At 43.8% G+C, this 218,578-nt stretch overlaps 5 protein-coding genes, 2 long non-coding RNA genes and 2 pseudogenes across 16 annotated transcripts; 4 read left to right on the plus strand and 5 right to left on the minus strand.

Annotated features, from left to right (window-relative positions):
- Positions 1-2,645: 2,645 nt before the first annotated feature.
- Positions 2,646-23,635, minus strand: TATDN3 (TatD DNase domain containing 3). Of its 3 annotated transcripts, none has more exons than XM_006942780.4 (10): positions 23,451-23,635; positions 21,904-21,936; positions 20,918-20,991; positions 20,616-20,700; positions 16,398-16,460; positions 15,158-15,267; positions 14,939-14,994; positions 13,506-13,618; positions 5,420-5,497; positions 2,646-2,868 (listed from the first exon to the last, which is right to left on the minus strand). In XM_006942780.4, the coding sequence occupies exons 1-10, from the start codon at positions 23,514-23,516 to the stop codon at positions 2,725-2,727; spliced, it is 822 nt and encodes a 273-aa protein (XP_006942842.2). In that variant the 5' UTR covers positions 23,517-23,635; the 3' UTR covers positions 2,646-2,724. The 3 variants fall into 3 exon arrangements, with proteins under 3 accessions (XP_006942842.2, XP_003999350.2, XP_019677394.2); XM_003999301.5 differs by having other exon boundaries at positions 5,420-5,500; positions 23,451-23,625; XM_019821835.3 differs by having other exon boundaries at positions 5,420-5,494; positions 23,451-23,561.
- Positions 23,636-23,673: 38 nt separating this feature from the next.
- Positions 23,674-58,988, plus strand: NSL1 (NSL1 component of MIS12 kinetochore complex). The gene is made up of 6 exons (XM_003999316.6): positions 23,674-23,907; positions 27,340-27,415; positions 31,133-31,263; positions 32,833-32,887; positions 55,865-55,932; positions 57,455-58,988. Exons 1-6 carry the CDS (start codon positions 23,674-23,676, stop codon positions 57,734-57,736), a joined length of 846 nt encoding a protein of 281 aa, XP_003999365.1. The 3' UTR covers positions 57,737-58,988.
- Positions 32,261-32,356, minus strand: LOC111558438 (annotated as a pseudogene).
- An 11,029-nt stretch (positions 58,989-70,017) lies between the features above and the next one.
- LOC123382832 lies at positions 70,018-84,710 on the plus strand. The gene is made up of 2 exons (XR_006591866.1): positions 70,018-70,901; positions 84,507-84,710. It is a non-coding gene; the product is annotated as an uncharacterized LOC123382832 (long non-coding RNA).
- A 4,570-nt stretch (positions 84,711-89,280) lies between these two features.
- Positions 89,281-117,211, plus strand: BATF3 (basic leucine zipper ATF-like transcription factor 3). Of its 4 annotated transcripts, none has more exons than XM_023247790.2 (3): positions 89,281-91,654; positions 95,074-95,178; positions 116,573-117,211. In XM_023247790.2, the coding sequence occupies exons 1-3, from the start codon at positions 91,556-91,558 to the stop codon at positions 116,786-116,788; spliced, it is 420 nt and encodes a 139-aa protein (XP_023103558.2). In that variant the 5' UTR covers positions 89,281-91,555; the 3' UTR covers positions 116,789-117,211. The 4 variants fall into 4 exon arrangements, with proteins under 4 accessions (XP_023103558.2, XP_011289348.3, XP_023103559.1 ...); XM_011291046.4 differs by lacking the exon at positions 116,573-117,211 and adding an exon at positions 103,950-104,441 and having other exon boundaries at positions 91,504-91,654; XM_023247791.2 differs by lacking the exon at positions 89,281-91,654 and adding an exon at positions 92,143-92,427.
- Positions 117,212-124,582: 7,371 nt separating this feature from the next.
- LOC111558349 lies at positions 124,583-166,389 on the plus strand. Of its 2 annotated transcripts, none has more exons than XR_006591588.1 (3): positions 124,583-124,996; positions 144,003-144,153; positions 165,219-166,389. It is a non-coding gene; the product is annotated as an uncharacterized LOC111558349 (long non-coding RNA). The 2 variants fall into 2 exon arrangements; XR_006591587.1 differs by having other exon boundaries at positions 124,593-124,996; positions 144,057-144,153.
- LOC101099679 lies at positions 134,616-137,308 on the minus strand (annotated as a pseudogene).
- Positions 148,520-152,825, minus strand: FAM71A (family with sequence similarity 71 member A). 2 transcript variants are annotated; one of them, XM_003999318.5, is made up of 2 exons: positions 150,073-152,825; positions 148,520-149,484 (listed from the first exon to the last, which is right to left on the minus strand). In XM_003999318.5, the coding sequence occupies exon 1, from the start codon at positions 152,307-152,309 to the stop codon at positions 150,522-150,524; it is 1,788 nt and encodes a 595-aa protein (XP_003999367.3). In that variant the 5' UTR covers positions 152,310-152,825; the 3' UTR covers positions 148,520-149,484; positions 150,073-150,521. The 2 variants fall into 2 exon arrangements, with proteins under 2 accessions (XP_003999367.3, XP_044904519.1); XM_045048584.1 differs by having other exon boundaries at positions 149,793-152,825.
- On the minus strand, positions 157,113-170,214 carry ATF3 (activating transcription factor 3). 3 transcript variants are annotated; one of them, XM_045048585.1, is made up of 4 exons: positions 170,095-170,214; positions 163,014-163,257; positions 159,800-159,907; positions 157,113-158,605 (listed from the first exon to the last, which is right to left on the minus strand). In XM_045048585.1, the coding sequence occupies exons 2-4, from the start codon at positions 163,251-163,253 to the stop codon at positions 158,408-158,410; spliced, it is 546 nt and encodes a 181-aa protein (XP_044904520.1). In that variant the 5' UTR covers positions 163,254-163,257; positions 170,095-170,214; the 3' UTR covers positions 157,113-158,407. The 3 variants fall into 3 exon arrangements, with proteins under 3 accessions (XP_044904520.1, XP_023103256.1, XP_023103257.1); XM_023247488.2 differs by lacking the exon at positions 170,095-170,214 and adding an exon at positions 169,265-169,795; XM_023247489.2 differs by lacking the exon at positions 170,095-170,214 and adding an exon at positions 169,282-169,409.
- Between the last annotated feature and the right edge of the window lie 48,364 nt (positions 170,215-218,578).

Genomic DNA, 218,578 nt, shown 5'->3' on the forward strand with positions numbered 1-218,578 from the left:
TTCTGTGTCTCCCTCTCTCTCTCTGCCCCTCCCCTGCTTGCACTCTGTCTCTCTCTCAAAAATAAACATTAAAAAAAAAAAAAAAGAGAGATCTCCATTTCAAAGAGTAGATTGAAAGATAACATACCTGACTTGTCAGCTGCAGTCAGTTGGACTTACTGCCTCCATTTGCACATTTAAAAGATAAGTGAGAGTATATGATATTGCAAACCTTGTTTCAGGCCACAGAGAAGATGCAAAAAGAAAGTAGTTCTCACATGGTCCGCAACCTCTAGATTTGAAAGACATGCACAAAGTAAGCCTAGTAAAAAGGAATGTGTGTTGAAGCACCTTGGTGGCTCAGTCGGTGAAGTGTCCTTGATCTTGATCTTGGCTCAGGTCATGATCTCATGGGTCACGGATTCCGGCCCCGCTTTGGGCTTTGCACAGAATGGAGCCTGCTTGCAATTCTGTCTTCCTCTCTCCCTGCCCCTCCTGCACTTGCGTTCCCTCAAAAATAAATGAATAAACTTAAAAAAAAGGTAAAAGGTAATGCATGTTGTCATCAGACTGGTTTTATAGAACTCTATTCCTCCTATATTATAGTGCTTTTCAACATAGTTTTGAAATTACTTTTCCACTTTATAAATTTTGAACTGAAGGCAAGGACCATGTCTCATTCCTCTCTGTAGCCTATGGGCCTAGATTAGTGGGAAACACACAAGGAGGGGCTCAAGAACTGTTTGTGTAACCAATGAAACAAATAAATTGAGGAGTAAATGAAGAAAGTGGCTACCCGATTTGGAGGGAGGGGTCATGTCTGGCTGGGATGACCAGGCAAGGGAAAGTCATGTAAGCTGGGTCTTAAAGGATTTAGAGGTGAGATATGGACAAAGGGGGTGTGGGCAGAAGGGGTGGGAAATAGGCAGAAGAAATACAGAGGTGAAAGAGAGCTCCGAAGTCCGATTTTAATGGAACCTCCCACTACATGTAGGAATTTCATCTCTCGTGATGCTGATGGGCAGTTAAGCTCCTCACGAAGCACCCTCTTTGGTTTCTTAGCTAGTCTAGTTCACTTTGGGCCATCTGCCCTAGAACTAGTTTCGATTCCTACATAAATAATTTCAAAATCTTAAAGATTATGTAAAATCACCTAGTTTGTAGGAAGTCAATTTTTTTCTAGGATAGGTAATTTTTCCAGTATTTGCTGATTGTATAATTTAGTAAAATTCAATAATGAGGTTTTGGTATGGTCACTTAGTCAACTACATATAAGATTTTAAAAAAATTGTGGTTAAAATACACACTGTGGTTAAAATCTACCACTTTAATAACTTCAAAGTGTATAGTTTAGTGACATTATGTACATTCATTATGTATGATGGTGGGGACATTGCATACATCCCCACCAATCCATCCACAAAACTCTTTGCAGCCACGATTTTTAAAACTTAAAAATATAAAATATCACTACATGCAAAAATAGATACATTTTTTTTAATTTTTTTTCAACGTTTTTTATTTATTTTTGGGACAGAGAGAGACAGAGCATGAACGGGGGAGGGGCAGAGAGAGAGGCAGACACAGAATCGGAAACAGGCTCCAGGCTCTGAGCCATCAGCCCAGAGCCCGATGCGGGGCTCGAACTCCCGGACCGCGAGATCGTGACCTGGCTGAAGTCGGACGCTTAACCGACTGCGCCACCCAGGCGCCCCCAATAGATATATTTTTTAACAAACCTATGTACATTTTAAACATGTGACAAAATTCAGATTGGATCTTAAACTTAGTTACTACCTAACCTTTGGGGCTTAGTATTTAATGGTGATTAGACACACCATTCGCCTCACATGTCAAAGTCTAAGATCAATATAAGAACCTACACACTTCTTTCTTAAAAAGAAGTAATTCAAAGTCCTGACAATTCAATTTTACAAACCCAGAAAAAAGAGATTTCTGACAGTATAAAAAACTAGATCTCCTTTCACCAGATAAATCCTATGGGAAATATAACAGGTGGTGAAGGATCAAACTTTAGCCACCACGGTAGCACTCACATCTTACCTGTGGGAACCACCCTTGCCAGAAGAAATGGTTTCGGTTCATCTGGTGGTTCTACTTAATGGGGAAGGTAAGAAGCAGTGGTGTTTCCCAATCTCCTGCTAGGGCCCCAATAATTAAAAAGAAGCACAAAGTGGAATCAGAACCCAGGGTTTCAGGATCCAAGCCCAGTTTGAGGAGAAATATCTTCTCCCAAATTATAATCTTCTATACCTTTATATAATGGCTTCTTCAGTTCAGACTCTTTTTTTTTTTTAATGTTTATTTATTTTTGAGAGACAGAGACAGACAGAGCATGAGTGGAGAGGAACAGAGAGAGGGAGACACAGAATCTGAAGCAGGTTCCAGGCTCTGAGATGTCATCACAGAGCCCGACACAGGGCTCGAAGCCACGAACTGTGAGATCACGACCTGAGCTGAAGTCAGATGCTTAATTGACTGGGTGTCCACCTGGGTGCCCCTAGTTCAGACTCTTAATTGGAACATTTCTTTTTTTTTTTTCAATATATGAAGTTTATTGTCAAATTGGTTTCCATACAACACCCAGTGCTCATCCCAAAAGGTGCCCTCCTCAATACCCATCACCCACCCTCCCTTCCCTCCCACCCCCTGTCAACCCTCAGTTTTAATCGGAACATTTCTTTCTCTCGGATGCTGCTCCCTGCAGCAGATTTGGTTTTGAAGCTACTTCTGGAGCAGCTGCCGAAGCTTGGGGAATAGTTTCAATGCATTCTGTGTTGTCACTTCTATAACTTCTTCCACTGAGATCCCCTTCACCCGGGCAATATATTCTGCTGAAATGGAAATGTTTTGGGGTTCATTTCGTACCTGAAACAGAACAAAGCAGACAGTGAATCAGACATGACACTCAAGGGAAGCAATCTTAGAGACCATAGATAGAGCAGAACAAAGTGAGTTGGTAAAAGCCAGTGAGGTTTTTTTGTGTTTTTTTTTTTTTCTCTTTTCTTAATGGCAGTGGAGGTGAGGCAAGGCTGGGGAGAAGGCCCTGAACCTCAGCTTAAAAGCTACAGCCACAACATTGGCCTGTACAATGTTGACTGTAAGTCGATGTCGTTCTTGAAAAGAGTCCTCGGGTATTAACACTGAGGCCCAGGGCCCAGCACATAAAGCAGTCTGCAGGTGGTGAACACTTGGTGACCTGCCTGTGTGATGCATTAACTGTGCTTTGGTCTGTTGTATAAGTGACTAGCTTGTAAAGGTCACTGCTCTGCTGCCTGGCCTCTTCACCTCACAGGTTTATTACAGTTGGATTCAAGAATTGCTACTGTGTGTCTGGAAGAATAAATAGATTACGTACTGGTATTTCACGGATTCTAAGATGTTTAATATCTCTGAAATTGATACTGGTTTTACTTACATTCGATGGCATGTCATAGCATAATTGTCAGTGATTTTTCTTTCTTAGTTGTTACAAAACAGTGGTGTATCTATAATCAGTAGCACTCAGATTTTACAAATTATTATTATTATGTTTTCTACTCAGGATGATAATACTCAGGGGAATAAGATAACTGTTAAAATAATAAAAACAAAACAAAACAAACCACCTTGATAATTAGCCTAAAAAAACAATGAAAAATATGCACCAAGATTTTTGCTCAAGGATGTTCATCATGTTGTTTATCATGCTGTGTTGGAAACAATGTAAATAACAATATCAAGTTACGATATTATGGTATGTTCACATACTGGAATATTACAGGGTTATTAAACATGATGAGGAAAAGCATATTGACAAATACAGGTGTTTACCAGATAAAGCAAGTTATGAAATTCGTTCAGGCTATTCTTATTTTTATGAAAAATATATATGTACATATATGGATATTAAGAAGGCTGGAAGGACATAAAAACTAACATTTATTTAGTGCTTATTGTAGGCAAGATTTTGTTGTAAACTTTTCATAGGATTTCTCATTTATTCCTCAAAGTAACTCTATGAGATAGGTACTATTATTATCTGCTTTATTAGCGTCACTTTTTTTTATAGATAAGAAGGAATCCTAAATGGCTGGTTTGTAGGCTGGTTGAGGTTTAAACCTGAGAAATCTGGTATCAGGGTTTATGCTCGTAGCCACTGCTCTCTAGTGATAACTTTTCAGTAGTACATGGTTCTATTTTCTTGTTTATGATTTTCTGTGCTTTCTGATTTTCTAAACAAATGCACTTTACTTAACAAAAATTATATCCAGCTACAAAATTCATTTATTCAACCCAATATTTCTGAGTACCTGCTATGCACAAGGCTCTATGCCGGAAACCCAGAATTTTTGTCACATCAGCTAGAGGCAAATATAAACTGAGTTAGAACAGCATCTGAAATTCATTTCTGTTTAGGGGGAAAATGCTACGTTCTGTTCCTTCTAGTATATACTAACCAGGAAAGCAATTCTGTACCATCTTGTCCTATACCCAAACAAAAAAATAACTGGAGTTGTGATCGTCTATTTCCTCATTCCTCTGCCTTCTATATTCTTTAAAGAGCCAACTTACACAGATATGTAACTAATTGGACTTTGATAGCAAAAGTCACATTGCAATCGTAAATAATCATAGTTTATTAAAAGTCACATCACTACTGCTCCCAAACTTCTGAGTCTTGAGTGCCAGTCCTCTGAACCTGGTAGGCATGGAGACACAGATCTGATGGGCAGTCAAGGGCACTCAGTAAGCCACACTCGGAGGTCAATGTAACAGGCGGTGTCCAAAGCAAACAGAGCAGATACTCTGGCTTCCTTTCAGTTACAATTTTAAAAGGTAGCAATACTTAAAATATGACATTTTGTGGCCTACAATAATAAAATGTGCAGCAAAGATCACATCAATAAATCTATGATTACATCAACATTTGTACTGAAAGAAACAGAGCCTCATTGTGACACGCTAATTGACAGAAGAAAAAGAAACATTTCTTGAACATCTACTATAAACCAGACACTGCTGGACATTCATATACATTATTTCATTTAATACTCACTGTAATATTCTCAAGTATTTTATTACTATTTTGCCCACATTTTGTAAACGAGGACACACTTTCAAAGAGATTAAGCAACTTGCCCAAAGTCACACAGCCAGTGGGTAGCAGAGACAGGACTTGAAGCCAGGTTTTTCTGACTCTAGATACTGAACTTTTTACTGTACTTGTCTGGCTCTCATTATTACATACATTAAGACATGGCTGATATCCAATAATATGTGCTGGAGCACAAGAGCTATATAATTAATAAAATCTCTCGACCTGGCATTAAAATAGGATTCCACTGTATTTACACTGTAATGAGACACACGGCTAAACTGAAAATAGCTCAAAAGAAAGAGGCAATCTAAATAATGTAGATTTTAGATAAGCATTTACCTGTTTTTCTGGTCCTAGTGCAGGTGAATCTGTTTCTAAGCAAATTGAAGTTAAAGGCAACTGTTTCACAAGTTTCTGTTTCTTGGAGAAAAGACAGAGCCAGTTTAAAACATGAGCCATAAAGATAAAAAAGGTGCACTAAACCCATATACCAATGCATCCTACTCTCCAGGAACCTAAAATTCATGCTTTCCTATTCAATCAATAATTGTTCACTGTGTTCTCATCCTTCTACTACCAACTGATAGATTTAAACAGAAACATTCATTGCCCCAAATTATCCAAAGCCTCCAGGGACCCAAGCAGTAGTAACCAATAGCCAAAGATGAAGCACACCCAGCAAGAAAGCCAAACATCTGGTATCACACGCCCAAGGGAGACCCAAGGAAGAGACTTCTGTGGTGTCTCCACCACCACCACCCACCACGCTCAGTGTTTGCTCCTACTATTCGCTGTGAGTCACTCAAGGCTTTGCGTTTACCAATTCAATTCATGTGCACATTTAAAGTTTCAGATTGGGTAGGAGATGGCTTTATTTTCCTGTTTATGATTTTCTGTCTGGGTTACAAGGATTGTAATGAACTTCATGAGTTTTAAAGCAAGAACAGAATTCTCTTGCTGCCACTGCACTTTTAAAGTAAAAATGGGAAGTGAATCACTATGTTGTACACCTGAAACTAATGTAACATTGTGTGTCAACTATACCCAAGCGAAAAAAAAGTAAAAAAAGTAAAAGATGGGCGACAGATGATACAAAATGAAACATGGTTAAAATAAAGTATTTTAAGATTAAAATTTCAAAAAGCATTGAAATATTATGCACTATTGGTAGATGAACGCTAAGCTGTCATAAACTTCCTTTAAGGAAATGTGACAATCTAACCAAAAATTTAAAAATGTATCCCTTTTCCTCAATGATTCCGTTTATAGGAAATACTGCACAAATGTGCACGTGTATTTGTGGATGTACAAAGGTATCCACTGAAGTACCTTAAAATGTTTTTTAACGTTCATTTATTACTTTTGAGAGACACAGACAGACAGAGCATGAGCGGGGTAGGGGCAGAGAGAGACAGAAAGGGAGACACAGAATCCAAAGCAGGCTCCAGGCTCCAAGCTGTCAGCACAGAGCCCGATATGGGGCTCGAACTCATGACTGTGAGACCACAACCTGAGTAGAAGTCGGATGCTTAACCGACTGAGCCACCCACGTGCCCCATCCACTGAAGTACTTTAAATTGAAGTATAGTTGACATGCAATATTATATTAGTTTCAGGTGTACAAGATAGTGATTTGATACTTACATTACTAAGTGCTACCCTAATACTGTCACCATACAAGATTATTACAATAGTATTGACTATATTCCCTGTGCTGTACTTTTCAACTCCATGACTTATTTTGTAACTGAAAGTCTGTACCTCTTAATCTCCTTCACCTACTTTGCCCATTTCCCCACTCCCTTCCTCTCTGGCAACCACTAGTTCTCTTATGAGTCTGTTTGGTTTTATTTGTTCATTTGTTTCTTTTCTTAGATTCCACACAGAAGTAAAATCATATGGTATTTGTCTTTTTCTGTCTGATTTATTTCCGTTAGCATAATACCCTGTAGGTCCATCCATATTGTTGAAATGGCAAGAATGCATTCTTTTTTATACCTGAGTACTGAAGCACTGTTTATTAACAGTGAAAAACTAGAAATGACCTAATCTTTACTTACAGTAATGATTAAATAAATTATGGTACATCCATAGTGTGAAATATTATGCAATCACTTTAAAGATGAAGTAGATCAATATTTATAGACACTAATATCCATGAAGCTGACTCAAAACAAAAAGACTAAGAATTGATCTGAATCAATGTTATCAATGATTATCTTTGAGTGGTAGGATTTAGGCTGACTTGAAATTTGTTCTTTTCTGAAGTCTTTCAATTTTCTATAATGTACATATACTGTCTTTAAAATTAGAAAAAATAGTATTTTCGTTTTGGAAAAGAAATGATACAGCTAAAAATTATTACCAAATAGGAAATTTTTCCACACTTGATAAAAATAGGAGAAATAAAAATAATCTTGAACTATCAATTAACTTGACCTGACATTTTAAAACACTCCATCCCCCAGTAGCAGAATACACATTCTTTTCAAGTTATGTATGTTCTATTTACCAAGACCGACCATATTCTGGGCCACCAAGCCTCAACTACTTTATTTTATTAAAAAAATTTTTTTTCAATGTTTGTTTATTTTTGAGAGAGACCGGGGGGGGGGGGGGGGGGAGGGGCAGAGAGAGGAGACACAGAATCCGAAGCAGCCTCCAGGCTCCAAGTCGTCAGCACAGAGCCTGATGTGGGGCTCAAACTCTCAAACTGTGATATCATGACCTGAGCTGAAGTCAGACATTTAACTGACTGAGGCATCCAGGTGCCCCCTCAACTAATTTGGAAGAATTAAAATTACATAATGTATGTTTCCTGAACACAATAGAATTAGTGATCAGATCCTGATAACAAAGTTATCAGGAAAATTCCTAAGTATTTGGAAATTAAGCAACACACTTTGAAATAATCAATATGGTCAAAGAGGAAGTCACAAGGTAAATTAGAAAATATTTCAAGCTGAAAGAAAGTGAAAATACAGCATCCATCAAAATTTGTGGACTGTAACTATAAGAACTGGTTAGTGCTAATGCAACTATAGCATTAAAGGTTTATATTAGAAAACAGGGAAGATTTTCAATAAATAATCTGAAAGTTAACTATAAACTATACTTTAACTATAAAAAGGATAATATATAGGCAACCTTGTTTTACTGTGTTTCACAGATATCGAGGCTTTGTTTTTGTTTTTTTCTTTTTACAAATTGAAGGTTTACAGCAACCCTGTATCTAGCAAGTCTATCAGCGCCATTTTTCCAAAAGCATTTACTCAGTTTGTGTCACTGTCTCACATTTTGGTGATTCCTGCAATATCCCAAACATCTTCATTGTTGTTATATCTGTTATGCTGATATGTGACCAGAGACCTCTGATGTTACTATTGTAACTGCTTTGTGGCACCGCGAACTGTGCCTATACAAGATGGTACACGTAACTGATAAATGTGTATGTCCACCCACCAGCCATTCCCTTGTCTCTCTCTCCCTCTCCCCAGGCCTCCCTACTCCCTGAGACACACAATACTGAAATTAGGCCAATTAATCACCCTACAATGGCCTTTAAGTGTTCAAGGGAAAGGAAGAATCACATAGCTCTCATTTTAAATCAAAAGCTAGATACGATTAAGCTTGGTGAGGAAAGCCGAGACAGGCAGAAAGTGAGGTCTCTTGTGCCAGTTAGCCGTGGCGAATGCAAAGAAAAAGTTCTTGGAGGAAATGAAAAGTGCTGCTCCAGTGAACACATGAATGAGAAGAAAGGGAAACACCCTTATTGCTGATATGGAGAAAGTTTGAGTGTCCTGGAAAGGAGACGAAACCAGCCACAACATTCCCTTCTGCCAAAGCCCAATCCAGAGCAAAGCCCTTTAATTCTATGAAAGCTGAAAGAGGCGAGGAAGCTGCAGAAGTAAATTCTGAAACCAGCAGAGGTTGGTCCATGAAGTTTAAGGAAAGACACCGTCTCCAAAACATGAAAGTGCAAGGCGGAGCAGCAAGTGCTGACATGGAAGCTGCAGCAAGTTCTCCAGAAGATCCAGCTCAGAGAATTCAGGAAGGTGGCTATGCTATAAAACAGATTTTCAGTGTAGACAGAACAGCCTTCTACTGGAAAAAGATGCCATCTAGGACCTTCATAGCTAGAGAGAAAGAGTCAATGCCTGGCTCCCAAAATTCAAAGGACAGGCTGACTTTCTTGTTAGGTGCTAATGCAGCTGGTGACTTTAATGTTTACTTACCATTCTAAAAATCCTAGAGCCCTTAAGAATAATGCTAAATTTATTCTGCTTGTGCTCTATAAATGGAACGACAAAGCTTGGATGACAGAACATCTGTTTACCATGGGATTTAATAATTACTAAGCCCACTGTTGAGACACAGCTTTATTGTGATATTTGCTTTATTGCAGCATACTCACACTACCTGATTTCAAAACTTACTATAAATCTAACATAATCATGGTTGTGTGATATTGGCATATGAACAGACATATACATCAATGGAACAGAATTGAAAAATGAGAAGTAGATCCAGATATATAGTCAATTAATTTTTTTACAGTGCCAAAGTAGTTTTAGGGAGAAAGGATCATCTTTCCAGCAAAGTATACCAGAACCAGATATCTATAGGCAAAATAGTGAATCTTGCCTCATACTTCACAACATATACAAAATAGATCACAAATCTAAATGTAAAACTAAATCTGTAAGTCTTCTAGAAGAAAACATAAGAGAAAATCTTTTTGACCTTGGGTTAGATAGATTTCTTAGATATGATACTAAGAGCGCAAATCCTAGAAGAAAAATAGTAACTGAAGCTCATCAAAATAACAAACTTCCCTTTGAAAGACACTAGAGAAAATAAAAGAATATATTTGCGAGAAAATGAGAGAAGACATTTGCAAAACACTTAGCAGATAAAGGACTTGCATCCAGAATATATAAAGACCTTCGCCAACTCAACAATAAAAAACAAACCAAATAAAAAGGTGCAAAATATGTGAATGAAATTTTACCAAAGAAGAGACGTGGATGTATGGATGTTAAATAAGCACATGAAATGATGTGCTTTTATTTTAAAATTTTTAAAACATTTTATTTCTAAGTAATCTTTACACCCAATGTGGGGCTCACAACTCTGAGATGAAGAGTCACATGCTGTACTGACTAGGCCGCCTAGGCACCCCTGCAAAGATGTGCTTTTAAATTTTTTAAAACTTTTTATTTGAGAGAGAGCACGAGTGAGGGAGGGACACAAAGAGAAGGAGACTGAGGGAGAGGGAGTGAGAGAGAATCCCAAGCAGGCTCTGCACTGTCAGCATGGAACATAAATTTTAAACATCATTAATCGAGGAAATGCAATGGAAACCACAATGAGAGATGGTTATGCATGTATCAGAATAGCTAAAAAAAAATGACAACACCAAGTACTAGTAAGGAGGCAGAACCAAGACTTTGGCTTACTGCTGCTGAGAATCCAAAATGGGACAGCCAATTGGAAGTCAGTTTGACAGTTTCTTAATAAGTTAAACATACACTTAACCTTATGACTCAGCAATAGCACCTCTAGGTTTTAACACAGAAGAAATGAAAATATATGTCCAAACAAAGATCTGTATGTTAATGTCTATATCAGCTCTATCCATAATAGTGTAAAACTGGAAACAATCTAAATGTTTATCAACTGGTAAATGGGTAATCTGGAAAATCCACATGCAATCAAAATAAACTACATATACAAAATAGACTACTCATATATGCAACAACACGGATGAATCCAAAAGCATTAAGTAAAAGAAGCCAGATCCAAAAGCTTACATGAATTATTTCATTTAGATTGCATTCTAGAATAGGTAAAACCATAGGGACAGAAATCAGTGGTTGCCAGGGATTGGGGGTGGAAGGAGGAATTTACTAGAAAGGTGCATGAAGCAACTTTTTGGAATGATGGAAATACTCTGTATCTTGAATGTGGTGGTAGTACACCTTTGTTAAAACCATTAGAATTGTGTATGTAAAAAAGGCAAATCACAATAGGTATATTTCTCAATAAACCTGATTTTAAAAACTACAATTCAAAAAATAATAAAACATAAATAATTGTTACTGGAGATTTTTTTTAAATTTTATTTTATTTTAGAGAGAGAGGGAGCAAGGGAGGGAGCAGAAGGAGAGAAAGAATCGTAAGCAGGCTCCATGCAGGCAGTGTGGAGCCCGATGTGGGGCTTGATCCCACAACGCTGGGATCATGACCTGAGCTGAAGTCACGAGTTGGATGCTTAACCAATTAGCCATCCAGATGCCCCTTGGAGACATTTCTAAAAAATCTTGGCTATACCTCAATTCTGTACTCTTTACTTACATTAGTTCTGAATACTGGTAGACAATTTACTGTATTTCACAGAATTTAAGATGCCATTGACTGTAATATGCACCTCAGTATCAAAGACAATAAAATATAAAAAAAAAAAAGAGTGTCTAAAAATATGGTAAATTACCTAAATTAGTTTTTATTGCATTTTTTTTTAATTTTTTTTTCAACGTTTATTTATTTTTGGGACAGAGAGAGACAGAGCATGAACGGGGGAGGGGCAGAGAGAGAGGGAGACACAGAATCGGAAACAGGCTCCAGGCTCTGAGCCATCAGCCCAGAGCCCGACGCGGGGCTCCAACTCCCGTACCGCGAGATCGTGACCTGGCTGAAGTCGGACGCTTAACCGACTGCGCCACCCAGGCGCCCCGTTTTTATTGCATTTTTAATTGATAGAATTCACATACCATAATATTCATTCTTTAAAAGTATACATTTCAGGGGCGCCTGGGTAGCTCTGTCAGTTGAGTGTCCGACTTCGGCTCAGATCATGATCTTGCGGTCCGTGAGTTCGAGCCCCGCGTCGGGCTCTGTGCTGACCGCTCAGAGCCTGGAGTCTGCTTCATATTCTGTGTCTCCCTCTCTCTGCCCCTTCCCTGCTCACTCTCTATCTCTCTCAAAAATAAATAAACATTAAAAAAAATTTTTTTAAATAAAATAAAAGTATACATTTCGATGGTTTTTATTATATTCACAAGGTGGTACAACCATCAGCAGTATGTAATTCCAGAACTTTTCATCACCCCAGAAAGACACGCTTTACCCATTATTAGTAGTCACTAATGATTAGTAGCGATCGTTAGTCTACTTTCAGCCTCTGTGAAATTTGCCTAGTCTGGACAGTTCATATAAATGGAATGATATGTGTTCTTTTGTGTCTGGCTTTTTTCTTAGCATAATGTTTTCAAGGTTCATCCGTGTTTTAGCAGGAATGAGCACTTCAATTCTTTTTATGATTGAATAATATTCCATTACATGGGCACACCACATTTTGTTTATCCACTCATTGGCTGATGGACATTTGGTTTGTTTCTAGTTTTTGGCAATTATGAATCCTGCTGCTGTGAACATTCATGTACAAGTTTATGTGTGGATATATGTTTTCATTTCTCTTGGGTATCTACCAAGGAGTGGAATTGCTGGGTCATATGTTAACTGTGTTTAATTTTTTGAGAAACTGTCAAACCGAGTAGGTGTGAAGTGGTACTGCATAGTACCCTTGATTTGTGCTTTCTTTTTGGCTAATGTCTTTTCACGTCCTTATGACCATTTGTATGTCTTCTGGAGAAAATCTACTTAAATCCTTCGTCCATTTTTAAACTGGGTTATTTGCCTGTTTATTTATTATTTATTTATTTATTTATTTATTTATTTATTTATTTATTTATTTATTTTGAGAGAGAGAGTGAGAGCAAGAGCATGAACAGGAAAGGGGCAGAGAAAGAGGGAAAGAGAGAATCCCAAGCAGGCTCTGTGCCCAGTGCAGAGCCTGACACAGGGCTCGGTCCCACAACCCCGGGTTCATGACCTGAGCTGAAATCAAGGGTTGGACGCTCAACGGACTGAGCACCCAGGCACACCTATTTTTTTTCTAATTGGTGAGTAGTAATGGTGTTTTATATACTCTGGACACTAAACCCTTATCAGATATAATTTGCAAATACTTTTTCTCATTCTGTAGGTTATCTTTTCACTTTCTCGATAGTATCTCTTCTAGTATAAAAAGTATAAGAATCGTTTTACTGTGGAAGTTTTAAATTTTGGTGAAGTCTATTTTTTCTTTGACTGCTTGTGCTTTTGGTGTCATATCTAAGAAACCATTGCCAATTCCAAGGTTATAAAGATTTTGATCTGTTTTCTTCTAATAATTTTATAGATTTAGCTCTTGTGTTTATGTCTTTGATCCATTTTTGAGTTAATTTTCATGTCAGTGTGCGGTAGGGACCTATGATTAATTTTTGTAATGTAACCAGAATAAGTATTACAAGTGTGTAATAAAAGCTCGTATTTTAAAGTGTATTTCACAAAGCATAAATTGAGGCTTAATGAAAGAACTTACCTGTCCACTTCTTATGATAGAAGGAGGAATTGAGAAGAAGTACCCAGCTCTTACTCCTTCCATGGCTACAGATGGCCGGCCATCAAATGCATGCAGAAGTACTTTGTCAGCACCTGTCAAAGGTTAATGATAAGCTAGAGTTTCCTTTCATTTCCTTAATGAGAAGTTTTTCCACTAATCAAATTGGGCAACATAGATTGTAAATTTTAAGTAAATGTTGATCACAAGGACATAGGATGAGGTTCTATGACTTCTAACGGGTAAATGTACAGTGTTCAAACAGTACAATAAAAAATACAGCACGTTGTTAATCTTCAGAATAAAATTGAAATACAATTTTTTAAACAAATTTCTAAACATCCTTTATCATCAAACCTTTTCTAGACATTTGGAAATTATTCTAGTAGGAACAATTATTGCTCCTACTACGTCTTTAAGCAGTGAAATTATTCTTCGCAAGAATGCTTGTGAAAGAGACAGGGAATCAGTGACTGAGAGATTCTGTAGTCAGGGCTGGCTTCACAAGATCACTTTCAGTTCTTAAAGGATGGCCACTCAGCCTGCCTAAAAATCCCAGTAATTTTTTAGTAATCCCAGTGATTCTCATCACTGAGAAATACAATACTTTCTAGCTGCAGGCAATTACATTTACTTTACTATTTGATACTGGTTTTTTTTTCAAATAGTAGGTGTGATCATTTGTGGATTGCGACTATTAAGTGAACTATGAAATCAATTTAGTGAGTCACGACTGACCAGCATGTGCTTATATGTATGTGTGTGTCTGCATATATGTATGCACACATATTTATATATACCATATAAATATACTGCTCCTTAAACGTTTCTCAGGTTTCTTCATGCACATATACGAAGTCTCGAAATAAAGTCATACTACAAAAAAAGTATACATGTGTATATATTGTGACTCAAAATAAAGTATATTTCTTACTGTGTATAACACTTTATAAAGTCTGAAAAGTAATTCTGTAAGATATACTTTTACTTTAGAAGCAGCTGAAGTTGACAGTGCATTTTATGCATCATGGCCTCAGCCTGTAGAATTACCATTTTCTGAAGCAGCAGCCAGAAAACATGCAAAAGAGTAGCACATCTTTGCTCTGTTTTTTCCTCTGTCTTTAATCAGCTGGTTAAGCTGATTAAAAAATTGGAACTGCTAATTTTTAAATTAGGGAATATAAATTACTTGATCCAAGTTTTCATTTGCTTTATGCTGGCCTTTTAAATGGCATAGTCACAACACCTGGAAGTAGACTGACTTGCAAAATCACCTTAGTTGGTTTCCACCTCCACCCTTGCCCCATTTCATTCCCTTTAAGAAATCAAAGTGAAACACGGTTTATTCCGTGAGAACATGGACTGGAACTGTCAAACTGAAATATTAGGCACATTTCTCTTAGGAACCTAAATACCTTGCTCATTTAAGAGGCTGATGGTGGGTCTTCCAGCTGAGCGTGAGTGAACATTTCTGTTTAACAACAAAAAATTCTTTTTAGGTACTTAATCTGTAAGTATTATTTTGTTCTATTAAAGCAATTCAGAGAAAAAGAAATGCAAAGCTCCATCTCAGGAGAATCATTATTTAATTTGCTCCATAGCTATTAATACAGAAAGATGATTAATTAACCTACAGAGGCAAATTTAATCTTTTGGCTAATTGGACCTGTCGGATTAGGACTTGTCGCTGCTCTTCCTTCTGTTCATCAGTGCCAGCAAATCTGGGGGAGAAATCTAGTCCCACCTGTAATGGAAAAATACAACAGATTTACACGTTTATGGTTTAATGAACCTAAAAGACATGCCATGGAGCCATGCTGTCCAAGAAACATGACGGGAGCCATACATGCAAGCCACATGCGTAACTTTACAGTTTCTAGTAGCCTTGTTAAAAACACTAACAAGGAGCACCTAGGATGGCTCAGTCGGTTAAGTGTCCGACTTCGGCTCGGGTCATGATGTCACAGTTCATGGGTTTAAGACCTGCATTAGGCTCTGTGCAGACAGCTCAGGGACTACAGCCTGCATCAAACTGTGTTTCCCTCTCTTTCTCTGCCTCTTCCTTGCTTATGCTCCCTCTCTCTCTCTCAAAAATAAACATTTTTTAAAAAATAAAATAAAAACACTAACAAGAATCAGGTGAAATTAATTTTAATAATATACTTTAATCCTATTAATACAATATGTCAAAAACATCATTATTATATTGTAATATTATTATTTCAATACAAAATCAATATCAAAAATCATTGTTATTTTACATTCTTGTTTTGGGTACTAAGACTTTGAAATGCTGTGTATTTTACATTTATAGCACATCTCAGTTTGGACCAGTCACATTTCAAGTGCTGAACAGATGTATGTGGTTACTACATTGGACAGGGAAGATGATAATGCCTGTTTCCCTTGACACTATTTTGGCACGCATTGCTATATTCTAAATTTAAGTGTTACTCTTATCTTTTATCTTTGATTAGAAGTGGAGTTTATTACCAAGTGATAAAAATGTTTCACAACTGTAAGTTGTATAATAAAAATGTTTTTTAATTACAAACTCTAGCCTAGTTAATGTCAGTATACACCAAGTTAACTACCACAGAGATGACCCTATTTAAGAAAAGGAAAAGAAAATAATTAGAAACGCTAACAAAGTAGTTTTCTTTCATTAACATAAGCCTATGGTGAAGTTTTCTATTGTTTTATCCGCAAGCTATTTTGCTTTTTGAGGAAGTACTGACAAGTTATCATTCAGCTAAATAGGGTGAAGATAATTATCTAAGTCAGTTGTAACCACCAACAGTGAATTAAAGATTATATTCATATATCATTTTTAAGTCTGGATTGGAAGTCATTTGATCGGCTATTTGGTGTTACCTCTCCAATTGCCAATAATCGATCCTTGTAATTCTCCATAATGGGCAAAGCTACATCCAAATCCTGGGAGAAAAAAAAGTAAATTTGCTTAAATAAAGAGGAAGAGAACTGATACTTTAGGAAAAACATTTTATATGGCCAGGCACTGTACTATACTGGATCCTTTACATACATTCAATACCTTTAACCAGTGAAGAAGTATTAATAGTCATCCTACAATGGTACATACTACTATTTGGAAATTTGAGTAGAAACATCCCACACCCAGTCAGGTTACAAGAACAAGACTTTCAATGAAAAGTTCCACCAGAACACTTCCTAATATTTAAGAGGAATTCCCTGGCATTTAAGACTGATTTGGATTTCCTCCTGGAATAGCTGAGCAAGAGAGAAGAAAGCCAACAGGCAGTCACCCTTGTAATTAAGCTTTTGGGAGTGCACTGTGGTATGTCCACCTCTGAGGATGTTTTTTTTAGTGTTTTCATAGTGACAATCCTATACATCCTCCTGCACTGTTTTCACTGATTTCTTCTGTCTTTACAGTCATGCCTAGCCTATTTTTTCCCTAAAGGTTCAATAGCATAAACACTAAATATCACACATATGCTTCTTTGTCAACTACTGAAATAACTGTATACTATTAGTTTCCATGATACTACTATTTCCACTTAAAGAGAATTCACCCTGTGAGAGTTCCCTTGTAAGAAAAGGGAAAGACAAATAAATACATATATGGAAAATTTGCTTCTAGATATCTTATAAACTACTTTGAGAGTTTCAGTCTCAGGATATGTAAATTGCAAAGAATTCTACTGAAGATAATCAGAACAAAGAAGAATTAAGAAGAGGGAGGTGAAACAGATGGTAAAGGAACAGGAGATTTTACAATTCTACCTCTAGAGACAGAAAGGATGAGGGAGAGAGTAGATCAAGGCCTTAGAAATACATTCTAGTAGACTCAACAAAGAGGAATTAACATTGTTGTAGGAGCTAAGAGTATAAAACCTTAGACACCAGAGAAGGCGTCTGACAACAGCTGAGGAGGTTAAACAGTGTCATCCAAAGTTTCTTCCATATCAAATATACAAGTTACTCTGTCTCTGAAAGCTCAGAGGCACTGGAAAAGTTGGGGATTACCCAGGAAATGGCTGATATTTGGAAAGTCTTAGAAAGAAGGTGTACATTTGGATGAAGACCAGATATAGGAAAAATTGTGCTTCTTGGAATATGTATTATCTGTGAAAAAAAACAAAACAAATTTATAATAAGACTGTTCCAACTTCTCACGAAATAGTCTGGAAGTTCTGGCAAGTCAGGGATAGTAAACAGAAATTAATATAATTCATACTACTAACTTAATACATGTGTGTATTTGTGTGTGTGGTCTCTAGTATTTCAATAGATGTGAAAAGTTTTATAAAGACATTCATAAACCTATTTCTGACTTCATTTCTGTTCCAACTTCCTCCATAAGGTCTCAAGTTCCTTAATAGCTAATGGTTCTATTATGGGGCTTCAAAAATCCTAAACCTCTATAACTATGACTAGGACTACTATTGTATAATTATTCATGGTTTACAAATGAGGAAATTGTGGGGCATCTGGGCGGCTCAGTGGGTTAAGTGACCAACTCTTGATCTCAGTGCAGGTCTTGATCACAAGGTTATGAGTTCAAGCCCCATATTGGGCTCTGCGCTGGGCATGAAGCCTCTTTAAAAAAAAAAAAAAAAGAGGGAATTAAGACTTAGCAAAGTGCCACAGATCACAGAAGCCAGTAGGACAGGCCTTTCTGACTTCAAAACCCAGGCTGTTCCTACTATGCTGCTGACAGAAAAAAAGAGACAAGGAAGAGGGAGGAGGAAAAAAGGGGACAAAGGGCAAAAGGGAAGGAGAGCAGATTTATTCTGAATGATTTTAAATAATTACAAAAGATTTTTTATCAAAGAAAATGTTTAGTCTTCAGAACCTTTAGAACAGGTCAGGTGTGTAACACAAATGAATGAAGTGGGCCAAGAAGGGACCAGAGCCAACTGCAGAGCACATGCCCTGTTTGCAGGGGGCACTAGATTGCAGACAGTGAATTTTGGTTCCCTGAAGCATCTCCAGGGTCCAAGCCCTGCCTGGTAATAATATATGTTGAATGAATTAATGCAGTAATGTGCTGGAAGATTTGTGTGATCTAGGCAACTTTACACTTGATCTTAGCCAAAGGGCCGGGAAGCGATACTAGGCCACTTTAATTTTATAAACCAAATTAACTTAATAAATGCTTACTACATACCTAGCTTTGTACCACATATTAGGGGCTTATAATTTAATCAATATGGGAAAATGAATCTAGGGTATGGACAAGCACACTAGGAGTAAAATAGGAATAACTGCTTATCTGTGGTGTTTTTCAGAGGGCTATCCTGAGATTTCCTAAGTTCATATCTGCTTTAAGAATCTAGAATTACCCATCTATTGTTGGTATTTTAACTACTTTTATAAATTAAACAGTCCTATCAGTTCTACATCTGTGCCAAAATATGTCAGATCCACCCACCTCCTTTCACCTCTGCTGCCACCACTCTGGTCCAGTCTACCACCGTCTCTCTCTCTGTAATAGTCTCCTAGCTCCTTCTGTCTTCCTCTTTTGCTCCTGTCTTAAATCTCCCATTGAATTGATGAAATCCAACAAGGCCCTTACGACGTGACCCCTGCCCAGTCCCTCTGACCTCACCACTGTTACTTCCCCTTGCCACCAGTCACATCAGCACTTTATTTCTTGTTCCTACCTTAGGACATTCGTGCTTGGTTGTTTCCTTTGCCTACAACACTTGGATGCCTCTCTCTGCAGGGCCAATTCCTTCATAGCATTCAGGTTGCATTTCTAACATCACCACCTCAGAGAGGCTTTCCTTGACTACAATCTAAAAACCAGCATCCACAATCCCTATCACATAATCCTGTTTTATTGTCTTTAAAGCACTAAGTGCTACCTAAAGTTTTCCTGTTTGTGTATCTAATTGTTGATGGTCTGTCTGCCCCTATCTAGAATCTAGCCTCCACGAGAGGGATTTCACTCCATGCTGCTTGGAGGAGTGCTTGAAATGCAGTAAGTGCTCAGTAAACACTTGTTGGCTAACTAAATGAATGCCTATTAATAGAAATATCAAGATAAACGAAAGAAATGCTATCTTGCTATGATCCCCAGTATTTTTGGAATTTTAACTCTTTGGCAATTTAGCTAATTCTATCATATCAGGAGAACAACTCAGGAGAGCTATAGGACTAGTATTTATTTTTACCTTAAGTGAACTAAAAGTAATTGTTTCAAAATAAATAGAGCTACCTGGGGTATCCTAATGTAAGAATACAAATTCACTATTATAAAAAGTCAAAGACCTTGTAGCCTCCTTTATTCATAGGTAACAAAAAGTCTTTACTTCTTCAAAATGGGGGGCTATCAATTCCATTATGTAATAAAGCATTTAAGGAACTGTGCATCACCCTGATGTTGAGTCAGGAGACAAGTCTGAAATGTAAGGCACATTGGCTATTGTGAGTCAGTGAGATCTTGTAGGTAGGATTTTTTTCACAGAGGGTATAAAAGCAACTCAGCGTAATAGATCAGAGCATTCCTATAGAAATGGCTTAATGGTCAAGAAGACACTGCTCATTTGCTCCCTTACGATACTACATCTATGAATTTATAACTTTCTTTTTCTGGATATTTTATCACTTTTTTGCCAAAGCAATAGGACAACATGATAAAAAATGTGACAGCAAGTCACTTATAATTCTGCCCAATCATCACAGCTAATACCATTTCTGTGTTTTTGTCTCCAGTCTTTTCCTTATAGAATATATTTTTCCTTGGATGTCACTCCTAGCAAATAACCATTTGGTATCCTGCTTTTCTCCCTATATTATACTGTTAAATATTTTCTTCATCACTAATATAAAATAAACCTTATAATTCTCATTTTCCATGCATGCATCCCATATGTATGTATGTATGTATATTTAACATTCTACAAATTAATTTTTATTTCTGAGCCTCTAGGCTGTTTCCATTTTTTCCTCTATTACAAATAATGCTGCAACAAATACCTATGTGAGAGGTAGTATTTCCTTCTTCTGGATTATTGCCTTAGAATATAGGTCAGAAAGAAGAGGATTACAAAGTAAAAAGGTATCATTTTTTTTATGGTTCTTGTTTTATATGACTGTTACCTTTAATGTGACACTTCTTTGGTCTTCTGGTGAAACTCCTTGCACAGGGTGAACACCCAAACATGGCAGGACAAACCCCTTATACCTAAAAATGTAGAACAAATTAAGAGAGCAGGAATATTAAACTAGTAAACAATGCTACTCTAAAGAACAAGTATGAAAGAATTGTTTAGGGCTACATCGATGTGACTCTTTTTCTTCTTATTCTCTTTCAAAATGGATGATCTCTGATATTATAAATATGACATCATAACTGCATCCTTATTAGCAACTCTTTAAATGCTTAATGAGAGAAGCAGCACCTTTCTGAAAGCTGCATAATCTTCTCAAATTCTTCTGAATGTTCAGCAACCACCACAAGAGCCATAACATTGGCCTGAAACAAAAATGAATAGTTAGAATCTCAAACAATACACATTTAATATAACTGAAGATAAATTTAAAGTCTTCTGTACTTTTAGTTATTCTTACTCACTCACACACCATCAATATAATCAGGATGGCTGTCACTGGGTACTCACTATGTTTCAAGCACTATGTTCAGTGAATATAAGTATTACCTCATTTAATCTACAACCCCATGAAGTAGGCACTACTGTAATCCACTATATAGATCAGGAGAGAGTTTTAGATGGGGTCAAATAACTCGCCAAAGATCATTAGGCCTGTGTAATTCCAAACTCCTAATTAAGCTGCCATAGTGAATGATTGCTGTGTATGTAAAATGTATTGGCAACCATTCCTGACTATCACTTTTACGGAAGACTATAAAGTGGTCGTTATAATGAATTTCATAAATACTTCCAAAAATTAGTCATTTTTTTCTGAAACAAATTAAAAATGTCTCAGGAAACTACCAACAGGTAGTCACCCTTGTAATTGAGCTTTTGGGAGTCCATGATCTCCGGAGCTAATTTCAGAACTGACAGATGGACCAATCTGTTCCATATAACTGGTAAGCACTGTAGTTGCGGGAACATATTTTGGATCCAGACTATCTATCTTATCTGTATCACGTTACTAGCAGTGTGTCTTTGGATAGGTTAATCTCTAGGTCTGAGTTTTCTCATCTACCAAATGGTTGGCTACAAAATAGTAGCTTCCTCCTAAGGATGTTGTGAAACATTAAATGAGACAATGTAAGAAAGGGCTTAGCTCAGGGCCTGGCATATAGTAAACAGTTAATTAATGTTACTTATTATTAACAAAGCAACATAAGCATACTGTCTCTAAAGTTCAAGCTTGAAATTAATAGGAAAACAAAAGGCAATGATAGATACCGACTTACTTTCTTGGCTTTCTCCAAAACATCATCCAGATCCTAAAACAAGCGTAAGTAATCACAATTATTTTAGATAATAAATAATACAGCTCTTTGGCTATATATATCAATGTAGTTAGGCACCATAAAGAATGACAACAAAGACAAGGAACAGTGTGACAGAATGTGAAGAGCAATAGTGATGCACCTTCTGTTTACTTCGTCTCTCCCTAAAATCTGGCTTCTGTTCCCACTCTACTAAAACAGAAACTGTTATTGTGAAATATAAAGGACGCTTCTCTATCCTCCTCTTACTTTACCTCCAGCAGCATTAAGAACTCACTTGTTCACTCCTTCTTTCCTGAAATATTTCCCACTCTTGGCTTCTGCTATACTGCTCTCCTGCAAACACCGCTCTCCACTAGCTGCTACTTTTCAGTCTCCTTAGCTGGCTCTCTCTCCTCTGCCAGATTTCAGGACCCTATGCTCCTCTCTCTCTATACCTCGGGTGATCTCATCCACAGGTTTTAATACCATTATGCTAATGAGTCCCCAATTTTGATCTCCAGCCTATTTTCTCCTGAACCCAAGACTGACATTTAAAGATGACTACATGACATTTCCACTTGGAAGGATATTAGGCTTCAACATGTGCCAAACATCTGCTTCTCTCAAACCCCCTTGCAACCACCATCACCTCCTGTCTACATACAGTAAACGCCTCCAAAAGCTAGGGTTTTCTAGCTTCCACTCTTGCTATTTGCCACACATTGGCGAAACGGTTTTTAAAATGGAAATCAGATTTGTCCCTCTCCCTTAAAAAAACAAAAAACAAAAAACCTTTACTGGATCCACATTGTCCTTACCGGCCTACTTCACCAGTCTTGTTTCCACCCCTCTCTTTCTAGCTCAGTGGGCTCCACCAGCCTTTTTGTAGGCTGAATGTGCCAAGTTCTATCCTGTCTGGGGCCTGCAACCTGCTTGCTTTTTACACCACCGTACACCCAACTCCTTGCTTGGCCGACTCTTTGTCTTTGCAATTCCAACTTAAGTGCCCCCTCTTGAGAGGTTTTCCCCCTAAAAGACACCCCGCTCTTCCTTCTCTATCATCAGCCTCTCATCCCCAATGGAGCAGTTTGCAACTGTGCAACTTTGCAACTCTGATTTTGTGTGTTCTGTCCTTTTGTTTGCTTCTCTTCCCCATTAGAACTGGAACACACGGTGCGCGGGAAAGTGCCGAAAGCACAATTTTCCCAGGAAAACTGGGGGCTCCGCCAGGAGTTGCGAGGCGGGTGGGATAAACGGCCGGACCAAGGGGAGGAAGGGGGAAAGCACTCCAGCAAACGGGAAGAGCAAATAAAAGCTACGTGGAGACAGAGGGCTTAACGCTATTCAGGATCAGAAAGAAAAATCATGAGGACTGAGATTAAATACGGAGCCGGAACAAGTCACTCCGGGCCATAAACGGGCCTGGGAGGATTTGAGGCTTGGTCTTAAGGGAGAGCAAAAACAATCTGAAGGTAAAGGGCCGCGAGCCTCCCCGCTCTCACGGGCAGGGCCTCGCCCTTACATACGCTGTCAAAGTCCGGGGCCGAGAGGTGGCAGTGACAGTCCACCAACCCTACGCCCACCGCCCCCATCGCCGCCGCCAGCGCAGCACTCCACTGGTCCGCCGAGCACCGGCCGGAACGCTGCCGCAGCGGCGGGTTGAGATTCCGGCCGGACGCGTGCTGCTTTCCCCAGTGAGACCCCGCCCTTCCGCTCCCAGAGTTCCCGCCCGCGATTCAAACAGGAGAAATGGCGCGGGCGTCTGTGTTGGTGGTCCCTTCCCCTCCGAGGGACGTGGAGACAGTGGCCGGGGCGGACGACGGGGCTTCGGTCGCCGCCACCTCCCGAGAGGACTTCCGGGTGCGCTGCACCTCGAAGCGGGCCGTGACGGAAATGCTAGAACTGTGCGGCCGCGTTGTGGAAAAGCTGGGGGACGCGCTGCCAGAGGAGATTCGGGAGCCTGCGCTGCGAGATGTGCAGTGGGTACGGGCCCAGTAGCCATCTCTTGTCTTATCATCCCCTTAACCCGCACCGTCTGAGGGCTCAGAAGGGGCCTACGCCGGGCTTCGCAAAGTTAGCGGTGCCGCCCGCTCGCGTAGAAGCGGCCCGAGAAACGCAAGGGGACGAGATAGATGCTAGTGTCAGCCGGGTATCGTTAATCGCTTAAGGCCGGCGCTGTCCAGTAGAAAAATACAAGGAGCTATGTATGTAACTTGAAATTAAAGGAAGAAAAAAATAGGTGAAATTAACTTTAATGATATGTTTCATTTAGCGCGCTCTATCTGTATCCAAGATACCGTTTTAACTTGTCATAATAGAAAATGAACGAGAAATTTCATATTCTTTTGGTAGTACTAAACTTTCCAAATCTGGTGTCTTACATTTAAAGCTCATCTCCTTTCGGACTAGCCACATTTTAAGGCCTCAATAACCACAAAGTGGCAGATGGCTCCCCTATTGGACAGTGCAGACATAGACTCCTGGAAAGGGTAATCCTGGAAATCAGTCAGTCACTAAACTAGGTCTTTCCATTTCCGTTTCAGAACTTCATGTAAAGTCCGCGAAAACATTTTCTCTGTAAGTCTAAAGTAGATAAGGAAGGGGTCTTGATTATAAACTTCAGTGGCCCTCAAAACATTTCCCCTTCCTTTCTCATATTTTGCAAAGCCCTGAAGAAGCTTTTTTGGGGGGGGGGGGGGAAGACACAACAGATTGAGGGATAGATACCACCTGTCTTCAGGAAGCACACAGTCTATCTGTTGGGGGGGAAAAAGTTCAAAAACTCATTCACACTGTGAATGATCACAGTGCAAACAATTAAAAAAAAAAAAAGGTTAAATGGAAGAAGGAAGGAACAGTGCCTGGGTAGTGATTCTGTGTTCCAGTTTTGTGTAGAGTAGTTCTGCTACTACCTTCTTGCAAGCAAGGGAATGATAATAGAGACATACCTCGGGACCTTTTTAGTAGTTTTTGGGGAAAGACTGTTTCACTGCATAATGATCTTAGAATGTGTCCCTTTCTAGGAAGTGCTAATGTACTTAGAACATTTACTTTACAGAAAAAAAGGAGCTTGGCTTAACCTATCATACCTTATTTAACGGATGATTAAGTGAATTAGAAGATAAAGATTTGAAGACTTAAACTACCAAGGAATTTATTGTGTTTTATATTAAGAGCAGGTAAAAGGCAGAGGCTTAAGTATGCTGACATATCTCTTTAGCTAAAACCACATAATGTAGTAATGGAAATTCGGAAAAAAAATTGGATTGGGGCAACCAGGTAGCTGTCAGTCAAGCTTCTGACACTTGATTTCTGCTCCTGTCACAATTTCAGGGCTTGCAAGTTCGAACACCGCACCAGGCCCTGTGCTGACAATGCAGACCCTGCTTGGGATTCTCTTTCTCCCTCTCTCTGTCCCTCCCTCGCTTACACTCTCTCTCTCAAATAAACTTAAAAAAAAGATTAGATTGATATGATTTTGCAATGAAATGTATTACAGTTTGTGTTCTGAGATAATCTTTGAATGACCATGTATAAAGTAAGGATTTTAATTTATAAAATCTTTAAAGTGTATTTGACCCATAATTATCAGTCATTATTTGATTTATGCTTATTTTTACTCATACAAAATGTGTAAAATACATTCTCATAGTAACAAAGGCATAAAACAAAAGTCTGAATTCCTCTCCCCTAGCCCCCTTCCTTCCTGGAAGTAACTTACTATTATGGAAGGCCTAGAGGGTGTAATCCTTCTATACTGCCCCCCCCCCTCACTTTTTTTGTTAATATTTGTTTACTTTTGAGAGAGGGAGAGAGAGAATCCCAGCAGGCTCCACACTTTGGGCACAGAGCTCTTTAGGGTCTGGATCTCACAATGGTGGAATCATAATCTGGCCCCAAATCAGGAGGCAGACACTTAACTGACTGAGCCACCCAGGCACCCCGTCTATACCTTTTTATGGTTTTACATCTCTCTCTCTCTCTTTGTTGTTTTAGTTTTTTGTTTTTTACGTTAATAGTGTCATGCTAATGTAGCAGGTTAGCTTTTTTTTTTTTCTATCAAATATGTCTTTATTATTTGGCAATGGTTTTTAGAGATATACTTCATTCTTTTTAAGTGTTGCATGATATGGATATAGTATATTTAACCATTTTCCAAATTGTGATTTAGATTTTATTTTCCCCTCAATGTTTCACAATTTCAAATAGTGCTTTCATAAATATTTCTAATGCATTTTTTATGTTTTTTGGGAATAGTTCTTTAGGATACTTTGCTAGAAGTGAAATTGTTAGGTAATAGGGAGTGTGCATTTAAAATTTTAATGATACTATCAAATTCCTTTAGTCCTTTATTTTTTAATGTACACATTTTTAACCTTACAAAAAACAGACTAGTACAGTGGACACCCTTGTATCCATCACCAAATTTAACAGTTACCAAAATCTTGTTACACTTCCTATTTTATTTATTTATTTTTTAAGTAGTTTCCACACCCAAAGTGGGGCTGGAACTCAACAACCCTGAGATCAGGAGTCACATGCTCTATAGTTACATGAGCCAGCCAGGTGCCCCATTACACTTCCTATTTTATTTTACTTTTTATTATTTAAAAAAAATTGTCTTTTAAGTTTATTTATTTTGAGAGGGACATATCAGCAGGGGCTGAGAGAGAATCCAAGCAGGCTCTGCACGGTCAGCAAGGAGCCCGATGGGCTCAAACTCACAAACTGCAAGATCATGACCTGAGTGGAAATCAAGAGTCAACTGACTGAGCCACCCAGGTGCCCCTACACTTCCTATTTTATTTTATTTTTGTATATTTGTTTTTAAATGTTTATTTATTTTGAGAGAACGAGCACGTGTGCAAGCACGAGAGGGATAGGGAAAGAGGGGGACAGAGGATCCAAAGCAGGCTGTGTGCTGACAGCAGAGAGCCTGACATGGGGCTCTAACTCACCAATTGTGAGATCTTGACCCTAGCCAAAGTCAGATGCTCAACCAACTGGCCGCCCAGGTGCCTCTACACTTCCTAATTTAAAGCAAACTCCAGATCTCATGCCATTTCATCTCTGTATATCTCAGTGTACATCTCTAAAAAATAGAGTCCTTTATGAAGTAGAAATTAATTTCACTATCTTTTAAGCATTTCTTCCCTGTTGTTAACACCGACGCTCATTTAGCAGCATATGTAGGTAGTGCTCATACCTTTGAGATTCAGCTGACTCTAAATCAGAGTTAAAATGTAGAAAGAATCAATGACTGATGGAATAGTACTTAATTGAAAAGAATATACTAATAAGCTAATCTACTTTTCTTGATATTATTTACAAATCTGAAATTCTTATTTTGAAAAATGTTTTAATTCAATATTTAAAGTTATTTTTAGTGACTTGAGTATTGTGAATTTATTTCAGACCTTTGAATCAGCTGTGCAAGAGAATGTCAGCATTAATGGCCAAGCATGGCAGGAAGCTTCAGATAGTTTTATGGGTATGTGTATTAACTTCTTCCTTGTGTCATTTCTGAGTTATTTTTGTAGCTAACTCTATTTCAGATGCTAATTTTAATCCCCATTTTCAGTGTCCCATTTAAAAAATTTCCTTCACTAGGGGGATGGGGGAAGGAAATGAATCTAAAAGACTATGGAAGCCATAAATCTGAAGCAAACAATACAGTAGGTACCTTGATTCTATATATATGCTGTCTGGCATTCTCAACAAGAATCTGATTAATCTTTGAAAGTACCCTTGTTAGTAGTTTACTGGAAAATACTGTACAACTATCTCCAGACCAAAAAAAAACAAAAACAAAAACAAAAACCAGGCCCAGAGAATTTCTGTGATTAATACCTTATAAATCAAGTTGTAGTTTCACAGGCGATCCTTAGAGTAGATAGTGAAGTACCCTTAGAAGTATGAAGTTAAATTATAAGAGTACCATGTAAAGTATGAGGTAAATATATGGAGAAACCTCCTTAAAGAGAGATTATTTTCTTCAAAGAAGATTTGATTGTCCTAACTAATGATTTTGACGTATCTGAAGAAATCAAAGTTTTAATAGAAAGTGGTCAGTGTAGGAAGGACAAAATTAGTAGAAAAGGAATGATCTATGTGGGAAGAGAGGCAGAATTTTCCAACAGTGTCTGAGAGAAGGACTACCCTGACAAGAGGGTCAGAGTGTCTTGTCTTTCCCCATAGTGATGTTAGAGATGCTGACCAGCATAACTTGGTATCACTGCTTGATATCACTTGATCCAGTTATACTCTTGAGCTGATCGCAAGCCCATCAAGTAACCTCTGTGGTTATAATTTTTCTTCTCAACGTTAAGATAATACTTTGCCCAGAAAATTTCATGTCTAATCCTTGGGATTATTATAGTTATCTCTTCAGAGTCACCGATGTTCACTTTCTGGTTTATATGTTAAAATGGTAAAAGCAGTAACATTAGATTTCCCAAATATCAGAGTGATTGCCAGTTAGTAGGGGAGAGGGGGGTGTATCACAATCACCTAAGAGAATTTTCAAACTACACAGCCTTTACTGTATCTTTATCTGACTCTTGTTCTGTGAAGTCACTTTGGAGTTGCTTTATTGTTTGCTCCAGGCTGCCTTTAGCAATATGATTCATCAATTTATAGATTAAGATATGTATTTTCTAATAAATTGGCAGCCTAGCTGAGTATGGTTATTCTTTGTTCCTTTTCCTCCTTATAACTGTGAGGGGAAATAGTTGAGAATACTACAATTTTACCTTCTTTCATGGGCACTTGATAACACCAGGCATTATACCAAATTCTAGGACGTAGATGAGACTACCTCGTCCTTACCATTTAGGAATTCATTGTTAATGGAAGGAAATGGACGAAGAATTACTATACTATTTGGGAAGGGGGAGAAGACCTAACAGAGTGGATTGTTATTAAATTAAATGCATTTAATAAATGACAGCATGCTAGATGAAAAGGAGGAAGGACATTTGAAGCAAAGAAAACAGCATACGCAAAGGCACAAAGGAGTGATATGTTTGGAAAATACCAAAAATGAATTGGGGAAACTAATGGCAGATGTGGCCAGATAGATAAATTTGGGCCATATCACAAAGAGCCCTGAGAGTTTGCTGAGAAATTTGCATTTTATCCTGTAGGAAATGGAAAACCAGTGGAGATTTTTAAAGTAGAATTTACATGAAAAGCTTTGTGTTTTAGAAAGCTACCTGCCTGCTGTGTAGGGGTTGGATTGGAGAAGAGAGAAATTCAAGGCAGGGTGATCTTAGGGAAGTTATTACAGTAGTACAGTAAAAGATGGTGAAGACTTGCCCTAAGTAGGAAAGGAGAGAAAAGGGTTCAAGGGATATTCAGCAGATAGAATTAAAAGGATTTGTATCTGATCTAATACACAGAAGCAGTAAGTAAATTTCACAAAGGAGAGGGTTTTTTTGTCTGTTTTGTTCACGGGGATCATTTTAGAAATGAGTGGAGAAATGAAAGAATGAATGAATATACAAGTGAAATCAACCTTCTCCTTTCCTCTGTAACTACCCTGAAAGGACTTGATTTTAGGTTTGACCAGGTACATTTAAGAATTAAAGTGTAAGTTCCTTGAGAGCAGGGGCTATATTTATTTTTCTTATCACTATATTTCCAACACTTAGCTTGGCACATAGTAGGTACCTAGTAAATACTTGTTACATTGGGTGACAAAATCCTCCCTCCTCAAATTGTTTATACGTTTCAGTTTTGTAGCTTTATCATTAGGTGGCGCTGAGAAACCACTTTCCTCCTACATAAAAGATTTAGCTGGGGGACTTTTTTTAAATTGTGAAATAGTACATTATTATTTCAGGCTAATGATTGAACTTTTTAAATGGATAAATTAAAATTTAGGGAGGGCTGCCCACTTAAGTCAGTATTCAAAGTAAGCAATGGCTGATTTTCTCATAATACTCTCAAAAGAAGTAATTTAGTTGGACTTAATGAGTATTTGTCACATGAATGAGAGATACCTGATATAGGTCATTAATCTTTACCCAGTATGTATATATGTGCTGATATATATCAACAATGTTTGGAAATGTTTCCAAAAATATGTATATTACTATTTCAGACTTCTTAAGGAAGCTTCTACTCAATAAAATAGATACATTTCCAGCATAGACTTTGATACAGCAGAACGCATGTGCTGTGAGGCCAGTTAAGCCAATGGCCTAGCTCTTTAGTATTTTTAACTACTTATTCTTTAAGATGATTTTCAAAATAAGGTTGATGTACCATCTGCATTCATTTCATCCGGGGTGTCTAATTTTGGGGCTCCGTTTCAGAGGCCTTTGTTGAATCAAAATTTCTGTACTCCTGACAAGGTCCCCATGTGATTTTTCATTCTGCTGAAGTTTGAGAGTCACTATTTTAAAACAGGAAAGCAATGGATAACATAGTTTTAGCTAAATCAAAGAAATTCTAAAGTCACTGTGTCTCTTACTTTTTCTTACTATTTATCCAGTTGTGTCTATTTCAGATTTACCAACTCTGTGCTACTGTCACAGCTTTGGTGCAGCACACAGTAAACTCAAAACATGTTAGAAACTGTGACATTAAATGCCCTTTACAGTCTAGTTCTTTTGTAATTATATCATCCTTCTTTCCTTATGCTTTATCCTGCAGCCATTTAGAACTTTTAGAACAGTTTCCCCAAAACTCTTATGATCTTGCAAATACAGTTTCCTCTGACTAAAATGCTTCTCTCTGCATTTTTTTCCTACATTTTTTTTAATCTAATGGATTTACATTTAGATTTCAAGGCTCAGCTCAAATGTTACTTTCTGTTTAAAGTCTTAAATTCCCCAAGGAGAGTTAGTGTTCCATTGTTCTGTGTCTGAATAGCATTTTGTTCATACCTCTGTTGAATTTATCAAGTTGTTTTGTAGTTTCCTGTTTCTTCCAGTGAACTGTGATCCCTTAGAGAGCAGGGATCACGTTATATTCATCTTTGTATTTTTCTGATTTAGGCCTAGCTTCCCATAGGTGCTCAGTAATTGATTTTTCAACGAGTAAATGAATTAATCACCAAAGTGGGGTCATACATTAACTTACCGTATTTGTTTTTCTTAATTATTTTTTGTTTTCTAAATTTAGCTTATCTGTATTACATTACTATATAGAATATAACCAATGTATTTTAAGAAAATTTTTAATATTTTTTCTCTTGAAATAGATTCTGATATCAAAGTACTTGAAGATCAGTTTGATGAAATCATAGTAGATATAGCCACAAAACGTAAGCAGTATCCCAGAAAGATCCTTGAATGTGTCATCAAAACCATAAAAGCAAAACAAGAAATTCTGGTAAGATGATTTATCTTTGAGAGAGTAAATTTTGTGTACTATTTTTATTATAATAAAAAAATTAAAGTATAAGATCTATGTGGCATAAATGACATTTTGTTTTCTTTGCCTTTTCTTCCTCAATTACTACTGTTTGTCTCTTGTAAGATTTTTTCCTATTCTAAGTCATACTAGATTTTAAACACAGCTGATTTTAAAATAGAATTTGAAGATGAAAGACTGACAATGACTTTACAATTCTGAGACCAAGAAGGCAAAATAAATTTATCTTTTAAGCCTTTTCTTTCTGTGTGTCGTTTGTGTTTGCATATTATTTGTGTATGTTTATATATTTTGGAAGACCCTTTAGTTAAACTGATGATGAAGGTTGAGTACCTGTTCATAACACCAAAATTTGCTTTATGAATTGTGTGTAATTTGTTTTGCTCCAAAAGTCATGATGGGACGAGGGTAGGTTTGCTGGGAATGCCATTGCCTCTGGAGTGAGAAATACGTGTTGCTTTAGATTATGTTATACTGTTTGTCATTAATTTTTGAAATTAGCATACTTTCACGTATAAATCTTCTTGTTGCTTTTTTTGTCAGGAATTGTTTTAGACAGTAAAGATGGTTACTTTACCTAAAACTTTTAGTCATTATTCCATGAGAAAAGATATAAGCAGAATTTTTCATTTATTTTCTGCCATAACAGTTCTCAAAGAAATACCCTACTCCATTCCCCCCCACTGCTTTTTAGTGTTTCCTAGGGAAAACATTCAAAATGTATTTACTTTCTCTCTCCCTACTACTACCCTCTTCTTTCCTGGAAAGAAACCTAGTAATCAGTATTGCATACAAGAGAGAAAGTTAGCAGGCCTGGGTGAAATGGAAGTTTAAAAACTGATGAAAAATGGATGGATGGGGTAAGGATACCAAAGACAGCTCTTTTAGAAAACATTTTTGTCTCCTGCTGGCTTTGGACAGGAGTAAGGCGGAACATTTTCCTTTTTCTTTTTGCTGAATTGTGGATCCTGTTCCGTGTCATCCTTGTGCAAGGGCCGTGCTAGTTTTCTGTATTGTTCCAGTTTTAGTATATGTGCTGCCGAAGCCAGCAGGTGGGTCCTGTTTCCGTACTTCCGCTCTTAGCAGTCCCAGCGTATCAAAAGGTGTGTAGGCTTTAGTGTGCTGACATGGTAACATGAAACAGAGTTGCTGTGGACATTGGAGCTCTGAGTCCCAGACGCCTTAAAAGGAACTTTTGAAAAACAGTCTGTCCGTAATTTTGGAGACTACCTTGTCCTTTAAATCCCAAATCCAGTCTCCGTGCCTTTAATTTGCTTGTTCGCTTTTCTTCAGCGTTTTTAATGGTGCTATTTCTTAGTGTACGCAGTAGGTGGCGCTACTATAAAAGACTTAGTTTGTGATTCAGACTATGAACTTTGCGCCTCTCCAGCAGATTTCAGCATCTCACCCCCCTCCAAAAAAAAGAAAGATTCTACTGACTAATAGTATATGTGCTTACATTAGCTGAAGGAAATGTTTATATGAAGGATTAAACGATTAAATCTGTTTAATTTATATTGTGTTTAGAAGCAGTACCACCCTGTTGTACATCCATTGGACCTAAAATATGACCCTGATCCAGGTGAGTCAGTGTTCATTTGTGGTACAAGTGAAGCATCGCTTGTAATTTTTATGAGTCCCTGATACTCTTTTAAAGGTGTCAGCGTGAAGGGTATCTTCCCTTTGATGCTCTCACTACCAGTCATCTGTGTTTAGCTCTTCACCTAAGATTATGAGAACTTGCTCCAAACATACTGACTCAGGATCTCCAGGAGTATCTGAATTTGTGTCTGAATTTGTGTAAAGCTCTCCCTTGACCTAGACTATTATAAAACCTTTTCAATCTCTAACTTCTATTGTAATACCCTCCCATTTCTAGCTGCTACTATACTATCCATTCTTTGAATTACAGCTAAAGTTATACTATTAAAGTTTCGTAGTGTCACTTCCCATGGTGATAACCATCATTGGTTTCTCATCATTTACAAAACAAAATCCAATAAGAATATAATGTTGAACTTAAGAGATATGCATACTTGATATACCTTTGAACTCAACTCTGTTTCCATTTAGATGCATCCTTTAAAACACAGAGAAATAAAATTGATACAAATTTATGTAAATTTAGCAATAGAATTTGCATTGCTAAAAATGTGGATCTATATATTTTTTTAAATGCTCTATTCTTACATTTAAAAATTTGAAAAGATTTTCCTAAGAGACCTTTTGGTATTTTCCTTTGGCACTCAGAAGTACCATTTCTGAACTATTAGAAAAACAGTTAAGACCTTGATTTATTTGTATGGGCTATTTATACTTACGGCTTTGAGTAGTTAATCTTTGTCAAATTGTGCACTACTTTCTAACATGTCCCCTACCACTCCTAAACCTCCTAAAGCCAAGGAGATAAACCAAGAAGGGGATGTACAAGTGTAAAGATACTCTGAAGTTTGTTAAAATCATAGCATTCACTGTGTTTGACAAATAAAAATTAACCTGGGACCTAATGCTTAATTGTCATGGCTCACTAAAAAGGGTAAGTTGCCAAAATGCAGTGGTTGACATATGCTTGTTTTGAACAACGTAAAAATAATAATTGATACTTGTGGTATCATAATTACCCAAGTATTACTTTTTTTTTTTTTTTTAATGTAAACTCTGTGCTTAACATGGGGCTCAAACTTAGGACCCCAAGATCAGGAGTCACATGTTCTACTGACTGAGCCCCCCAAGTATTACTTTTTAGATATACTTAATTTTTCTCTGAAGAAATTTGTAACCTTTTATCTTAAGAGGGAAAACAAATTTACTTAAATGATCTTTTGAAGGTCTATGTGATTTTATGCCTACCATTCCAGTTATGTAGTACTAGTGGAAAATATCCTCTGTATCATATGATTCTGACTTCAGAATTAAGCAGAGGAATAATTAGAATCTGTGTTTTGGATAAATTTTGAGATTTTTGTCATTCTACATTTTCATAATGTTTATAAACTTAGAATAGCATAAGTTCTTTAAGCATAGCAAAATTAACTTACAGTTTTATTAACTGTATATTTTGGGGCAAGTCCCTTGATTTCTTTAACCTCAGTTTCTTTATGGTGAGTTCTACATTTGGAGCCTGATGCTTTAGGTGTTAATTCCAGCTCTGTCACTAAATATTATAGCATTGTTCTGCCTATATTATAGCATTGTTCTGCCTACTTACTGAGGTTGTATTATCAATCACAAGAGATGAGGAGTTCTATAATATAGAACTAAAATACATAAGTACAAGTTTGTAAAGAAATATGATGTAATAATAACCTTGTTATAAATCCTATCATTTATAGTGGCATACCTTATGATACTGTGTAGCTTATAATACATCAAACTGGTAAAATCATGCAAAATTAATTAAAATGGCTTAGGAGGAAAATAGAAAGCATAAATTTGTATAGAACCTAAAAGTCTGAGTAAGCTGCATGGGAAAACTTTTATGGGAACTTCTTGAAAGTTTTTTTCTTTTTGTTAGAGTATTAAATGATACTAAATTTATTTGAAAGCTTACTTTTTTTTAAAGTTTATTTATTTTGAGAGAGAGAATGTGAGCAGGGGAAGGGCAGAGAAAGGGAGAGAAGGGGAAAATCCCAAGCAGACTCTGTGCTGTCAGTACAGAGCCTGATGCAGGGCTCAAACTCACAAACTAAGAGATATGACCTGAGCCAAACTTGACAGTCGGACCCTTAACTGACTGAGCCACCCAAATACCCTGGGAAGAGTTGATTTTTTTAAAATTCTTGAAATATTTCGAACATATAGAAAATATGGAATATAACATAACGAATATCTTTGTTGCTACCACCCATGTTTAAGGGCTGTTCACATTTTTGCCAAATTTGTTTCAGACCTTTTTAGAAACTAAAAGCTATGGATATAGTTGAAATGTTCTCTTTACTCCCTCATCATCCTATCCTGCCTTCCTCTTACTTTAGAAGTAATCGCTATCTTCAAGCTGAGTGGCTCTTTCCTATCTGTATTTTTATGCTTTTACTTTATGGATGCGTAACCATAAATAATATGTGGCATTTGTTTTTAAATTTTTATATAAATTATATCATACTGATCATATTCTGTAACTTTTCCCCTCTTGACATTGTACATATTCTTGCCCATATTTTGCTAATAATTGTTACTGTAAAGCTTTCTATATGTGTGTGTATATATATGTATATGTATCATATGTATATGTATATTTGTATATCTGATATATACATATATACACATACATATACACATATTTAAATTTTTTTTTTTGCCAATTTGATAGGCATTCAGTAGTAAAGGTTGAGTATACTTTCTTATGTTTCCTACAGTTTCTTCTGTGAGTTGCCTCTATTTATATTCTTTGCCCATTTTTCTGTTGAGTTTTTTGAGCTTTTCTTATTCACTTCTAAGAGTCATACATACAGACACATATCCATACACATGTACACATATTCTGGATTGTTTGGTTATAAACACTGTAAATACTTGCTCTCAATTTTTGGCTTGTCTTTCAACTTTATTTATAATGACATTATATGTAAATTTTAATGTAATCAGATTTACCAGGTTTTTCCCCTTAATTTGTTCTTTGAGTGTCTTTTAAGAATTCCTCTACCCAAGTGACATAAAGGTCCTTTGATATTTATTGTTTCGATTATCAAGTTTAGGTCTTGTATCCATCTGAATTTTTTTTTTTAGGAAGGAATCTAATTCTGATAGCCAGTTGTCCCAGCATCATTTATTGAATAATAGTTCCCCCCACCCCATCTTTTCTCCACTGCTTTGTAATGTCACACTCTAATATGCTAAGTTTCCATATATTTGGGGGTCTTTTCTGGACCCTTTTTTTTTTTTTTAGAGAGTGTGTGTGCAAGCAGGGGAGGGGCAGAGAGAGAGAGAGAGAGAGAGAGAGAGAGAGAGACGGAGAGAGAGAGAATCCCAAGCAGGCTCCATGCTCAGTTCACAGAACCCAACATGGGGCTCAAACTCACGAACCGTGAGATCATGACCTGAACTGAAATCAAGAGTTGATAACTGGTAACATTTTGGGATTACATATTATAATTGAATATTGCTAATGTTTAAGAACACCATTGATTTTTATTGTTGAACTCTTATTAGTTCTAATGGTTTATCTAGTTCCAATTAGATTTTTTAAAATGTAGATAATCGTACCATTTGCAAGTAATGATGAGTTTTGTCTTTTTCCTGCACATCTTTTTTTGTCTTATTACATTGATTAGAATCTCCAGTATAATGGTGACTAGTAGCAGTGATAGTGGTCATAATATTTTAAAATTATGAATAAGTGTATAATTTTATTGAATACTTTTTTGCCCCAACTGAGATCATATATTTGTTAACTAACTTTATTGCAGGATAATTTACATATAATAAAGTACATCAATTTTATGCATACAGTTTGAGTTTTGACAAATATATACAACTATGTAACTATTACCACAATTCAGATATAGAACGTTTTCTGCCACTCATAAAGTTCCCTTGTGCCCTTAGAGCGTATGCTTTTGTCTCTAACTCTGTTAATATGGTAAATAAACATTGACAGATTTTTCTGTTGGTTATCTTTGCATTTATAGGGAAAACCCCATTTAGTAATATATTTTTTCTTTCATACACTGTGGAATTAAGTTTACATATACTCTATACTTACACTTTGTTTAATATACTTACCTCTAGTATATTTGCATCTGCAGTCACACACACAAAATGAACATGTGCTGTTTAAAACATGCTATTCTGGGGCACCTGGGTGGCTCAGTCCATTAAGCGTCTGGCTCTGGATTTTGATTCAGGTTATGATCTCAGGGTTGGTGAGTTCGAGCCCTGAGTTGGGTTCTGGATTCCGCAGTGTGGAGTCTGCTTGGGATACTCTCTCTCTCACTTTCTATCTCTCTGACCCTCTCCCAGCCATGCCCTCACATCCTCTCTCTCTCTCAAAAATAAGTAAATTAACTTAAAAACAAAACATGCTATCCTTTTCTAATGTTGTCATCAAGGTTACACTGCCCTCATAAAACAGTTTGTAAACATAGAGGTTATTTGCTCTTTGAAAAGTTGATAAGATTCATCTATAAAACTGTGAGCCTAGTGGGTGGTTGGGTGCTATTTGACTTAGCCATTGGCTAGGTATTCTAACCATTAATATACTTAATGATTATTTATTTCTTCAGTTTTTTTTTTCTTGAATTGATTGTGGTAATACTTGTTTGGAAAATATTTTCGTAGTATTTGTTTCATCCATGTGCTTAGTCTGTTGGTGTGAAATTGTATATACTAGCTGCTTCTATTTGAAAAATCTCCTCTGTGTATGATTATTTTCTTTCTTAACATTGATTATGCTTTCTCTTTTTTCGTAATATCTTGCTTTAGGTTTTGTTTGTTTTTACAGTCTTTTCAAAAGTCAGCTTTTAGTCTGTCTTTTTTTTTTTTTTTTTTTTTTTTTAAGTTTTCTGGTTCCTTGAGTTCTGATCTTATCTTTAGTATGGTCTTCCTGCTTTCTTGAGTTTTCTCTGTAATTTATAGCTTCTTGAGTTGAACACTTTGTTGGAGAGTTATTTTTCAATAAATACATTGAAGGCTGCTAAGTCCTGCTTTAGCCATATTTCCAAGTCTTGACATGTCTAGCTCTGAGTATTTTTTAGTTTGCAAATATAGGTTTTTTCTGTGACTACTTTCTCTCTCTCTCTCTCTCTCTCTCTCTCTCTCTCTCTCTTTTGCCTTCTATCATGTTGGTAGAATTTTCTTTATTCTTTTTTTTTCTGGTTTGGAAGCTATATGCTGTGTTTCTTTTCTTCTAGTGTTATCTATAAAATTTTAGCACACTAGAATTCTAAAATTATCTTACATAGTGTGGAGTTGTTTATTATTTCAAGTCCCCTTCTGTGCAAGACAAGGACCTTATTACACTTTACCCACTGAATAAGCATACCTCTTCCTCAGTGTTTTTCTTTGTGCCTAGAATGTTAGTTTTTCTTTTATTAAAAAACAGTTTACTCATTACTACTTTTCTGCACTCAAGGATTAAATTTCTCAACAAAGTTTTCCAAATTCTGTGATTACTATTTCTTGAGTCTCATGACCTTCCTTCTAGGTTCACTATCCTTGCTGATGTGCTTCTTTAGGTATTTAAGTAAAAGTCTGAGGGTGGTAGACTCTCTTAGTTTTGTGGGTTTTTTTTTTAATGTTTATTTTTCAGAGAGAGGGAGAGCGTGTGCATGCAGAGAAGGGGCAGAGAGGGGAACAGAGGATCCAAAGCAGGCTCTGTGCTGACAGTAGTGAACCCAATGCGGGGCTGAGCCGATGTTGGACCCTTAACCAACTGAGCCACCCAGGCATCCTGACTCTCTTAGTTTTTATTTCATCCTAGCTCTTGAATTGTATTGTACTTACTTTCATTTACCATAGGGAATATATTACATCCTTATCTTTGGCACTCATGTTTTGGATGGCTTTATTGAGATATAATTTATATATCTTACACATTTACACATTTATTTATTTATTTATTTATTTATTTAATTTTTTAAAAAGATTTTATTTTTTTCTTCAAGTTTTTATTTAAGTTCCAGTTAGTTAACATACAGTATATTATTAGTTTCATGTATAGAGTTTAGTGATTCATCACTTACACCCATTATTTTATTTTTAAGTAAGCTCTACACCCAGTGTGGGGCTCAAACTTAACAGCCCCAAAATCAAGTCTCATGCTGTATGGACTGAGGCAACCAGGTACCCCTCAATTTACATTTAAAGTGTACAGCTCGATGGCTTTAAGAGTTATACAACCAGGGCGCCTGGGTGGCTCAGTCAGTGAAGTGTCCGACTTCAGCTCAGGTCATGATCTCAGTCCATGAGTTCAAGCCCTGCGTCGGGCTCTGTGCTGACAGCTCAGAGCCTGGAGCCTGCTTCAGATTCTGTGTCTCCCTCTCTCTCTGCCCCTCCCCTGCTCATGCTCTGTCTCTCTCTGTCTCAAAAATAAATAAAAACATTAAAAAAAAAAAAGTTATACAACCATCACCAAAATCAATTTTTTTTATTTTATTTTTAATTTTTTTAAATTTACAACCAAATTAGTTAGCATATAGTGTGACAATGATTTCAGGAGTAGATTCCTTGAAGCCCCTTAACCCATTTAGCCCACTCCCCCTCCCACAACCCCTCCAGTAACCCTCAGTTTGTTCTCCAGATTTATGAGTCTCTTCTGTTTTGTCCCCCTCCCTGTTTTTATATTATTTTTGTTTCCCTTCCCTTATGTTCATCTGTTTTGTCTCTGAAAGTCCTCATATGAGTGAAGTCATATGATTTTTGTTTTTCTCTGACTAATTTCACTTAGCATAATACCCTGCAGTTTCATCCACGTAGTTGCAAATGGCAAGATTTCATTCTTTGGTTGCTGAGTAATACTCCATTGTATGTATATACCACATCTTCTTTATCCATTCATCCATCGATGGACATTTGGGCTCTTTTCATACTTTGCCTATTTTTGATAGTGCTGCTATAAACATTGGGGTGCATGTATCCCTTCAAAACAGCACATCTGTATCCCTTGGATAAATGTCTAGTACTGCAATTGCTGGGTCATAGGGTAGCTCTATTTTTAGTTTTTTGAGGAACCTCCATACTATTTTCCAGAGTGGCTGCACCAGCTTGCATTCCCACCAAAATCAATTTTTAAACATTTTTATCACTTCAGAAAGAAACCCCTAGCCATTCTCTCCATCTCTCATCTCTTTCCCCTGGCCCTAGGTAGTCACCAATCTCTTCCTGTCTCTATAGATTTGACTGTTTTGGACATTTCATATAAATGGAATCATGCAATATGTAGTCCTTTAAGAATGGCTTCTTTCCATTAATATAGTGTTTTCAAAGTCCATCCATGTTGTAGCATGTATCACTACTTCATTTCTTTTTATTGTCAAATAATATTCCCTTTCATGTATATAATTTTTATTTATCCATTCATCAGTGTAGGGATTTTTTAAAAAGTTTATTTATTTTGAGAGAGAGGAGACGGGGTGGGGAGAGAGAAAGGGAGAGAATCACAAGCAGGTTCTGCACTAAGCTTGATGCAAGGCTTGAACTCACAAACCATGAGATCACGACCTAAGCCAAGGTCAAGAGTCAGATACTTAACTGACTGAGCCACCCAGGCATCCCAAGACTCTTTTTTTTTTTTTTTTTTTAATAAGCTCCATGCCCAATGTGGGGCTTGACTCATGGCATCAAGGGTTGCATGCTCTACTAACTGAGCCAGCCAGGCACCCCCAGTATAGAGACATGTCTCTAGTTTGTTTGTTTGTTTGTTTGTTTTTGGCTGTTGTGAATAATGCTGCTACGAACATTTGTGTACAAGTTTTGTGTGTATATATACTGTCTTGAGTGTATATAACTAAGAATGGGGTTGCCGATAACTCTGTTTAGCTTTTTTAAGGAACTGCTGAACTATTTTCCAAGGCAGCTGTATCATTCACATTTCTGCCAGGAGCATATGAGGGTTCCATTTTTTCTGCATCCTCACCAAATCTTCTTATGTTTGTCTTTTTGTTTATAACCTTCCTAATTGGTAGAAAGTGATATCTCACTATGATTTTGATACACATTTCTCTGATGATTTTTAATGATGAGCATCTTTTCATGTGCTTTTTGGCCATTTTTTTAATCTCCATTGGAGAAATGTCTATTTAAATCCTTTGACCATTTTTAAATTGTGTTATTTATCTTTTTATTGTTGAGTTGTAATTGTTCTTTATTATTCTGGAAACTAGTCCATTATCAGATACATGATTTGCAAATACTGTCTCCTATTCTTTGGGTTGTCTTTCACTTTTTTGATGGTATTATTTGCAGTACAAAAGTTTTAAATTTTGGTAAGTCAAATTTATTTTCTTTCTTTTGGTTGCTTACACTTTTGATGTCATATCTCAGGAACCATGGCCTAATATATGGTTGTGAAGATTTATACTTGTGCATTCTTCTAAGAGTTTTATAGTTTTATCTCTTACATTTAAGTCTTTGATCCATTTGGGTTAATTTTTGTATATGGTGTGAGATGGGAGTCCAACTTCATTCTTTTGTATATGTACGTATAACTGTTTTCAGCACCATTTGTTGAAAAGGCTATTTTTTCACCTAATTGAATGGTATTGGCAACTTTGTTGGAAGTCAGTTAACTGTAATGTGCAAGTTTATTTCTGGATTTACAGTTCTGTTTCATTGATCTCTATATCCTTAGGCTGTTTGATTATTAAAGTTTTAATAAAGTTTTGCAGTTAAGTTTTGAAATCAGAGTGTACTTTGATTCTTTTGTTCTTTTTCTCCTTTGTTCTTTTTCAAGATTTTTTGCCTCTCCTGGGTCCCTTCAATTTCCATATGAATTTTAGAATCAGTTTGTCAATTTCTGCAAAGAAGCCAGCTGGCATTGGCATAGGGATTGTGTTGAAATTGTAGATTAATCTGGGTGTAAGGCTATCTTAATATTAAGTTTTCCAATCCATGAACAAAAAATGTCTTTCCATTTATTTAGGTCTTCTTTGATTTTTTTCAACAAAGTTTTCTAGTTTTTAGCACTTCTTTTGTTGCATTTATTCCCAAGTATTTTATCCTTTTGATGCTAATGTAGTTGGAATTTAAAAAATTTTTATTTTCACTTTGTTCATTGCTTTTGTAAAAGAGTGGAATTGATTTTTATTTATTGATCTTGTATATTGCAACATTGTGGAACTCATTTATTCTATTATTTTTTTAGTGGATTCTTTAGAATTTTCTATATAAAATATTATATCATCTGCAAATAGTGATAGTTTTATTTCTCCTTTTCCAATTTGGGTGCCTGACATTCATTGTTGATGAGAAATCTCCTGAGACTCTAAATGCCATTCTTTTTAACGTTTTATTTATTTTTGGGACAGAGAGAGACAGAGCATGAACGGGGGAGGGGCAGAGAGAGGGGGAGACACAGAATCGGAAACAGGCTCCAGGCTCCGAGCCATCAGCCCAGAGCCCGACGCGGGGCTCGAACCCACGGACCGCGAGATCGTGACCTGGCTGAAGTCGGACGTTTAACCGACTGCGCCACCCAGGCTCCCCTAAATGCCATTCTTTTAAAGATGGTCTGTTTTTTCTTTCCTGACTTTTTAGATTTTCTCTGTATTCTTAATGCTCTGCAAGTTTACCACAATGTGTCTAGATGTTTATTTTTATTTATCTAGTGTATTGTTTGGTGTGTATTTTTTCTTATTTTTTTAACATTGAAAATGACTTTATTGCTTTTTCTTGATTATTTTAACCAACTGAGCCACCCAGGCGCCCCTCTTGATTATTTTAAAATACATTCACATTCTAAAAATGTTAAAAGATAAGAAACACATTATATGAACATACATGATTATTGCTTGACTCCCATACCTTCAGTCCACCTGCAGATTTTTCTGCCCATACCTTGAGAACATATTACAAATTCAGCCACTTTGCACCAAATCCATTACTACCTCTCTTACCCATATTCTCTCAGCAGGATTACTTCAATAGTCTCCTCGCTGGTTTCCTTCCTTTTATTCCAGTTTTCCACACAGCATCCCAAGGATTCTTTTTAAAGCATAATCAGGTCGTGTCACCCCCTGCTTATCACTCTGTAGTGACTCCCCATCCTGCTTCCGTGGTCTATAAGATCCTCTCTGACCTGGGCCATGGCTGATTCTCTGATTTCATCTCTGACTTTGGTCTCTTCTCACTGTCACCTTTCCTTATTGTGCTGCAGCCACACTAGCATTCTTGCTGTTTCCCCAAGGACGTGCCACACACTGGCCCTGTGTCTTTCGCACTGGTTCCTATCTGGCTGTTCCCTGGTTCCTATCTGAAACCACCTACCTGACTCACCTCAGTCAGCTCTCTGTTCAAGGCATTACTTCATCAGAGAGGTCTTTCCTGACAATTTATGTCACATCCCCTTCTGACCCCCTTGCTCATACTCTGTCCCTTTAACCTGCTTTTGTTTTTTCACCACTTAACTATAGTTTCTGTTTATTTTATTGTCTTCATCTCTCCCCCCACTGTTTTATAAACCCCCTGTGAACCAAGACTTTGTTTTGTCTACTACTATATCCGTAGCTAGCTCTCTACGATCATTATCTGACATTTTATGCTCAAGAAGTATTTGTGAAATAAATATATAATATTATGTATGTGTATGTATGTATATACACATATATGTGTTTGGTATATATGTATGTATATATATGTGTATGTACATATACACATATATGTGTGTATATATGTATATACATACATAAAATTATGTATACGTGTATATATATCATGTCATACACTTAAAAATAAGGATAGCATTCTATTTTTTACTTTTTGTTTTTGGCCTCCTCTCAGATATACACTGTTAACTTGGTGCGAATTCTTTTATCCATTTTTCTCTACTCATAGAATCATACAGGAGTATATATGCACTGGACATTTGGGGCATAATATATTTTACAGAAAATTGATTCGTGTATTCAAATTATGTGCAATTTACTCTCTTAAGTATATGGTGGAAGTCTTCCAATTCAACTGCCATAAATCTTTGTTAGTATTTTAAATTATATTTTTGTAATTAGTTTTTGTGCTAATTAGTTTTATAATTAGTGAAAGTAAGTTTAATATGAAATTTAAAATAATAGTGTATATATAGTAGTAAATGAAAGTCCTTCCAAGTCTGTCTGATCCCACACACCTTCAAATAAACAACTACTTTAACAGTTTGATATGTCTGATTTTAGATCTTTATCAGTTTATTTGTTTTTTGTTTGTTTTTGTGGGGGGTGGGGCTTGAGAGAGAGAAAGTATATACCTCTGTGAAGTGTGAGCCGGGCAGGGGCAGAAGGAGAGGGAGAGTGAGAATCTTAAGCAGGCTCCACACCCAGTGTAGAGCCGGACATGGGGCTTGATCTTATAACCATGAGACCATGACCTGAGCTGAAATCAAGAGTCAGATGCTTAACCGACTGAGCCATCCAGGTCCCCCATTAGATCTTTATCAGTGTATTTGTATATGGGCAGACAGGCACAGGGAGGTTTGAGTTATTATTTATTTATTTTTAATTTTTTTTAACATTTATTTATTTTTGAGAGACAGAGACAGAGCACAAGTAGGGGAGGGGTAGAGAGAGAAGGAGACACAGAATCCAAAGCAGGCTCCAGGCTCTGAGCTGTCAGCACAGAACCGGACACGGGGCTCGAACTCACAAATGTGAGATCATGATCTGAGCCAAAGTCAGACGCTTAACTGACTGAGCCACCCAGGTACCCTGAGTTTTTTTTTATTTTTTTAATTTTTTTTTTTAACGTTTATTTATTTTTGAGACAGAGAGAGACAGAGCATGAACGGGGGAGGGTCAGAGAGAGGGAGACACAGAATCTGAAGCAGGCTCCAGGCTCTGAGCTGTCAGCACAGAGCCCAACGCAGGGCTCAAACTCACGGACTGTGAGATCATGACCTGAGCCGAAGTTGGCCGCCCAACCGACTGAGCCATCCAGGTGCCCCCCGAGTTATTTTTTTAATGTAAGTATTATGTAATACATTCTATGACTTTTTTTTTCACTCAACAGCGTAATAAATAGTTCAACTCTATGTATTTTATTCATAATTTCTTTGTACACACACACATAATTTTATTTAAATATATATATTTCAGGGGGGTGGGATTTTTTGTTTTGTTTGCTTCCTCTTTCCTCCCATCTTCCACTCACAGTTCCAAGTATACTTTTATTCAGAAGACTCCTATCTTCTAGAAAATCTTTAACCTAATCTTTGAACTTTGCTTCTTTATCATTTCTTCTATTTTGGTATTATTCTCATTTTTATTTGATAATTTATTTTTCTGCTGTCATGTCTATTATGATTTCCTTTAGCTATGAGAGGATCCTAAACTTTTAAAATTGTTTTCAGATTGCTCTATTTTTATGCCCTCTGCAGTAAATTTCTCACCTTCAAATTAGTTATATTGGCTGTCATTCATGGTTGTTGATTTTTTCATGTATTTTGGAATTTTGGTTTGCAAACACTCTTTCATTAAGATTATTTATGTGCTTATTTTCATATTGTCACTGCTTCCCCGCCCCCCCCCCCCCCCTTCCTGTCTGGTAGTTGTGTGGTTGCCTTTCATCTGCTCCTGAACAGTCTCAGGCAAAAGCCGATCTTGCGTTGGCAGCATGGGGCCCCTGTTCCAGTGTACTTTAGGAGATACTGAATCTAGTCACTAAGTCAGCAGGCAGCTTGGTCCAGGCCCAGGCTTTGAAATATTATCTGCCTCCCATCACTTCTAGTGTATGCCTCAGCTCCTGACTGTGGTTAATGGCAGGTCTTTTTCAGGGTAGGAAAACTCAGTATCTCAACCTGTGGTTTCATACTGCAAAGTTGACTCTTCCCATTTCCTGCTCCTCTGGAGCACTTTGGGCCCCTTTTATGTTACAGGAAGCAAATTCCTAGTTACCTACTGCCTACCTACTGTCTGCCTACTGGTGGGTCTGCAACTTTGGCCTGACTTACAGCTTTTTCTCTTCTACTTTTTTTGGTTCATAGAAATGTTTGTTTTGTATATGCTTTGGGATATGTCTTTTTAATTTTCTGTATTTATCCCATGATATTTTGGACAAAGCTGGGGAGTTTTGTGAATTTCCAAGAACAACTTGACCAGAAGTCTACTCTTTTTTTTTTTTTTTTTTTTTTAATTTTTTTTTTCAACGTTTATTTATTTTTGGGACAGAGAGAGACAGAGCATGAACAGGCGAGGGGCAGAGAGAGGGAGACACAGAAACGGAAACAGGCTCCAGGCTCTGAGCCATCAGCCCAGAGCCCGACGCGGGGCTGGAACTCACGGACCGCGAGACCGTGACCTGGCTGAAGTCGGACGCCCAACCGACTGCGCCACCCAGGCGCCCCCAGAAGTCTACTCTTAAAAACACAGAGCTTTCATTCCTCTGCTGAAAATTCTAAAATCTTCCAATTAAAAAAATACATGGGGGTGCCTGGGTGGCTCAATTGGGTAAGCGTCCAACTTTGGCTCAGGTCATGATCTTAATGTTCATATGGGTTCAAGCCTCACGTCAGGCTGGACAGCTTGGAACCTGGAGCCTACTTCAGATTCTGTCTCCATCACTCTGCCCTCCCTTGCTCACACTCTGTCTCTCTCTCAAAAATAAAATAAAATCTAAAAAAATTTTTTTTAAATCAAATATGTATACATATATGTACATATATAAAATACATTTCAAACTTCTTAACATTCCCTTATGTGATCTGGCCCCCACTTTCCTTTTTGCTGTAGACCTATGGTCCACCTTTCAGTTCTTTGAAAGTGCCTCACTTTCACACATGCTTTTTCTTGGTGCTTCTAAAGGTGGCATCTTCTTTTTTTTTTCTTACTCTTTTAAACGGTACCTCCTCAGAGAGATCTTTCCTAACCACCCTAATGACAATAGCCTTTTCCCAGTACTCCATCATAATACTTGTTTATTTCCTTAATAGCACTTGTTTACATTTGTGAATTTTCTTGTTTATGGTCTCACAAAAGTGAAAGTTCCATGAGCTTTTTTACTTTGTGTTTGCATTCTACGTGGCCAGTGTATAGCACCATGCTCAATAAATACTAAGCGACTGTTATTCATCCATGTATTCAATATATTTATTGAAGGTCTACCATATGCCAGAACTGTTTTCACTGTGGAGGAGATAATGGTGAGCAACACAAGCAAGGTCCCTGCTCTATGGAGCTTATGTTCAAGTGGGAGGAGAAAAGTACAAATAAATACAAAAGTAAACAAGTAATCAGTGAGAGGGTGATGTGTTTACGTTGAGAAACACTTTCTGAGGAAGTAACAAGAAGGAATTTGTCTTATGACAATCAAGAGGAAGAGCTTTTCAATCAGGGAAGAGCTAGAACAAGGTTCCTAAGTCAAGACTGATCTTGAGTATTTATGGAATAAAAGACCACTATGGCTAGAGTGGGGGGAATAGAGAGGAAGAACATTACAGGAGAATGTTAGAGACTTGGCCCAGGCCAGCAAACACAGGCTAGGAGTGTGAAAATATATGGTACCTTAAGAGAGAGACATCTCTTCAGTACTAAAGATGCTAGTGAGGAGCAGGTGAGAGTGGGTACAGAGGAATATGTGTCTGCTACCCAGAAGGTGTGTTCAACAGTTATGTTCAAGTTGTAGCAAAGGGTTATCTTCTAGAACGTCATAAATCACTGCTAGTTTTTTGTTTCGTTTTCAGCAGGGGTGCTACTTTTCAATTCATGGTTCTCATTCATGCCTTTGGTTATCCCTTTAGAAAGGGATATCCTTTGGTATGCATGCTTGCTCATTTGTGCACATAAAATGCATTGAAAATAGAAAGGAAGATCTCAGTTAATGCGTTTTTGCTGGATGTCTGAATTTGTGCAGGCTTTTAGATGTTCATGTTTCCCAGTTTAGTCAGTGCAGTGACCTGAAAGCAAAACTAGGTTGATTACCCAATCTTTCATTTCCACTTTTTCATTTCCCTATGTTTTAGAAGGCAAGTGACTAGGGAAGGCAATGTCCTCAAGGGTGCCTAACTTCCACATTTTTAAGAGCAAACTTTTTTTTTTTAATATCCTTGCAGCAATCCTCTGATTAGTTGTCTACCTATGAGTTACCATTTGTCAGTTATAACCTTTTGTGATCCTATTAGTAAAACTAATAATTGCTTCTATATTGTCTTTTTTTTTTTTTTTTAAGTTCTTTGATGTTAATTGAAAAGACTGCCTTCTTCCCCCTGTCCTTCACTAAACATATAGTGATGACAAGGAGCTATTTTAAGTTTCCCTATAGTAGACTTGATACTTCCAGTTCTTTTGCTGATCCTACAAGTAGAAGACTTAGACATAGTTCCTCTTCTTCCCTAATAATGCCGGCTTGCTTAAGCCACTGCCAGAATATTTACAGGTAGTAACCCGCTTTCAAATGGTTATGTTTCAGAAGTTCTTATTTAATCTGAGCTTTGGAATTTGAAATACATTTTCCCCCCTGAAAAAGTTCGCAAGTGGTATTTTTATAAATGGGTAAGTTTCTAGGCTACCCTTTAAAGACCATTTTTTTTCCTGCAATGTAGCTGAAATACTACACATTAATGTTGAAAAATATTAGGAAAATCACATTTCAGATGTACATTAGTTCCACTACAGATGTTTAAATAGGATTTGGGGGGAACGGTTTGGATCCCTAAACACCTTTGCAGTGAGAGGGAAGTGGTGTCACAAAGATGTTCCCATGAAAGCTATGGAGAGAAGGCCATCCCCAGTCTCCTACATGGCAGGTGCCAGCTCTCTGCATGTGATATATTCTTAAGTCAGATGTTTGTGTAACAGGGGTACATACATGCTCTTACTAGTGAGAAGTGAAAAATTGATTTAAAAGTCTTGAGTGAGGGAGTGAAAGTTTTATATATTTTGAAATTTTCTAAGCAGATATTAATGTTGGAAAATGCTATTTTGATGCGTTTATAGGCAACATATTCACAAATGTTAGTGATCATTTTTAATTGTGTGTTTGTTTTCTCCCCTCTTATAGTGCTTTTTAAAATCTTTGTGTGCTTGGTTTTTTTCCTAAAATTATTGATGTTCCTTAATTTTCAATGAAAGGAATTTAATTCACTTAAAAAAAAAAAGAAGGTACTATAATGTTAATAGTTAAAGCAGAGTTAACTCTAGAATTGTTCTATTTTTAGTTTTTACCAGACATAATTTATTTTTATTTCAAGAGATTTTTAATATGTTAGAACTAATTTTTGACCATTTGTTATATTCTTATGAGTATAGTACAATTCCAGACAAAATGGTTATTTTGGAAAGTTACATATAGAACATAAAAGAGCATGTGCTTTGAATTCTAGGAAATGTGGGTTCTAGTTCTATTCTAGATCATTTCTCAGTTCTCACAGCTCTGTTTTCTTATCTATAAAAGGAGGCTGATGAAACCTGCTTGCCTCACAGGGTTACTAATGGTAATACACGAGATTGATTGTTAATGGATGCCACCCCACACTACTACAGGAATGGGCTGTTGGGATTAAGTAGACAGTTACTATGCCATTGGGTTTCTCTTCTCTGTGCTCCTATTTCCTTTTCATAGCCAAGTTTCTCAAAGAATAATCTACAGTCATCAGCTTCACTTTTAATCTCTCACTTTTGTCAAGAAATCAGTAATATTTAGTATTTATATTGTTATGACTATATAAGTGTTCTTCAGTATGAGTCAGGTAATCATTACTATGAGTATATTTCTTTCTTGAACAGCTTCCCATCCTCCTTCAGAATGATAATGGCTTTATTTTTCTGTTTGCTTTGTTTGCTGTTGTGTCTATCACTAATTCTTTCCCAAACACTTCAGTAGAACTGTAAAATTCCTCTCAATGTGGTAAACACTTTAGGTTATCCATCAAATCCATTTTAAAACCTTTTCCTTTTTCTTGGAGATATTCCTCTGGGAGGCTTTTGTCTTCCTATTCTAAGCAGGACTGGTTGCTCTCTAGGCCTGCTGCAAAACTTTGGTCGCATTTGTCCCTTTCTCATCATCCTAGGAATTTCCTGTACTTCTGTTTTGAATCCTGTTTCCTGGTTCCTGTGTTTTCTTCTTTCTTGATTTATTCCCTTGTTTTGGTGTAGCACATCCTCTACCATCCACCTCCTATTCCCACTTACCCCAGCCATCCAGCACCAGATCCTTTTTTAAGGCAACTCTTAGAGCACCTCTGAAACTTCTACTCTCCTTTCAGTTTTCCTGTTGGATTGACCTCACCCCTCTTTTGCCTCCACAGCGCACTCTTATCATAGTCTTGTTCCATCATACGTACTGAGCACCTGCTCTACATGTCAGGCATTGTGTTCAACACTTAGGGAGTCCAAGGTTAAGAGAATGATGTTTCCAAGGAAGTTCTAAAAATTAAGTTAGAACACTGGTTCTCACTGGTGGCAGTACTGCCCCCTAGAGGCAGTTTTGAAAAGTGGGGGAAGTTTTTGGTTACCACAGTAATGGGGAGGGTACAGCTGGCATTCTATAGTCAGGAGCCAGGAATACTAAATGTCTTATATGTCCAGCACAACTTCAGATTATTCCACCAGAAATTCATGTGTGAAAATCTGTTTATAATTATCCAAGTCTCTGACCTAACTCCATTTTACACTTAAACTACTCTTGGCGACTTTTACATTGTCATTGCTTGTGTTACAGATGGAGAACAGCTATTGTGTCCATCAGTGTAGGCTTATAGACAGTTTTTTTCAAAGAGGCACATGTTTATACAAAAATTAGGAATCCCTTGGGTAATAGATTATTTTGTAAATCATGCAGTAACAATGAAGAATAATATTAATTACCATATCCTATAAATAAAAGTAAGATGGGTTTCAAGAGTAAATGTTAAAAAATACTCTGTTCATTAGTGTGTGTGTGTGTGTGTGTGTGTGTGTGTGTGTGTGTGTGTGTATGTTGAGGTATAACATACAGTGCACAGCTTGATGAATCTATATACACACATACACATAAACACATGTAACTGCCTCCTCAATCTAGATATACTGAGTGTCTGTATAGTTAGGAAACATGAGACAAACTTTTTTTTTTTTTAGAAAGAGAGAGAGAGAGAGAGAGAGAGAGAGAGAGAGAGAGAGAGAGAGAATCTTAAGCAGGCTTTACGCTTAGCACAGAGCCCAACATGGGGCTCAATCCAATGACCTGAGCTGATCGTGACCTGAGCTGAAATCAAAAGTGGGACGTTCAACCAGCTGAGACACCCAGGTGCCCCAGGACAAACTTATTTTTAAACAGTATGTTACTTATATTTTCAAATAAGGTGTCCATTATGTTTTCATGTATACAGTAAGCACAATTGAAAGTGGCCAAAAAGTCTAAAAACAAGGAAAATAGTCTATTTATTGTAGTTTTCACGTATTAACAATTGGACCCATTGTCTTAAATTTAGAAGTATTTTACCTGAAAAGGTATTTGAGTTTAAAGAAAAAGATAGTGTATTATCTGAAACTAATACATACTTATTCTGCTTCCTGACTTTATGGGCAGTCTGTACTATATAGCAGTTCCAGTACCCAAAAAAGTTTTCTTATCTTCCTTTCTAGTCAGTAATCCCTAGCCATGAGAGGTAACCACTATTCTGACTTACATCATTACATCATCGTATTTCTTCAGATACTCTTTCTCTGTTTGTTAACATGTACAGTAAAGGAAAACAGAACTAAAAAGAAACAAACAGATCTTTGCAGCCAAAGCCATGTTTTATCAGTTAACAACTTTCATACTCCGTTTTTTCCAAAGACAATTACTTACGAGCATTTCCAAAATTTTTAATTGAAAAAATTTCTGGTACAGTATGTAGTTATTACAAAAGCAACAAAGCTGATGGAAAATATGTAATAGAAGACTTGAGACTGCTTTTAAATAGGACTAGAACCAAATGTTACTAAATTAATGGAAACATACAAAAGTAGAAATCTCATTTTTTTTTAATTAGAAGTTTTAAAATATTTATTTATTTTGAGAGAGAGAGAGCACCAATGAGGAAGGGGCAGAGAGAGGGAGACACAGAATCTGAAACAGGCTCCAGGCTCTGAGCTTTCAGCACAGAACCCAATGCAGGGCCCGAACCCAAGAACCGGGGACCATGACCTGAGCTGAAGTCACAAACTTAACTGACTGAGTCACCCAGGTGCCCCTCATTTTTTTAATAGAAATGATTTTCAAATACTTGCTATTATAGGGGCGCCTGGATTGCTCAATCAGTTTAGCGTCTGACTTCAGCTCTGGTCATGACCTGATAGTTCGTGGGTTTGAGCCCTACATTGGGCTCTTTGCTGATAGCTCAGAGTCTGAAGGCTGCTTTGGATTCTGTGTCTCCCTTTGTCTCTGCCCCTCTCCCCCTCCCGCTCACACTTTGTCTTTCTCTCTCTCAAAATAGAATAAACGTTAAAAATTATTTTTTAAATACTTGCTATTATTGCCACACTAAATATTAAAAACTATATTTTTGTATAATGATAAATTATGTGACTATTAAAAATTTTAATATGAAAAATCTATTTAAAATTCGGATTATATTTTTGGATTGCTCCTGTTTATTCTTACTCAGAATGTATCCATAAAGAGCAACCACGTATCTGCTCTAAAGTTTCTCATATTCTTGTTTTGGCCCAGTCTATCCTGTGTTCCTCATCACCTTTTGACAGTATGATCACTGAAGTCTTTTTAAGTAAATGTATATACTGAATGTAGTCTGAATTATGGTGGAATTTCTAAGTAGGATTTAATTCCCTTATAGCTTACCATGTTATAATATGGTGAATTATTTTGACATGACACTTTCAATAAGGCCATCTCATTTGTAGTAATACTGCACTTCCTAATTTTCACCATTTCAACAGCCTATACTTGGTAGTATAGGCTTTGTCTTGGTAGGTTATCCATACTCCATTATTTCCTCTTTTTTTTTTATCATATTCAAGTAATATTGACTGTTATTTCTTATAAAACACTAATTTTTCTTTTTTTTAAAACAAAATTTTTTTTTAACGTTTATTTATTTTTGAGACAGAGAGAGACAGAGCATGAACGGGGGAGGGGCAGAGAGAGAGGGAGACACAGAATCGGAAGCAGGCTCCAGGCTCTGAGCCATCAGCCCAGAGCCCAATGCGGGACTCAAACTCATGGACCGGACCGCGAGATCGTGACCTGAGCTGAAGTCGGACGCCCAACCGACTGAGCCACCCAGGCACCCCAAAACACTAATTTTTCTATTTCTGCTTATGATCTTTTGTTTTCTATGTAGAATGACTTCTAATATAAATTTTCTTAAATCCATATTTACTCAGGATAATAGGTACAATTATTTGAGTACTTCATTATATCTGTTTTTCCTTTGTATTTTTATTTATATGTACAGAAATACTTTTTTTTTTTTTTTTTTTTTTTTTTTAGAATAGTAAAGGGGACTTTACGAAATATGTTCTAAAGGGGGAAGTTGGGTCTCATAGGGTTGAGAAACTATTCTAAACAGATCAGTGCAGTGAAGTTTTCCAGTTATTCTACTAGAACTGTTCAGGAGACTGTGGGAGTCTGTTGCAGGGGAATGCTCCTTCAGGCAGAGGGTGGAATTTGTGGCAGGATCATGGAAATGTGAGGCTGTGCAGGACAAGTTTAACCTTTTCAAAAACTGGCTTGTTTCTGTGTGTTTCTGTGTGTCTTTCTTTTCTAACCGGTAAGTTCCTTGAGGGGCAGAGACCCTTTTTCCTTACTCTGAGTACCCAGTGCTGGGCCTAGTCCATGGAAAATACATAATAAATGTTGGAAGACTCAGCAACTCCCATACAGGTATGCAAGTTTGAGGGGGAGAGAATAAGTGAGAGCCTGGCTAGAAGCCAGACTGCCACAAGAGTCCCAAGGGATGGATCACTGATACGCCATGCTCAGAAGAAAATTTAATAATTGCCTAAGTACTTTGGGGATATATCCCCTAAATATCCCCAAATCTTAAAAGATTGGAAATTAGCATATTATTTTAAGGCAAGGGTCCTTAGAATACAGGGAGATTATTAATTTGAATAGAAAAAAATAGATTGCTATTTTTACTAACCTCATACTGAAATTTAGCATTTCCTTCAGTGTTGAATGTAGATCATGGTGGTAGAATTAGCAGTACCTGTAACTTTTTGCTACTAAAAGCCACAGATATTTTCAATTTTAGTTATTGCAGATACCTCACAATATTGTTGATGCTCATTATTTTCGTATGATGGTAATTATTAGACCTGCCACTTGATCTTATTTAAATCATTAATAAAGAAGCACATATATTACCTATCACAACGCTTCAATAGTTGTATTTTAAATTTTATTGTAAAACACTCTAAAATTCTAGAGTAAGCAAAAGCAATGAATAATGACAGAAATCAGATGAGTGGTTGCTTCTTGTAGAGAAGGTTGGTTGGGAAAGGGGCACAAGGGAACTTTGTAGGGTGAAGGAAGTGCCCCATGTATGGTTTGCATATGTCAAAGGTGACTGAATGTTAAACTTGAGATCTACATTTTGCTGTATGTAAATTGTACCTCACTTAAAAAAACTAACACATTTAAAACTATTCTTAGAAAGGGTCTGTAGGCTTCATCCAAGTGCCAAAGAAATCTCTGGTAGCAAAACTGGTTAAGAACCTTTTTTCTGAGGCCATCCTGTTACCTTTGCCTTTCCCTTTCTTTGAGTACCCTCTTTCTTCCAGGTGCTTTTGCTATTCGTTTCCTTTTTTTTTTTCTTTTTCCTAAATGTGGTCTACATTTTTGACCTAAGGAAAGTCAGAAAAGAAAATAGCAGCTATGAAAGAAATTTTGCTTGGCTTATCTTGCCACTTTCTTGAAGCCAGTAAGGTTGTAGCTCTCCTAACATGGTTATATATTTGCTTAGATCTGAAGTAATTTCCAGTGAGAACTACTCTTCTAAAAACTAATTTGTAGATAATTTCAAAATGGAAGGATTTTTCTTATCCAGTTTTGCTTGGAGTTTAGTAGGATTTTTGTCCTTTTATATCATTGCATATGCAGTTCTGTTATGAAGTAGCCATGAACATTTATAACAAAGATTGGAAGAAAATAAAATGTATTAGGAATCAGTAAAGCACCAAGGAATTAGGAAAGAACAGATGAACATAAGGGAAGGGAAGTAAAAATAATATAAAAACAAGGAGAGGGACAAAACATAAGAGTCTCTTAAATACAGAGAACAAACTGAGGGTTGCTGGAGGAGTTGTGGGTGGGGAGATGGGCTAAATGAGTAAGGAGCATTAAGGAAGACACTTTTTGGTATAAGCACTGGTGTTATTCATAGGGAATGAATCGCTGGAATCTACTCCTGAAATCATTATTGTACTATATGCTAACTAACTTGGATATTAGTAAAAAATAAATAAATAAAATTTAAAAAAAACATTAAAAATTTTAAATTAATATTATTGACAATCTATTCCAGATTTTTTTCCAGAAATTCCATCTAGTATCCTCAATACAATGTGATTGTTTATTCCAAATTCAAATGTGTTTTACGTGTATAAAATTCAGAGTAATAAATATCAAATATTAGCCTATATTTACTTTAAAATGGGATGAGAGTGCTTGAAGATGTTAAATACAGTGGTAGATCACATATAGAACAAACATTAGGCTATTAGGGGCACATAGTGTTAGGACTACTCCTAATAAAACTCTTGTTGCCTATCATACCTATTAGTTTTACTCTACGGTTCTAACATTTCCATAGTCTTTTTATTTATCTAGATAAATTTAATGGGACACTTGTTGTAATAGATTACAAAGTATGCTAAGAAAGATTGAGCTAAGGTGGGTAGTCTTAACGGATTTTTGTCCAAATAGCATCTGTGTATCTTTTATGACTTGGTATTAGATAAAGAACCTAAAATACTTTTTGGTGGTTTCTTTGCAGCCTCTCGTGTGGAAAATTTGAAATGCAGAGGAGAAACAATAGCTAAAGAGATCAGTGAAGCCATGAAGGTAAAAGCTACATGCTAAACAGTTATAAAATGAATGAAATGTGTAGCTAGGTGTTTGTTTTCAACATCTATGTGTATTTTAGTCTATTGTAACAGGAATTCTCAGTAGTCTTTTAAGTAGATCTTTAATGAATTTATGAAGTGACAACATTCAGAATAACTACCATTTAATAGGAAGTATATGCCAATATATCTGACTTCTTTGAAGATTGGTTATATTTTTTAATTCTGAGATTTAGCAGTCTATCAGACAGTTTTGGATAATAATACCACCTAACACGTAGTGAGCATTTATGGGTCAGACACCATCTAACTGCTTTACATATATTATCTTAATCCTTAAAATAACACTATGAGATAGGTACTGCTAATTTCTGTGTTTTATAGTTGAGAAACTGCGGCTCAGAGAGGCTCTAGATTGCCCAAGTAAATGAGTCAGGACTTACACCCTGGATATTTGGCTCCCGAGCCTTTACTTCTTTTTTTTTTTTTTTTTAAAGTTTTATTTATTTAGTTTGACAGAGACAGAGAGAGAGAGAGAGAGAGAGAGAGATCACACATGTGCACATTGGGGAGGGGTTGAGAGAGAGGAAGAGAGAAAATCCCAAGAAGGCTCCTCGCTGTCAGTGCAGAGCCCTGTGTGGGGCTCAATCTCACGAGCTGTGAGATCATGACCTGCGCTGAAATCGAGTCAGACGCTTAACCAACTCAGCCACCCAGGAGCCGCAGTATACTCTTAATCACTGAATTATGTATGCTGCGTATTCAATTTGGAGTCTTAGTATTATAATAAAATTGTTTATCTTCTCGACATTTATTTTATGCAAACAAGAAAACATTTGGATTTCTAGTATATGAAAATTATTTTTAAAAAACTCCTGAATCTTCCTTGTTCTGATAATTTTCTATGACATTCTTCTGTGGTTTGTATTGATTCCATGATTTTCTGGTGCTCATGCTTCTCCAATTGCATGTTCTTTATCAGGAGTTAGCAAACTAGTGAGCCAGGCAAGAACCCAGCCTGCACTTGTTTTTGTAAATAAAACTTCATGTCACAGCTCTGCCTATCCATTTACTTATTGTCTGTGGCTTCTTTACATTACAATGGCAGAGTTGAGTAATTGTGGCAGGGATGTGAGGCCCTTTACAGGAAAAATGTACTGATCCCTGCCTGGTCTTGATGATCGGGATTTCCAAAATACTTACTATCTTAAAATATGGAATCTCAGACATCAAATCCTTGGCTCTGAAATTCTGTTAACTTCCTGTTGCCAAAGTTTTGTTTTATTTTATCACCAGACATTGTAGGAATAGAATATATCTTTTTAGTTTTAGTTTTTGGTTAAAATCTCTCAGCATTTAAAATTGGTATTTTAAGGTAAAAGCAAATATCCATGACCCAAATAATTAGGTCCTAGAAAAGCCTTGACCTAAAGAATTAAAATCTCGAGTGTTGTATCTGTTTCTGTGTGGTTGTGTTTCAAACTGAGATTAATGTTAAGTATTACTGTTGTTTGTTTAAGTCCTTGCCTGCATTAATTGAACAAGGAAATGGATTTTCCCAAGTTTTAAAGATGCAGCCTATTATCCAGCTCCAGAGAGTCCACCAAGAAGTCTTTTCCGCTTGTTACAAGCAACCAGATGTTAAACCTGAGAGCTTTATTACACAAATAGAAACCACACCAACAGAGACTTCTACCAGGAAAGCCACTGATGTGGTACTGAAAAGAAGGCAAACTAAAGACTGTCCCCAGAGAAAATGGTATCCGTTGCGGCCAAAGAGAATTAATCTTGACACCTCTTGACAGCTCTTTTTGTTTATCTTGCGAGTTGAAATTCGGCACTATCAACATTTAGATTACAGCCTAATGCCTAGACAGGGCTTCCTTTAAAAAGACAAATAACTCTTTAACTAGTGATTCCTTTATACAAATATAGTAGCTCTATGCTGACATAGAATGTAATCATTGTGTTTCCTTATCATTTTGTCTTTAGTGATGAAAAGCATATTTTTTGAATATTGGCACAAAGAGATCAGTGGGTATTAAGAGTGCAAACTTTTACTGTCCTTAAATGTAATCAACTCTCGGCTACCTTACAGCTTTTGTGGAATACCACGCGTAACACATTCTATTAGATTTCTGGTGTACATCTTTCTCTAAAAAAGAGCAGTGTAACAGGTATCTTTATTTAAATGCTAAAAGTAATCCTCTGTTCTGATTAGGAGCCAGGAGCAGATGCATTTGGGTTTTGTTTTTGTTTTTGTTTTTTTTCAATGCAGTTTTGACTTATCACATTGATATGCAGTTGAGAAGACTGGCTTTGACTTTGTTACTCCAAGTTCAGCTAATTTGGATTTGTGGTGTTATTTTTAGGATTTTTGTGTTTTTGTTTTGTTCTGTAAGACAAAGAAGACTTATTTATATAAGACTTCCTGTTAGAAATAAAAATTGGCATGGAGCCAGTATTTCTTGTTCACACTTCTGTTCTCCACAGGCCTTTCAACTTTTAAATATTATTTGACTTAGGACTAGTAGTTTCTTTTTAGGGTTTTTCATTATTTCCACATGATTGCAGTTCAAAAATATATATCGCATTAATACATTAACAAATTGTCATTGCGGAACAAAAATAGATGTAGTCATACTGAACTATCTTACATTTAAGGATGCTTATTTATCAAGGACATAATTATTGGTAGAAGTCTGAGAAAGCTATGTTGCCTATACTTCTAACATTTCACTACAGTTTCTTATAGCTCTTACTGTACCTCTGTCACAGTAATACAATGCAGACAGGGCCATCTAACTTTTCTCCTTTTGATGGCTGTACGACTTCATTCACTTGCAGAGGAATTTACTAATCATGAGGTTGGAAAATCTGTACTTCCCTTGTTTATTATGACTTAATCATAAATGTCTAAATGTGACAGAAAATCTGTCTCATTGAAGAAAATTTATAAAGCCACTGTATTTCACTCTGTATTTTAATGTTACAATTTGATATCTGTATATTTGTAACAGCAGTGTGTTTTTTATTAAAATAATGTACAAAGAACTGAAATCTTAAAACTATGTATTTTTTAATTATCTCAGGTATCTTGAGCTCAGCTTTAGTTGAATGGTAAATAAGCATCCTGCATTTCTCAACATACTAAATTTCACTTTAAAGTTGTTATGAGGCTACAGGAGCACCTGGGTGGTTCAGTCGGTTAAGTGTCCGACTTCAGCTCGGGTCATGGTTTCTCAGTTCGTGAGTTCAAACCCCATATTGGGCTCTGTGCTGACAGCTCAGAGCCTGGAGCCTGCTTCGGATTCTGTGTCTCCCTCTCTCCCTGTCCTTCTCCTGCTGGCACCCTGTCTCTGTCTCTCTCTCAAAACTAAACATTAAAAATTAAAAAAAAATTAAATTGTTGTGAGGCTACAGAATATTGCTATTCTAATATAGTGCTAAGTTTTTTATGGCATAAAATTCTGTATGAGGTGTTTCACTTCAATAGCCTATAAACAATTGTTAATTTTCCTGGATAATTGCATTGATGATTATATAAGAAAATGTCTTCCTTTTTTTAAGATGTCTATTTACTTACTTTTGAGAGAGAGACTGCATGAGTGGGGACGGGCAGAGAGAGAGGGAGACAGAGAATTTGAAGCAGGCTTGAGGCTCTGAGCTGTCAGTGCAAAGCCTGATGTGTTGCTTGAACTCACAAACCATAAGATCATGACCTGAGCCAAAGTCGGATGCTTTACCAAGTGAGCCACCCACATGCCCCTAAGAAAATGTCTTCCTTTTTTAAGAGATACATATTGAGATACATAGAATTTAATGACTTCATGTCTTGGATTTTCTCAGAAATATGTCAGCAAAGGAAAAAAGAATAGATTAAGTAAATGTGGCAAAAATCTTAATAATAGTGGATCTGTATAATGTAACCATTCCTCTACTCTTTTTTTTTTTTTTATTTTTTTTAACGTTAATTTATTTTTGGGACAATGTGAGAGACAGAGTGTAAGCAGCAGAGGGGCAGACAGAGGGAGACACAGAATCTGAAGCAGGCTCCAGGCTCTGAGCTGTCAGCCCAGAGCCGGACGCGAGGCTCGAACTCACGAACCGTGAGATCATGACCTGAGCTGAAGTCGGATGCTTAACTGACTGGGCCACTCAGGCGCCCCATGACTCTACTCTTTTGTCTGTTTGGAAATTTTTATAATTAAAAAAAAAAAAAGTTTGTTATACCTTAAAGGTCCCAGACAGCTGAAACTTGAAATCCTTCAGAGAGCCCAAAGTTCCACTCCACAGTTATAGGAGAGTTCCGAATTAAAGACCACTGGACAAGACAGTATGTTGCCATTTTTAACTAGGATAAGCATGGCTGATACAAGTAAAAGTATTGGTTAAGTATACGTTTCTAAGAGAGATTAGAAGTACTTTCTTCTAAGAAGAGAGATTGAATTCCTGCATAAAGCATGAATTAGCTAAGATGATGAAAAGGAAGAAAATCTATAGTTGTAGGCAGTATTGAAGGAAAACAAAATCAAACATCAGCCTCCTTGTGGTATAAAGAAGGCTGGGTTACATGCAGTCTTAAAATTTCCTTTAAACAAAAAACAAAAACAAAAGTACAACACAAGAAGGTCAAATCCAGTTCCACAGGAGAGAAAACACATTAAAGCAGCTGGTTTCTGGAAGAAGTGAAGGAAAATCTGTTTTCCATACTTCAGCCATTACAAACTATATTAGTGTACTTGAACTGCTGTAACAAAATACCAGACCGGGTGGCTTCAACAACAGAAATTCAATTTCTCATATTTCTAGAGGCTTGATACCCACGATGAAGAGACTAGCAAATTTGGTGTCTGGTGCGGTCTCTCTTCCTTTGTGTATACGTAGGGGTAGAAGTGCTGGTATCTCTTCTTGTAAGGACATTAATCCTATTGGATCAGAGCCCCACCCATATAACCTCATTTAATCTTAAATTATTCCCTTAGAGGCCCCATCTCCAAATAGAACCACACTGGGGGTTAGGGCTTCAACTAGGGATTTTGAGGAGATGCAAATACTCAGTCCATAACAGTAGACAACAGAAATTTTATCCTAGCCCCCTTTCTCTGGGTCGTTATGGCTTGGGCTGCAATGGAGAACAAAGTCAATAAAATAAAACTTTTTGTTGGCTTCAAAATATGGCTATCTCTAAGACTGAATTTGTTTGACTTCTTTTGAAGGCTATGGTTTTTCCTTCTCTACCTTCACATTGATTCATCCATTCAACAAATAAATGTTAGGCACCTACTCAGTTCAAAAGTCAGGTTCAGAGCATAGTCTCAGAGCCGGATCATCTATTGGTTTTGGGTTTTTTTTTTAATTTTTTAATGTTTATTTATTTTTAGAGAGAGAGAGTGTGAGCGAGGGAGGGGCAGAGACAGAGGGAGACACAGAATCCGAAGCAGGTTCCAAGCTCTGAGCTGTTAGCACAGAGCCTGATGCAGGGCTTGAACCCATGAACCATGAGATCATGATCTGAGCCGAAGTCAGACGCTTAACTGACTGAGCCACCCAGGCTCCCCTATTGGTTATTATTAAGAGTTAAATAACATCGGGCAAGTTACTTAACCTCTCGGTGTTGCTGTCTTCTCTAATGTAACATGGGGACGATGTTAATATTATTATGTGAAGTAAATGTGTTTATAATATAAAATCCTTAGACTACTACTTGGCACAAAGTTTACATAGTGAGCATTCTGTAAGCACTATTAATACTTGGTTTGATGAAGGAAATGAAAACGTTCATAGGATAAACATTGTCTTTAAGAAGTTTATATTCTAGTGAAGAGAATGACCATATGAACAATGATCATGCAAAGCAGCAAATGCTATATGGATGTATATGTGGCAAACTTTGAGAAGTCCTGGAAGTCTTTGCGGAGGAGGTGACATTTCTGCAGTTTTGGATATTTTAGGCAAATAATCAGGAGGATTCCTGGCAATGTGAAGGGAATATCCCAAGGCTGGTGGTTGGTGTACTGAGGACCATCAGGTAAGTCTTGATGTATAGGTCTTGTCTAAAAAGATTTGTTATAAGGAAAATTAAAAAAAAGAAAAAAACTTGTTATAGGTGAACTTGAACAGAGGCAGGGTCAGCTCTTAAGAACTTTGTACATTTTAGAATTGGTGATGAGAAGCCATTAATTTTGACAAAGGAGGTGAAAGGAAATGGAGATCTATTGAATCCATTTTTCTCCTTGTGTAGCATTTACCCCAAAATAGCAAGAGTAAGAGAAACACACACTCGTCTTCTGAAGAAACCAAGAGGTATGTTGCCCAGACCATAGCATATGAAGAAGGAATGTGTATGGAGGAAAGAGTAATGAATTAGCAGGTCAGAGGAAGATCAAGTCTAAGTGTCTGCAGAGAGAGACATTGGTAAGAGAAATTTGCCAATTTGCTCCCAGAATCTCTAGAACACTGAAGAATGGAGGACACTGCAAAAGGCTGAGATGAGATAGAGGAACCTAAAAATGAGATCATGTCCCCCCTCCACTCACTGTCAGTAATTGCCTCTGCCAAAGGAACTTACTTTCTGGAGAAAATTGAAATAAAGAGTCCCTGGACAGTAAGGGTGAAACTCAGGGGGTAAAAAAAAGGTCAGGATAAAATGTTCCATTGAATGGTAAGACTTGGAAGTTCCAGAATACTAGCAGTTTGGCTCATGTATCTTAGACGATCCTGTAGAGAAATTGAACAATCTATACAGATAGTGGTATTTGGAGATCCCAAACCACATGTCCAACTGACCACTCCAGTCACCCTACTGTAGCACCATTTAGTGCCTAAGTCCCACTTACCTAGAACTTCCAGAAGCATTTTTGTATTTCACTTTCAAAAGTAAGTGGACATAATAAAAAACTGGAAGCAACCCAAATATCCATCAGTAGTAGAATGAAAAAATAAATTATAGCATATACTTATAATGAAACCCAACACAATTTTTTTTAATGAATTACTGATATACACACAACATGGATGAATCTCAAAGACATTATGTTGCATAAAAGAAGCCAGGCACAGAAGAGTGCATACGGTGTATGAAATCAGAATAGGCAAAACTAATCTATGGTGGTTATCCATGGGGAGAGGGGAGATATTAATTGGGAATAACCACCAGGAATTCTTTTAGGTGAAGGAAATGTCCTAGATCTTGATCTGAGTGTTGTTCACATGGCTGTATACATATGTGTAACTATTTAGCTATACACTTATTTACGCATTTTATATAAGTTTTAAAAAATAATAAATATACAAATTGAGATTCACCAGACATTTGAGGAAAGTCTAAATGCAGAGACCAAAGACTGAGTCCCATCAAGGCAGTAATCTTTGTTCTGATGTATCCCAAGCACCTGGAAAAGTACCTGGCATATGATAGTTTCTCAATTCATATTAATTAACTGAATGAATGAAAACAAGAACACAAAAACCAAAGAGAAAATAGGACCTCAGAAAAGCCAGAGATAAATACAAAACAAAGTTCCAGAATAATTGCTATCCTCCCAGAGGTAACAAGATATTCCATTCATTAAAAAAAAAAAAAAAAAAAAAAAAAAGTTCTCGATGTTCCATTCATTTAAAAAAAATTCTTGAAAATTAAAGGTGTAAAAGTTGAAAGAATTTCAGTATGAAGGCTGGAAGATAATGAAATTTTCCCAAAAGTAGAACCAGATTAAGAGATGACAATTTAGAAAAAATAAGAGTAGGGCGCCTGGGTGGCGCAGTCGGTTAAGTGTCCGACTTCAGCCAGGTCACGATCTCGCGGTCCGTGAATTCGAGCCCCGCATCAGGCTCTGGGCTGATGGCTCAGAGCCTGGAGCCTGTTTCCGATTCTGTGCCTCCCTCTCTCTCTGCCCCTCCCCCGTTCATGCTCTGTCTCTCTCTGTCCCAAAAATAAAAAATAAACGTTGAAAAAAAAATTATAAAAAGAAAAAGAAAAAATAAGAGTAAAGAGAATAAATTCAGAGGGTCCAATATCTAATTGATACCCTTCTCAAAAAAATGCAGAAAAAAATCCAGGAGTCAAAATTCTTAAACATAATGCAGTTACCATATGACCTAGCAATTCAACTCCAAGTTCTAAACCTCAAAGAATTGAAGACATGTCTACGCAATAATTTGTACATGAATGTTTGTAGCAGCAACTCAAATGTCTATCAACTGATAAGTTAATAAAATATGGTATATCCAATTGATGGGATATTATTTGGCAATAAGTACGGTACATATTAACAATGTGGATGAAACTTGAAAGCATGCTAGGTGACAGAAGTCACTCACAAAAGACTTTTGTGCAATTCCACTTACATGAAACCTCTAGAATTGGCAAATCTATAGGAACAGAAAATTGATTAGTGGTTGCCTAGGGATAGAGGAAGGGAGAGGTTAGGAGGAATGGGGAGTGTATAGGGTTTCTCTTGGGAGTGATGAAAATGCTCTAAAATTGACATGGGCAGGGGCACCTGGGTGGCTCAGTTGGTTAAGTGTCTGACTTTGACTCAGGTCATGATCTGATGGTCCATGGATTCAAGCCCCGCATTGGACTCTCTGCAGACAGCTTGGAGCCTAGAGCCTACTTTGGATTCTGTGTCTCCCTCTCTCTCTGCCCCTCCCCTGTTCACACTCTGTTTCTCTCTCAAAAATAAATAAACATTAAAAAAAACATTGATGTTGGTAGTGGTTGATTGGTGAATATACTAAAACCCATTGAACTGTACCTTTTTTTTTTTAATTTTTTTTTTCAACGTTTATTTAGTTTTGGGACAGAGAGAGACAGAGCATGAACGGGGGAGGGGCAGAGAGAGAGGGAGACACAGAATCGGAAACAGGCTCCAGGCTCTGAGCCATCAGCCCAGAGCCTGACGCGGGGCTCGAACTCACGGACTGCGAGATCGTGACCTGGCTGAAGTCGGACACCCAACCGACTGCGCCACCCAGGCGCCCCTGAACTGTACCTTTAAGTGAGTGAATTAATATGGTATGTGAAATATATCTCAATTTAACAAGAGTAAAGAAATAGAAATAATATAAGACACTAGCCCCAGATGGATTCCAAAATTCCGAAAGGAAAAGGCCCCACTGAGTATTCAGCACAAGGAATGAAAAAAGACAAGAAACAAAAAACCAAAATCACCCATACCAAGGCCCATCACTGAGAAATGTTAGATAAAGAGAAGTTCCTAAAAGCTTCCAGTAGAGGGAAAAGATCATAAAGAGACATTGGCATGGCATCAAACTACTAAACACTAATTTTTAATCTAGAAGTCTCTGGAGCAATATAACCTGGAAACTCTCAGTATAAATGATTTGCAACCTAGCAATCTATACCTAGCCAAACTATCAATCAAGTGAGAGGTTAACCTAAAGCCATTCTCAAACATGCAAAATCTAAATAAGTATATATTTAAAAAATATATTTTTGGGGGCACCTGGGTGGCTCAGTTAAGTGTCCAACTCTTGATTTCAGCTCAGGTCATGATCTCAGGGTCATGAGACTGAGCCCCAAGTTGGGCTCTGGACTGGAGCCTGCTTGAGATTCTCTTTCTGTCTCTGCCCCTCCCCCCTTTTCTAATTTTATATATATATATGTAATTACATATATATGTAATTTACATATATATTATATATGTAATATATGTAAATATATTTACAATATGTATGTAAATATATTTAAAATATGTAAATTATATATTATATATAATTTACATATTTATATGTATAAATATATAATATATATTATAAATATATTTAAATTATATTTAAATATAAATATATATAAATATAAATATATAAATATATATTATATTATAAATATATAATATAATTATATATAATTATATATTATATTATATATTATATATATTATATTGTATATATTATATTATATATTATTATATATATATTACACACACATATATATATATATTTAACCCCAAAAACATGCTGTTTGGGACACTGCTAGTGAATGTGCTCTGCTACATAGGGTAAACAATAAAGCAGCAACCATGGGGTCTAGCAAAGAGGCTACAAGATGGACAGTGGTAAGCTCAAGTCCACAGGACACTTCAGCAAATCTGGAGAAGAGTCCAGTCAGACCAGGTTGGAATATGAATATGTAGGACTAAAGAAGAGTATTTTCAGGAAGAGGAAATATAACTGACAAAATGAGTGATGGTTTACCTGGAAAATTGTATAAAGGAGATATTGTGTGGTATTCAGATGTTCAGAGAAAGAAAAAAATCAGGCAATTATTCACTATAGTAAAAGCAGAATATTGTACAAGAAAAGAAATGTAGTCATAGTCACAAATGGGCCTCACAGTGACCTGTATTTATATAGACAATAAGGAACACCTCAAATCTGAATTCAATAAAAAATTGGAAGAGTTCTATTAGGATGAAAGGATTGGGAATTAGTAGAGGAAGGACACTGGGCAGTCAGGGCAGATAGTGGTCAACACACTGGAGCAGCTAGGGTGACAGGGACTGGGCACAGAGGGAGCTTCAATGCCAGCCAATATAGAAGTTTATTTTGTAGAGTTGAAACAACTCATTTGGTTGTAACTGTGTCACCTGAATATCAGCCATGAAATGGGAATGCTGGGGAGTGAAATCTTCACCACAATGAAAAGTCAGTGCATGATCTCTGAAATAGCTGAATCAAAAGACAGCATAATGTGGATATTATTCAAGTAAATACCAGAAAAAAAAAAATACAGCTAAGAGAGTGGAAAGTGAATGAACCCAGGTGGGTGAAGCAGGCCAAGGGACTGGTGTTTTTTGCTTACAAGCCTTATAGATTTGATTCTTTATGTGCATGTAATACTTGCATAAAAATAAATTTGATTTTTAAGTGATTTAAAAACTCACACAGTATGCAAGTGAATATGAATAATCTTTGACTCTATCTTCCATTCTCCCTATCATTAAGAATTAAGAGACAAATTACACCCCAGGGGCTTTTACAGGGTTTCAGTTCCATTATCTCAGTATATTTCAGATAAGACTTGTAGATTTTGTTTTTAGCTGAGGGTTTTAGTTTTGGTTTCTTTGGAGGGTTGGGTTTTTTTCTGACCTATTGTTTTGCAAATAGATTCCATTATCAAGCCTCTACATACCAAAATGATGAAAAAGTATCTTTCTAGAGAACCACTGGAGACGTTGGTGAGATTTTATGAAAGGATTTGGGGAAGCTAATGTTCTATTCCTTTGAAACTTCAGAGCTCAAGAGTCCTCCCATAATTCATTGCTTGTACCCTGTGGGCTTTTCACTAATATTGGTTGAATGAATGAATGATTTCATACTACAAATTTCTGACTTGTCAGTTCCCCCTAGATCACAATCTCACACGTTAATGACTTGGCATTCATGTTCATATTCATTATTAATTGAGGTTAGGAGATGGGCTAACTACCACGAGAGGAGGGGAGTGGAGATATGGAAGGGGGTGGGGTCTAAGGGATCTAAGGGACTGGCAAACTTGGCTGAATGAGAGCTTTAGAGTCTCCTGGCTACTGAAGCTGACGTCATATCCCCAAATCCCCAAGGATGTCAGAGCAGAAGGTGGCATTCACACCCCTCGGATTGACTCCATGGTTCTAGCGGATATATTTTCCCTTCAGCCCTCCTTTCTTTTGGTTGTATTCCTTTGACTTCTGTGTGGCCTGGCGTAGCCAGATAAGACAACCTGACCCCTCAGGGTCCCCTGGTCTGGCTAATCCCCATGTCTGTGAAGGATCAGTTTGTATTTTCATGCCTCATTCAGAGAATGGCTCCCATGCCTTTGGGTTCCTACCTAGTCACAGATTTTAAGGCCTCCCTTGCTGCCCACATGTGTGGCTCTGCGGTCCACTCCTGCCATGATGGCCCTGGAGCTCTCCGTCCATTTCTGTTCCTGGTGCTACCTTGATGGGAATCCTCTCCGTGCCTCTTCTCACCAGTTGGTAAGTATACAAAACTTGAGCATTTCACTTTTTTTGTTCCTTCAAACTCTTCTGAGGTTTGGTTTCCCCATGAAGTAGCCAGTGGTTACCCTCCCTCTCAGAGTCCTTGCTGGCTGCATCACCCAACTGCCTCTCTGTCCTCCCCTGCCCTTGGCTGCACCGTTGGTTTGGTGACTTTTTCCTGGGTTAGAGCTTCCTTGCCCCTTTGTTCCTGCATTTCAACCTCCTTTTCTTTTGAGTCATTTTGCAGCTCAGCATCTCCCAGGATAGTAAGTAGAAAAAGGAGAAGAAGGATGCATTGATCTGTGTATCTTGCTTCATTTCTCTCCCTGATTAAAAAGGAAAAAAAAAAAATGGTGGGCAAAAGGTTAAAATAAATGTGGGTATGAACTTTTGCTGACATCTGCCCACCTCTGATCCTGTGTGGGTATAGAAATTAGGGGATCACAGGGGCAGAATAATAACATTTGGACAACTTGTAGGACACCTCTGCTCCAGGTCCCGAAAACCCCACCCTCAGAGCCTTGTGGTCTTTCCCACTTACGTGCCAAACAATATTTTAAAATCATTTTTCATACATGCATTCTTTTATTCCATAAATGCCCAGTGGATCCAAATAGTGTGCTAAGGTATGTGTGGATATGCACATGGCATAGAGCCTTCCCACAAGCAGTCTGCCGTTGGTCATGAGAGAATCCAATAGAGTGGTACAGGGGGAGTGGAGGGAAAGATCCAGGAGTGGGGGGGGGGGGAGGGGGGACACATCTTACTGTTTGCTGGGGTTCTAGGGTCCCAGAAGGAAGATGAGAGTGAAACCCATAGGTTTCTGAGACTTCTGAGGAATTAACTGCTTGCAAGAAATTGGCTTCAGAAGCTATGATGGAGTACTAAGGAATTCCTGTACTTTACTGGCAAATTTTGATACTGCAATTTCTCTTTGTTATTATAAGCCCAACCCAAGAGCTTTTCTTTTTTTTATTTTTAAAAAAAATTTTTAAAAATATTTATTTATTTTTGAGACAGAGAGAGACAGCATGAACAGGGGAGGGTCAGAGAGAGGGAGACACAGAATCCGAAACAGGCTCCAGGCTCTGAGCTGTCAGCACAGGGCCCGACGCGGGGCTCGAACTCACAGACCGTGAAATCATGACCTGAGCCAAAGTCGGACGCTTAACCGACTGAGTCCCCCAGGCGCCCCAGGACTGTTCTTTTAAAGGAAATCATCAGATTTGGCAAATGATTGCTTCTCTAGAAATACTGCTTATTAAGATGAATCCTCATTTCTTTTGTCCTCTACACCCAAAGGGAAGAAAAGTTCAAGAACACAAATAAATGTTTCATTCTTTCTGCCTGGGTGATGGACTCTGTGACCCCTATCTCCCAACCCTAGCACCCCCAGGCTGCCCTCCCTGAAACACTGGACTTAATTTGCTGGGAGCTCTGTCCAGACTCCTTTCTCCCCCTTCCACTAGCTGTTATCTGAGTCACAGGGAAAAGAAACAGAAGAGGGATAAGCTGAGATGTGGCAACAAAGGGACCATGATCAGATCTATCCCCTATATTGTCTATGAAGGTATTGCACTCTCTGGGGATCTCATCAAGTGCTATATATAATATGCAGAGAAACCCGTGGTTCCCTTCACTGTTTAATACATCAGATCAGTGCCTTAGAATTCTCAGAAACCATTTGTTTTCCTCTAACAAACTCCTTTTCTCTTTCATATCTCCCCGTAAATCTGATTTGAAAAAAAAATTGTTTAAACAAACCCATGGTGTCAGATTTGTTCTAGCAACATGGGGTCACAATACATTCTACTCTTGGCAGTTCAAGATAAAGATTACCCAAAGAAAAGGAAGAGATTAAATGAAGCCATAGCTCTAACAGTGCAGCACAATTGGGTGAAAAGCTATTAATATATAGTGTGAACTTTAGAATTGTTGAAAGGAACATACTTTTTATTTTATTGTTTTATTATTTTTAATGTTTATTTACTTTTTGAGGGAGAGAGAGAGAGACAGAGTGCGAACAGGGAAGGGGCAGAGAGAGAGGCAGACACAGAACCCAAAGCAGGCTCCGGGCTCCAAGCTGATGCAGGGCTCGAACCCACGAACCACGAGATCATGACCTGAACCGAAGTCAGGCGCTTTACTGACTGAGCCACTCGGGCACCCCGGGAACGTACTTTTTAAACAAATATATGAAGAGTCCACTATATGCCCAGAATTGTACAAAAATACTTTCCCTATAAATATTTAAATGTAATTTTATCAACATTTTTGCTGAATGTAACAGTAATAAAATACTAGTAGTTACCATGTGTTGAGTGCTTCCTATGTGTTAGGAACATGCTAAGAAGTCCACATGCATCATCTCATTAAATCTCAAACAATACATGAGATAGAGGCGATCATCTCCATTCTCATGATGCAAAGATAGAGGTGAGAGAGTGTTCACACCCAGCCACTTTCCCAAGGGTCTGCTGACTATCATAGTAGGGCAAATCTCTAGAACTCCAAGCCCTGCCTATGTCTCTCCCCAAGGTCCACAGGTCCTGGGTCTCAAACCTCCTTGCCATTTCGCCACAGCTACCTTGCTGGCTTTTCTTCCTCTTGTCCTTCTCCTCCATGACTCATGGCGACATAGGTTAACAACAAATATTTCTCAGCCTCCCATGAGTTAATGAACAGCTAATATTCCCAGATAATAGCAGCGTCTAAGAAACTGCCCACAGTGGTTTAAAGCAGTTGATTATCTTAAGGAGATTCAATACGGTAGTCTCCCCACCGACCCCTCATCTGTGGTTTTGCTTTCCTTCATTTCAGTTATCAGTCGGCCGTGTTCTGGAAGCAGATGATCCTCCTCCTGGCATCTTGTCAGAAGGTCAATAGTTGCCCATCCCTGCATCACGGTGCCTGCATTATTCACCTCACTTCATGCCATCCCGTGGGTATTTGATCATTCTGTATCATCGCAAGAAGAAAGGTGAGTAGAGTATAGTAAGATATTTAGAGAGACCACATTTGCATAACTTTCATAACAGTATGTTCTTATAATGGTTCTGTTTTATTATTAGTTATTTGTTATGACTACTAATAATATTACGGTGCCTAATTTTTAAGTTAAACTTTATCACAGGCATGTCTACATAGAAAAAACACATAGTGCATATGGGATTTGGTACTATCCATGGTTTCAGGCATCCACTGGGGGCCTTGGAACATATCTCCTGAGGGGAAGGGGGAAGCTCTGTATGTCCTTGTGCTGCCAATTGCTTGGGAAATAGCCAACCACCCCTTCATTGTAGGAAGCTAACCATCGTGTCTGTTCAGAATTACATTATAGGAAATTCTGAACTGGCAAACTGTGACTTAATAAGGTTTTAAAGCAACTTCCAGACAGCTGAGTCATCAAGTGTTTTTGGAAAATTATGTGCCATACGTTGAATTCATTGCCCTATCTCTGCAGTGGCATAAGATATTTATCTGAATTATGAAATGATTTTAGTTGATAGCTGCTCGAAATTGTCTTCCAAATTTATGTACCCTCTGTGACCAGAAGATATTCTGCAAACACTGACCTGACTTATTTTTGTTTCCCCAGTTTACTGTTGTTCCCTCCTGGCCTTCCATGTCTAAGGCAGAGCCCTGAGGCTCACTGCCCCTCAGTAATGAGGAGGGGGACATGGGCCCTGCTTGGAAGAAAGGGCTGTGGGACAAGTGGACATCAGGGCAAGTCCTGAAAGCCTTATTCTGTTTACAGAGAGAAGGATTTTCTAAAGTCCATTAACCTCCATGTAACACGTCAAGAGCCAGGGCTCGGAGACTAGCTATAGGTGCAGTCTAGGAGAGGAAGGAGACCTTTTCCCTCTGGCCCCAATGAACTGTAAGAAGATGAAAAAAAATGAAGCTGGTAGACTCAGAGTACCCCACCTCCCCTCTCTGGGGAGTGGTCTCAGACTCTGAAAGGACACAGCCTGGAAGCACATTGTCCCTGTGCTCCTCATCTAACCACAATCAGACAGGAGGGTAAAATCAGTGCCGTGTGGTCCTCCACAATTCAGCCCCTGAACCTGCCTTAGCCCTGTTGTTTCACAGAAGGCATTTGGAGATCCGCACGTGCTGTGGAGGGTTGTGGGAGTAGCCAGTGGAGGTGGCTGGCAGCCTGTGAGAGGGACACTGGGGAGAGTGACTGAATCATCCTACACTGGTCTGGACGCTAAAGGGGAATCACAGCCATCCTTGCAGGTAACGCAGTGCCCGTGGGAGCTGAGGTGAGCCGTGCCAGGGAGGGCCACAAACCTGAACTAGATCCCATAAATCACAGTGTCAGATGTTCCCAGACACAGGTGGACAGGAGCATCTCCACGGAAGCTGGAGACACCAAAGAAGGTACACGGCTCTGCACAGATGGCCCTAGAAACCCTTCTTCCCCCTACATCCATATGCAATCGCAGCGAGAAACAAGGAAATCGAAAAGATACTAAGTCATCCAAAAGAGCCAGAGTCACCGCCTAACAAGTGTTTAAATAATTGGATCGAGTTGGATTTTCTAAGTTGGACTAAGGCTAGTGTTTATTATTTTTTTTTCTCCTGTCATCCAACAGAGTAGTAGTTTACAGGGGTGACCTGATCGCTTCAGATGGGTAACTGCCGGTCCTGACACCATTTATTTAATAGTACCTCTTTTTAATAGTGCCTACTGGTTTCATATGCCACATTTTCCATTTAGTAATATCTGATATATATTTGGGGTCTGTTTCTATTCTGTTCCGTTCATGTGCCCATACCAAACCGCTTTAGTTTTTACAGTTTTAAGAGATATTTATTTTCTCTTAAGACCATGCCTCCTCCGCTTGTCATCATCATTTTTTCAGAAAGTTCCTGGCTGCTTCTGCGTATTCCCACACATGAACTGTAAGTTCATAGACACACTCAGATTCAAGAAGAGGTGGGTGTGGGGGCTACACAAAGGCCTGGATGCTGAGAGGCAGGGTTCAATGCGGGCCGCCACAATAGTCTTAAAAACTTCCGGTACGCGCTATATCTTGAGTCACTGACACAATGCTAGGCTCACCGTAGATTCCCAGCAAACATCTGTTGAATGGCTACTACTGAACCACCTGGCTAATAACATTGCATACATAAGCAGCACCACTGGAAACGTAGAAGTTCAGTTTCTGAAGACAAAGTCTGAGAAACTACGCTTGCTGCTCTCATGTGTTGGGGTCATTTACACCTCAGTTAGACCCCATTCTACTTCTTGGAAGGCATCCTACTTCTTGGAAGGCATCACCTATTATTATGCCTCAGGAAGACATCCTTCCTGAGAATCTATTCAAAATACACATTAAACCAATAAATAAGTTACAGCATTTATGTTCTGTGGAAACAAAGGGGAAGTTCTTTGAGGAGAGTGGTTAGTGTAGAGGGAGGCCAGGAGGTTTCATTGTTCTAGTGAGTCAGGGAAGACTTCCTGGAAGAGAAACCCTTTGAGAAACCCTTTGAATGATGGGAGAAGATAGAGGTTGATTGGGGATATTCTGGGCAAGTGGTATGACCTAAAAAGGAATATCCAAGACACAAGAGGAAGATGGACGAAAGGGTTGGTGAAGAGCTGCAAAAAATGGAGGGCCATATGGGGAAGGTGTTTGAAAGGATTGTGCAGGCACTTTCTGCAGAAGCTTTCCAGTGCCTGACACACTTTTGCAAAGGTGAACATTTATTGAGTCTGAGAATCCAGAAGGAGATCACTTCGGCATTGTCACTCCACTGCTCGGGCTCCCATTCCCTTCCATTCCAGAAGGGAATGGAAGCCCTTCCCTTCTGGAAGGGTTCACGTTGAGGCACAGGATGAGCGTGACTGTATCGCAGGTTCACAGGTGCCAGAGTGCAGCAATGCACAGCCTCAACAACACCAGGTTTAAAAGTGGTTTCCCTGGGGTGTCTGGGTGGCTCAATCGGTTGAGCATCCACCTCTTGATTTTTGGCTCAGGTCGTGATCCCAGTATCGTGGGGATCAAGCCCTGCATTGGGCTGAATGCTGAGCATGGACTCTGCTTGGGATGCTTTCTCTCTCTCTGTGTCTCCCCTGCTCACTCACTCATGTGTGCTTGTGTGTGTGCGTGCATGTTGTGTGCATGCTCACACGTGCCTTCTCAAATAAAATAAATAAAAACAAAAGTGGATTCCTTGAAAAGAAACACTGATACTGAGAGGAGGCAACCTGAGTGAGCCCCAACTGCCTGGAGCTCTATTCCATGTTGAGTAAAGCTGCCTATAGGAAGCCTGAGCTCCTTGAAGAACATAATACACAGGGCATGTCCCCTGCCAGAGAGCACCCTGCAAGGGGCAATGTGGGTTCCTCTGACCATTCTTTGTGACCACCCATTTCACAATGAATGTGGGAAGAAGTGGCTGGGAAATGGCAGGAAGCAGGCACTGTGTTCCCTGCTTGATCCAACACTGCTGAGTAACCAGCAAATTCCTGGAACTGCCTTTACCATTTGTGGCTCTTATTTGGAACCACACTCTTGAGTCAGACAGCCAGGAAGGCTTACTAAATATTTGCCACATGTAGAATCCTCAGCCAGTTTCCATAAAAAGATGCATGAAGTCACAAGTGAAAGTAAGCCCCAAAAGTCATCTATCTAGTTCCCCTGCTATCAGGAAAGAGAATGCCAGATAACCAAGCCAATTAGTTATTAGGAAAAATATGCCTTGGTCTCAGCCCTTAGAAGGTTCTGGGGATACCTCAAAGTGATAAAATAATTGGGAAATGAGACCCAAACACCATGGAGAAAGAGGATTGATTTGCCCTGGAGAAAATCAGGTTGAAGGCACAGTGTTTTAGTTCTATGGAAGATTCTGAGGCGGAAGAGAGAGGTCAACACTTCTCTTCCTCTGCTGGGGAGAGAGCAAGAGGAAATGGGTCTAAAGAACAGCATGTGGAACTGAAAATAAACACAAAGCACTGACAAACATCAGCATTATTACATCCTGGAACACCAAGGGCAGGTATAGACTCTTCATTTAAAAAAAAATCTATCCATTATACTCTTGTCTGAACACAGACCAAAAAAGATCTAGAACAACCTCTCCAAAGTCCTTCTATGTTATGGTTGTTAACAATAATTATTTTTTAATTAAATACCTAATAGTTTATTAATTATCAATAGTAATTATTATCATTATTATTTCTAATTCTCTATAATAAATGGGTTTCATTTTATGCTAAGATAAGAATTCTTAAAAAAATTTCATCTAGTCTTCTGTGACTTAAAAAAATTATAGTTAGACTTTTAATAAAGACTGGAATTGCCTGGTATATGAAAATGTGAGATATAAAATTTCACTACTTTTATGTAGATAAGTTGTATGGCCCTTACTTTAAAAATAACATAGGGTATTATTTATACTTGCTTTTTTTTTTAAGTCCTGTTATATTACACAGTCTACTGAAACTATCACCTGGCTTAAAGAAACAAAAGTGCAAAACTCACTGGAGTGTTGCACACTTCCATAAAACAAATCATATTTTTAAAACACATTTTTCGGTTGTTTTGCTAGTTCATGTCCCACACTCAACTGACATGCATTTGGAAATCACTTCATAGCATGAGTTTATCAGTATTCTAAATGATTCTTTTAATCTGTTCTCAACAAATTGGTGATTTGCCTAATGTACTACTTTTGGTGAATTTGGTCATTTGAAATAGAATTCTAACGATATTCACTATGTGAGCTAGAATATCAATAAAAAAGAGGCACTTTGCCTACAAGCCAAGATATAGATGTAAAGTAACAATAGCAACACAGTTCTGGTCTGAAGCACGGACATGAAGCCACCCAATGGTTTATCAGATATGTGCATTATGATACCAAGCAATGCACCAAAATAGGGCAGATGTTAGAGGACAATGGAAAAAGGCAATCACTTCCGGCTGGAATGATCAAGATAGTCTCCTAAGAGGGAGCATTTGAGCCACATTTAGAACATAAGTAGGATTTTGATTGACCAAAAGCATTCTAGGCAAGGGGAATGACATGAGCAAAAGTGTAGAGGCAGGGGCCAACTTATTAGGGAACAGTGAGGCATTGACATAGCTGAATTAGTTAAATCAGAAGTATATCATATGGGCTTTAAATGTTATTCTAAGGTTGAGGACTGCATTTTTCAGAAAATGGGAAGTCATTGGAGGTTTTTTGTTTTTGTTTTTTTTTTTACCCAAGTGTGTGTCTAATTACTTGTGGCACTATGCCAGATGGAGATACACCAGAATTACCCAAAGACATATTCCTGACTTTCCTATTCAGATGCATCACCAGGGTTACTACATATGTAGGAACAAAAACAAGAACAACAACAACAAAAAAACAAATAAGAGGGAAAAAACAAGTTTGAATAATTGGTAAAGAAAGTCTCAACTACATGTTTTAAAAAGTACAATTAGGGAGGAAGGAAAATATTTAATTGACCCTCAAGTTTAATAGAACTCAGGGAAATGCAAATCAAGACCACAAAATAACATTTTCCACCTACTAGACAGACAAAAATTAAGATATCTGACAATGATTGGTAGAATAATTAGACAAAAATCAACATGGATATAGAAGAACTCAACAACACCATCAAATAGATATTTTTGGAACATCCCACCGAACAACAGCAGAATACACATTTATTTCAAGTGCCCGTGAAACATATAGCAAGAAGGACTATGTCCTGGACCATGAAACCAACCTCAACAAATTAAAAAGAATTACAATCATACAGAATGTATTTTCTGACCACATGGAATCAAACTAGAAATCAATAACAAAGATAACAAGAAATCTTCAAATACTTGGACTAAACACTCTTCTAAACAACCCGTGGGTCAAATAGGAAATTTCAAGAGAAATTTTAAAAATACCTGAACTGCATGAAAATGAAAATAGAACATATCAAAATTTTCATGATACAGCTAAAGCAGTATTAAGAGGGAAATTCATAGTGTTAAATGTCTCAAGCTTTCACCTTAAGAACCTAGAAAAAGAAGAGAAAAAGCCAAAAGCAAGCAGAAAGAAGGACATAATAAAAATCAATGAAATTAAAATCCAAAAACAACAGAGAAAACCACTGAAACAAAGAGTTGATTCGTTGAAAAGATAAAAAAAATTGACAAACCTCTAGGAAGACTGACCAAGGAAAAAAAGAAGACACAGATGACCAATATCAGGAATGAAATGTAATATACTAGAGAACCTCCAGATATCAAGAGAATAATAAAGGAATGCTATGAGCAATTATACACGCATAGACAGGGCAACTGAGATGAGATGGACCAATTTCTAGAAAAATATTAATTACAACAACTCACCCAATATGAAACAATTTTAATAGCCTTATAAATACTAAAGGAATTGACTAAAGACACCCCCCCCCCAAATCTCAAGGTCCCAGTGGTTTCACTGGAGAATTCTAAACATTTAAAGCAGAATTAACACCAATTTTATACAATCTCTTCCAGAAAATAGAAGAGGGGGCATTTCCCATTTCATTTGTGAAACTGGACAAAGTCTCTTATTCCAGAGGTACAAGTCAGTTTCAAGTCAATTTCAATATTTGAAAATCAATATAACCCACTTCACAGACTAAAAAAGAAAAATCACACATATCAATTGATGAGGAAAAACTATTTGAAAAAATTCAACAATGATTCATGATAGAAACTCCCAGAAAAACAGGAATAAAGGGGAACTTTATTTCCCTCAATCGCATCTACAAAAGCAATACAGCTAACATTGTACTTAATAGTGAAAGACTGAATGCTGTCCCCTCTAAGATCTGGAACAAGGCAAGAAAGTTTGCTCATATTCAACATAATGCTGAATATTCTAGTCACTGCAGTAGGCAAGAAAATAAAATAAAAAGTATATAGATCAAAAAGGAAGAAATGAAACTCTCCATATTTGCAGATGACATGATTGTTTACATAGAAAATCCCAAGTAATCTACAAAAAATTCCTAAAACTAATAGGCGAGTTCAGCAAGTTCACAAGACACAGGATAAACCTACAAAAATCAAATGAATACATGGATGCCAAAATTTAAAATTTTTAAATAGTAACTCAAAAGAAATATTTAGGTGTTACTCTAACAAACACATAAAGACTTACATGCTAAAAGCTACAAAATGTTGATGAAAGAAATAAAAAATCTAAATAAGTGGAGAGACATACTATGCTCATGGATTGGAAGACTCAACCTAGCTAAGATGCCTATTTTCCCCAAATTTATGTACAAGCTAAATGCAATTCCTATGAAAATCCCAGAAAGATTTTTTTGTAGATATATTATTCTAAATTTATTCTAAAAAGATTATTCTAAAATTTATATGGAAAGACAAAGAAACTAGAATAGCTGAAACAATCTTGAAAAAGAGGAAGAAACTGGAAGGAATCTATGAAATTTCAAGACATTATATAGCTATAGTAATATATATTTATATTTATATAATATATATTTATATAACATATATTTCAAGACATTATATATCTATAGTAATCAAGATATATATAAATAATATATATAAGTATATAACATATTTATATAATGTATAATATATATTTCAAGACATTGTATAGCTATAGTAATCAAGACTATGAGGTATAGGCAGAGACACAGACACATATCTAAATAGAACAGAATAAAAAACCCAGAAATAGACCCACAGAAATAGACCCAAATAAATAATATGCTCAGTTGATTTTTGACAGTGATGCAAAAGCAATTCAGTGGAGGAAAGATCTACTTTTGGAGAAATGGTGCTGGAGCAAAAGACCCTAATTAAGACTCACATCTTACAGAAAAATTAAGATGGATCACATCCTTAAATCTAAAATGCAGGGGCATCAGGGTGGCTCAGTCAGTTAAGCATCCAACTCTTAATTTCGGCTCAGGTCATGATCTCATGATTCTGGAGCTCCAGCTCCACATCAGGCTCTGAGCTGGCAGTGAGTAGCCTGCTTGAGAGTCTTACTCTCTGCCCCTCCCCCACTCACTTGCGTGTGTGCACGTGTGCACGCTCTTTCTCTCTCTCAAAATAAATAAATAAACTTAAAAATTCTTTAAAATACATAAAATGCAATGCAAAAACTATGAAACATTTAGAAAAAAAGTGAGAGAGAATCTTTAGGATCTAGGGCAAGTCAAAGAGTTCTTAGACTATATCAAAAGCATGACCAATAAAAAGAAAGACTGGTAGATGGGACCTCATCAAAATTAAAAATTTTATTCTCCAAAAGGCCCTGTTAAAAGGACGAAAAGACAAGTTACAGAGTGGAGAAAATAGTTGCAAACCACACATCTGACAAAAGACTAGTATCTAGAATATATAAAGAGTTCTCACAGCCCAGTTATAAAATGGATGAAAGACACAAAGAGACACTTTACTGAAGAGCACATACAGATAGCAAACATACGAAAAAATATTCACCGTCATTATCCGTTAGGGAATGCGTATTTAAGCCACAATGAGATATACTACTCACCTATCAGAATGGCTAAGATAAAAAATAGTGACAACACGAAACGCTGGAGAGCATGCTGAGAACCAGTATCATTCATATACTGCTGGTGGGAATTTCAAATGGTTCAGCCACTCTGGATCCAAAGTACTTTGACGGTTCTTGAAAAACTGAACACTCAACTACTCTCAGACCTTGCAATTGTACACCTGGACATTTTCCCAGGAAAACGAAAACTTATGTTCACAAAGTGAACGTTTCACACAATATGTTCACACAAATTCCTGTACACAAGTGTTTGTAGCAGCTTTATTCATAGTAGCTAAGAACTGGTGCCTCCCGATGGGTGAAGGATTAAATGAACTGTGGGGACATCCATACCATAGAATACTACTCACCAATAACAACAACAATGAACTGTTGATATAGGCAACAACCTGGATCAACCTCCAGAGAACTATGCTGCGTGAAGAAAAGTCAATCTCAAAAGATCATATATTGTATGACTACATTTACAACATTCTTGAAATGACAAAATGATAGAAATACAGAACAGATTAGCGGCTGCCAGGGATTAAGGATGGGGTGGACCAAGTATGAGACCGTCTATATCTATGACTATAGACGGTGCTGCCGACACTCGTGATCTTTGTGGTGAGGGGAATGTTCTCTATCTTGACTGCATCTATGTTAGTATCTGTTGTGATACCGTACCAAAGTTGTTAAAGATTTTACCACTGGAGGAGACTGGGTGAAGGGCACGTGGGATCTCACTGCAAGCAAATCTAAAATATCTCCAAATAAAAAATTTAATTAGGGGCGCCTGGGTGGCGCAGTCGGTTAAGCGTCCGACTTCAGCCAGGTCACGATCTCGCGGTCCGTGAGTTCGAGCCCCGCGTTGGGCTCTGGGCTGATGGCTCGGAGCCTGGAGCCTGTTTCCGATTCTGTGTCTCCCTCTCTCTCTGCCCCTCCCCCGTTCATGCTCTGTCTCTCTCTGTCCCAAAAAAAAAAAAAAAAAAAAAAAAAAAAAAAAAAAAAAAAAAAGTTGAAAAAAAAATTTAATTAAAAAAACCCAAAAATGATAAATACAAAATTTAAGATAGTGAAGGGGGAAGGGGATAGAATAGGGAGGAGCATAGAAGTGAATGAAAGAGATTGTCGGTGTACTGGCTCTTGGATTACATGGTGAATTTAGAGACGCTTTGTTATATTATTAATGAGTAAAAAAAAAAAGTGACAAATAATTAAAAGATCCAATGACGACAGAATAGAAGTATAGAATAAAGAATAAAGGTTAACTCAATTTTGTGTACCCGGGATCTAGGAGGTAAGTGACAAACTAGCCCAGCTCCTTTTGAGAGGCAGACTTTGGGCTGCTTTTTACACAAACCTGAGGCTCTTTCAGCTCTAAAGAGGCCAAGAGCATGGGAGATTGTTAAGAGCGAAAAAAGATTTCTTGAAACAACCCCAGTCACTCATCTTGAGTGTCTGGGGGAATAGCAAAGCTATCGCTCTCTTTCTAGTGAAATCTACCGCACTGTCAGTGGAAGTCACTCACAGTTTTTTCATGCAGCAGACGTGTGATCAGTGCTCTGAGCCCAGCCCTGTGTTAGACACAGCAAGCAGCTGGAGCTGTCCCCTGGGAAATTACAAATTAGTTGTAGATAGTAGTAGGTTGTAGAGGAAGAGTGAAATTACTTTAAAAAGGGAGTCACAAATGTCTCATTCATTGTTTTAAAGAGAATAATGAGTAATCTCTTCAGATACTAGGCTGTTATAATTCTGATGGTGTGCTACAACTTAGGGCTGCACTAGATATTAGCATTGCATAACTAGTGAAAACACTCTTACTAGACGTCGTTCTGTGGGAAACAAAATTGGGGGGGGGGACAGAAGAAAAAGCAGTCACTTAGTTATTGTGTGAAGTATGCTACCACGGTGCTTATGTAAGCCAGTAATGTGCTGTGATGGTAGGTGCTGGACCTTCTCTGGGGGCAGCTCTTCTAATCCAAACGCTACTTGCCCCAATGTAGGTGTTCATTATATATTAATTATAGATTAATCATTAATATTAATCATGTTAGTGAGTGCATGTTCTACTTGAGTTTGAATGCCAACTCTGCCACTTTTCTGGGTAAGCCGGGCACGTTCCTTAAGCTCTCTGTGCTTTGATGGTTTCATTTCCAGCGCTGGTTATTCCTACCTCCAGGCACTGGGCTGGGCAGTGGGGCCAGAGTGATAAGACATCGCCTTTGCCTTCGTAGGTTTTCTAATCTAGTAGGGGAAGAAAGACGTGTAAATAAGGAATGAGGTGTTAATATACATAAGAACTGGAAAAACACACACCAAACTAAAAACTAGAATTGTGGATGGTGCTCACTCTTAATTTATCCATAATGGTTGAGTCTCCCCTTTAAAAATTTTTTTTAATTTTTTTTTTTTTTTTTGAGAGAGAGAGAGAGAGAGTAGGAGAGGGACAGAGAGAGAGGGAGACACAGAATCTGAAACAGGCTCCAGGCTCTGAGCTGTCAGCACAGAGCCCGATGTGCCGCTTGAACACATGAACTGTGAGATCATGACCTGAGCCAAAGTTGGTGCTCAACCGACAGACTGACCTGACTGAACCACCCAGGCGCCCCGAGTCTCCCCTTTTTACAATGGAAATGTATTCACGTATTTGTTACATAAATGTAAACATTTTAACTGCATAAAAAAGTAAAAAGATATGTAGTTCATTCTGATTGTCAAGGAAAGTCTTTGTGGAGGGAGAGATGCTTAAGCTATACTGTGAAAGAGTAGATGTTCATCGAGTCAACTGAGCTAGGGGTAAGAAGGGGATGTATGTGGAAAAAAGAAGACGGAAGCAGAAAGACAAAAGCCACAGAGAGTGGAGACAACTGGGCATGGTCTGGAGGATTGCAAGCAGGCATACTGCATGAGCATAAGGGGTGATGTGGCTCTAGAAGCAAGAGAAGTTCAGAGAGATGGAGGGAACCATGGAAGCCAAGAGGAGTAGTGCTTCATCCTGGTGACAAAGGACATCCTGGTGACAAGGAAAGGTTCTAAAAGCAAGAGTCACGTGGCAAACTTGCACTTTTAGATGGTCTGGAGGCCCACAAGAGCAGAAGAAGGAAGGCCTTTTATAGGGCACCTGGGTGGTTCAGTGGGTTAAGCGTCCAACTCTATTTTGGCTCAGGTCATGGTCTCATGGTTTGTGAGTTTGAGCCCCGAATTGGCTGCTGCTGCACTGACAGTGTGAAGCCTGCTTGGGGTTCTCTCTCTCCCTCTTTCTCTGCCCCTCCCCTGCCCGCGTGCCAGCTGTCTCTCTCTCTCTCTCTCTCTCTCTCTCTCTCTCTCTCTAAGTAAATAAACACTTAGGAAAAAAAGAAAAACGAGGCAGAGGTGGATTTACTTTGAAGCCAGTGAAGTGTGAGCCCATCACGTAGACCTGTCCAAGGCCCGGGAAGGGGTCATGGCACTATGTTCACTTGGTTACATATTTTCATAAAATCAGCAAAAGAAAGAGATTTTAGCTGCGATTAATCAAGACTGTGGCTTCTTTCCACTCCAGCTTTCTCTCTGACATATTTCCTCTCCGGTCAGGCGGCACCGGGATGACGGTGTGCATTTTTGAGAGACAGCAAAGGGGGGTTGGGGTGGTATACATTTACGTAGGGAGTAGAGTTTTTACGGATAGGAGACTGGTATAGGAATGGTTTCCAGGATACTCTTAACGCCCACTGTGCCAACTCACGTGATGTGGCCTGCAAAAGCGCAGGGCAGGCGTTATTGCGATGTGAACGTATCCTATGGTGTTGGCACCAGAAGTAAGCAGGCAGTGGAAGTTTGAAATATACTCAGCCCAACCTAGTGGGGGGCTGAGTCTTCCAGTTATCAGCCGTGTAACGGTGGAAGATTCGGTTCTCATGGATGCCTAGTCAAAGAGGAAGTCCTCGCTGTCCCGGGTTTTACCTGATGATGCAGCTGACACAATTATATATACATAAACTTTTTGGTGAGAATCATAGGAAACAGAGTTGACCAGAGCTCCTGTATTTTGAGGATGTGAGCCGCAAGCACACCACGCTATAGAATCACATGATTTGTGTAGCTCAGCTGTCAATAACATAGTGCCCATCAAAGAAAAGATGCAGTGATCTTTCTATTCTCGTCTGGACAAGTGACTTCCAAAAACATTGTTATATATTGTGATAAGAAGGGGTGGTCAAGGAGTACACGGCCGAAAAACCTATGTAATAAAAGCATAAGGAGTGCGTTAGCTATTGGTGAGAAAGACCCCGAACGAGAGAAGTAGGGCCGAGGACAGAGGACGGAGCTCAGGGCAGCACTGGCTAGGAGGCAGGCAGAACTGCCGAGATGAGAGAGACAGAGGGACAGAACAAGGATGATGAGCCAGTCATTTAAATCTCCCAGCCTCTTTTCCAGAATCTTCTAGGGTCACTCACTGGCATCCCACATAAGTATCATCCTCCTTCTTTTCCTGTCTCCTTTTTCCTCCTTTTTCGCCTTTGGCCTTTTTCTTTTTCCCTCCCTCCTTTTTCAGGGCCAATTCTACACAAAGGAGTAAGACGGTAATAACCTAACACAGTGTGATTAAATCACTGTCTCCCAGTCTCTTTCCACTCGTAAAGCCAGGGAGCCTAAAATTCCACTATTTGAAATCCGTCCTTTGCGTGAATGCATTATCAATGCTTTTTCCTTTTAAAATGTAAACACCTTCAGTAGAGGTAACTCGAACGCCCAGGTTTGGCTGGCTGTCTTTGTCTTTTTCCTCTCTGAGAGCTGCAGGAGAGAAAAGCCTGCCGGGTGGGAAGTTTGGCTGGAGGAAATGTCGTGAAACATCGTGCTGTGTTTTGGATTCTACAGAGTCCATAACTTCACCTTGGGTTGCACACCTTTTGGGCAATCCCAGGCACCTGAGAGACAGCTTCAGGGAGTGGATGTTTCTAGAAGGGGCTATGAAAGGGAAGTTGCTAAAAACAACACTTGACCTGTTGTTTGGGGCATGTCTTCATCTTATATTTATCTGCTCCTGTTTTTTTGTTTTCTTCTTTACCAGGAATCCAACAAGTGACCCGAGAAACAAGCAGTCAACTGTAGTCCACCTAAAAGAGTTCCCTAATTAGCTAGTAGGATTTTCATACACAGCTGGCCGGACTATTGATTGTAAGGTCGTTTTGCAATATATGTCAAATACCTTGAAAATACGTATATTCCTTTTGATTAGCAATTCCATTCCTACAAATTAAACCTAAGGCCATAATCAGAGAGGTGCAAAAATATGTGAGTGTAAGGATTGATATGGACTGTATTGTGTCTCTCCCTAAATTCATAGGTCAAAGCCCTGGCCCCAAATGTGACTGGAGCTGGAGATTGGGTCTTTAAGAGGGAGTTAAGGTTAAATGAAGTCATAAGGGTGGGGCCCCCATCTAATAAGCCTGTGGCCTTAATAACAAGAGGAAGAGATGGGCGCCTGGGTGGCTCAGTCGGTTAAGCGTCAGACTTCAGTTCGGGTTGTGATCTCACAGTTTGTGGGTTTGAGCCCCACGTTGGACTCTGTGCTGACAACTTGGAGCCTGGAGCCTGCTTCAGATTCTGTGTCTCTCTCTCTCTCTCTCCCTCTCCCCCACTCACGCTCTGTCTCTCTCTGTCTTTCAAAAATAAATAAATATTAAAAAAATTTTAAAAAAAGAAAAAGAAGAGAAAGAGAGAGACATCTCTCTTTTCTCTCCCTGCCATGGGAGGACACAGTGAGAAAACAGCCATCTACAAGCTGGGAAGAGGGTCTTTACCAGAAACCCAACTGACCAGCACCTGTTCTTGGATTTTCTAGGCTCTAGAACCGTGGAGAAATACATTGTTTACATCACCCAGTCTGTGGTATTTTGTTATGGCAGGCAGGCTAAGAATGATTTTTATAACAATGTTGTTTGCACATATGGAAAAATTGGAAACAACAGAGTAATAGATATCTAGAGCAGCTATGGTATATCTCTACAATGGAGTTTTATGCACGTTTAAAATGATGATGTAGACGCATATTTCTTGTCACGGAAAGAGGTATAATAAGACGGGATTTATAGGAATTGGCTCAGATGGTTATGGAGGCTGAGAAGTCCCGTAACCTGCCATCTACAAGCCGGCAAGATCAGGAAGGCTGGTGGTATAATTCAGTCAGAGTCCAAAGGCCTGAGAACCGGGGGTAGGGGGTGGTGTGAAAAGCTGCTAGTATAAGTTGTCCCAGAGTCAGAGGGACCAAAAACACAGAGCTCAGGAGCTCTGATGTCCAATGGCAGGAGAAGAGGGATGGACGCCTCAGCTCAAAAAGAGAAAGGGAATTCACCTTTTTGTTCCGTTTGGGCCCTCAGTGGTTTAGACAGTCCCCATATTGGTGAAGGAGGATCTTCTTTTCTCAGTCTACTGAGTCAAATGCCAATCTCTTCTAGAAACACCCAGAAATAATGTTTTACCAGCTGGGTGTCCTTTTGCCCAGTAAGGTTGACACATAAAACCATCACAATAATGCCAAAATACTAACAGAGTGATCTCTGTATGGGTGCTTGGATAACACGCAGTAGGTTTCTTCTGTATGTTTTTTAATCAATTCTAGATTTTGCTATCATATAGGGCCTATAATCATAAAAATATCAAAGGTTATAAAGTCAGCTAGCTGACTCTTAGCCAGCTGCACTATTGGACTTTGCACAATAATTGGCTGGCATTAAGAAAAAGCAATTTTCTCATTCTAAAAAAATGTACAACAAACTACAAATTTAAAAAATCTGACAAATACCAAAAACAGCAGAAAAATACCATATTTTTATTAATTACCTCCCTGACATACCTCTCTAATACCCCTTTCTTACAATTTTAAGCTGTATAATCTTTGTTCTCCTCTTCATGAGACAATGATCCTGTAATGTAGTTTTTCTATAACTAGAGTAGAAAGATAATCCAGTGTTTCCAGGGGAGGGGGGGGGGGATGAAAATTTGACTTAAAAAATATTCAGATAACTTCTTTCACAACACTTCTTTCACGACACATTGTCATTTTTTTTAAAAAGAATTTTCATATTTGGAAAAACCTCTAAGTTTTTAAATGTGTGAGTTGTAATATTTCAGGGCAGTTCCTTTTCTTTTCCACTGATTCATTCTAAATATTCTTAGAACTGATGTCACTTGTTAACCAATCATCACCCCTGTAATGGCACATCATCCTCATCAATGTGAGTAGTTCAGATGAGAACAGCAAGAATTATAAATGTTAATTCCATCGTGTGTTTGGTCCGCTCTACTCCATCATTGCATAATCAGACCCTGCAAAGAGTCTGTTCTTGCTTCCATCTGACGCTGTTCTTCTGATGTCTTTGCTTCTAGTATTCTCTGAAATCCGTGTTTACGGTTTGCTTTCTGATGTCAGAAAGTTTTCTATTGATCTTAATTGCTTACCTTTTCCTCTTTAGTGTACATTTCATGAATTTTATATATTTTTTTCTCTCAGTTCTTTAAATACATAAATACATTTAGAAATGATAAACAACGGTGCCCTTCATACATGAACAACTCAGGAGTCTGGACTTTTCTAACTTCCATTGAAAATATTATAGAACATATTTCCAAACAGCAATTAAAATTATAATCAAGCTTTATCAAGTATACTACGTAGCAAAGAAAAAGACCCTAAGGTATATTTTATAATCCTCTAAGCTGTACGGTTGATTTCGTTCCCAACAGGAGAGGATGCTGGTTTGACAAGACATGCAAGAACTCAGTCCCCTGCTTACAATTTTGCATGTGTGCTGATCTGAAGAATTTTCCTAGATTCACTTCTGAGGTCATACATTTCAAACCTTTCTCCACCATCCACATTGGTCTGGTGCCGGGCAGTGTGAAAATGTTCATTTCTCAGTACAAAGAACCTTCTCAGGTGAGTTAGCATGGTGGGCAGTAGGAATATTCCTGGAAGCCTATAGCTAGTGAGAGTATGACTCTAGACAGAAATGACTGCAGAACACATACATATATCCCAATATAGAAATACAGCTCTGGTGAACCTTTCTTGGCAACCCCCCACCCCCCAGATGCCCACACAGCTAGTTCAACATCACCAGACATGAAGGGAGCGAGGGGAAGTTGGGGCGAAAAGAGATAGTGGTCTTAACCATTTGTACTTAAAATATCCCACTTTTACAAATTTTATTGCAGCCTATTGCCATATGAACACATTGCTAGGGCCCCTTCTGGCTCTTGAAAGAGGCCTGTCCAAGTGAGGAACCTTAAAGCCTAAGTACAATGACTTCCTGGCAAATGTACCATGGCCTCCATTGCTCTCAGCATCTTCCTAGCCCTCATCCCCTCTCTCCTGGATTATTGCCATCACCTCCTGTTTCTTCCCTACCCCTTTTGGACTGTTCTTAATGCCACGCTCAAGGAAAACCTTAAGTCAGATCATATCACACCTCTGTTAATAGTCCAATGTTTTCTCGTCTCACTTCAAGAAAAAGGCAATAGTCCAGAGAGCCCTGTATCACCAGGCCCTTTGCCTTTCTGACCTCATCTCCTGGTATGCAGTCCTTCCTCACTGCACTCCAGTCTCCTACAGTTTCTGGAATGGTCAGGCATGCTCCCAAGAGGCTCTTGGATTTGCTGTTCATGCAGCCTGAACCATCCCACCCACATACTCACATGCCCCCCTCTCTCACCTCCTTCAGGAAAACCTCGCTTGGCCTTTCTTCACAACTCTCTATTTCTCATCCCTCCTTTGTATTTCTCTGTAAGACATACCACCATCTAAATACCCCACTTGGCTTATTCTTTGTCTCCCTCCTCTACAACGTGCAGACCCTGAGTTTACTTTGTCCAGTGCCATATCCCAGTGCCTAGAACGCAGCCTGACACAATGACTGATTTCTGGTAAACACAGGGGGCTCTGCCTTAAACTTTCCTTTGTCTAGCCCCACAGGAAGCCCACAAGACCACCTTCTGAGAAAGAGCAGGGAAAATACAGTTACTGGAAAGCCAGTTTCCCTAAAAGAGAAGAACAGAGGTGAAGTAGTGACAGGGTTTTCTAGCATGCGAGCAACTTGTTTCTACAAAGAACTGTCATCTTGTGAAGTGAATCACCAGAGGATTTGATCAATGAGCTAGAAATCTCCTGCACCTCCTCCCCCTGCCGCTAAAGATGTGATCCAGGGTCACTGGGGCAGTAACGGGAAAATACCAAGCCATATCATTTCTCTTCATGGTTCAAAGGAAAAACTACATAGGAAAAGGAAAGGCAGAAGAAGAAAAGGAGACACTTGAAATGTCTATTCTTGCTTATCTTTCCTTCATTTTCATTGTTCTTTCTCCTTCTGACCTAGAATAAAATGAACCAGAAAATATTACAGAAAATAGGCTGTTCCTAGAGCATTCCATTTGGCCAAACAGGTGTTGGCATTCTGATGTGACAAATGAGCTTAGTGTCAGGGAAGGCAGTAGTTAGTGCTTGTAAATATAAAATGTTTTAAGATGTTAACATAATAAAATGTTCTCCAAAAAGTTAAATAAAGGAAAAGGAAAAGGAAAATTACTTATAATCCCACCACCACAGCAGAAAAGCTAGTAGTTTTGTATATTGTCTTCCAATGTTTTCTCATAGGCGTATACTTTGTCATTGTGGTATAAAAACCCCACAGCATGAAATTTACCATCTGAACCTTTTTTTTAATATATTTAAAAAAATTTTTTATTGCTTATTATTTTCGGGAGAGAGAGAGAGAGAGAGAGGGAGGCTGAGAGCAAGCAGGGAAGGGGCAGAGAGAGAGACACAGAATTGGAAGCAGGCTCCAGGCTCTGAGCACTCAGGACAGGCCCTACATGGGGCTCGAACTCACAGACCGCGAGATCATGACCTGAGCTATAGTCGGCTGCCCAACCGACTGAGCCACCCAGGTGTTCTTCATCTGAACCATTTTTAACAATAGTGTTATACTCACATTTTTGTATACATGATATACTTGCACTTTTTGTTATCTTTTTTTCTTACGCTACCTATGTCCAATAAATCTTCCATGTGGCAAACTGGTCCACGTGCTTGTAATTTTTTTTCCACATGCTTGTAATTTTAAAGATGCATCCTGTTCTGTCCCATGACTAAAACATATTTTAGTCGGCCATTCTCCAATAATTGGACATTTATGTTGCTTACGATTTTTTTACTTTAAAAAAATATGATGAGCTTTCAGTGCATATAGTATTTTTCCCTTTAGTCATTTACAATCATCTTCCTATGATGATTTTCTAGAAGTTTTCTGAGGAAAATGAAGTCACAGGTGATGATTATTGCATGGTTTCTTTAAAAATTACAATAAATTTGTTTTGCGAGTGAAATATGAGGGCACCAATTTCAGCACACTCTCACCAACATTTGATACTTCTAATTTTGCTAATTTAATATTTTTAAATGTTTCTTTTTCTAACGTATATTTTTTCCTATATCTGTTTTCCTTGAGCATTTCCTCTGATGGGAAATGCCAGTTCATGCCTCTTGTGTAGGTCGGTTTTGAGAGACTGTCTCAGTATTTTTCTTATTCCTTTTCAAGGGCTGTGTATGTAGTAGAGATTTTAACCCTTTATCATAACTGTAGTGAACATTTCCCCCCATCTGTTTGTAATTTATTGTCATGCTCTCATCTATAGCAATTTAGCATTCTTTTACAGTTCAGATCTTTCCAGTGTGATTTCTCCTGTCGCGTTGTCTCAGAAAATTCTCTCCATGTTGTCTCATCCCAGGGCTTTAGTAAAGAATTTAATTCTCTGAAACCGACCTGTTCCTTAAATGCTCACTGGTTAACCAAGATCCCTCCTTTATATTTGAGTAACGTAGGCTAGTAGGCCTATGCCTATAGGAAGAGTTCTGGTGTGCTGGGACCCGGATCCAGGCGCCGTGGGGAGCGAGGTGGAGGGCACAGCCGCCGCTGACCCAGGCTGCGGTGTGACTCCGCGGGAACACAAGAGTGGCAATACCCAGAATGAAGGATGAGACTGCACCTAAATGTCCGTGCTTTCGCCTTACCCTTTCCCTTCCTAAACAGCATTGGGGAATGAAAGCACTTCTGAAAATTAAAGATCACATGGCCGGTAGGTTTTCCTATCTTGTTAGAGTCCGTATGTTTCCAGAAATGAAGGCTCCCAGTCGACCTACCGCAATGCATTTACTGCGCCCTCGGTGTGCGGAGCCCTGTCCTAGGAACATTGTGTGTATCCGTGTGGTTTGCAAGTAATAATAACTCCGGGGCAGCCATGAGTTATGTGGCACGGTGGAAAGGATAAACGGGAGATGAGAAGATAAATCTAGGCGGATAACCGAATGTAGAGATGGCTCCGTTGTGGATTCTTGATGGTATGAGAGATACGGCACGGTCCCGTTGCACCCACCCTCAGTCCTCCCCGCTGCCTTGCACCTCAGCCCTGTGTCCAGCTGGTCGAAGCCCCTGATCCCACAGACAAGATCGTCCTGCCCCCAGCCAGGCAGTCAAGTTCACTCAAGGTACGTCTCAAAGCTGTTGCCAGGGTCTTAAATCCTGGCGGAGAGCCACGTGCGCGGGACTGCGAGTCAGAAGCGCCCGCCCCCCATCCCTGCTGCTGCCCACGAGCCTGAAGACTTAGGCGACCGCAGTGGGAAGGCACATCTGACCTCTTGGTCCTGGTTCCCACCCGCCCACCTAGGTTCGCAGTTATCTTTCTTTCTCGGTGCAGACCACAAACCCGAAACCGCTTGTTTTGTTCTTTGCTGGGACCAAGAACAGCACTGCTTGACTCTGTATCTTTTCCATGGCAGGCAGGTGGAGGGGAACGCGCCACACCTCCACCCCGTCCCCAGTTGGGCACTAATCCACTCATGTTAACTTGTAGGCAGAGCATCTGCCACTTTCATCTTGAAAAAGAAAGCATCAGAGGTTCAGATCCCCGAACCTGTCAATAGTGAGGTCCACCGCGGCAGATTCGCTCTCAGTCGCTCTCAGGACAACCTCCTCCCTCCCATCCCACACTGAGGGAATTCACCCTCGGGGCCGCCCGGCCTCGCGCTCTCCCCCAGCCCGGCGGCGCGGGTGAAAAGGGACGCAAATGCCCCCCGCAGACAGGCCCTGGGGTGCCCGCGGCTCTCAGGGTGCGCAGCGGGACCCGGCAAAGCCGGCTGTCCCTCCCCTGGGCTTCGCCTCGCAGGTGGGTGCACGGTGGGTTGAGGAATGAGTGAGAGTGGCGCCCGCGCGACCGGTCGCCGCGAAGAAAGTCCCGGAGACCGTGACCCCTGCGCGAGGGGGAGGCGGGGCCGGTGCGCAGGCAAATACCGAGATGGGACCGCTTAACAACCCCGCGCAAGGCCACCCCCTTGTGTTTCGCAGCCCGCGAGGTCCCCGAGAGCGGCCGGAGGACCCCAAAGGCTGCGCTGCGTCTCCCCGACCCCTGGGCGCCGCAGCGTCGCCCCTCGTGGGTGGGCTTCGCGTTCCCTCCCGGGTTTCCAAGCTACCACGTGACTTCCACGAAGTGCCGGGGCCCAGCGGAAAGCCGCCGCAGGGGTGGGATTTGGGACCCCGAGGTGCGGCGAGAGGGCGGGGAGAGGAGGAAACGGGGCGGGGGTGGGAGCGGGAGGGGCGGGCAGACTCGGCGACGCGCAGGCCAGCGGCCCGGGCCGGGGGCGGGGAAACCCTGGCGGCGCGCGGCGGCCGCACGCGCCGGGAGAGCGGGAAGCCCGAGGGGGCGGGGCGGAGGGCGGCGGCCGGCAGGTGCGGGGGCGCGCTGATGCGGGCGGCCAGAGAGTGCCGCTAGGCAGCGCCCCGCGTGCAGGGGGCGGTGGGCCGCGCGGCCGCTCCTCCGCGAGGCTGCGCGGCGGGGCGGGGCGGGCCGGAGGAGCGCCCGGCATGTCGCAAGTGCTCCCGGCGGCCGGCAGCGTCCTGCAGAGGAGCGTCTCGGCGCCCGGGAACCAGCCGCAGCCGCAGGTAGTTGAAGGAGGCTCAGGGAGGTCCGCGGGCCTGCGGGGATGGGGGCGCCGAGGGGCACGCGGAGGTGGGTGGGTCTGGGGTTCTGGAGTGGTGACCGCTGAGTGTCGGGGTGGAAGGCGCTGCGGGAGCCAGCGACCAGCAGGAGTGGGGGCGTGGGGTGGGTCCAGGGCCCCCCCGGCGTGCGCCTCTGTCCGGCGGTCCTCCGCTCACGCACGGTGCCCGCGGCGTCCGGAATGGTGACCCGTCTCTTGTGGCCCGGGAAGCGGAGAGACTGGAGGGCGCGGGGACCCAGGCACGGTCCACGTTTCCCCGCACGTGGGATCCGCGCTGTCCCGGTGTCGCCATCCTTGCGCTGGCGCCCGCTGCCACCCCACCGCCGGCGCGCGTGGCCCTTCCCGGGCGCCAGGGTGCGCAGAGGGGAAATTCAGCCCGAAGGGGCAGCTCGTGTCCAGGCACTTCCAACATCTACGGTCCGAATGGGGAACTCAAGACCCGTGCCTGAGGGTGCGGGCCTGAGGGGGCCCGCAGTGGGTGGACTCCAGCCCCAGCGCTGGTGGAAACCCCTCGGCCCCCATCCAGTCCTCTGTGCTGTCCCGGGCCACATTTACAACTGTGTACTTAGGAATCTGAGACGAGGTTGCCCGCGGGGATGGCCATCAGAGAACTTCCCACTCATTGTTATGCTCCCCTTCCCAATTTGATGCCTGGTACACGGTGTCATCAGGTGGCTCTCAAGAGTCACACATTTCTGAGTTTGGACCTCGGTTTTACCACACGCACGCTGAGTAGCCTCGGGCATTTTGCTTAACATCTTCGAGCCTCAGTTTCCCCCCCTGTAAAATGAATATAATAATAACCTCTCGTGATTTTTATGAGGATTAATTAAGATATGGTTAATAGTTGGTGGCTGTCTCAACACTTTGCTCTCCTTTCTGTTTTGATTAAATGTTACTGCTGGGTTGTCAGGTGTGAGCATATGGATAGGTATAGAGTGTCCCCTCCCAGAGGGCAGGACACAGGCCGCTTCCCTGTGCCCTGTGACTTTTTGATTGCGGACAAAAAGGCGTGATTTGGTGACAAGCACGATGGGGAATTCAAAAATAGCAGCGACCTCTACAGAGGTTGCTGAGGGCGTACCATGTGCTGGGAGCTTTAGGATAAAATCTCATTTTGTCCTATGCTTGTTCCAGGCGTTAGGCTGTTAGAATGATCGCTGCAGTGATTACCCATCAGTTGTTCAGGGCATGTCTCTCTAGGGCCTAAAACAGTGCCTGGCACATGGCAGGTACTCATTTAATACTTAGTGAAACAATGAATGACTCACACTTACAATAAATGAGAAAACTGAACATTCAGAGAATGTAAGCCCTTTCCCCCAGGCTATAATGACAGCAAGAGACAAAACCAGGAGCCACGTATTTCTAAGCTGAAAGTCTGTCCTGTACACCACATTTTGCCCATGTGGTGTTCTGGTTATGTTTACCAAGACTTCTTTGCCTCTAAAAAACTATGCTTTGACCCCTTGTGCCTGTTCCCTTAAGCACTACCTTCAGACCACGTCCATTTGTTATATTATTTATGTATGTTGTTTGTGTCCTTCTGTAGACTTAGATTCTTCCATATACTGGAAATTCTTTACCCACTGGAACTTGGGGGGAAACATATGTCTCTCATATTGGAATACAAGACCATATAAAATGATAACTGCAGTTACCCATTATTTTATATTAATGTTTGCTTCCCAATAATATTAATAATTGAGTAGCTTTCCTGTGTTTGTATCCTACTAACTAACCTCTTAGCTTTTAAACTGTTTAAAGGTAGCATACTCCCCCCCCCCACTCCCCCCGCTTGGTACCTTCTCACAGGGTTCTGGAAGGCAAAGAGTCTCTACTTCTCCATGTTTTTTCTATAACTGAGATGTTTTTACCTTGGTAGGTGCATTTTGTGAGCCTGCCTGTTTCAGGATAACTCTTAAAGGATTTGACTCGGTTTGGTTAAATCTCATACAGAGCGCTAAGAGCTCTCAAGACACATCATCAGTCTGCTTTCTGATTCACTCTGACCCGTGGAACAAAATGGCCATCAAGCATTGTTCAAATGAGCATATTGTCTGGTGTGTTGGCAGAGTTGTGTGGTTGCAAGTAGTTACAAGCGTGATGTGATTTGCACGCATCGAAGTATCTATTTGTGTGGTGGCGTCAGACCTCGCACGTGGCAGTTTCCGGACAGCAGATGCCTTCTGCCTTTCCCGTCCTCAGATGGACAACGTTGACACCACACCTCTTCCAGGCACACACCCTGTGGGGTAGAGGTTTATGAACGTTGGTTTGGAGTCCAACAGACCTGAGTTCCACTTCCCACTTACCCGCTTACTAGCTGTTATACCTGGAGCAAGTTCCTTAACCTCTCTGAGTTTCTTATTCCTCGTCTGTTAAATGGCGGTCACACCACACATTTGTCAGGGTGGTCACGGGGGTTGGCAGCTAAGCTCAGCCACGGCACGCGGTGAGCAGCAGGTCCTCTGCTGTGACTGCAGGTAAAACGGGGAAGCTCCATGAGCCATGCAGAGGAAAGAGGCAAGGCTGAGGAGGGTGAGGCAAGGGGCCTGGACAGCGCACCTGACCAGACATTTCCCCCCAGAGTCCGGAGGACGATGACCGGAAGGTCCGAAGGAGAGAAAAAAACCGAGTTGCTGCTCAGAGAAGTCGGAAGAAGCAGACCCAGAAGGCTGACAAACTCCATGAGGTGAGCCTGTGATTGGGGCAGAGCCACATTAAGGCCACGGAGAGGAGCCACCTTCTGCCCTTGCACTGTGGTGGCGGCCCCAAGGTCATGTCCTGGTCATCACCGATTTGGACACACAAGTCTAATTCCGCTGCGTCCTTCAGCCCAGTGTCCTGATTCTTCACTCGCCGACATCTTGCTTTCTCCCTCGTCCGCTGGTTGTTCCCCACTCTCGATTTCTTTCATTATAAATCAAAACAAAATAAAACAAAACTTCCTCTTGATCCCAATTCCTTTTCAAGCTACCACCCCACTTCATTTCTTTCCTTCCTCACTTCCCTGCTCCTTAAAGAGAGACCTGCTCTCGCCACGTCTTCAGTTCTATTTATTCTCCAGTCCCATGTGATGTTGTTTCTACTGCTCCCTCCCCACCCAAGGTGCCTGCACGCATACACACACACACACACACACACACACACACACACACACGCACCCTTCCTATGGAAGCTGCTCCCACTGAGGCCACTAGTGCCCTGGCACTGCCTGATCCAGAGGCCTGTTTCTAGTCTCATCAACCATGACCTTGCTGGAACATTTGACACCATTGACTCTGTCCTTTTTTTAAAATAGATTTTTAAATGTTTATTTTTGAGAGAGAGAAAGAGTGCACGCAAGCGGGGGAGGGACAGAGAGAGAGGGAGACACCGAATCCGAAGCTGGCTCCAGGCTCCGAGCTGACAGCAGACAGCCCAATGTGGGGCTCGAACCCATGAACCATGAGATCGTGACCTAAGCCGAAGTCAGATGCTTAGCCGACTGAGAGCCACCCAGGCTCCCTAACCCTTCCCTCCTTGAGACCTTCCTCAAGGTCTTTAGCTTCCAAAAGACCACACTTCCCACTTGACCCTCTTAACCACCTTTCTTCTCAGTTTCTTCACTACCTTTTCTCCCTCTGCCTGTTTTCTTAAATGTTGGTGTTGACTGGGCTTTCAGACTCTGCCCTTTTTCCTTCCCATCCTGGAAGATTTGATCTATTAATCTGTTCTCTCAGCATCAGCTACCCACATTGATTGCTCCAGGCAAGACCTCAGTCGCAGGCCCTCGACCCCATATCTCGAAAGTCTGCTTAGATGTCTCCAAGTGGGTCTGCTGTAGGCTGCTTGGATGCAACATGGCTGTGACAGTGTGTGTTCACCCCGAGACTCTCTTCTCGCTGTCTTCAATTGCAGTTAATAGAGCTAACCACCTTTCTCATCACCCACATCAGGAACCTGGGACTTATCCTAAACTCTTCCATTGCTCTCCACTCTCTATCCCACATAATCTCATAGCCAGGATTGGGAACTGCCCCATATCAGGAACTGGCCTCGCAAGCATCCGAGGGCCTGTGCAAAGAATTGGTGACAGTTCTGAACTCTCGTCTATACACAGAGTTGGTGCAAGTAATTGGGGATTTTAGTTTAATGTTTCCCTGCCTGCTCTCTTGCCACAGCTTGTCTCCACAAGGCGAGTCTAGGGGCACTGACGGCATAGCTGACCGAGGTATAATGGGGGGGGGGGGGAGGACAGCAATCTCTGGAAACCCTTTCACAGTGAACCGAGAACAGATTGAGGATGCACGTACTCCAGGGAGAGGTGACCCACTGGTATAAATTCACAGTGGGCATAAATGACATGTTAGACTCTTTCCCGGGAGCAGGAAGGCTGGGCCCTAAAAAGAGAGAGGGTCTTCAGATGAGGGTCAGGGAAGGTCCTTCCCAGCCTGTATTAATCCTGGAAACTTCCCACAGAAGAGTTGGAATGTCCTTTGAGTGCTTTCTTCCTTCCCCTTTGCTGCCGAAGCAGTCTTGGGTCTAGCGTCGTGTTACCAGATAACCCCAGAGGGCACTTTCGGCTCAGTTAGTGCATGGTCCTGTGTTCAGACCGCATGTGCCAGCCAAACAGCGAGGGTTCTTCCCCTCAAGAAGCTTCTTGTCCAAGCCAGGTGCATTCACTTAAGAAAACACTAGGGGACACTCTGTTGTAAGTCCCAAGTAACTATGTGTGTGGTTGTGAGTGAGCGACTTGGACAGGACCTTCCCCAAATATTTGTGAAGCTCTACCATGGCCAAGGCGTTGCTGCTGGGTCACAAGGAGAGGAGTAAGATCTCATTCCTGTTTTGGGAAGCATAGGAGTTTTCAAGGAAAGTAGCTCGTTTCCGGTGGCCTCGGTAACAAATTATGACAAATTCGGTTGCCTTACCACAACACAGGTTTATTATCTTACAATTTTGGACGTCATCTGTCTGGAATGGGTCTCACGGGGCTCAAATCAAGGTGTCCAGAGGTGCTGTATTCTTTCCGGAGGCTCCAGGGAAGAATCCATTTCCTTGCCCTTGCTGGCTTCTAGAGGCTTCTGTGTTCTCTTGCTTGTGGTCCCTTCCACCTTCAAAGCCAGCACTGGCTAGTTAAGCTTCTTTCATGCTATATTACTCTGATACTGTTTCCATTGTCATCTGACTCATGACTTCTTTCACTTATAAGGACCCTTATGATTACATTGGGTCCACCTGCATAATCCAGGATCATCTCCTCATGTTCAGATTCTTTTTGTTCTTAATGTTTATTTATTTGTTTTGAGAGAGAGAGAGAGAGAGAGAGAGAGAGAGAGAGAGAGAGAGAGAGAGTACGTACACATGAGTTGGGGAGGGGCAGAGAACAAGGGAGACAGAGAATCCCAAGCAGGCTCCATGCTGTCAATGTAGAGCCTGACGCAGGGTTTGAACTCATGAACTGTGAGATCATGACCTGAGCGGAAATCAAGAGTCGAATGCTTAACCGACTGAGCCACCCAGACGCCCCTCCCCAAGTTCAGATTCTTAATCACACCTCCAAAGTCCTTTTTGTCATGTAAGGTAACATATTCACAGGCTCCAGGGGATGGATGTCGACCTCTTTGGGAGGCCCTTATACTGTGGAGGGCCTTTCTGTTCACCTAGCCTCTTCTGCTGTCCCTATACTGTGTCACATGACCAATTGTGCCAGGTGCTCTTTTGGGAAATGGGAATAACTGATGTGAAACCCAGCCCTTCCATGGGAGATCACTCCCTTCTCTGTCTCTGTGGAGCCAAAGAGTAGTTCCGGTTTAAGTACCACTAGCAGATCACCTCATCAAGGACAGTCTTTCTGAGAAACACAGTGTCAAGGAGGCCAGGACAGTGGCTCCACCCATGCACAGATCCCCAAGCTGTAGCCCTTAACTTTACTGTCACTAGCTACACACAAGTGTTATTGGTCACAAGAGGGTGTGTGGGGGAGCAGGTGGCTGGCTCAGGAAAATGGAAATACATCCCAGTCCCGCTGTAGAAGAGGAATGTCTTCTTTGGACCGGAGGGTAGCACATGAATTCTGTCTCCGCTGTTAATTCCTCCCATGGAGGGCAGCACAGCTGTGTGGGGGTCTGTGTTCTGCAGGGCAAACATAGCAAAACAAAATAAAATAAAACAAGACAAAAAAACAAAAGTAAATACAGTAAAAAAAAAAAAGTACTTTTTTAAACTTTGAAAAAAGTCTACATATTGAGGGTGGGATATCTGGTTAAAAACTGCGGTAAAGAATAGCTTTGTTGTGCTCCGGTGAGTGAGCTGAGGGCAGAGCACCTAGCAGGCTGCTCTGGGTTGTGGCAGAAGAGCCTTCAGGCCCCCTCGGGCTCCAGGCCACGTGAAGGACAGGAAAGTGAGAGCCGGACACGTTTCTCAGAAGCCTCTTCAAACCTGGGACCAGGCCCCTCTCTAGGAGACACTAAGGGGTGCAGAAAGCAGCACTTGGTAGCCGTGGCTGCCTGTCACTCCCTGGGGAGATTAGCCCATGAAAAGGGCTTTACTCGGTCCTTCCTCTGTCCCATACTGTGGGGTAGCATTGCTGCATATCTCAAAGTCACTCGAGATCTTTATTTGCCTTTCTTGAATACCACGAAGGGGAGTATTTAGAGCTCGTTTAAAATTCCCACCTTTCTCTCCTGCCCACCTTGTTCACTCACTGGAGTCTCTCTTCCCTCCAACACCTGAGAAACCTCCTCCAGTCCCAGCTCCCAGGAGCCTCTGGGCCACCTCCCACCTCTCCCGGCTCTCCGTCTGCAAAGCTGGAGGACAGTCCATCAAGGCTGGGCCTCCCTGGAGGGCAGGGCTGGGAGAGCCGGAGCAGGCCATGCCAGGGACAGGCTCAAGTCACTCTTCAGTCTGAATTTTCCCCTCAGCGAGGTGGTTGCTGGAAGCCCGACTGTGGTGACGAGAAGCTGTTCCTAACGTGTGTCTGTGTGCCTCAGCGCTCACTGTGGCTTTTCAAATCATCTCGTCAAGGCGCTTACACCTCTCATGGGGATTTCAGCCTCTATTCATCTCTGAACATTAGGCACACGCCTGAGTCCACATTCACAAATAGGGACCCAAGTGAACGGTCCAGCTTTCTACGACGAGCCAAAAGGTGTCTCAGAAGTGGGTCAGACTGGTTCGAGCCAGGCATCCGAAGGTGTAAGACTGAGAAAGAACGTTGAGTCAGTAAAGGAAGGCAGACGATGCCATCCTCAGGAACCCCAAATGTCACCAACTGACGGATTTCTTAGGCAATTTGGTTGTGGTCTGTGTTGCCACGGTTTTTTCAGATATTGCATATTCAAAGAGAATGCTTCATGTCAGTCCCTCCTTGGTTTAGAAACTGATGATGACACTAATTTGTACGGCCCTCCCTGATGACACTAACTTTCTTCTGGGAAGGAGATCAACCTAGGGCTTGGGAATAGGCTCAATGTAAAATCCTGAGCCCTCACAGCCCTTTACTGCCAGTAACCACCACGGGGAAATTTGGGGCCAGTCACTGCCAAGTGAAAGCACAATTGCTGTCCTTGCTTGAGGATTGCATTTGACCTTGAAATCAGGTTCCAAGTCTGCATGACCTTGGAAAAGTCACTGCGCCTCTCAGAGTTTCACTTTCCTTGCTTGTGAAATGGGGTCTGTGTGTGGCTGTGCCCTCCTGATGGCCTTTTCCTCCCCCTCATCTACTTCCTGCCTCTGTTTTCCTCTCTGGTTCCTGGTACCCACATTAGCTTGTCAGTTGTTGTTTTTTTTTAATCCTGGACCCTGGATGCCCCCAGACAGCCCCTCGCTCCCCAGTCAACCTCTCTTAGATGCCCAGACCAGGGTTCCTCAGCCTTGGCACTACTGACATTTGGGGCTGGATACGTCCTTGTCTGGGGGTGTGCTGTCCTGGGCACTGTAGGCTGTCGAGTGGCACCCCTGGCCTCTACCCACTGGATGCAGTAGCGCCCTCTGGTCCAGTTGTGACAACCCAGCTGTCTCCAGACATGCCGCCTGCCCCCCGGGGACCACCGCGATTGCTCTGGTTGAGGATGGCTGCCTCAGACAGTCTCATTTCTGAGGCAGAACTGGGATTTGCAGAGATTTCGCCACTGGGAATGTTTAGGTCTCTGCTTTGCGACTGTGTCTTGCGAAATGCCAGGGAAGGCAGCGCAGTGACCTCCAACCCTCCTGTGCAAAAGGCTCGAAAGTCAGCAAGATTTGAGCTAAACTGATCTTTTGGAAATAACAGATGGGCTAATGTTCTTGCTTATTTTCACGTATGTCAAGTCCAAGTACTTTCTTCTCCATGTAAAGTGGGTGTTACTCTTTCCCCTTTGTTCTCTGCATTCTCATACCTCCTCTCCACCTGCTCAATATTTATTTATTGATTTATTAAATATTTATTTATTTATTAATTTATGAGTAACACCCACTTTTATTCTTCTTGAGCTGGCCTCACCTGGAGATCTTGACTTCTTCTCTTTTTATTCTCTCAGCTCCATGAAAGTCCCTCAGCAGGTTTAGAAGTAAAAGTCAAATCCCAGAAGAGAAAGTCCCTGCAGAGAAGGCGGATGAGGGGGCTGCTGGGCTGGGGTTTAGAGGAGGCAGCTGTACCTTGGGAAGACTTTAGGCAGCATGGCCCTTCATGGCTTCTGGAGCTAAAACTCAGAAGCTCACAGTGTCCTGCCACAATACAAAAGGACACTTTGGAATGTTCTGCCACAGCAAGTGATCTTCCTATGTTTTGGAATCTAGTTAAAACGTTAGCTCATTACGGGCGCCTGGGTGGCTCAGTCGGTTGAGCGTCTGACTTCGGCTCAGGTCATGTTCTCACTGTTCATGAGTTCAAGCCCCGCATCCGGCTCTGTGCTGACAGCTCAGAGCTTGGAGCCTGCTTCAGATTCTGTGTCTCCCTCTCTCTCTCTGCCCCTCCTCCTCTCACACTCTGTCTGTCTCTCTCTCTCAAAACTAAACATTAAAATAATTCTTTTAAATGTTAGCTCATTGGAACCATTCGCATCTATTCTCCATTTTACTTGGAGGTGAAGAGCATTTCCAGTTGCAGGGTGGAGCACGTGAGCGTGTATGTGTGTGTGTGTGTGTGTGTCTGTGTGTGCGTGCATGTGTGTGCATGTGTGCGTGCGTGCATCTGTGCTGCATGTGCATGCGTGCGTGTGCGTGCACATGTGTGCCTGTGTGCATGTGTGTACGTGTGCCTCACAGAGCTGCAGCCAGTCACCCTGCTGCTGCAGGCAGGCTTCCCACGATGACTGTCCTGTCTTCCCTCCCCTTGCCCACAGAGGGCTTGTTGCTGCTTTGTAGACTGAATTCAGGCTCCAGGACTAGAGTTTGTCAGAGGCCAGAGGGGAGCTGACAGGCATGGAGGAGGGCTGAAGGCAGAATGGGGCCCGTGCGCTAGTGAAACCAGACTGACCCAGGATAACCTGTGAGAGGAAGGGGTGCAGCTGGTGGCCTTGGAGAGTATTCCAGACTATCCTGAGGGCTTGCCTGGGGAAGGCTCAGATGGCCTCTGTGTGTGCAGCCCCTCTGGCACCTAGAGGGGGGAAGGAAGCAGGTGAGAGAAGGAGGCAGAGGACTGGGGCTGAGTCGTCACTGGGCACTGTGGCCCATCAGGTGGGGCTACCGCAGAGGGTAGCAGAGGCTCTTACATTTCTGATCTTTGGGGAGAGACCTTATTTAGTATAAGTAAGATTGAATATGATACAAAATTGAATAGAACACATAATAATGAGGGATGTGGTTCCATTAGGTGCTGTGCTCAGGGAAGCCTTCCTGGAGGTGTTAGGCTTGAGCTGGGCCCACACAGAAAAGGAGGTAGGTAGTCCAGTCGAGGAGAACAGCATTAGCAAAGGGGCAGAGTTGAGAATTTGTGTGTGCTTTAGGGAACTGTAAGAAGAACAGACATTTTTAGTGACATTTTTAAAAAGTTACTGGTACAAGAAGAGATGTGATGGTTGGGAAGGTTGGGTCCCCACCCCGGGAAATGCTTGGTAAACAACATTGCAGCAAGATTTAAATAAGATTGTCAACTTTGAGATGGTCTCTACTGGCGTGCCCTAGGGCTCTGCCATTCGTTGAGAATTATACTATAGAACATACTAATGACTTGGATGGAGATAAGGCAGACCTGCTCATCAAGCTAATGGACAGCTTATAGCTGTGTGGCATCGTGATCCCTGAGCTGACACGTTAAGATTCAGAAAGACTTTGCTAACCTGGAAGATGCCAAGTGAACAGGGTGAAAGTCAGGAGAAGTGGATATAGAGCCCACACCTTTCATCTCCAGAACACCAGTCATCATCCAGATGTAGACAGAGGAGCAGTAGATGCAGACAAAGCCTGCACCTCTCCGCAAACTCAGGGAGAATCCCCAGAGTGAGGGGGCTGCAGGCTTGGGCCCAGCCCCAGGGTGGGCCACCTCCAAGCATCTGCCCTCTGCATGGACAGGCCACCTGCAGAATCATGCACTGTTTTGGGTATGGCGTTTTTCTCCGAGATCCTGGCAAATTGCAGTGTGTATTGGGATGACCTCCAGGAGGGCAGAAGGACCAGAAGCCCTAAAACCCAAGGAGCTCAGGGGACCTGAGACAGTTGAGCTGAGAGAATACCTAAGGGGAAGTGGTATGGGGCTGTCTCCTAATATTTCAAGAACTGTGATGTTGAAAAAGTATTGAATTTACTCTGTGTGGTTCCATAAGGTGGAACCAAGCCCAATAGGTGGGTCTGAAGGAGAGAGAGAGATTTTGGATGGGCACAAAGACGAGCTTTCTAATAGACCAGCGTGGAAATGGCAGGGACTGCCCTTTGAAGAAGAGAAGGCCCAGCACAAGTTGCATGTCCGGTTTCTGCATTGTGTGGGTTGGGCTGAGGGGTCTCTAGACCCCCCTCCAGGTCTCAGCCTCTGCAAACTCTGGTATAATGGAAACTTAACAGAGTGTTGGGGCGAAACCAAGGCAAGGGGTATTTTTATTCATTTACTCATGCAGCCAGCAAACATCTGTTATGTTCCAGGCACTGTTCCAGGTGCTGGGGCCACAGCAGTGACCACAACAGAGATCTTGAGAAGGCAACTCAGCAGTTGGGGGAGGAGAAGCTGGCTGCAATGGGGGCCCTGAGGGAACTTTTAGGAGTGATGGAAACGTTCTCTCGACCAACGTTTAATTTGCCAAAACTCATTGAATTATATACATCCTTACAACAGGTGTGTGTTATTTGATATAAATCATATCTCCATAAAGCTGATTCAAAAAGCAAAGCCCCACCCTCACCAACCTTGCATCCTGGTGGGAGGAGAGAAACGTGAAGCTAACAAGGAACCACTAAGAGCGGTGGAAGGGGGCTCAGTTAGCGAGGAAGCGTTCCTGGGGAAGAGCGAAGCATCAAGCGAAGGGAGTGTGCTCGCAGAAACCATTTTCCCCGTTCTCCTTGTCTGTGCAGGAGTATGAGTGCCTGGAGCAGGAAAACACTGTGCTGCGGAGAGAGATCGGGAAGCTGACCGCGGAGCTGCAGCAGCTGAGCGAGGCCCTGAAGGAGCACGAGAAGATGTGCCCACTGCTGCTGTGCCCCATGAACTTTGTGCCGGTGCCGCGGCCGGACCCCGTGGCCGGCTGCCTGCCCCGATGAAGCCCGAGGATCCTCCTCCTCTGCTGAAGGAGGAGCCTTGGTCGTTTTCACACCTGGCAGGAGGGTTCCCTCCGCATCTGTGTACAGGGGGGGCCTGTGGCCGGGTCCCCTTCTCGGAGCTCCTGGCCGCGTCCTCAGCAGATGGCTCAGCATGACGCTCCCGCCGGCACCTCTCAAAGCCTTGAACCGATCCAGGCAGGGAGGCCACCCTCAGGAGTCACCTCGAATCCACTTTGGCAGCTAATAAGTTCCGTGTTGTGCAGAATCATTGCCTGTAGATTTTGGATAATAAAGATGGTTATGACATCTCCTTTTGCTAACTTCTTGGAATTTAGAAATATAATAGGTTTCCTCGTCCTGGAGAGGTCATCTTCTGTCTCCTCACACGGTTTTGTGGCTCCTGGGTCTTGCTTTCCCCTCCTGGTCATCTTCCCCATGGCCGTATCTGTGCTCGCTGCAGGAGACAGCTGTGGAGGCCTGGAACTTGCTGGCCACCCCACCGGGGTGATGTCGAGGTAGTCATGCTGGGTGTGACCCCTGCCTGCTTTGGGTAGCTCTCCATCTTGGTCAGCACCCAACCCCTGCTGGACTGTCAAGGCAGATTTTCTCTTCCAGGCCCTGGAAGCTTTCGTGACTGCTCTGGACACTCCTGGGTCACCTCCCTGTTCCATACGTAGGCGTAGGATCAGAGGACACTTTTACTTTCTGTTAGTCTGAGTCAGCAATGGGATGGGGAAATGTGTCCCCTAGTTTAAAAACACAGATATTTTTGGCAGATAAGGAGAGCAATTTCCTTTCAAAAGTTCTGTCTAATTATTATTTCAGGAAAAGCAGAACCAAGACAAGTTGAAGGTGGGCCTGGCGAGAAAAGCAAAATGGGAGAGGATTCCCGGTCCTCTTCCAACTCTCTTTTCCCCTGGACCCAGGGAGTTGTGGAGGGCAGAGCCATCCCATCATAAAGGGCACAGGAAATGGGAACGGAAAGGAAGGTGCCTTGTTGTAGATGGTTGAAAAAGAAGAAAGTAAGAAAAGAGAATGCCAGCCCCTCCCAAGGGTGACAGGCTTGCTGATTTCATGCAAGTATTCATACTGGCCACTCCTCGAGAGCCTCCTCTCTCCTGGGCAAGGGTCCCCTGTCCCCCAGGCCTTTTGGAGGTCTGCGGGTCTCTTGGAACTCACGCAGGCTGAAGACGGCAAGGTTTCCCTGGTCAGAGGCGTTCTAAGTCTGCAGTTAGAGACCAGGGCCGCTGCTGGCTGGCAGGACCAGGCCAAATCTTCCTGAATGCAGCCGTTTTGGGGGGGAATGGCAGAAGTTTTTAGTATGAGAGATTTTATAAATCATCCAGCCTGATAGCACTCACTCTGCAGACAAGGGGCTCAGATGCAGTGAGGGAAAGGCCTTGCTCAAGGTCAGCCACAGGTAGGGAGGAGCAGAACCAGGCTGGAACCCCAGATGGTCTGACTCCTGATCCACTGTAGAGTGATAGCATCAGGCTGAAGCCATGCCGCAGGAGGTGCCTCCGGGCCAGGACTGGGGTCTCTACATGTGGCATGACCTTCTGTCAGCGTCTCACAAGGCTGGCCAGGACTGTGGAGTCCAGGTGAGCCTGTCCATGAGGGGCAGACTCAGAGTCAGGGTCCCAGGCGCCTATGTGGCCGTGAGTACGTACACAAAGTGTGTGCCTTGTACCTGCAGGTGTTTTGTGCTGCTGTCTTTCAGCTCCAGCACTTTCTGTCCCTGCAGGGAGCACTTTACGCTCTGGCTGGCTCTCAGCAGGATCCTGCCGCACTTCCACGTTCTCCTGGCTTGCACGTCCCTTTAGCAGTTCTGCTGATCTGCTCTGACCCCTACTGGCACTGCCGTTCAGCCAGCTGCTTCCCCCGCCCCCCCCCCCCCCCACGAAACTGCTAACCCCAGGGTATTTGTGCCTGGGGCCTCCCTGGCCTGAGTAACCCTGGCTCCACACGACAAATTAGAGAGGCATCTCCGTCCGTTAAGTTGTTCTGTGCCCCCAGGGCCTTAGGGTCTCTTGGCCCCTCGACTTTGGGAGACTGAGGATGAGGGGCCGAGGGAGGATGGTGGGGAGCAGGTTCTATCTCGGAGGTGATAGTACACCGTCTCTGCCCACAGACTATAGCCAGAACTCAGTCACGTGGCCTCACTGAGCCATACGGGACTTTGGGGCTTGAAATTCAGCCAGGTGCTCAGGGAGCGGACAACCCGGATTTGGGGACTGTCAGTCTCTGCTGTACGGTCTAGCAGTTGCTCCCACCCTCTCAATGGAACCCCGCACTCGGAGGTCACCAGTAAGCTGCCAAATCTAATGGCCAGACCTCAGGTCTTATCTCCCTTTAGTCCGCCAAAATGAAGGCGCTAGCTTCTGCATTTCTCTCTGTCTACCTGCTGCTTCACTGTAGGAAGGGACTCCTCTTCTTGGAGTCTCCATCTCTATCTATCCCTAAACCGGTAACTCTCACACCTGTACCCAGAGCCCAGCTCTCTCTCACGAGGGCAGGTATATTCAGCTGCCCGTCACATGTCTTCGAGAGAACATCGCACAAGCATATCCCACTCGACGTGTTCACAGCTGGACTCACGATCTCATTTTCTTCCTTTCAAAGATGCTTCTCGATCTGTTTGTACCTGTTTAATAAAGAGCTCTGTCACCTGCTTGACATCATAATTGAAACTTCTGTGGGAGTTCACCAAGTCCTTCCAGTTGTGCCTCCGAAATCCCCCCAGATCCAGTCTCTCTGCTCCAATGTGCTCGTTGCTTTGTCTACAAACAGGATCCTGATTCAAACTAGCTGCCAAACCACAGGGGGCTTCCTCCCTGAGCTGTGTATTCATTGAGGGGGAGCTGCCCAAAAGTCAGAGCAGTAAATTTGGAGTCAAAGAAGCCAAACTAGGGAAGCCCAGGGTCGTGAGTCATGGTGCTGGGGTCCAAGTCCCCTCCAGGATAACTGGCAATGTGCCAAGAGTTCTGAAAGCCAAACGTTCACTGAGCTTGGCTGCTAAGAATGCCCCTATCCACCACCTGGTAATGTCAGGGGCTGTCTCAGCTCCCCAGTTCCTACTCTGAAAGAAGCAAATTCTCTATAAACTTGAAAAACTGTAGTATTATTCCAGGAGGGACAAGGGAAGTAGAGAAGCTGCTGGAAACTGGATTTACTAGGCTGTATTCACACTTCTGCTGTATGCGCTGCCTGGCTGGCGCCTCACATCTGAATTCCGTCTCCAAGTGGCTGTTTGTTGGGCTGGGGGGAAGGGAGGCAGTCTGAGAAAGGCCCCTTCAGCATAGAAAGTGTCGAAGGGAGGAAACCCTTCCTTCACACCCACGCAGCCACACCACTTCCTGTCCGCAATCCCTCCCTGTATTGCACCAGCCCAGCCTTGAAGCTTGGGGTTTCCATCACTGAATCAGGCCCCAATTTTGGCCCCAAACCTTGGTTGAGAATGATGACTCTAACGGACAGGAAAGCGAGAGACCCAAAAGCCCCTCTCTTCTTTCCCATCAATGCTAGGGTTTCCACAGTCCAAGTATACTGATGAGGGCTGTGGGCTCTGTCCCAGCAGGAACTAGAGGAAAAAGGGCGGCCCTGAATCTCACTGGCACAGCTTCCCTCTCGTGATATCCAGGAAGTTCTGGCAGGGTCATCAGTGCCACTACAAGAGGACTTGCAGATGAGAGCCAGGGAGCAGAAAGAAGGGAGAACGGAGAGAGGGAAGGAGAAAAAGAGGGAAAAAAGGAAGGTGGATGGGAAGAGGGGGATGGGGATCCTTGAGCTCTGAACCTAAAGCATCCCTGCTCCTGGGGACGGTATGCTGAATCCCCAGGGGGATGGATTGGCTGCTGGAAGCCCCCTAATAATGACAGGTAACTCGAGGGGCGAGAGTGGAACTAGCCACGGCCAGAGTGTCTGCAAACCCTGCTTGGAGTCAAGGGAACTTTCCTGGATTGCCCATTTGGAAACTGACCACCTTGATGAGATTGCCCCCACTTACCTATTTGGGAACAGAGGAGATTAACATATTCACTTCCGCCGCCTCAGGCATCACCACCGTTAGCATGACCCACACTGAAAGTCTGTGTTTAGCAGGTGCCGATGCACTTGGTGCGGCATGCTTGAAGAACTCGTGTCCTAAATCTGGAGTTGTGTGCAGGGCAGACTCTGGCCCTGGAGGCAGCTCACCTGCTTTTTTGGGTGTTCTAGCGTGACCTTTTCTAGTCCCATATTCTTAGGAAGATCAGAAATGTCATCGCAGATAAGACAAAAGGCCACTAGCCCAGAATTCCGACCACGATGCTGAGGGACATGTGAGGGAGAGTCCAGTGTTTACATTCTAAGACACCATGCTAAAAGTCCAGAGATGTACTTGGAACTTCCCTGGTTTCCCTTAATAACCGGCTATGTATCCATCCATTATCAAGACTCTTCTTGAACTGGTTTAAGTTCTCAGTCACCTCGTGCAGGGTGTAAGCTTCCATTCTGCTCTGAAACCACCCTCTGCTCTGTCCAAATCTAGGGCCACTGGATCATGGACAGAACAGGTGCCTTTGCCCAGGGCCTGGAAAGCAGCACTGTTTCCCGAGCATCCCAGTATTCACAGAACTTCTGCAGTCCTTCCTCTAGACCAGTAGCAAGGCAAAAAAAGTACCTTCCAAATGTCACAAACCCACAGGAGGCTCAATTTGCCAGGCAGTGGTTTCTGAAATTGACATAGTAAGAGAGTTGGAGAAATAACAGTGGGGGCCAGCGTCCTCAGGTAAAAGGGTGGAAAGAACCAGTGAACGTACCTTGCAGTACTTCTTGAACGATTGCAGTAAATTTGCTAATTATTAATGGTTATTGAACTTTATTAGTAATTCATTACTTATTCTAATAATCAATTTATTGTACTAAACCAATACATTTATTTACAATAGTAGATAATAAAATGACTTAAAAGTAAAACTATCAATGATTACTTGTTACTAATTTATGAATTAGCTGCTGTTTAAACAATCAGTAGTTAAGTGCCCACTGTGTGGGGGGGTGGGTGGGGGTGGGGGACCAGGACCAGCAAGGGACAGACACCCCCCCCCAACACACGCACATATCTTAGTGGGCCACCTTATCATATAACTTCTGAAATCTCACCTCTAGACCTGCCTCAGTTCGAGGAGGGGAGATCTAATGATGTTCTCCATCTGGTCTGAACAGGGAACACTCTTACTTAGGTTGTAAACAACCACAGGACAGGGATCATGTTATTTAGCCGCATATCCCTGGTTGCTTAACTCGCTGCCTAGCACATGGGAAACACTAAGTATATCTGCCTGAGTGATTGATGAAATGAATGGCTACTCCTTCTTTAGTCTTCATTCCATTTAAGCCCTCACCCCCATTCCACACCCCCATCACTTAATATTACTTCATTTGTAATGTGAATTTCTTGGTGTTGTTTCCCCATTTAAGGGCATGGACCTAATCTACTTCCTTTGTTCCTATAATTCCTTATCTGTGTCAATTTGCCTGGTTTAAATTAGGGATTCCTGTAAGTCAGCAGTGAAGTTGCTTCATAAACATCTCGTAAGCATAATGTCGAAAGCGCAATAGGTTGATGACGATGAAGGTAGAGGTTTGGGCCAGAGAGCACACAGGAAAAAAGTCTCCAGGTTTTCTTCAATTTTATGTAAGTGTTGTAAATAGTTAATTATATTTTTATTTGTTCTACAACATTATTATTTAAGTCTTTAATATTTGCTTAGGGGTACTTACCATGTGTACACAGAGGAGTTGGATACACAAATCCAACTGGCCTGGAGGAGAAAAGGAATGAAATGTACTAGATGGTTCTTGTAGGGAGAAAGTTCACAGGAAAACTATGTATTGTCTAGAGGACACTCCTCAGATTATCTAATTAAGACATTTTCAGTGTCTTTGAGCAATTTTACAACTCTGTAAATTATAGTTAATTGGTAGCAATGCAAAATAATTCTCACCTCTAGACATGCAAATTATGTCTTGTCCGTAGAAGTCAATTTACTTTTCTCCCTCCCTCCTCCTTGAGAAACCAGTTTGCCTCCACTGGCACATTCACTTCAATATTCCAGACCTATAAATATGCCTGTTCTTTGGATTCTCTCTTGAACTGGTGATAACTGCTCAGCTCCCCCATTGGTTAATGACCTTTCATATTTATGATCTTATTTAAACTTTCATGAGTAAAAATTTGTACACCTGTTTTTTCATATCGGAAAAAGAGCCATGACTTTGCCTTTTTTTTGAACTTTATTTTCAATTACTTTTAATGTTTATTTATTTCTGAAGGAGAGAGAGACAGAGCGTGAGCAGGGGAGGGGCAGAGAGAGAGGGAGACACAGAGTCCGAAGCAGGCTCCAGGTCTGGGCTGTCAGCACAGAGCCCGATGCGGGGCTCGAACCCACAAGCTGTGAGATCATGACCTGAGCTGAAGTCGGATGCCCAACCGACTGAGCCACCCAGGTGCCCCTGAACTTTATTTTTAAGCAGGGCCAAATGACCCTAGTGTTGTTGGGCGGTGTTCACCTCATGTGGACAGAGACTCCGAGAAAAGCCAGGCAGTGTGTTGGTCTTGAGTGTCATCTCCAAGGACCTGAGTCTCTGGGATCATTTCTTCTGTTTTGCTGTCCGGGGCTCTATTATCCTGAGTCAGGTCCTCAGATTTCCTGTTCCTCCTCCTTATTTTTTCCTTTCACTCCAAGCATCCTTTACGTCACATGCTAAATGTCATTTTCTCCAACGGTCTTCTGTGATCCGACAAAGCGCTCCCCTTGACTCTGTCTGTAGGTCACAGCACACACCCCATTCTATTGTTATTGCTTGTTTAAATAAGTGAATACCCAAATGAATGGATCCTGGCGTGAAAGATTCCACAGCGTCTTGTATCTGCCTGTTCTGTTGTCTAACTTCAGTGAGAAAACTTCTTGGTCCTAAACGGAATCTTTGTGGAAACATTTTCCTGTCTTCTCTCCCACTGGACTCATCACCTTTTTCCCTTTATTGTGTCTTTTCGCATGCTTGGAAACCCTTACTAACACCTGTCCCACCATTTCTTTTTCATATTTCCCTCTTTGTCTTTCTTTTTTCCCCCCTCCTCTATCTTCTTTAATAAACCACAGAGCCCACAAAACTACCACATAACTGAACGTGTATTCTCAAATAAACGCTCAGAAGGCAGCAAGACTCCAATACATCGCACCTCGGGCTGTTCTCCAGCAGTCTGGGATATTTTGTGGTACATCAAAGGAGCGGGCATCTCCCCGAGGCCACTCTTGGAGTGAACCGGCAGCCAGGGTGCACAGATCTTCCCACCTCCAAAAGAAAACGATGAGTCATCTCCTCCCACCCCCACCCCCCCACCCCCCCCCCCCAGCTCCACCGCAGGAAGCTAGGAAAGTAAAAGCATTAGAAGCAAGCACACTGGGCCCCAGGTCAGCCTGAGCAAATCTGTGCACTTACCCAGACCATTTCTTTATAGTAATAAGGAGAAAGGTGATGATACATTTCACCAATATGCAGACCTCTTTTCAAAGCCTTCCAATTTCACCCCCCGGGGCCCATACACATGTGGTTGGTGGTCACCGAACGTTCTTGGCCTTCCAGCATAGTGGCTGAGAAAATATGGAATCCTGTGTCTTTAAGAACTGAAACTGTGTAGAAACAGGATTTGATACCCTGTAGGAGACAGGAGACTTCCCTTTTGCTGCTCAAGTTTCAACTTCAGTTATCAGGAACTGAGCAGGGGGGGATAGGACCTGGAGCTCAGCAGCACAGGTCTGGGAGGCTGTTGCTTTCTGGAGATGAATACACTCTTCTTTCTTTTTGAATGTACCTCATCACAGTGAAAAATACGTTTAAGAAAGTCCCTGGTTGACTCTGCACGTCCCAAGGGTTCTCTGGAAGAGAGAACACCCTGTCTAGTTCCAGATGCTGGCCGGTCCCAGGATTCCCCGGCGCTGCCCTTGGTCAGGCTGGGTGCCCCGTGGGCATGAGGTGCAACCGGACCCGGGAGCAGGCACCACAGCGCCCAGCTCAACGTGCTGGCCAGAGAGCACGCTGGCTGACGGCAGAGTCAAGGGTCCCTACGGTGGAAGGCTTTGAGAGTCACATAGTCCAACCTCCCTTTCTTCACAGCTAAGGCTGTCACAGCCCAGGATGCCAGCAGTGTGGCACTGAGGACAGTCTGTGCGTGGCATGGTCAGGCCTGTCAGGAATCCAAGTATCTTGACTTCCTGTGGTGTGGCTTTTCGGCCCCTTCCACGGAGTTACCCAAGCCACTGCCTCACACAGGCTGTGTTGGGGAATGTGGTTGTACTGGTGTATCTCGCTTGTCCCCTAAACCCATACACCTGATCCATTCCCCACTCTTCTCTTCCTCCTTTGTGTCTGCAGGCTGATCCCTCCATCCTTCACCCCGTGCTCCCCTGATGGCTAGTTTCCAACTGGTGTTGACCCATGAGAGGCCCCGGGAGGAGACCGGAGAGTGAGAGCAGGGAGAGATTGGCAGGCCGTTTCTTCCTTGTCCCTCCTGGTTTGGAGCCTTCATTCTGGCAGTGGCTGCTTCCTCTGTGACTGTAGCGTCTCCTGCACTGGCAACCCCTCCTGCACAGCTCATTTGCCCTGGGCCTCAGGGGTACCGTCCTCTCCCTCTGCCCCTTCAGGCCTAGATGTGGTAACAGCTTCCCACTGATGAAATCCCTCAGCTGCCTCAACATCCCTTGTTGGTTCCCCCAAGTCCTGCCCACATCCCTGTAAATTGTACCTTCATTAAAGTCTCTTCAGAAGGGGGTGCCTGGGTGGCTCAGTCGGGTAAGCGGCCGACTTCGGCTCAGGTCATGATCTCGCGGTCCGTGAGTTCGAGCCCCGCGTCGGGCTCTGTGCTGACAGCTCGGAGCCTGGAGCCTGTTTCCGATTCTGTGTCTCCCTCTCTCTCACCCTCCCCCGTTCATGCTCTGTCTCTCTCTGTCTCAAAAATGAATAAACGTTAAAAAAAAAAATTAAAAAAAAAAAAAGTCTCTTCAGAAGAATCATCAGAGTGGGATCCTGGAACCTGACAGACTTGATGATGAAATTCTAAACCAAGGGGCTAATGAAGTCCATGCTAAGTAACACTACCACCACAGGCAGCAAAACCATGGAGAAAATGGCTTTGTACTTGCTCAGAGCCTAAGACTCAGTGTCTGTTCAACTAATCAACGCCCAGAGAGCACGTTTCTCACCAGCAGGGCCCCCCGCCCCGACCCCGGAGCTTAAAGGGTGGCTGGCGTTTGCCCATCTCTGGCACTGCCTCCTGGGCTCTGACTTCCTGGGATCTCTCTGTGGGAGGTGCAGAAATTATTCTCTCAACCTCTCTCACCTCCAGTCCCGTGTGTACACCCAGTCTGCTCTTTATTTCCCAAAGCCTGGAAAACGAGGCGTCATCCACACAGCTTCCTCAGCTAAAAGCTGCAGTTACCCGGGTTCTGGTTCCATCAAATCCAGTGCTCCCCGAATCCATCCCTGTCTTCCCTCTGTCTTCACTCTGTCCCTATAAAAGCCGCTTTGTCTGGACTAGTAGTTCTCAACCAGGATCAACTGGGGAGTTTTTGCAAATGCAGGTGCTTTAACTCTCCTTCCCTCTGCTTCCTAAGGAGATATAAAAAATTTTGACCAGAATAGGATGTATCTTACGACTACCCAGACCCCCACACTCGGAGTTCCATTGGTTTTGAGCTTCACTTTCTCTTACTTGGAATCCCTTCTTCCCTGGTCTCCTGCCTCTGAAAGCCCGTCCGCACACCAGTGGAATTATCCACCAAAAGGCCAAATCTGAGCAGTTCTTTCCCTTGTTTAAGAAGCTTCAGTAGCTATAACGATAAAAACCAACCTGCCTGGCCAAACAAAGCCTTTTGCCATCTGGTCCTAACCTATCCTTTTAACTTCATATCTGGAGGTACAGAGAGAAAAAAGCAGATGACAGAGGAGCCGAGAGGGGATGGACACAGACAGGAGACGACATTAAATATTTAGGGGCTCCAGCTGCTGAGGCCAGGACAGGAGCCTTGGATCCAGGACCGCCCTCCAAGCTGAGAACCCATGAGGTCTTTCTAAGGATTTCCATGAGACTTGATCTTCTGGATAGTTTCACATGCAACTCCTTCATTTAACTAAATGGGATGAATTTTAGTTCCTTATGATCTGGAAAACCTAAGTAAATCAATGCCTTTCATGAATGTCCCCACCTGTTAAGTATTTAGTCACCTTTCAACCCACAGTTCAAATGGTGTCTCCCTTGAGGAGTTCTTCTGAGTTGGAGTGATTCACTGATTGGAGTGATTCTTCCCTTCTCTCTGCTGTCTCCGTTAAAGCATTGGTTTTGTTTTATTCTTTTTTTTTACTTGAAAAAAAATTTTTAACGTATTTGTTTTTGAGAGACAGAGAGACAGAGCATGGTGAGGAAGGGGCAGAGAGAGAGGGAGACAAAGAATCCAACACAGGCTCCAGGGTCTGAACGTCAGGTGTCATGACCTGAGCTGAAGTCGGATGCTTAACTGACTGAGCCACCCAGGCACCCCTCTTCTATTTTAGATTCATTGTATTACTTTTAAAATTCCATGTAAATTTACAATCACCTTGTCAATGTCTAAAATCCATAGTTGTGAAAAAATAAATAAAAACCATAGTAGTGTGCAAATATGATTGCACTGAATCTATGGATCCATTTGGAGAGACTAACATCTTGATAATATTGAGTCTTTCAATCCATGAATGTGGTATATCTCTTCATTTATTCAAGCATTCTTTAGTTGCTCTCAGCTTATATATGTTTTTTACATATTCAGTATTTTATATTCAATATAGAAGTCTTACACATCTTTCATTAAATTTACCCCTAAGTATTATATGCTTTCTGATGTTTTTATGAATGGGATTTATAAGATTATAATTTCCCAATTGTTTGTTGCTAGTGTGCTGGTTTTTGTATATTGACCCTGTATCCTTTAACCTTCTTAAGTTCACTTATTAATTCTAGTTATTTTTTGCTTTCCAAATTGGAAAGCACTTTTTGCTTTCCAAATTTTGTGCCTTTTCATTCTTTTTCTTGTTTTGTACATTGGCTAAGGAATCAGCACAATATTCAATAGGTGTGTTAAAAGCAGTCATGCTTTCATTGTTACGTTAGGGGAAAGCATTCAGTCTTTCACCACGAAGTATCTTGTTAGCTGTAGGATTTTTTTGTGTTTTTTTGTTTTGTTTTGTTTTTTTTCAGAATTACCCTTTATCAAGTTGAGAAGTTCACTTCCATTTTTAGTTTGCCGAGAGTTTTTAGTCATGAGGGAATATTGAATTTTTTCAAATGTTTTTGCTGCATCTATTGAGATGATTGTTTGATTTTTAAAATCTTGTATTCTATTAATATGGTCAATTGCATTGATTTATTTCTTTTTTCTTTTTTTTAATTTAAATTCAGGTAACTTAACATACACATTGATTTATTTTATTTTATTTTATTTAAAAAAAATTTTTTTTTCAACGTTTATTTATTTTTGGGACAGAGAGACAGAGCATGAACGGGGGAGGGGCAGAGAGAGAGGGAGACACAGAATCAGAAACAGGCTCCAGGCTTTGAGCCATCAGCCCAGAGCCCGATGCGGGGCTCGAACTCACGGACCGCGAGATCGTGACCTGGCTGAAGTCGGACGCTTAACCGACTGCGCCACCCAGGTGCCCCAACACATTGATTTATTTTTGAATGCTGAATCAACCTTTCATTCCTGGGATAAACCCCATTTGGTCATGGTACATTCTTCTTTTTGTATATTGCTGGATTCGATTTGCCAACATTTTGTTAAGAATTTTTGCATCCGTCTTCATGAGAAATAGTGGTCTGTGGTGTTTTTGTTGAACTTTTTTGTCAGATTTTGTCATAACGGTTTATTTTTTAATTAAAATTAAATTTTTAATGAAACATATGCATCATTTTTTCAAAAATCAACTTGTGCTAAAAGGTTTATGGAACAATGAGAATTAGTTTTAGCTATAAATATAGCAGAAAAGCCCAGGGGCGCCTGGGTGGCTCAGTCGGTTGAGTGTCCGACTTTGGCTCAGGTCATGATCTCACGGTTTGTGGGTTTGAGCCCTGCGTCAGGCTCTGTGTTGACAGCTCAGAGCCTGGAGCCTGGAGCCTGTTTCTGTGTCTCCCTCTCTCTGCCCCTCCTCCACTCATGCTCTGTCTCTCTCTGCCTCTCAAAAATAAAGAAACGTAATTAAAAAAAAAATTTTTTTAAGCCCCAAATACTTGTTCTTAAACAAGAAGCATTTTTTTTTTTCCCATATAAAAGCTGTTTAAGGTGAAAGGAGTCAAGCTGGTATGGCAGCACCATTGTGTCACCAAAGACCCAGGCCCATTTTCTTTTTCTACTTATCCTTAGGGTCACTTCATATTCCAAGATGGCTGCTGGAGCTCCACTCATCAGGTGCAGCTTCGAGGCCAACAGCAAGACAAAGGGGAAGAAAAGAAAAAGGGTATCTGTCTCTCACTTTTACAGAGACTTTCCAAAGACCCTTTTAATTATGTTTCTTTGATCACAATTTTATCATATGGGCACATCTCGTTGCAAGGAGGGTTGGGAGATAAAATCTTTTAGCTGGGTATGTTGTTGAGGATTTGGTTACTAAGGAAGAAGGGGAGGGTGGATACAAGCAATATGCTGAGCAAAAGAAAATCCAGGACACAAAAAGAGTATATACTATATGATTCCACTTAGATGCAACTGTAGAAAAGCCAAGTCGAACTTCCAGTGACAGAAAACACATCATTGATTGTGGTATTGATCCCAGGATTGAATAGGCTGGGTACAAGGAAACTTTTTGAGATGATGGAAATGTTCTGTGACTCGATTGTAGTGATGGTTATAAAGGTGTATAAATTGATCAAAATTCATCTAAATGTGCACTTATAAATTATATTTATTATACCGTATATAAAATGTACCTCAACTCTATTGTTGATTTTTTGTAAGTATGGAAAATCCCAGCACTACAATAAAACTGCTCTTCAATTTTGTTTATCTCCTTATCTTTATGTGACTGAAATGAGAATGCACATAATGACTTTGAATCGTGCCTTTTTCACTTAACGTTATGTCATAAAATTTTCCGCGTGGCTACGTTAATCTTCATAATCACCATTTTAAATGACTCTATAATTCTTTGGGAATTGAAGGTGTTATCTATATATTATATATTCGTATATACACTCAGAAAAAAATACCTATACACACACACAAATATTCAGAAATACCAAATAGTGCACAGTAAAAACTAAGTCTTCCCCTCTAGCCCTGACCTTCAAGGCCCCTTAGAAGCAGTGGACAATACAGTTTCTAATACGTACCTCCAGAAATATTCTATGCACATAAAGACCTATATGTGAACACTTCCCCCTCTCCTTTTAGACACAAATAAGACAATACGAGATACTTGCTGTTTCACATAATACATCTTGGATACCATCTCGTGTTCACACATTGAGACAGACCTCATGCTTTTGAACCACTGCATAATATTCCAAGGATGGATGTTCTATCATTTACTAAACTAATATTGATAAACACTTAGGGTGTTCCTAGGGGTTTTCTTTTCCTATTACACATGCCACAAGATGTAACGTTGAGGTTTCGACTCGGCTGCCAAGTTAGAAAATACATTCCAAAGGAATTGCTGGACTGCATGAAAAATTTACCACAGAAGTAACTGGAAGCTGGTGACCTGATCACTGAAACTTCTCAGCTACCCCAAGGATATAAAAGGGTGGAGAGAGAGGAGATTGTGAAGGGCTTTGTGAAGGCTGCCTCCATGCCCTGAAGACAAGAAAAATAAATTTAACAGGGTAACTCAAGGAGCTTGATATACGTCCCTGCAGTCTGGGGGACTCAGCAAGCCAGGGCCACCTTCTGCCTGGAAAGTGCTGAGGGGAAAGTGCTGCCTTATTAGCAGAGAGGGGGGGTGTGGCTGCAGCCTGGGCTCGTCTCATGGGCTCAGGGTTTGTCCCAAGAAAATTACACACGTTTTCCTGTGCAGCAGTTGGCGTGGGTTGTCTTAAGTCATTGCCAGCTCTGGTCTGCCCTTGTCTTTCTCTGCCGTCAGCTGCAGGCTCAGAAGCCCAGTCTTAGCTCCTTGCTCACGGAACACAGCCTGTTGCCCTCATATCCTTAGTGCAAGTCAGGAGCAGACACTCCTGGAGCCAGGAAATGGACCTGGACACAGCTCTCAGCCTGGCTCCTTGCCTTTGACCCTTCCTCAGCCCTTAGCGTGGCAGCACACCCTGTGGGCTGGGCTGAAACAGAGACCTCGTGGATCACTGGGCTGATCCCGAAGGGGCTTTTCTCTTCCGTTTCTACCACCCGCACCAAAGACAGGCGCTTCCCTTTCACAGGGTGCATGCAGACCCCCACCCTCCTGCCACCCACTGTCCTCTGGGAGAGTCTGCCTTCTGGGCTCCTTCCCCTCATCGCTCCTCCCCTGCTACAGGCCAGCAGCCGAGGTCACGGCGCACAACCCCCCCCCCCCACCCCCCCGTCGTCGTCGTGTGATCTGTCCTTCCGCGCCTGGGTTGTTCTCTCCCTGCTGCCCTCATTCTCAGCCAGGCCCAGAGCTGGCTGCCTCCAGAACGGAGTACATGGTTAGTGATGACCAGCCGCTGGTGGCATCACTGGAGCACAGCAAACTCTGCGAGGAAAGTCAGTGCCCATGAAGATAATACCCAACCCAGCACCGCTTTTGTAACTTTAACGTGCGCTGGAAGAAGCTGGGTGTCTTGCTAAACTGCAGCTCCTGACCCGGGAGGTTTTGACGGCTGCAGAGTCTGTGTTTCTAACAAGCTCCCAGGTGATGCCATTGCTGCATCTGTGGGCAAAACCGAGTGGCAGGCACGTAATACATTCCAAAGCCACTGTGATTTGTAAAAACGTCATTCTTTAGGATCATGTCATTAATTCAGGATAATTGAGGTAGGGAGCACAGTCTGAGTTTTAGAAAGTAGATTCTTTAAATATTGCAGAGTACCAGGGTTTTTGCTTCTTCCAAAGAGATGTATTTTCACTGGATGGGGTGGCAGAGGGTTAAAAAAAGGAGGGTCCCGTGGATCTGCTCCAATGAAGAGGGAAACAGGGTCACAGGTCTGTTTTCCTGCTGAACTACAGGGCCTTGAAACAGCTTGGAAATGCCTGATTCTGTCTCATCGGCTAAGATGCTACAACTGGTTATCTGACCCATTGCTTTCTTGGCACCCAGGGCCCTTTTTAGTTTCTTTCCCCCTCGTCCTCATGGAGTGTGCTCTCATATATTCATTGAATACATGAACAATGAACTGAATTTGTTTGCTTAGAAATCGGTTTTCTCATAGATGGTAGAAAAGTAAACTTTGGGGGCACCTGGGTGGCTCAGTTGGTTGGGCAACCTCGGCTCAGGTCATGATCTCACAGTTGCTGGGTTGGAGCCCCGTGTCAGGCTCTGCGTTGACAGCTCAGCGCCTGGGGCCTGCTTAGGATTCTCTGTCTCCTTCTCTCTGCCCCTCCCCCGCTCGCACGCACTCTCTCAAAATAAATAAATAGACATTAAAAAAAAAAAAAGAAAAGAAAAGAGAAGTAAACTTTGGTGCCATCCCTACATTGTTGCAAGGTCTGTGCACCATCCAGATTAATGACGCTTTCCCAAGACCTTAGCCCAGGGCCTGGCACCCATTTCCTTCCTGTGCCCCTGCATGCCCGGGGATTACTCAGAGGTAGGTGAGTGTGTTTTCCCAAGCAAGGCTGAGCAATCGTCTTCACTGCCCAGCAATGACGGCTTATAACAGCCCATTTATTATCACCACTCCCTGCCTATGTCAGGTACAGGTGGGGGGGTGGGGGCGGGTGGTGCAGGAGTATTGACAGGCAAGTCAAGAGGCTGCTTTCAGAGGCTGCTCAGTAAATTGTTGCAAGGTTTCTCCCTGAGTCATCAGGGCAGGAAAGAGCTTGGAGGACTGGGATTGTCCTACTAGCGGCTGAGATCTCTCTGGATGTGAGCAGACACAGATGCCTCAGGCCGCCACCCCACCAGCTGCCACCTCATTTGCCTGATGATTTACATGCCTGGGTCCTGGACACTCACCCGGAGGGATGTTTCTGGGCTGTTTGGGTAAAATACATGCTTTATGCCTATCTGTGCAAGTGAGGAGTTTTGGGGAGGGATCAAGGATCAGGAAACTCGATTTCTGGCTGTTTCCTTAATTCTGCATTTCTACCAGAGATGCCTGCTGCTGATGCAGGCATAGCCATGAAGTTGGAGCATCTCACTCGAGTCTACCTTACAAAGAAATTCATGGGGGGTCCTTGGCGTTGGAGAGGGGTGCACAAAGAGAGCTGGTGAGTATAACCCTGGCTTTTGAGGAACCGACAACCTGAGCAGGATCAGAAACAAAGCAACATCCTAAGAATGCTCACGGAGGAACCTCTGTACAAATGGGCTCAGGGGGCATAAGGGCACAAGGGTGGTGACCACGTAGGGGTCAGAGGTACTGTGGCCTGGTAGAAGGCAGGGGTGTGCTAGCTGGGCCCTCTGGGGAGTTAATCTATCCAAGGTCTCTGTTTCCCCTGTATAGCAAGAATAATAACACCTGCCCGCACAGCTGCTTTAAGGATTAAATGAGATCATGGATGTGAAAGACCTAGACCAGCAACTAGCTCTAAATGGCCTTGGTCACAATCATTATTAGTGTTAGTAAGATGAAACTATGGATCGGCCATGGTGCTGCCTTACATATCCCGCCTGCCTGCCGCCTTTCCCACTGTGAGGAAGGGCTGCCCTGAGTTCCTGCGGTCCCCCGAACCGTGAGTGTTCTTTGGGGTCTATAGTGTCAATGCTGGACAGAGCACAAGGTGCCACCTGCGGCCACCAAACAGGATGGACCAGAATGAGGCTGAGAGGCCCGCTTGAGGGCAACACTTGGGACCTCAGCCTCAGGACCATCCCCAGCCAGCGGGCTGTCACGTGTCGGCGGACCAGGAGGCTGCATGGTGAGTGGGTAAAAGCACAGAGCCAAACGGGATGCAAACCCTGTGCTCTCACCAGTTGTAGGACTTGGCAAGTTCTTGAACCTCTCTGTGCCTCTGTTTCTCGATCTGCCAAATGAGGGTAATAACAGTACCTACCACACAGGGTTGTTGAGAGAATCAAGGAGGCCAATACATAGGAAGTGCTTGGAACAGTGCCCGGCACAGAGTACACACGATGTAAATGGTAGCTATGCGTATTTAGCAGAGGTCCTTGGATGTGCAAACCTGGGTTTTGTCACTCTCTGATCATTTTGAGGGGGTGACTGGCGTGTGTAGGGTAGTATTAGGAGGGGGTGTGGCCAGAGGACTGAGGACAGCCAGGTGGGCGGGCAGAGCCCTCCGACAGGTCTGTGGCTCTGCAGGGACGGAGAGGATAAGGTTGGCAGCCGGGAGAGAGGAGGCCACCAGCCTGTCCAAGGTCAAACACTTCCTCTTACTCGTATTCTAGGAGCAGGGAGCTCAGGGCCGTGCCCAGGATGACATCTCCTTGTTCCGCAGATAGAGAATGGCTGTCTACATGACCCTTCGGGGGACCACGTCTGTCAACAGCAGCCTGCACTTCCTAACCCGTGGGGCAGCCCCTCGGTTTCAGGATTGGGGCCTGAACCTTACCGTGGTGACATCTGACTTTTCCTAGAATGATTTTCCTTCTTTCCATTTCCTTCTTTACTTAAAAAAGAAAAAAAAGAAAAAAAAAGCCTTGCTGTGTCATATGTATTTTCATAAGTCACCTTGGGGTGTTCTTGGAATAGGCAGAGAATAAACATACTAGTTCCTGGAGTTCTTATTTAGCTTTCTTGAAGTTTTTATAGTATCTATCTATCTATCTATCTATCTATATCTATCTATCTATCTACCTACCTACCTACCTATCTATCTATCTAATATTCAGATTAAAGCCGTGAGAAAGATCCCAAGCCCACAGTTCCAGGCATATTTACCAAGCTCTAGCTCTGAGGAGCCCTGTTTACAAACCACCAGTCTGCTCCATAGAAACTCTGCAATGCTTAGTATGACAGTTTGATACAAAAAAAAAAAAAAAAAAAAAAGGAAGTAAGATGGTTTCTTAGGACCTTTAGGGCAATTTGCTAACTACTGGTGGGCACTAACTGCTAAAGAATGAATATGGGTTAATATCCAATAGGAAAGCACTATGAACAAAAACAAAAGTCCGTTTACCCTTCTATTATATAAGATAATCATCTGTGAGTTTAAGTAACAATTAGGCCTTAAGTGCTACTGATGGAGTTTAATAATTAAATGAGTCCTGGACGTGAAATGTATAAGAAAGCATTTGAAAGTAGTTTCGGAACTGAATTTTAACTGACGATCATCACAACCTATCGGCTGCCTCAGTTTCCCCATACACTGAATTCCCTGTTCCTCCAAATGCTCCCACTTTCCCCTTTCTCTCTTTTCATGTTTAACTCTCATTCCTCAAGACCCAGCTCCTTCATGAAGCCTCTTCTGATCCATCTCGTGCAAACCCTGTAGCATTTTGTCACTCTTAGGCTTCTGTGTATTCGGAAGCGGGCCTGGCTCCCTCCCTCCCCCCACCCCAAAGGAACAACGTGGTGTCTGAGTCGCTTTGCACACAGTGATCGGCCCACACTAGGGCAGTTCCACCAGTAACAGCTACCGTTCTTCCTAATTCTGCCCGGTACCTTAACTCAGTGTCTGCTTCTCAAATAATTACAACCTATGTGGTGACGTTGGTATAAAGACAAACATGGGGCGCCTGGGTGGCGCAGTCGGTTAAGCGTCCGACTTCAGCCAGGTCACGATCTCGCGGTCCGTGAGTTCGAGCCCCGCGTCAGGCTCTGGGCTGATGGCTCGGAGCCTGGAGCCTGTTTCCGATTCTGTGTCTCCCTCTCTCTCTGCCCCTCCCCCGTTCATGCTCTGTCTCTCTCTGTCCCAAAAATAAATAAACATTGAAAAAAAAAAGACAAACATAGTAATATAATGTATTAAAACATTTTCTTTAGGGGTGCCTGGCTGGCTTAGTCAGTAGAGCATGTGACTCTCAATCTCAGGGTTGTAAGTTCAAGCCCCACGTTGGGCATGGAACCCACTTAAAAAAAAAGAAAAATAAAACATTTTCTTTATACCTAAAAATTCATTTTTTTAATCTGATTAAAAAAAATTAAAACATTTTTGTAAGTGCCCCCTGAAGTATTATGGGCCCTTGGCACTATGCAGGTGTATAAGGCCACCATTTCCTGGTTTGGCAGACTTGGGCAATTCACTTAAGTCTTCTGCGTTTAGTTTTCTTATTTGTAGATTGGCAATGATAATAATATGACCCAGTTTACAAGATTAAACGTTAGCTATTACTTATTTAGTATCGCACAGTCAAAAGTAGAGAAACAAAAGGAAAAAAAAAATCTAGATTTCTTCTTATGCTCTGAGCCAACCTCAAATCTAGTTTTTCATTTTATTCTTGGCAAAGACGGACTTCCTATTTCAAAGGAAAAGCGCTACAAAAACAAACGAAACCAAACCCAAAGCTCTTTCCGAAACATCCAAGGACTCTCGCCAAACAGCAACTTGATGAGTTCACAGTAATGAATCAGAAACTCACGCTTAGATTTCCTTCTCAAAGTCCCAAGAGGAAAGCAGGAAGGCGAGGACTTCAGAGAGCAGCTGGCCGTGCCAGCCTCACTCTGCCAGCTGAGCGGGAGGTGGGGTCGTCTGAGAACCCCCCCAGACAGCGCCCCCCACTGCCGGGCTCAGCTCACATTTGTCCTGGGTCCTCCCCCAGAGAGCAGGAGGCCCTGACCAGAAACCAGATTGCTATTACCAGAGCACCCCAAACCCAGTATCTGGTTACTGCTTAATCCCTGACCGCTGATCCATTCATTCCTAGCTGCAGGTAGGATTTCTAAGAAAGATTTGGGGGGTAGAGGTGGTACATCTCTGTGGGTGATGTTTTCTAGGAAACTGAGCTAGCTTCCTGAGAGATGTCACACACTGGAACCTTCCCAGTGGCTGGCAGGGGAACTCTGGAATGACTCAAGTGAGGACCTGAACCAGGAAAGGATGGGTTATGGCCTAAAACCACACCCTTTTCTCATTTTGTCAAACAGCATCCGTTTCAATTACAGCTTCAACAGCACCGCCCCCTCCCTGCCAACCAGGAAGCTTTCCTAAATGAACCAGAAGCCCTTTCCACCCCAGGTTACCCCACCCCCACCTCCCACCTCCAACACTGTTATTTGCATTTGCATATGCAGTTAGCTTTTTTAGTGACAAGCAGTGATCTCCGAACAGCTTCAGCACGGCCCTCTGATGGAATCTAATGAGCCGGTGGCAGCTTGTTTAAAGATCTTGGCTGAGGTCTCAGAGCCTGTTTGCCAGGTAATCAGTCAACACACGTGGACTGCTTGTGCATCGTCAGTAAAGCCTTTTTTTTGCAGGCACTGGTTTGTGCAAGACAGGGAGATGGTGAGGGAGCACCCAGCTCTTAGAAATGGAGAAGTCAGGAAGGACAGAAATAGAAGCCCCAAAGAACTCCAGACGTAAACATCTCTGCACTGGCTTGTTCACCTGTGTGACCATGCACAGCAGAGGCAACAGTTCCACGCTCATCCGGCCGAGGTTCTAGAGCCAGGGTCCTCCCCCTGCCTTAGCAGGCCTTTATATGGAACACATGGTCTCTCCAGTACTGAGTCGAATCAACACGGAGCTTTGCCGCCATCCCCTACCCACCCTAGACATCCCCCCTGCCCTGGGAAGCAGAAGGGGCTCCCTGGCCTAGAGGTGAGTACAAAGCTCTAGCTCTTATCACTCAAAATTGGACACCACTTGCCCCACGGCAGAGAAGGGGGGTGGTCACTCAGCAATTGTAATGGCAGGTCCACGCAAGCACCCACCACCTGGAGAAGACAAGATGGAGGAAGAACCGTAGCCAGAGGCTGTGGTTTGCGGCGATCCGCTATGACCCGCTTTAATTACTGTGTATCAGGCCCGGGGCCAGTGCTGGGCCTTCTGAACACAGAGATATACAAGACAGCCCTCTGGCCATCAGATATCCTAGATGAAGTCAGCCCCAAACCCAAGGCTGCCTGGACGAAATGCCAGATGACTGGTGCACGCCAGCAATAAGAACACACCAGTAAGATCAGTGGAAAAGACATACCTATGGTAACATTTACTGAGCACTTACTACATGTCAAGCGCTATGCTCCCTGGCTTACATATATATAATTTTTCCAGCAGTCCGTGAGGTGGGTACTAGAATTACTCCCATTTCATCTATGAGAAAAGTGAGGTTCAGGAGATGAAAGAGCTCCGCCTGGCGGCACACAATTTTATATGTCTTCTTCTTTTTTTTAATGTTTATTTATTTTTGAGAGACAGAGAGAGGCAGCATGAGAGGGGGAGGGGCAGATAGAGAGAGAGAGACCCAGACTATGAAGCAGGCTCCAGGCTCTGAGCTGTCATCACAGAGCCCGAGGGGGGGGTGGGGGGCTCGAACTCACAAGCCACAACCCACAAGCCGCAAGATCATGACCCGAGCCCAAGTCTGATGCTCAACCGGCTGAGCCACCCAGGCGCCCCTACCATTTTAATGTCAGATACAGGATTCGAACTCAGAGTTCCGCCTCATCAAGTGCGCCTGTGCACAAACGTACCCGTGCATGCTTTTCTTAAGTGATGGGAAAAGACTTTGGGAAAGCAGGCGCCGGGACTCTGACTCCTATTTGTTTTGACATAAAGAAAAAAACTTCGATGGCTGAGTTTTAAAGTCGGAGGGTGCCTTAGGGTGAAGAGATCATGTGAATTGTAATTAACAATTTTTCTTAAGATCGAAGTAGAGTTGGCATACAATGTTGTTTGTATTCGTTTCAGGAGTATAGCCTAGTGAGCGGACAATTTCATACATTACTCAGTGCTCACCATGATTAAGTGGAGTCACCATCTGCTACCATGCAACAGTATTGCAATAGTATTGAGTTGCAAAGAGGTCATTTCTGAGGCTTCGTTTTGCAATATTTAAAATCCTCGCCTTGGGAGCGGGCTGAAATGACGTGTAACGTGGGAGGGCAGTGGGCTGGGCCAGGCCGGCGGCGGGGACGCGCTGGGGGACAGAGAGAGGGAGCGGGAAGCCGCTCGGCCCGCCCCGGGGGCCCTGCCTGGGAGTCCCGGCGGAGTCCCTGCCCCGAGGGGTCTAGCTTCCCGAACGCGGCCGGCAGCGGGAGGGAGCGGGGAGTCTCCTCCACGAGCGTTTTCCGCGACCTGGGGGTCCCTCTCTTGGGGCCGGCCTGATCCGGTGGGAGCTGGTCTCCGGTCCTCGGAGCTGGTGTCAGGCCAGGCCCGGAGTCTCCTGAACCACAGCGCCATCTTGTGGCCGCGGACGGGGCGCGCCTGGGCTCCTCTGGCTCGGGTACCCGGAGCTCTCCGCCCCTGCGCTGGTGGGCCCCTACTGGCTTCCTCCTGGTGCAGGGAGCCCACGGGGGAAGTGGGCCTGGGTGCCAAGATCTGCCTGGCTCGGAGAACTGCCTTCTCATAATGGAAGCATAATGGAAGGAATGATCCTTAGATCCGGGCAGGCCAGACCCCTGCCCCCTTGATTGTGAGCTTTTGTCCCCAAGCCTCTCTTGACCTCCATTTTCTCACCTGGAAGAGGGTGTAGTAACACTGGGTGGAGATTAAATTACAAATCCCTTAGAGCAGTGTCTTCAGCAGGAGCTCAATACGTCATCGATGGTGTCGTTGTCCTCCGTCACTGCAACAGGTCTCAATGCTGCGGACACTCATGATTGGCAGATGGCAGGTGCTCTGGGTGCACTGCAAACTAGCAGTGATGCCTTCTGAATGCCAGCTCGATAGTAGGACAGGCGTAGCACTAAACATTTGCCTCTTTTCATAAAAGGTAACAGTCTGGTTGGTCTTGCACACCATGTAAAAGTATCTGGCTGTCCTATTCTTCAGCCCAGAAGAACGTTCCATCGTCATAGTCACTCCCGCCTCCCACACCTGCCCGTAGGAGGCCCTCTTGGAACAAAACTGTCCCACTCCTCGTAGGCATCGCCCTAGCGAGGAAAAAAGGGAAATAGTGTGGACCTGGGGCAAGGTACTAACTTCACCAAACCTTGTTTCTCGTCTGCAAATCGGAGATATTAATTCCTACCTCCGAAGGCTTTTTTTTTTTTTTTTTTGGAATTAATTGAGGTACTCATGTAAAACATGTAGAACAGTGGATTTAGCATGCATTAGCATCAGCAGAGAACTTACTGAAATACTAGTCATTGGGCCTCACCCAGAGTTTCTGAATCCGTTTTTCTGGGGTGAGGCTCAAGAATTTGCATTTCTAATTTGCATCTCTGGAGATGTTGGTACAATCTGTCCAGGAACCGAACTCGGAGAAAAGGCTAATCTAGCACATAGTAGACCCTCAATTAACGTTCACTGCCATTCCCCAATCACCCAGGTATGCATTAAAAGGAAGAATGAGGAAATATGGGGGAGTATTAACCCGAATCCAACTAAGTGAAAGTTGCAAACCCTGCACCCGGCTAGTAATAGGAACAGCTTCATGTAACAAAGGTTAATTGAATGTCTTCTTCTGTTCATTTCTCTCACGTGCTTTGCTGGGCGGTGCTTCCCTCGCGCTCACCGTCTCATCTGAGGCTCCTCGCCGTCATCTGAAGGGCATCTTATAGAGGCGAGGTGACTTGCTCGGGGGTTCAGAGCTCTGGGAGGCGAGGCACAGACTCGGCTGGGGTTGGAAGATGCCCGGGGCCCTTCCCAGCTGCCCTCAGACACACAAGCATGCTTGTAGAGGCTGGGTCCGCCGGCCCATGTGCTCACCCGGTTTGGGGTCAAGGGCCGAATGGTCTCCCCTAGCCAGGTTCCTTGACTTTCTCTCTCTCTCTTCTCACCCATGGGATGCTGGGTACTTCCAGAGCATGAGTTGTGTCCTGACCTCTCGCTGCTTGCTCCGGGCCCCCAGGCCCCAGCAAGAGGAGGAGGCCTATGGGGTTTGGGGTAGAGTCAGCAGTTCTCCCCCCCCCACCCCCCACCCCTTGGCATCCAGACCCTACCCAGGCCCTGTGGGTCTCAGAAGGAGTCCCCTTTCCCCATCCCGGCATCCGAGAGGCCACAGAGACCCGGTCTGAGCAACACGTGAGCGAGCCACCTTGAGGTCTAAAAGGAGCTGCTGCCCTCCCCGACTGAGCCTGGAGGGGGGAGGGGTGGAGCACTGATTGCCTGGACTCCAGGACACCAGGGTTCCCAGATTGAGTTCCTATGGTTGGTAGAAAGAACAAGGCCTTTAGAACAAAAGGGCTGGTTTGAACAAACCCCAGGTTTCTGCTGCCAAAATAGCTAGGCGGGCTTTAAAAAAAAATCTCCCAATTTCTTTGCCTGTGCTTATTTCCTTTTCTGCAAAAACGGGCTGAGGAGGACCTGCCTCCCAGAATTTCTGTGTGGCCTGATGCCGGCTGTGTGTTCAAGATGCTGGCACCTAATGAGCCATTCTTCCCCTTTGACATCCATCCCCGTCCCTACGGTGAGTCTGTCCGTCCCCGTCCCTACGGTCAGCCTGTCCCCGGGGGTACACAGGCGGTGAGCCCAAGTCCCTGCCTGCTGGCCGGGTGCTTCTACCCCACAGCCTCGCCCAAATAGGACTGTAGCAGAAGGTCTGAGACTGGATCTGACGGGGGGTGTTGGGTACCGGAGGCGAGGCCGCTGGTCCAAGGGACGGGCACCCAGCGTGTGAACCCTGCAGCCGGGGCACGAAAGCTGGGCTGGAGTCAGAGCAGGTGGCTTGCTAATGGTTTTCAGGGCTTTGCCTTGGAGGTGTGGAGAGCCATGTGACTCACCGCTGTGCCAGCCAGGGAGACTGGAGGCTCCTCCATCCGGCAGCCTCTGCCCTTGGCACCTTCCATTTCCTGTTGGTCCGTTCGTTCATCTGTCCCACAAATCCTTGTCAGAAACCCCGAGTGTGCTGGGCCCTGGGAACACAGGCCTGGGTGATGAAGACGGACTCCACTCGGGAAGGACTGAGGTGGGTTACCTCCCACTCGTCCCCATTTCTCCTCGCCGGGCCATGAATGAGGGTGAAGGTAGGCAAGTAGGAGCATTCCTTCAGGTGCCCGGGATTCACCCCTTTTCTCATGGGGTCACAGGGAAGGCCTGATGGAGAAGTTTCTGAGGCTGACTGGTCTGCTCTGGACTCCTGCAGAGATGTGGATGAGAAAGGAAGAGGCCTTGAAGGTTATGCCTGGGGGACGCGGCCATGGGATGGGCTTTAAGGGAAAAGGGGTCAGTTTGGTTCCAGTTCCAGTGTTTTCTTAAGTTTCTTTTCTTTTAGAAGATGAAAAGGGAGTCCAGAAGCCCAGGGTGGGGACGTTGGTGGATAAGAGGGAGGATGGAGAGAGGGCAGACGCTTCTGTGGCCCCAGCTGCCTCGAGTCTTCCTTTCCCATTTCTCTGTCTCTGTCTCCCCTTCTTCTCTGGCCGTCACCTCTGCTCTCTTGTCTCCTCAAAGCCTCCCCCTCCCAGACTATCTCTGAAGCCCCGAGGAATCACTGAAAACTACAACGACCCTCAAACCTGCTCCCCACCCTCTGCATCTGCTATCCAGATTTTGCTTCAAAGTTTTGTCCCTGACTCACAACTAGAAAAGAACTCCTGATGAGAAAAGGGAGAGAGAGAGAGAGAGAGAGAGAGAGAGAGAGAGAGAGAGAGAGAGAGAATGAATCTGGGGATTTCAGTTGGAGAGTGGAAGGAGCCTCCTTCGTGCTCAGGTGATGGTGACTCTGCACTGTGGCTAGTGAGCTGTCAGTGGGACATCACCACCGACCCCAGACCCCACACCAATCCTGCTAAGTGGGGAAATTGGCTGTTTGAGGTCTGATTAAAGGCTAAGTGACACAGGGTGATAGTTAAGTGACTTGTCTACGGGTATTAAATAAAGATTAGTTCTCCTGTCCATTTCCTCCTCCAACTTTCCTTGGAGGTGCCAGATATTCCTAAGGCCCCTCTTGTCGTCTCTGTGGCCATGGACCACCTTCTGGCCTCTTGCCCAAGTGCCAGAGCTTAGAGGTGGTTAGAAGTTTTGGTGTAAGAAACCTAGGTTCTTATTAGCTGTGGGAACTTGGCCAGGGCTTAACTTCTCAGAGAGTTAGTTTTCTCATCCATAAAATGGGGATAATAATAACATTTCCCATTGGGAGGCTGTGAGGAATAAATGAGATAATGAATGTGAAGGGCTTAACATGTTGCCTGGTAGACAGTACATTCTCAGTGTATGTTGGCCAATAATAATGGCAATAATATTTCCACTTGGATGGCCTGCAAGCACCTTGTACTCGGTGGTTTTTCCCTACAAATCAGCTCGCTGGCCTCGCTTTTTAGTTTCCTTCCATGGAGTCAGCATCCCTCCATCGTGTCCTTGGGAACTTGGCCACTTGGATTCTACTTTGTTCCTTCCTCATGATCCATCTACCATCGCCCCCATGCCCAGGCTCAGCCCTTCACGGGTCTTCCCTGGGACTCCCTGACCTGAGTCCCCTCATTCAATCCCTCCCACAGCCATCAGATTTAGTGTTTGGATTATGCGACTCTCCTCCTCAAGAACCTCTAGGGACTCCTTAGTGGCCACTACTATAGGTGACTGTCCACTCCTCACCCTGATGGCTGTGGTCCTCCACTATGGCCTGACATACCTACCACCCTCCTCCCTGCCCTCTCCCTCCCCCAACTTTTTCCCTTGGAAGGATGCAACTGTCCCCACTGCCCTCCTGCTCCCCTGTGTGTGCCCTGCGAGCAGGACAGACTCGCAGAGACTATCCTGCATAACAAAAGGAATCTTTTGTTGCTACCCTCAACCCACCAATAAACCTGGTCCACTTACATTCGTCAAGGTCTCCAGAGGAATGGATTTAATAGAATGTGTATCTATAATCTATAATCTATAATCTATACACATGCTCCTGTCCAAAGACTGTCTGTGGTAGAACCAGGAAGAGCCAATACTGCAGATGAAGACTGAAGGCAGTTGGCTGGAGAATTCTCTCTAGCTCAGGAGAGGCTGGTCTTTTTATTCTATTTAGGACTTCAACGATTGGATGAGGTCAGCCAATAGTACTCCGAGTCCACCGATTGAAATGTCCATCTCATCCCAAAACACCTAGAACAATGTTTGACCAACTATCTGGGCACTGGGCAGTCCCATCAGGTTGACGCATGGAATTAACCATCATACCACTTTCATCCCTCTCAATGTCTACCCTCTTGGAAGGGTCACATCCACCTTGATGCGTCTCCCAGGAACATTTACACTGTATCTCTAATGGTGGAACTTTAGCACTGCTTTCCCAGGCAAAGGAAGCATGATTTGGGGTGGCAGCTGCGGGACGGCGGGGGTGGGGGGGTGTTCTTCCTGAAGCCTCTGAAGAAATCACAGCACGATGGCATCTCTGCCAGCTGGTGGCTTTCTATGACCAATGTCCCCACTAGGTCTGGTTCACTCTTTTGCAGATTGGCAGAGTCCAAGAGTTAATTTCTAGCCTCTCTTCAAGCTGACTTTGGCCCAAGCACAGTGGCAAGGAAAATTGTGAAGTAGACCAAAATACAGGGTATGAGACCAACCAAAACCACAAAAAGAGAACCCTGCTGCCAGGCCAGTGAGGAAACAGGAGATTCCAGAGGCTCAAGAGGCTGGGAAGTGGAACCCAGGGCGAAAGTGTGTACGTGTGTTGTGTGTGTGTGCGTGCACATGTGAGCCCTGACAGAAAGAACTGGAAACACATCTCGCCCTTCCTCAGGCTCTGATGTCTCAGGTGTCTCTGGCCACAGGCCTGTCCAAGCCCAGCCCGTTCCGCCCTTCTTTTTTGCCCCTTTGCCCACAACTCTCAGATGCCAGGATTCAGGATCTGTCCCCGTGGGTGTTGGCCAGTGCCCCTGACTTAGGTGCTCAGTCTTCAGGGTGTTGGGGAATCGCCATGGGGTAGGACTAAGGAGGCCCACGTTCTTCTTCTGGTTCTGCCTCCACACCTGCTTCAGCATCTTCTATTAAAAAGTGACTCAAGGCTAGCTGATCTCCCAGGTCTCTTCTAGCTCACACGATGTGTGATTAATTATTTGGGAAAACAGTGAGATTCAGTGAATCAGTATGTGTAAATGTTTCAGTTGCAAATAACACAATACTTGGAATAAAGAACTGAATGACAGGGGCTGACTCATTAGCAAATCCACAGAATATAGGAAGGTGGTTCTGGGATTGGTGTGGTGTCTCCAGGAGGTCATGAAGGGCTCAGGCTCTTTCCATCTTCTCTTTCCATGCCTTCTTTGGGGCTTCTGCTATGTCCCCTCATGGTGGCCAGATGGCTACAGGGGCTCCAAGCTTTCCTTCTCAAGCAGGAAGAAATGGGGGAGGGGAACAGCCTTTCCAGCAGGGAAATCTTTCCCAGAAGCTTCCATCTAGCAGCTTCCTCTTGGGTCTCTTTGGCCAGAACTGGGTCATAGGTCTAGACCAATCACTGGACAGGAGGATGGGATTGACTAGTCATGATCCATCCCCTTGGAACAGGTGGATATATGAGCAAATGAAACCTTGGGGTTCTATTAGCAAGAAAGGGGTGGAGCATCTGTTGGCTGGGCTACTGATAGTGCCTGCCACAACCGGGGGAATGATTTTACGAGCAAGAAACAGAAACAGCATCTGGTTGTTACAACCAGAAAGGGAATTTATCGGAAAGAGGTACAGGGTGAGTCTGCAGAAAGAAGCAGGAAGCACAATAAATGCTTTTTAGCCGGCCTGCTCTGGACCCCTCATCACTGTGAAAGAATTCTAGTGCCTCTTCACTTTGTGCCACTCGTTCAACATTGAAGTCTTGGGGCATGTTGTACTGAATCGGGCCGATGACACGGACACCTGGGTGCGTAGAGGGGCACCTGGCCTTTTTGGTCTCCAGCGTAGCCACCTACCAAGACCTTATACACTGGGAGATTCTCCTTCAATAGGAAAGAAAGTGTGGGATGGTGTCCAGCCAACGCAAAGCCAGACAGCCCAGCTAATATCTAAGAATTGGAAAAGCCTCTATTAAGCCTGCAGTTTGGGAGATGCAGTACATGGGAAGGCAGGGTTGGGCTTGTTTATGTCCACCAGGATTAATTACCAGGAGGCAAAGTAATACCTAGATGTTTCATATCATTTTGCAAGTCTTTTTGACCATGGGGTAAGTTTAATTTCATTGTAACACTGACACCTGTTTATGTCAGCCAACTTTGCAGCGCGGTTAGCTATTCACACCTTCAGGGAAATAGATATGGTTAAAAACAAACAGCAGACATGGGAAAGGAACAGTATCGGCCGGGAAGCTGGGCTGGGGAGCCGTGTGGTTAGTCAACTGTTGCTGTCGTTCTTGTTGGGTACAGTATACTTTATTGATGGTACATGATAACGTACGGGAGCTGCTTCTCCGCCAGGGTCTTCTCTGACGGGCCACCAAGAGAGGGTAGTGATGGGAGCAGAGGCTCCGTAGGGGCACCAGTTACATCTGGTTGAATTGGCTAGACAGAGAGAAGCAAGTGGTCTTGGTTCTGTTATATTGAGGCACAACTTCTGGTCATCCGAATGACCTCCAGTTGCACCTGGGTGGCTCAGGCCGTTAAGCGTCCTGCTCTTGATCTCAGCTTAGGTCTTGATCTCGGGGTTGTGAGTTCAAGCCCCATGTTGGACTCTGTGCTGGGCATGAAGCTTGCTTAAAAAATAAAAAAATAAAATGCGTCAAACACAAGCTCACACAGCATCAGTCTCAACATCCCTGAACACAAGATTCCAGGTCTGGGATGGATGGAAGGTTGGGGCAAGAGAGCTCCCAGCCAGTGATGTGCATGTGCATAGTCACACATGCGCGTGTGTGTGTACACACACACACACATACACAGCATAAACGCATGTACATGCTCAATGCCCCCAGCCAGGGCTGACCTCCTGCAATGTGCATTGCGGTGAAATTGAATCCTGATGCCACACCAGTGAGCACTGAGAGCCCTGGGCAGGCTGCTCCTGGATCTGGAGAGGGCAAAGCCACAGGATCTGTTGAGGTAGGTGATGGACTGGATTTTAATTGGTACTAAGTGACCTCTTTGCTGGAGGCTTCAGGGTAGGATTTATCCTTACACTTAGTAAAGGAGGTCATCGCGTAAGGAATATCAAACGTCTTTTCCTGCATCCACTACAATTTAGACTTTTCAAATACTTCAACCCTTCCCCTCGGTGCACACTCAACATGGGCAAAGAAACTCAACAACGGTCATCATTGCAATTATCTAAAAAGAAACATTCTCTTATCAGTTAAACTCTCAACTCAAATATTCAAATCCAATCACTATGCAATTTTAAGCAACTGTTGCTGTTGTTCTTGTTGGGTACAGTATACTTTATTGATGGTACATGATAAGGTACAGCTCCCCAGTTCCCTCCCCTTCTTCAGGGGAGTCTGGGATGGAAACTGTGTAGAGGTTAGGAGATTCTCATTGTGTTTGGGGATGAACTGGGGCAAAGATTCCCCAGCAGCTGAGCACCTTTCTCATCTATTGCTTTTATTGGGGCTGGTGGTCCAGGGGGCTCTTACTCCTTAGAGGCCATGTAGATCATCAGGTCCACCACTCATTGCTAGAGCCAAATTCACTATCATACCAAGAAACAAGCTTGAAAAAGTGGTCATTGAGGGGAATGCCAGCCCCAGTATCAGAGGTGGAAGAGTCAGTGCCACTGTTAAAGTCGCAGGAGACAACCTGGTCCTCGGTGTGCCCCAGGATGCCCTTGAGGGGGTCCTCTGATGCCTGCGTCACCACCTTTTAGATGTGATTGTATTTGGCAGCTTTCTCCAGGTGGCAGGTCAGATCCACAACATTGGGGTTGGGGACACTGAAGGCCATTCCATGATCTTCCCATTCAACCAACTCAGGGATGACCTTGCCTACAGCATTGGCAGCACCAGTAGAAGCAGAGATGATGTTCTGGGCAGTCCCTCAGCCATCACACGGTTTCCCAGAAGGGCCATCTGTGGTCTTTTGGGTAGCAGTGATGGCATGGACTGTGGTCATGAGTCCCTCCACAATGCCAAAGTTGTCATGGATGACCTTGGCCAGACGGGCCAAGCAATTGGTGGTGCAGGAGGTGTTGCTGAAAATCTTGAGTGAGTTGTCATACTTCTCTGGTTCACACCCATCACAAACATGGGGCATCAGCAGAAGGGGCAGAGATGATGACCCTCTTGGCCTCACCCTTCAAGCGAGCCCCAGCCTTCTTCGTGGAGGTAAAGACCCCAGTGGACTACACAACATCTTCAGCACCAGCGTCACCCCATTTGATGTTGGTGGGATTTCGTTCTTGGAAGAAGTGTATGGGCTTTCTATTGATGACAAGTTTGCTGTTCTCAGCCTTGACTGTGCTATTGAAATTGCAGCGGCTGGAATCGTACTGGAACATGAAGACCATGTAACTGAGGTCTATTAAGAAGTTTGGGGCGCCTGGGTGGCGCAGTCGGTTAAGCGTCCGACTTCAGCCAGGTCACGATCTCGCGGTCCGTGAGTTCGAGCCCCGTGTCAGGCTCTGGGCTGGTGGCTAGGAGCCTGGAGCCTGTTTCCGATTCTGTGTCTCCCTCTCTCTCTGCCCCTCCCCCGTTCATGCTCTGTCTCTCTCTGTCCCAAAAATAAATAAACGTTGAAAAAAAAAAAATTAAAAAAAAAAAAAAAAGAAGTCACTGATGGTGACAATATCCACTTTGCCAGAGTTAAAAGCAGCCCTTGTGACCAGGTGCCCAATATGGCCAAATCCATTTACTCTGACCTTCACCATCGTGTCTTGGGAACATGGCTGGCACTGCACCAGAAGATGCAGCTGTCTGTCGAACAGAGAGGAGCAGAGAGCCCAATTTTAATCCTCTTTAAAACAACTTCTTCCCTCAGATTATCAGGTCCATTAAATATAAGCCTCCTGAGGGATCATCACAAAGTCTCTTATCAGGAGCTCTGGGGGAGGTGCTCAGATAACCAGGCCTGAGGAAGCTCTGGACCCTGGGCACAGACAAGGAGGATTCAGAGAAGGGGGAGATGGGGAGCCCTCCCTCCTGCCATCTGGATTCCTCTGTGACTCAGTCTCCTTCAGCTGAAACTCCCCCATTGCCCACAAACCTCACGCTCAGCCAATTTGTCTGTGAGCACAGGCTTGCAAGCAACGAGCACTAAATCAAAGCAGTTTTCCTGAATCAGGAAAATGATGAGCACATTCCAAACCTTTACAGGCTTTTCTTTCTTCGTTTCTGGAGAATTTAAAAATAGATCTGGAGATGACTCTTTGCAGCTGAATTCCACAGGCATGATATCCTCTTTCCACAGTAGAGATGTAAGGAAAACAGCTGACTGGAAAGGCCTTTCCTTGATGTCACTAATTGTCCTCCTGGTCCAATGTTAGGATCTCAACTACTAAGTGGCAGGCACCAGTGTGTGGGCAGGGCCAGCCCTGGGCAACAGCGCAGAAGACCCTTCCATTCTCTTCTCCCCTCATTTCCTTGGTGTACCCACTCAACTTGCCCTCTGTTCTTTCCCACTGCAAGGTACAGTGGAGTGTATCTCCAGTTTGGCTTATCTTCAGCTGCACCTGGGGTGTGTGGAAACACAGATTGCTGAGCCCTGCCCCTGGAGAGTGATTCAGGAATCTGTATTTTGGGACCAAGAATGTGTATTTTTAACTATTCCCTTGGTGATTCCGAAGAGCAGCCCAGTTTAAGAAACACTGGCGTAGTGCTATGAGCAAGGACTTTGGAATCAAAGACAAAGTTGAGCTCAAACTTAACTTCTGCCACCGTGGCCAGGGACCATTACAAAGCTTCTCTGAGTCTCAATTTGCCCATCTGTAAAATACGAAACTTGAGTAAAGTAATGTATTTTAAATTTTTTCAGATTGAAAATCGTTGTTCTTCTTCCCAAATATAAAATCAGATTCTCCCCAAACAACTCATTAAGCCAGGGGAGAATCAAGAATAAGAATCATGTTGCTAAAAAGAAAAGGACCATACCTGTCTGCCACCCTACCCTCCATCTCCACCCTATCCCATCTGGGAGAGCACAGGGCAGAGGTCATGACTTCAAGCCTCTCAAGCAGCTAGTGGAGGCCTGATGCTGGGGCCCTAAGTGAGTTGGGGCAATCCTGGGTGGATGAAGCCCTGGTGGGCTGAGCAGGCAGCAGGATTCTGAGGTCTGTCAGTGCTTGTTGGTGGGACACAGGTTGTCACGTACTCCAGGTGTCCCAGGAGTGTTGGGCCATGTGAATGCTGGTGGCTAGCACAGCTGTGCCAGGAATGACTGGTCACGGGCAAGTACCTACTATTCCCTGGTCCACTGCTGCAGGCACCATGACCATGTTATATAGGAGGCACTCATGATTTTTAAGATCCTGGAACTATAATGGGCATATATTAAGGGCTCAATAAATATTGGTTCCACCAAGTCCTGCATTACAAGGAGATATAGTTGACTAATAAGACAATTGTGAGTTATAATCTCTCTCTAGAGAGGTCATCATTTTATGGGAGAGAGACAGAGTGTGTTAAGACCGAGGACAAATCCTTGAATGTAGAGAATGTAGAGAGGGAAATGTCAGAGGTGGGTAGCAGGGGAGGTCTTCTAGCCCCCACAAATTATACTTGCAGGATTTCCTATCTCAATAGAAAATTTAAAAACCTTTTACCCCTTCCTTGCCAATAATCCTTCTCGTCAATAATCCTTTGTCTCCTTCTCTTTTAAGAATCAGATTGTGCTGATTCTATCATGCCCAAATTACTGGTCAGTCTTAACTTATATTTGATAGACTGACTGCCTGTGGAGGAAAGGTTGACTGATTGCATACATTTCTTCTTGCCGTGATCAGAGTGTTGTGCTTGTATGATGTTGACTCAACTCTCTTTGACTTGGCATAGGGATGATGGGATGCAGTGGTGAGTGGCAAATCATGATGGCTTTTGCATGCTTTGGTGATGGCCATGGCTGTACTCAATGTCCTCCAAATTCATAGCCCCCACACCCATGGAATGCAGCCTCAGGTGAAGGTGGGGAGGACCCCTCCTGGCATGAACGATAAAGGGTTTCTCCTTGCTCAGCAGGTAGTATGCAGTCAACCAATATTTGTTGATTGCTTCCTTGATTTTGTTCTAAACCTTTAAATTTCTTCTAAAATCTTTAGGATTCTAGATTTTGGTTGTAGGAGAAGCATGGATGGGGAAGAAGTGAACTGTGAGATTAGATAATATTTTATAGTTCAACTTTTATATTTCTGCTGTATTGTGTAGCAAGAAGGCTTAACGAGAAAGAATGGTCTTTGGAGTTTGGTGGACTTGGTTTCAGATCTTGCCTTCACCAGGTAGTTAGTCCAGATAGGCTAAAATCTCAGTAGCTTCAAACAGTGAAGACTTATTCATCCAAGTCGGAGTCCAGTGCAGGTGGCAGAGGGCAGGGTGAAGGGTGCTCTGCTCCACTGAGTCATTCAGGGACCAAGCTCCTCCCATCTTAATCATGTGGCTTTGTGGTGCCTGGGCCATCCAGATAGTGACAGGAAAGGGGATGAAGGACCATCTGCCAGATTTTTATGGGCCAGGCCTGGAAGTGGCAAAAAATCATCTCTGTCCCCATTTCATTGGCCAGAACTCAGTCACTTGGCCAGTCTTTAACAACAAGAGGGTCTGGGAAATGTAGGTGAACATGTGCTTAGAAAGAAAAGGAGAATATGGATATTATTCTGCCACAGGTGTGTGACCTTGGGTAAATGACTTCAATTCTCTTAGCCTTAATCTCCTCATCTATACAGTGGGAATGTTCTGTATCTAGTGGGGCTGTTATAAGACTTGAAGGATATGATATACATAGCATGCTTGATATACAAGTATGCCCTTCTCTTTTAAGTGTACAAATCAGCACTTTTTTCTTCCTCTGGGTAACCCCAAATACTAACTGGTTGGAAGTTGGGCCTCAGTAAGCTTTCTACCTAGTTAGGAGAACATGGATGAATACTCACTGCTCCTTTTCACCTGGGGGTGAAGGGCTTAGTCTGAATGATTTCCTCTCCAGGAATTGGTGACTGGTCACTAAATCTTGGGGAAGTTGTCTTCAGGTCTTCTCATGGTGTGTGTTAAGGGTTTGCTGGAGTATTACCTTAATATCTAGGAGCTATTTACTTGGAGGAAAATAACCAGAAAAAAGGTACTTCCATAGTAGCATCAGACATTTATGTTAATATAGGTAAAAACATTCTGATGAGAATAAGTAGACTGTTGGAAGTATTTTGGAAAATTCTTTCCTTCTTTTGAAATCTTTAAGAAAAGGGCAGTGTCTGCCTTTTGAAGTTGTTCAGAACATCTCAGTTTAGGGTCAGAAGAATGGACTGTTGCTTCTGGGGCCACTTCCTCTCCCCTGTTCTTTCTCAGAGTGGTCCTTTTCTCTCTCCTCCTGGAAATGAGGTGCCTAAGCCTTTGTGCCTGGGTTGACCTATCCAAGAGATATCCTCTGAGGTCTTCTTTATATGAATATCCAGACTCCCTAACCCTCCAGGTCAGGTTCCAGAACATTCTGTTCAGTTCACCAGTCAGACCCAATGAGGAACAAGCAGAAGAAGGTCAATGTAGGAGATGTAAGGGGAGAAGACAATAGTGGGGGGTTGTCATGGGAAGCGGGATATAAACAAAATGCCTGTTTCCAAAGATGCCTTAATATCCCGTGTTCTCTGCTCTCCAAGACGTACACTGTAGGGTGGTTGCGGCAGGGCGAGGAGCTGAACGCCAAGCTCAGCTCCAAGAGAGGAGAAAGGGGGAAGGTTTGGTGGCCAGATGCTTTTCCTTCCTCTGACTTTTGCTGGGCCACTTAGAAACGACTAGGAAACCCAGACTGTGTTCCTTTCTCTGAATGCCTTCCAGCTATGTCCCTCCCCAACCCCTAACTGGAGGTCACACTATTTTTACATTTCTCTTGGGAAGTAGATTCCAAAATTTCTGTAAGTCTTCCCGTCAGCGGAGCCTCTGATTTCCAGTAAATTCAGGGTCGCTTAGTTTTCTATATTCATTTGCATTCGTTTGCATAAAATTAGCATGCTTCTGAGTCCCGGACTCTGAGTCAAAGCAACTCAGAGAATTAATGCAAATGGGCTCCAGCTTTCGTGCCCCACAGAGGTGGCAGAGAGAGGCAGCCTCGGCCTCAGAGAGAGCAAGAGTGGTGGCCCTGACTTGTAGGCAAGAGGTTTTGTCATCCACTTGACCTGTAGATCCTCACTCTGGGTCCACTGAGAGCTCTCAGGGGGCCTCTGTTTTCCAGACCCTGAACCTTCACCCTCAGTGTGGTAGAGCCTAGCAGAGGGGATTTGAGTCATGAAGCAAGCGTTGGGGGGTTAGTTTTGGTGGGACAGGAGTGGGTGAGGAGGGATCCTCAGATCCGAGTAAAAATCAGAAGGAAGCAGTGAAGTCAGAGGCGGGGATGGAAGGAGGGATGACAGAGAGCCTCACTGGACATGGAGACAGACCAGGGAGGGGAGCCTTGGGGTAGGAAAAGGAAAGAGGGGAGAGGAAGCAGGAATGGGTGGGGAAGCTCTGTGTGGCTAGTTAGATTGGAGAGTGATCATCTGTTATCTAGGAAGTTAGTGGTCACAGTTAGTGGGGGAGTGGCGGGGCAGATTTTCTGGAGCCCGTTCCTTTCCTTTGTCTTAGACAAGGGTTTCTTGCTGGGCCCGGAAAGTCATCCCTTGGGTCTGTCCAGGGATGGTCTGAGGTGTCACAGCCTGAAAGTGCCTATGACAGATTTTTTAGCGGTCCCAGGTAAGACAGATGTCGGCAGTATGGAACTAGAAGGAACAAGCCACTCTGCCCACATATGCACCTCATTCCTCCAGTGGCCAAGACACCCTGGGCCTGAGTGAGAGGCAAGGAGTGGAGGGAGATGGAGGGGCTCCCAGAGCCAGGGGGAGAGGGTGGTGCCTGATATGGCGCCCAGTATTCTAAGCCACGGAGTTTGTTGACTGCCTGCTGGCTAAAGGCTGGCCGTTCACCACGGTGCAGGGGCAGATACCTTCTAAGGCCACGTACTTCACAGAGTCAGCCCACCCTAGGGCCTGGGGGGTGAGCCCCAGTATGAGACGTCTTGGGATTTAATCCTGGCTCCACCACCGGAGGCCTTGGGTAAGTTATTTGAACTTGTCTGTGCCTCAATTCCTTCATCTGTAAAATGGGAATAATAATGCCGACTTCATGGAGCTGTGGAAAAAGAACTAAACACAACAGCCCCTGTAGAGTTTTTAGAACAGCGGCTGCCAGAGAGGAAGCACTCAATAGATACTACTGTCATTATACGTGGCAGCCCCATAAGATGAAGGAACAGACTGCAGAACTTGGAAGGAAACACGGGGTGGGCTCTTCATTTCTTGGCTTCGTGCCCAGTGTGGCAGCTGCTCATCCACTTTCAGCTCAAGTGGATATAGCCACAGCAGCAGGCCGTGTGGACGAGGGCCAGGCGCGGGCTCTGGCCAACCACAGGCTGGGAAATGACACGGGTAGTGATGTGGTTTCCTTTTTTTCCTCTCTTTCCAGGCGGGGAGTATGAAGGGAAAAGAAATTGCTCTTTCGTTTGGCAGGCACAGGAGCTGGAAGGGGGGACCCTACCAGGAAGAAAGGCAGGGAACCCTGCACGACTTATCTGGACCACTCCCAACAAAGGGCCTCTGGGGAGGGTCTTTGGGCATGGCCTCTGTGGGCAAGGAAGGACTAAGCGTCATTAGTGATATCTCTCCCTGTCCTGGGCCTCCTGTCAGTCAGAGCTACAGAAGGCTCCTGGAAGGGAGGGAAGGAAGGGGCGTAGGGAAGGATAGAAGGCCCTGGACACACTGCGCCTGGACGCAGGAGTGACCGGTGGATCCTTTCCTGTCAACAGAGTCCTCAACATATGCCATTTCTCCCCTCTGTCTCACACACACAGACACCTCCAGGACTCCCTCTTGGCCCAAGCTGACTTCTCTGACAGCATGCCTCAATCTCAGTCTCAGCTTATCACCGATTTACACAGCTGCTATCTTGTGGCCTAAAGCACTGAGCTGGTAGATCACAAAAAGTTCTGAGAGGCTTCTTAGCAGGCTGTTCTCCACGTCCTTACTACTGAGATCCCAATGTGCCACCCCCCACCCCCATTTTCTCCAGCCCTTGCTTTTCCCTTGAAGTTCAGCCCCGGATGCTGTGTGATGTCTGGTGGCCCAGCCTGGGATTCACCCTCTGGGCCCTCGCCTCCTCCCGAGTGGAGTTATCAGACGAAACAGGTTGTAACGTAACAGAGTCTCTGTCTCTCGGCCTGGACATAGAGTTGTGACTCCTGGCCCTATGTCACTCCAGATTTATCCTTAGCCTGACTTCTGTCGTCATCAGCTTAAGTTAAATTCACCATCCCTGTTGGATACGCAGAAAAGTCCAAAACCAGTTGCTAGTTGATACTCAAGTTTAGAGGATTCTTGGATTTCAGCAACAGAAAGGAGTAATTGTGTCTGGGTGCAGTCAGTTGGTTGGAGGGGGACCGATTGAGCTAATCCCACTTTGCTCTATCTACAAGACCCCCACCCATCTCTGAAGGCCTGGACCCGGGCCAGAACTGGGACAGGCCTCTCTGCGAACAGAGGCCTGCCAGACTGGTTTCTCTCCTTGACCAAGAAGCCAAAAAGAGATTGTAATGTTGAGGCAATGAATGTGAAACAGAAACAAATGGTTCCAGTTCCAGGAAGTCAGAAATGGAAGGAAAAGTCATTGGTATTCTTTGGGACCCACTGTGGGCTAGGTTTTGGGCTGTGCTCACCAGAACTCTGCCACTTACTTGAAGTAGGACCTTGGGAAAGCCCCTGTCCTCTCTAGGCCTCAACTTCCTCATATGTAAACTACATCTGGGATTAGTCAAGACCTTTCCGGGCCTGACATGCTATGTATGGTTCCAGGTGTCCCAGGATTCTATCACCAGAGGGTCAAAGAGCTTGGGGATATGTAGGGAGGGGTGGGGAGAAGAGGACTAAGAAATGCCCGGTGGGATTCCTTGTGAGTTTGGTTCATTGAAAGGGGGAGGAAAAGAAGGGAGTAAGAAAGTAAAGTGAAAAGAGGTAAGAACATAAGAGAGGGAGTTAAGGAGAGGGAAAGTATGAAAGATGGAGGTGGCTGCAGTGACCTCAGGGCTCCTTAGCTACATCCTGGCCAGGGGGCTTTGTTAGCATGGGGGTGGGGGGGGGGTGGCAAACTGTATTTTCCAAAGAAGGCCACAACAATATTGCCACCCCCCATGCCCTTTCACAATGTGATCTTGCCATTTCCCTCTGAAGAGGTGGACTTGAATTGCTCTCCCTTTAAATCTGGGTTGCTCTAGGGGCGCCTGGGTGGCGCAGTCGGTTAAGCGTCCGACTTCAGCCAGGTCACGATCTCGAGGTCCATGAGTTCGAGCCCCGCGTCGGGCTCTGGGCTGATGGCTCGGAGCCTGGAGCCTGTTTCCGATTCTGTGTCTCCCTCTCTCTCTGCCCCTCCCCCGTTCATGCTCTGTCTCTCTCTGTCCCAAAAATAAATAAATGTTGAAAAAAAAAAGAAAAAAAAAATCTGGGTTGCTCTTATGACTTGCTCGTAACCAGCAGAATGTGGTAGCAGTTCTGCCGGGTGACTTCTGAGGCTCAGCCAGAAGCAGCTTCCCCTTGGTTACCTTGGGATATTCGCTCTGAGGGAAGCCAGTCTGACTGCCTGTGACCATCGTGCCAGCAGGCCCCACGGAAGCGCGCCTCTTGATAATCCCACCTTACGGCCATTTTCTTCGAGGTGCCGGACACAGGGATGGAGCTCTCCTTGACGCTCCGGACCAGACCACTGGACCACCTCACTGGATCCCACGGGCAGCAGAAGCCAGTGCTCCCAGGTAAGCCTTGTCCGAAGTCCCGGTGTAGAAGAATCTATGAGATACCATCTTTTGGGGTCACAGAGTTTTGGGGGGTAGTTTGTCATAAAGCAAAAAAGGTGGCTGGAACGGGATGCTAGGAGAGGCGTATAAAAACATAAGCTTCCTTGAAAAGAGAAACCCTTGAAAATGTATGAACAACACTTAAGATCTCAGAGATGTGTGAGATTTCAAAACTAACTTGAGAGCCAACCTCTAACTTTCCCTATTCAGGATATTATAAGACAATTACCATTTTCCATGGTCGCCATGTAGGTTTTTGAAAAGTATGTTTTTAGGGGTGCCAGGGTGGCTCAGTCAGTTAACCATCCGACTCTTGGTTTCTTTTTTTTTTTTTTTTTAATTTTTTTTTTTAACGTTTATTTATTTTTGGGACAGAGAGAGACAGAGCATGAACGGGGGAGGGGCAGAGAGAGAGGGAGACACAGAATCGGAAACAGGCTCCAGGCTCCTAGCCACCAGCCCAGAGCCTGACGCGGGGCTCAAACTCACGGACCGCAAGATCGTGACCTGGCTGAAGTCGGACGCTTAACCGACTGCGCCACCCAGGCGCCCCACCAACTCTTGGTTTCAACTCAGGTCATGACCTCACGGTTCCTGAGTTTGAGCCCTGCTTCAGGCTCTGCACTGTTAGTGGGATTCCCTCTCTCTCCCTCTCTCTCTGCCCCTCTCCCCCGCGTGTGCGCACGCACGTGCTCTCCCTCTCAAAAATAAATAAATAAACTTATTTTTAAAAAGTGCATTTTTGTGAGAAAGGGAGAAAAGGCACTTCACCCCACCAGGATGGTTTTCAAAGGAAAGAGATGAGCAACATCAAATGTTGGCAAGGATGTGACACCCAGAAGGCTCACGCGTTCCTGGCAGGCGTGTATAATGGCACAGTCACTTTGGGATATCATCTAAAACTGAACATATGCATATATTCAATTCCATTTCGAAGTATACGCCTGACAGAATTTTATGTATATTTTTACCCAAAGGTCTGCATATAAATGTTCATAGCAGCACGATTCCTAATAGTCAAAAATTGGAAACAACCCAAACACCCTCCAGCAGCTGAATGAATAAATAAATGGGAGAATATTTTTGCGATGAAATACTGTATGGCAATGAGAATGAATGAACTGTAGCCAGAAAAAAAATCCTGGGCAAATCTCACGAATAGGAGGCTGAGGGAAAGAAACCAGAGTCAAAGAATATATACAGTGTGATTCCGTTGGCATAAAGTTGAAAAACAAAGCAAAATTAATCTATGGTGTTAGAAGTTAGGATAATGGTTACCTTTGGCGGTAGTGACTGAAAGAGAACATGAGGGGGGCTTCTAGAGTTGTGGTGAGGTTCTTTTTTTTTTTAATGTTTGTTTATTTTTGAAAGAGAGCACACACACAAGCAAGTGGGGAAGGGGCGCACACACACACACACACACACACACACACACACACACACAGAATCTGAAGCAGGCTCCAGGCTCCAAGCTGTCAGCAACGAGCCCACCGTGGGGCTCAAACTCATGAACCACAGGATCATGCCCTGAGCTAAAGTCGGACGCTCAACCGACTGAGCCACCCAGACGCCCCTGTGTTGATGTTCTGATTCATCACTGGTGCTAGTTATGTGGGGGTTTGGGGTACATATGTTATACTTCAAACTGAAATGTTAAAAACGGGAGGAAGGACATACTCTCAAAGCAAAGGATAAGTCTTTCAAAAACGAATTTCGCTTCATAAAGCGTTTTTTTAATGAAAAACTTTCCAAAACCAGTGTAAATTGCATTATGGCAAGGTGCTGGGCCTGTGGCGAGGTCCGTGGGAGAACAAAACCAGGGTGACGTGGCCAGCAGCGACTGGAACTGTGGGGAACAGGCCAGCCCACCAAGGAAGGTGCTTCTCGGTGGCTCTTTGCTGCCAACCGCGCTGTGTGCACGTGACGTGCATATCGAGGAGGGTCTTTCACAGCCTTTTGCAGGCCATGGCACATGTAGAAAATGGCAACACTGCAAGGGCATTCCTGGGTATCAGATGGGGCTATTGGCAGCCCAAACCAACTGGCTAGGTCGTCCAGGTGCCCCAAAGATGATGGGTCTCATCACCCCAGCACACCTGTGAGAAGACACCCACTTAGAGAGTGTGGGAAGACAGGCACCTCTATAACACATTTTTGGGTCTTGTGCTCTTCTCCAGGAAAATCCGGCTCTATATCCCCCTCACCTCTGCATTACAGGTTCCATCTGCAGTAGTGAAGATCAGGGGGTTCAGGGGTTTATGCAGCATTCTGGCCTCGTCTCCCCTTCCAGCCTCATTTCCCACCACGCTCTCACCCCCCACCCCGCACTTCACCCCTCCCCATCCCCTAAGCACATTACATCCTGGGCACACTGCACTCGTCTGTCATCTAGAAACATCTCCCAAGATCCCAAAATGCCCAAGTCTTTTTTTTTCTCCATCATCTCTCTGCTCAGACCTTCCCCTCTCTGTGATGCCTCTTTCTGTACACTGCCCAAGGCCACTGCCACACTTTGGCTTGTGGTACTGGCGTGTGTGTGTGTGTGTGTGTGTGTGTGTGTGTGTGTGTGTGTACATGAACATCTTCATGGGCCCTGATTTCCTATCTTGCCCACAGTAGGTGTTCAACAGTTGTTTCTCGAATGACTTCTAGGTTGCAGAGGGACCCTGACCATAACTCCACCCTACCTCTATTCATTTTTTTTTAAATTTTTTAACGTTTATTTATTTTCAAGAGATAGAGACAGAGTACAAGTGGGGGAGGGGCAGAGAGAGAGGGAGACACAGAATCTGAAGCAGGCTCCAGGCTCTGAGCTGTCAGCACAGAGCCCGACGCCGGGGCTCAAACCCACAGACTGTGAGATCATGACCTGAGCCGAAGTCGGACACTTAACCGACTGAGCCACCCAGGCACCCCAGACCCTACCTCTTTTCTTGATGGTCACTCTGTCCCCTTGAGTCCGAACCCCCAACCTCCCAGGGCACCCGTCTTGTGGTCACTCCACATTCTGCCAGAGGCTTGGAGCTCTGCAGCCTGGCTGAGGTGCCTCCTCTTGACTCAGACCCCTCCCTCCCAGCTCACACCTCTGGGATTGGTGTTATGCTAACTGTGGTGTGACAAAGGGAAGGCGTGACTGCCACTCAGCCTCAGTCCTGGCTCCTCTCTTTCAAGCAGCAGTCTGCATTACCAGGATGTGGCCACAAGGGGCTCTGCCGGGCGACTCATGGGCACAGTGAGGAGGGTTCTGTGGGAATACCTCCCGTCCCCATGGGCAAGGAACAGTTCAGGCAGTGTCTCCTCTCCTCTCCAGTTCCCTTTGGCTGCCTTGTCCTGATGTTTTACCCCTTAGCCACCTAGAAGCTGTTTTATATCTTAACAGATTCCTCCTTGCTTTCCACAGAGTGAGGAGGGCCTTCCACTTTTGTCATTTCCACCTCCTTTAGCTGAGCCTACACCATGATCTCCCGGTCTTTCAGGATGTGGGGTGGAAAATTGTCCTGTTCCATCATTTCACACCTCTGGACCCCACCTCCCTTCTGTTTCCCCCACTGCCACCCAGGATCAGGATTCCCCATCCCTGGGCAGGATTAATGGAATGGCTTCCTGGAGGATCCCCTGTCTCCAGACAGCCCCCTGTCCATCAGCTGTCCACTCTGGAGCCAGAGAGAACTTACTCCCATCAGACGCTGGCCTTCAATGGCTCCCCAAATCCTGGACATTCACGCAGCACCCCAGGTGCCCGAAGATCCAGCTGCCTGATTCTCCAGCCTCATGTCCCTCTTCTCCCCTTGTGCTCCAACCAGCAATACTGAAATCCTGTAGCTGCTCAACACATCGTAATATTTCAAGGCTTCGTACTTTGCACGCATCCTTTTCTGTGACCTGCACCTCCTCCAGCTTTGCCCTTACTCCCCATACCTCCTCCACCTGGCAGAGACCTAGTCATTCTTAAAACTGCCAGTTCCTCTGTGAACCCTTCCCTGACCCAAGACTCCTTCCCATGCCCCAGAACCCCTCCTCTGAATAGATCCTCTTCCCCGAACATGCATCTCTCATTGTATCTGTCACTGGGCATTGTGATGATGACCCAAGCCTGCCCTATTTTCTCCATTGTCCCTGTCCCTCCCTGTGGGATGTGGAGTTGGCACTCAGTAGGTGATACATGAAAGGAGTTGCATCATCCCCTCTCTGCACCATCACCTCCACCTTGAGCAAGTCTTTCAAATGCTCTGAACCCCCCTTTGCCCATCTGCAAAGTGGAGACATGTGAGAAGCAGAAGGAAGCACGTACATTAAAGAACCTGCGTGCCATTCATTAAACGACTAAGTTCTATGCAGATGTCTTTATTGCATTTTCTTCTTCCAGTTCTTCCAGACCAGTGTTTACCTGCACTTGCCTGGGTGGAATCACGGGATCAAAAGAATGTGATGCGGTCTTTTTGCAATTTCCCCACCTTGAATCCAGGGGAAAGCTGGTTAATAGTAAACCATTAATTCTGTCCCCCTGCAGCTCCCAGTCTTCTCCGAGGCTCTGGGTTAATGATTCTAGGTTGTTTTCCTCACCGGGCATGTTCCATTCTTTAAGAATGACTTGACTCACTCCAATAATTCTCCATCCTGGGGTTGTGAACCTTGTTTCGCTGGAGGAAACGGTGGATGTGTGTAGGTCTCTGGCTGTCTTCCTTCCTCACCCGTGCCCCAGGCCCCGCCCCATGGCCACCATTCCCTTAACCAACAGAAGAGACCCCTCCCCTCCCCCCAAGGAGGGCTGCAAAAGTCAGAGCATCTGTGTTGCTTGGACCTAACAAATAACCTCCCTCACGTGAGGTTTAAGGATTTGTGTTCTGAACCCCAGAAGGAGAGATTTGGCAAGGAGAAACGCTTTTAAACTTTTGAAAACCGAGCTCAGGATGGTTTCTCCATGCCAACATTTGATTAGTGGCTGCCAGAGGAATGGGTCGTAGGGAGAGGCAGCCCCAGCAGGGACTGGTCCCCTGAATCCCAGGCAGGAGGTCATGCAGAGGTTGGGGACACAGCTCGAAGGTGGTCTGGACACTCTGAAGATAAGGCCAGCTGAGGACTGTGAGCTCACAGAAATCCCAAAACCGGGTCACAGTCAGGAGTCTCCCCAGCTCTCATCCCTCCCTCCCCTTAATCCAGTCCGTTTGGTGCAGAGTGTTTTGGAACATAGCGTTGAGAATGCTTTGCATACAGAAGTGGGGTCGGGGGTGGGCTGATGGATCACTGTTCTACAAAAGTTCCAACTTTTCTGAGCCTCAGTGCTTCTATCTGTAAAATAGAGAGATTATTCCTTTTTAATAGCGATATTCCTTTTTAATAACCAAATGAGGATTAAATTGTCTCCTTAAACGGGATCTTGTAATATGGTCATAGCATTACCTAAGAGTGAACACATAAGGGATAAGGCATTGGTTAGGGACATCCAAGGCAAGAACTTCATCACTATTGCCATAGTGATTCTAGGACCATTCTGACTGCAGAGAGAGTAATGTGAAAAATACAGCTGTGTGCCCATGTACCCACCCCACCGCCTTGCTTAGGAGATCGATCAACACCACTGAAAGCCCTGTGTTCACCTCGTGATCCCCTCTTGGCTTCCCCCATGAATTTTGTATCTACGGTTTCAAACATGTACTTTTGATCTTAGTTTTTGATCTTGGTTTTGAACTGTTCTGTAAGTGGTATAGGCTATAATCACAGAATAGGTTTTTCCCTCTGCCAACGCGTGGAGCCAAGGTGTGTAGCTGCCCTTCATTTTCACTGCTGTATGTCTATCTCTGTACATATCCTACTGTACTCTCAATTGTGTTGATGGGAATTTGGGCTGTGGGCACAGTGTCTTGCTAACATTCTCACCGTCTTAGAACCAATTCCTCCCTTGGAATTGGAATAGACCCTGGAGACCGTTTGCGGCTCTACCCTGTTCCCTCCACTGACTGGCCTGAGGGTAGGGGAGTCCTGGTCTTGCTGGGTCTATGGACCTGCAAGGGGGAAGGGCTGTTTATAGAGAAAGGGTGGAAGAAAAGGAACAGCTTTCCAGGCCATAGTTTGACTTTCAGCCATGGCCCTCAGGAACAAGCCAGATGGGCCTTGAGGCAAGGTGAAGCACTCCTTTGGCTCTGAGCAGCAGTGTGAGGTGGGGGCTGCCCTTGACCCCACCCCAGGGTCTCAGACCCGACCCCTGCCGACCTCACAGTAGTGTGAGGTCACTACTGGGCTGCAGGACCTAGAAATTCAGACAGAACACAGCATGCCATTCTCAGATTATATGGTTCTTTATTTAAACTGCTGTGAGGAAAGCCCTACTAAGGGGCTTCGAAGGTCACTGTCTCCATAATGTCAGATGTCCCTGTCCCCGCGCTCTCCAGGCCCTGGCAGTTCGAGGCCTCGATGGCTTCCAGCCCGCTCCTGTCCACCGCCTTAGGCAGCACGCCCACGTCTCTGCCGCGTAGGGAGCCCGTGGTCCTGGTAGTAAGGTTGGCTTTGACGTTCCTCAGGAACAACCCGATCCTGCCCAGCCTCTTGGTGGCTAACCCCGAGCTGGCGGTGGATAAGCTCCGCCCCGATTTGTGGGAGGCCCTGGACTCCTTGGGGATGGGCGCGTGGCCGATGCCTTTGTGGGGGGCTAGCCTCCCGCCCCCCGGGCTGCCGCGGGCCTTGTCCTTGTCCTCCCTCGCGGCTCTGTGGCCGGCTAAGGACCGCCCGGAGGCTTTCCGGTTGATCTTGTCCCCCCCGGCCTCGTGGCGCGTGTCGGCTGCCCTGCGGTGACGGGAGCCCCGAAAGGTTCGCTCCTTGTCCCTGCGCTCCCTCCGGCCCTGGCGCGGCTGCCTTCCCGCCTGCTCACCCTCCGCGCCTCCGCTCTGCGCGTCGGAGAGGAGCGCTCTCTCCACGTTTCCCGCCACAGTCTTGCGGGCGCCCTCTGTCCCTGCGAAGGTCGGGGTCCTGCGGGCCCGCTGGGAGAGGCCGGTCGACGAGCCGGAAGCAAACCCGGGGATCTTCGCGGCACCTGCCAAGGCCAGGTTCCTGCTCTCCGGGGAGAGGTTGGCGGTGCCCGCAATGGCTAGGTTGGTCCTGCTTCCTCCCGGCCCCGCGGTGGCTGCACCTGCTACGGCCGCGCCTAGCCGATCCGGGGCGGCTGACTTGGTCAAGGCCACGCTCAAAGCGCCTGCCGCGGTGTCCGCTGCGATCCCTGCTGCGAACCCCACGGCCGTCCCTCCTGTCACCACCGCTGCCGCCCCCGCCGCCTCCCGCGCTGCCACGGCCGCCGCCAGCTCTACGTGTGGCTCTGCCGCCGACTCCCTGTGGAGCTCTGCAGGTTTTGGGGTGGCGGCGGCTGCATCGGGTTTGTGGGAGGCCTGACGGGTCCCCTCCCCACCTGCAAAAGCTGCAGAGGTGGCCCCGGCCACCTCGGAGACCACGTGGAGGCTCCTGATGCTGACCTGATCCTGATGGCCCTTTCCTTGGAAATCCGCCCCTGCTGGGCTCCTCTCGTCCTCTTCCTCAAACACAGGCATGCAAAGCATGTCCGCTGGGAGGGCGTAGGTACTGCTGTTGCTGTCCACTGGTGGTCGCAGGAGGTACACGAGCTTTTCCCAGTAGGTGAAGAGGTCTTCCCGTGTGTCCAGAGCAGGGCACAGCTGCAGGTAGCACGAGCGGCCGGTGGCGAACTTGAGGCGCAGCTGTTGTTTCTCGCGGTTGTGAATGGAGATCCTCACGAACTTCAAGGGAAGGAGCCTGGTGAGCTCTAAGGTCTTGGTAGCCTTGTGGCCTTTTTCCTTGGTGGCCTGGCCACGCCCGCCATGCTCTTCGCAGCCGGTGGCCGGTCGGGCCAGCAGCATGACGTCCGGTAGCGGGAGGATGGGGCTGGTGGACGCGATGCCCACGGTCACCATTCTGACCCGGTTGTGCACATCGATTACTTCTCCCCTTTTGGTGATCTGGATAAAGTCGCTCTCAAATATAGGCGCGTACTTGAAGATGTCATACTCCCCCTTGTGCAGGTGTCTCTGTAGTTTCCCCATGGCCGTGTTGAACATGCCCCCTGCGGAGCGGCTGTGGGCTGTGTGATAGGGGAGCAGAGACTCGGGGTTCATGACTCTCTCCTATCACAAGAGGCAGTGCGGGCAAGGCGGGTCCCTGGATCTCCTCTCCCTTGGCCTGGCTGGCAGAGGGTATATAGCCGAGCTCCTGTGTCACACAGGTGGCTCTATGGCCAGTGTCTCAACCCCACCCCACCCCACGGGGGCCACCCCCCTTTGCCTCAGAGCCTCCCAGAGACACGAGTGAGGGTGGGAGCTCAGAGGATTACAGAGGGGGTGCTGTAGGGTGCCTGGACCCCAGGCTGAAATTCTGCAAGGGTGCAGAGATGTATGGTGGATTCCTCCACCTCACCTTCACCCCTGAAATTTTATGTCCCTGAGAGGCTGGGAACTGCAGACCTAGTGACAGAACTAACTCAGCCTAACTAACCCCTGCGCAGCCATATTTATGCTCTGCTGCCCTTTGTGACCTGTCACGGTCACATACCCCTTTGTTGTCATCCATCCCCCAGGCAGCCCCCTCAGGGCAGGGCCACCATCCTCCTCCCCAAACACCCCCACTGTCCCCACAGAGGACAGGCCCATCCTTCCAGGGACTCAGGTGGGCATCAAAATAAAAATTTCTTCAAATGAGAACATTTTGTGTGGGGATCTTTTTTTTTTTTTTTTTAATCCTCCCCCAAATGCAAAAGATTCAGCAACTGGACAAAATCCATAGGACTAGAAGGTGATGGGATACACTTGGAGCCACGTGAGCTCATGGTTTCATTTTATCCAATAACCTTGAACTGGCAGTCTTGGTCCTTAGCTTGCTTTTTCATAAAATCTCAGTAAACATGGAAGATATCAACCATTAATAATAACATTAAAAACTCCTCCCCGAGCACTGGGTGTTGTGTGGAAACCAATCTGACAATAAATTTCATATATTGAAAAAAAAATAATAAAATAAAATAAAATTTCTAGAAAAACAAAAACAAAAACAAAAAAAAACAAAAAAACTCATCCCCGAGGTGCCCTGCTATGTTCTTCACATATGACCGTTAAGAGTCCATTGGGTTTGGTACTGTCGTTACCGTCCCGTTTTACAGGTGAAGACACTGAGGTATCGTTTGCCTAACTTCACAGAAGTAATGGTAGTAGAGGCGGTATTTGAATGCGGGTCTAGCTGATTCCAAAGCCTTTGTTCTGAACCACTCCAGTACTTTGCCTTCACGAAGAAACCTTGCACCAGCCACACGCTTTTTCAAACCAGTCTGATTTAACTACCTTCAAGAAGAACCGTTTGGTGCACTGTTGGAAGTTGTGTAACTCTATAGGTGTGTGTGTGTGTATATATATATATATATATATATATATATATATATATATATATATGTCATGGACAGAACCCAAGACGACTACTACAGGCAGTGGCTGGGCTGAAGTGGGGACTAAATTATCCAGGCGGCCATCTTTGTTCCTTCCCTCCATTATGTTTCCATAAACAGCCTGTGTATGGACACCTAGTTATTCTCTCTGAAGACCCCCAGTTTTCTTCCCTTCTTCCGCAGTGAAATGAAGGGGGCGGGGGGCCTGGGATGTAATCTTCAATTCCAAGAGGCTGCCAAACATCCTCCTGTAGCAATCTCTCTACCATGCACAAGTGGTTTGAAAGCAGTGACACCTATGGGGAGTGTGTGCCACCATACTTCCTGCCTTATCGCGGCACCCCCCCCCAGAGCTAGACGCAGAATGTGTAATTTCTTTTTTTTTTAAAGTTTATTTATTTATTTATTTTGAGAGAGACCGACACGGTGTGAGTGGGGGAGGGGCAAAAGGAGAAGGAGAGAGAGAGAATCCCAAGCAAGCTCCACACTGCCAGCGCAGAGCCCGATGTGGGGCCCGAACCCACGAAACCGTGAGATCATGACCTGAGTTGAAACTAAGAGCTGGACGCTTAACCAGCTGAGCCACCCAGACGCCCCAGAGTGTGTCAGTTCTAAAGATTTTTTTTTTAAAGTCCATTTATTTGAGAGAGACAGGGTGGGGGAGTGGGTGGGAGGAAAGACAGAGAGAAAGGGAGACAGAGAATCCTAAGTTGCCTCTGCACTGCCAGAGCCGTGCCTGATGTGGGACTTGAACCCATGAAGCCGAGAGATCATGACCTGAGCCGATATCAAGAGTCAGATGCTTAACCGACTGAGCCACCCAGACGCCCCCGTAATTTCTAAATTGTTACTTGAAAGTTCTGAGAAACACACCTGCTCCCAACTCTCATCCTCCAGGTTGATGAAACCTTTCCTGAAATTCTACCTTAGAGATTCAGTCCTTGAAAACAAAGGCAATCTTTCCATTAAAATACACACACCTGTTCAGTAGGGTGAAAGGATAAACAAAATGTGGTCTATCCATACAGTGGAATGTTACTCAGCCATAAAAAGGAATGCAGTGCTGATACCTGCTACAACGTGGGTGAATCCTGAAAACATTAGGTTAAGTGAAAGAAGCCAGACACAAAAGGCCACATACCGTGTGAATCTATGTATATGAAATATCCAGAAGAGGCGAATCCATAGAGACAGAGTTTAGATTAGTGGTTGCCTGAGGCTGGAGGGAGGGGAGAATGGGGAGTGACTGCTTAATAGGTCCAGGATTTACTTTGTGGGGGATGTAAATTCTGGAAGTAGGTAGTGGTGATAGTTACCCAGTATTGTGAATATACTGAGCTGTACACTCTAAATAGGTACAATGGCAGATTTTATGTTGGGTGTATTTTCTCTCTTTCTCTCTCTCTCTCTCCCTCTGTCACACACACACACACACACACACAAATATACGCTCCTGCTTGGAACCCTTTAGAGAAAGGTCAATGGTGTGATCTAGAGCGAGCTACTCAGTTTTCCCTTTCATCTGTACAATGGGGACAAGTCACTGAGGATGAAATGAGATACGGCATGTAAAGGTTGCACATATTGTCTAAATAAATGGTAGCTCTCATTAACATTCATCCTCAACTGGCCCTTTAAGTCTCGGGTGAATTTCTTCTCGAGAGCAGCTTTTGAGACGACAAAAAAGATGCTTCTGGGGTTAGAGCCACTATGAGAACACAGAAGGATGATCCATGGGCAAAATTGGCCTCCTTTTTAGTTTTACCTCAGGCGGATCCATGAAAACACTGTCCACTCCACAGAGAAACTGAACACAACCAAAGAGTATGGGATGGGAAGAGAGAAAAGGCTTGATCGGGGTTTGGGTTTCAAGGGTTTATTCAAAGCCCGTGGGGAGAAATCAGGATAAAGATGGGAAATAACAGTTTAGCTCTTGGCAGAAAGTGAGTTTTAATTCCAGAATCCCTCTGGGCCAGAACCCTTTAAAACTCTTTATCCCGAAAGAGGTGTCAGGCCAGATCTCCGGGAAAGGCAAGGGGACAGGGATGAGGTCAGGAGGGAGGCCGGGCCCTCCAGGCCCTGCCAGTGTGACGTCACCACCATGGCAGGGGGCAGCCCCATGGAAAGGCACTGTAGCCCAGGTCAGGCACCCAGCCAGTGCCTGACTCTGGCGGAGGTCCCTTTCAAGTTTATTGTCAGACCCTCCCAACCTTCCCTCTCCATCGAGCGTGAAACAAGAGGAACTAAACGACTTGATGGTAAATACATAGTCATCTTTTTGTCTTTATTAAAGTATCAGAACATAATCTTGGCTGCAGAAAGCAAAACTGTTTTTTAGTGCATTTGGTAAAAGAGCTGTCAGTTCCAGTAACCATATAACCATATCCAGTAACCGTATTTTTCAGATCCATTTTTCTGGCCATAGCCACCACCCACTTCCTTCCTCTCCAACCCATTGTTGTCCCTGGCAGCTTCAAAACCGGTCTTGAGTTTCCTAACAGCTGATCGGGGGCACCTGTATCTACAACCAGGGGGTAAATGCGAGGAATTCCCCGCCCCTCCTGTCCCCCTATCTGAAAGAAAATAGATGATCTCCTAAAAGAAGTGGTGAATGGTACTTCAACCAGAGGGCTCCTTGCAGACTGGGAACTATCCCTGATGTGCAAATAAAGCAGCAAAATCAGGACACCTGTGTCACAGGTGAGCGTTTAGAGGAAACACACATGAGTTCAGAGAGGCAGGCTCCCCATTCATGTGCATCAATCTTAACATTTAATGAAGCTACTATCTCTCTGAAGAACGGCGTTAGCAGCAGAGCAGCCAGTGTTTATTTCTCGCCTGTGAGGGATACCAATTTGCACAGGCCAAGAGCAAGGGAGCCCGATTCTGTTCCAGATCTAAGGAATCATATGCCCTGGAGATTCCAGAAAGTTAGGCGGAATACCTTTCTTTGAACTATCACACCTGTCCGGTCCAAAATTATTGTCTCCCTCTCTTCCCCCCTCCATTCTTTCCTCACATTCGAAATACGTATTTGCAACAATAAGACACATATTTGACACGATAGCTGTAATCAAGTAAATACTTTAAGAGGTGTTCTGTGGCAGAATGTACAGTGTCCAGGGCTCAAGCTGGAAACCAGGTGTATGTTTTAGGCATCCGTACATTCAGAGGAACTGGCGGAGGTATTTAGCAATTCAGGTTGTATATCCAAACTCTAAACAGCAAACAGTTGGTCTAAAGGATACACCCGGTTGGCGCTGTGTTCTAGGGTCTGCTAATGAGAAATTGAGTATCAGATGCTATAGACCGAGGAACAGGATTGAAAGTCAACTGTCCCACCTAAGTGGCACGCCAAAAAGCAAAGGATGACACTTGGAGAATTTTTAAACTCAATGCCCCTTGCCCTCAATGGAGAGGGAGGGCGTGGGAAATGAGCAAATCTCAACAACCAACCCATTTAAAAGAACAGAAACCAGCACAACACTTAAGTTTACCATGTCTTGGTTCCAATATTTATTATATCGACAGGTTAGGAATACTAGGATAAATAAGTAATATTTCCTCTTACAGAAAAATTGTAATGATACTACCGAGTAGGATTAAACACTCTGAGGATTTCACAGAAACATCAGAATTTAAACAGACAGTAGCCAGAGTCCTGTGGCCAGTGTGAATGACCTCTCACAGTTATAAATGCTCTGGGCCAGATTTCTGCCAACATCTGCATGACAAACAATGCCACTAACATCCAATAATGCTAAAACCCAGGCATCACCTGGCTTCAAACTTGTCTCCACTGGATGTGGTTTTCAACTGCAAGAAAAGGAAAATGGAATATTCTTTGGCTCTTCTGGCCTAGAAAGAACTCCTGACCTAAGTCACCGAGGGGAGAGTCCTAACCCTTTGGAAGTTGGACTTTCTTTCTGCTTTCTTCCTGTGACATTGTAACTGAGTTTGCAACAGAGGGCCTACAGTCATGCCCACAAATTCTGCGTTAATGCCTGGGCGCCGAGGGAAAGGCAGCTTTCTCTGTTGGCGCAAAACTACGCTGCTCGCCAGCAGAATTCTGTTCTCCCGGGGCTGATGAGCTCTTGCGGCCACCTCAGCATTTTGTAAGACACTGCATACGGTGGTAGCCGCCTCCCCCACCAAACCCTCAGAAACCAGATCTGAGGAAAATCACACCAGTGTTGTGCAAAACAAACATCAGAAGAACACGATGCCTAGCTTTGAAACAAATGCCTTGCACACAGTAATTCCTGTACATAACAGCATGTTTGCTAGGAAGCACAACCCTGGCCATTGTACAACTTCGCTAAATGCCGTTCTCACTCTGTGTCCCTATAAGTGATGGTGGCAGTGGCAGTGGCAGCTCAGGAGGTGGCCCCACTCCACCCACCCAATGTGCAGACACTTCTTCAGCATGAGTCCTATGGTGAGAGTCCTGGCTTTTTTTGTTTGTTTGTTTGTTTTTGTAGAATCCAGGCAAAAGATGAGCAGGACCCTAACCAGGGGCCATCTGCAGCATCCAAGAATAGCCAGGACGGTTAAGGCCCAAATCCTGGAGTTAAGACAAGAGATGCCCTTGCCCCGGTCCAAAGTCCACTCTGGTGCAGAGAGGAAAGGCCCAGCTGAGTCACCAAGGGCTCTTCTGCCTCGATGGTGCTTCACTGCTGGGATGCGAGAGGTGCACAGGAAGTCAGATCTCCAATGGCTTCAGGGTTTGGGATGTAGAAGGTTTCAATGAGGACTCCCCAACTGCCCCCATACCATGACTGCTTAGCTTTGCAATGTTCCTTCTTTAATCTGTTGGATAAAAAGGTTTCTCTCATCTTCTGGAGTCCGCCCATTCTGAGCCCGGACAATACACGTGGGCCGATGAAGGTTGAGCATGTATATCAAATGCTGCTTCTCATTCTTGAGCTCCTCGATCTGGGCCTTCAGTTCGGCATTCACGCTCTCCAGCTTCTCCGACTCCTGGGGGGCAAGCAAGAGAATTATTAGGAGTGCGGCCAAGGTTCCAGTGAAGAGGAGGGTGGCTTGGGGTGGCGGTGGTCACAGTCATCGGGGTTCATCGAGGTGGGAATGGTCTGCAGAGGGAGTGCCGTGGGCTCCCTGGTACAGCGTCCCCACAAAGCTGGGACAGCAGCATTAGGTCTGGGAGAATCCAGCCCCCGAGAAGCCTTTGAACTTGGAGGCTTCTTCAGAGATGCCCTTGAGTTTCCGCTCAAGGTTGAGGGAGGGCTGCGGCTCCCGTGGTAATGACACTGCAGTAGAGCCAATGGCTCAGAGATCTCCTTTGTATGAGTCCAACAGCCCAGGTGTAGCTCTCCTGGACCCACATGGGCCTTGAGGGCTGGGAAGAAATGCAGACCCACGGTGCTGAGGCTTTTGTGAGTCACTGGTTTCATTGAGAAAAATGCACATGGCAACACATACAGTGTCTCGATTTTCATCGCCTCCCCGAAGCAATCAACAGACTCCTTGGGGGCCTGTGGGGCCTGGGCGAAGACTCTGCCCTGGCCTGTCCACACTCGGGGGACAGGACACAGCCTGGAAGGACAGGGCCGTGGCCCACCCCTCCTGCCCTGAGATGCCATTCCCTCTCATGCTTTTCCCTTCAGGAAGGGGAGCCGACTGAACACAGCCAGGAGCTCAGACTATTGGATGAGCCAAGAAGGGCAGCAGAGTTAAGAACACACAAGAACTCAAAAAAAAAAAAAAAAAGTATAACCACTGCTTTCGGATTAAGGAAATAACTTGTTTGAAGAGATTAATTAAAGGCTTTTCGTTCTGAGCCAGTTGAGAGCTGGCAGCTTCCTTTTCTCGTTAAAACGGGTGAGTGAAGCTTCTTTAACTGGGCTGATGTATCCTGCAGCCTGGAAGCTGCTGGACGTGTATGGACGGGCCAGGGCTGCTGGGAACCTGGGCACCGGACAGCCTGCGGCTTCCAGTGCACACACCTGCTTCTCATACATCGAGCGTCACCTTCCTTGTGCTGATAGTTTGTTACCTCCTCATCTAGCAAGTGGCCTTTCTGCTAAGGCTACACGTCCTTCTCCAGAAAACACTCCTGGGTAGGGGGCTTTTTGACTCCCTTTGTGACAGCCGCATGAGGCTGGTGGGGGGCAGGCATGAGCAAGAGGAGGGGGCGAGGTGGGGAGGACTCACTTTCTGCAGGCACTCTGTCTTCTCCTTCTTCTTGTTGCGGCACTTGGCAGCTGCAATCTTATTTCTTTCCCGCCGCCTCTTTTTCCTTTCGTCTTCTTCCGGGGCTACCTATACGAGTGAAGGGACCACACACGTCATGGGAGGCAAGAGATCAAGACGTGCAACCCACCTTGAATACACCGCCTTTCACTGCCAGCACAGAGTGGCAAACCAGGGCAGCCCCAGCGCTAAGGGCCTCGGCGTGAAACCTCTCCACACGCACACGCTTGCGAACAGATAATGAAAACCAAGGAACCGTTCGTTCAAGTTACGCGGGCAATATTAAGAAATTAAAACTCAGCTTGTTCAAAAATGCATTTGGATTTTGAAATGAGTTGTATATTCAAACTGATAGCTACTGGATGAAAACTGTAATCATTTAGAGCAGCAAATAGATTCTGTTTGGTCAATACGTCCTTTCCCCTAGATCCAGGCATGGCTTCGGGAATATCACCTGGCCACCCTCTCCCTCCTGCCTTTTCTTTGACTTGACCCCCATTCACCTCTATCTTCACCCAGGGCATTAAAGCACCTCCTTCATGAATTCACAAGAAGCTCATGGAGCTCCCGGAAAAGAGGAACCCAGGAGCATCGCCCAAACAAAGCGGCATTATCAGCCCATGGCTTGGTACCACCTGTGGGTGGTAAACATGAACCAACCATTGATTCATCCAGCAAATAAATACTGACCTCTTCCTCTGTGCCCCACTCGGAGTCTGCCGTGAGGGGCCCTCAAAGAATAAAACCCTGTCCTGCTTCAGGATCTGGTCCTCTATGGAAGGTGGCTCTGACCCTGACTTTGTCTCAGGACTGATGGGAAGCCCACAAAGTCGGCCACTGGGCTTTGCTTAGAGGCTGGAGGCCGACTAGGAGGAAGCACCCACGGTGGGCTAAGCAGGTGATGGCCTAGGCTGCTAATGTCAGACCTTGTCTTGTCACTTGTCACAGCTCCCGACAGCAGGAGAGGGCGTGGGAGCCACACCTCAAACGGAAGAAATCCTGGGACCCAATGATCACCGCAGATCCGTCTTATTAGAAGTCCTTTGGATTAGACGACACGGCCTTGGCTCCACACTGAAGGCCAGAGATTTAGAGAAACAAAGCCCCAGGGGAAAGCAAGGCAAGAGGCAGTTTCGCCTTTTACATCCTGGATCCCAGAGCCATACCGGCAGACATTTGGGTTGAAACAAAACTGGGTTGAATCCCAGCTTCACCACCTATTAGCTCTGAGACTTTGGGCATATTGCAATACTCTTGTGACCCTCAGTTTCCTCACTTGTAAGATGGGACCAATAATCTTAGCTACCTAATAGGGTGGTGAGGAGGGTCAAATCAGTTAGATTAGTTATATACACATAATATTAATTAGGGGAGCCTGGGTGGCTCAGTTGGTTGCGCGTCCAACTTCTGCTCAGGTCATGACCTCACGGTTCGTAGTTTCGAGCCCTGAGTCAGGCTCTGTGCTGGCAGCTCAGAGCCTGGGGGCCTGCTTCGAATTCTGTGTCTCCCTCTCTCTGCCCCTCCCCAGCTCATGCTCTTTCTCAAAAATAAATAAACATTAAAACAATTTTTTTCATTAAAATTAAAATGCTTTGCATAATGTTCAGTCAGTGCTGTGTAAGCTTCAATTACTGTCATTATTAACCTCACCATTAATACCTTCATCTAGAACTCAGCAACTGTCGTATTTCCTATGCAACCCTACGGACATTTTTGGAGAAGTGGGAGAGGATTCAGGGTTTTCTCAAATGAGGAAGTACTTGAAAGTAGAGCAAATCTCAGAGTCATACACTGTCAGAGATGGAAAAGGCTTTCAGAAACGATTTAGTTCAATTCTCTCACTGTATTGATGTGGAAATGAGGCACAGAGTGGCCAGCAGCAATGTGTCCAGAGAAGCCCAGGAATCACTAGCTCATGGCTACCAGACTGATAGGCTACAAAGCCCGGGTGTAAACCCAGGCTTTTGGCTCCTCATACTGTGTCCTCTCCTGGACATACGGCCTCATTCCATCTTGTTGCCTCCCCAGAGGTGACTGGGATCTGGGGGAACAGGCTCACGCTGCCTCCGTACAACAGGATGCTTATGGGTTTCACAGGCTCGGCATCTATTTTAAGAGGAGAATTATAGCAACCAACGGGACCTGAATATTCAACTAGGTCAGCTGGTGCATTCTCTTCCCAGTAGGAAAACCTACTTGTTAAATTGACCTAAGATCAGAAGGTGACCTGGTAAACACAGAATCAGTGGATGAGTTGGGTGGCTTTAAGGAATATTTCCACGGAGCAGGAAATATTCTGTCACCAGATGTCCTCTGCACTGGACATCTCCTGCTTCTTCCTCTGAAGAACCCTCCAAATAGCCTTCCAAAATGCTTTTCTTTCTTCTATGGGGATCTTGCTACTTTGCATTACATCCTGTTATCTCAAGATATTTAATTACAGAATTAAAAAAAATTCCTCGTGTGTCTCAGGGCTCCCCTTGTGCTGCCCAGGATTGAACAAGGCAATGATGGCCTCCAGAGGTTAACTGAGGCACAACAATGCCTCTAATGATGCCTTGTGGATACAGCATCATATGGTAGCCCCCGCTGCCCGTCACGGAATGCTGACTAACAGCCAGACTCTTAACAAATGCGGTCTCATTTAACCCTTACGTCAATCTTATGCAAGAGTCATTATTACCCCCACCTCCTTTTGTAGAATCATGAAGATTCATAACAATTTTCCTTTTAAACTCAGTTCCTTTTTGGCCATGTTCCACTACCCCTTGACCAAAGACAGTGATCAGGCCGATTAAGTAAGCTTGATACACTCCCATCTTTTATCCATGAGGGAAAGGCCTGCAAAATAGCCAAGACCTCAGGTCCTTGGGCCACCACAGCATCGCCAGCAGCCACCTGTTAGACTCCTCGCCATGTCTGTTACTCCAGGTGTCTTCTAAAAGGTTGCTCAAGGGAATTCAGAGACAGAGGTGGCCTTGGAGCCGGGCCGTGAGCATCAACACAGCGCAGGGCATGGCTGGCCAGTCCTGGCTCCACAGTCTGGCCGGCTGGGTCCTGGTGGTGATGAGCACAGTCACTGCCCTCTGTGCAGTCCCCAGCCTGGAGCATGCCTGGCACAGTGGGGGTATGACGAATAAGCATCGAAAGCAGAGGCACCTCGAGAAGAACCTACCTCAGTTTTCGTGACTGCCATCTCCAGGGGTCTGCCGCTGACAGTGACCGACTCCAGTGCAGAGGACATCCGGTGACAGAGGTGCTTGTTCTGGATGGCGAACCTCAGCTCTTCCTTGACAAAGGGTGTCAGGTTAGCAAAATCCTCAAACACCAGTGACCCAGGAGGGGACAGGCAGGGGACGATGGCAGAGGCACTGACTTCCGAGGCAGAGACCTGGCCTGGGTGTTGAAGCATCATTTTGCTGAAAGAAATATTGAAACCCAAGCTACTTCAGGGATTTAGGGGCATGGGATCAAGTCTCCCCACACCTGCCGCCTCCAACACCAGGGCCGCACCCCCAGAGGAAAGTCCCGTAAGCCCTCGGGCTTCTGTTTTGTTTTCATTTCATGCCATCCTCGTCTTGAGTCAAACAGGTTCTTAAAATACACAGCTCAGTGATGTGGATAAATGCCTAATTGAAATTTATAAGGGGTGGCATTTCAGACCATTCTGAATTCACAAAGATATTAGTTTTGGCTGGTGTGCATATATGCAAATGCAGCCTCAAACAGTCCTGAAAGAGGAAGAGCATTGAAAGAAAAAAAAAATCAGTGAGACTTTTATGTAACCCCATTTTCAGTCTCTGTTTCGAAAAGAAACTTGGAAGGTATCTGAAATCAAGTTGAATCAATCAATGAATAGAAGCGAAAGCAAAGACTAGGGGACCCTTGCATTTAGCAAATAAATCTCTGAAGCTTCTCCCTCCGGAAGTTGGATCCAAGTCAATGAGAATGACGATGGTAACTATAGCTAGCAGGTGTGTTACTTCAGCCTAGTTTGGCAGGAGCTGAGGTTGGCGGAGGGGGTGGGGGTGGGGGGACGGGACAGGGGGCAGGATTCACGCCTCAAGGGCCCAGTGGCCCCTTCTTAAGGTAAAGGCTGCTGAAGCAAAAGACCTCAGAGAAAAGAAAAGCAAGCATCTAAGAATTTGGACCTCTCCTGGGGGGTGTTGTTGAGCCCTGTGGCGGCTGGGAAAGCTGGGGCTGGGTGCCCAGGGGAACCTGGGACTGGCTCTGGCACTGAGGGACAGTGTGACCTAGGTTCTCTGAGCCTCAGTCTTCATCAGGCCAATGGCTGAGAGCTCCTGCAGTGTGGGGACTGAGTCTCCACTGTTCCTGTCCCCAGAGCCTCACCCAGCTCTGGGCACCAGCTGCTCCCAACGGCCACTGACCACCCCAGACTGCCCCACTGAGCACAAGAAATGGGGAAGGAGCGGTCTAATCAAAGGGTCTCCGAGGTCTCATCTACCTCTCTCATTCTATAGCCCAGGGAACCCAAAGGGACAGTGCAAGGAAAGTGAAGGGTAGAAACAGTAATAGTTCCGTGGTTCCAATTTGGAATGGTCCCCCATAAATCTCTTCCTGCCATATACTCCCTCCAGCAGCGGCCACCCCCCCCCCCCATCCTTGCAGTTGGTTCTTCAGGTATAATGAATGTGTATAATGAATGACAGTCTAGGCAGACTGTCCCCTGGAGCATTCTTCTCAATCTGGGGACCTGCCGTCATTAGCCCGGTCTAGCAGACAGGAAACCCTTTGGCAAGTCGCTAACATTTAATGAGTGCCACCCCCACACCAGAACCCTTCTGTGCATTATCTCCCTTAACCCTCATGAGAATCCAGTGAGCTGGGTCCCAGCCCTATTTCACAGATGAGGAAACTGAGGTTTAGACTAGCTAAATAACTTCCCCAAAGTCACAGAGTTAGTATGAGGCAGCAAGCATCAGGACTCGGAACTAAGTTTGACTCCAGAACTTATGCCCTGAATTTATAGAATATAAAATATTATTCTACACTGAAAAAAAACAAACAAACAAGACCCACAAAGAAAAAACAGTGCAAATCCTTCTTGGGGAGCGGGGGCAGGCATGGGGTGGTTGGGGGTCCTAGAACTGAAACAGCGGGGAGGAGACTAAGCAAAGAACCACGGGGAAAATATGAACTCTGTGCAATGAACTGCTGATCTTTCTGCGCCAGCGTGCACACTCTGGCTGCTGCCTGCATTTCAGGAGTCGTGGTACGTGGGTCTTTTATCCACAAAACTCCTAGACTGGGGACTGATGATCAAGATCTGAGGTCCACTTACTCAGGGATCATTACGCCTCCCAGTGCCTGCTTTCTCCTCTGTAAAAGAAGGCTAGTAACAATCACCTTGTTTTTCCAGAGTTGTGCAAGGAGTTTGAGGAAATAATACACGAACACGTCCTGGAAAGCATAAAGGCAGCTGGGAGGTATATTCTTACCGGGCCTCCCAGGGATCCCTCCAACCCAGGCCTGGCTCCGTGACAGACGCTCTGTGGGGTCTCAGTGGGAGGGTGGCTGGTCACTCTCTGTGATCTCAAACACTTCTGAATAGATCACCCTGACCTATAACTAACTCCCCCTTAAGATCTTAAGTACACGGATGGAAACAAGAATTCCAGGCCTACGAATGCCACTGCTGACCATTCAAAGAAATCCAGGAAATGTATGTAATTCTCTTCCCAAAGCCCCGGGTCATAAGCCAGAACTGATGTTCCTCTATCACTGTAATCGAATAATCTTAGGACACTGGGAGGATACTTCTCTGGCAGGTGATAAACTCTGAAAAACTGGCCTCCTAAAGCCAGAGGCTTACGATTCTCCCAGGCATTCATGTTTTCCCTCCCTTAACCTACTTTATTAAAAACCCAGTAGTTCAGGGATGGAATTCAGAGCTACCACTGGGCTGGCCTTTGTTTGGAGGACTGGATGGTTCTCCTCTACACGGGCAGTTTGAATTCCACTGAGGTTGAGTGTAGTTCTGTCTCACCACCCGGCTAAGTTTATTAATGGGCTCTCAGGGCTCGGGGTCTGCTGTTTGGGACTGTTTTTTCCTCCTTAGTGTAAAGTCAGCAGTCCCGATGAAAGAGACTGAAGAATGTCTGTGGTATGGAATGTTTTTATGAAAAGCATTAGGTGGGCTTACTTGGGGATGGAAACAGGCTGTAAAAATGCTAAAAAGCCTTTCTGAAAGTAAAGCAGTTGTATCTGTAGAGATTTGAACTTTCTCTGCATTCTGCTAAAGCTTAATTTCTGGAGATACTTTCTGGTGACTCCTTTCCTCCTTCTCTTAAGGTCTGATTCAGCCCAGACTCAGGCTTGTGTCCCTACAAGGAAAATGAAGTTAAATCTTCAGACAATTTTTCTGAAAGTCGAGACCTGCCAACACTCCCCCCTCACTGAAGACAAAAAAATATGTTTGGGGATTTTCTGAGTTGACTTTCTACGTGGATGTTAAAATTGTCCACACTTGCTACAAAGAACCTGCATTTTGCTTTTGCTTCATTATCTCCAATCAGAAACCATGTCATATCTTTGGTAGTGTCATCATTTTCAAGAAAGTGAAACTTTACTCATGTGTTTCTTTAACTGGAAATTTAACTCTCAGATTATATTTCCTAGTAGCTACAACTACATTGAATTTCACTTTTAATTTTCATCTCTTCACACTAAATGCTGCTCTGAAGACACCTTACTTACAGTATAGGAAGCCGATGCTGGTCTTTCACTAACTTTCTATCTTGGTCTTTCTCCCAGCCTCCCTAAAAATCATCGATGTAAGGCTGGAGCTTCAGGAACAGGCCTATCACTACCATTCACAAGCTGAGCACCCACTGACAAGCCACTCAAGAAGGTTTCTGGGCCTCAGTCTCCTTATCCGTAAAATGAGACCAAAACCCCCTGCCCCCACTCCCTCGCAGGGCAGTTAAGATGATTATATAAATGGCACGAAAGTGGATTTATACCCGAACTGAGGAGCCATTGTTACTGTGATTCCACTTTCCCCATTTCAGAGGGAACTCAAAATGTTGTTGTCAGTGCAAGTTAGCCCTATTGATCAGGAATGCACTAGAACCCTAATGAAATTTAGGTCATTTGTGAATGACCTTCTTTTGCACCTTGATTGACCCAGGGTTCCCAACACACCAGGTCAGTTCTACCCCACTATTTATTTGCTGGCAAAACCTTGTCTCCACTGCTCTTACACACTTGAGAAATAACCAGTCCTCAAGTATGAAACCATCTCTGGTTTCTGTGGTGTCCTGCCTATGCACTTCCTCCTCCCCGAGCCGGGTAACACTTGGAGCCATTGACCCTGTTCCATGCCCAGCCAATTTGCAACGAGAGGAACTCACGGGCTCTAGATAATGGGATAAAACGCCCAATATTAGAGTCACCTAGGTCACATCTTCATTTTGCAATTGAGTAAAAGGAGACCCTGGAAGGTAGTGACTTGCACAAGGGCCGTAAAGCTGGTGAGTGGCCCACCCGTGGCCAAACTGTTGGCCACTCACCCACTGCTCATTTTCCTTTATCACCAACAGAGATTCAACCCCAAAAGGACCAACCAGTAGGGCAAATGGAGAATAGAGTCATTGGCCAGGTAGATGAGGGGTCAGTGGTCTTAGTAACCTGGTATCCACCACAGAAGAGGCTTTGACAGGACTGAGGCAGGGAGGGAGTACAAAAGAAAGAGAACAATGGAGAGACAGGGCCAAAAGAGAGACAGAGAGGGGTGGGGTTCAGACAGGAAGAATGGGAAGGCTCCAACAGTTGCCACAGGTGCTGTGGGCTACATCTTATCCACACTGTCAGCCTGGAGAGCGACCTGTCACATTGTCTCTGAAGCCATGCAGACAATACAATTACAAACCCCTCTGCCACTTCAAGCTTTGTCCAGAACGTCCTCAAGGCAAGAGTCTGTATGTTGCAGCGTTATTCTACGCTAAATACTAAACATAAAACGAAAGGACAGTAAGAACAATTTCTCCTTCATTTCAAGTCTGGGAAGCCCCCAACAGAGGGGACTGTCACCCACACTGAAATACGTGCATTGGGAGGCCACCCAGATTTTCTAGCGCTCATCTTCTTTTTTCTGGCTCCATCAGGGGTTTGGCCATGCCTTTATTTGTAAGGAAGCATATGTGATCTAGGTAATAAAATTAGGGAAAAGAAAATGGTTAGGAGGAAAGAAAGTAGGTGAAATGAAAATGGAGAGGAGAACCAATTCAATGGAAAGAAAGTTAGGAAGGGAAGACATGCCCATGGATAAGTCCCCTCCCCCTCATTGCCACCGAAGCTGGTCTCAGAGACCCGCCCCCCCCCCCCCCCCCCCCCCCCGCAAATCATCCAGGTCTCCTCACCGGCCCCCTTTCTTTCAGTTATAACACTGGAACCTGAAGAAGTTCCGCCAGAGAGAACAGAACCTCAGTGGTTATCTGGTCAACCACCACTTGGTGCTTGCAAACAGAGGGAGGGGCCCACTTCTCCCAGCTGGGGATACTGAGGCTCAAAGACACGAGGCGCAGTGTAAGCGCTCAGAGTCCTGACCACCAGGCTACAAAGGCGTGCTCTCAATTATCTGACGGGGCTCCGCACCCTCGCTTCCTCCGAGGTGGGTCTCCACGGGCGAAAAGCAGAGAAATCCGCGGGCCCGCCGGAGGAAGAGTCACAGATAGGGAAAGCGTGTGAGAGAGCTTTGGGACAGGAAGTCTCAGGCCCAGGGGCTGGACGCTCGCTTGTGCCGGGAGCCCTCTCCGCCTTCCGCCCCGGGACAGCAACCCGAGCGCTCGCCACCTCTAAACTTGTCGCAACTAACTTTCGCTCCCGGCTCCGGCGCGGTCCCGCGGCCCGGCGCTCCAGGGAGCGCAGGGCGACCCCCAGCGGCCGCGCCCGGCACCCAGGCTCGCCGGTCCCTTTCCCATTCATTCGCTCCGGCCCCTGGGGCAGCCCTTCCGCCGGCACCCGGCCTCGGTGCCTCTCGGCGGGCCCCAGGAAAGCTGCACTCGGGAGCGGCGGTGCCCGGCTCGGAGCTTAGGATGAGCGGGGGCCAGCGAGGCGGAGAGCCTTGGCCACCCCCCGCGCACCCACCTCCCCACGCCCGCTCCGGGAGAGGTAAGCAAGCGCCGAGGGCCAAGAGGAGCAGTGCCCCGGAGCCGGTGGAGGCACCGGATCCCGACGTCTCCGTCGCCGGGAACCTTTCGCGCCCCAAGTCAAAAGAGAAAGTTCTTTGCGAGAAACTTTCCGAAGCGCTGTGGAGCAGCCTCGGCTGGCAGAAGTTCGGCCAGAGTTCCTTCGCAGCCGGAGGCTGGGCGCGCGGGTCGGGGGGCGGGCGCAGGGGTCGCGGGACTGGTCACTAGAGGGGCGCCGAGGGAATGAAAGCAAGCCACCCTCGCCGCGCTCACTCACTCGGCTCCAGCGCTCACCTCCGGTCTCCACTCGGGGCGGCCAGGGTCCAGAGGGCGGGCAGGGTCGGGGCGGGGTCGGGCTGTCTGTCTGCGGGGCGGGCGGGCGAGCCCCGAAGACTCACGGCCGGCGCGCGGGCTGGCGGGTCGGCTCGGGTTCGGGCGGCGGCGCCGGGAGAGCGCTGTGCACTGCGCGCCTCGCTGCGTGCGACTGTGTCTCGGAGAGCGTTGCATCACCCCTTTTATAGCCCTCCAGCTGGCGGTGTGCCCGTTTACTCCGGGTTACCAGTCCCAGGCTGACGTAATGCTATTAATAGCTTCCCCCGAGAACCAGCCGAACTAGGCTGGGCAGGGAGAGGGATGGAGGAGGGGCCAAAGCGGGGAGGGAAGGGGGGCACTGGTGATGCAAGCTCAGGGAGGAGCCCGCAGGGCCGCGCTCTCCCGGCCTCGCGCGCTCGGACACACACCCGCCCGCCCTCTCTCTCCATATCAGGACCGGAGCCGTCCGGGCGGGCCGCCAGATGTGCGTACTCGCCGCTGCGTGTTCCAGGCATGAGCCAATGGTGCCCAAGCCAGCGGCATGACTCCACTGCGCTGGCATCTCTCCCTCCGCTAAGTTGGGGGATGGGGGAGATGGAGGGGCGGGGCCTGGCCGCAGCCCAGACTAGGTGAGGCTGGGAAGCGGGCACGACCTTTCTCTAAAATGCGTGGTCATTTTCTGGAGGCTCTGGAAAATACCCCTTCCCCCGCCATAAGATCCTTCTCAAATGGAGGGCAGGGTAGGGTCAGAAGTGGTAGTCGCCGCTGTGGGAGAGGTGCCCAAGGGACCCCTACCGTGAGCCCCCACCGTTACCCGCCGGGGGTGACCGCCACGGCAGGGCCCGCGAGAAGTCCGTCCGTTAACCCAGTCGCGGAGGGCAGCGCTCAGCGGGCACTGTGCGCCCGCAGCCCCGGCGCACCCCGCACGAGCGCACATGTGGAACCGCCTCCCGGCCGGTGGAGAACCCGTCTCCCGGGCCAGGGCCAGGACGGAGCGGAGTGGGTTTTTGTGTTTTTTTTTTTTTTTTAAACAACCACAAAGAGTTTGAAATTGACAGTTTCTCAGCGAAACGAACACAGCACGGAAAGATAAGAGCTGTAAAATCAGAGGCAACAGGCGCTAAGAGTGGGGCTGAAACCGCGCGGCCAGGGCTAGGAGGAAAGAGAAGGTGCTTTGATCTACGCGAGCCGGGGCGGGGGGGGGGGTCGCCTCCCTCTTAGGCTACATTTAGGGAAAACCCATCTTCGTCTTTCACGTGTTTTTCTGCGCCGAGAGCGGAATTGGCTGGGACAGGACCGCCGGGACTGGGGACGCACTGACCGTAGCCGAAACAAGGTCTCGTAAAAGAAATCCCTTCTACCCTCAAGCCCAGTTGTCGGGAAAGGGTGGGTCCTATGGCCTCAGATTAGAGCTGGGGCTTCAGCAGAAGTGGACGTGAACCTTAAAAACAATTTCCGCCTTCCGATTCCCCGACCCCAACTGTCTCGGCTTCGAGAGTGGCAGAACCAGAGACCTTCTCAACTGCCCAAGGACGAATATATGTGAACGCGCATGTGGCCGGCGAAGTTTAGAACTTGCCTGGGAGGGGGGACCCGCGTACGCGCGTGGGGTGTGGGGGCACGGTCAGGGGCAGAAGCCTTTGCTTCCACCTGCCTCTTGGGAGAGAGGTGATCAAAGATCATGCTTTGGTAACTTGAGGTAAGAATTTGAAGGGTCTTGGAACCTGGGCCTCGCCGTCAGCCCCACCCCCGCACCTGCTCTCCTAAAGCCGTTACAGTTGGCAGTGATGGAGGGGTCTCCCCCACCTCCCCCACTCCCTCACTCCCGCTTACACACACACAGTCCTGCACCCCCGGAGAATATCTGTCCGTCTCCGCAGACCCTCTGATTGCCCAGCCGCCTGAGGCAGAGACCCTCAGAGCTGCAGGTCAAACTGCAGGTCCCCCCACACCCGGGTTCCTCTCCCCCCAAGCCCAAACCTCAGCCAACACACCCTCGCCAAAATTCCGGGCAGCCAAGACAACGCCCGAGGCCAGCCTCGGAAGTTCCCCCCGCCCCCAGCCGGTCTGAGAGCCCAGGGGTTCCACGCAGGATCCTGGAGGATGTAGCCCTGTACCTGACCGGGTTTCCAGCTACGCCGCGCGGGAAGCACGGGGCGGTTGTTTTTGCTTTACTTTTCGCCCAGGTAACGGCTCTCCCGGCCCCACCCTCCACCCCCACGCCCACACTCCCTCACCGCCAGCCCCACACCCCCACACTCCACCCTCCTGCAGGTAAACCCCGGGCGTGTCGGCACAACCCCTAGAACGCTGCAAGACCAGAAGGAAGAACGCTTGTAAATTTAAATGAAAATTATTTGGGATTTTCTACGTATCTGTATACTACTTACCTATTGCCCTCGAATAAATTGCACCATTATAAAGTGAAACAGGAAAATGGAGGGTGTCAGGTGAAACTCCCCCCCCCCTTTTTCTTTCTCTTCGTGAGATGCCTACACAAATCTTTAACCAGTTTGCATTTTAATGCACCCCAGCCAGATTTGTGTTTTAATCCTGTCCTTGCGGGGAAATTCAATTTAGGGCGTAGGGTAAACACAGCCAGCCCAGCTTCTTGGTCCTTGCGAGAGAAGGGTAATTATGACTGAGAAGTCCACAGCTCCTCGTCATTTATTTTTATTTTTATTATCATCGTGCCTTCCGTTCCTTTTATTGGTCTTGTTTCATTCAAATAACTCTTGGTTTTGAATCTCCAAGTCACCCTGGGTAGAAAATGCTGTCAGCTGGTCACCGGAGCGTGAGCCTGGCGTTCTCTGCCTCTCTCTCCCACTGAAACTCTAAAAGTGATAAGAATCTTGATAGAGGAGTAAATCCACCCCGTGAATGAAACGCTTATCCAAGGAAAACAAAAACTACTTCTGCCTGGCTCCCAGCCCCCAGCCCCCAGGAGAACTGTGAAATGCCTGCCGTTGGAGGGGGGGGACTGGGAAGGAGCCGGCAAGGGAAGAGCCCCAAGGTGTGTGCCCCTGGAGGAGTGATCAATATCTCAGTCCTGTGTGTCCTCACCATACCCTGACTTCAGTTAACTCCACCGATTTCTAGCGTGTACAGCCTGTACCATCCAGAAGAGGAACAAGAAAAGCTCCCCGGACCAAAACGCTTCTCTACATAAAGGCAAAGAATGCCTCTCCCCCTGAGAAGGAAGCCGGACTGGGGTTATCTGGGGGAGGGTGTTACTCCTCCATGGAAGGGGGTTAAGCAGAGACTTGACTATTGCCGAACTTCCCCCCTGGAGAACAGTGGAGGGAATCCACATTCAGACCAGCCTTAGTATGTTTTGCTGAGTGAGATAAGAATTGGAAACTTCATGCTGGGGCATGTGCAAAAGGAAGGGGAAAAAGTTAAAACGGGAGGGGACGGAACTAGGCAGCTAAAAACAGCCCACACGTGGCAACAGAATCTAAACACCCAAACATTGCAGGGAGCCAAAAGAAAAAAAAAAAAGTTCAAGGGATATTTAAAGGTTTTAGCGGTTTCTTAATCCAGGGATCAGTCCCTTCCCACTCCCCTCCCCACATTATTCTTTTTCAACCCCCAAGATTGTATCTGCCTACAGAGCCCTGGGTAAGTTAAGCACAAAATCGGCCAAGCAGCGAGGCACGTGCGCTTCTTTGCCACAGAAAGGGAGTGGAATGGATTTTCTTCTTCTCTACTCTGCTTCCCAAAGCCCACACTTCCTATAAAGTCCGTTAGAATGTGGGGGTTTACTATTTAAGGTTCTCCGAAATGGGCCTCCTCAGGAAAGACGGGGAAACACCGCATCCTGGGCTCTGAAGCGTGGAAGGTGAGACTTGGACGCTGTAGTTGGCACTCAGCAACTGTGTTACCTTGGAGGAGTCATTTCCCTCTCTGGGCTGAGCTGGAAAATGGCAGCAGTAACAGCAGCTAACACATAAACTTGGGAGGCTTCACTGAGGAGGGGGCACACAGCCAGTCCTCAGTAGTGGTCTCATTACTTATGAATCAAGAAGGGCTTTCTGGGGGAAACCCCCGAATCTCTGCCAGAGCCCATCTGTCCCTTTAGTCGGTAGCAACAGTGGTGGACAAAGTGGAGCCATATCCAGAAACGATCATCTTCAAGGGAGCAGGGATAAGACTCCATACAGAAAACGAGAGGGGATCCCCGTTCCCCACACACCCAACTCTGGTACATACCTCCACTTTCCTCAGCACAGTGTGGACCAGTGCTTTAAGCTTCCAGTGAGTGGTCCAGTGCTAAGTGCCCCAGGCTGGGAGTGGGAGGTTTGGGTTTTGGTCTCTTTCTACCTTTGGTATTCTTTTTTTTTTTAATTTTTTAAAAACATATATTCATTTTTGTGAGACAGAGACAGAGTGCGAATGGGGGAGGAGCAGAGAGAGCGGGAGGCACAGAATCCAAAGCAGGCTCCAAGTTCCGAGCTGTCAGCACAGAGCCCGACGTGGGGTGGGACCCACGAACTGTGAGATCATGACCTGAGCCGAAGGCGGACGCTTAACCGACTGAACCACCCAGGCGCCCCTGCCTTTGGTATTCTTGACCAAGGTACTCCCTCTCTCTAAGGCCCCATCTTCTCTGAAGTGAAGGGCCCCGGGCTGAGCTCTGAGGGTCTTGAATGGACACCTGCAAAGCCACCCTGCAAGCCCTGACAACCCACCCTAAGAGCTGGAGGGAGAGAAGCAGGAAGAAGGCATTGAATAGCACAAGGACAGACGCATTTCACTAATCACGGTTCCCTCTAAAAACTAGAGTTGAGAAATGTTGCCCAACTTGATTCTCAAACACAGCCTGTGGTCCTGACAACTGATCTTTCTCTCTCTTTCTCAACATTTCCAAGGAGTTTTACTGATGGACTTCGTGCCTTGCTAGAAAGGAGGGAGTATGAGGGCACCCTAGGTGGGGATTGCATCTTTGGGGACCTTCTTGTAAGTAGTCTGTCTTCTACTGCCATAGACACCCACCTTGGACCTTGTGACCAAAGCCCAGGTAGCAACTATTCCCATTCAGGAGTGGGGACCCTAGAGCTCTGGGTGTCCAAAATGAAGTCCCAGCTTCTAGGTGCTAGCAGGACTCAGGAGACCTGGGACCCACTCAGAGGTTTCCTTCCAGCCAACTGAGTGACTCAGTGCAGGTCCTGAACACTTCACCTGTGCTGCAATCTATAAAACAGGACTATTTAACATGGACTCCCCCAAAGGTTTGCTGTAAGAATCAGTGAGGTCACAGATGTGAGAGTGACTTGAAAATGATGAAAAAATTCATACTTTTAAAGACTCCTTGGGGGAGCTCTTATACATTATATATCCACATACATACATATGTATGTATATACATAGATATATATATATATATAGAGAGAGAGAGAGACGTATATAGACATATAGGAAATGGGCAAGAGAAAAAAAGCACCCAGAGTCTCAAACACTATTTTGACGTTTCCCTCTAGTTTTTCCTCACACATGATTTTTTTTTAAATTTTTTTTTTCAACGTTTATTTTTGGGACAGAGAGAGACAGAGCATGAACGGGGGAGGGGCAGAGAGAGAGGGAGACACAGAATCGGAAACAGGCTCCAGGCTCCGAGCCATCAGCCCAGAGCCCGACGTGGGGCTCGAACTCACGGACTCACCGCCAGATCGTGACCTGGCTGAAGTCGGACGCTTAACCGACTGCGCCACCCAGGCACCCCTCCTCACACATGATTTTTAAGAGCATAGTTGTGACTGAGATTGCATGCAACTTTGAAATTTGTTCTTTTACTTATTGCTGTGAATTGTATGTGGCATTTATTACAATAATTTTTTCTTCGCAAAAATAAGATGTTCATTCTATTGTGAAACGTAGCATACATACAGGTGATTATATAGAACGTGTATGCCCATTTTAATAATAAAACAAACATCAAGAACCTACCACACAAGAGGCACTTGGCTGGGTGAGTCGGTAGAGCGTGCAACTCTTGATCTCAGGGGTGTAAGTTCGAGCCCCATGTTGGGTGTAGACATTACTTAAAAATAAAATCTTAAAAACCCACACAAGTCAGGAAGTAGACCACCACCTCAAGTACTGAGAAGCCCCCATGTGACCACTCCAGATCACATCTGCCTCTCTCTACTGCCCAGAGGGAAGGACTATCCTGACTTTTATTACCATGATTTTCCATGGCCATGGACGTAGAATGTTTTACTTCGTCACTTTCCTACTTTTAGCCTCTAGGGTGTTGCCAATAGTTTTGCTAGAGTGCTATTCCAGATTTAAATCTTTATTATGGGGAAGGGGGCATCAAATTCCATCACTGCCCCTGTTGCTTAAATGGAGTTCAGGAAGGGGTCTTGATTTCTACCCTCAGGGGCTACACAGGGCATGGTGCAAGCTGGAAGGACCCCCGGTAATTATGACTACCTGCGCAGTTTCCTTGCTGCTGAACATCCAAACAAACAAATCCTGCAGGTACTTTCTCCCATGGAAGCATCTGCTTTAATCCTCCTGCTCTGTACCTACCCATCCCCCTTTATTTTCTGTTTGTCTCTCTTAGAACAGAAAAGCCGTCTGCAGCACGGGTGGGTGGTACAGAGGCAGACCAGCAGGAACGATGCTTCTGCCTGTGCCTTCTGGGAGAGATCTTGCTGGAGTGTCTGTCTTAATAAGTGCTTTATTATTTTATATTAAACAAATATGGATATGTTGAATTTAAATAGAAGTCACACAAGAATTTTTAAGGAAGGGAGAAGATATCAAATACATTTGGGGCTTGGGATGGACCATGGAAAGTTATATTCCATAAGACTGGGGGTGGGGGGAGAGGTTAGTACCCTCTAATCAGCCTTTTTAAAGAGCGAGAGTGTGAGTAAGTGAGGGGCAGAGAGAGAGACGGAGAGAGAGAATCCCAAGACGGGCAAGAGAGAGAGGGAGAGAGAGTGCGGAGCCTGGTGGGGGGCTTCAGCTTGCCCGATGTGGGACTCGAAGTCATGAACCATGAGATCATGACCTGAGCTGAAGTCAGATGCTTAACCAACTGAGCCACCCACAGCCACCCACTTGACTTAAAAAAAAAAAAAAAAAAAAAAAAAAAAAAAGATTATTTATTTAGAGAGAGAGCGAGAGAGAGAGCACCAGCGGGGCAGGGGCAGAAGGAGAGAGAGAATCCCAAGCAGGCTCCACACTGTCCGTGCAGAGCCCAATGTGGGCTCAAACTCACCAACTATGAGATTACGCCCTGAGCTGAAATCAAGAGTCAGATGCTTAATCAACGGAGCCACCCAGGCACCCCTCTCTTCTGCCTTGAAGTATAAAATAATATCAGCAAATGCTGTTATGTAGCATTCAATGTGTTCCAGACCGCAGGCTCAGCCCTTTACATATACTTACTGCTTTTAATCCTTGTAGCAGCCCTATAATGTAAGTACTGTGAACCGCTCCATATTATAGATGAGGAAGCTGAGGCACAGAGAGGATAAATAATTGCTCAAGTCTGGTTGCTTACCCTCAACACCTACTGCCTCTCAACAAGTGTTCATGGGAAATCTTGGGAAACTCTGATGTGCTTGAGTGTCCTCATTTAATGGTGGGGAAATGGAGCTAAAAGAGGAAAAGTGGCTCTACGTGGTCTCAGGATCATAAATTCTTACACTGCGGGGCTCCTGGGTGGCTCAGTCAGTTAAGCGTCTGACTTCAGCTCAGGTCATGATCTCACGGTCCGTGAGTTCGAGCCCAGCGTCAGGCTCTGTGCTGACAGCTCAGAGCCTGGAGCCTGCTTCGGATTCTGGGTCTCCCTCTCTCTCTGCCCCTTCCCTGCTCACATGCTCGCTCTCTGTCTCTCTCTCTCTGTCTCTCAAAAATAAAAACATTTTAAAAATTTTTAATAAAATAAATTCTTACACTGAAAGGAACCTTAGCAGACAGACTTCTGAGCTCCGTTCATGCCCTATTTGCCAAGATTGGGGCCAAGATGAAGAGTGCGGATTTTTGAGCAGTAGACGCCATTTCAGAGGCATCCCGTGCTAGTGGGGGCCGTGCATAGCATCCCTGAAGCCGAAGAGGTGAGCAGCAGAGACGCAGGAACCACAGATGGCAGAGAAGAACCATGGACAGGCACTCAGAACTGGGTTCAAATCTCTATACTCTGCCATCTCCTATTTGGCTTTGGGCGGGTCCTGAAACCTCAGTTTCTCCTGTGAAATGAGGATAATATCAACTTTACAAAGTGATACTGAGGATTAAAGAACAATGCACCGTCCAGGCTTCCATGGAGTGGGTATCCAATAAATGTTACTTTTTTTCCTTTCTCTTGCCTTACCCCTGACACTAACAAGTCACAAAGAACTCTGATGCATAGGAAATGTCTAGACTCCAAAGGAAATTTCTATCTCTCAGGTGACTTACTGACTGATTTTAAAACAGATTAAAAAAAAATCAGCTTGGGGCACCTACGTGGCTCAGTCGGTTATACATCTGACTTTGACAGGTCATGATCTCGTGGCTCATGGGTTCAAGACCCACGTCGGGCTCTGTGCTGACAGCTCAGAGCCTGGAGCCTGCTTCAGATTCTGTCTCCCTCTCTCTCTGCCCCTTCCCCACGCTCTCTCTGTCTCTCTCAAAAATAAATAAACATTAAAACAATTTTTTTAATCAGTCTGAGGCCAGGTCATATTTAGTAATTACTATTTACTGAGCACATACTACATGCCAGACACAATGGTAAGCACTTTTAAAAATACCTAGTATCTTATTTCACCCTTATAATAAATAACCCCATGAGGTAGGTGTTATTATTTCAGTTTTACAGATGAGGAAACCAAAGCTCAGAAATGTTAAGAAAGTTGCTCATAGGCACTTGATTCAAACACTAACTTATTTGAAAACTTCTATTAAGCTGTACTGTACCGTCCTCCAAATCTTTTTTTAAATTGTTTTAAATGTTTATTTTTCAGAGAGAGAGAGACAGAGCATGAGCGGGGGAGGGGCAGAGAGAGAGGGAGACACAGAATGAGAAGCAGGCTCCAGGCTCTCAGCACAGAGCCCGACACAGGGCTCGAACTCACAAACTGTGAGATCATGATCTGAGCTGAAGTCGGTTGCTCAACCGACTGAGCCACCCAAGTGCCCCTGGTCCTCCAAATCTTGAGAGCTTTACACATGTGCTTATTTTTTTTATTTTTTATTTTTATTTTTAACTTTGCCTCCCTTGTTGAAAATGGGCAACCTTCCTTTATCAAAGTCTTGGTGAATGCATGGAACCTTCTAGAGTTGACCTTACCCAAACTCCCAGAAGATCTCACTTGACAAATTCCACATCCCTGTGCCCTCTGTGATACTATCCCGTCTGCCAAATTTGCAATTATTCCATAATTTGCTTTAACCACAAACATAAGCCCTGCTATTGACTGAGTAAACTGAGTAGGGCTTTTTGGACTTTTATTCTGTTTCCCAAAATATGATGAACTGAAATCATCTGATGATGAACTTGTACTTGAAACTGGAGTGGCTGAGGGCAGAGTGAGTCACTCTGGTGAGTTTATACCTATCAGTCGGTTCTTCAAACGTGTCCTATTGCCAGATCCTGCTCTCAGCAGTATGTGTAGACAGGTCGGGGCTACAAGGGCAATATAAGAGCATTCCTTGCCCTTGAGGAGTTTTAAATCTTGTTTAGGTGGCAAATGACCGTGCATGAAACTGTAGCCAGCAATAGCAGGTGCCATATATATGTTACTGTGTATACATTAGTCCACAAACATTTAATGTGCATCTAGTATGTGCTAGGTCGGGAGCTACAGATAGATACACAGTGGCGCTTCCCTGCCCTGCAAGTGCTCACAGCGCGTGGGGAGACAGACTTTGGCAACAGGTGGTTACAGGCTCATATAATAAGGGCTAAAGTGGGGCAGGATGTCTCTGCTCAGGAGAGCTGGCGAAGGCTGATGGATGAAGTGACGTTCGAGCTGGATGTTGAAGGCTGAGCATTTTCTGGGCAGAAGAGGAGGAAGGCATTCCAGGCACAAAGAGAAGCAAATGCAGAGGCTCTGGGTGCCAGGAAGATGGGGGCTGTGCCCGGCTCATCCTTATCCTCGTTCCCGGCTCCTTGCACCAGTCCAGGCACATGCTGGCCCCACCATAAGTGTGCACGCAGTGAATGAAAATATAGAATCGTGAGAACCTGTAGTGTATCTGGAGAATGGTGAGGTAGCTGCCGTGCAGGAGTGTGTGGGAGGAGAGGGGGAGTTGGGGAGGAGGCAGGGAGAACAATTGTAATAGGTCTCGGCGGTTGTGATAATCAGTTAGGATTGTGTCCCAAGGACCAAGGGGAGGGGTGGGTAACAGGGTATTTCGGCTGCCGCTGGACACGAGCACATGTTGTTGAGGAAGACCGCTGGTGCGGGGCGGAGGGCAGACTGGGTGAAAGAGGAGGATGCTGGTGGAGGTGTCAGGAAGCGGCCACACTGGTCACGTGACACCCTCGAAGGCCACATGAGCTGGGAAGGTGGTGGTGTCCTCACCTTCATGTGTTGTGTGTTCAAAAATAAAAGCGATGTGGGGCGCCTGGGCGGCTCAGTCGGTTAACCGTCCACCTTCGGCTCCGGTCACGATCTCACAGCTCATGAGTTCGAGCCCCGCGTGGGGCTCTGCACTGGCCGCTCAGAGGCTGGAGCCTGCTTGGGACTCTGGGTCTCCCTCTCTCTCTGCCCCTCCCCCGCTCACACTCTGTCTCTGTCTCTCAAAAATAAATAAACGTTAAAATTTTTTTTTCAAAATACAACTGGTTCACAAAACATAATGCTGTAAGTAAAATAGATCTTTTCATTGCGAAACACAAGATGCTTTCATTAAAGCTCAGCTTCTCACATTTTGGGGGCTACGTGGAGCAGTGGTGCCTGAGATGAGGTGGGGTCAGTGAGGTGAACAGGAGAGGATGATCTGGAGAAACTTCCAGGCAGCCACCTTCGGATTGGGCACCAGCTTGGTGTCAGGACAGAGAGGGGAGGAGTCCCGTGTCTCAGCTGTTATAGAGTGGAGAGTTGGGAAGGGCTGGGGAGGGAACTGATTGGTATTGTAGGGACTGGGGGCGGGGAAGAGGCTAGTGGGTTCATTTGGGGACAGTTTTTAGCAGTAGGATGTCTAAGAAGGGAGGACCCCGGCACCAGCATGTTGGGGACATTAAAGTGACAGAAAGACTGGGTGGGGGTGGGGGAGAGAAGGAGGAAGGGTAGCCAGGCTGGGCCCCAGGGCTCAATGTAGGGGTTCACGTAGCCTATTCTGGGTTATTGGCAGCTTACTGTTCATTTCCCAGTACCCAGCAAATCTGCCCCCACTGCATCCACAGCTTCCATCTGTGTTTCCCCCCAGACTTTTGCCAGTGATATTGACACGAACTCAACAATAAGAAAATAAACAACCCAATTTAAAAAAATGGGAGAAAGACCCTAGCAGACACCTCACCAAAGAAGCTATACAGATAGCAAATAAGCATATGGAAAGATGTTCCGTATCCTATGTCATCAGAGAGATGCAAATTAAAACAACAAGAAAGTACAACTATACAGCTATTAGAATGGCTCAAACCCAGAACACTGACAACACCAAATGCTGGTGAAGATGTGGGTCAACAGCAACCCTCGTTCATTCCTGGTGGAAATACAAAATGGCACAGCCACTTTGGAAGATAGCTTGGTGGTTTCTAATAAAACTAAACATACTCTTACCGTATAATCTGGCAATCACGCTCCTTGGTATTTATCCTTGTAAGTTGAAAACGTGCCCACATAAAAACCTGCCCATGGATGTTTATAGCACATTCACAGGTGCCAAAACTTGGAAGTGACCAAGATGTCCTTCAGTGGGCGAATGGAGAAGTCCACGGTGATACACGCAGACAACAGACTATTATTCAGCAGTAAAAAGAAGTGAGCTATCAAATCCTGAAAAGACATGAAGGCCCTTACATACATATTACTAAGAGAAAGAAGCCAACCTGAAATGAGTACACATTGTATGATTCTAACTATATGACATTCCGGGAATGGCAACACTATGGAGACAGTATAAAGATCAGTAGTGGGTAGGGGTTGGGTGTGTGTGTGTGTGTGTGTGTAGGAAGTGGGGAGAATGGATAGACAGAGGATTTTCAGGGCAGTGAAAATACTGTACGCAATACTATAATGAAGGATACATGTTACTATCCATTTGTCCAAATCCAAAGAAATGTACGACACCAAGAGTGAACCCTAATGTAAACCATGGACCTTGGGTGATTATGATGTGTCAGTGTGAATGCCTCAATTATAACCAATGTACCACTCTGATGGGGAATGCAGATTATGGGCGAGGCTGTGCATATGTGGGGCTGAGGGGAGTATGGGAAATTTGTGTACCTTCCTCTCCACTTTCTTGTGAACCTAAAATTGCTAAAACTAAGTCTAGGTTTCTGGATGAAGTGGTTAATTAGCAGTGGAGTGGCCACCAAGGAACCAGAAGTCGGTGATCCTCAGCCAGGCATAATTGATAATTGACAAAATAGGTGCTCATTTAAGTAAGAGTCTATTTTTTTCTATGCTATGCCCCTATTTACAAAGAGCTTATAACTTAAAGAATGCTATGAGAATGTAAATTTTAAAAAGCAAGATACATCCATTGTAAATACAGAACAATCACAACTCAATAAAAACTATAAATAAATAAGAAAATACATGAATAGAGAAAAAAAGAATAAATTGCCATAAAATATTGAAAGTGCTTTATCTGGGTTGGTGGGTGCTTTTTTTCCCCCCCTCTTCTTCATATATACCTGAATTTTTAAGCTTTCCTTTAATGGAGTCAAATTCATTCTTAAAAGATGAACGCATAAATTTTGTATTATAATGAAGGTAAAAGTTGGTATCATACTGTGCCTTTCAAAGGGTATAGTTTCCTGCTTTTTTCCAGTCCTGCTGCTGAAGGATATTAAGGACTGAGATTCCATCCAAATCAAATCCTGGCTTAATTAAGTGTATCAAGCACTTATGACTCTCTACCATGTGCCAGGCACTGAGATGGGATACAGGAAAAAATCCAATAGTTCTAAGGTGGGAAATGGAATGACTAATCAACTCTAATAAACTCAAATCGTTTTTGCCCTGCTAACCCTAGCATTGACTGACACCAACAAAACAGAAAGAAATCCAAAGGGTACTTGTCTCAAATTGAGAACATTGGGTAAGTGGAAATGACATCGATGTGGGGCTCAGGTCCTGGTTCTGTGCTAACGGAATAGCCTTGGGTCCTCTTCTGCGAGTCAGATTCCTTCTGTATGGATCAGGGAATCTGTGCTGGGGCGCCCAGGTGGCTCAGTCGGGTAAGCGTCTGACTCTTGATTTCGGCTCAGGTCATGATCTCAGGGTTTGTGGGATTGAGCCCTGTGGCAGGCTCCGTGCTGACAGCATGGAGTCTGCTTGGGCTTCTCTCTCCCTCTCTCTCTGCCCCTCCTCAGTGCTCTTGCTCTCTCTCTTAAAATAGAAAAATAAACATTAAAAAACAATTTAAATTACATAAATGGGAGCTTCTAGTATTATAAATAAATTCTGAACTTCCTTACAGTTCTTCAATCCTATAATTTTAGGCTCTGTGTCTACAGTCAATAATGACGGTGAAGATGATCGTGAAGGGGAAGTTACACTTTAAGAGCCCCTTTTCTCCTGCTATCATTCTCCATTGACCACAGATTCTATAGAAGAGACACACACTTGGTCACAAAGAAGTGAGTCACCAAGGAAGCCTCATGTTGTCTGTCTGCCTTGTACACACCTGCCTGGACATATCATCTCCTTCCCTCAATTGCTAGCACATAGTCTCTGTGTTCTTTTTTTTTTTTTAAGGCACATTCTATTTATTTTTGTATTTTTTTTAATGTTTATTTATTTTTGAGAGAGAGAGAGTGAGAGAGAGTGAGCGGGGGAGGGGCACAGAGAGGGAGACACAGAATCCAAAGCAGGTTCCAGGCTCTGAGCTGTCGGCACAGAGCCCGATGCAAGGCTCCAACCGTGAGCCGGGAGATCATGACCCGAGCCAAAGTCTTAACCGACTTAACCGACTGAGTCACCCAGGTGCCCCAGTCTCTGTGTTCTGATCTGAAAAGTGTACACAGCCACAGGATTACTGTGAGGAATAAATTTATTCACTGATTCATTAACTGTTTATTGAGTGCCTGCTACAAGTCAGGTGTTGTTCAAGTGCTAGGAAGACAAGAATGAACAAGGCAGACAAAGGCTCTATACTCAGCACTTAGCAAACACCTGAACATCACTTTCTCCTCTTATGTTTCATTTAACTTGAAATAAGCCTGCGGCAGAAACTCAAAACATATTCTCAATTCAGAGGACCAGTGTTGTCTCTGTAGCATTTTTTTTTTTAAAAAGCTAATTTATTTATTTTGAGAGAGAGAGAGAGAGCACAAGCATGAGTGGGGGGAGGGCAGACAGAGGGAGAGACAAAGGCTCAAGCAGGTTCTGAGTTGTTAGCACAGAGCCCGATGTGGGACTCGACCTCGCAAACCATGAGATCATCACCTGAGCCAAAATCAAGAACCGGACTCTTAACTGACTGAGCCACCCAGGTAGCTCTTCAGCATTTTTAAAAAATAATTTGGGAGCAAAATATTGGCCATTACCAGCTCATCAGCCCTGTGTGGAGGGAAGCTGTCATCTCCCTTTCATGTTAGCCTTGAGAAGGGAACACTGTACTTTCCTTGTCACACATAAAGCCTTCGTTTTAACTTTCAGGTTCCCCACAGCACACTTCTCCATGGGTTTTCTAACATGCCCTGACATGTAGCACCAAAGGAAACACAAAATGAAAATGAAACAATGTTCCACCTGAGTCACCGTCTGTGTTTCTTCTTTATCACCAAAGCAATGAACTCCCACACAATTGAGGCTTGTTCTATTTAGGTTTTAGAACGTCATCTTTGTAATTAAAGCACACTATTATTGTTATAAACAGTCGGAAAACACGTTCTTAGAAACATCTCCCTGATTCATAAATATTTGGATGGTGAAGTCACAGAGGTGGAATGCAAACCTTGTTAACATGCTGATGATAAAGATCAGTAGACGCTAATATTACTTGCCGAAGAGTTAGCCTTAGTCTGCGGTAGACAGGCAAAGAGGGAAACGGGGCTGTGTTAGTTTATAATGGTCATTTGGAAAATACAGGTTTACAAAAGAAATACTTTTTCTAGTGTAATTTACTTGACTTGTCTTTGCTAATTCATTCAAGAAATATTCTTTGAGCTCCAGCCTCCTGGCTTGACACACCCTGCCCCTGTCTCTGGGCTCAGCTGGGGCCACCCCTGCACTTCAAGCCCCAGCCACTTGAGACGCTAATGGTTTCGGTTTCTCCTTGAACCTCTGGCGTTGCTACCTTGTTGCCCGTGCTAATCCCTCTGCCTGGAATTTCCTCCTGCTCCTTTCTACCTCTTAGCCCTCCCCACTTGGAAAATGGCTGTTTTATCTTTGAAAATTCAATTCCAAAGCCACCTCTTTGTGTATGCAATGTAATGGTAGTCACATCCAGGATAAGTATGTGATTTGTAATTTAAGTGAAAATGGAGATCCCCTTGTTCTCAAATTATGAAGAATTTCAAGCTGGTGACAGCGGAGCATTCACCAAGTTGGGGACCTTTTAAGAGTGGGACTGTACAGGCCAAAAGCTCAGGAAGCCAGCCCTGGTCACACCTTTTCTGCGTTCTCATAAATTTTAGTCAATATTGTTGTTTCTTGGCCGTTCAGTATCCATCCACCCCAATTCAAGTAACGGTCTACCAGTTTTCCTTTGGGAAAGCCGTTCATTCCCCTCACATTCCTGGTCCACGTGCATCTGGGTGACCAGGCAGAGCAAACTGTGCTAGGGGCCGCAGCGACCGGTTCAAGAACGGGTCAATCAGAGCCCACAAGCTGCTGGGAGCTCTTGGTTGGGGCTCACTGATTTTCCTGCTGGACTCGAACGTGGGGACTCGCGCGCCAGGGGCTGCTGAGGTGGTCACCTGGAGCCAGAGATGAGGGGCAGAGCCAAGAAGGGGGCGGTATCAAGGTTGGCCTACAGCCACATTTACCACAGCGTCTCCAGTCAGGTGCGCCAGTATATTCCCCCTTTTTGTTTATGCCCTTTGAACTGGGTATTTTGACACTTGCAAACAAGAGTCTTAGGGCATACGTATCTATTTGCTTCTTATACATACATTTTTGCATATGTGTTCCTCCCCCCAACCCTCCCCCTCCCCCCAACCCTCCCCCTCCGCCCCCCCCCCCCCCCATGACCTCATCAGGAGCAAGCAGCTTATTTTTCTCATCTTACATCCCTGGTGCTTGGGAGAGTATTAAAATATGCTTTCATTTTTAAATTGTTTTTTAAAATTTTTTTCAACATTTTATTTATTTTTGAGAGACAGAGACAGAGCACAAACGGGGGAGGGGCAGAGAGAGGGAGACACAGAATCTGAAGCAGGTTCCAGGCTCTGAGCTGTCAGCCCAGAGCCCCATGCGGGGGCTCGCCAGGCTCCAACCCGCTAACCGTGAGATCATGACCTGAGCTGATGTCAGACACTTAACCAACTGAGCCACCCAGGCGCCCCAATATCCTCTCATCTTTTAAATAAACACAATGGTTGTGATAGTAGATGTTCTGTAGAACAACAGTTGACAACCTGATTTTTGTTGTGAAATTGAACTGTCCTGTGAAATGGAGGTGTCAGTGAGCCCCTGCCACGCTTCTTTTTGGTTCCATACATGCTAAGGCCAGGTGGCCAGGCAATACATAGATTGATAGGTTGATATTGGCAATACTTGCTTCTTTCTCCTGAGGTAGGGGCCTGTGAAGGGCCCAATAGCTTTAGCCCAAAGCACAGTCACGCCTATTGGCTGCATGCATCTCACACAACCCTTGAAGGGGATCGAGCAGGGAGAGTTATCCCTGTCTAACAGACTGGAAGTTGAGAGGAGTTTGAACAGTTTGGTCAAGAACCAGGGCAATGCTGTCCAATACAATAGCTACCCACCAACATGGCCTTTGAGCGCTTGAGTGTGGCTAGTCCGAGTTAAGACATGTGTAAGTATAACCTACCCACGGGATTTCAGAGACTTAATACACAAAAAAGACTGTGAAATAGCACGTTCATAATTTTTCCATCCATTGCATGTTAAAACGATATTTTGAGTACTTTGGATTAAATAAAATATATTATTAACATGTATCTCACTGGTTTACTTTTACTTTTATTAATATGGTTACTAGAAAATTGAAAATTGTATGTGCAGCTCGCATTTGTGCCTCGTATTTTATTTCTATTGGATAGCTGATCTAGCGTCCAGCATCCTGGCGTGCGCTCTGTTTCTATCTATAGACTCGAGCTCTCCTCTTCCCCACTGCCACCCTCTCCTCAGGTCCTTCTGCCCCACTGTCTCTGCTCTGTCCTCTCCCTCCTTCTTGCCCCCTCCTCCCTAATAAGGCAGAGTGTGTGAGAGGTAGACCGACTTTTCAGGTCTGGCACCTGTTGGCCTCTGCGAATTTATAAGGGCACGAGATAGGTATGTCAACTCTGAACTCTGGAAAATTGTCAGGGCCTGTTTGGTTCAGACTCTCTGAATATTTGCTTTTTAAAAAACACCTCATCTGTATTTAACTGCAAAAGAAAAATAACAAATCCAAGCTGGGAAGTTGCAATAAAACATATTCCAGTCCTTGCCAACCTTCTGTTAAATTCACAAAGCATGGAGGCTACCTGGGATGTGTCTTAGCCTCATGCATCATGTCCCCAGACCCCATCTGTAAGGTCTGCTGGCCAGCTGTCCTTCAGCCTCCCCAAGCCCCAAACTTAGAGGAAACAGAATTCAGTTCCTAAACCGGACAGAAGGCAGACTTACTCTCTATGAAACGTTTAGCCTTTAGAGCAAGCATTCAAGTGTGGCTCTGAGTGCGTTCCCATTTGTAGGGAACTCAAGGACTAACTGGAAATAGAGAGCTGTCTTGGATGAAACCTGAGAGCTCAGGAATTCTAGGAGATCAGCATCAGAGATTGAGTAGGGGCAGTGGGAAGTTTTGAGGGTCTGTGGAACGACAGAAGACAGTTGTAGGGCTGAGCATGGTGACTGATACAAATATACACAGAGAGAGATACAGACATAAACGTACGCTTAAGATTACTTGCAAAGACTTAGGAACACTTAAAATGCCATGTTATCAATGCACGGATCAGGCTGGCAGCGCTTAAACCCACTGATCTGTCTTGATATCCCTAGAAGGGAGACCCCCAGACACCAGGGACTTCTCTTGCTGTGATGTAATAGGATTATTGCTGTGATTATGACTTACAAAGTACTTATCAGTATTAAAGAAGGAATGGCATTCTAATACATGTTACAGCACAGGATGAACCTTGAAGACGTTATGCTAAGCGAAATAAGCCAGACACAAAAGGACAAGTGTTAGAAAATTCCGCTTATCTGAGGCATCTGGTATAGTACATTCACAGGGGCAAACGGTACAATTGAAGTTACCAGGGGCTATGCTAAAGGGAGAATGGAGATCTAGTGTTTAATGGGTACAGAGTTTCAGTTCAGGATGATGATAATGTTCTGGACATGGACGGTGGTGATGGTTGCATAACAGCGTGAATGTACTGAATCCCACTGAATTACACTCTTAAAATGGAAAAATGGTAAATTTTTTGTTAGGTATACTCTACCGCAAGTTTTTAAAAGTAGGTATCTGTTAGAGATCTATCCCGAGACGCGTGCTTTCCTTTAAAATACTCCTGCCTCCCTCTCCAATAAAAAGAGGTGTGGAAGGATAGAGAAAATAAGATTGGCAAAATATCCACCATTGTTAACACTGGGGTATGGGTATCTGAGGGTTTGTATGTGCATGTTTAAAGATTCCTATAATTAAAAAAGTTTTAACATTAAAGTTTAATGTTTGAGTCTCAGAGGTAAATGAATTCCGGGAAGACCTGTTGGCAAACGTAACTGAGCCCAGCCAGTTGGAAGGGCACGCACGATGGACCGGGGACAGGGTGATGAAGAGCCTCTTTTACTGCATTCCCCGTGACTAATCCCGACACCACCCGAGTGTAAAGAGTGCTTGCTTTTTCAAAACGACATCCCTCCATTACAACATTTTCCTGACCTCTGCCCTTGCTGCAACACCTAATGTCGTTCTCAACCAGTTCGATGAACTTCTGGATTATATTTTCCCTGCAGGTATAAGCCAAGATACAGATTTTTCTCACAATAGGGTCCTGGGGACAATCATTGAGTAGAGTGAAGGAACATCTGTTGAGAAACAGGATTGAGCTCTATTGAGTTCCAGGCTGCTGGAAGCCTCGGGAGAGGTCCTGTCTGCTAAGGGGCTTGAGGAGGCTGCCATGGGGGAGCTCCTTTAAAGAAGGTGGATCTTGAAGTCATTGCCTTAAGACAGGAGAAAAAAGCATTCCAGGCAGAGGAATCAGGATATGCAAAGGCACGGGAGTACAAAGGAGTGTCTCCTGGTGTAAGGACATGGAATGGAAGAAGAGGCTGGAAAAGCTAGCTGGGGTCAAATTGTGGATGCTTTTATATGTCTCACAATGAATTTCGTTCTTTCAACAAATTGAGAGCCTACTAAGGGGCACGTTCTTTGCAAAGATGGACGCTGCCCCTTCCTCCGCTGACTACAAAGGTTGACCAAGAGGAGAGATGATGAAAGGAAATGCACAATCTAGGACACCTCACTATGGAGCCAGAAGGTATTTGAATCTAATCCTCCTTTAAACCCAGCTTTGCAGAAATGGGTGAGACCGGGGCAAGGAAGAGAGACCTGCTTAGGTAATACGAGAAGATTCCAGACGATAAATTGGGCTTGGTACGAGGAACCAGGTGCATCATAAAGAAATATTTTCCACTTCTGTGTAGTCTCTCCTCATTATCTAAGTGGTGGGCTCATTTGCCTTGTAGCCAACATTAAGAGCAATGAAAATACATTATCTCCTCCCCTAATGTTGCCCATATCCAATGCTAACTTCGTAAGTCTCTCAATAAGAGACCCATTAAGTTTATGTTACCATTTTAAAAAGTGCCTGGAAACTGTGCAATTTTTGAAGGAATAATAATACAGATTGGCATTGCAAATTGGACACCTGTACCATGGCTTATGTGTTCATACTGAATTCAACTTTTTTTTTTTAATGTAGACTTTATACCCAGCATAAGTTCCAAGGCAGGGCTTGAACTCATGACCCTGAGATCAAGACCTGAGCTGAAATCAAGAGTCAGACACTCAATCGAGCCACCCAGGCACCCCTGAATTCAACTTTTAAAAATGTGTGAATTTCCCTCTTTTACATTTGAAAAATTGAAGTAATATATACACAGAATTTTTAAAAATCCAATCATTCGAGAGAAAACCAACACTGCTCACCCCATACTCACATCACTTTCCAGTGATGTGCTTTCGTCCGCCTCCTTAAAAAAAAAAATTTTTTTTTAAATATTCAGATTGGTTTTGGGGCACCTGGGTGGCTCCGTCGATTAAACACCTGAGTTTTGATTTCAGCTCTGGTCGTGATCTCATGGTTTGTGGGATCAAGCCCCATATCTGGCTCTGTGCTGACAGTGAGAAGCCCGCTTGGGGTTCTCTCTCTCCCTCTCTCTACCCCACCCCTACTCTGTCTGTCACTCTCTCTCTCTCTCTCTCTCTTTCTCTCTCAAAATAAATAAATAAACTTAAAAAAATACTCAGATTGTTTTTAAAAGCAATTTCTTGGTCTGTTTAAGACAGGGTCTCTTGACTCACCTCCATTAAATATGAGGATTTAGCTTCCTACCTCCTTGCCCCCAGCTCTCTGATTTATAATTTAGCTTTTCTGTTGGTTCCCTCTGTACATGTATATGACATACTTAGCCCTCCTTTTCTTCTCCTATCTATGCAGCCCGTGTTGACTCCCCACTATGTTAGCTGAGGATATTAACGCAGTTCCCTTCTGTCTGCCTCTCCCCTCTACTTCCCATTATCTGCTATTTGTACCCTTACTTTTACATCAAGAATGAAACATCTACAATCAGCTTTGTCACCTTAGTTAAGTCTTCCTTGCTTTGTGGGAGGTTTGATTTCTAGAGTAGAAAGCGAACAGACAGGGTCTGCATTATTAAGACCATGTAAATTTGGATTACTGTGATGCTAGGACCACCTTTCCTTCTCTGCCAGGTCAAGGTCACTGCCTCTTTGCCACTTAAAGGAGAACATGCCTAGTGGATTCTCTCTTATGCTCACAGTGATGCTCTCTTTTAGTTGGCTTCCAATTGGGACAATCATTTGCTTTTCAAAATAAAACCATGCCTACATAGTCACAGAAAAAAAAAAATCATGTACCTGTATTGCCTATATTTTTGAAAGGAAAATTATTGACCAGATATGAAGACAACTAAACTGTGGCATTATTTTGAGCATTTGATGGGGGGATTATGAGGATGGGGGAGGAAGAGAGCTAAATCCAAAATGTCCAAAGTAAAAAGTCAATAGACAATGTCCAAAATGGAAAACTCAGGAAATCAGCAAATATAGCACATTATTTATAAATATGGAGGAAAAAAACAGCTAAAAGAATGGTTAACAATTGCCTTTGGGAAGTGGAAATCAAGGCTGGGGTTGCCTAGCTGGGAGATGGTTGTAATTTTCATCATAGAGCCTTGTAGAGTAGTTGGACTTTCTAACTTTATACACGTATTGCTCTGATACAAATTAAAATTAAATTTAAAAAGAGTAACTGTCCCTCTCATCCCACTCCCAAGATGATCTCTGCCCATCCAATCTAATAGCTGAAAGTGAGACATTAAAAAGAGAGAGGATTGGGGCTTTTTGTGTGGGGTGAGACTCGTGCCTCCCGGTGATTGCCCGCAGGGCATGAGATGTGGTTCTTCACTGGAGGTCCTTGATGGTAGCAAGCCTAGGTCCCTTCTCTGACTTCCCTCTGGTTGAGTTGGGGGCGGGGGTTGCTGGCTGTAACATGCCTGGTTGGGGCTGTCCGTGACCAGGGTGGGAAGTGTGCTGAGCACCCCGAAATTCAGAATGTGCAGCCTCACTGAATCCCCTCGTTAACGTCCAACTCCACACCCTGCCTGCATGCTTCATGTCCTGAGCCTCTCCAGTTTTCATTTCCCCTTAGAAGGAGCTTCTCAATGTGGGAGGCCACCTGGCTGGCGGGGGGGGGGGGGGGGGGGAAGGGAGGAGGGAGGGCAGCTACTTAGGGTCCCCCTCTTGATCTAGATTTATAAATCTCCCTCATTTCAGCCTCAGCCTTCACCCTCACCTCCTGCAGTTACTGCTGCCCCCAATGCTAAGCCTCGCAGGCACCTGTAGAGAGACCCCCCCCCCACCAGCTCACTTGGACTCGTCTGTTTTCCTACTTAATTGCACATGCCCCATCCCACCCATACTTTCATCTCTGCAATTCTGTTGACATCTCCTGTCTGCTGTTATCTATCCCCTTGTCCCTTCTCTCTTTGTAAGTTAATATATTTTTTTTATCCCTTTGCTGTTACTTCCAAGAGGCTTATGGGGAGAGAGAATGGAAATATACATGTGCTTTTGAATGAGTGAATGAATGAATGAATAATTGAATAGTTAATGCTTCATTTTGACTGAAGTTGCAACTGACTTTAAAACAGAAAGGCTGGGGGGCACCTGGGTGGCTCACTCGGTTGAGCGTCCGACTCTTGGTTTTGGCTCAGGTCATGATCTCATGGTTCCTGAGTTCCAGCCCTGCATCGGGCTCTGTGCTGGCAGTGCAGAGCCTGCTTGGGATTCTCTCTCTCCCCCTCTCTCTGCCCCTCCCTTGCTTGCGCTCTCTCTCTCAAAATAAATAAACTTTAAAAAAACACGCACGGAAGGGCTGGATTTTATTTACCATTTCCTGCTCTCTGTCGTGAGTTCGTATTTTGAGGTATTTCCTTTTTGGCGTGACTTTGTCCCTTTGGCCAATGACTGCTTCCCTGAGCCCAGCCTATGGGCTTCTAAATGTGTGGGCTGGTCACAAGAGGCCCAGGCCAGCGACTGTGGTATGTGTCATGGAACCCACCCCAGGGCAGCAACCCCAGCTTCTGCAAAAGTTCCATTGCAAGTCAGTTGTTTGGAATGCAGAACATATTTTCCTATGGAAACAATATAATAAGGGAAAATTTTCGTTCCTAGGCCAACTTTCAAGAGTCTGTTTAAAGCTCATAGATATGAATATTCTTTATTAACATACTCATCCTTCAAATTTATTGAATACCAATTATGTGTAATTTAAACATTATACTATTATTACAGGATTCCATCAAACACAGTTTTTTAAATACATCACTTTGCTCAATTTTTAGCTTCTATTGTTTTTAACTTCCAAATGGTCATCTCTTTTCCAAACATAACCCCTTCTTCTATCCTTCCCCTAACTCACCTGCCCACCTTAGAAAACTCATGTGAGAGTCAGTGAAAAAGTTCATTTGTCAGAGACAGAAAGTTCCTGATGATGTCTGAAGGGAGAAGCACCCAGAGGGCTCCTCTGTCCAGTGAGGGGCCATCCTAGGAAGTCACTGACCATGTTCTCTAACACACCGCTGTGACTTGGGTCAAATTGGGAATTAGCTCTTTTTGTTCTTTTAATTTTTTTTTACATTTATTTATTTATTTTTGAGAGACAGAGAGAGACAGCACAAGGGGGGGATGGACAGACGAGAAGGAGACACAGAATCCAAAGCAGGCTCCAGGCTCCGAGCTGTCAGCACAGAGCCGGACGCGGGGCTTGAACTCACAAACAGCGAGATCCTGAACTGAGCAGAAGTCAGACGCTCAACCGACTGAGCCACCCAGGCACCACCCCCCTTTTTTTTTAAATATTCATTTTTGAGACAGAGAGAGGCAGAGCATGAGCAGGGGAGGAGCAGAGAGAGAGAGGGAGACGCAGAATCTGAAGCAGATTCAAGGCTGTCAGCTGTCAGCGTGGAGCCTGACACGGGGCTCGAGCCCTTGAACCGCGAGATCATGACCTGAGCCGAAGTGGGATGCTTAACCGACTGAGCCACCCAGGCAGCCCAGGACATTAGCTCTTTATCAATATCTTTGGGATTGCTAAGGCTGCAGCACTGACACAACCCAAAATCCACTTTTTAAGCCTTGACCCCCGTAAATATTGGCTGTTTTCTGCCTTCCCAGCGCAGCCCTTCATGTGCTTATTTTCTTGCACGCTGAGTTGCTTTGGGCTTGCCGAGAGCAATGCTCTCACTCACGAGGAGAGGGGACAACTACCTTGCAGTGGACATTTGAAACGCTTACCAAATTAAGTTCTTTGGCACTTTCTCCCAAGGTTATTCTGGGCAAGAGTATCATCCAAGATGGCAAACACATACTGATACAGCCGTTGGTTCGTTCATTAAACCGTAGTGAAGGCTTACTGTGTGCCCGACACCATGCTGAGGGCTGAGGGTGCCTTCCTGGAGCTACCTCCACCCCATCCATGTGGCACTCTGAGCAGCAGAGAGGAAGAAAGTACCAGAGCCCGAGAGGAGTGTTCCCTCTCACTGACCTTCCCCTTTCCCCCAATAGAGTTCTACCAGCTTGGAAGAGGAGGGAGAAGCAGGAGAGGGAGAGATAGGGGAGCTAGCTGTGTGGGTCTCCTTTTATTGACCGTCGAGCTCTGGAGTCCGAAGGTAAAAGAACCCCCATGGAAAATTGCAGAAGCTCAGAGCAGAGGAGACTTGTACCTCGCTTCCTGTAGGTCACTTCCCAGAGAAGCCTGTGTGTGTGAGAGTAGAAGAGGTGTGGGTGAGGGAGGCGTCCAGGGTCCCGGGCTGGGGCAAGCCTCACAGTGTGGTGCGGGAAGAGTGGCCACCACCTCCCCTTCCCACAGACAGGACCCAGAATTGGTGAGAGAGGCCAGAGGCCGCAACACGTTTGGGAAAAGGAGGAGTCAGAGGGCTTTGGAGGCCACAGCAGGACCTGGGGCATTCAGGAACAAGCCAGGTAGGTGAGTATCAATGGCCAAAGGCTAAGAGGACTTGAGAAAGAGACTAAGGACAGAATGCTGAATCTGACTAAGCTGATAAACCTGAAGTGACTCCATGCTCATTAATGCGGCTGAGTTGATCTGAAAAGGATGAAATTATGTCTCCTGTGACAAAGAAATGAAAAATTACAAAATATAATTTATTACATTTGACGTGTATGTGACTTATAAAATTGGTTCCCGCTTCACAAATACATTTGAAAATTATACGTCTTCATATGTTCTTTAGGGGAACATACAGGTGATGAAATAGAGGCTGAGAGGGAGGACTTATGTTGGATGGGGCTTGAGGGGGGCCCTTTAAACAGGTCTCTCCTTAAGCTGAAGCCTGAAGGGTGAGAAGGAGCCAGCCACCCCAAGAGTTTTAAGAGTGCTGTAGGCAGAGGGAATAGCACGAGCCAAGGTCCTGAGGCAGGAGAGGGCTGGGCTCTCAGAGGAACTGCAGGAAGTTCAGTATGACTGAGCGTAGTGAGCAAGGGAGGGAGCCCAGGTGAGCTCGGAGAGCTTGGAGATAGACAAGCAGATCGAGCAGGGCTTTGGGGTCCTTCAGTAATTAGCAACCCCTAAGCTGCCACATGCAGAAGTCCTTCTTCCACCCCCAACCCCCTGCCTTCATTAATAAACCCTCTTCTCTTCACACTGTGGTTTGCAGCTCTGTCTCACTACCAAGGCCCATCTCCCTTACGCCTTTGGCGTCCTCAGCACCCCTCAGTACAGACCTTCCCTTGTAGGGTTTCTCTTCACCTCCTCCTCTTGGTATCTGGTGGGCTGGAAGGGTGCATAGTAGATGAGTAAGGGCTAACAAATGAGTCGATTTTTAGGCTTCCCTCCCCGGCACTGTCATGCAGTAGGCCTGGGTGGGGCCTGCACTCTGCATGGTTACCAAGCTCCCAGAGGAATGCGATGCCACCTGCATCCAGGTGAGAAGCTCCAGGTGAAAGAGGCAGGTCATATTTAGGCGGGAGGGAGGAAGAGTGGGGCAACTCAATTAAGAATTTTGACTCCAGGGTAGTGTGACAGTGAATTTTATCTCTCAGGTTAACTGGGGTCATGGGGTGACCAGATATTTGGTCAAACATTATTCTGGGCGTTTGTAAATGAGTTTAGCTTTTAAATCAGTAGACTGAGTAAAGCAGATTGCCCTCCCTAACATGGGCCTTATCTAATCAGTTGAAGGCTTGAACAGAACAAAATAGAACAAAAGGGCTGACCTTTTTGACCCTTAAGAGAGAACTCCTCCTGCCTGTTTTGAGCTGGGACACCATTTTCTTTCTTTCTTTCTTTCTTTCTTTCTTTCTTTCTTTCTTTCTTTCTATTTATTTTGAGAGAGAGAGCAAGCAGGGGAGGGGCAGAGAAAGAAGGAGAGAGAGAAGCCCAAGCAGGCTCCACACCATCAGTGTGGGGCCCGATGTGGGGCTTGAACCGATGAACCATGAGATCATGACCTGAGCCCAACCCAAGAGTCAGATGCTTAACCGAGTGAGCCACCCAGGCGCCCCGAGCTGGGACATCATTTTCTTCCTGCCTTCAGACTTGTTCTGAAACATTAGCTCTTCCTGGGTCTCAAGCCTGCCAGCCTTTTGACTGGAACTATACTGCCAGTTTTCCTGGGTCCCTGGCTTGCTGACTGCAGATCTTAGACCTTGCCAGCCTCCATAATCCTGTGAGCTGGTTCTTATTATCTATCTACCTATCATCTATCTATCTATCTATCTATCTATCTATCATCTAATCTATCTATCCATCTAATCTCCTAGTGGTTCTGTTTCTCTGGAGAACCCTGACTAATATAGGTAGTGATAACTGTTTCTTTCTTTTTAGGATGCTCAAAACTTTATAGTATGGCAGGGAACGCTGTCCTGATGGTAAAGGTTGTTCATAAACATTGGTATAAGAAACAAGAAAGTGCTATGTGACATAGGTCTTTTTGGGAGACTTTAAAAAAATAATTATGGCTACTATTTATAAATGCCCTCTGGTGATATTTTACCTCCTCTCCCTTGTAAATACTTATGTGATGTCTGGCTCTCTTGTAAGTATAATCTCCACGAGGGCAGAGACATTCTCTGTTTTGGTCACCACCATATCTATGAGAGAGAGCCTAACGCATGGTAGGTGCTCGGTAAATGCTTGGTTGAGGGAGTCAATCTATATCTAATCTTCCCTACAACACCCCATGGTAGGTACTGTGATTCCCATTTTTAAAAAAGGGAACCAGGGCGTCCGACTTCAGCTCAGGTCCTGATCTCACAACTTGTGAGTTCGAGCCCCGCGTCGGGCTCTGTGCTGACAGCTCGGAGCCTGGAGCCTGCTTCAGATTCTGTGTCTCCCCCTCTCCCTGCCCCTCCCTCACTCATACTCTGTCTCTCTCCTTCAAAAATAAACATTAAAAAAAAATTTTTTTAAAGCAAATCAGGGGTGCCTGGGTGGCTTAGTCAGTTGAGTGTGGGACTCTTAATTTCAGCTCAGGTCATGATCTCATGATTTCGTGGGTTTGAGCCCCACGTTGGGCTTTGTGCTGTCAGCGTGGACCTTGTGTAGGATTCTCTCTCTCTCTCTGCCCCTTCCTCACCCACACTGTCTCTGTATCTCTCAAATAAATAAATAAACTTTAAAAAGCAAACCAAACCAAAGCTCAGCTTGAATGCTGTTGTTCTCTGATTACAACACCCCAACCCCCTTCCTTCCCTGTCTGCCCTGCCCCGGGTCCTTGGAGGCTGACCTGTACAGACATACAAAGTGGAGTCCTGGCCAAGGAAGGAGAGAGAGGTCAAGGTTCTAACCTCTGTTCCACGTGTGGTGCTGATACAGTGGCTGTGTTTCTTCAGGGCCATGGCTCCTGTCAGGCGGCCCCCTTTCCATGGCTGCAGCTTTCAACAGGATCTAATAAAATATTCCCTCCCCTTGCCCTTCAGGCCTGCAGCGGTCATGGCTTCCTGCTCTTACCAGTTTCCTGGTACTTCACCATCCCTTGTTGCCAAAACCCTTTATGCTGCCAAAGCCTCGGTTAATAGTCCCTTTATCCAACTCCCCTTAGTTGGGGCGCTTGGGTGGCTCAGTCGGTTACGTGACCAATTCTTAGTTTGAGCTCAGGTCATGATCTCACGGCTTCATGGGTTCAAGACCCACATCAGGCTCTGTGCTGACAGTGTGGATTCTCTCTCTCCCTTTTTCCCCTGCTCACTCGCTCTCTCTCTCGAAATAAGTAAATAAACTTAAAAAAGAAATTTTAACTCTCCTCAGTTAAATCACTCGTGTGTGCCATCATTTTCCTGCTGGGATGCTGACTGATAAAGAGAAATTAGGCTAACAAAACCATACGGCTATAACAAACCATACGGCTATAACAAAACCATACGGCTAAAAGGTGGTAGAGGCAGAATTCAAACCCAGGTATTTTTGTTATACATTTTGTTACACATCACGACGTCCAGTCTCACAAATTGGCTAAGAATGAACCTACCCCATGAAGTCCTATAATTTCTTCTAGAACATTCTACAACTCTAGCATGCTTTATCACCTCCCTCCTTCCAGAGAGGAAAATTGGTAAAATGGAAATCGGGCTTGGCCTTCTGTAGCCCCAGACATCCCAACTTGAATCCAGGCTATGCTGCTAGTTATGTGTCTCTGAGCAAATGGCTTGACCTCTCTGAGCCTCTGTCTCCTGGTTGAAAAGTGGAGCCATGCCACAGCAGGTGGGAATGAGGAGTAAATAAATCAAGGTATTTGTATCACGAGCTCAGTAAAGTTGGTGTTTCCTCTTCATTCTCCTAAGTTCAAGTCTCATGGCAATGCCTGAATGAATACCTGACTGAAGTCACTCAGTCTCTTTCTTGGTTAAAAAAAGTGTTGCTCAGGGGGTGCTGGCTGGCTCAGTCAGTACGGCATGCAACTCTGGAACTCAGGGTTGTGAGTTCAAGCCCCACATTGGGTGTAGAGACTATAAAGAAATAAACTTAAAAAAATATTTTTTTTTGGCTCAATCTCTGTGCAGGGAAAGATGTCAGAGGTTTTGACTAAAAACATGTGGGCGTGTTGCAGAAGAAGGCTTCCAGAGTCTTCAGCTCAGGACACAGATCTTTTCTCCCACACTTTCCTTCGGGCATTTAGTGTTACTGACGCTCTTGTGACATGGCAGAAAGTGAATCTCATGACCAGAGTGTTTTTTCTCCGGCGCTAATGACTGTGACTAAAATAGGCATTATGGGGGGAGCCCACACAGCCCTCCCCTTGCAGAAGTTCTGAAGGCCACACTGCTTCAGAAGGGTGCACTGGATTTGAGGGACAATTGCTGGTGAACCTAGTTTCTTTAGAAGCCTCACAATGTGTAAGTGAAAACACATTAAGGAAAGCTCACTAGTACAGAATTTATGGAGTCTGGGGCAGAGGCTGGCCAGGTTCTTCCAAAGGAAGAATCTGAAATTTGAATCTGGAATTTGAATTTCAGATAAACAACACACGATTTTTTTTTTAATCATAAGTATGTCCCATGAAGCATCTGGGATATACTTATACTAAAAATTCTTTGGTTTTTGTCTCAAATTCCCATTTCCTTGAGCACTGTGTATTTTTATTTGCTTAATCTGGAATCTCCATAGATGAAGGGCAGATAGATGTTTCGCTGGCCTTAGAGAACACTGTTCTCAGGATCTCCTCACACATTTAAGAAACTCTCTTCTACTCAGAAACCAATGAACCATGTGCTTTTTATAAACTGTTTTTTTATATCCATTAAAAGAGGATTCTAACATTCTATTAGTTAAGTTCTAACGTCTATGTTCTTGAGAATAAAACTGCATTTCTTTAAGAATATGTACTTATAAGGGTGCCTGGGTGGCTCAGTCTGTTAAGCGTCCGACTTCAGCTCAGGTCATGATCTCTAGGTCCGTGAATTCAAGCCCCACATTGGGCTCTGTGCTGACAGCTCAGAGCCTGAAGCCTGCTTCGGATTCTGTGTCTCCCTCTCTCTCTGCCTCTCCCCTGCTTGCACTCTGTCTCTCTCTGTCTCTCAAAAATAAATAAACATTAAAAAATTAAAAAAAAAAAAGAATATGTAACTATATCCTTTATCCAGAGACCATGTATCAAGCAACTTCAAATTTTGTAACACTGCCAAGCTTTTACTGTGTATATGTGTGAGATATCTCACATGTATATATTAAGTATTCCTCAAGATACTGAGTAATTATCTTGTGCTTCTCGTTTGTATGGTGTGCATTTCCATACTATTGGCTATATTTTCTTTATACTGTTTATTTCTCTTAAACCAGTAATAATTATACCATAAAGTGCAATATTTATAGCACAGCAAAGGTCTGTGAAACCACAAATATTTTTTGCATCTTCAATTCAATAAAGCATGCTTTCATTGGTTAAAAACAACACAAAACTACACGACCCCCATAAGAGATGCCAGGGGGCTTACGCACTTGACTTAGGGCACTGCTCAACTTTTTGTAGATATGCACTCAAAACTGAATGTTCTAGTTCCTGTTCTTCCAAGTTCTCGGTTTTCATGTTTCCCACCTCATGGGAGCAGTGGGGAGCAGACTAGGGAGGTGGCTGGGCTTTCCACTAGAGGTGTGCACACTAAGGGCAGGAAGCAGTGTAAGAGCAGAGGTCCCCCCACCCCCAATACAGGGCATCACAGTCCGGGGGCATTTCCTGTCAGGGCCGGTAGGCTGGCAACATTATGTTGGCCCCCGTTGGCATCACTGAGTTACTGAGGCATATAATAATGTGGCACGTCACCATGCAAAACTTAAATTATGTTCAGGTCAAAACTTTTGTCTTCCCATCTCCAGAAAGGGCACCACAACACTTTTTAAAGTATTATTAGAGTTCTAAGAGTTCTAGACAATGTCACAATTTTCTCAGACAATTGGAAGACTGCAAATATGAAATAATTATTGGCTTTGAACATGTCTCTCATTAGTAGTGAAAACGGAGAAAAGAACAATGACCGTATTTACATACTACTCCGGAAACTGGGCAGCAGTAGTAAAAAAAAAAAAAAAAAAAAAAAAAAAAAAAGACGATCCTTCCCTCAGCAGAGCTCAAAATCTATGGAGGGGTATTTGTATCCACCAGGATAGCCTAGGTTATGCTATAGCAACAAACAACTCTAAAACCCTCGGTGCCTTTATTATTATTTTTTTTAATGTTTATTTTGTTTTGGGGGAGCACAAGTGGGGGAGGGGCGGAGAGAGGGGGACAGAGGATCGATCCAAAGCGAGCTCTGCGCTGACAGGCTGACAGCAGCGAGCCTGATGCAGGGCTCGAACTCACAAAACACGAGATCATGACCTGAGCAGAAGTCTGACGCTCAACTGACTGAGCCCGCCCCCCCAGGTCAGTGCCTTTAAAACCATGAATTTGTTTCTCATTCATCACCGTCCACTGGCCATCTCTTAGTCCCACTCCAGAGCCCAGACTGATAGAGCGGTCACCAGCTGGCTAGACTGTTGTCATCCAACCAAGGGGACGTTCATTTTATAGAAGAGCATTTCTGGATTTCGGGTGATTCAGTGATGTAGCTAGATAAGGTCCAGAGCCTTCCCGAAGTCACAGAATTTAAATTCTTACACCAGTGACTCTTCCTTTCTGCAGATACGAGCTATCCTGTTAGGCTGGCCATCCTCCAGGAAGACTGTGAGTAAACAAAGCTCCAGGTTCAACTTCAAAGGTGTAGTTTCTCTATGTGTTAGCACTATTTTATGCACTGGGTATACAGTGATGACCAAAGCATATAGAGTGTGTCTCCTTATGGAGCTTATGGTTTTGGGGTGGGGGGAGGCACAACACAGAGTTGAGCTTCCCCAACTCGGGAGGAAAGACTGAGAAACTGCTCCGGAGAGTTGCCCGGGCTCCCAGGGCTACAAGTTGTGTAAGAGGATGCAGGCACAGCCTGCTGATTGGGAATGGGTCGGCGACTGGATCTGCCGTGTCCCTGTCACCACCATGCAGCAGTGACCCTGCACTGACCCCAGAAACGCTGGTTAGGGGTTGGGATCCAGGGGGCTGGCTGAGGCAACTACAAGAGTGGGAGTGAAGGAGGGGGTGAGCGCAGAGTGAGAAAGGGAGAAAGAAAGCAAAAAAAAAAAAAAAAAAAAAAAAAAGTAACATGACTCCCATCTGAAATGAGCCTGCAAACCCAAATTCCAGAACACATGAAGAAATCTAATGCCGGGACAGACGGCCAACAGAGTCAAAAAAAGTAGGACAGGATTTCATTCCACATGGAAACTAATTTTGTAGATCAGCCAAACAAATACTTTAGAATAAGTACCTCTGATGTGTCAAAAGGGATGGATAAAAGAAGTTATTAGAAAATTAAGGGGTGCCTGGGCGGCTCAGTGGGCTAAGTGTCTGACTCTTGCTTTTGGCTCAGGTCATGATTTCACAGTTTGTGGGTTCGAGCCCTGCACTGTCAGTGTGGAGCCTGCTTGGGATTCTCTCTCTCCCTCTCTCTCTCTGCCCCTCCCCTACTCACACACTCTCTCTCAAAATAAAATAAAATAAAATAAAACAAAATAGAAAATTAAAAACAATGCCAGGTTAATTGTCTTTCTTTTTTAAAAAATTTTTCCCTAATGTTTATTTTTAAGAGACAGAGCATCAGCGGGGGAGGGACATAGAGAGAGGGAGACACAGAATCCAAAGCAGGCCCCAGGCTCCGAGCTGTCAGCACAGAGCCCAACGTGGGGCTCAAACCCACGAGCCATGATATCGTGACCTGAGCTGAAGTCAGATGCCCAACTGGGCTCACCACCCAGGCGCCCCATTAATTTTCTTAAAAAGAGTTACCTAAAAATCTCAGGAATGAATAATAAAGTCATTGAAATTTAAAATAGCCTGGCTGAGAACATTTCTGGACTGAATGAAGTTGCAGAGCACAGCAGTGAAGGTGAAATTGGTTGTGGGGAGCACAGCCAGCGTCTGGACAGGGAAGAGAAAGCATTAAGACACATGGGGGGATCGACGGAGAGACACCGACTGCCATCTGATAAAAATTCTGAAAGAAGAGAAAGGAGGCAATGACAGTCCAGCAACGTTTAAAGAGATCATGACTCGGAATTTTGCGGAATTGAAGACTTCAAATCAAAAGTACATTCAAGGGGCGCCTGGGTGGCTCAGTTGGTTGGTGTCTGACTTCAGCTCAGGTCATGATCTCACCATTCGTGAGTTTGAGCCCCATGTCAGGCTCTGTGCTGACGGCTCAGAGCCTGGAGCCCGCTTCGGATTCTGTGTCTCCCTCTCTCTCTCTGTCCCTCCTCACTTTCTGTCTCTCTCTCCTCTCTCAGTAATAAATAAACACCCCAAATTTTTTTTTAAAAAAGTACATTAGAGTACCAAACACAGAAATAAGAATAAACCAATACCTAAACTCATCGTAACAAAATTGCAGAACATGAAGGATAGGGATAATCCAAAAGTCAGCAGAGATAAAAGAGGGACTACCTACAGAGGAATGAGCATCGGTGCAGTGGCAGCCCTTTTGTAGGCAGTAGATTCCAGAAGACAATATGCTGATGTGCTCAAAGTGCAGAGGGAAAATCATGGTCAGTTTAGAATTCTACACCCTGACGAGTAAAGACACCTTAGCCACACAAAGACCCAGACAGTTTGGCAACCACAAATGGTCACTAAAAGAACTACTAAAGGGTATTATAGTTTAGTGTATGTAATCAGTTATTGGTTGTAGAAAATACTATTTTTTTTTATATTTAAGAGGATGAAACTACAAGTCTGGAACAAAAATAAGAGGGGAGCAGGGTTCAACAGGTAACTAAACAGTACTGGTGCTTTTGTTGTGGCCAAGAGAATATTAAGCTATGAATACTTCACACCTTAAAAAGTATATTCTGTAAGAGCGAAGTGAAAAGTGAAAAAACAGACAAAAACAGGATGAGTAAATAAAGTGATCGACTTAATAAACTAAGGCAAGAACACCAGAGAAACCTAAACTAGAAATAAGAAAATAATAAATAGAAGAGAAAAAAGTTAAAAAATAGTATTTGGGGAAGATAGATAAAACCAAATGTTTGTTTTTTGAAATAAGTACGGAAATAGACAAACCTTGAGCAAAGGGATCAAGACAAAGGAAAACACACACACACACACACACACACACACACACACACACACAGAAAATAGGAATAAAAAGGGGCAAGAGGGGCGCCTGGGTGGCTCAATCGGGTAAGCGGCGGACTTCGGCTCAGGTCATGATCTCGCGGTCCGTGAGTTCTAGCCCCACGTCGGGCTCTGTGCTGACAGTTCAGAGCCTGGAGCCCGTTTCAGGTTCTGTGTCTCCCTCTCTCTGACCCTCCCCCATTCGTGCTCTGTCTCTGTCTCAAAAATAAATAAATGTTAAAAAGGGGGGGCTAGAAATAGAAAATAGGAATAAAAAGTGGGGCATCTGGGTGGCTCAGTCAGTTAAGCCTCCGACTTCAGCTCAGGTCATGATCTCAGAGTTCAGTTCATGAGTTTGAGCCCCACATCAGCCTCTCTGCTGTCAGGGCAGACCCCACTTCAGATCCTCTGTCCCCCTCTCTCTCTCTGCACCTCCTCCACTTGCACGCTCTCAAAAATAAATAAATTTCTAAAAACGTTAAAAAAAACAGATACAATGGAGATGTAAAAATACTTAAAAGAATACTATTAACAACTTCATGCCGATAAATATGGACACTTAGAAGAAGTGGATAATTTTTAAGGAAAAATAAAATTTTGGTGATGGATTCAGGTAAAACCAGAATAAAGCCTTAGTCATTAAAGAATTTAAATTGGCGGGGCGCCTGGGTGGCTCAGTCGGTTACGTGTCCGACTTCGGCTCAGGTCATGATTTCGCAGTCCGTGGGTTCGAGCCCCGCGTCGGGCTCTGTGCTGACAGCTCAGAGCCTGGAGCCTGTTTCAGATTCTGTGTCTCCCTCTCTCTCTGGCCCTCCCCCCATTCATGCTCTGTCTCTCTCTGTCTCAAAAATAAATAAACGTTAAAAAAAAATTAAAAAAAAAAAGAATTTAAATTGGCAATCAAAAGTCTTCCCATCTCCAAAGACATCAGGCCCTACTGGTTTCATCAGATCTTTAAAAAATAAATAAATGTCATTTTAAAAATCTGTTTGAAAGAATGACGGGGAAAGGGAAGAAGACTACATAATTTATTTTTTAAGATACTAAATCCAGACACGTATACGTAAAGTATAACTTAATCTCACTTTTTATGTGGATGCAAAATCTTAAAGAAAATAACACGATCGGACAGGATTTAATCACAAATTGAAAGCATAATTCAAGACTAGAAAACCTAAAATGTTTTTAGTCTCATCTTGATAAATGCAGAAAAAACATTTCACAGAGCAAAGTAGTTATTCATAGTTAAAAAAAAAAAAAAACCTTTGCAAACTAGGTATAAAAGGCAAATTTCTTTACCTGACTAAGGCCATATATCAAAATTCTATAGGCAAATATTACACTAACTTTGGATATTTTAAAGACAGCTCCAAAAAAGTAGGAATAGTGTAAGGATACCAGTTGTAAGCCTTTATTCACTGAGGGTCTTAACTGATGCAACAGAAAGGGGAGAGAAAGAAAGAAACACAGAGGGACAGAGGAACAGAGAGGGATTGAAAAAAAGAAAGAAAACTGTTCTTGTTTGCAGCAAATGTGATTACCTACATAAAGAATTACAGAAAATTCACAGAGAAATTCTTAAAGCTAAAAAGCATTCAACAAGGATGCTAGATATAAAAGTCACACAAAAATCACTAGCATTCCTACACAATAACTAATTAGAAAATATAATGGGAAAAAAAAAACGATCCCATTAACAACAGTAGTAGAAATTATGTGTCCCCTCGGGACAAATTTGTTTAAAGGTGTGCAAGACCTTTATGGAGAAAGCTAGGAAAGTATTATTGAACAATATAAAGACCCAAATGCATGGAGAGAAATAGCATGTTCATCGATTGCTCAACAATGTAAAAGTGTCCATTTTCTCCATATTGATCAATAGACTTGATGCTATTTTAATTTTGAACATCCCCAAAATACGTGGTGTGTGTGTGTGCGTGTGCGATTCTTAATAAGCTAATTCTGAAATTCATGTGAAAGGGACAAGAAGGATCAAGACGAGTCTGAAGAAGAGGAGGGTAGTAAGACTGTGGTGGTATTGGTGGAGACAGACATACAGATGAGGGGATCAGAACAAAAGCCCAGAAATACTTCGACACACAAGGAAACTCTGTAAGGTGGCATCACAACACAACGGGGGAGAAGAGACAAAGATTAAAGACCCAAATGTGAAAAGCAAATGTTTGTAAATTTTAGAAGAAACCACAGGAAAGTACATTTATTATCACCAAGTAGGGCAAGATTTCTCCTATAAGATACAAACATACAAACAATAAAATAAGAGAGAAATGTTTGCTCACATGAAGACAAAAAAAAAAAAAAAAAAAACCAACCAAACAAACAAAAAAAACCAAACAACCAATGCACCAAAAAAGACACTATAAATATAATGGAAAGAAATTACAGAACGGGAGAAGGTATTTGCAATGCATATAACCAAAAAGGGGAAATATTTTAAGGAGGAGACATTATATAAGCTTAATTCTTTGATTTCAGGGCAATAAAACAAGCTATTAATACTAGGAATTAAAATAACAAAGTCTAAGGACAGAACAAAAATTAGAACAAAAATCAAAGTATAGGAACATGGCAGAAGAGAATTAAAATAACAACACACCATATCAAAAGTTATGAAATGTTATCAAAGTATATGGAAAGGTGAAATTATATTCCTTATATTTTTATCATTTTCAAGGAAAGGAAAAATGAAAGTATTCAATCTAAAGATTTATGAAAATGACAATAAAATTCTTAAGAAATCAAGAGAAAGAAAAATTAAGGCAAAACCAAAACTAAATGAGTTAGAATAGAGGAAACTTTATAGACTTAATTTAAGAGTTTCTTAAAATAAAATAGATAAACCTTTAGAGAAAATAAAGAAGGAAAAAAAAAACCCTGTGGAAAACAAAATTAGAAATGAAAAGAAGGATCCAATATCAGATAAAGAGATATTTTTAACATAAGGCAATACTTTGTAAAATTTTAAGTTAAATTTGAAAACTATTTCTTCTGGAACCAAAATTAGAAATATAAAACCTAAATATAATTATCACAGCTAGAAAAACTAGAAGAGAAAAGAAGGAAAGAACTGTCTCCAGAAAAAAAAAAAAAATGCCTAGGCCTAGAAACCTTTAGAAGGAAAAATCTTTCAACTCTTAAGGAATAGATAATTACTGTGTGTCAGTTATTACTTCCAAACACTGAAAAATAGAAAAAGTATGCCTAAGTTACAGAGATAATCCTGATGTCAAAACCTGAAAAAGATAGCTTGAAAAAAAAAAAAAAGGAAAATAGGTTTAATCTAAATTATGAACAGAGAGAAGAAAATCTAAAGACAGATACTAGAATAGCAAAAGAATAACCCCAGTAGAATTTAACCTAGAATGAAAAGGTTTTTGTTTCAATATTTGAAAAATCCAGTAGTAGAATATATCACATCCACCGGTTCAAAAGAAAATCCAACAATAGATACAGAAAAAAGCATTAAAATCTAATAGCTAGTCCTAATTAAAAAATGATTATAAGTTTAAGAGCTTCTTAACACTAAATAGTATTACAACAGTCAACACTGTCCTTAAGAATGAAACACTAAGGCAATATTATTAAAATAAGGAACAAAATAGGGATATAAGCTATTGCCATTTTTATTTAATTTTGATCTAGGAGTTCTGACCAATTAATAGTACATATATAAAAATAGGATGCATGAGTGTTAGAAGGGAGAAAACAGATTTATATTTTTTTGTAGATGATATAATTAACTCCTGGAAACTCAAAAAATAATTCATCTAAAAATTATTAGAGGTGGTTTGGGAGTTCAAGAAAACTGCTAAATATACAAAAGAGAGGCAAAAACCTATGTAGCTTTTCTACATAGAAATACTATCCAGTTCAAAAATACAGTGAAAAACATAAAATTATAATAACAAAGTGAATAATGACGACATTGAAAACCTCTTAAATGCCTTGGAATAGCTTTCAGAAGAAAGTGAAAGATTCACATAATAAAAACTACAAAATGTTACTGAAAAATGTAGAAGAAAATTTAAACATTAAGTTCCTTGGCCACGATGTAGGATTTTTCAAATTCGTCTGTATGCTTAATATATTTTCAATAAAAATCTCAATAAGATTCTTTTTGGAATTTGACATCATCATTCAAATTCTTACTGAAAGAATAATTAGGTATGAATGGCAAAGAAAATGTGCATGAAAAGAAATGATGAGGAAGAGGCCCCGCCAGTGTTAAAACCATTTGAAAAAGTAAGTGTCAGTAAAATCATGTGCAATTGACAAAAGAACAAATGTACAAATCAATTTTTCATTATATTTTCTAACAGAATAGATATTCTGAGCCCACATTATACACAACAGCTTAATCTGTGATGAAGAAAGCATAATAAGTCCGTAGGAATAAAATTATTGTTTAAAAAACTGTGATTATTTAGAAAAAAATAAATTTAAAGATTTACTCCAGATCGTAATCAAAATAACTGGATATGGATAAACAGATGTAATTAGATTTAAAATACAAATCTATTCAAATGAAACTAAAAGAAAATTAGAAGCACATAAAAAAATGTTCAAAAACTTTAGTCATCAAGGAGATGCAAATTAAAACTACAATAAGCCACCACTGTATGTCCAATACAATGGCTAAAATTTAAAAAGACCGACAGTATCCGATGTTAGTAAGGATATGGAGCAGCTGGAACTCTCATACGTTGTTGGTGGGAATTTTCACTTTGGGAAACAGTCTGGTAGTTTCTTGTAAATCTAAACATACATCTATTCTATGACACAGCAATTCCACCCAAAAGTACCTCCCCAAGGGAAGTAAAAGCATATGTCCACAAGAGGACAAGTACAAGAATGTTCTTGATGGCCCCAAACTGGACACAGCCCATGTGTCCATCAAGAGAGAAATGGATAGACAAACTGTAACACAGACAAGTAATGAAATATTACTCTTAGCAACAAAAAGAAACTCCTGATACCCACCAGCAACAGATGAATTTTTAAAACATTATATATATTGAGTGAAAGAAACTTTACACGAAAGAGGTAGTCCTGTAAGAGTCCATTTATATAAAGTTCTAAAATAGGTAAAAATAATCTGATGAAAAAACTAAAAACCGTGGCTGCTTCTCAGGTAAAGTGGGAGTGAGAGTCTACTGGGAAGGGATGCTATGGAAATTTCTGGGATGATGTTAATTTCTATTTACATATATTTTAAAAGCTTTATTTAAATATAATTCCTATTGCATACAATTCACCCATTTAAAGTGTACAATCCAATGGTTTTTAGTGTATTCATATATCTGTGTAACTATCAGCTCAAAAACAAAACATACCCTTTAAACTTATAAATCTTGATAGGTTTATGCATTTGTCATTTGTCAAAATTCAAGGAATGACCCTCTTACGATTTGTGCGTTTCACTGTAAATACATAATATATATGAACTTTATGGTTTATGGGGTGGGTGGTGGGGGGAGTGGGTGAGATAGGTGTAGGGCATCAGGAGTGTTCATGAGTTGTGTTGATGAGTTCTGAGTAAGGTATGGAACCGTTGGGTCACTATATTGTGAAACTAATACAGCACTGAAATTAAAATTTAAAATTTTTAAAAACCTTTTTTATTAAAAGAAAATCAGAAATAATTTTCAAATTTCTATATGGAAAAGCTGTTTTCTTCAGAAAGGAAAATGTTGATAGATTTGATTACTTTAAATTTAAACACCTTTGTATGTCAAAAAATATAGAAACATAACCAACATTAAAGTGCAAATATCAAGCCAGAGGATGATTATTATTTAAAAATATTAGACAAGGAGGTCTTTGCCTGTATATTTGATATATGTGGAAACATTCTAAGTCATTGTATTAAGGTACCAGCCAATATGTGTGGGCAGAAGCTCTGACTAGAAAATTCATAAATAGGAAATAACACTTGTTAACAAACACGGGGGAAATTTCTTTATGTTTACAGAAACTTAAATGAAAATTACATATATCAAAGACCCTTGAATTTATATACTCTGATGTATTTTCCTTTGAGAAATATATTTATTCTCCTTGAGAAGACATATTTAAAGTAAAGGTGGGGGGCTCCTGGGTGGCTCAATTGGCTGAGCATCCAACTTCAGCTCAGGTCATGATCTCACAGCTCATGAGTTCGAGCCCCGCGTCAGGCTCTGTACTGACTGGCAGCTTGGAGCCAGGAGCCTACTTCTGATTATGTCTCCCTCTCTGCCCCTCCCCTACTTTTTCTCTCTCTCTCTCTCTCTCTTTCTCGCAAAGATAAATAAACATTAAAGAAAATTTTTATAAAGTAAAAAGGAACAGCTATGCACAGAGATGTAAGTATAAGAATGTTTATTGTACCACTACTTGTAATGACAGGTCAGATATTACCCAAATGTTTAACATAGAATATTAATTAAATAAATTATAGTGTCAAGATAATAAATTAACTTAGGACTCTTGTATAACCATTAAAAATGATATCGTAGAAAAATACTTAATGATGTGGGAAGACATTTACATCCTGAGCTTAAAAAAGGAAAAAAGCCCCAAGCTTCCTTGATCCTTCCCCAAACCCATTCTCCTATATCCCCACTGTGGACACAGAGACATTTAGCTTCTGTCAACTTTCTCCCTTCTCTTTTTCCCATATCCCTTTGGAAGCTGTTTCTGTCTTTCACTTCTGGTGAGGAGGAAATAGACTGGCATTAAGATTGGGAAAGAAAATAAAACTCTTAAAAAAAAAACCCAGGAAACGTATGAAATACTGCTTCATTAACTGTTTTTTTTTTAATTTGGGAAAAACCATATGTGCACATCATTAAACATTGGAATAATAAAAAAAAATGCATATAATGGAAAGTCTCTATCAGTCCTAGGTGCCTTAATCAGTTTTTCTTAGATATATATTTTTTGGAAAGACATTTTCCATAAGCACCAAACAAACAAAACACAAGAAAACAAAGAAAGAGAAAAGAAGGAAGAGAGGGAAGGAAAGATTGAGGGAGAGAGAAAAAGAGAGAGAAGAAGGGAAAGAAATCAAGAAAGGGACAATATGGGAGAAAATTAAAATAAGCTTTTTCTCTGAGCAGTTTAAAGAGACAAAATCTATTTGCGAATATATGTTAAACATTTGGATCTCAAATGTTCGGCAACCTGCTACTAACTTAATAATACCCAAAGGGGGGCACCTGGGTGGCTCAGTCGGTTAAGCATCCGACTTTGGCTCAGGGCATGATCTTGCAGTTCGTGAGTTCGAGCCCCACATGGAGCTGGCTGCTGTCAACGTGGGGCCCACTTTGGATCCTCTGTCTCTGTCTCTGTCTCTCTCTCTGCAACCCCCACCCCACTTGCATGCGTTCTCTCTCTCAAAAACCAATAAACATTAAAAAAAGAAATAAACCTTAAAAAAATAATACTGTTAAACAAATATTATTTGTAAATACTTCTAAAACAAATCAGGATCGAAAGTGAGGAGCTTTTTTACTTGAGACGTCTTAGGGAACAGTGAGCCGGTCATTCAAACCCAGATTAGGGTTCCTGGCCTGACACACATCTGTGTACCTGCAGGAACAAGGGAGTAGGGGATGTGAAATCAGGACTGCCCCGGGCCCTGGACACGCAGCTCTGATATAAAGAGACTAGTGGAGGTTCAGAACCTTAGAGATGCCCCCAGCCTGGACTTACCCCACTGGAGAGTGTGTCTAGGGCAGAAGCACCCAATGACAGCCACTGGGAGCGTATACATTTTCTATCCTGGCGTCGTCCTCAGGCGCTCGGGGTGGAACCACAGATCCCTGTTCTTTTTAACAACCACTTGGGACTGATTAGCCATGAATGTACTGGCTTATATTTACTGCTGACAATACTGTATTAATGAGTGGGGAGAGGACAGACCTGTCAATCCAGGTAGTCTACCAAAAACACAGCTGGGCGTCTCAGCCGAGAGCAGGCTTAGGGCTCATGGTGTGTATCTTTCTCAGGGGATCCCCTTTTTTCCACCGTGCAAATGTAGAACATTCAAAAGGGTATGTTCTCAAGGGAGGAGATTTAATTAATTTTTACTGCTTCATCAAAGACATTCCTAAGTGAATAGGAATAGTTTTGTGTATGATGAAGCTTAAAAATAAACAATTTATTTATGAACAATTTATAAGTGACCTTATAATTAGTCCAGGGCTTTTTCTCTTTATATATATATATATATATATATATATATATATATATATATTTTTTTTTTTTTTTTTTTTTTTTTTTTTTTTTTAAATGCTATTGACCACTCACCATGTACATAACTCCTTGCCAGAAGCTTGAAGAAAGTTCATACAGTGAGAAGGAAGGCTGGGGGAAGAAAGCAAAATGGGAACAAGAAGGGAAGGAAGGAGTTAACTTAGGGATAGAAGGAAAGAAGGAGACAAAGGCAGAGAAGCCAAAGCAGGAATGGAAAGAACAAGAGAACAGTCATCCGTCGCAGATGTCATAAAAAGCTAGAGCTGCCCTTGTAAGCCCGCATCAAAACTCAGAAATATGTCCTCACATACAAAATCAAGTGGTTGTTTTTCCCATCGGAAAAAAAAAGGGCAGAGTAAAGTTTTCATAATTTCTACTTTTCTTTTATACCTTTACACACAGGTATCTGAGAGCGGAACTGGGTTTTGTGCGTGTGTGTGTGTGTGTGTGTGTGTGTTTTAAGGGCTTTTCCAGTCCAACTACTTCTCTTTCACCAGCCATCACAGAGCCCAGACACTGAGTTGACTTTATTGTTATTGCAGCTCAAGTGATGACTGCAGTTCAAGAATCAGCAGGTGAAATGAAGCCTGACGGTCTCCTGATTTACCTCCAACATATAAGCAAATTAAATTACTGTCATGTTTTTAAATGAGCTTTCTCTAAAAGAGTTTCTGAGTGTTCCATTTTCATCTGATTTTAGCTGTTAGTCCCCGAGGATGTGAGCAGTTAATTTTCTTTATTAGTGCCAGTGCCTCCAGTAGATGCATCTCCAAGTGGAGCCCCACCTTCTGAGCTCTCTGGCTTGGCACAGGGAGAACTAAAGGCAAGAAGACCAACAAAACAGAAGAGCAGAGAGCTCTGATGCTCAAAGCTCTTATCTCACTCATTAATTCTGCAAGTACTTAGTGAGCACTTACTATGTGCAGGGCCCAAGTTAGACACTGTGAGTGCAGTGATGGAAAGACACTACCCTTGCCTTCCCTAAGGCCCAAGAGTCCTCCTTTGAGGTGGGCACGGCAGGTTCTGTTAATATTCCCATTAAGAGTCTGGGAAACAGGGGCGAGGGACAGAGACAGCTCTGGGATTGGACTGAAGCCTAGCTCTTCTCTCCTGAGGTCTAAATACTTGGCTAACTGTACTCAATAGCTCTCAAACTTTTCTCTTCCTAGTTTAACAAAAGAAGGCATTTGCTGACCCCACAGCCCACCCCCATGGGATTCCACTCCCCATCTTTACAACTGGGGAAATGATTTGTGTCTCTGCTCCTGCCTTAGAAGCAGCAGCACATTTCTTCACACAACTTTAGACTATTATTAAAACACTGGTAATAAAATGGCTTTAAGAAATAATTTGCTGAAGTCTTTAAATGTATCTTTCCCTAGAGCTGGGTATATAAAAATTAAGACTATAGGCTTGCTGGGTAAGCTCAGTTGGTTAAGCATCCGACTTTGGCTCAGGTCGTGATCTCACCGTTTGTGGGTTCAAACCCCATGGCAGGCCCTGTGCTGACAGCTCAGAGCCTGGAGCCTGCTTTGGATTCTGTGTCTCCCTCTCTCTCTCTCTGCCCCTCTCCCATTCATGCTCTGTCTCTCAAGAAATAAACGTCAAAAAAATAAGACTGTAAAAAAGTTTTTTTCATATAAAGTGATCAGACCTCTAGGTATTCAGAGAGCGATGCTAGATCTGGATCGCTCCTTGGGGACCTCTGAGTTCACCTGCCTTTCACGTCTGAATCCTTCCCAAAGAAGAGGAGCCCAGAGGGTAGGTGGTTTTTCCTGACAGCATTTTCTTATTCTTTTGCTCATTTCAGCTGTTAGCAGCAGCTGTTTTTTTTCAGTGCGCTGAAACACCCGCTGCCTTGTAAACATACTCTCTAATACCGTGCATTACTCATAGTTTGAAAAATCACTTTGACTCCTGAAACATAATTATGTTAATGTCAGATGAGTCAGCAGGAGGACGGCATGCTGCTGCTGTGGCAGCCCGTGCCTCCTGCCAGCTCTCAACCCCAGCGCCTGGGGCTTCAAAAAAAAAAAAAAAAAAAATCAAAAGAAGAGAAACCCCCTTTTGGTGGGAGGGAAGAGAACTTCTACTTATGGCTCAAGAAAGGGCTTCAAAGGAGTGATCAATTTCATTTTCGCCACAGCGTGAAAGGGAAAGCCGAAGTGGAATCGCTAACCCTAGGTTAATCCGTTTACGTGAAGAATAAACAGGAATTTGCAGAGTTTCTCTAGAGGATCTGTGATTTTTCCCTAGGAGATAAGTGGAGACAGCTCACTCTGATCAACATACAGTCGTGATTCGTTATTCCCAGGGTTCCTCTCTGAGGTATTTTCACGCTCATGGGAGGTGATGCTGAGCTGGGAGGTGCAGGACTATCACCCTCACACATGCGTAGGAAATGAGAGGCTGCTCCTTTGCGTGGGGATTCCAGACCCTTGCTGGGCTCCCCACGACCCTCGCTTTGGCTCTGTGCCCACTTGGGCAGCACGACTCCTTAGACAAGAATTTGTAGCCACTTTCTTGGGTCGTTTTCAGCATCACTTACAACCTCTCAATGGTTTCCCCTCCCCTAGCTGCTGGGAAATGAAGAGGAACTGCGCAGGACAGGGTTGGAAGTTTTCATGGCTGACCACAACCCCTACCTCCTCAGGCTCCTAGCCTTGGTCCAACTTGCCAGGAACCTCAGCTGTGCCCTTCTCAACCAGCCTCACACCCTACCCCCCTTGCCCTGCTGAATTCAGAGCATCATCCAAAAAGGCTTCCAGGTTTATTACTGCACCCATGTCTCATAATAACCCATATTTCATAGATGGGAAAACTGAGGTTCAGAGAAGGGGTGTCCTTGTGCAAGGTCACACAGTGAATGGCAGAGTCAGACGCTCTACTCTGCCAATAACTGAACAGCGAATCCACACTTTGAGGATGAAGAGTGTGTCAGTTAGGGTTGGAAGGACCCCAAGAGCACATATTTTTACAGACGAGACAAGGAACCAAAATCTAGAGAGAAGCAATGATTTTCCCAAAGCCACCCAGCTCAAAAAGTGGCAGAACCCACTGCCAAACAGGGTCTCCTAACCCCCCGCCCAAGAGCTTTTCCTCTCTAACCTCCTTACTTCCTCATTCTGGACTTATTCCAGTTTAGACACAGAAAAAGCCTGCTCTCCCCAGTTAAGCTATGCAGCTGACACACTGGACACAAAGCATTCTATCCCCAGAGCACGAGACCCCACGAGAGCTAGAGATGTCGAGGAGGAGAATACCCAGGAAGGAAGGGGTTAACCCTGTCCTGCAGCTTTCCATGATGATATGGCTAATCAATATCCCAGATTAACTACAGCACCGATCAGTGGTATCTTCAAACTATGGCTTCCTCCAGGCTCATTTCAAAGGCTGGGAGGACATCATTGCTCAATTGGGGGGCGGGGTGTGCTGACCCGGGCCCCACCGTTGTCATGTATCCTGTGAGAGGAAAAAACCCCTAATCCAACCTAGAGACTCTGCAGCCCCTAACTCCAGGCCTTTTCAACCCCCCTCCCTGGAACGCCTTCTTGGGGTGCCACTAGACATCATGTACCTGGCTCATAGAACTTCCGGTTTTCCCACCCTTCCACAGGGTGGCACCGTCCCCCGGCCACGGTGGGTGCTCTCCCAGCTAAGGGCTTCCCGACCACACGCCTTTGTCCCATGACATTTTCCCCACTTGGCCCCAGAGACAAAGAAAAGTCAAGACTCACATTTTGGGGTGAAGTGCCAAAAATCCTGAGGAAACTGTGGTGCATCCTATTTAGAGGAGGGTTTCCCCTTGTCATGTCTTCCCAGCTGGTTCTATCCAATTTATCCTGGAGGTATGGTTGAGGGACAAAAGCTAACCCCGCCCCTGTCCCCCAAAGCAATCAACAGCTGTTACTATATTGAGTGGCAATATGATGTCATATCATAGGTGACTAACCCACCGAGGCTTCCCTGCGAGCCATCATCTAAATATGACCGCCTTCCATCACCCTGACCTTTTCACAGGAGAAAGCTGAGTGAGGGGCTTGATAGTGCCTCCCGGGGCTCAAGTTCATGGCTGACCTTCTGCGGCCAGCGTCTCTGACTGAGCATGTGAGAACACACACGCCCACCCCCACATGCTGATTCCCTTCCTGGCAGAAGGTCACTTTCGTCCAAGGCAGCTTTCTTCCACTGGCCTGATTTTGAAATTAGTAGCCACTGGAATGTTTAATAATCACAGCTATTAGGGAGGAGGTGAGGGGGCATCCTGTATATATTTACCCTGGCGTATATCCCAGGTGCTGGGTTAGACACTTTACATATAGTTATTTAATGCGATACTCAGAATGCTCTGAGGAAGACAGTACCGTCCTGTGGACTCAGAGAAACCGAGATCAGAGGAGTTAAGTAACTTTCCTAAAGTTACAGAGCTGGTAGTCATGGTGGGGCTCAGATTCCAGCCCAAGTCTCCGACTCCACAATGCAGCAAACTCTGCATATGGAAAGATGTAATCACCTCACCTGAATTTTTTTAAATAGACTTCATTTTGTAAAACAGCTATAGGTTCACAGAAAAATTGAGCAGAAACTAGAGTTTTCCCATAGACCCCCCACCCCCACACTTGTATAGCCTCCCTCACTGTCAACATCCCTCACCAGGGTTGTACATTGTTATAGTTGATAAACGTACATTGACGTATCATTATTACCCAAGGTCCATAGTTTACAATATGGTTCACTCTTGGTGCCGAGAACCCTATGGGTGTGGACAAATGTATAATGACATGGATCCGTCATTATAATATCAGGTATTCTCTCTGCTAAAAAACCTCTGTGCTCGCCTATTCATCCCTCCCCCCGATCCCTGATCATCATGGATCTTTATACTGTCTCCATAGTTTTTTTTCCAGAATGTCATATAGTTGGAATCATAGAGTATGTAGCGTTTTCTGATCGGTTTCTTCCTGAGGAAACTGTGGAGCATCCTATTTAGAGGAGGTTTTCTCTTGTCAGGTCTTCCTGGCTGGTTCCATCCAATTTATCCTGGAGATATGGTTGGTGGACAAAAGCTGACCCCGCCATGACTTTTCGTAGCTTGATGGCTCTTTTTTTTTTTTTTTTTAAGCACTGAAGAATATTCCATTGTCTCGATGTACCACAGTTTATTTGTTCCTTCACCTACTGAATCACCTGGCTTTGAGATCTTTATTCCAGTGTGGTTCACGGGTCTTCTTCTTCTGGACCCCATCCCTGCCTCCTCAGTCTTGCCGCCTACACAGCCCCTGCCTGGGGCAGGGGGTGGGGGCTGGAGGGGTGAGTCTTGGGCATCCCTGGTCTACGAATCATTTCAGCAACCTGGAAACCAGCTATCCCTCTAGGACACGCTCTAGGGTCGATCTGAGGAGATCTCTCACGTGCACACGTGCCAGAAAGTCAGAGCATCCCCTTTTCCCTCCATGCCACTTACACTCATGTTTGCCCCCCCCGGTCCCCAACATGGTCATTGTTGGTATGTCCCACCAGTTACCACAGGGGTTTCTCTTTTTTTATTCCACCCGTTCATCCATCCACCCAACAAATATTTATTGAGCACCTACTATCTGTTGGTCCTAGATGGCCAATCCACAGAGGACACTCAATGTATTTACATAAGTTTGCATACAGACTTACACCCACCATGGCACTTCCCATTCCATTAGGAAATACTATTTGTTGGGGGGGTGTGTACAAGGAGATAAAGACAAACACATAGCGAGCGAGTGACTGAAAATAGGACTGTGAGACCATGTGAGTTAATTATTATCTCAAATTATAATGTCATATTTATTACATGTAAAATTGTATTGTAATTATTAAATTATTTTTAGTGTTATTTTTTTTAATTTTTTTTTCAACGTTTATTTATTTTTGGGACAGAGAGAGACAGAGCATGAACGGGGGAGGGGCAGAGAGAGAGGGAGACACAGAATTGGAAACAGGCTCCAGGCTCTGAGCCATCAGCCCAGAGCCCGACGCGGGGCTCGAACTCCCGGACCGCGAGATCGTGACCTGGTTGAAGTCGGATGCTTAACCGACTGCGCCACCCAGGCGCCCCTGTTCTTTTTTTTAAAAAGTCTCTTATACAGTGCTTTCTGGTTTTTAGGACCTAAGTGCTTTTACATAAATAGCAAACCTACACGTCTCCTGACAAGGGTGTACAGGTTGAAATATAAGAAAATTTCGGATAAATTCCTGGAGGGCAGATCTCTAACAAGTTATTAAAGTGGAGTTAGGAAGAACCAGAGTGCATTCCTAACCAGTGAGAATGATGTCATGAAGGCTAAGTGCCATAATCCATCCCAAGCCATTTTAGTGGCTCCATCACAGGCAGGCACTCAAGTGCGACACAGTTCTGGGCTGACCCGGCGGGCCATTGCTAAGCAGTTACCATGGATCTGGATTCACCCAGGGACCACTGAGCTTCCATGATGCTGGGAGCCGGCTGCATGGCTCCTCGCCGACCCCTTCCACCCTGTCAGGGAAGCAGCGTGTGTAATGTCCCACATCTTGCCCCCAACAAAAGGAAAACTTTACTGTGTGTCATCCAGTGAGTCACCAGCACGGGTGGGAACAGACCCAGGATTCCTGCTCCTTTCTTTGCTGGAGCTGTTTGCTGGAGATGACAATCCTTTCACATTAGTGGCCAGTTACATTTATGGGTCCTAATGACATTTTAATGGGGCTTATGGGATAGGAAAATGATGGGAAGTGAAGGCTGGGAGATAAAAAATCAAAACCTGAAATGAAACACAAGAACCTGATTACTAAACGTTTAAAAATGGCAA

This window comes from Felis catus, chromosome F1 (genome assembly GCF_018350175.1).
Source record: "Felis catus isolate Fca126 chromosome F1, F.catus_Fca126_mat1.0, whole genome shotgun sequence".
Taxonomy (NCBI): domain Eukaryota; kingdom Metazoa; phylum Chordata; class Mammalia; order Carnivora; family Felidae; genus Felis; species Felis catus.

Coding starts and splice junctions, on each gene's coding strand:
- TATDN3 (XM_003999301.5), bottom strand. CDS start 23,516: ATGGGGGCGGTGGGCGTAGGGTTGGTGGACTGTCACTGCCACCTCTCG. Junction 16,461..20,615: donor AAAGAAGTGTCACATTAAAG/GTAACAGTCATA, acceptor TTTTTCTCCCAG/GATTTGGATGTAGCTTTGCC. Junction 15,268..16,397: donor GATTATTGGCAATTGGAGAG/GTAACACCAAAT, acceptor TTTCCATTACAG/GTGGGACTAGATTTCTCCCC.
- NSL1 (XM_003999316.6), top strand. CDS start 23,674: ATGGCGCGGGCGTCTGTGTTGGTGGTCCCTTCCCCTCCGAGGGACGTG. Junction 23,908..27,339: donor CGCTGCGAGATGTGCAGTGG/GTACGGGCCCAG, acceptor AATTTATTTCAG/ACCTTTGAATCAGCTGTGCA. Junction 32,888..55,864: donor AAAATATGACCCTGATCCAG/GTGAGTCAGTGT, acceptor GTTTCTTTGCAG/CCTCTCGTGTGGAAAATTTG.
- BATF3 (XM_023247790.2), top strand. CDS start 91,556: ATGCCCCCCGCAGACAGGCCCTGGGGTGCCCGCGGCTCTCAGGGTGCG. Junction 91,655..95,073: donor CCCTGGGCTTCGCCTCGCAG/GTGGGTGCACGG, acceptor ATTTCCCCCCAG/AGTCCGGAGGACGATGACCG. Junction 95,179..116,572: donor AGGCTGACAAACTCCATGAG/GTGAGCCTGTGA, acceptor ACTTATCCTTAG/GGTCACTTCATATTCCAAGA.
- FAM71A (XM_003999318.5), bottom strand. CDS start 152,309: ATGAACCCCGAGTCTCTGCTCCCCTATCACACAGCCCACAGCCGCTCC.
- ATF3 (XM_023247488.2), bottom strand. CDS start 169,494: ATGCAACGCTCTCCGAGACACAGTCGCACGCAGCGAGGCGCGCAGTGC. Junction 163,258..169,264: donor GAGGTGAGCGCTGGAGCCGA/GTGAGTGAGCGC, acceptor TATTTCTTTCAG/CAAAATGATGCTTCAACACC. Junction 159,908..163,013: donor TGGCAGTCACGAAAACTGAG/GTAGGTTCTTCT, acceptor TCACTCGTATAG/GTAGCCCCGGAAGAAGACGA.